This window comes from Perognathus longimembris, chromosome 11 (assembly GCF_023159225.1).
Source record: "Perognathus longimembris pacificus isolate PPM17 chromosome 11, ASM2315922v1, whole genome shotgun sequence".
Lineage (NCBI taxonomy): Eukaryota > Metazoa > Chordata > Mammalia > Rodentia > Heteromyidae > Perognathus > Perognathus longimembris.
The window spans coordinates 34,760,605-35,005,470 of record NC_063171.1 but is presented as its reverse complement, the minus strand read 5'-3'; the positions used below and the strand labels follow the sequence as shown (position 1 = coordinate 35,005,470).

At 40.2% G+C, this 244,866-nt stretch overlaps 4 protein-coding genes across 8 annotated transcripts; 3 read left to right on the top strand and 1 right to left on the bottom strand.

Moving 5' to 3' along the window:
* The first annotated feature begins 19,052 nt into the window (after window positions 1-19,052).
* Ddr2 (discoidin domain receptor tyrosine kinase 2) lies at window positions 19,053-134,142 on the top strand. Of its 3 annotated transcripts, none has more exons than XM_048356573.1 (18): window positions 19,053-19,260; window positions 36,419-36,548; window positions 93,964-94,072; window positions 107,556-107,658; window positions 109,292-109,523; window positions 110,229-110,376; window positions 110,713-110,818; window positions 114,689-114,872; window positions 121,191-121,434; window positions 123,125-123,187; window positions 123,924-124,054; window positions 124,275-124,485; window positions 125,033-125,256; window positions 126,376-126,503; window positions 128,904-129,092; window positions 129,311-129,545; window positions 131,875-132,024; window positions 133,134-134,142. In XM_048356573.1, the coding sequence occupies exons 3-18, from the start codon at window positions 93,991-93,993 to the stop codon at window positions 133,266-133,268; spliced, it is 2,565 nt and encodes an 854-aa protein (XP_048212530.1). In that variant the 5' UTR covers window positions 19,053-19,260; window positions 36,419-36,548; window positions 93,964-93,990; the 3' UTR covers window positions 133,269-134,142. The 3 variants fall into 3 exon arrangements, with proteins under 3 accessions (XP_048212530.1, XP_048212529.1, XP_048212528.1); XM_048356572.1 differs by lacking the exon at window positions 19,053-19,260 and adding an exon at window positions 19,570-19,800; XM_048356571.1 differs by lacking the exons at window positions 19,053-19,260; window positions 36,419-36,548 and adding an exon at window positions 91,445-91,450.
* An 8,987-nt stretch (window positions 134,143-143,129) lies between these two features.
* Window positions 143,130-159,189, top strand: Hsd17b7 (hydroxysteroid 17-beta dehydrogenase 7). The gene is made up of 9 exons (XM_048357344.1): window positions 143,130-143,241; window positions 144,663-144,866; window positions 146,611-146,703; window positions 148,686-148,800; window positions 150,054-150,248; window positions 151,597-151,701; window positions 152,596-152,652; window positions 155,760-155,858; window positions 158,114-159,189. The coding sequence occupies exons 1-9, from the start codon at window positions 143,207-143,209 to the stop codon at window positions 158,213-158,215; spliced, it is 1,005 nt and encodes a 334-aa protein (XP_048213301.1). The 5' UTR covers window positions 143,130-143,206; the 3' UTR covers window positions 158,216-159,189.
* Window positions 159,190-170,400: 11,211 nt separating this feature from the next.
* LOC125359271 (mitochondrial fission 1 protein-like) lies at window positions 170,401-171,134 on the top strand. Its single transcript, XM_048356921.1, is given in 2 exon segments — window positions 170,401-170,627; window positions 170,629-171,134. Coding segments are annotated over 2 exon segments (459 nt in total). The 5' UTR covers window positions 170,401-170,471; the 3' UTR covers window positions 170,932-171,134.
* Window positions 171,135-175,716: 4,582 nt separating this feature from the next.
* Ccdc190 (coiled-coil domain containing 190) lies at window positions 175,717-184,566 on the bottom strand. Of its 3 annotated transcripts, none has more exons than XM_048357348.1 (4): window positions 184,481-184,566; window positions 182,526-182,826; window positions 176,791-176,908; window positions 175,717-176,547 (listed from the first exon to the last, which is right to left on the bottom strand). In XM_048357348.1, exons 2-4 carry the CDS (start codon window positions 182,716-182,718, stop codon window positions 176,001-176,003), a joined length of 858 nt encoding a protein of 285 aa, XP_048213305.1. In that variant the 5' UTR covers window positions 182,719-182,826; window positions 184,481-184,566; the 3' UTR covers window positions 175,717-176,000. The 3 variants fall into 3 exon arrangements, with proteins under 3 accessions (XP_048213305.1, XP_048213304.1, XP_048213306.1); XM_048357347.1 differs by having other exon boundaries at window positions 182,526-182,765; XM_048357349.1 differs by having other exon boundaries at window positions 175,717-176,514; window positions 182,526-182,765.
* Between the last annotated feature and the right edge of the window lie 60,300 nt (window positions 184,567-244,866).

The following is a 244,866-nucleotide window of genomic DNA, read 5'->3' as shown; positions in this document are numbered from 1 at the left end:
TGAAAGGTTAAAAAATCATATGCCACATTAATAATAGGTATATTATCAAATATCTAGTGTAAAACATATTTTCATAGTTTTCTCTTTTTGTGTGTTCTTGAGATTGCTCCAATCAGAATTCAAATAAAGCCCATTCATTGTAATTAAGTTTTAAGTCTAAAAATTTTAAATCTTAAGCACAATTTAATCAAGAAACTTCTCTTTTCCTCTGTGTGTCTCTTTTTGTCCTCTTTGCAACTCATTTGTTTTTAAAAAGAAAAAGCAAAAGGAATGTTTCCCAAAGTTTACACCTGATTGCATCCTGTTGTAACATATTCTTTTGATCATCTCTGTGAGTTAGAGTTAGATATAGAGGCCTCATTAGATTTTATTTGTTTACTTATTTGCCAGAATATGTTACAAATAGTTTTTTGTGTGTGTGTGTGGGGTACATAATCTCTCTCTTTCTCTCATAAAAAGCCATTGCTTTGGTAGACCCCTTTAATCTGAAGGTATGCTAGGAAATATTCTTTCACCATTTATATAGTAATGTCTTCTCCTCTTTTCCTTGCTTAATTTTTTTGGGAACGTTTTTTAGTTAGAACTTTTCCTTTCTGGATTTTGAATTCTTTTAAGCACGCTATTATTTTCTGTCTCTGAATTTTGCTTTGCAGCAGACTTTTTCTAGTTATGGTATGTATAGAGTTCTACTGAAATATATTTTTCCTTTATATTCCTTTATGGTGGCATCCCATTCTTATTTTTTTAATCAGATGTAATATCTTCTCACCTCTGCCTCTTAGAATATTTTTATTCCGTGGATTCTATCTGTTTGCTCCTAGATCTACCTTTCTACTTGTCTGGTGTGATTTCTTTTTTCCTGCACATGCTTCTCAAATGCCATTAATCCTTAAGGGATTCATATTTAAGAGGAGGCCAATATAGGGTCCTGAGAGATCATTTGATTGGCTTTACTTCAATGTAGCCAAGCAAGGAACAAGCTCTTCAGTAGTAGCACTTGCAGCTGCCATTACATGAGGTCTATCCTTTTTTTTTTTTTTTTTGGCCAGTCCTGGGCCTTGGACTCAGGGCTTGAGCACTGTCCCTGGCTTCTTCCCGCTCAAGGCTAGCACTCCGCCACTTGAGCCACAGTGCCGCTTCTGGCTGTTTTCTGTATATGTGGTGCTGGGGAATCGAACCTAGGGCCTCATGTATCCGAGGCAGGCACTCTTGCCACTAGGCTATATCCCCAGCCCACATGAGGTCTATCTTAATGAGTGTTGCTCTGGATCAAGTTTTAAATCTGGAAAGTGTGAGTCTTCCCACCTGGATAATGATGATGATGATGATGATGATGATGATGATGATGATGATGATGATGGAGTGTGTGTGTGTGTGTGTGTGTTTAGATTGTTTTGACTATTCTGAATCTATTTCATTTCCATTGAATTTCAGGTTCTGAAGTTGGTAAGCAGCAAAAGGCTGTTGAGAATTTGATGGGGATTGTGAGGAAATTGTGCACCATCTTGCTACTTTAGTACTTATTAATTACTTTGATCCATGCATATGAATGAATTTCCTTCTGCTCTTTGGATATTTTTGTTTATTTTATTTATATTTATTTATTTTTGTTATATATTATTTTCTACTTTATTTTACATTATTTTTAGATTTATTTTACTTTTTATTTTGGGGGGTATTTTTAAAACAGTGTTTTGCAGTTTTCTGTGCATGAATCTTTGCAAGTCGTTTTACATTTATTTTTAACAAAAGGAGGGTATAAACCTAAGTCTACCTAGGTATTTTATTTTTTGCTAGTATCAAGGCTTGAAACTCAGGGCCTACAGCTTACTTGTCTTGCTTGTTCACTCTTGGCGCTCTACCACTTGCTTCTTAGTTGCAATTGTGATAGTATTCTGGTGTGCATTCCTTAGGATCTTCTGAAAATGAGATCATGGCATCTGAGAAGAGAAATCTTTCTTGCTGATCTAGTTTTCTTCTATTTCTTTTCCTTGCCTATTTGTTGCACGAAGGGCCTCCAGTGCAACAATGAGGTGCTAGTGGAAAGATGGGCCTCTGAATCTTGTTCCTGGTCTTAAGAGGAAAGCCTTCAGTCTTTCACCATTGATTTAAGTGTTAGCTGTAGATTTTCATAAATACTCTTTGTCACTTTGAGGAAACTGACCTCTCTTTCTAGATGGTTGACTATTTTTAAAATTAAGGTGCTGGGTTTTCTCTAATGCTTTTTCTGCATCAGTTGAGATGGCCATATGTTTCTTTTTTCCCCTTTCATTTTATTAACATGAAATGTTTTATTGAATAATTTGTATATGTTGAATCACCAATGTATTCCTAATAAAAATGACACGGACACAAAGTAGAATGCTTTTAGCATACTGCTGAATTAAATGACTAGCATTTTGTTGAGTATTTTTGTGTCTATATTTATAAGGGGCATGATACTTTCTCTCTTGTGGTGTCTCATCTGGATTTATCAGAGTAATGCTAGCCTCATAGAATGAGTTAGGAAGTAGTCTCTTCCACTTTTTGGAAGTGCTTATAAAGAACTAGCGTAAATTCTTCATCAAATGGTTGATAGAATGCACCAGTAAAACCCTAGGAGCCTGGGTTTTATTTATGGGTAGTTTTTAAATGAATAAATCAGTTTTTAGAGTATTTGTTTCTTTTTTTTTTTTTTTTTGCCAGTGCTGGGCCTTGAACTCAGGGCCTAAGCACTGTCCCTGGCTTCTTTTTTTTTTTGCTCAAGGCTAGCACTCTGCCACTTGAGCCACAGCGCCACTTCTGGCCATTTTCTACATATGTGGTGCTGAGGAATCGAACCCAGAGCTTCCTGTTTATGAGGCAAGCGCTCTTGCCACTAGGCCATCCTCCCAACCCAATAATTCAGTTTAAAAAAAAAATTTACTTTATTATAGGTCTATTCAGATTTTTTTTATTTCTCCTTCAGCCAATGTGTTACTTGGTGTTTTCCTAGAAATGATACATTTTATGTAGATTGTATACTTTGTAGACATAAATTTGTTTATATCATCCTTTATAGCCACCCCCCTCCCCCCCCCACACACATACTTTTTGAGGCACTGGTGGTTTGAACTCAGAGCCTCACACTTCCTAGGATGAGCCATAATTCTAACTCTGATTTTTCTCTAGTTATTTTCTAGCCCAGACATACATCTGAACTGTGATCCTCCAAATTTTAGACTTCTCATCATTGCTAGGATCACAGCCTCGAATCACTGTGTTCCAAATGTTATAGGCTTGAGTCACCAACATCTGGGTATAGATACATTTTTCAAAGATACAACATAATTGGTAAGCCCATAATTAAAAGGGAAGTATTGAAGTCTCAATGTACTCATATCTATTTCTCCTTTTAACCCTGTATTCTTGGCCTTATGAACTCTGGAATTCTGTTAATAGGTGCATACATATATTCATAACTGTTATGTCCTTCTGATGGACCACTATTTGTCATTATAAAATGTACTTTTTTACTTCTAGCAACATTTCAATTTCAATTTCTATTTTTGTTTGATATTAATATAGTTGTTCCACCAGTCCTAAATATTGTTACCTGGTGTATCTTTTAGAATGTAGCTCACATTCTCAAACTCTTGTATGTTTGAATCTGAAGTGCTTCTTACAGAGAGAATGAAATTGGATCATGTTTTATTTTTAAATTTAATTTTATTGTCAAGGCGATGTACACTACCTTACGTAAGGTAGTGAGTACATTTTTTTGTTGAACATTGTTACCCTCCTTGCTTCTCTCTCACTATCCCTCCCCCTCAGTCCCCCTCATGGTTTTTTTTTTTTTGCCATTCTAATCTCAGCCTTTCATTAGCTGTTTGTTTACTTAATGTAATGACTAACAATATAGAATTTACACCTGTCAGTTTGTCTTTTTTTCATTTATATGCTAAGGAGATATTTTCCAATTTTAATTCTCTTATTTTCTTTTACTGTAAATTTTGAGTTCCTTTTAAAATTGACCTCAGTATTGACTTACAACTACTTCATGCAAATTAATGTCCACTTAATTTTAATATATAAGAATAATGTTTTACTATGTTGAAAATGAACTATATAACTTGTGAGGGTCCAGGGTCAGGAGGGAAAACCTGGAGGAAAATGAGAAAAGGGGTGACAGACACTGTTCAAGAAGAAATGTACTCATTACCTGACTTATGTAACTGTAACCCCTCTGTATATCACCTTTATAATAACAATAAGAAATGATAACCAAGGAGAAAAGAAAAATGTTTATTATCCTATCTTTTCTATTATAATCATATATATTTTTATACTTGAGCTCAATAACTCACTTCGTATTATTTCTTTAGACAGGTATCTTCTAAATAAGTTAGTGGTAAAAGAAAAAAGTTTAAAACAGAATGTACCTCTACCATTTTTATACGTGTGTTACTCGTTTTTTTTTTTTTTTTTTTTTTTTTTGGCCAGTCCTGGGCCTTGGACTCAGGGCCTGAGCACTGTCCCTGGCTTCTTTTTGCTCAAGGCTAGCACTCTGCCACTTGAGCCACAGCGCCACTTCTGGCCGTTTTCTGTATATGTGGTGCTGGGGAATCGAACCCAGGGCCTCATGTATACGAGGCAAGCTCTCTTGCCACTAGGCCATATCCCCAGCCACACGTGTGTTACTCTTACTAGAACTTTTAATTTGTCATACACATCTAGGTCATTATGACTAAGTCCTTTTATTTGAAAATAACTCCTTCTAGCAGTTCTTGTTGAAGTGTCTGTTACCAAAGAATTTCTGCAGTTACAAAACCTGGTAAAATCTTAATTTCTTCTCCATTTTTGAGGGAAGTTTTTCTGAACATGGAGTTCTTGGACTTCTTTCTCTAAGCACTGGGGTACATTTCCTGTTGCCTTCTGACCTCTGTGGTCTCTGGTGAGGAATTGGTACCAATCCTGCTGTGGTTCTCTTTTTTATGGTTCATTTTTTTCCTATGATTTTTTTTTTTTAGATTATCTTTAACTCTTGGTCATTCAGTCATGTGATTATAGTGACTCTGCATTGAGAACTTATAATGGTATTCGACTTGCTGTTCATTAAACTTCTTGGGTGTGCAGATTAATAGTTTAAACCAAGCACAGGATACTTGAGGGACATTCTCTTTCTCTCTCTCTCTCTCTATCTCTCTCTCTCTCTTTCTTTTTGCCAGTCCTGGGCCTTGAACTCAGGGCCTGAGCACTGTCCCTGGCTTCCTTTTGCTCAAGGCTAGCACTCTGCTGCTTGAGCCACAGCACCACTTCTGGCTGTTTTCTATATATGTGGTGCTGAGGAATTGAACCTGGGACAATTTGTTCCTATATTCATTCTGCCATATCTTTCATTCTAGGACTTCCATTATATATGGCTCACAAGGTTATGTATGACCTTTAGTCTTTGTTCCTTTGCCTATATTTTTTCTTCATATTTCTTAGGCAAGATAATAACAATTGTCCTATATTTAAATTCAGTAAAATATTCTGATAAGTTCACAAGATTTTTTTTCTTGTACTAGAAATAAACTCAAGGTTGAGTCATGCCCCAGCCCTTCATTATCTGGTGGTTCTGATGGAAAAACAGATCTTATTATCATAGGGATTTTGTTTTATTGATGGACAAACGGAGGTATCAAAATTCATAGTTCACACCAAAATAGTATAAGCAATTTTTATCCAAAGACTGTGGCCCTGTGAGCTTCAGTACCTTCTACTTGGTTCAGAGGATGAATAAAAAAAGGACTGACAGAATGGTGAAGCAGGACCTAGCAATTTATTCTTACTATCATATTAGAGATGAGCAGAATGCCAGTGTTCCATGCCTGTAATCCAAACTACTTTAGGTAGGCTGAGCTTTAAGGATTGGAGTTTGAAGCCATGGGGGAAGAAAAGTCTGAGTTACTTATCTCCAATTAGCAAGCAAAATGTCAGACTGGAGCTAGAACATCAAGTATAGTTGAAAAAGTAGAGCAAGAACAAGAGGACTTGAGTTCAAGCCCTGGTACTAGTATACTAGTACTGGTTCTCTCTCTCTCTCTCTCTGTCTCTCTCTCTCTGTCTCTCTCTCTCACTTTCTCTCAGCTATATTGTCATGTCTCATCTACTGTACAGTAAAACAACTGTACAATTTATGGAGCAAAAGCTTACTTAGCATTTGCAAATCAAGCCTAGACTGAAAATGTAGTGAAAATTAATATTCAGTTTGTAGGCCAAAATGAAAGTTCTTTTAAAGATATTTCCTCCCTTTTATTTCAAATGTACAACTAGAATTAAGATGATAGTTTTGTATTTCCATAATCTATTTTTTTTTCTATATTGAGCCCTTTTAGGTCCCCAAACCCAGAACACCGCTTTTATTTCAATTTGATTCGTCTTTTTCTCTGAAAACTGCAAATTAAATCCTTTTCTATTATCCCCAAAACAGGCTTCCTTCATCCTGGGTTCTCCAATAACTGCTCCTTTGTGATGAACCAAACAATAGCAAACCACCAGTAATCTGTTGCTAGTTTAAATCCTATATTTAACCAGAAAGTTGTTTAATCAGAAACATAATCTGACCTATTGGGTAACTAGAGTTTGTTTAATGTATCTGAGAGTAATATATATCCATCTCCAACTGGAATATTCTCATCTGGCTTCTCAGACACAATAGAGACTGCTGAGTCCAAAATAGCACACACCAAAATTATATCATTTGATAAAATTTGAAGGTAGAAAATTAAAAGTTTAACCAATATTTTAGTTTTATTTTTATCATTCCGCAGAATGTTTTTGGTGTGGTTGGCTTTACTTTAAGATTTTTTTCCTTTGAAGTACAGAATTCTTCATTATTCTCAAATATACATTTTTTGGGGATGATTATATAATATTGTGTTTCAAAACTGAATACTTTGTGGGTTGCTTCTAGTGACACAGTCTTTTAAACTAATTCCAAAGTAGAAAAAAATGCTAGAGAGATGGGATTGAGAGGCAGGCTCCACTCCCCACCCCCCCCATTACTGTGCACCCCCCCCTCCCCTCAGGGCAGCTGCTCTCAGCATTTGCTTCTCTGGGTCTCCTACTCAGTTTTCTAAGTCAGTGATAAACGACTTCAGATTTAAACCAATTGATTGGGTCCTCTTCACAGCAGTTTTTGGAGATTGGTACTCTACACCAGATTGGGATTCAAGGTACAGGGGCTCTGTGAACTAGGGATGGTTTTCAGAGATATAACACTTGCCTTACGTGTGCAAAGTCCTGGGTTCCATCCCCAGCCCTGGAAAAAAATATATAAATTTGTTCTCACCTTACTCAGATAGTAACAAGAGTAACTTAAAGCTTGTAGCTTACTCTTCCCTTCTCTATACTATGGACCAGAACTCAGGTATGGTGGGTAGGGGTAGGGGTGTGGTAGAGATGGAGTAGGAGTAGGAAAGGAGTTGGATTCAAGGAGCCTGAAGACCTCTTCAGGCACTTAATTTATTTCTGCAACAAAACCAAAACTTTCTCTGATTATGCGCTCTAAGTGTTCATTATCTAGTGCTTTTGACTTTTCCTAATTTCTATATATGTAGTCTGTAGTAATATATATCATATAATACATACTATGTTTCTATGTTTAATATTCATTAGATGTAATAGTACTCACATATGTGTATATATATATATTATATTCTGTCTTTTGCATTCTAACTAGTAGCTTTTATTGAGTGTTTTGTGTGAGGCAGATACTACTGCAAGTCTTTGAATGAATAAGCTCAATTCTTTACCATAATCCCTGGGGCATATATTAGAGGAGAGAGGCCCAGAGAAGCTAACTTGCCCATAATTACCTTGGTAGTAAGCAGCTGAACTTAAACTCAAACAGCAGGTACAGGAAACATGACTGCAGTGCAGCTCTACCACCTTGTAGGTAAGAATCCTGTTTTACCTGAATATAGCTTCAAGCTACTCTTTCTGTTCATCATTTGCCTTTTAGTATAAACTTGAAAATAGTATTATTCCTTAACACCCCTCCCCCCATATAAGCTGACCCTCAGTCCTTTGTTTTTTACTTCAGGATTCCTCACTTTTCTATCCTTTGATCTTCTCTGACCATATCTGAATATGTATACATGTATATATGATATAGACAGATAGATAGCTGGTGTTCCCCTTGTTTGTTCTTATCAACCTGAATATTTTCCTCTCTTCTCATCTACATGTGTGTGCCACTGTTTGAGACTTGGTTATCATTAATTTTTCCTGTAAAATGTTTTGCATGTTTTGGCCTTGGGAGCTTTGCTGGCCTGGGTCTATCTACCTTAAGTTCCAAACTGTGTTTGTTCTTTAAGACTTGACAAAAATGTGACCTTCTTTTTGTTTTCTTTTTTCCCACTAGGCAGTACTTCAGGGATGAAATGAGAGGCTAGCAAGTCCTCTGCCACTTGCGTTATGCCTCAAGTCTTCAATATGCAGCTTCTTCCAGGAGGCCTTGGTGACTCACCCAACAAGAAATAATCTGCTGTTCCTCTAAAACTCTCTAACATTTCATCTAGATCTCACTGATGACATGTTTCCTACTATGTATTAAAGTTAGGGATTGTAGTTCTATTACAAGCTGCAACTAATGGGGATCCAAATGTAAATAAGATGTAATTCCAGCTTTCAAGAAACTTTGAGAATGTTTATACAGCTGTGTACTACTAGCAGCAAAACAAGATCCTCTCATTTCTATCAGCATAGATGAACCTGGAGGACTTTATGATGACTGAAATACTCCAGACAGAAACAGGCACAAGACTGAATGATCTCACTTGTGAAATCTGAAAAAAAGAGCTTATCTTTCTTAGAAGTACAGAATATAATAGTGGGTATTAGAGTAAGGGAAACATCAAGGCCACGTTCGTCAATGGGTACAAAATTACATTTACACAGGAGGAGTAAGGTTGAGGAGTTGGCTGACTGTAGTAATACTTTTTTTTATTGTGTATTTCAATATAACCAGAAGAGAGGATGCAGAAGTTTCTCATCTTGAAGAAATGCTAGATCCAGAGCTTTGATCATTACCCAGTGCGTGTGTGATTGAACATGACACTCTCCTCCATGGGCACATGCAACTATTATGTTAACCCAAAATCAAAATACAGCCTAAAAAAGTTTAGAGGCTGATAGAGAGGATGGAAGTTTGAATATTCTCTATGTAGAGGAGGGTGAAGGGGGAGATGAGACTTGCTAGCTAGTGGTCTTGAAATAGGACGTTAGTTGTGGATGTGCCTGTGGGGGAGGGTTGAAGGAGAGACTCATGGGTCTTGGGGAGTTATCACCTTCTGAACTGAAAACCCTTCTCTTCTTTCTTTGGAAACATTTGGGGCAGAGGGACTTGAGATTTATAAATCACTCAAGGAAGTGTGTATTCCTATTTTTCTGGGTAAAGAGCAGTTAACACTGAGAGAATAGTTTCTATGAATGTCCTCGATATGAGACCAAAGGAGGATATTCTTAGAGGAGGAACACAAGGGCTCAACAGCTATATCCATCTGATCATATAAAACAATATGTAGTGAAATCAACTCCAGGAGAGGGCAGCAAGAGTTTTATTTCTTTTTGGCTATTTTTGTTTTCTTTTTCTCCTTTGTTCCTTTATCTGCCTTTGGGAGGGAAAGGGAGGGTACAGAACAAAGGGTGAAAAAAATGCAGCTGTGATACTCACTAGATATTATGTTGAAAATGAACTATACAACTTGTGGGTGAGGATGGGAGGGGAAAAACTGGGAGAGAGAAAGGGAAGGGGTTGATACTGTTCAAAAAGAAATGTACTCTTTATCTGACATATACATTGGTAACCCCTCTGTACAATGTCACCTTTACAGTAACAGTAAAAATGCATTCAAAAAGGAAAAGAAAAACAAAGCAACAGATGGGAAGCATTACAGGGATGAGAAGAGTCGTATGGGACCCAAGGTAAGGGAGAGTTTGGGAATGGGAGCTAGAAAACTGGATACTCATTTGCCTTTGTCTTTTTTCTACACATTGACTTCCTTCCTTTTTCTTTATTTCCAACCTTCTAGGTGATGCAGAAAATATTGCCGCTGTGGTCTCAAAGTTGATCTTTTTTCTTTCCAAATTGTTAGTCAGATGAGACTTACATCTCTGTTCTGTTTTCAAATCTTAGAAAACAGAATTTGAAGAAGAGTTTAGATTATGTGTTTATCCTGATCCTGTCAATAACAGTCCAGGAAGTGGAAGAGGCCAAATTAAAGCATAAATTCTTGTAGAGAAGGGAGACTAACCAAGAGTACTGACCTCTAAGTATACCAATAAACATCAACCATGCTTGGCCTATGTAATGCTAGTGAAATTTGGACTCAGAGTCAAGATGATACATAGGTTTAATTCTAGGTACACTAGTGTAATTGCATCCATCCTTCTACCTGAATCTCAGGTGACCCTAAGAAGGTGGTGCAGGGGGAGTCTGAGTCTTCAGGTGAGAGCCTCAGCTATAGGGGGTAAGCGGGGTTCAGACTCAGTGGGAAGGGTGCAGACTCAGAACCCATTACTCCAGTCACCTCTGCCCCATATCTCAAATAAATCCTAAATTTCCCATAAGAAATTTCTCATACCTCTAATCTTCCTCCCATTGAAGAGATGGGGCTCTCGGTGGGTTCAGCAAAGAAAATGGGTCTGCACATCTCGATCTACACTCTAAGAGAAGGCTGACACCCTGTGGGATGATCTCCAGTCTCCATTTCCCTTAAGCTACTCCCCTCACCCTCACAGGGCTTAGAGATGCTTTACTTATTGCTTCCTATTTCTTTTATGAGCTTTCAATGTCTTCCATGTTCCAAATGAAAGCATCTGGGGTTCCTGTTAGGATGTGAAGGACCTTGAAGAATGAAGATTCCATCAAAACGGCCAATGCTGGAACCTTCCCAGCAGTCCAGGATCAGAATCTGCTTTCTGTTTTGAAAGGCGAGTTGCGTGCTGCTGGACAGTCCACACTGGAATTGCACATGGAAAAATAGCATTGGCGCTATAAATTCCTTTGTGCTCTGAAGTCGGCTGTGTATTAGAAACAGGGAGGTGGTGTTTATGGTGTAACTCAGGGCAATGGGTTGGCATTAGGAGCTGAGTGATAGGACATGGTGCAATTCTCTACAGCGAGAGGGCAGAGGATGGAGTGATTTTCTTATTTAGAAGCTCCCTCCTGATAGACGCTCACTGACTTCCCAGTGCCCTCCACATACAGATGAGAAAAGTCAGGTGAAGACCTATAAGTAAAGCCTCAAATAAGTAAAAATTATTTGATTGGTCCAACTTCTTGGATTCCTAATTGGACAGTCAATGGGAATTATGTTGTTTCTTCTACAGAGGCTGGGAACAAACCTCAGCCCAGAAGCAAGGCCGCCGGGGCGTCTTCAAGTTTCATAAGGAGGGTTATCATTATGTATAAGATGATTGCTCCAAACCAAAGCCTGAGCATGGAAAATAGTACTGCGGTTGAAGCTCTGTTCTGTTCTGACATATGGATGAAGGGGGAGCTGGGAGGGAGTTTAACTAGCTGATGGCTGTCCTGGCTGAGGACAACAAGGAGAAAGTACAGTGATATCAGGGGACATTCAGGATAAATCTAAAGCAGAACTTTTTTTTTTTTTTAATGGTAGTGGGATTTAAACTTGGCCCTTGTGCTTACGAGGCACTCTACTACTTGAGCCATGCCTCCAGTCTTTTTGGCTTTTGTTGTTTTTCAGATACTGTCTTGTGTTTATGTCTAGGTTGGCATAAATTTTTTTTTTTACATATGTTTTCTGGGATGATAGATGTGTGCTACCATGCCAGTTTTTTGTTGTTGTTCTTATTGTTGAAGTCTCACTAACATTTTGCAGGTGCCAGCCTCCAACCCATATCCTCCCTATCTCTCACCTTCTGCTTAGCAGCTGTCTCCTCATGGACTCTTGGGACTGAGTGTTGGTAAACAGTCAGGCTGTTGAAAGGCACTGCTCAGTACCTTTCATTTGGAACCATTGAAAGGGAGGACTCTTTCTTACCTAAGGACAGTGTGAGATTCCAGGCTGTGGGCTGAAGAAAAGCTACATTTTTAATATGATGATGTTTCAGCAATACTATCCGTAGCCCTCACGCTTCTCATGGAACTCAAGTCCAGTAACAATTTGGAGTTTTCTGGGCTTCCTTTTCCACCTTTCTTCTCAGAATTTCTGCCAAGGAGAGAAACACCTATTCTTTCTCCATGAGGCAAAGAGAAGGAAGACTAGAACAGCAGGCGGGGAGACCAGATAACCTAGAACAGGCACGGGGTGCCTGGGGGCTGTGGGAAGATTTGCTGTTCATACCAAATGATCAGAAGGGGCCCTGAGCATCGTAAAAACTGCACTTAGGCTCAGATTCTGTCAATGGACAGTGAAAGAGCACCAGTGAGCGATTACCTCCCGAGCTTCCCTTTCCTCATTGGTACCACAGGGATATTAATATCTGCCCTGAGTACACAATGGGCTGTCTGAGGGTGGGCTGACATCATGTCTCTTAAAGCACTCCCTCAGCCATGGAATACTCCATGTGGCATTGTTCAAGACAGACAGAGAAGCATCTGCTTTCTGACAGGAACTTCCACTCTGTCTTTCCTCAACTTTTAGCTCATCCCTGGGAGTAACCAGGCAGGCTGACTGGAAATTCTTTTCTAATTCCCATTTCATTCTCCAGGAGAAGTGTTCAAAAGGAGCTGCAGAGTCACTGACAAGCTTCAGGGGGCAAACAGGATGGGGAAAGGGGAGACAATTTCCATGATTCCCCATATCCATAACTAGACTTCTATCCCTGTGAATGTAAGCACACATGATCGCTCAACTTCTCTGAAATCTTTTCATTCTTGCCATGTAAGCACACACCACTTCATTGTCAACATAGCGTGCACACACATACACACACACACACACACACACACACACACACACGCAAGACAGAGATACACACATTCTAAGTCCGCAAGGGATGACCTGAGCTAGGGCAAGCTAGTCCTCTGTGCATTAATTTCATCATCTGGACATTGAGGAAATAATAGATAGTGTCTCCCACCACATTCCTTTGAGCATTACAGGAAGTAAAAATAAGTTGAAGTTCCTAGAAGAATGTCTGGCACACTACTGGGTAAATCAGCTCTTACTGAATAATATTTTTTCTTGGTAAAGTCTAATTTCTTAAAAATTCAGAGATTTTTCAAGTTTCATTTATTACTGGAATAGCAGATAATTTTGAGGTATCTTATAATGTATGAATTGAGTCACCTATGAGTGTAAATCTCTGGGATTATTTTTATTTACTTAAAAAATTTTGTTGTCTTTAAGTAGTTTTACAAAGACATTGCCATTTAACATAGCAGTTCATGAGTACAAAGCCTCTTGATCAGTGTGACCCTCTTCAACATTCTCATCCATCTGGAACTATTTATTATGATCATTTCCCCCTGCCTCCCGCCCCCACCCCACAGCAAAGAGATAGATGAGCTAATGTGATACATATCTGATGAGCCAAAATCTTCACACCCAGATTCTGCAACCAGCCTTAAAAAAATAGTGGTCTTTCTGTCATTCACCGGTATCAGGAGATATACATTTCAGAGGTAAGACACCGTTTTAGGGTCACCATCTTTAGATGTATGTAGACACAAGCAGAAATGGTTCATTTTGTGAGGAAAGGTGGGTTAAAGCAAGATGTGCCGGGCTATAAAGAGAGTGAGAAATAAAGAAGAGACAGAGAGGAGACTTGAAAGCATGAGAAAGAAGAGAGCAGAAGACAATAGGTAAGACATGCCTGGAATCCCAGTACTAAGGGCGGGAGAAGGATTCTGCCTTTAAAGCCAGCCTCAGCTACAAAGCATCCAAACAAAACAAAAACAAAAATAGAACAAGATGAAGAAGATAATGACAAAGAAGAAGGAGGAGGAGACAAAAAAGTGCTGGCTAGATTTCTGTTGACTAATATCTGGTTTCAGATCTTTTTCTTTGGTGATTCTGAGGTTTAAGCTCATGCTTGATAAGCAGGCATTCTACTACTGAGTCACATTTCTGTCCCTGTTTTGTGCTAGTTTATTTACTTATTTGTTTATTTATTTGTTTGTTTAGTGCCAGTCCTGGGGCTTGAACTCAGGGCCTAGGTGCTATCCTTGAACTTTTTTTCTTTTTTGCTCAAGGCTAACTCTCTACCACTGAGCCACAGCTCCATTTCCAGCTTTTTTTGGTTTTGGTTTTTGTTAATTGGAGATAAGAGTCCTATGGACTTTTCTGCATGATTGCGATTCTCAGATCTCAGCCTCTTTTTTTTTTTTTTTGTCCAGTCCTGGGGCTTGGACTCAGGGCCTGAGCACTGTCCCTGGCTTCTTTTTGCTCAAGACTAGCACTCTGCCACTTGAGCCACAGCACTACTTCTGGCCATTTTCTATATATGTGGTGCTGGGGAATTGAACCCAGGGCTTCATGTATAAGAGGCAAGCACTCTTGCCACTAGGCCATATTCCCAGCCCGGCCTTCTGCATTTCTACTTATGTTTTCAATTCCTATCCTCAGCTGGGTTGAAAAGCCATGCATGGATCACTGAAGTCTCCTCTGCTTAGTTGAAGAACAGCTCAGAGATCAGCAGTTGGTCCCATGCTGCAGCCAGTGTCATCGAAAATATGGTTGTGTTCAAGTCATTCATTTCATTTTAATCCTTAGTCCCACCCATTTTCCTGTTAATGCAACAATTCTATTCTCTTTAAAGGTTAAATAATACTCCATTGTGTACCTACTCTAGGTTTTACTTTTAATCCATTAATCTGTTGATGGAACCTAGGAATCCATAGCTTGGTTATTGTGAATAATGTTGCTCTAGACACGAGTGCGCAGGTATCTCTATTTTATCCTGACTTCCTTTTTGATATACACTCAAGAGTGATATAGCAGGGTCATATGGGAGCTCAACTGCCAGTGTTCTTGTACACAAAGCAAGCCCTCTTGCCACTAGGCCATATTCCCAGCCCCATGCTGCCAGTGTTCTTTTTTTTTTTTTTTTTTTTATTAATTGGACATAAATTTTTTTTACAAGGTGTTGTGCAAAGAGGGTGCAGTTACATAGTAGGGCAGTGTGTACATTTCTTATGATATCTTACAACCTGTTTTTCTATCCCTTGTCTAGGTCAGGTTGACATATATGCAATATACAATGTATCAAGAACATATACAGTATTCACAGACTTGGTCTCTACTGTCTCTCCGTCTCCCTTTGTTAACAGTCATATATCAGGGAGATCATGCCCCTTTGTTTTCTGTGTTCTAGGCTTGTCTCACTCAACATTATTTGTTCGAGTTCCGACCATTTCCCTGCAAATAACAATATTTCACCATTCCTAATCGCTATGTAGTATTCCATTGTGTATAAGTACCATATTTTTTTGATCCATTCGTCTGTGGAGGGGCATCTGGGTTGTTTCCATATTTTAGCTATTGTGAATTGTGCCGCGATAAACATGGTAGTACAAATGCCTTTTTGATATCTTGGATTTTGCTGTTTAGGATAGATGCCTAGGAGTGGTATGGCTGGGTCATAGGGTAGGTCTATATTGAGCTTTTTGAGAAACCTCCATACTGTTCTCCAAAGTGGTTGTACTAATTTGCACTCCCACCAACAATGGAGAAGGGTTCCTCTTTCCCCACAGCCCCTCCAGCATTTGTTGTTTCCTGAGTTCAGAGTATAGGCCATTCTAACTGGGGTGAGGTGGTATCTCAGGGTTGTTTTTATTTGCATTTCCTTTACTAGCAGGGATGTTGAGCATTTCCTCATATGTTTCTTTGCCATTTTTATATCTTCTCTTGAGAAGTCTCTCTTTAGCTCTTTTGCCCATTTCCTAATAGGTTTATTGGGCTTGGAGGGGCTTAGTTTTTTGAGTTCTCTGTAGATGACCGATATCAGGCCTTTGTCTGTTGCTGTGCTGGTAAATATCCTTTCCCATATCGTTGGCTGTCTTTCTATTTTGGTGGCTATGTCCTTAGCTGTGCAGAAACTTTTTAATTTGTAGTAGTCCCATTTGTCGAGTCTTTCTCCTATTTGTTGTGCCCCTGGGACTCTATTCAGGAAATTCCTTCCTGTGCCTATAAGTTCTAGTGTCTTTCCTACTCTGTCCTTCAGTAGTTTCAAGGATTCAGGTCTGATGTTGAGGTCCTTGATCCATTTTGAGTTGATCTTGGTGCATGGTGATAGGCTTGGGTCTACTTTGAGTTTTCTGCATATGGCTGCCCAGTTCTCCCAGCACCAGTAGTTGAAGAGGCTATGTTTATTCCATTGTATATCTTTAGCTCCTTTGTCGAATATCAGTTGGCTGTAAGAGTGCGGTTTTATTTCTGGGTCTTCAGTTCTAATCCATTGGTCTTCCGATCTGTTTTTATACCAATACCATGCTGTTTTTGTTATGATGGCCTTGTAGTAGATCTTGAAGTCAGGTATTGTGATACCTCCAGCATTGCTTTTTTTGCCTAGAATTGCTTTGGCTATTCTAGGTTTTTTGCTGTTCCATATGAATTTATGGATTGGTTTCTCTATTTCAGTGAAGAATGTGGCTGGGATTTTGATAGGTATTGCATTGAATTTGTATAACAATTTGCTGCCAGTGTTCTTGAAGAAGCTGTGTATTGATTTCCGTAGAGGCTGCAGTAATTTACACCTCCACCAACAGTACATAGGGTTTTCTCACGCTACATTCTCACCATCATTAATTGTTTGTTGTCAACTTCTCTTCTGTCTCTTCTCTTTCTGTGTTTGAACTTAAGGCCTTGTACTCATCCAGCTTGATTGCTTAGCTGGTGCTGCATCAACTGAACCATGCTTCAAATCCTCTTTTGGCTGATTAATTAGAGGTGGAGTCTCTTGGACTTTCCTGCCCAGGCTGGCCACAAATCACAATCCACCAAATGGCTCCCAGCTTGTCATTGTGTTTTGATGATAGCATTTTGACTAGAATGAGATATTTTTGAGATAAGGTCTTACTTTTTCCAGGTTGGTCTTAAACTCACTATCCTCCTATGTTTGCTTCCTGAGTAGTGAAGATTACCAGTATGCAACACCACACCAGTATATGTGTGTTTCTTAAACTGTGTAAGCGACATTTCTTTTGCTTTCATTCATTTTATTTCCTAAGGGATCACAAATGGCCTAGCCTTTAGCCATCTAGAGGCAGAAGTGATACAGTTATTTCAATTCTCCCTACTTGAATTTATTTGAACCCTGATGAAGAAGAAATGACCTTGACACATTTCCTTACTTCTAATTCACACTATCTCTTGATCAGTCTAAGTAGATCCATTCTATTTTTAGTGTCTTCTTAGCAAAAGAATTCTGTACTGCTTCTCAGTTATTCATTTTCAGTATAAAAAAACCGCCTCATAACTAAGATATATTACCTTCTATGGAACATAAATAATTCTGATGGCAATGACTCATAGTTCCCAAGCCAAACTAACTAGGGGGTGAAATCTGTGCACAAACGAGTAATAAAATAGTATTTCTCCACATCTGTTCCTACAATATTAAGGAATTCCAGCCTTGCTCAAGATCCTATGAAATAGTTCTAAGAGTTCTCAGGAAATGTCCTCTGTTTTCTGTAAATTAGTCTTTCTAGCTTTGAAGCAGAACTGGTCATGTTCTTTCTTTACAGGTCTGCTTTCTCACGACAATGGCTGGTCAAGGTTGAGAAACACAGCCCACCGCCACCTGGCAAGCACTATCTCTGAAAATAAGCTGAGGTCTGATGACTCTTTGCTTGCTTGAATGCCTCTCAAACATCTTTAGAGTAGAGTACCCTTTGCAGCTCTTCCTTGTTCTTGTGTTGGTAACATCTATTACCTAGAGTTAAGATTGAACCCTGGACTTGTCTCAGAACAGGCCAAATAATAGAGAATTTTGAGTGACTATTTTGAATGACAGACATGGTCATTGTCTTTGAGCTGCTCTTTACCTTTGACAACGTTTAATTGTAGTGGGGACATCTTTTATCCATTGAATCTGTCTTCACTCAATAAATTCTTCCCCAGAAATATCCTTGGTTCTCCTTCTCTCCCTTTGCTGGGGCTGCTCATCCTTCCTCACACCTGATTTTGTGATGCTGTGAGCTGTTTGAAGAGTCTTCTTACTAGGTTTACCTCTGTCCTATGTTTTCTCCTTGTAAAGTGACTGGAGGTCTCGTTTTCTATCTCTTTGATTTTGTGTTCACCCTTTGTCTCTGTGGCTGCTCTGTGAAGAGTCTCTCCATTTTTCGTGTCCTCTTCTAGCTGTGCAACACATACCACAGCTGCTTTGACTCTCAGAGCCTTTTAGATACATACCCCTGGCACTGGATCTTAATTTCATGGCTACCCTTGTTGGTAGATTCTTTGCCTCTGTTTCCCTTGTGAAACATCTCATGCTCCCCCAATTACTGTGGGGATGGGGTGGCTCTCTCTTTCTTCATGGCCCCACTTCTCTTCCTGCTCATCTTGAAGGCTATAGACTCCCAGATTAAGTATAAGCGTGGAGAGTTAGTGATAGCTCAGAACAAAGAGGTGTCTTTAGGGTGAGATGAGCTCTCAAAGGCAGGCTAGACTTTCTTAACTCCCTTTTTGCCATGTGCCTTCCTCCACGGATCCGCTGCCCTTGAGTGGTTTCTTGCCCTGCACTTCACAACACCCACAGAAAATCTGTGCTCTGTCAGGAGTGAGGGAAGCTCAGAAGGACTAAGGCTGGAGTCCAGAAGGATGGAGAGGATTATTAGTTATCACTTAGATAGCAGAGCAAGGGTGTCTTTCCTCTGTCCTCTACACACAGCTTTCATGATCTTCACCCTGGCTGCAGGAAGGAAGAACACAAAGAAGAAAGAGAGAAAAAGAAGGAGGAGGAGGACGAGGAGGAGGAGAGGGAACAAATCATAAAGTCTATAAAGTCCTTGTAAATGCGTGTGTTTTCATTTAACAGCCATGAATCCAGGACAAAAACAGACCCTCAGTGGCAGCAGCCAACTGAGAATTGAGTCGGGGAGGAACAAAAAGCTTAAAAAATTGGAATCCTGGACTCTGGAACCATCTAGATTTTTTTTTTTTTGGTAGAGGAGAGGGGGGAGGGATTAAATCAAATCTTTCTGAGGCGGGCTGTGCATTGAGCTCTCATGGACCTAACAGCTAACGATTCTCTCTAGGCATGTGATCTCAGCTATCTGGGAAAACTTCAACTGGAAGAAACTCCAAACTTGAAGTTGTGCTTAGAGATCCAGCTCCAGCTCAAGTAAGGAAAATGAGGTGTGTGTGTGGGGGGGGGAGGTGTCCTAGATGGGGATCAAGTCCTAGATGGCATCGAGAGGGCGCCAGGATGTGTGCCGGTGGGGATAAGGCGGAAGGGAGCTACGTGTTTAAGTCTGTTCTATGGTTTTACATATTTTTTCTTCTATGAATGGGTTTTGCTGTAAATTATAGCGTTGCCCATGGTCTCTTGGGTCAAAAGAAATAGTCTCTAAACAGAAAACAGCTCTGATTGGTGATTTTCCTTCTTCCCTCCCCAACCCCCCTCCTAATTGAAACCAAATGTGCAATATATTGGATGCTGGGATCCCTGGCGCTCTCCCAGGAATCCTCAGAATGTGAAGTTCCTCTCAAAGGCATCTTGCATCAGCCTGTGGATATATGCCTACCACCACACCGGCCGAGGCCGAGGGACGGAGCGGCTCACAGCTGATTCCTCTTTTGGGGTTGGGGGTGGGGGGGGCGGCACGCAGTGGATTATAACTCTGGTTTTCTTCTTTGCAAAACTGTGCACCCCTGGATGAAAGTAAGTGATGTGGAGTTATTTTTTTTGGTTCCCCTTTTCTTTCTTTTCCTTTTTTGAAAATGAAAGTTCTGAATATACTTCTTTCAGGAAGAGTTGTCTCAGGAAAATATTTTTTTTTTTTTTTAGTCAGAGGGTAGGGGGATTTCAATCAAGGCAGGGAAAGGAAGAGAGGGGGTGGCACAGACCTCAGAAGTCAGATCTCACATTTCTGGTGGTCTGTTTTTGTGTGTTGCCGGGGCAAGGGGGCGTGGGGAGGGGGAGACAACAAATAAAGAGTGCTAAGAACTCAAGAAGGCCGAAGTAAAGTAGCTGGAGACAGAAGCAGCTGCAGGACACAGCTGCCTGAGCAGTGTTAGAGCAGTTGGAAATGTTGGCAGACGAGACAGGCCGACTGCAGAGTCAGGCTCCGGGTGCAGGGCAGCGGAGCTTGGAGCTAAGTTTTTGGGCATTTAGTGGTAGTGTTTGAGGGTCCTGGGTTTTGGAGATAATATACCCAGTACATTTTGTGTTTGGGGGCAGTTACTGATATAATTGTGACAAAGACAGTGGGAATTAGGGGTGGCTTCATGCTGAGGTAGCTGGGAAGGGAGGCCAGCGGTGAGGATTTTTCTCAAGCTTCCTAGACTTCTGGTGGTGCTGCCATGGGGTGACTTTCCCTTTGTTTCTCAGTGGTTGTGACTACTTTCCCTTGAGATCTTTGAGTCCAGGCCCAGGTTCTGGTCTCAGGTTCAGGTCTCAGCCAAAAGAAAAGAGAGTTTTCTTGTGGCCCAAAGGTCTCAGGCCAGCCATTTGAAGAGAGAGCTCACTGTTTCTCAAGTCAGTCCCCGGCCTCAGCACCATTTTGCAAACTGTTCTCCCTAGGCATCTTTTCCTTGGAGCAGTGAGAGTCCGGAAAGGAATTCATTTGATTCCCTCCTCTTTTAATAGCTGCCAAAAGGGACAGGAAGGGGGTCTGACTGACCTGTTCAGGGGCTCAAAGCACATTGAAAATGGAGTTCAAAAAAGATCAAAGTTCTTGCTACAGGGAATCAGGGCTCTTTCCATTCTGTTTGTCTCCTTTCATTTTCCCTTATGTGTTTTTATCCTAAACTGAGACAATAGAGGCAGTTGTACTCACAGATTACCACAAGGATATTAGTTATCACCAACAGAGAGGATGCCAATGGTGGTACATCATCTAGTGGGATCTATGGATGGTTGTATGGGGTTGTGTATATGTGTTGGTGGGGGGATAAAAGACAATATTTGAGTTCTTTCTAGGCCTTAGGCTCCCTGCTTCAAGATTTGCATGCATTACTTGACTAGGCATTATATCTAACTAATGGGAAAGGAGATTAAGGTTTAGAGATGAGAACTGAGTTGTTTAAGGATGTGATACTTGTTCTGTCTGGCTCTTAATTGTGTGCTCTGAATTACTGAATTGTATGCTCCAATGATACTGCCCTCCTGCTCTCTGCACATGTACTGCTGACTTTTGGAGTCAAACTCCATGTTTCACTCAGTGACCAGGAGGTAAAGATCCCAGGGTAAGGGAACAGTGTGGATCTCCTTTCTGAAGCCACTTTTGCAGTTGCATGAACTTTTTATTAGGATCTTGGATGGGATGTGGGTGAATTTCTACATATTTAACATATACTTACTTTTGTTATGTATAGAGCCTGAGATTTAGAGTCTAAAGATCTAAGTTAAATTTGGACTCCATCTTTTACTACTTTCTGCATTTTGCTTCTGTGCTCATTACATGAATAAGAATAGGAATAGTTGGTTTAGCTGTGTGTGAAATTCTGAAATGAGTTGTCTCCACCATCTTCATGTCCATCTCCTTTGAATGGAAGCAGTTCTCCTAATAGGGAATATTCTTGCGTTTTCTCTCTGAGAATTGTCTTGGGTTGGCCTGGTTTATCTTGATCTCTCACCCAAAGAAGAGGAAGATGAAAGACATAAGGTTTCTTTAAGCATTGCCAGGATCTGAAGAGTCTCCAAACAGGAGGACTTTAGTCAGGAACAGCCTCCCTACTTTCTCCTCAAAGGTGATTGACATTGGAGGAGCTTCAAATACAGCTGAGGGCTCAGGTCCTTGACCCAGGAACATCTTCCCCATCCTCTGCTTCACTTTTCCACTTGGAGCCTCTAGTCAGAGTTACAGCATCTCCTGGGTGTGTGGAAGGCCAAGATTGAGAAGAGGTCCCACCCCTATTTCCAGTTAAGATCCATTTTCTTTGTAAACCTCAAAAGTAAGGAAAGTGGAGAAGGTGTTGCCAGAATCTTTTGCTTGGAAATGTCAACACTCTTCATACCCAAGAGCAGAGCAGAAGCATCCTCAAGAGGAACTTCATGTCTACCTTTCTCCCCAACCTCCCTGTGAACTCTCTTCTTCAAGACTGGAAGTCATGTGAATCAGTATCACATGTAACAAATGTAGTTCAAGCCTTCCCATAGGATTGCACTTTTAATCGACACTAGTAAAATTAGAGTAGCCTCCCCATATACCAATGCCACCAATGCATTGTAAATGAATGTTAATGTTCAAACATCTTCCCTCATATTCTCTGACTAGGTACACTTCACATCAGCTACACCTCAGACCCAAATACAGTCCCACAGGCATCCAGAAAGCAAACAGCCAACTGAAAACATGCCTCCACTGACATGCTAATGTTCTGTGTCAGCTCCATAAATGGTGACCTGTCTGCAATGCAGACACACTGGATTCTTTATACCCCCTTCCCTTTTTGAGACTGTGCAACATATGAATCAACCAACTCTTTCCCCACAATAACTACTCAGTCCAGAGATGTATCCAATATCCCCAGGCATTCCAGGGCTTCTTTCACCAGGAAATTTGGAACCCTAAGTAGACCTTAAGGATTTCTGTGGCCATTAAAATATCTCAGGATAAAGAATGCTTAAAACTGCCCTTAGGCAATTGTAATGTGAACTAGGTATAAGTAACTCTACTAATCAATCTTTAAATGAGTTGCTTTTGACATTTAACTATATTTCATTCTGTTCAGTACATACTTATTGATATCCTACTAGTGTAAGACAGTGTGCACAATAGGTTTTTAATAACAAAGGAACTAAGATGTCTAGATACTTTTCCAGGAATATTCACTGTGACACCAACCATCTAATTAGAATTTCTATTTCTGATTGAACAGAGCTCTGATCTTGCCCTGTCTCTACTCTGCCATCTTGGATTTTCATACTAACCAACTGATGACCACATTTACAAGTTCTCTAAACTTTTCCTATCTCATATAATTGCATTATTCTTATATGGTCTGGCTGAACATCACTATCTTATTTTTATTTCCTTTCTAATTTTGTGCTTTCTTCTTTAACATCTACATTTTTAATATCAACTATCTACAATGCCTAATCCTACCATTGGGCAAATGAGATATTTATTAGCTAGCATCTAATTTTGGTCTCGAAACACTGAGTAAGGTCAGCTGTCAGCTAGCCCTCGTATCAGTGAGGCCTGGAAGAGCAGTGCAGAAGTCAGGAAAGCTTATTATCCCCGAAAAGCTCCCGGGTTTAGGCTGGCTTTTCCTGGAGGCTGGACATTATCTGTAATGGATGCACACATTAAGTTGTCTTGTGGTTTGTATTTTGTGCTTAGGCCCCAAATAAATCTTTTTTTTTCAATTTTTTAATATCAAACTGATGTACAGAGAGGTTACAGCTTCATACGTTAGGCATTGGATACATTTCTTGTACTGTTTGTTACCTTGTCCCTCGTACCCAACCCCTCCTCCCCCCTTCCCCCCCCAGGTGTTCAGTTCACTTAAACCAAACAGCCCTGCAAGCACTGCTCCTGCAGTTGCTCGTCCTCCCAAATAAATCTTTAAGGAACTCTTTGAATCCCCTTCTCAGCAAATGGTCATTGAGTGGTCACTTGGTTTGCTGTGCACGGTCTGTGGTTTAGTGAGCAACAAGATCAACAAAGTCATAAACATTTGTGATCAGGTTTTGGGAAATATATTATGAATTTGGATAAAGGTTATGAAAAATTGTTATATTGAAAAATTGAGTTAATAAGACTTGGCTTTTTAATTTTTACTGAACTGTAACTGAAAATAATTTAAAAATAGTTCTTTGATGGTGATTATCCACACAGCCAGATGTTGTTAAAAAAAGACCCGACTTTTTATTATTCCTAATTTCCTTCTTAAAATGAATAATTTATATTTTAGAGCACCTTTAGCTTTATAGAAAAAACTGAGAATAGAATACAGAGTTCTCATATATTTACTGTATCCTTTATACACAGATCCTGTATTACATCTTGCATTAGTGTTGTACTCTATTTTTATTGATTATTCAATATGTAGTTATTACCTATTTTATTACCTATTTTATATTCCCTGTTATTTATTTTGGAGGTAGATAAGTATAATAATACTTATTTCTCTTGAGTTATAATTTTATACATGTGTAGTTTAAAGTCTCATTTATTAAAAAAGTTACTGCCCACTGAGTCTATTCTTAGCTTAGTGCTAGGGCACAATAGTATCAGCACATGTGAACACTTCCTAAATACCCACTGAATAAATGAATCAAATGGAAATGAAGATCTAGAAGTAAATAACAATCTTTGTTCTTAGGAACTTGGCATAGCAGATGATAGGAGAAAATTTCCTAAGTACATAAAATATGGTTGAAACATTCAGGAAGGCAACATTATCAGCATAGGCAAATAAGCTACCCAGCCATTACCAACAACTCAATATTCCTTAGGGGCACTATATTCCTCATCATCTTTGTCTTTATTGTCAAAGTTTTCATTATTTTCCTGAATGTGCTCATCATCGTATGCCTGAATTCTATATGCATTAAAAACGAATCCCCACATTCCCAGAGTCATACCTCAATTCATTTCAGTGCTCTACTCCCAGAGGCATATAAAATTGAGAGACTGTGGAAGGCTGTTGAGTTCGTCCTTTAGGATGCAACCTTTAGAGATTTAGGAGAACAATCTGAAGAAGGCAGTGGGAGTTAAACTCACTCATAATGGTTAACTCTTTCCTAGTCAGCTGTAGTTCTAATTATATATATGTATATATATACATATATGTACATATATGGAGTGTGTGTGTGTGTGTGTGTGTGTGTGTGTGTGTGTGTGTGTGTGTGTGCTGACTTCAAACTGTGACCGTCAGATCTCAGACTTTTGAGTAACTAGGATTATAGGTGTGAGCCACTGGCACCTGACTCATTTTAAGGCTGAGATGATGTCATAATAGTATTAAAGGAAATTAAAAATAATTCTGAATTTCAATAAAAATCATAGCAAGTTGTGGTTTTTGACTGATGGTTTCTAAAGTTTATATGGAGTTGCAGGTATGGCAGCCTACATGTTTAATCCCAGCATTGAGGAGGAGAAAGCAGAATGGTCAATTCAATGCCAGCCTGAAGTATATATTAAGACAATGTCTTCATAAAATAAAATGAAAAAAGTTTATATGGAGAGAGAAAAGGTACAGAATATGCAGTTCAATATTGAAAGAAGAAAACAGTTGGAAGAATGACACTAATTGATCTCAAGATGTACTATAAAGTTATAGTAATCAAGGCAGTATGGTATTGGCAAAGTAATAGAGAATTAAGTCCATGAAACAGAATGGAGAGGCCAGAAATAGCCCATGTAAATATAGTCAACTGGAATTTGACAAAGGAGTGAAAACAAGACCACAAGGAAAATGGTCTTTTCAACAAATGGTGCTGGAACAACTCAATAACCTCATGAAAATATAATGAATCTAGACATAGAGATGACTACAAAGGTAAACTCAAACTATATCACAGCCAGGTTCTGATGGCTCATACTCAGAATCGTAGATACTTGGGAAGCAGAAAATGGGAAAATCGTCATTTCAGACCAGCTGGGTAGAAAGTTTCAAAGACCCCTTCTCAAACTATGGCTGGGTGTGGTGTCAATGTACCTGTCAACTCAGCTGTGTGGGGAAGTCTTCAGTGAGTGGGTTGTCCAGGTGCATGCCTAGATAAGAAGCAAGATCCTAGCTCAGAAATAATGTATATGTATATATCTATTATATGAAAGAAATAAATACAGGAAAGAATTGATAAACTGGGTCTCAATCAAATTGAAAACCTCTCTTATGCAAAAGGAAATGTCAAGAGAATAAGAATACAGGCCACTCATTAGGAGAACCCACTTGCAAAAGGCATAACTGGGAAAAGGCTTTTCTGTAAAACACATAAAGAACTCTTAAAGCTCAACAACAAGAAATAGAAAACTGGTTTATAAATGGACAAAACACTCGAACATACACTTCACAAAACAAGGTATATAAAGGTCAAGTAAGTGCATGAAAAGTTGATCAACATCACTGAGGAATTTCCAGGTAACACAACAATGCAATACCAGTATACTCCTATTAGAATTTATAACACTTATGATACAAAATGGCGGGAGAGTGCAGTAGAAAATCTTATTCATGGCAGAGGGAATTTAAAATGGTACAAGCAGTTCAGAGGATAGTTTAGTTCCTGACAAGGCTAAACCCTTAACATACAAACTAGTAATTCCTTAATGATTGTCCAAATAAGCTGGGCGCTGGAGGCTCACGCCTGTAATCCTAGTTACTCAGAGGCTGAGATCTGAGGATCCAGGTTCAAAGCCAGCCTGGGCAGGAAAGTCCATGAGACTCTTATCTCTAATTAACCACCAGAAAACCAGAACTGGCACTGTGGCTCAAGTGGTGGAGCACTAGTCTTGAACTGAATTGCTTAGGGATAGCACCCAGGCCCTGAATTCAAGCCCCAAAACTGACAAAAAAATATTGTCCAAATAAATTGGAACAGTACGTCAACATTAAAAAACACACATGTGGATCCTTATATTAGTTTTATTCATAATTCTCCTTCCTTGAAGGCTGCCATGATAGCCTTCAATAGGAGCATGGTTATACCTGATATATATCCACATCATGCAACCTTATTCAGGACTGGAGCTCAATAATGCAAACAGTAATTTGTCATTCACATTTTTTCAGTCTTTTTTTCTTAAAAAATTATCCTGAAGTAGTTGTACAAAGGAGTTGCCATTTAATAAAGCAGTTCATGAATTCAATGTATCTTGATCGGTGTCACCCCTTTCAGCATTCTCACCGGTCCCTCTCCTTCGCATGCCTTTCCTCATGTTCTTAACTTCATAGGATATACATTGGATTCTTGACTGCATTTCCTCCCTCTTCTCCTTTGTACTTGTTTACTGCTTTCCCTTTGAACCCACATCATCCCTTTTGAGTACCTGCTTCCTGGTGTTTTATTTTGCTGAACTTTGAGTTTGTCTTTCTAAGGAATTACACTATGTGAATTCTCCCTAGAATCTTCCATATTTCAGTAAATACACTTGTATGCATTTGCATACCACTCAATATATTTATTTATAACTTTATAAACTAAATATAGCTTTATACATATAAGGGAAAACATGCATCATTTGTCTCACTGGGCCTGACTTGCTTTTCTTAACATAATTTTTTCCAGGTCTTTCCAGTTCTTTACAAATGGTACAATATCATTTTTTTTCTAATGGATGAGTAAGATTCATATATATATATATGCATATATATATTACATTTTCTCGATCTGTTTATCCACTGAGGGGCATTTGGACTCATTCCATACTTGGATATGGTAACTAGTGCTGCAATAAACATGGTTGTGCTAGAGGCTTTAATGTATCCTGGCTTATAATCTTTTGAGTAAAGTCAGCCTACAGAATGGGAGATTTTTGCCAGCTATATATCAGATAATGACCCAATATCTAGAATATACAGAGTATTTAAAATTTTAAAGCCTCAAAAACAATAACCCAATTAAGAAATGGGCTAATGAGTTGAAGAGAATCTTCTCAGAAGACTTAAAAATGGCCAATGACACATGAAGAGTTTTCAATCTCTAGCCTTAAAGGAAATGCAAATCAAAACAACATTGAGATCTCAACTTATCCCAGTTAGAATGGCTATTATCAAGAAAACAAATGATGGGGCTGGGGATATAGCCTAGTGGCAAGAGTGCCTGCCTCGGATACAGGAGGCCCTAGGTTCGATTCCCCAGCACCACATATACAGAAAACGGCCAGAAGCGGCGCTGTGGCTCAAGTGGCAGAGTGCTAGCCTTGAGCGGGAAGAAGCCAGGGACAGTGCTCAGGCCCTGAGTCCAAGGCCCAGGACTGGCAAAAAAAACCAAACCAAAACAAAACAAAAAAACAAATGATAACAGATGCTGGCCAAAAGGGAATTTTAATATCCTTTTGGTGGGAATGTAAACTTGTTCAACCACTTTGGGAAAGCAGGATGGAGGTTCCTCAAAAAATTAAATATAGAACTACTCTTTGATTCAGAATTCCACTCCTGTGTATTTATCCAAAAAGATTGTCATTCATAATTTTTTGACCACAAAAAATTTACCCCTAACAAAATTACAGTTAATATAATGGATTAGTATTAAATACTCAAATGAGCTATTAAGCCATGAGAATATATCAAAGAAATCAATGCATATTATTATGTGAAGAAAGCTAGTCATTAAAGGCTATGTACTGTATGATTCCAACTATAGTACCCTCTAGAAAAAGCAGTAGATTGCTAGGGGCTGAGGGAGGTAGGGACAAAGAAGCAGAACACAGGAGTTTTAGGTTGTGAAGCTGTTCTGAATGAGATGTGGTAGTGGATAGTGGACATGTTTGTCAGCAAGCATGAGTGAACTCTGTTGCAAAGTGTGTCTTGAGGGATGTGAAGTGTCATTGTTGTTTCACTGATACCATGGTGCTCAGTGTGTTGATAGCAGGGGAGTTAGTACTGTGTGCAGACAGGTAGCTCATGGGAATAAGCTTTTTGTTTAGTTTCTCTGCAAACCTAAAACTACCCTAGTACTATAAAGTTTAATTAAAAAAAATTCTCCCTTTAGCTCCTAAGTCCTGACACTCCAATTGGTTCCATTTACTTCTTTATTTGGAGGCAGATATTATGATATGGTAAACCTTCATGTGTGTTTGTAGTTCAACGTGCTGATTTTGTTCTTCTGATAATTATTACTATTGTATCCTAGAATTGATTCTAAAGCTTGATTTAATAAATGACCTGAGGCAGAAACTTAAAATTATCAAGAAGGATGAGTTCAGAAGGTGCAGAGCAGATGCTTGGGATCCCGGCAGATATTTGTTTGAATGAGATCATTGCATCATATAATTGAAATCATAATAATCACAGAAAAATAGTCATCTAAGTTGCTTTGCAATAGCAATATGTAGATGTTTGCTCTTAAAACCATTTTATGGTTGAGAGTTTATGTGAGGAGATTCTGATTTTAGTTTTGCCATCTACTGGCGATGCAACTATTTTTAAATTTGTTTGTATTACCACTATCCCATTTGCAAAGGACATCATATGACCTTTACAGCCTCTAGTTCAATGATGCTAGTCTCTCTCTAGCCCTCACACCCATACTCACTGTCACACACTGTCTTGCATCATTATGGTGTCCATTTTCTGAACAGCCTCCTTTCCCCTTTGATATAGCTAATATCTCTCTTTTTATTTATTTATTTATTTTTGCCAGTCCTGGGCCTTGGACTCAGGGCCTGAGCACTGTCCCTGGCTTCTTTTTGCTCAAGGCTAGCACTCTGCCACTTGAGCCACAGCACTACTTCGGGCCGTTTTCTGTATATGTGGTGCTGGGGACTTGAACCCAGGGCTTCATGTACAGGAGGCAAGCACTTTTGCCACTAGGCCATATTCCCAGCCCTAATACCTCACTTTTTAAGGCCATATTAAAAGTGTATTTTAAATTGAACTTCATTGGGGCATAGCTCAACTGGTAGAGCACCAGGGATGAGCAAGAAAACTGAAGAAGAGTATAAAGCCCTCAGATCTCTAGTACTGGTATACCTGGGCATGCACACACACATGCACACACACACATACACACACACACAAGTAAGCATAAAACATACTGATGCTTATGTTTCTGGTGTAACTAGGAAGTGAAAGCAACTTTATAAATAAAATCAAACAATTAAAAAACCAATGAAGTTTAAATTAAAATATTATTTTGATATAACATGATGTTTGTTAAAATCAATCACTAGTACATAGAAGTTAAAGATAAAGTAGCATCATGTATCTTTGGGGTCTGGTCTATGTTCAGTCTGAGTCTGTATATTAAACCATACCTAGGGAATATATGTAAGTGTAAGTATGTCAAGAAAATTGTTTTTAATAGCTTCAAAGTTCATAAGTCAGGGAAGTCATATTCCAACCCAAACTCTGGAGTAGGCACTTGTCAAATTCCAGTTTTAATGAGGTATGATTTGATAATTTACTAAATTATCTGTTCCCCTGAAGATAAGGTTTGCATTGTGGTGAGGCTGCAGTTGGCACTGAGTGGGTATCTCATACAAATCCTAATAGAACTGGGGACAGACCCAGCTGCTTTGTATGTTTATGCCTTGGCATTCTGCTTATAAACTAGTACTTGTTGGTATGTAAAAGCCAGATTCCAGTTCACATCTGCTTATAGCACGAAGACAGCATTGACTGGATGGCCGAATAGATCAAACTGCTCCATTCCTCACAATGACTCAGTTTTCCCACCACTTCTATTTCTAGAGAGCTTCTTGTCTTGATCTGGCTTTCCTTTGGCATCTGTACAATTGTAAACATGAAAGGCTGGTGCTGAGGCCATATGATGGTACTTGGCTATCATTTGTACTAACATGCCAAATTATGGAATTGAAGACACAAAATTTTAAAGAACAGGCTGGGATGTGGGTTGGTAGCAAAGTGCTTGCTTAGCAAGTGCAGTGTCCTGGGTTCAATCCCTAGTACCCCCCAAAAAAAAAAAAAAGACAAAAAAAGTCAGCTGATTTTTTTTTAAAAAAGCATCTAGAAGTCTTGTGGATTGTGAGAGTACATTCATACCTTGACATGCATGGTGTTACAGCTAAATTGGGTTCTTCACTTTCTGAGCAATCCTCCTTCCCTCAAGTTTTGTTATTAATTAAAAATAAAAAAATGATGACTTTTTTCTGATTGTATTATTATTATTATTATTACTATTGTGTGCCGGTCCTGGGGCTTCAACTCAGGGCATAGACACTATCCCTGAGCTATTTTTGTTTAAGGCTAATGCTCTATCACTTGAGCCACAGCTCTACTTGCAGCTTTTTGGTGGTTAACTGAAAATAAGAATCTCAAGGACTTTCCTGCCTCTACCTAGCTTTGAACTTTGATCTTCAGATCTCAGCTTCCTGAGTAATTAGGATTACAGGTGTGAGCTGCCAGCACACAGCCTGATTATATTAAAAAAATATTTTGCAATTGTTTGTAAGTGGTTGTGCAAAGCAATTTTGATGTAACATGTTAGTTTTTAAGTACAATGCACTTTGATCAGTGTCACTCCTTCTATTATTCTCCCTCATGTCTCCCAACCCCAACCATCCCCTCAATTTATCTGGTTCCATTCTCACATAAATACCTTGAATATTATGACTGCATTTGCCCACCCTTCTTCTCTCCATTTGTCTGCCCCCCCATTGAGCCCCCTCCAAATCATGTTTTAGCTTCCTGTTACTCATTTTGTTAAACTGTAAATTCTAAGGAAATATAGCATTGAGCTCATACTTTAGTTAAAATGTGTATATATCATATGATCCTGTATATATTTACATATATATTTGTAATTTAGATCTAACTTCCAGGAACTTCTGATAGGTGTTCATTACTCACCAAGATTCAGTTCAGCTCTTTGCATATGAAATCTTATTGCATCCTCATAATAATTGCATAAGTCTTACTTTGCCTCAGAGCACACATAAATCTAAGAAAAGGTCAACTGTATGACATGCAGAGGCAGGATGAGAATTGGAATCCATATCTTTCTCATTGCAACATGGGAGTTTCTGTTTCTTCCCCATTATTCAACCACTCTTGGTGTACATCCATTACAATTGTAAACTTCTCTCTCATGGCAAAGAAGGTACAACTGTTTATCCTCTTAGATGCTGGTCTTTCTACTGGGCCAGTGGCTCTCAAGGTTTAGTGTGCTTCCATGTCACCTGAGAGGCTTTTTTTTTCAAATGCAGATCTTAGATTCTACTCCAGACTTACTGGATAAGAAATGTGTTCTGCCAAGTTCAGGAGACCTGTATTTGTTTTAGCAACCTCCCTCAGGGGGTCTCCTGCTGACATTTTGAGTAAACGTTCATTCCACTGTGGGTGCCTTGATTGTTTTATTCACCATCCTTATATATCTGAAGGACTTTCCCATTGAATTTTTGCTGGATAACCAAAGGAATGTCAGGAGAGAATGTCTTCTTGAGGATAGTCTTTTGCCCAGGACCTTGAAAAATTTAGAGATTGTGTTTAGACATCACTGAATCTACGCTGTCTAGACTTTCCCTCCTGGAGGCCAGGTGTGGCAGAAGCCTAGGAGAAGGTGGCAGAAAACACAAATGAAAGAGTGAAATCTTTGAGAATTCCAGGGTGAGATAGAGTAAATCCCCCCATCCGTTTATAAAACTACAGCCATTTAAACTAAGGAGATTTAAATGTCCCCCTTAAAAAAAAGTTCCCTAGGGTTTGGGCATGAAGTTTTGTTAGCGTAAAGTTTTCAGCTTAACATAAAGTTTTGTGGTTAATATGAACTTTTCTTTTTAAAATTTATTTTTATCCAGCAGGAGACTTTCTTCAGTATTTACCAAGTACTTTCATATGTAGTACATAAAGCACTTACAGTCTTTTCCAAAAAATAGTAAAGAAGTAATACAGAAAGTGTAGGGCTAATTATTCAGTGTCTTCAAGTGTGGGAGGGCGTGGAAGTGTTTGCAAGGTCTAGAGGTGGACACTGGAAGTCAAGAATCAGAGGCCATTAGACAGGCAGGAAGCTGAGAGAGATAGAGCAGACAGAGGCTTAGTGCTCAGGGCTGTGCCTGATCTAGTGTCAGTAGAATGCCTCAAGATGGTGAAAATCAGTCCTGGGGAGTAAGAATTGCATGGCCTCTCATTGTACAAATGCATGTGATGCGGTCAGTGAGAGCTTTGTATGTTGTAGAGTCTCAACTATTTCTTTAAAAGCAAATAGGGTTGGTTGAAGACAATTCAGGTGACCAGACCTTGTTAGGGAAGTTGCAGGGGAGAAGGGGTCAAGTGAGGGAGAGACATGTTAGAGGCTGCTTTCAGAAGTCCAGGTGTGACCAGAGATATAGAGGTTTTGAATCAGGATGGTGAACTTCTCCAGGAAAAAAACAACACTGGATGTAGAAGGAGTGATGAGACAGTATCCCTGCCAAAGAAGAACAGAGAAGGAGACTTGCATGTTGGCTTATGTGTAGCATATGAGATGCTAAGACTTATTTTCTCAGAAGATGTTCTGGCTGGAGGACAAGGCCTTAAGGATTCCAAGTGAAAATGTCTCTTGTGGCCATCTCAGCCTGGGCAGGAAAGGGAGGCTCTTAACTCCAATTAACTAGCAAAAATCCAGAAGTGGAGTGTGGCCTAAGTGGTAGAGCTCCAGCCTTGAGCAAGAAATGCTAAGGGAGGGAACCTAGACTCTTAGTTAAAACCCCAGACCAACACTAAATTAATTAAGTAATTTAAAGAAGCACCTTCAGGAAGGAGAAATGTACACCATACATTCATGGAATTTAGGAACTGGGGGTTGTCTTAATTAAAAGTATTACTTGCTCAGGGCACCAGTGGCTCAGGCTTGCAATCCTAACTACTCAGGAAGCTGAGTTCTGAGGACTGAAGTTTGGTGCCAGCCCAGGCAGGAAAATTATTTAGGTTCTTGTCTCCAATTAACCACCAAAAGGCTGAAAGAGAGTTGTGGCACAAGTAGTGGAGTGATATCCTTGAGAAAAAAATCTTCAGGGACAGCTCCCAGGCTCTGAGTCCAAGCCTCAGGACCAACACCAACACCAAAACAAAAACAAAAACAAACCCCCACAACAACAACAACAACAACAACAACAACACAGAACAACCAAACAAACTTGCGCTAGAGATTGGTAGGATAGTAGTACAAAACCAAAAGGATGGGGTTCGAATCTGGAATCTACTATTAAGTGGTGATCCAGGCAAATCATAGAGCTCATCTTGACCTGAGTTTCCACAGGGGTTTTGCTAGGTGAACTCTCATGGTCTTTGCACCTCCCAAGTCTGAGATCATGTGTATATTCAGAAGAGGAAAATAAGCTGTGATTTTCGGTTTCACTCTCTAATGACCAGTGGTGGAAGCCAGAGGCGGGGGGTAGAAGGACACTGACAAGAAGATGAATAAGATGTGGTTTGAACCCCTGAGTTAATTATATGACTGGGCACAGTTACAATGCTGGATTGATGTAGCAGAGATAAGTGAAGTTTGTTGCTTGTTCTTGGGCTTCTTAGAACCCACCCATGGCAAGTGGTACATGAGAGATGATTCCAACTGCTCAGGGTCATTTTATCTAGTCTCAGTTTTACTCCATAGAAGTTGTGAGGCCTTGGGTCAGTCATTCAGTCAACTCTCTGAATTTGAGGTTTATTTTCATCAGTGAAATAAGGATGTTGGATTAGATCAGGGGTTCCTGACATTTTCTAAAGCGGAACTGTTTTTCATAAATCATTCTACCCTGAACGATTCACCTAAATTCTGGTGGATTTTCTTGGGTTCCCTGGTTGCACAAATGCAAGCCACTGTGGTCCATGTCATTTCAGAACCTGGAAGGGTGGGGCTCATTGTCCTCATTTCCCTGGCCAGGTGAGATGGAAAAGAGTAAGGTATATTTGTGTCTGTCATTTTGAATGACAGATGACAGATGACAAACACTTCAGGAAAATTCTTTTTGGTTGAAAAAAATATATTCTCATCCATCTTTACTTGTCCCAGTATCCTCTCTCTCTCTATACCACTCTAGAACTCATTTCTATTCCTAAAACAGGTAAGAGGGGGTTAACAATTAGTAAGTGTTGAATACCTACTATGTTGTAGAAGGTTTTATACATGATTACAATTATTCTTCTTGACAACTGTATGGGATTGGTATTATTACCTTAGTATATGAGTTAGCATCGCCTGTGGAGATTGTAGAGCTAGTCTACCTCAGAACAAAGAAGTAGACCCAGATGGCTTATGCAATGTTTAACATTTGAGTCTTTCAGTGTTATTAGATCACCTTAGCCATATGAGGTAGGACTGATCCTTTACGTTAGGGAAGTTGTGAACCAACAAGGCTTGAATCAGCCTTCTGCTACCTTAGTCCTATTGGGAAATAGCATTCAGAAATATCATTGGGAGATCCTTGAGCCCTGCATTCTTCCCTCAGGATGAGGTAACATGAAGGACAGTGTGTTTCAAGAGAGGATAATGTTTGTAAACAGACCTGTGCATATAGGCTCAGGCATGGTTCATGCTTGTGTTAGTGAGGTAAGCCGGAACCATCAAAGAATAAGAATGGAGCAAACGCATGCCTGTTCTTTCAAAGATTGAAGTCTTTACTTGTGCACCCCACTGGGAAACTAGAAACCAGATGAAAGCTGTTGGAAGATACAGAGCATCTGTTTTTGCTTCATGTAGCCATTCTATTTCCATTAAGAAATTGGCAGGAAATTCCATGAGACTCTTATCTCCAATTAACCACCAGAAAACTGGTAGTGGTGCTATGGCTCAAAGTGGTAGAGTGCTAGTTGCCTGAAAGAGCTCAGGGACAATGCCCATGAGCTGAGTTCAAGCCCCCTGACTGACAAAAAAGCAAAGCAAAGAAAAGAAAGAAATTGGCAAAGTAGCTAGTCAAAATACTCATCTGAATACTGTGGCCTCATGTTGTTAGTTATACATATATCTAGCCCTTCAGTAGGATAGGATAAATCAGTGGAATGAAGGAGGCCACTAAGGAGGCTAGAATGGATCTATCTCCTACAAGTCTAACAGAAGAACCAAGGTGAAATGCAAGAGCAAGAACCAAGGTGAAATGTGTAGTATACTGACATTTAACTTTTCAAGTAAAAAAATCCAGATATCCATTCCATATGTAGATATAAATACAAATACAGATATAGAGAGGTGCTTCTAGAAAACTACTCAATGGATAACTGGTTGCTCCTTAGGTAAGTGGGTGGGGCAATAGTCTAATATTAGTTTGGATAGTAGACATCTGTATTATGTGGGTTGTAATCTGGGATCCCTGTGAATCTTTGAGAGCCTTTTATTTTTTTATTTTTTATTTTTTTCAAATTTTTATTATCAAACTGATGTACAGAGAGGTTACAGTTTCATACGTTAGGCATTGGATACATTACTTGTACTGTTTGTTACCTTGTCCCTCATACCCCCGTCCCCCCTCTCCCTTTCCCTTCCCCCCCCTGAGGTGTTCAGTTCACTTACACCAAACAGTTTTGCTTTGAGAGCCTTTTAAGAGAGCCAGAAGATCAAAATTGTTTTCATAAAAATACTAAGATTTTTTTCCATTCTCATTTTTTAGGAGTATCTGGTTTATCCAGAAGTTTAATGACATGAGGTATTACTTGGAAGTGTCATTATATAGTAATATGAATGAAGCAAAAGTCTGGAATTCAAATATCGCTTTTCTCTCTTTCCCTCCATAAAGGTCGATCTACAAGTAGTCTGGGATCAGATACTGGTGGCTTGATTATAAGAACCTGAAGTAATCAAAGAGACGCAGAGGACTGCTGACTTTGAGGATTCTACTCCATAGATAATGCTCTGCCCCCATTGATGTAAGTATCACCAGTCACTGAAACTGTGTCACTGCAGGAGCCTGAAGGCTGTGACAGAAGCGTGTGACTCCTCTTGAAACCCCTGTTTATCTTGTCTGGAGTAACTTGGGAAGTTGGGCTCTTGATGAGAGGCCAGTCCTGTACCTAGAAAAGAGAATCTTTCCCAATTCTACATCACAAGGATCTGGGTTTATGGAAGAACTTCTCCATCCTATAGGACCCAGTAGAATCTTTGGAGTTCTAGACTGATATGTTTTCTTGTGATCTCATTACATTTTTAAAATCATTTTTTAAAATAAACTTGTTTCTTCCAGCAATAATTTGAAATGATTTGTAATAAAATAATACCAAATAGAGTCACTAAAACTAGTAAACCTTTGGTGTACAATATTGTACAATGTAAAATAACAACTAGTCCAAGAGCATGTAACCATGCTTTTGGACAACCACAGGGACTTTCCTTGAGCTTGGACTGAAGGCAAAAGAGAAGCATGCAGAGATTTTTGTTAGACCACTTCCCACATATCAGGCGGTCTGCTGTAGGTGAATGTTGGTCCGCATGGGACTTCTTGCTTCATCCTTCCGCTGACTTAAATCATACCAGTGAATCTTGAACTGTGACAGTTGTATACATCTGGGGTCTTCCTAGCCTAGAGCTCATTGAAATCAGAAGCCACAGGTCCTTCAGGCCTGTATCTCCAGCCCTGGGTACAGGATCTGACACATGGAAGATGCTCAGTGAGAACCATTTAGACACTATTTCCTTGATAGCTTCTGAAATATTTGTTGAACCAGTGACTGCACAAATAACATGAACATGTAAGTTTTTGTAAGTGTTGATTGATGATTGGATATAGGCAGGGGTAAACTAGCATTTTTTTCCACATTCCCTACATGTGTCTTATCATCACTAACTTCTTAGATGTGACACTGTTTTCTGTTTATTATCTAGGGAATTCCTCTTTATTCCTTAGTCTTCTTGTGATGATAAATGGTCATTTAATAGATTTAATTCCACAGAGTGCCCTGAAACTTGTTTCCCTTCTTTCCTCTCCCCCTACTTTTCCCCTTCCCCTTCCTCCTTCCCTCCTCCTTCCTTCCTTCCTTCCTTCCTTCCTTCCTTCCTTCCTTCCTTCCTTCCTTCCTTCCTTCCTTCCTTCCTTCCTTCCTTCCTCCCTCCCTCCCTCCCTCCCTCCCTCCCTCCCTCCCTCCCTCCCTTCCTTCCTTCATTTCTCCTTGATAGCCTTTAGACTAAAGAGCTAAGAAGTTGTAAAGAGCTAAGAAGTCTAAGAGCTTTCACAGTGGAGATTTAAGAATGAACAATTCATAGCTATGCTTAACCACTAATCAAAAGTTATTGCAGGGTTTTCTATTACATTAGTTGTCTCAAACATTATTTATCTATGAATCATTCTGCTTTACCTTTCGAAAACTATCATTGTGGTCTTTTCTTCCTCAGCTACCAATCTTAAATAACTATTTCCATAAGACATTATTTCAATATCCTAGACACATACTATATATAGCCCTGTTGTGTGAAGCCTGGTTTGGGCGCCTTCCCCTGCCCCCACTTTCATAGAATTATACCTGAAACTCTCGCAAGTACTTTAGCTCCTTTAGGAGAAAGTTCTTCTGTCTACCAATTCAGTCTTCTTTTTATGAGAATAATGACACTATTTTACTCTGTTAAAAAGTTTAACAAGGGGCTGGGAATATGGCCTAGTGGTAAAGTGCTCGCCTCGTATACATTCAGCCCTGGGTTCGATTCCTCAACACCACATGTATAGGAAAAGCCACAAGTGGCTCTGTGGCTCAAGTGGCAGAGTGCTAGCCTTGAGCAAAGAAAAGCTAGGGACAGTGCTCAGGCCCTGAAACCACGCCCCAGGACTGGCAACAAAAACAAAATCAAAAACCCCAAAAAGTTTAACAAGTCTCAGTTTTTTGTTTTCTTATTAACAATATGGCCAAATCATTGAGAATCTAAACTGGAATGTGGGTGCAGAAAAAGGAGAGTTACTAGTAGATAATCTGCAACATGATAAGTACTGTGCATGTATGGCCATCTGCTATGGTTCTCTCTCTCTCTCTCCCCTCTTTTTCTTCCTTCCTTCCTTCCTTCCTTCCTTCCTTTCTTCCTTCCTTCCTTCCTTCCTTCCTTCCTTCCTTCCTTCCTTCCTTCCTTCCTTCCTTCCTTCCTTCCTTCCTTCCTTCCTTCCTTCTTTCCTTCCTCCTCCTCCTCCTCCCCTTCCCCTCTTCTTCCTTCTTCCTTTCTTTCTTTGTTTTTGCCAGTCCTGGGCATGGACTGAGGGCCTGAGCACTGTCCCTGTGTGTTCAAGGCTAGCACTCTACCACTTGAGCCACAGTGCCACTTCTGGCCATTTTCTGTATATGTGGTGCTAGAGACTTGAACCCAGGGCTTCATGCATAGGAGGCAAGCACTTTTGCCACTAGGCCATATTCCCAGCCCCCTTCCTTCTTTCTTGTAGAGAAGTAACCAACCTAGACATTACTTTAAGGTTTGTATTCTTTTAAAATGTTTTTATTAGCATATATTATTTGTACAAAGGGGATTTGACTTTGACATTTCCATACAAGCTTATGCTGTATCCTATCAACTTCACCTCAACTTTCACTCTCCTTTAGCCCTCTCCTACTTCATAAAACATTTCAAGAAGTTTCATTGTTCTATTTTTATTTATTTATATATATTTTTATTATCAAACTGAATTACAGAGAGGTTACAGTTTCATACATTAGGCATTGTCATTGTTCTATTTTTATACATGTATATATGTATATAAAGTGCTTCGACCATATTCACCTTTTTTCACCTTCACCATCACCCCTCCCTATAACCTACTTTTTATTAGCATATGTTAGGATTTTATTAAGACATTTCTATACATGAAAACAATGTACCTCAATCAACCTCCCTTCTGTTACTTTCTTCCACTCCATTTCACTTTCTTAAAATGGCTTTAACAAGTTTAATTTTTCGATTTTCTTATGTGTAAATCAATCATATCAACAATAGTCTTCACGTTCACCCTCTCAGTGGCCCAGGGATGGTCAGTTTCTGCTGTATCTCTGATGAAAGGCTCTGTTGAAGTGGGCCCTAGTGGACATGCTTTCTGGGGTATGAAGATAGCATGACCTGGGCTATTGGAGGTGGACATTTTCAGTGGGGAAGGGTAGAAATTAGGGCTGTGAACAAAACAAACCTGGGAGACATCTGCTTGTTACAGATGGATTATAGCTGAGAACCATGAGACAATGTGATCTGGTTGCTAAGTTTTTGGAATTTGATTATGTAAGGATTATCGTAGAAAAAGTAGGATTGGGATAAATACCTAATCAGAGGGCATGTGGTATTGTGGGTGTGTACCTGTTGGAAATGAAGGTCACAAGCTCTTCAAAGGGAAAGGGAGGTAAAATATGCCAAGAGTTGACTCAGATATTTCTGGATAAACAGGGCTCCAGAAACGCCCTGAAAAGCATAACTTGAGGATGGACTGTAATAATAGAAATGAAGAACTTGTGAGTTTATGCTCAATAAATTTTTATTCATTCATCAGATTTGAGAGCTCTGTATACTACTTATACTTACTAAAATAAAAACAGTGTTTATTGAGCGTCTGTGATGTATAAGAAACTGTTGCATTGGCTTGAGAGATAGAAATATGGATATGCAAATAAGAGGTAACCCAGGCTAAAAGGAGAGGAGAGGTATGAAAAAGAGAACTACACTTGTATGGTGAACATGCATCAATGGTGGGTCTAAATGATAGAAAGGTGGAGAGAGCACTTTTTTTTTTCTGGGGTGCTCAGTAAACCTGAATATGATGTGGAGCTTGAGCCAAACCTTGGAACTGGGAAGGAATCCAATATATAGAAAGCAAGGTGTGAGTCAGCTGTTATCATTAGAACTGAGCTGGCAATAAGGGCCTGTGATGAGCATGTGGGGTGGAGAAGAGATAGGAAATAGCAAACTACTTGGAGTGGAGGGTGGTTAGAGGAATGGTAGAAAATAGGAGCACAAGCTGGGTGCTAATGGCTCACGCCTGTAAAGCTAGCTACTCAGGAGGCTGAGCTCTGAGGATCGAGGTGTGAAGCCAGCCCAGACAGAAAAGTCCCTATGAGACTCTCTTCTCCAATTTAACCACTCAAAAACCAGAAGTGGCACTGTAGCTCACATGGTTAAGTGCTAACCTTGGGCACAAAGAAGCTCAGGGACAGCACCCAGGCCCTGAGTTCAAGCCCCACAACTAACAAAAAAAAAAAAAAGAAGAAGAAGAAGAAGAAAGAAGGAAAGAAGGAAGAAAGTAAGGAAGAAAATAGGAAAGCAATTGTCAGAGTGCGAAGAGCCATGATTGCTGGCTGGGATAAGACATCTGGATGCCATATTGGTGACTCAACATTGTTCATGCTCCAAGAGGAAAGAACATTCTTACTTTTGGAGGAGCTCATTCCTGATGTTCCCCTTGCTGAGGGTGGGTGCAATTGTGAAGCAGATTTGAAGTGACATAACAAGAAACCTCCAGGGGGAAAATATCTGGGGGCCTAATACATTTATGTATGAGACACTATGAGCTAGTAATTGCCAAAGTCTGAAACTGTTAGTTTTGCTTTGATCTTTATAAAGAGCTTATAAAGACTAGATTTAAGAATTAGCCACAGACTCTATTGCTGTCAGATTCTTAGGCTGCTAGAAGAATTGTATTTTCATTGTTTCAATTCTTATTGCTTTATAATTTCTCGTATTACACTAGATACTCTCTAATTATAGGATGTGAAAAAAATGTTGAGTGTGACAGGCAGCATTCACTGAATTGCTTCTCAAGCAATAGTGCACTTCAGGTTCCTGCTTCCTGCGGCCATGGGTTCTTGGTTCTTTCCTTTAGATGGATGGCAAACAGAGATCTAAGATTTCATTTCTAGGCATCAACAACTTTTTCAGAATTTTGGTGGGTGTCTAATTGTCTAACAAGAGAAATTCATACAGTCTCTTATGTTGGTTAATTATATCTCGTTTTTTTTCACTTGAAAGCTATGATCTCTTCTTACTTAAGATTGGAATGCCTGTTAGGCATTTTTGCTTTGGTATGACACTTAGCTAATATGTGCACATTATTGTTTGTTGTAGAGGACCTGGGTAGCTTGTGGTGGGTTGTTAAGAATCCACAGACTCCCATGTTCCATTCCTATATTAGGTTTTGTATTGAGTGTGTGTGTGTGTGTGTGTGTGTGTGTGTGTGTGTGTGTGTGTATGTGTTGTGCTGGTACTATGGCTTGAACTCAGGGTTTGGGTGCTGTCCCTGAGCTTTTTTGCTCTGGACTAGCACTCTAGCCATAGCTCCACTTTTGGCTTTTTGCTGGTTAATTAGAGGTAAGAGATCCCTGTGCTGGCTTTGAACTGTAATTCTCAGATCTCAGTCTTTGAGTAGCTAGGATTACAGGCATGAGCCACCAGTACTCTGCTGTGAATACTTTTAAGTAGACTTTTGCCAGTTAAAATGTGTTCTATTGACACCACCAATATTATCTACGAGCTTGTTTAAAGTGCATAAAAGACCTCAGACTAAGAAGCTGTAATTTGATTGGCATTTGAGACTCATTGGTCTCCAGATTCAAGATACATAAACCATCTAGGAATCATGCAAAGTGCAGATTCTTACATGATTCATAGTAGTTTAGGTAGTGACAGAACAATTAATGCTCTCTGTTCTAAGTTTTCGACCACCAAAGTAGCTATTTCCTTCATAAAGCTGTCTGTCCCTGGAGAGAATTTCTTTCTCATTATGACATACTTGCACAGAGAAAATGGTTTATGACAGGAGCTGGCAATCTGTGGCCCATGTGTTAAAAGGCCTATCATGTGTTTTTGTAGACAAAGTTTTATTAAGACACAACCATCTTTATTCATTTACATATTGTAAATACCTCCTTTCATGTTCTATTGTATAAGCTGAATAATTATGACAGACTATATGGCTCATAAAAATGAAACTGTTTATCTGGACCATTATAGAAAAATATATGCCAACTTGGCTTATGAGATGGACCCTGAATATTTTCTTAAAGAACAAGAAGTAGCTATAACCTTTTGCCCTATTGGAAATATTTATAAGCTCAACTCAATTTGACTTTATCCACAGAGATGCTGAATCACAAATCATAATCCCAAGATGTCGGGCTAAGTTTCTATGTCTCCTTTGGGGAGATGCCAAGCCTTTAATTGTGGGGGACACTCGGCTCTGCGCGCTACTCTTGATGGCGGGAGGGCAGAGTGTGTCCTGGTTGGGGCTAAGCTGAGATGGAATAGGGCTGCCGAAACCCCCCGCGTCCCAAGCCCCCCTTACGTTTAAGAGCAGACACTGGACACGGAGATTTCGGGGGAGCCGTCTGATGGACTAACGACTTCCAAAAGCTTTATTCAGGGGAGGGGTTTATATAACAGTAATGGCGAGGGAGGAAGAGGAGGGACTAACTGGGTATTAACGATTGGCTAATGAACTGTCCATCACGGTGATGTCTCGGAACTTCCTGCAGAGGGGGGAGATTACAGTCCCCCCAGGACTGGCCTCTTGGCTCAGCCGGTGCCATGGTAGCACATGTGCTCACAGACAGAGGTGGGGCTGGTTTGGCTGCCTCTTCTGGTTCCACCCGGAAGGAGGTGGGAGTGGATAGCAGCCAGCAGTCCCAGGTCTTAAAGGTATAGCCATCCCTACACCAATATATCAGCAAAGGGTCTTGAATTGATCAAGATAATGTTGTCACAAAATCTATCACCTTCCAAGGCCCATTTAAAACCTCTTTCTTGTAAGCAATGATTATAATTTCATTATGCTGACTTCCTCTTCTACAAATTGATTCCCTTGGTTCAGTTTGACTTCCCCCTATTGGAACGAGCCAAGAGGATACTTTAAGTAGAAGTCTGTTTGGGACCAAAAGGAAAAATAAATTTTGGTGTAGGTTGGATATAATATGTGTTTTCTGCCTGAAAGTAGTGCTGATCGCAGCTTACTTCTGTATTGTTATTGAGCAGCCAGATTCAGATGGTGTGGGCTTGGAGTCCCTCCTTTAATTCACTTGGGAAATCCTACCACCTCTCTCTTGGAGGTTTTCAAGTTGTGAAATTATGACATACACAAGTTTCAAGAACAGTTGCACATCTATACTAAGCCTGCAGAGATGGAAGGCTACTCCAAAATATATGGGTGCCAGAGGTTGTGGCAGGAGAGAGGCAAACTCATTGGAATCATCTGAGGATGTAGAAATTGTCCTTTGATGTTCAAGTCTTAGAGATCACAGCTTTCCTTCCAGGACCAAAGTTCAGAGGAGATGGGTGTGGGAGAATTGAGATACTCTTTCTTCCCTTAGGATTATGTGGAGCCAAAGAGGTTCTGCAAGGGAGTCTATGGGGATCTTTGCTGTACTCTGGGGTATTTAGTTTCTTTCCCTGAGTTTGCATAGCTCAGGACACTGAATTTTTGAGAAAATGAGGTAGATGTAAGTGGAAACTATACTCAGTTAGAGAGTCTATCTAACTTCCAGCCAATTCTGAGAATTCTGTGAATTAGAGACCTTTATGTTGAAAATGACTTGCCCTGTGCTGATTAGCTCAACTGGTAAGAGTATGGAAGTTAGGTGTTTAGGCTAATATCTTTTTCCTCTTTTAAAAATAGTTTAGGGATGTGAATATGGCTTAGTGGTAGAGTGCTTTCCTAGAATGCATGAAGCCCTGGGTTCAGTTCCTCAGTACCACATAAACAGAAAAATTCAGAAGTAGTACTATGGCTCAAGGGGTAGAGTGCTATCCTTGAGCAAAAGAAACTCAGGGACAGTGCCCAGGCCTTGAGTTCAAGCCCCAGGACTGACAAAAAATAGTTTATATTAATTGCATGAAAGTGTTTGATATTTTAATACATGCATACAGTGTTCTTTGATCAAATTCATTCCCTCTATTACTTTTTAAAAAAATGTTACCGCCTTCTAAGCTGATGTTTTAGCTGTTTCCCCATTGAAAGATGTATAATGCATGCATGTATCCATCATCATCCATTCACCCAATGATTAGCCATTTAAAATCCATTATAAAAAGGGATGGGAGAAAAACAGGAAGCAGAGAATCATTCACACTTAAATTCAAATTCTAGTTTCCCCATCTATGAGGTAATTGACTTTTAAATGATGGTCCAATTCTGTCAATGTGATTCTTGCCTCCCTACCCTGCCATCCCCGAATGTATGAATTTGGTTGGATGTTTTCTTCTTTTTGCTTTTGCATAAACTGCTGCATATTCTGTCTTCATACCATATTGTGTAGACATCAATGATTTTGGCATCTGCCTCTCTCCCTGGATTGTGGAGGCATTGATAGGAGAGCTTCATTCATGTTTTTACCCCTAGCACCTGACATACTAGAATGAAACACTAGAAATTAAACAGCTGTTGCATTGAAAAGAAACTAGTAACTCTCTCTCTCTCTCTCGTTTTATTTTCTCATCTATTAAATGAAGATGATTAAAGCATACCTTTTAAAATTTCCTGGGAGTTACATCCGGTAACATTTGGAAGAATGTCTTCTAAATATAATGTATGGTTGTTCTAGTATCTGGCTGATACTAGATGCAAGAGCATCAGGAAAGCATGTAGAGAGATCCTAGCCCATTTTTCCTAAATTGAACGATTGTGTAGAGAGGATCTGGATATTTGGCTTGCAAGACATATTTTGAGTGAATGAACTCACGGAATGAATGCCAAAATCTCCTTTCTGGCAAACTGTATGTCTTTCCCACTAGATTATATGCTTACAACAGTAGGATATGCTTTATTAATTTCTGAACTTCTGTAGTCTTTTAAATGTAACTAAGAAAGTGAATATGTAATCATTGCATTTTGCTGGGCTTTTCAAGGCCAAAATCTTTCATGCCTAAAACCTCTCCATATTCCTGGCTTGTATCTTCTCTTGAAAACCTAGGTGGTGAGACGACTAGGTTGGAAAGATCAAGTTTTGGGAGAAGAAGAGTGAGGTGAATTTGAAACATGTTGCATATGAGATTTGGCAGTCAGACCTGTAGGACTGGAAAACGTAAAAGAGATAGGAGCTGGAATCTTGTTATTTAATTTTTTTTATATTGGATTGGCTTATTTATTTATTTTTTAATTTTAACTTTGTTTATTAATTGAACACAAATTTTTTGACAAGGTGTTGTGCAAAAAGGGTACAGTAGGGCAGTGTGTACATTTCTTGTGATATCTTACGTCCTGTTTTTCTATCTCTTCTCTAGGTCAGGTAGACATATATACAATATAATGTATTGCGAACATATACAGTAGCCACGTGGCCACACCCAAGAAAGTCCGCCTAGGGCTTTAAATGTAATGTCGATATTAGACCATATGTCGACAGTAGTCTTATATGAACGTACATACCTAGTTTTTGAGCTATTGTATTCCCCTGAGAGGTCAATTTTTGACCTTCATATGTTGAGTAATTGTTTGGTTTTAGTTACATACTGTTGGGTCGCTGCCCCAATCCTGTGGGGAATACTATTTGACAAGCAGTTTTTGGTTTCCCAGACTTGGTCTCTACTGTCTCTCCGTCTCCCTTTGTTAACAGTCATATATCAGGGAGATCATGCCCCTTTGTTTTCTGTGTTCGCTCAACATTATTTGTTTGAGTTCTGACCATTTCCCTGCGAATAACAATATTTCACCATTCCTAATCGCTATGTAGTATTCCATTGTGTGTAAGTACCATATTTTTTGGATCCATTCGTCTGTGGAGGGGCATCTGGGTTGTTTCCATATTTTGGCTATTGTGAATTGTGCCACGATAAACAAATGTCTTTTTGATATCTTGGGTTTTGCTGTTTAGGATAGATGCCTAGGAGTGATATGGCTGGGTCATAGGGTAGGTCTATGTTGAGCTTTTTGAGAAACCTCCATACTGTTCTCCAAAGTGGTTGTACTAATTTGCACTCCCACCAACAATGGAGAAGGGTTCCTCTTTCCCCGCACCCCCTCCAGCATTTGTTGTTGCCTGAGTTCAGAGTATGGGCCATTCTAACTGGGGTGAAGTGGTATCTCAGGGTTGTTTTTATTTGCATTTCCTTTACTGCCAGGGATGATGAACATTTCCTCATGTGTTTCTTTGCCATTTTTATATCTTCTCTTGTGAAGTCTCTCTTTAGCTCCTTTGCCCATTTCCTAATAGGTTTATTGGGCTTGGAGGGGCTTAGTTTTTTGAGTTCTCTGTAGATGACAGATATGAGGCCTTTGTCTGTTGCTGTGCTGGTAAATATCCTTTCCCATATTGCTGGCTGTCTTTCTATTTTGGTGGCTATGTCCTTAGCTGTGCAGAAACTTTTTAATTTGTAGTAGTCCCATTTGTCGAGTCTTTCCCCTATTTGTTGTGCCCCTGGGACTCTATTCAGGAAGTTCCTTCCTGTGCCTATAAGTTCTAGCGTCTTTCCTACTCTGTCCTTCAGTAGTTTCAAGGATTCAGGTCTGATATTGAGGTCCTTGATCCATTTTGAGTTGATCTTGGTGCATGGTGATAGGCTTGGGTCTACTTTGAGTTTTCTGCATATGGCTGCCCAGTTCTCCCAGCACCAGTAGTTGAAGAGGCTATGTTTATTCCATTGTATGTCTTTAGCTCCTTTGTCGAATATCAGTTGGCTGTAAGAGTGCGGTTTTATTTCTGAGTCTTCAATTCTAATCCATTGGTCTTCCGATCTGTTTTTATACCAATACCATGCTGTTTTTGTTATGATGGCCTTGTAGTAGAGCTTGAAGTCTGGTATTGTGATACCTCCTGCACTGCTTTTTTTTTTTTTTGCCTAGAATTGCTTTGGCTATTCTAGGTTTTTCGCTGCTCCATATGAATTTATGGATTGGTTTCTCTATTTCAGTGAAGAATGTGGCTGGGATTTTGATAGGTATTGCATTGAATTTGTATAACAATTTGGGCAATATGGCCATTTTCACTATATTGATTCTGCCTACCCATGAGCATGGAGGTCTTTCCATCTCCTTGTGTCCTCTTTGATTTCCCTTATGTTATTTAAAAATTTGACGACTCTGTTTTAACAGCAAAATAGAGAGAACATTGTACAGATTCAATAATGATCAGTGCCTTGGCTTACTCATTAAAAAGCACAGAGAAAGCCAGGTGCAGGTGTCTCATGCTTGTAATCCTAGCTATTCAGGAGGCCGAGAGCTGAGGATTGCAGTTTGAAGCCATCCTGGACAGGAAAGTCCATGAGACTCTTACCACCAATAAACTACTTAGAAAAAGATGGAAGTGGTGCTGTGGCTCAAGTGGTAAGGAGCTAGTCTTGAGCAAATGAAGCTCAGGGACAGTGCCAACGCTCAGAATTCCAGCCCCAGAACCTCCCCCTCCCAACACAGACAGACAGACAGACAGACAGACAGACACAGTGTTTATTGAACCACTGTAAAGTGTTAGGCCTTTCCCACTATGTAGGTGACAAAGAACTGCTGTGATGCTTAAGCAGAGCTGTGAGAGAGGAATTTTGCTCCAAGAAGACTTCAACTGGTTATAGTGTATTAAAAAAGATTATAAGGCAAACAGAGAGGGTAGGGATAATTGTTAGGAGGTCCAGTAAATGAGCAGATAAGCAATACAACAATCTATAGAAGAGATATGCCAGGTGGAACAGAGAGGAAGAGACTTGGATTACATAAGAGGCTGGTGACTAGGAAGCCTCTTAGCTCTGGGAGGATTAAAAGACCAGTATTCTGTGGCTTTGGAACAAAAGACAGTGATTGCATCCAAAGGAAGATAATGAGAAACACTGGGGCCAAAGATCAGCAAAGCACCATTTATCTTTTTGTTGCAAAACTGTACTTTCCAAAGCCCCGGAAGGGTACAGAAGAAGAAGCTCGAGGACTTAGGCCCTGCTCTAGAGAATGCAAACATAAGTGTCCCCTAATAAATCATAGAATTAATCATTTCCAGGAATCTGAATGGCTGGCAGAGCACAGAGGTGGGGCGGTTTCTGCGGAAAGGGAGGAGGAGGAGTAGTGATTATAAGAGAGGACAAAGCAATTCTGAAGTGCGATGACATTTAGGCAAATGCACTCCAGCCCATTTTTCTCCTTGACACATTGATTTTGGAGACTTTTCTCCAAATATGAAATTTTAATTAATTAACAAGAAAAACACAACACAACACAAAAGGAACTACCTTTATTCAATAAAAACGATTTTTCCAGTCTCAGAATTACATACATTTAAAAAACTTATTAAATAATCAAAAAGGGAAATTATCTGGGAACCAGTGGCTCATGCTGCAATCATAGCTACTCACAGGGCTGAGATTTGAGGACTGGATCCAGCTCATGCAGACAAATCTTGTCTCCAATTAACCAGTAAAAAGCCAGAATTTGTAGGATGGCTCAAATGATTAAATGCTATCCATGAGTGCAAAAGCTAAGGAAGAACATGAGTTTGAGCCTCTGTACCAGCATTAAAAAAGTTGAAAGATGAGCTATATGAATAACTATAAGAATGGACATTCTATTGACCTAGAATTTTATGTTTTATAAATGTAGTAACTTTGAAAGGGAAAAAGGCCTACATAAAAGTACTTATTACATATATATTCAGTTATTCATTGTTAAGTCATTTGTTTTCTTAAATGAAAACAGAATTATTCCTTTTTTGAATATACATGTTACCACCAGCCCCACACTTCCATTGTTTTGTGGTGATAAACATGATTGCAGTAATCCACTCTGCATAGATACATCCATACACACACACACACACACACACACGCTTTGACATAGTAGTTACTTTCATTACAAGGCGATTGTATACCTATTATTCTCTTGACCTATAAGCACATTGAGAGAAGTGAAGATAGAAATTATTGCTCCATTTTACAGATTAAGAAAGCCAAAAGTGAAAAGGAACAGATGACCCGCCAGAGATGCACACGCATAAAGCTAGACTGAAGAACCTTGATTTCTCAGTGCCTTCTGTTCTAGTCCAGAGATCTTCCCTCCCCCCGCCCCCGCCCCATTTCAATGAAGCATAGGCCAATAATTTTCACAACCAGGCAGAGAATGGTGGATCAGTGACAGGCAATTTCTCTCTCTCTCTCTCTCTCTCTCTCTCTCTCTCTCTCTGTGTATGTGTGTGTGTGTGTGTGTGTGTGTGTGTGTGTAAGAGAGAAAGACAGGAGGGATGAGGAGGGGGGAGAGAGAGAGAGATGGAGAGTGAAACAAGGAGATCAAGATGGTGTGTGGTTCTGGGAGTGACTGATAGCTCAAGGAGAAAAAAAGAAAATGTGTGTGAACTTTCATCCCATGGCTGTCACTTTCAGTGTGCTACACATCATAACGTGTATTGCCTTGGAGCCAGAGAGGCAGTCTTCAATCTAGTTTCCCTTTTGGTGTTCCATTTTAGCCATGCTAAATGCATGGCTTTCCCTAGTCACATGGCCTCTGTTTCCCATTAGTAAGATGGGATTAAACAGTGTCAGAGGCTCCATTTTCCCTCGGGGGGAGAAGGGGTCTTCAATATCTCTTGTGACTTCTGAGTCCCTATTCCTGTGTCAGAGAGCTATTCTCTGCTACTCTATTCTTCAAGGAAGTCTCAGCTCTGCTTTATAAAAGCCAAATTTAAAAAAACCTATTCAATACAATGGAATGAATGAGGCCTATCCAGGTTATCTTACTCAAAACCAACCCTTTGTGGATTTTCCTCCTATCTACAAAGTATCTTCACAATACCACCTAAGTCAGTGACTGGGGCACTATATCATAGTTAAGTAGGCCCAACAACAAACCATGGCACTGATAATTAAGGAATCCATTGCCCACTGGTTTTCCTTGGGCACCAAAAATGTAGCTCAGAGAACTCAGAACATACTGGGAAATATTACCCGGGGAGCATTCGGCTTTGCTGATACTTCTGGCTTCAGCACACAGATCTGGCTACTACCTGTGTAGTCTGTTGGTAGCCAGGGGTTCATGGGCTCTGGAAAGTCAAGTGGCTTCTCTCTGATTGGCCAGAAGCAAGTGGTTATGTTAGTGGAGGAGCCAGAACACTCATTTCAGTGATTTGACTCTGGTACACATTCTGTGGAAGCGGAGGGTGGGCTGTTGCTTTTTCCTTTGGCTCTCTGGTAAACACTTTATGTTTGTTATGGTGGTTGAAGTGCTGGATTTGATCTTTGGTTTGTGTGCCAGGAGGTTTGCAGCAAGTGAGAGGTGTGGTCTGTTAGGGACGAGAGACTGTGGCTTTGGCCTCTCTGCACCCTGTCAGAGCGCACATGAAGTGTGCAACATGCGAGTGCGTTTTGTGGGGGCTCCTTCTCCAGCTGTGAGGACTGCCCAGAGGAATTGTGAGCCATGGTACCCCATAGGTGGAGGGAAGCAATGTGGTATGGCAGAAATAGTGCTGCACTGGGAATGAACTCCTAAGCCCAGCTTCTCTTCATCTCAGTCTCTCCCCTCTTCTCCCCTCCTCCTTCCCCCGGATGGATTTATTTAGTACTAGGCTAGGCACAGGCTCTTAGGAGTCAGGAGTGCAGTAGACAGATGGGGCTCTGTCTTAGCACTTACTCAAACGGGGAGTCTGAATGAGTAGCAACAATCAGATTGTTAGGATCTACTGAGGGTTACCATGTCCCACGTGTGTGGCTTATGATAGACTAAGTTGGGGTTCATCTAGGTTGAGGAAAGGGAAACCTCTAGGGGCAGTGACTAATCACTAATACCTTTCTGTATGATCTTGTCCCTGCTTTGGGGTGGGGGTGCCCCTTTCTCCTCCCTCTTCCCCCATCTTCCTCCTTGGTCTTCTCGGTCTGCCTTTGGCTTGTCTCTCATCAGGCCTCTTCCAAGGGAGCTTCTCTATTCTGTTACTTCACTTGTGTTCTTGTCTTGAATCTGAAGCTATCTGGTGGTGGGCATCTCTTAGGAAGGTCCTCAGCCACTATAAAAGCAGGAGTGTGAAGAACTTCTTATATTCTATCTTCCCTCATCTTAAATTCTACCTTCCCTTATCTTAAATTCCATCTTCCCCTTTCTACCTCTGATAATTTTTTCCTTCTTCTATTCAGATGAAGACACTGTTGACCTATCCTTTCCATCCTACCAAAAGTCTCATAGCTCTACCCTTCCCAAAGTTTCTTATCTCATCTTCCTCTTATTCCTCACCCACAATGACTATTTTTTTTTTTTTTTTTTTTTTTTTTTTTTTGGCCAGTCCTGGGCCTTGGACTCAGGGCCTGAGCACCATCCCTTCCCGCTCAAGGCTAGCACTCTGCCACCTGAGCCACAGCACCCCTTCTGGCCGTTTTCCATATGTGTGGTGCAGGGGAATCGAACCCTGGGCTTCATGTATAAGAGGCAAGCACTCTTGCCACTAGGCCATATTCCCAGGCCCACAATGACTATTTGATTTTCTGAACATTGCTCTGGAAAGTGGCCATACTTTTTGTCACTCTTCCAGTTTATTGTCTCCCCAACAGTAACCTATTTTCTCCAGACCTCTAGAACACATATGCTCTATATAGCTTGTCACTCTGTCATGGTCTTTAGGAGCTCTCCACTGAGCTCAACAGCTAGATACCTGGATTCTAAACCCAACTTTGCCTCTCAAAACCTAGGTCACCCAGGCATGCTGTTAACTACTCTGGGCTGTAGTTGATCCATCCACAAGTAGCTATGTTTCTGTGAAAGGGATGTGATGCACAGTGCTTGTAAAAATGTCCACAGTAATATCAGCATCCTATCTGGCCATATTTTTCCCTCATACTTTGCCCTTTTTGTTGTTATACATCTAGGTATCTTTTATTCTCAGAAGTATTACTTATAAAGTAGTCACAAACAAATGGCTGGATATACATGAACTACAGACATATTTCTTCATGTTCCTTTAAAAACTGTGCACATAACACATCTGCATATGCATACTGAACTCATCTATGTCCAGAGAATAGCATGCCATCTTACTAATCATGGGATATAGTTCTTTTGGAGTTGGTTGTCAGTGTATCAGTCATTCTTCCAAGGGTGACAAGTGCCAACTAGTCTCAGTGAAAGTCATTCCCTTAGTGGACATGGCCTCAGGGTTACACTGCCTTCATGAAATGAGGCCACGTAGAGACATAGAAAATCTTGTGGATGACCTCATGCAAGGAACTTGGTGATAATTTAGCAGTGTAGGTTAGAACCAAGGGCTTTACATTCTCAGAGTATAATTAGGATTTTCTGAAATCACTGCCCACTGTAATTTTTTCATTGTTTACATTATTTAATTATGTCATCTGATAGCCTCATTTTTTTTCTGTAATTATATATTAATGTTAGAGGCATAACAATCAGCCCAAATATACCCCTGGATTTTTACCATATCCTACCTTTCAAGATAAATGAATACATCATTAAAATGTTTGTGCACCGAGATAGTCTCTCAGAAGGCAGCTGTGGGAGCCAGAGGGTGTTTGTGCAGGAAAGGCTGTGTTCAGAAAGCCCATGAGGACTGCATGCAGCCCATTTCCCAGAGTTGTGTGCTTCATGTCCGAGAGGCCCAATGGAGTCCACAGAGGGCAGAGAATAACTCCTTTAATTTCTATAGAATCATTTTCTCTTAATTGGGAATTGTAAAGGTGACCTCAAAGCTTAATGAGTCATGGGAGAGGAAACATGTATTATTAGGGCAACCCTGCCCATCTACAAATGAAAGAAAAAGGCCAGATGCTAATGGCTCATGTCTGTAATATTGCTACTCAGAAGATAAAGATATGGAGGATTGAGGTTAGAAGCCAAAACTCACAGAAAAGTCCATAAAACTCCATATTCAATTAACCAGCAAAATGCCAGAATGGAAGTATGGCCCAAATGTGTGCCAGCTGAACAAGGCTCCCAAGCAAGAGTGAATCCACTGCAGGCATTGGCAGCTCAGCCCTGTAATCCTAGCTACTCAGGAGACTGGGCATCGTGATTTAAAGCCAGTCTAGGAAGAGAAATCAGAGATGATTGCTTATCTCCAATTAACCATCCGAAAGCTGGCTCAAGTGGTAGAGCGCCAACCTTTGAGCAGAAAAGCTAAGTGACAGCATTAGTACCAGCACCCATGCATACACACACACACACACACACACACACACACACACACACACACACACACAAAAGAAAGAAAAAAGAACCTATGTACTGGGCATTGTGCCAAATGTGTTTTATACAATGTTTTGAAGAACTATTAGCAGGTACGTGTCATCAATTGTCTTTTACAGATTAAGAAGCAGAGCTCATCAAGCTTAAATAACTTGCCAAGTTATGCAGTTAGAAAGTCATGGTACAATTGAAATCAAAGCCTGGGCTCTTAACACTTAGGCTCTGGAGCCTTCCATTTTCTATGATAGATACTGTATGCATAACCTTCTGTTCCCCATACAAATGAAAAAGCCACTGCCCTTCTTTTGGGAAATAAAAAGGTATAATCTAGTTAGAAAGAAACAAGGCTTCCTCTGTGCTCCAGGGGGTTTGGCTAGTAAGAGAGAGTAAACCCATATTATCCTGAGTCCTGGCCAGCTTGGGTTTGCTCCAGCTGCTGAATCCCAGGAGCACGTGAGGAAGGACAAGAGTTCCCATGAGATCTGAGTCTGGGGTGAGTTGAAGAGAAAGATTGTCCTTCCCTCAAATGACTACTCTGTTGTCTTCTTCCCCTGGGGTGAGGGCAGGATGCTTTCTCTCCCTGAGGGAACGATTTCCAATGTTTCCCTGTTTCAGGGTGGGAAACTCCAACTACAGGAAGGATTCGCTCTTTCCAACTCTGTGTTAATTACTATAGTAGACAAAGAGCAAAGATATTGTTGCAATTCACGACTATTTTATTTTCAGAGGGATTTTTTTTGGGGGGGGTGCTGTCCTGGGTCTTGAATTTAAGGCCTGGGTGCTCTGAGCTTCTTTTTGCTCAAGGCTAGCACTCTACCACTTGAGCCAAACCACCACTTCTAACTTTTCTGAGTAGTTTATTGGAGATAAGACTCTCAGACTCTTGCCCTGGCTGGCCTCTAACACTATCCTCAGATCTTAGTCTCCTGAGTAGCAAGGATTACAGGCATGAGCCACTGGTGCCCAGCTTGGAGAGGGATCTTAATTGCCTGGTTAGTCTTTGCAAGTCCTATTCCTGTATAAACCTCAGTTGGTTTTGGCTCCTTGTGTATTTTCCTAATGAGTTTTCCTTGTCATGAGTTACAGTAAGAGAGGCAGAGCCCTGATGAACCTCTCTTACATGAACAGTTTGGAGTATCCAGGGGAGGTCTATCTCCTCTTCTTTCTGCCTGACTTTTGCCTTTTGTTAAATATCTTGGAACTACCTAGCTTCTCCCCAGGAGAATAATGCAAACTGAGCAAAATGGAGTGGCTATCTTAGTTACTCAAGAGACTGAGATCTGATTCAAAGCCAGCCTAGCATTTTAGTCTGTGAAACTCTTATCTCCAACTGACCACCAAAAACTGGAAGTAGAGGTGTGGCTCAAGCGCTAGAGTGACAACTTTGAGTGAAAAGCTAAGAGACAGCATCCAGGTCCTGAGTTCAAGCCCCAGTACCAACACACATTAATGCCTGACCTCTCAGAAGACATCCTGCTTAGTTCTTTTTTTTTTTTTCAAATTTTTATTATCAAACTGATGTACAGAGAGGTTACAGTTTCATACGTTAGGCATTGGATACATTTCTTGTACCGTTTGTTATCTTATCCCTCATACCCCCCCTCACTCCTCCCCATTTTCCTTCCCCCCCACCCGGAGGTGTTCAATTCACTTACACCAAACAGTTTTGCAAGTATTGCTTTTGTAGTTGTTTGTCTTGTTTTACCCTGTGTCTCTCAATTTTGGTATTCCCTTTCAATTTCCTACTTCCAATACCAGTATACACGATTTCCAATATACTCAGATAAAATTACAGAGATAGTGTAGGTACAACCACAGGAAGGTGATACAAGAACATCATCAATAATAGAAGCTACAGATACACATGGGACATTGAAAGTAGTTACAACTGTGATATAACAATTGTTTCCATAACATGGAGTTCATTTCACTTAGCATCATCTTATGTGTTCATAAGGGTATAGCTATTGGGCCTTGTGATGCTCTGCTATGACTTGCCTAAACCTGTATTAATTATTCCCAATAAGGGAGATCATAGAGTCCATGTTTCTTTGGGTCTGGCTCACTTCACTTAGTATAATTTTTTCCAAGTCCTTCCATTTCCTTACAAATGGGACAATGTCATTCTTTCTGATAGAGGCATAAAATTCCATTGTGTATATGTACCACATTTTCCTGATCCATTCGTCTACTGAGGGGCATCTGGGTTGGTTCCAGATTCTCGCTATGACAAATTGTACTGCGATGAACATTGTTGTGCTGGTGGCATTACTGTGATTTTGTTTGTGGTCTTTTGGATAGATACCCAAAAGTGGGGCTGCTGGGTCATAGGGGAGTTCTATATTTAGCCTTTTGAGGAATCTCCATACTGCTTGCCAGAGTGGCTGAACCAGTTTACATTCCCACCAACAATGAAGTAGGGTTTCCTTTTGGCCACATCCCCTCCAACAATTGTTATTGTTAGTTTTCTTGATATATGACATTCTTACTGGGGTGAGATGGAATCTCAATGTTGTTTTGATTTTCATTTCTTTTATGGCCAGTGATGTAGAGCACTTTTTCATATGCCTCTTGGCCATTCTCATTTCCTCATCAGAGAAGTCTCTTTGTAAGTCTTTAGCCCACTTGATGAGGGGGCTATTGGTTCTTTGTGGTTTTGTTTTGGAAGAAGGTAATTTTTTAGTTCTGTATATATTTTAGATGAGGCCTTTGTCTGTTGAATGTCCGGTAAAGATCTTCTCCCAGTCTGTGGGCTTTCTGTTTATCTTGTGAGCTATGTCCTTTGCCGTGCAGAAGCTCTGCAGTTTGATGCAGTCCCATTTGTCCATCCTTTCTTTGATTTGTAGCCTTTCTGGGTCTTTGTCAAGGAAGTTCCGTCCTGTGCCAAGGAGCCCAAGTGTTTCTCCTACTCCTTCCTTTAGTGTTTTCAGGGTGTCTGTTTTGATTTCGAGGTCTTTAATCCATTTGGAATTGATCTGCTTAGTTCCTTTAGCATCTGGTAATTAGGACTTTAATTCCTTCCTCTTTTATCTTTCCTATTTTTTGAAATAGATTTCTTTATTTTTTGTTGTTGTTGTTAGCAGGTCGTGGGGCTTGAACTTGGGGCCTGGGTGCTGTCCCTAAGCTTTTGTTTTCCAGGCTAGTGCTCTACCACTTTGAACTACAGCACTACTTCCTGAAATACAATTATTTATTGCCTCTTTCAATTTATATTTGTTAATATCTATCACATTGTGGTATAAATACTTTTAAAAAGTTAAGAAGGCAAACTATGAAGAATATAGGCAACTTACTGGGAAGAGGGAGATCAGAAAAGGTTCTTTGGGGAGATAAAAGCTATGTGGAAAGATGTTTCACCCACATAATGGCAGTTAAGGACATAGCTCTGGTGCCAATGTGGCTGTAGGCAGGGTTAAGTAACCTTAGATCATTTCTGTGTACATTAGTGACACTAAATATATCTGTGTCATAAGTTTCTGTGGGATTAAGTAAGGCTATGTTATACCCTGCTAGAAATGTGAATGATACACAGTAAAGGCTTCTTAAAATGAGCTGTTATTAATATTTTGTTGGTGAACTTTTGTCTTCCCCGAGGTGGAAGTAAGTTGGGTGGGATTTACTGTTAGAAAGCTAGGAATTCAGAAAGTTAGAACTTAGTGGAGACTGAGAGTCTTGGAGACCTACAGGTTACTAAAGGGACCTTGAGGTCTTGAGGAAATTTAATATGGAGAGAGAAACATGCATATTCTTAGAGATACAGGTGCACATCTTATTTTTAAGTCAGGAACTAGGGTGCATTTTTGTCAGGATGGTTGCTACAGATTCTTGCCAAGAGTATTAGTCACCAGCTCATTTCTTTCTGTTTGAAGGCTTTCTTCAGTCCAATGGCCTTTGACATATTTAGAATGGTATTTAGGACAATGGACTTTATTAAAAAGAGTGTAAAAATAAGATCATCCAAACTTAGAGAAAGTTTCTTGGGGGGTGGGCTGAGAAAGGGAAGAGGACTTTGTTCCTCGTCCTATCAGCTGAACACATTATAGTCATTTTCTACAAACACCTGATTTCCTGCCACATTGAAGTTACAGAGCCAAGGCATTTCTACAAGTTTGGTCAGGGACTTGCTGAGTATCCTCAGTGAAGGGATTGTGCATTCTTCTTTTCTTGGGAAGGAGCTTTGAGTCCTTACCCATTTTAGCACAGGCATCTGTTTGTTTCTGTGATGATGTGTGTGGAGGATGAAGAGAACTTTTGTCTAGGGCCAAAAGATCCAAATTGAAACCAGATCTTATGCCTAGGCTCTGCTTCCCCTTTTCCTTGACCTTGAAAAAGTATCTTAACCTTCATGAATCTGGTTTCTAGTTTTGATGAAATAGATGACTGTATATCAGCTTGCTTAATGTGTACTGTGCTCAGCTGTGACATACAGGCTAAAGGTTTCCAAGGATTCAGGGTTCAGATGTTATCTATATATTTTTTGGCTATAATTTGGTTGATAGATTTATATAGTTTATGTGGTCAATTGACTCAACTTTCTTTTGCTGTCTGCTTTTGTTAATGATGGTCCTTGCATCTTCTCCTTTCTGTGCTGATACAGGTCATAGGTCAAATAATCCTGCCCCTCTCTCCTTTATGAATTAGGCCACCCAAATTGCAGGTGTGGAGAATGGGGTATTTGAATAATTTCTTTATATATTCTGGTTAGAATAAACTACACAACTACGTAGATGCTGAGGCTTATAAATAACAACAAGTTCATTCATTCTTTCTTTCTTTCTTTTTTTTTTTTTGCCAGTCCTGGGCCTTGGATTCAAGGCCTGAGCACTGTCCCTGGCTTCTTTTTGCTCAAGGCTAGCACTCTGCCACTTGAGCCACAGCGCCACTCTGGTGGTTTTCTATATATGTGGTGCTGCGGAATCGAACCCAGGGCTCCGTGTATATGAGGCAAACACTCTTGCCACTAGGCCATATTCCCAGCCCAACAAGTTATTTCTTATAGTTATAGTTATAGTTAATGCTAGATGAAAGTGCCATCAGATTTGCTGTCTGGTGAAGGCCTCCTTCCAGGTTTGTAGGCAGAATCTTCTTACTAGTCTTTATATGCATGATGGAAGGGAGAAGGGAGCTCTCTGGATTCCTTTTTTTTTTCTTTCTTGCCTGTCCTTGGGATTGAACTGAGGACCTGGGCACTCTTTCTGAGCTGCTTTAGCTCAAGGCTATCACTCTACCACTTGAGCCACAGCACCACTTCCAGCCTTTTCTGTTTATGTGGTTGAACCAGGGCTTCATACATGCTAGGCAAACACTCTTCCACTAAGCCACATTCCCAGCCCTCTGGATTCCTTTTAAAATCTCATTTATTTAAGAGGGCCTTTTTGTCATGACCTGTCTACCCACTGAAGGCTCTAAATTCCAATACCACCATATTGGAAGTTACATTTCAGCATAGGCTCTTGGGGAGAGGGCGTAAACATTGGGTCTGTAGCCAAGTTCTGTTCATAGCAGAAGAGAGCTGTGAGTTGTGTGTTCCACTCCCCTTACTGAGTCATCTTATAAAAGGCTTCATTTCAAGGGGAAAAGGTTAGTTTTGGGCCCCTATTGAAGCATTTAGATGACGTCAGAGAGACTGGATCTATAACCTCTGGAGAGGCCTGTGTGTCTGCTTTGGATCAGACCCAAGGCACTGCCCTGACTCCTACCAGACTCCTCCCTCCTCTTTCCTGGAGAAATCCACAGTGAGGAGGGAGGGTGAGAGTCAGTGTTTATCTTGGTGGGCTTCCCTGAGTCAGACACTACTGCTCTGTTTGCCTGCCTGAAGTCAGACCCTCTTCTTTAAATCGGCCAGACACTCTCACCCATTTACTTAGCCTGCCAGTGGTGTTGGTCCCTGCTGCCCAGGGCCTCTGGGATCCTGAGGAGAGGATTGATAACCGCTGCTTATTCTAACCTTAGAAGGAAGAGCAGCAAGTCGTGACTGGCAGCCATACCTGCAAGCACTCTTGGCCCAAAGACTTGAACTTCTCCAAATTGAAACTTCTCTTCCAAATGGGGCTGAGCCATTGAACAGGTGGACCTGCTCAAATATGCACAGCCTGTACCAAACCCAGTTCTAGGAGTGAGAAGGAGCCAGGTCTGCTTGTTGGCAGCACAAGGTGGTGAAGTATACTGGGTATAAGAATGCTAGAGTCAGACTGTGCTCAAATTCCAATTCCATTGCTTCCTGGATGTGTTAACTTTGGCAAACCCTTTTACTCCTCTGTGCCTGCAATTTCCCCTTTATAGAATGCACATACTTTCAGGATATCACTTTAAGGATTAAATACATTAGATTAACACTGAGGACTGATATATTTAGAGTAAGAATGTAGGTAATTGGTGACATTTGGTTATTTTGAACCTATGAACATGACAAAGATTAGCACAATGCTTTAAAAAACATGATTCAGCTATCTTCTATAAGAATTTCTCTTCAGGGCTGGGGATATGGCCTAGTGGCAAGAGTGCTTGCCTCCTATACATGAGGCCCTGGGTTCAATTCCCCAGCACCACATATACAGAAAATGGCCAGAAGGGGCACTGTGGCTCAAGTGGCAGAGTGTTAGCCTTGAGCAAAAACAAGCCAGGGACAGTGCTCAGGCCCTGAGTCCAAGGCCCAGGACTGGCCAAAAAAAAAGGCAATTAAAAAATAAAAGAATTTCTCTTCAAATATTGATAAACAAGAAGAGATAGGCAGATTATGGTCTGAGGCTGGCCCAGTTAAAAGGATGAGGCTCTATCTGAAACTAGCTTAAAACATAAGGGGTTTGGGGGTATGTAGCTCAAGTTGTAGCATATCAGCCTAGCAAATGCAAGGCCCTGAGAACAAACCTCAGTACTACCAACAAAAAAATCCCAAAGTAAATAAAGTGAATAAGCACAATGACATAGGCATATTAAAATAAAAGGAAGAAAAATTTTATCATGTGAATATTAATCAAATAAAAGCAGGACTAGCCATATTAATAGATAGGAAAATCTCAACAAAATATTAGCAAATCTAATGTAACCCTGTATGAAAAATTACATATTATATTTGTTGGATTCATTCCAGGTATGTAATTCTAGTTTTTGTTTTTTTTTTTTTGCCAGTCCTGGGGCTTGGACTCAGGGCCTGAGCACTGTCCCTGGCTTCTTTTTGCTCAAGGCTAGCACTCTGCCACTTGAGCCACAGCGCCACTTCTGGCCATTTTCTGTAAATGTGGTGCTGGGGAACCGAACCCAGGGCCTCATGTATATGAGGCAGGCACTCTTGCCACTAGACCATATCCCCAGCCCTGTAATTCTAGTTTTTACATCATATTAATTATGATGAAACTATGATAAAAATCTCTCAGCAAATAGGGAAGAAAAAGGAATGACTTAATGAAGAGCAACCTTATCTTTAATGATGAAAGGCCTTCTCCCTAAGACTGGAATTAGGGCAAGGATTCTGCCTCTGCTTCTCTCACTTCTTTACAGTATATTTCTGGAAGAGTAGCAACTGCAATAAATACATACATATACATCATAAAGGAGGAAGTAAAATCATAATTGAAGGTGACATGGTTTCCTATGTAAACAGTTCCAAGAAATCTTCTTAGAGCTAATTAATGGGTTTAGCAAGCTCACAGGATACAAAAATCAAGTAAATTTCTGTATGCCAATATTGACTATGGAGACACCCAAATTAAAAATACAGTGGTATTTGCAATCACCCCACAGCAATTACGTTTACATATATACAAGGGCATACGCAGGACTTGCAGGCTGAAAATTATAAAACCTGACCCCCAAAAATGAAAAACAAAAGATCTAAGTATGATACACTATGTTGATAGAAGTCCTAAACATAGTGTAGACAAGAAATAATAAGGAAAGCATGTACAAAGCTGTCTTTCCATGCTGAACGCTGGACAAGAGAGTTTTTCTTTCATTGACTCAAAGAAAATATTGGTAGGTATATGATGGCAACAGCACAATGACAATAGCATATGGACATGACACCTGGTGATGATATTTCAAGGTAGCTCCACTGCTCACTATCCTGCTCTGTCCATCCATTGCAGGAGTAGAATATGTGCATTCATACATTGGTCCATTCTAAACATACTTCAGGCACAAAACTTAGTCTAAAGGTAGTAAGCACCTTAGTCTAAGGTAGTAAGTACCTTTGGGTGCCTACTAAATATCCTTTTTATTGATGATAATTAAGATCATATTGGTTGGATCAAACTAATTACAGGCTTCCGGGTCACTAAGAGCAAGGTCCACCATGTTCGCTTTTTTTTTTTTTTTTTTTTTTTTTTTTTTTTTACTGGTGTTATCCACACAAGGGGAAGGGACACAGAAGGGCCATTGTCATGGCAGAAAGTGGGAAGATCAGAGAATGGAGCAAAGATGAGGCTGCCAGGCTTTGGGGTTGCTCTTGCCTCTCTGCTTGCCCCTGTTTTTATGTCATATTCCAGCAGGCAGAATTGCACCTTTTTGATTTCTCTGTAAGCCCCCCTGAATGTGGAAGGAGAAAGAAGGGCAAAGACAACCTAAACCAAGAACAATGGCAAGTGATTTTCTCTTCCTCATGTGCCCTTGCTCCCACAGTTGCAATAAAGGGCACTGCTGATTGGCTAGGTTTTCTTGGTCTCCGTGAGGTTTCAGGCTAATCACGTAGAATCCTTCTAACAATGGTGAGCACTCGCTTGTTATTCCATAAATGAGTGTTGATGTTACTTGAGGCTTCATTTTTGTCTTGTTTTGCTTAGTTTGTCAGTTCACTGGAAGAGCATAATCTTCAGAGATATTTCCCAAGATATCTGAGGAAAATAGCTCTGATTTTGGAACCAGTAACTCCAGGTGTCCTTGTCTCAGTTTTGGTTGTAACTGACTGTTACTACAATGATGCATTGACCTGTATTCTCTGAGAGTCAATTTTTTTTTTTTTTGTGGTGAGGGAGATAATTGAAGAGCTGAACCAGAGGAATGATGCCTAAGCTAGGCTTTGGATGAAAGGAAGGGTTGAATTCTGAGACCTTGTCCTCATTATTGATGGCCTGAGTACAGTTCTCTACCCGAACTTGCTGTGAATAATGTGAATTAGGGTACATACACAAAACATCAATGTGTAGACTTTTATAAGTTGGTGAATTAGTGAAGGAAGGCCCAGTGTAGGTGAGCATCTAGTGTTTTCATTCCCATCCTTATCAAACTATAATTCAGCCTACGAAAAATTTCCAGGTTGACTCTGTCCTAAGCTAATTGTTTTGGAAACTTCAGAGGAATTGGTTCAAAGATTTCAGTGCTGTGCCAGCCAAGGAGCAAGCACAGTGGAAAGAGTCTCTACCTTGGAGAGTATATTGCTGAAGTGAATGTGGAGTGTATCTTAAGAGAGACAGCAAGGCTAACACATGAATGGTACAAGCTTTCATTTTGCTCAGAGTGAGATAGCTCTACCTTCTGTCTCTATATGTGCAAGCACATTTTACTCAGTTCTAAGTGGTGTGCTAATCATAGCTAACCTATTTCTCAGGTTATTTCCTAAGTGCTTGACATTTCCTGAGCACTTCACTCATTTAATCTCCTGGAAAGGAGGTATAGTAAATATAATTGTTATATTATACTGTAGTGGCAACAAAGTGACAGAGAAATTAACTATCTTGCCCACAGTAAAGAAGGGATAAATCAAGAGTTGAACTCAGGTAGCAACTGTCTCTACAGCTTAAGTTTTCTTAAGCTGTATACTACAGGGACTCCACAGAATGCACAGGTGTATCGATTTTCAGCTTCAGAAGTTGGTCATTATTTTCACATTATCTTTACTAAATGCTCAAGCTAAATGTGGACTTTGGATCATCAGTCTGTAAGGAAGATGGTCATGACTCACAGAGGAGGTGCATCCAGAGTGCATCAGTAGATGTGAGATATCCAAAGCTCTCCTGGATTGAACTGAGTTGTTCTTCTGCCAGAGAAGGCTTAGGAAAGTACCAAGGGGCAGAAAGGGAACCTGAGAGCTTGAGTCCCATTGTATCTCTTGGCAACTGCCAGGCTAGCTTAGATGATTCTCAGACTTTCCAACCTTTTATCAGTGGATTGGTACATTGGAATTGGTTTCCACAAATGATGAAGACACAAGGCCCCTGGGTTCTTCTTACAACATTCTGACAAAAAGCTGCCCTTCCTTTTGTTGTGACATCTGAATTTCATAATTCAGATTGGCTGTCATGGGATCTCAATCTAGTACTCAGCATTGGCTTTGCATACTATTTGTATATCTTTTCAAACCAGGGTCTGGTCTGTACTGTGGATTTGACTCTGGTTTGACTCAAGGACAGCCCATACCATGGTGATAGCACTCTCATGTGTAGCTGAATTGATGGAAATTCATATGAACTCACAGGGGTGTCTGTGATAAGTGGCCACGGCAAATACTTGTTCTTGTAGCAAAATGCCAGGCCTTGTTTAGTCTTTCCCACAACCCTATGTGGTAAGTGCAGTTATTAAACACACTTGAGAACTGAAGGAGTATGAAACAAAGAGAGGGAAAGTAACTTGGCCTACATCATACAGTAAATAAACAGAAGAATTGGGATTTAAACCCAAACAGTTAAACATGAACATATATGCTTTTGACTACCAGATGAGCTCCTCTGTCAGGCTTTGTGAGGGACAATTACCTCCATTTTTATGGAAAAGGAAGCTGAGTTTTAGGGGTGTTATAAAACATAGTCACATAGCTCATAGAAGATGGGCTGCGTAGGGTCCCAGGCAGCCTGCCTCCAGACACCATCTGCCTAATTAACCACCACTCCAGTGTAGAAAATCACCAGGCTTGGGGGTTGAAACGCTCAGGCCAACTTTGCTAAAATGCAGCTCCGGTATGGTTCTCACTCCTTCACCCAATGGCCATTTCTAGCAGACCTACTGTGTGCAAAGCATGATTAGCACTGGATATATACTGGTCAAGTCTGTGGTTCCGTGAGTCTTCAGTTTCTTCATGTGTGAAAGATGAATAATTCTCCTCCTTTTGAAAAGTCAGGCCTCTCTCTCTCCTCTCTCTCTTTTTATAAGTACAGTCATGTCTTCCTTAATGGTCTTTGAAATTTCCACATAAGTGACTTTACCATGACTAAAAATAAATGAAAGCAATTATAATGTGGAGTTGTTTGTGTTTGAATCACACAGGCCTTCACCCCCATCTTTGAGAAGACTCATACCCTTGCTTTCCTTCCTTGTCCATATTCTTTTGTTTAAGAAACATTGGATGGGATCTTTTCTTTACAAACAAAGGGATCTACAGTTGAATATCTTAATTGCTTTGAAATGCTGGAGTTGTGTTTAATTTGTATTCATTTTCTTTTTTTTTTTTCACCAAGGTTTGGTTCTTGGCATAATTCAGTAAATAAAATTTTACTCATTGCTTTTTACTGAAAAATTGTTCTTCCCCAAGGGGTATTGCTGGTGTGAGTCATGTGTTCTCTCACCAGCTGACATTTCCCCATCCTGTTTGTGGAGGGCCAGAGTCTGACACAGCAGGCCCACAGGCTCCTCATTTCAGGCCTTGTGAGTTTTGATGAGCTTTTGGCGCTAGGAAATGCCTGGGCTGCTTTCACTCTAGAATTTCATGGGAAAGGGTACTCCACAGGCCTCTTAGGAATAGCAACTGGCTTACGAAGATCTCCTGAGGACTGAGCACTGGGAAGAATGGCTTCTGTGAAATTCACTATGTATTACCCCACATTGTTCTCTGAATGCTTCTTGGGTTCATGCATAAACTAGCAGAGTTAGTATCACTGTATTTAATAAGTGATCATGACATACTTGCTGTTTGTACAAAAGAGTAGAGAACAGGAGTCCTACAATTACTATGAGGAGAGGGGTTTTGGGAGGGAGTCTTAAAAGGAGTGGTAGGTATTATGGAAAACTGTAATCTACTTGGACAAATGCTGATGCAGGCGTGCTTGGTGAGGGTCACATAGAGATGAATCAGGCCAGGGTCTTGTGTTGTGTTGACAAATACTTAACAATTGGCTTTGTGGAAGAGTTGGCTAGCCCTGATGTATAGCTTCTGCCCCATTTCTGTGGTGTAAATCATCCCATGACTGATTTCAAGCTACCCCAACAAGGTTAACTGGCTTGAAGAATTCTTGAAAAGTTAATACTGTTCTCTTGTGAGAGCCTATGAACTTGTCCTGTACTCGGCATGATATGGACACAGGGAGATGCATGGGATAGAAAAGTATCCAGGGGCAGCGATTCAACTCTGTGGTGGGCACATCTACATGGTCACTCGCAGGCAGAGAGAGGGAAGGCAGCAGCCTAGGATGCCTTCCAGAGAGACAAGGGCATCCTGAATATACTCCCAGCCTCCATACAAGGGGATATGGCTTGGTCTGGCTTTAATGTTCTTCAGATTAGCCCCACTTTGCCTGTGCAATCTCTTCTCTCACATTTGACAACATAAATCTTCCACTCTAGCCAGTCCAGTACAGTGTTTTCAGTCTTGAGATCACATGCATACCTTGACTTAGCCCATCCTCCCCCTTTGGAAGGAGCTTTCTCTTTACCTCCATCCTCCTGACTCACACATCCTCCTTTATGCACAATAATTCCAAGTGGCAGAAAGCACTGCCATAAAGGGGAAAGGTGATAAAATAGGTTGTATAAAAGTGGAGGATTTATGTTCATGAAAAGTCACTGTTAAGAAAGGAGAATAAATCAAAGAAAACACTGAAATGCTTGTGCCCAATAAAGGTATGAATTCAGAGCATAGAGAATGATCACAAATCAATAAAGGAGACTAGAACAGGAACTTTACATGAGCGCATTCAAAGCACATGTGTGAAAAGTTGCCTACCTTCACTATATTTTCATGTTAGATAGTGAAATGAGAGACCACAATTCTCATCCAAATGGCTGAATAGGGAAAAGACATGTGCTGTCAAGCATTGTTGAGGTTTGGAAGCAATGGAAAGCATAAATAAGTTAGTAATTGGTACAACCCTGTTAAAACACTTCCTGCTCTCATAGGACTTACCATACCTGAAAGGTAATTAACAAATGCACAATGTTTTGGGCAATAATAAACACTCTGAAGTAATATGAGGGAGTGAGAGGTTGTACAGTAATAAAGTATTAAAAATGGAGTGAGGGTTTGAGCACTGATTAGGTTTTCCTTGTGAAGATTTCTGGTAAGTTAGTGTTTAAGTAGAAAACAGAGTGACAGACTAAGACCAGAAGGTACATGGGGTAAGAGAATTCCAGACAGAAAGAATTTGAAGTTTGGTGTCCTGGTGCTAGGACCCCCTCCCCCAACCTCTGAAGGAAGCTGCTCAAGCCTCAGTTTGGGATTTCCCCTCCCATATTCCTCCCCATTCCAAACTAAGTCAGTATTCACTTGATTCTCTTTTAATGTGTCTGCATTTTCTCCATCTCCATCATTGCTGATGCTTTGGGTAACAGGGTCTTAGCTTTGCCTACATTTCCTATTTTTTTGTTTCTGAGTTATTTTCCTGATCATGCCATTTCTCATCCCAAAGCCCTCCAATGTCTGCCTTCCATGCTCAGAAAAATGCCCTGCAAGATTTCTGCTTTCTTCTCTGATCTGACTTCTTACAGCCGTGTCTTACATTCCATGCAAGCCACACTGAAACAGTTCTGTTCCTCAATTCTATCTGAACTCCCTTATCTCTGAGCCTGTGCACATGAGGGTGCTTCTATTTGCAGCATTATTCCTCCCTACTTTTATTTTATTTTATTTTGTTTTTGTTTTTGCTTGTCCTGGGGCTTGACCTCAGGGCCTGGCCACTGTCTCTGAGCTTCCTCTGGTCAAAGATAGTGCTCTGCCCTTGAGCCACAGTGTCATTTCCAGCATTTTCTGATTAGTTTATTGGAGAAGAGAGTCTCACAGACTTTCCTGCTTGGTTGGCTTTGAACTGCCATCCTCAGATCTCAGCCTCCTGAGAAGCTAGTTTGCAGGCATGACCCATTGATACCTGGCTCCCCCTACTTTTTGAGCATCCTTTAGGTTTCACTTCATTCTTTAATTATAATTTTGGTGCTTGTACCAGGGCTTGAACTCAAGGCCTTATGATTTGTTCAACAGTTTTGTTCATGGCTAGTGCTTTACCATTTGAGCCACACCTCCAGTCTGACTCTTTATGTTAGTTGAACATAAGAGTATCATAGACTTTTCTGCCTGGGCTGGCTTTGAACTATGATCCTCAGATCTCAGCCTTTTAAATAGCAAGTGTGAGTCACTGGTGCTCACTTTAGCTATTTAGTCTGGGGAATTTTTCTTGCCCTTTTAACTTTGGCCAGGTGTAATGCTCCAGGGCTCCAATAGCATTCGTGGTTTCTCCATCATTGTCCCTTCCACCATCTGAAATTGACTTATTTTCCTGAATATCCACTAACCTCTGACACCAAGGAAGGGAATTCTGTTTTTTTTTTAAATTTATTATAAACGTGATATAAGAGGCATTACAGTTACATCATTCGGATAATGAGTACATTTCCTTTTGAACAATGTCACCTCCTCCCTCATTTTCTCCCAGTTTTCCCCCTCTCTTCCCCCCTCCCCCTTCCCCCTACCTCTCAAGTTGTATAGTTCATTTTCAACATAGGGTGTAGTGAGTTTCATTGCTGAATTGATTCACCCTTGTCCCTCCATTTCTGTGATTCCCCTTCCCCTCCCTAAATCAGATAAACTTATGTACAAGACAAAGAGTACACAAATCAACAACAGGGACAGAAGGGAATAAGCCAAAGGAAAAAGGAAAGAAGAAAAGACAACAAAAAAAGGAACTGCAAACAGTATAATAAAAATCCTCTTACTTCCATTTCTTGGTGTTCATTTCAATAAGCATTATTTTAAATGATTTTATGAGCATAGCTATTGAGCCCTTATGATCCTCTCCTAAGAATATTCTCCTTTGTGCTTACTTTGTGAATGTTTAGATTGCCATTTAATTAATCCTGTCCAGGTGTAGTTATTTGTCTTTTACTATCTATCTATTTGGTTTACCTGTAGACATATTCTAGTTATTACAAATGATGATTATTCTGTATCCTTAACACTTACTACAGTTCCTTACATTTAGAAATTGCTCAATAAATACTAAACAAATGAATGCTTGTTGAGCTAGATGTTTATGATAGGATGAGACTCTAGAAATGGTTTTATTAATAACAGATAGAAATAGCTTACAGTTAACACAATTTTTTCATGAACTCACAAAAGCCAGACCAACTTTATGTGTAAGCTTTTAATTCCTGGTAATTTTGTGTTTTATAATTTGTGAAGCACATAAATTAAATGTTACTTCACTGAGCCACTTGTAAACTTTAAGTTTTCAGAACTCTGAAAAACCCAAATGTAAAGATCTAAGTATCTTCCTCTGGCTGAAGGTTCTGTGTGTCTACTGTGACTTATTTCTAGAATTGAGACTTCATCTCTAGCTTAAAATCCTGGAACTTTGTTAGTTTTGTCAAGCTTTTGGTATGTGAGGTAGAAATTCTTTGTGATTCGCTACGGCCCCTGCACATGGCAATGCAAGCTTTTCATGGAACATGAGTAGGGGAGACCAGTGAGGAGAACGATGCTCCCAGGAACGTGCTGTGTGCTTGCATTAGAAGAGATGTCATAGATCTCCATGGGGGTAAGCGAATCGAGTTGAGCAGTGCCTAAAATTGGGGAAATGTAGCACCATCTCAAAAGCAGTTTTGTTTTTTTTCTTGGTTGTACTGAGGTTTGAACTCTGGGCCACACACACTAGCTAGGCAGGTGTTATACCATTTGAGCCCTTTTTGGTTATTTTCAAACAGGATCTTGTCTTTTACCTGAGTTGGCCTGGCCTGTGATCTTTCTGTTTCTGTTTCCTACGTTGCTGGGATTATAGGAATGTACCATAGTGCCTAGCTTTTTCTGCTGAGAATGAAGTATCACTATTCCCCTCCCCTCTTCCCCTCGCCCCCCATCCCCCATAGCAAGGCTAGACTTGACTGATCATCCTCCCATTCTTAGCCTCCTAAGTAGCTAGGATTACAGCATGAGATAGCATAATTTTAAGTATTATTTTAATAGCACAGGATACACTAAGAACCACTATATGCTGTGAAATCATGAGTATGCCAGATGCTAGCTTAACTCTTCTAAACACACTTTCTTTTTTAATTGTGACAACAGTCATTTGGGTTCAATACCATTATTCCATTTTACAGATGAGCCAGTTAAAGCTGAGACAAGTTGAGTGTTTTGCCTAAGTCATACAGCAGGGCTATGGTAGTACCTATAGATGAAATCAGAATCTCTAACTTGAAATTTACTAGGCTATATGTCATGAGGTTCTATAACCTCCCATATTGAAAAAAGAAAGTAATTCTTTCTACAGTGAAGTAACTCATTCTAACAGCTAACCCAGTCTTTCCATATGTTTTTGCTGGGCATTACACATGACATAATACCCTCACCATGCTCCAGTTTTGGTTAAAGGGCAGGAGAGAAATTATAGCAAATTCTTCTGGTTCAGCAGAGCATTTAACTCAGAGAACACAAAGAAACAAAAATGTTTATACCAAATAATATTGCTGTCCAAATGAGGGCTCATTCAAGAAGCTCCTGACAGTGTAGGTGAGGCAGTTGAATACACAGAGTTAAAAGGGTCAACTCTCAGGGGGGAAATCCTGACTCTGGTGAAAAGGAGACCAGGAACAGCTGGGGGTGTCTTTCCCAGCAGACCAGGACCCCTTCTCAGGCCTCTAGACATAGTACTCCAGCTGAGAGTGTGTTTGCCTGGCTGTGACTCTTTCCCTTCAGCGTTCTTCTCTGGGTGTCCTATTTCATGAGCACCGCGGAGTTTCAGGCTTCCGCCTGCTGCAGCCCCAACTCTGGCTTTCATTGTTGCCTCCTTGGCCAGAGCTGGGTGAGGGTTTGAAAAATGACACTGATTGGATGCACATTTAGTGGAGGCAACTGTTGGACAAGCACCTCACCAATCCTCGGTTCCAAACAAAACTGATGGGCTACACCCACCTACTTGGGGTCTAGACTAATGGCTTAAGAGAGGCCTCTTCCCCTCTCCTGTTCATACCACACTGCACCCTTGCTGCATGCATGGCTCCAGGCCTCTCAGCCTGCCTCCCTGTCCCTCTTCCTCATTCAGTCACCAGTGTCCTCTGATGGGAAACTCCCACATGGTTGACTGGGCCAATCCTCTGTGTGAAGATGCAGAAGTTTCTTCCCAATTTCTGGGCCTAGGTCTTTGTGTTCAACTGTGTTCTACTTTTTTTTTTAAATGAAGATTTCTACTCTACAGGAGGCTCAATAAGAATCCCCTCCTTGGGCCTCTACACCTCTTGTGATGAGTCTCCTCATACCCTTCTGAGGACTGGGATACGCGCTCGTACCAGGAGAATTCAGAGAAGAAACCACACCTTTATGACAGCTCATTCTCTGCCACTTTGCTTGTTGAACTTCTTGGAAGTCATAGGTAGGGATGATTGTCTATAGTGTGTGTGTCTTAGGAGAGGTTAAGTTATAGACGTTAAAAAAAAAGAGAGAGAACCAAGGGTTGCCACCAGGAGGGCACAAGAACAGCACAACTACTGGTTTTGGGGAGGTCATAAGAACCTCTTGCTGGGTAAAATGAAAGCTGCAAAATCTCTTACAGTCATTTTCTGAAAACTGAAATATTTTTATAAACTTATAACAAATATAGGATTAAATGTACTTGGAGAAATATGTTCCAGGAAGAGATTGAGCCTGACAGCTTTGCATGCTAATATGGACTGTTTCATATTAGAGGAAAGGATGTGGGACCCTTTGTTTGCTTTTGGTATGTTTGTTTTTGCAAAGGTGTTGTCATGTCATGATTATTTAATGTTCACGGGCTCTAGCTATGTACTAGGAAAGTCAAAATGTATTTACTATGAAATGTGATTGGTTCCAGTTGTTTAAACAGATCCAGTTGTAATAATAGTAGGTAAGATGACTTCATGCCAAGCACTATTCTAAGCATTAACTCATTTTCTTCCTTTACTGAGCCTCTCGGATGGAACTGCTTTCAGCATCCCATTTTCAGATGAGTGTTCAGTGATGTGCTTAAGATCATGGTGCTAATAAAGGTCATAGTTTAAACTGGAAGCCAGGCACTCTATCACTCACTGAGGAATAAAGTTTGATAGGGCTATTGATTTAGGCAGGCTGAGGCTTTTTGTAATACCTCTGCATATCTACAGTTATAGATACTGAAGCCAGCAACTGCCAATTAAAGAAATCCTTTACAGGCTGAAAATAAAACCAGTTACTTTGTTAGTCACTCATGCCTGCAATTGACCTACTTATTGATCTGCATTACAACTTCTTTCTTAGAATACTTTGCAGAGTCAAAGTGGAGATTGGAGTACACTGAAGAGAAAATTGAGAAGATAGGATAGTTGAGAAGGGAGAAATATCAACAACAAAGTGTGATATTGAATCCGAAAATAAGAACTGAAGGTCCAGTTATTTGCAGCTGTCCAGGTGGATGCTCTGCTTACTAGAGCAGATAGCCTTGTTGTGTTCATATTTAATGTTCAGTTATCCATGCAGCAGCATCTGTGATTATTCATTTCTGTGTCTCTGGAGATGCTTCTGACTCCCAATATGACTGGCCATGTCCAGCACTATGAATCTACATTCATTTCTGTTTAAAAAAAATGGATAATTAGGGGCTGGGAATATGGCCTAGTGGCAAGAGTGCTTGCCTCTCATACATCAAGCCCTGGGTTCAATTTCACATATACAGAAAACAGCCAGAAGTGGCACTGGCTCAAGTGGAAGAGTAAAAAAAGAACAAAAAGAATCCAGGAACAGTGCTCAGGCCCTGAGTCCAAGCCCCAGGACTTCCCCCTCCAAATATATATATATATATATGATAATTGCTGGGCATTTGGGATTGCTTACTTTATGGACTTTGGTTTTGAGGAGTATGAGGTGTTGTTGGAGAATGAGTTGAGGCCAAATATAATCTGGTCCCCACAAGTCATCCCACTGGCCAGATAGTGTTATGCCAATCTTGATTTCTTGTCTTGTTTTGTCCTTTTCTATTTCTCTTTCTTTTTCCTATTTATCTTCCTTCCTTCCTTCCTTTGTTCTCTCTCTCTCCTTCCTTCCTTCCTTCCTTCCTTCCTTCCTTCCTTCCTTCCTTCCTTCCTTCCTTCCTTCCTTCCTTCCTTCCTTCCTTCCTTCCTTCCTTCTTTTTTCTATTTTTTTTTGAAGCCAGTCCTGGAGCTTAAACTTAGGGCCTGGGCACTGTGCCTGAGCTTTTATACTTAAGGCTCTACCCTTAAGCCACAGAGCCACAGCTCCATTTCCAGCTTTTTTTGTTGTAGTTAACTGGAGATAAGAGTTTCATGGGCTTTACTGCCTGGTCTGTGTTTGAACCACAATGCTCAGATCTCAGCCTCCTGAGTAGCCAATATTAAGGTGTAAACCACCAGTGCTTGGCAATTCTCTGTTTCTTGTTTAAGACAACAAAAGTATGAAAAAAATAATGATAGCAAAAAGAGTATTTTCAATGCATTTAACTTCTTTTAAATACATTTTGATTTCTGTTCTGTTAAATCACTCATTATTTCTTTTTTTATGCTAGTATAAAAATAGTTTATTTTTTTAAAAAAGCAAATAGCACCAATTCACATTTTTAAACAACAGGGCATTAGACTCAGGAGAGGTTTGTAAATTTAAAGATGTTCCTGCATCTCATGAATCCTACTGTGTTTCAATACAATGATTAGCCCTGACTATGAGACTTAGGAGAGCATACACAGACTAGTTCAGCACTCCTCCCTGTTCACATAATTGTTCCCTGAGATGAAGATTTGTGTACAGTGATTTATGATAGAAGTGCTCCCATGGGGGAAGCTGAGAAGGGAAATTAGAAGCAGGAGGAGCTAAGCCATACAACAGTGCACTTTCATATTAGAGCCCTACAGCCTGGCCCTACAGAAAACTTGGCTATGAACCCCAGCAGTGGTACTCCACTCTCCCTCAAAAGCAATGTCATATAAATCACTCATTATTTCTACACATGCTAACCATTTTATCTATGTAAAAGCCTCATGTTAGTTTCACAATCCACAAAATTCTTAAACCTAAGTGATTTGGGGATTTGCATGTAACTAGTTTTGATACCTCTCAGATCTGCTTTCTAATCAGCTTCCATTCTTGCTGGTTCTTGTTTTATTAGCCCATACACAACTCCCTTAGTTTGGAAAGTGATATCCCACAAAGGCTTAAACTATAATCATAATCATCTGCAATTCTGTTTTCAAACAAACATTGTTACTCATGAGAGAGCTTCTTTAAACAGCCCTGGACCACACAGAGGTGGGGGGGGGCTGTCAAATTAACAATGACCGTGACTGAACCCTAGCCTATCTCTTACCAACTTTCTCATTTCCAATATGGCAAGATAGCAAGTGTATGCTTTTTAGTCTCAGCCCATGAGTTACCTGATATTTAGTAACAATATCCAGATTGCTACCCACAACACAATCATCTACCACTCTTTTCATCCGTGAATCCCAAACCTAAGCTCAGGAATTTGTGGGTGTTCTGGTTTATTGGGTTATTATTGTGCTAAGATGATGTCCTAGCCACTTACTTCTATAACCCTTTTCAGAACATCATGCAACTCACAAATCATCAATACAATTGATGATTCATGTCTGGTAGAATATTATATTCTCTAGAAGGCTAAGATGCTGGAAGAGTGTTGAGCTGTTAGAATTTTCATCAAATGACTCAATTTTAGATCCCCAGCATTAACATAAGATGTACTTACATAAGAGGAAACAATTGCATGAATATATTCAGATCACTGTATTATGAAAGATGTTGAAGTGTACATTCTAAGCAAGATTCCAGGAGCCATGCTAAACCAACAGGAGAGATGTTACCAGGAAGATGAAGCCCAGGATCACTAAAAGAATCCTCCAGAACAATAAGAATTGTATGGCGTTTAGGCAATCTATCAAACTACCAGACAGCTTATCGTTGCTGATCAAGATTGAAAAGAAAACTTTATGCTGTGCAATTAAGCTAGTAGTTTTGTTCCCCACCTTCTCTTCTACATGTGGTGGTGTGAAGTGAAATAGGAGCAACAGCCACCAGTGCTAGTTTCAATGGTATTTGACACCCTGATGAATTATTTAGGATTTGGGGAGATAAGAGCATGGAAAATTGAAAAAGCAAAACAAAACTAAACAATAGACATTGGTAGATTAAAATACTTGAGTAGGATTTTATGTATCAGAGTTGATGTAATTATTTCATGCAACTATGAAGTAGCAGTAGTAATTCTTTTGGTAAAGCAATCGATTTTTCCCTCTGGATCTCCCACCTTATTTTTTTTTTTAATTTTTGTGCTTCACAATTGCTGAGCAGGAGCTCCATCACCTGAGTCACACCCCAGAAATACTGCTCCTCCTCCTCTTCTTCTTTTTAAATTGGCTTTAGTTGTTTTACAGGTAGGGTTTCATGTTGTTACCTTGGGCCAGCTTTCAACCATCATTCCCTACCTAAGGCTTCCTACATAGTTAGAGAAACAGCATTGTGTGTGTGTTGGGAGGGGGTTGAATTTAGAGACTTGAAATTACTGGGCATGAACTCAGAGTCTTATACTTCCTTGGATTGTATGCTTATGGCTGGCACTGTTACTGCTTGAGCCATGACTCTAGCTCAGCTTTCTCCTGACATCTTCCAATCTCATTCTCCAGAGAAGCTAGGATTATAGGTATGAACCACCAGCACTCTGCTAAGGATTATAGCATTTTTATCTCTACCACAGGATTTAATCACATCAACTTTTATCATATCCATTATCATGAAGGAACACAGTGTGAGGGAGCATATTCCTTGGCAGTCTTCCTATGCTCTTGTATTACAGATTAAGAAATACAATCCCAAGGGAAATATTGGTTTTTTCCAAGGCTATTCTACTTACTACTGGAACAGTTGGTCAGATGCCGTTTCCATGAACCCATTCAACTAACTAACTTACTTGGCTTTACTAGGGGAATAAGATTAAACGGTGGCATTTCTGATATCTCTCCTGGTCTCTCTATTTCTTTCTCTTTCTCTAAACACACCTTCTATTACCTACCACATATTCTGGCTAATCTTAACATATTCTGGCTAATTAATATTTAAGACCATTTTTCTCCTTTGGAAAGTTTGGAAGATACTTTATTATATTTCTTTTTTAAATATTTACTTATTTTTTGTCAAAGTGATATACAGAGGGGTTACAGTTTCATACGTAAGGCAGTAAATACATTTCTTGTTCAACTTGTTACCTCCTCCTTCATTTTCCCTCCACCTTTCCCCTTCCCCTTCCCTTCTCCCCCCTCCCCCATGAGTTGTACAGTTGGTTTACACCAAATTGTTTTATAAGTGTTGCTTTTGGAATCATTTATCTTTTTATCCTTTGTCTCTTGATTTTGATATTCTCCTTCCCTTCCCTAGTTCTAATACACATAGATACAGTACCCAGGGTACTCAGATGAGATACAGTGATAGCGGGGGTACAACCACAGGAAGGGAATACAAGAGAAACAAAAAAAAAGCTACAGTTTCACATGGCATGTTGAAAATAATTACAACAATGATATAACAGTTGTTTCTATAACATGGAGTTCATTTCACTTAGCATCATCTTACATGTTCATAAGGGCATAGCTATTGAGCTATTGTGATCTGCTGTGACTAGCCTAAACCTGTACTAATTATTCCCCATGAGGGAAACCACAGAGTCCACATTTCTTTGGGTCTGGCTCACTTCACTTAGTATAATTTTTGGAAAATATTTTAAAAGACTGGCTTTAACAATGAGGCATACATTAGGAAGTCATACCTTGAGAGAGTCTGTAGTTTATTCAGAAATATCTGAAGTATTTTCTGGTTGCCATGGTGCCTATAAAAGATGTATCTATCACCTGTTCCCTGATCTCAGAATTTATAATGACATAAATATAGTGGGCACAATATAAATAGGATAAAATAGAGACAAGACTAGATCCTATGAGGGAACAAAACCCCTAACACAGTTCAACAGAATGTAATTAGCATCAACAAGGAGTTGAAAGATGGAAGGTGAGGGTAGAAAAGGGAAACATGTTCTCTGTAGTAATCCAGTACATTTAGTACCAGCTATCTTCAATAGAGTCTGACCACTCACAATCAGCATAGGATCTTGAGACAGTGCAAATTGATGCATGGAATGGAAGCCCCTCTGTCTAACCATTTAGAGATAATAAAAAATAAATCTAAAATATCTTCATTTCAACAAATAACTCTTTATCACCTGAGCTGTAGCAGGCAACTGTGTTAGAGATTCATTGGTGATTATGAAAGGGATTATTTTTACCTTCATAGACTGTAAGCCTAAGGGTAGGTTAGTTACTACAGATAGAAACTTCAAAACCTAGTTTAGTAAGGAGTTTGTGAAATCTTGCATTCAACTCTTTTGCAGGTTCTTGTTTATTTATTTATTTTTATATGCTACGGGTTTGGTAATACTTTCTCCCTTTCCATCTAACCGTAGATTTTTCTTGAGTCTGTTTCTTTCTGAAGCCCAGTTCTTTTTTTTTTTTTTTTCTTTTTGCCAGTCCTCGGCTTGGACTCAGGGCCTGAGCACTGTCCCTAGCTTCTTTTTTTGCTCAAGGCTAGCACTCTGTCACTTGAGCCACAGTGTCACTTCTGGCCATTTTCTAGATATGTGGTGCTGGGGAATCGAACCCAGGGCTTCATGTATACGAGGCAAGCACTCTTGCCACTAGGCCATATTCTCAGCCCCCCCCCCCCCGCCCCCCGCCCAGTTCTATACTATGTGAGCATGCAGAGAGCCCCAAGGGATTGTGACACCATTCTGGTGACACCATTGGCTCTAGTTGTTCTATGCACATCCCTATGGCTAATGGTCCTTTTGCCCAGACACTAGCTAAAGGAGCTTAATCCTTTATTTGACTTTGGATCTTCAATCTTCCTTTTAAAGTTTTGATTGAGCCAGAGTACTTATCCTGTAAAGAACACACATTTAGAAAAGAGTTGCCTGTGTGTACTTCTATCTAATAAAAATTATTAACAAGTCTCCTATTGCCTACTTATTCTGGTGGGTGTACAACATATGGAGCTCAAGGCATGAGACAGACAAGATACAGAAAAAGTATTTCCCTGATCCTACCTTGTCATGTCATTAGATGAGTAAGTTCTATTCATATACCTTCATCATCAGAGAATGCCTTGCAACCATGGGATTGACTAGCCTGAGGGAGAAAGGGGCCATGTTTGCAGACTGAGAGTATATATGACAGCCTGATTCCCTGCCTGTATGGAAGACTGCTTAGTGTGCTCATCCTTCCTTCACATTTGTTTCTTACCAGCATCAAATAGCTCTACTTCTTTTAGTCCTTTGTACTGCTGTAACAAAATACTTAAAGCTGGGAGCCTTACCAATGACAGAAATTATTTGTCGCAGGAGGCTGGCAAATCCAAGATCAAGGTAGCAGCTCTTTGGGGTATCTGGTAAAGATTTGCTTCCTGGGTTATAGTTAGTGCCTTCTCACTGTGTATACATATAGAGAACAATAGTAGAACAGGTGAGGAATCTCTCTGAAGTCTTTACCTTTAAAATAAGGGGACAAAAAGAATACCTTTTTGAAAAGCATTTTATTAGCTAATATTAGCTATATAGAGGAAGGTTTCATCATTACATTTCCATATATGTTTACAATACAGTCCAATCAATCTCATCCTCTAAGAGTGCACCCCCCTTTTGCCGATCTTGGGGCTTGAACTTAGGGCCGGGGTAGTGACCCTGAGCCTCTTTGTGCTCAAGCCTAGCACTCTAGCACTTGAGCCACATGCCGCTTTGGGCTTTTTCTGAGTTGGAGATAAGAATCGCATAGACTTTTGTGCCAGGGCTGGATTCAAACTGTGACCCTCAGATCTCAGTCTCCTGAATAACTAGGATTATAGGCATGAGCCAGTGGCTCCTGCCACCCCCCCCATCCCCACCCCCTCACCCCCGCACTTAAAAAAAATTAAGGACCCTGAAGCTCTCCCTATCATGACCTTTCTTAGACCATCACATTGGGGCTTAGTATTGCAAAATGTGAATTCTGGGGGGACATATATGCATTTAGATTACAGCGCTATCTGATAAACCTGCTGAACCACCATGACCGTTTTGCAGGACGAGTTTACTGAGGAGTCTGTAGTGAACTGAACTGACCAGCTTAGTTAGTTCTAGCTTCCAATTCTCCTTGAAGATCCTGTCAGATCCCACTGCAGATTTGCCCTTTTGTTTGGGGGCAAGCACCAAGGGAGCAAGTCCCGGCTCCAGTTCTTTCCACAGGCTCACCCAGTCCTTCTTTGCAGATTAGTGCTTGTTGTTTTGCTTTGAAGATACCTCCAGGAGGCAGAGGGAGATGTTAGCCTCATTTCTGCAGAGACCTTTGGCTGTACTCTCTTGGTTCTCCCAGAGGTGAGAGGCTGCGGTTCCTGCAGCCTCAGGCTTGGCACTAGCTCCTCCCGGGTGGGCCCAGGAACCCAGATCTCCAGTCTGATTCCGGCCAGGGCCTCCCTCTGTCCCAGAGTGACCTCTCAGGCTCTTCTGGCTCTTAAACAGCTGCTGCCATTGGCGATTTTCATTCCAGACCTGAGCCAATGGGTTCCTGAAAGGGACAGTGTGGGCTTCTCTCTCCACTCCACTCTGGCCTGGGTCTGGCGGGGCTCTCTGCTGTGGTCTGGATGAAGAATGATGATGAACTTAGGCTGCCCCTCGTTTTGTTTTGTGATATTTAAAGCAGCCAAAGCTCTCATTACTGTAATACAGTACGTGCCCTGGTAGGACAGGGTAGCAGAATACTGCGTGGATTGGGAGGGAGCTCTGCTGTGTTATGAAGAGCATTTGGACCTATGGCTGATAGAATTTTAGAGTGCTTGTCCTGATAGATGCCTTGGGTCTTCTCCATTCTCATTTGTCCTAACTTCTCCTTTGAATGAAGAAAGGGAGATGAGCCCATTCTGGAAGGAGATGACTGCCCAGGCTCTAGGAGGATGTAGTGCAGAGCTAGCCCAGAAATGAGTTTACTAGCAGCAGGTGCATTTTCTGATTATGTCCTTACTGGCTCAGGATCAAATGTGGAAGATTCATGCAAGCTTAGCACACTGCTTGATAAATCACAAATATTTCATTATGTTCAGAAACCCTAAGAAAAGGAAGTTAGTCTGGCCTTTCAGGCATGAGGAAAAGAAAAATAATTCAAATACAAGTACAATAAGAAGTAGTATATGTTACTATGTAATTATATCTGCTAAGTTATGGGGTATAGACTCAATGAGTCTAGCAAGAGAAGAGACAGATTGTTCACAGTTTATTATTCTGGGCACTGATCTAGGAGAAGTACCACAGAGGAGGGAATAACATATTGGAGAAAGCTTCTGTGCTCTGTCCGTGAAGTTAACAGGACAATAGCTCTTCCTGGACATTGAAGAAAGCCCCTTCTACCATCCTATCATCTGCCTAACACATTTGCTGATGATCAACAAGCTCTGTGTTCTGATAGGGCGCTCCCAGCCTAGGCAAGGAAGTGGGTATGCATAAAGATGCGACCACTAGCAAATGCTACATTCAAATATATGTATATTCCCAAAGGAACACTGTCAGCCAAAAGGTGGGATGAAATAACTCGGTAGGAGCTCAGAACAAGAGTTTGAAGGCAAGCATGCATTTACCTGGTTCATAAAAGGCCAACTCAAAGGCATGAGCCCTTGTCCAAGGGAGCTGGAATTGAGTCTTTCTGTGGCATTGGTGAGAGATGAGACCCCAAAAGACTATTCGGCAATTGGACTGAGAAATCTGGGCCACCATTGGATGGGCTCTTGGCCCTGGCAATATGATGCTGGACTTCAGGAAGTGTAGAAGAGCAAGACTGGGATGGGGGCAGGCTCTTTCTTACACATCCATTGTAAGTACCAGGTGCTGGTGACTTGGGGAATACTTCCTAAATGGAGATGGAGGCTGCAGATGTTTAATCACCCCAAATAAACTTACATTTTCTGCTCTGGTTCAGAGGCTGCCAGTGAAAGTAATATAGAAGAGATTGCTGGATAGCCAGCAATGTGAAGGAAACATAAAGTAGCAAAGGGTGAGAGGCTGAACTTATTTTTGATCAATGGCATTACTGTTTTGGCAAAGATAGCAGAAGCTCAGGTGCTGTGGGTATAGTTTACTTAGTGGAAGGGATAGGGACCAGGAAAGCAATTCCAGACACTCAGGCCCAAACCAACTGCTGAATGGCTCTTTGAGGCTGGGATTTGTACTTAAACCTTTATTCCTGGTTTCTATATGTCCCTGGATGCTAATAGATAACAGGTCATCTTCTATTTTCCCCTAGAAACCCTAAAGTGAGAGGGAAATGGGAAGGTAAAGATTAGAACTAGCTTTGATAAGCCTTAGAAGGCTTTCTAAGTTAATGAGAGGGTCTGCAGGCATCAGATCCATGGAAATGGGGAACAAACTGGTCAATTTTAAAACTTAATTCTTTTCCCCCCTTTCCTATCTCCCAATTTTGAAATCCTTTTTGAGTCTTTTACCTCTTTCATTGGCCAAGATGTTGAAACATGGCATTAAAAATACTCCTTTTTTAAAATTTGTCCCTTCCTTTTCTCCTCTCTTCCCTTTTCTTCCCTTCTTGTGTCATATACTGGGGCTTGAACTAAGGGCTTCATAGTCTCTTTTTTTTTTTTCCTGGTTAGTGGAGATAAGAGGCTCATGGATTTGTCTGACTGGGCTGGCTTCAAACCATAATTCTCAGATCTCAGGTCCCATGTAGCCAGGATTAGATGTATAAGCCAACAGCACCTGGATTTTTCATATATATATATATATATATATATATATATATATATATATATATATTCTCCTAGTCTCTTCTACAGTTTATTTATTGTTCATGTATATCCCATATATATACCACATATATATTTCCTGTGGTATTGCGCCATTCCTGGGGCCATGCCCTGGCAGATACTTTTCTTGCAGAAAACCAAACCAAACAAACAAACAAACAAACCTGTTGCTTGTTTGGATGTATTGCTCCAGGTGACTCAACCTATGCCAGACTCATTGATACCCAATAAATTATACTTGGCTCATTTGTTCTTCCTCTGCACTATGCTATGTTTATAAATAGTCCTACCATTAATAAGGCAATAGGCACTTACTTTCTCCCAGCAACTGTGTTTTAAGCGATATATATATATATATATATATACATATGTATATATATATATATATAATCCCTTTTAAAGAATGGACACTATTTTGTGCTTTTATTTGTATCTTATACTTTCTAGAGATAGCTAGATATATGCAGCTATATCTTCAACTAGAGGAGCGTTAATGTCTGGCTAGTTTGTAAGTACCCGATTGGTAACATTATTTAAGTTACTACTACAGAACATGTTTACACAGGCCCAAGAGGGTGAAATCTTCCTTGTTTCCATCAGCACACATCTCAGAGAAAGTGATTCCTGTTACTTTGTGGCAAGAGTACCACAGTTATTCCTGATTATATCACCTGGGTCCTGAACATGTTAAAAGGGAAAGACACTTAGGTTGCTCTACCAAAGGGCAAACCTTGGCTGGTGTCTGGAAAAGTAGGCTCCAATCTTTCTTTATGGAGGATCTCCCGTACAGAGTATGAAGGAGGGTTCATTGGTATCACCTATTATGTCTTCTAGGTTCAAGAGAGCTCTCTGTTGCTGGATGAGATAGAATTTATGTATGTCTCAGGGATGCCTCAAGCCATGTTGATAGGGCTTTTGCACCAAACAAGAAGCCTAGCCAGGCTATGCCCCTTTAAGAGAAAGCACAGCCAGAGAATTCTAGAGGATCATGGTTCTGGAAATCTCACAAGCAAAGCAAGTTTCTTGACCCTGTGGCCTTGAGCTGGATTGGAAGATTATTGGGGTGTGCATACCCTTGCACACAGGGATAGGTCAACACTAAATCAAGCAGAATGATCACACTGTTGTCTCTACAGAGGTCACCCCCACCCCAGGCTCCTCAGCTTTTCAGACTTCTGCTATGCTTGTAGATGGGGAAGCACACTGGTCTTTTATCACTGCCTAAGGCCAGTTCTCTACTAGAGTGGAATATACCCAGCAACATTTAGTCTTCCGGTCCCACGGAGGGAATTTCTATTGTTGTTATTGCTTATCCACCAATAGCTATTCTTTGAATTTTATAAAATAAAGAGATTCCTGGTGGGGGGAGCTGTCTTTTTCATCTAGCTTCCAGGCACAGGAAAGTACAATAGAAATACCAAGACATGTTCACATTTATGAGCCAGGCACTATTCTAAACACTTTTTGTATATTATTCTCCAAACATCCCTAAGGGACAGGCATTATTCTTATCCTGATTTTTACCAATGAAGAGACTGAGGTGTCAAGGTCAGTTTTGTGCCTGGGTGAAGATAGGACTCAAACCCAGGAGGTCTGGCTCCACACCAGGCGACAGAGAAGGAGTGGTTAGGAGCCTGGAGAGGAGTACTGAGTATGGAGACTCATGTGCCAAAGGCAATACTGTTTCTGACTCACCACTGAGCCTTCAGAGGAAAAGTGTCTCGTACAAGCATGCCTATACAAGGTTTTCATCACACTTACTTCTGGAATAAAGGAGAGAGCCACAGACATTTGTTGTTATTATTTCCCATGTGTTTTCTTTACCATGAGCCTTGCGGTCTCCAAGGCATTGGAAGGATTGAAGATGAGTTAAAAATCTCGGACATTTTCAAACATGAATATCTAGGTTTGGGGGACCATCAGTCAGTCACCTGAACATGTGGCCTGGGCTCTTTCTAGGGAAATAGTCCTAGGAAAGAGAGGCAAGTTGGAAGTGTGTCATCTTTAGGACTTCTGAAGTTTGACAGCTATCATCTTCACTTCTTCCATTTTGATGGAGATGAGTCAGTTATGACTATATTTCAAGGGAAGGGAAATTTGATTTTGGCTCCCCATGGAAGATTGCCAAAAAATTGGTGGGCATACGTTAAAACCACTATGGAGATTTTCAAAGTAATTTCATCTTAGTTTAAAGAAAAGTTACATGACAGGGACCAAACCTAAAGAAGGTATACATGGCTTTGAATTTCTGGAAAGAAAATCAGGTATTTGAGCAGGGAGAAGCAGAACAATAGAGAAAAAGTGCTAGAGTAGATGGCTAGAGTCTTGGCCTCACTTATGTCCAGATGTTGTCCCTGGAGAGAGGTCATGTGATTCTGGAGGAGGTTGGGAAGGGTGAGGTCTCAGGTCCCTGATGAGGACAACTTGCCCTGTTCTTTGGTTCTGTGAATTTTGAGGACTCACATGTTTCTCAAGTCATTTCCAAGATCTCTCATATTGACCTTCCCGTACCCTAGAATATGAAAAGATAGCCACTCTGCTCACCAGCACATGCATCAGAAAGCTGAGGAGATAGACATAGAGGTGGGATGAGGGAGGAAAATGAGGAAGGCTGGATAGGAAGGATACCCATGAAAAGATGATTTTCAGCTGTTTGGGAGGCAGAGATGGGAGAAAAAGATCCCAATGGAGAGCCAAGGATCGCAGGAGCTCAGTGAGATCTGGCCCAAGACTGAGAAGGCCAAGGGTAATGTTACAGCTTCTAATATACTGGTTTGTGTTTAAAAGTGGTCTGCCTTCACTTTATAGTAATAGTCTTCTTCTTCCTGGTAATCACATTGGCATTCCTACTAAGTATAAATCAGAAAGGAAACAGATGAATGATGTTGCAGGGTCTATGTTTGGTGATTCATTTCTGCCTTGAAGTGTGTGTGTGTGGGGGGGGTGTTCTTCTGTAGCAGTAACTACTCAGCATCTTTTCTTCTTGAACAAGGGAAGTGAGAGAATGAGAAATCTCTCTGGCTCTTTCCTTCCCTCAACTTAAACAAATCCAGATTCTCTCTCTCTCTCTCTCTCTCTCTCTCTCTCTCTCTCTCTCTCTCTCTTCTCTCTCTCTCTCTTTTCTTTTTTTTTTCTCAAATTTTTATTATCAAACTGACGTACAGAGAGGTTACAGTATCATACGTTGTCTCTCTTTTCTTTTCTTTTCTTTTTACAGATGTAAAAACAGTGATAGAGGTAAACAAAGTGCTTTTCTAATAAAGGCAGAAAAAGAGCTTGCTGTTCCATCCCACTTTAAACTGTGTGGTTCACCACAGGTCATCTGGGGTCACCTACTTCGTCCTGAGACACTTATGCATTGGGGCATTTTGGGTCTTTGGCTCAGCCTGGAGGGGTGGCATCTTGAGAAGCATGAAGCTGGGACTCCCAGTGGAAAGCTGGGAATGAGGAAGACTTGGACAAATCCTTGGGGGTCAAGATTAAAACAGGCGCATGTTTGGGATGGCTTTGTTGTTTGGGTGTATGTGTGTTTGGGGGCCTGCCACTTGCCAAAAATCAAGGTCATTTCTGCATATTTGTTTGCTGAATATGAAACTCTCCAAAGATTAGTCTTCATAATTGTTGAATCTGAAATGAAAATGACTCAACAGAGAGGATAAACAAGTTTTGAATGGCTTCTGGATTCAATGCATGACTTTAAAGCATGGGGGATTTCTTCCCCTTACCAAAGTCGAATCTTAACATACATGCAAGTAAATGCCATGTGCAGTCCTTTACACATACACATACATACACACATTGTATGTGTGTGCACCTAATCCGACTTGACTCAAATCCCTTTGTCTCATTTTTCCTCACACTGTAGCTTTTCCAGGGCCCCACCCTTTCCTGCATGGAAAGCCAGTCTGTGTTTAGGTGGAGGGGCCTGGGCTGCAGGCCAGGAGTGATTTTCCAAGAGGGCCAATACGTCTTTCTGGCCCCCTCACACTCCCAGTGACTTGATCTCTGAAGGCCATCTGAATGTTTTGTTCTTCAGCAATGTCACAATCACCTAAGATTATTCCTATCTCCTGAATCTGGGAAAACAGACTGGGAAGAATGACCCCTGCTCTATCAGACACACTCCACTTTGTATGCTAGCTGAGAAGTTGGGCACTATATTTTTGGTATATTGAATTGTATTTGGGAAGCCCCTTTGTAAAGTGAAGAATTGTTTTGGTACTGTTGGCTACTCAGTGATTTATGAGTCTGGTAAGTAGATGGAATGCTTTTGTATACCAAATGTTTTAAGTGTCTAGTGCGGGATTTGTCATCCAAAGCTATCCAGCATTGAATCCTTCTGCAAAGAACTATTCTGTAACAGCTCATGACTTGCCAGTTTGGTAAGTTCAAATATTTCCTAAACTGGGATATACCTCGAGTTCTGCTTCAGACCAAAAGGTGTTTTTTTGCTGATATTCAGACATGGGGAATAGGACCTCTACTCTCGGTGAATTATGTCTACTCTAAGGAGCTGGAGAGGAACAGGGGTATTTAAATCTTTCCATTGTATTAGGGCAAAATACCCTAAGGGTTTCCTGATCTGCTTAATCTCCATATTAGCATGGGGGAGAAAAACAGGGTTATTTTTCTAAAGGGATGTTAGCTATCAAAGATGCATTTATAAAGATGTTTCTCTTTATGTCTATCTATCTATCTATCTATCTATCTATCTATCTATCTATCCTATCATCTATCTATTATTTTTCCCATTAGCTGTCTATCATATGTTGTCATACCACACACACATATACACATACGCATTCACACACACATACACACACACACACACACACACACACACACACACACAGGACAATGCAGTGAAACTTGTGTATCATACCATGGAGGGGCTGCCTTCTCACTGACACAATGGGGATATGTGGAGATTGCTGGGCTTCTGAACCAGGTGCTAGGGAGACCTTAACTTCCTGCTTCCCATTTCTCACGTAGCAGCTCAAAAATATTTTAGCCTTTGTCTCTCCAGGTTCCTTGTTCTACCCCCACATAATATCTAGTGTGAAATTTGTTATGAGGGAAATCTTCTAGCTTACTTTTTTTTTTTTTTTTTTTTTGTCAGTCATGGAGCTTGAACTCTGGGCCTGGGCGCTGTTCCTGAGCTCTTCAGCTAAAGGATAGCACTCTACCACTTGAGACACAGTGTCACTTCCGGTTTTCTGGTGATTAATTGGACATAAGAGTCTCATGACTTCCCTGCCTGGGCTAGCTTTGATCTGTGAACCTCAGATCTCAGCTTCCAGAGTAGCTAGGATTACAGGCATGAGCCACTGGCATCCGGCCAATGTTCTAGCTTACTAAGGCAGCTAGGAAAGAAAAATATGGGTCTCAGGAGTGGATAAACTATAACTACAGAAGACCTAGGACTGACCAGGAGCAAATCCTTGTGTGAGCAGATGTGCTGGTGGCTTGATCATTCATGAGATCTGGCCCTGACTCTACCTGAGAGAGAGGCTATTGAGGACCCTTCAGTGATAAGTTATAAGAAACTTCATCTCCCAGACCTTTTTATCATTCCTAATTTCAAGGTGTGGATGTCACCATCTGACCCTCCATTTTACTTCCTGACTTCCTGACAGTTTCGACCTATGATCTGTCTACATCCTGGTGTAGGGAGGACTTGAGACAGAGGGTGAACTGTCTCCTATCAGATATTGCAACATTGATGGGAAGTCCGGAGCCACGGTTTCCCCTGGAGTCAATTTGGAGTGTTCATGTACCTGGGCAAGGGAAGTGGGATTCTTGACTGTGAAGGAAACTTTTCTGTGACCCACATGTCCATTGATGTTCCTCAGAAAGTGGCTGTGGGTGTAGAAAGACTGGACTTGGAGTCAGAGGAGCTGGAATCAATGCTAAGCATTGCTTTGTGAGCCAGGCAAATCTAAGTTAATTGTGTTTTGATATAGAGTAAAACAATTTTCCTGACCTTAAATGACTTGTGGGCAGACCTGATAGACAAGTAAGTCAGAAAGAGGACTCTGTTTAGCACGATGAATGGCAAACTGCAGTAAGTGACCTTACTTTCCCACTTTATAAAGAGGAGATGGCAATTCCTCTCCACAAGATTTCCACGAGGCTCAGTGATGTAATGCATTTCTAAGGGCCAAAGTCTAAGGTGTAAAGCATTCTAAGATAGAAACATAGAAGCAAAAATTTCAATTTCTGCTTCCACTCTGCTTGAACTCAAGATGGACTGATCATACTATCTCAATATTACAAGTGACTCTTGATGTCTAAGATATGTTTTCCCCAGGCCCCTGTCTCTACAGAGCTGATTGAAAAACACTTGACATTCTGATAGCCTGTTGCCAGGAATAATGTTTTCTTATTTTTGTCTGAAAAGCTAATATAACTGTTATTAATAAGGAATGTATTTTTCCTTGTTAAAAATCAAAACATTACAAGTAGGGCTAAAAAATCTCCTCTTGATCACTGTTCAAAATCTCCCTTGCCAAACACTACAATCCATCTTGCAATTCCATTTATGAGCGAACCATTTCTATAGGCGTGGTGTTTAACCTGCTAGATCTTCTACGTATATATATATATAAAGGTGTGTACATATCCATAAAAACTTATAATGTGCCTTACATACACTTTGCAACTTTCTTGTTTACCTAAAACATGTTACAGATTGCAAACCATGTAACAAAATATAGCTCTAATTCATTCTTCTTTATGATTATCTAGTATTTCATAGTAGGAGTACACCATAATTTAGATCATTCCCCTATGAATTGACATTTTCTAAACTCAAGTTTTTGTTCATTGAAAAGCATATTTCAAAACAATTCTTTATGCATGCCTCATTTGTAGACATATATCTTTATTTGTGGTAAATAATAGTAAGTGGGGCATTTGTAATACAGGGTCTGTGCATTTTTGTTTAAATTATCTTTTAATTTATTTATACACTCAATGGCAGGGCATGGTATTATGCGTTTTTCTCTGTTATTGCCAAATTTCATATCACACTTGAAAATTTTGCCAACCTATTGGTTCGGATTGGTATCCAGTTACTGCTTTAAAGTTTGATTTTCTGACTCCTAGAGAGGTTAAATACTTGTAGATGCTAGCTAGCATTCTATTGCTCCTCCTTCCTCTGCCACCCTCATTAAGTGCTTTCTATTGGCTTAGTCCATCTTGTTTGGTAGCACCTGAAAGTGATTTATAATTGAACACTGGTGGCTCACACCTGTAATCCTACCTACTCAGGAGGCTGAGATATGAGGATCATGGTTCAAAACCAAAGGACAGTGCCTAGGCCCTGAGTTTTCAGTTCCAGTACCAGTGCACAAAAAAATGATCTACAGAGATTTTTTTTTTTTTGCCAGTCCTGGTCCTTGGACTCAGGGCCTGAGCACTGTCCCTGGCCTCTTCTTGCTCAAGGCTAGCATTCTGCCACTTGAGCCACAGCGCCCCCTCTGGCCATGTGGTGCTGGGGAATCAAACCAAGAGCTTCATGTGTAGGAGGCAAGCACTCTTGCCACTAGGCCATACTCCCAGCCCTCTACAGAGATTTTTTAATACCAGAAATTATTTTGTTACACAGTTTCAAGTACTATCTTTTAACTGTCAGAGTGTTGTTTATGATGTCTTTTGTCTCAATGAGGTGTTGAAAAAATAATTGTTTGCTTCATTTAGGGATTTTTTTCAATTTCTTTTTAGTCAGACTTTTCTTACCTTTTGCTTATAACCAATTGTCCTGTATTTGAACTTAGGACCTCATTCTCTTACTTAGCCTTTTCACTCAAGACTGGCATTCTACCTACTCAGTTAACTTCCTCTCCAATTTTGGCTTTTTTGTTTCTAATTGGATATAAAAATCTTGTGGATTTTTCTGCTTAGGTTGGTTTTAAACTATGATTCTCAGGTCACAGCCCACTGCATAGTTAGGATTACAGGCATGAGCTACTAGCCCTTGGCAGTGGCTCTGTATTTACATCTTGGAATATTTATTTTTGTTCAAAGTATGGATAACCTTTTTCTTTTGGTACTGAGGTTGGGACTCAGAGTCTTGTACTTGCTAGATAGGTACTTTACTGCTTGAGCCAAACTTCTAGTACCTTTTGCTCTGATTATTGTTGAGTAGGGTCTCACTTTTTGCTTGGCTGACCTGGAAGGAAAAACAAATCAGAGAAGAACATGGCCTCATGATATGTGTATGCCAGGAAATGATTTATACTTAATACAGAAGAATCACAACACACTAGAAGTATTGTAATTGTCCTAAATATGTCTAAAATATGCCAATGGAAATTTTTTTCTTTACTTTCTAAGTGAAGTACAGAAGGGTTACAGTTTCATATGTAAGGAAGTGAGGACATTTTTATCCAACTTGTTACCTCCTCCCTCATTTTCCCCCTGCCTCCTCCTTCCCCTTGCCTTCTTCCCCCATGAGTTGTACAGTTGTTTACACCCAATGGCTTTGTAAGTATTGCTTTTGGAATGGTTTGTCATTTTATCCTTTGTCTCAATTTTGGTATTCCCCTTCCCTTCCCTAGTTCTAATACATGCATATACAGTATCCAGGGTACTAAGATCAGATACAGTGAAAGAAAGAAAAAGGGTACTGTTTCACATGGCATGTTGAAAATAATTACAACAATGACATACCACTTGTTTTTGTAATGTGGAGTTCATTTTACTTAGCATCATCTTATGTGTTCATATGGGCATAGCTATTGGGCTATTGTGATCGTCTGCTATGACTAACTTAAACATGTACTAATTATTCCCTATGAGGGAAACCATGGAGTCCATGTTTCTTTGGGTCTGGCTCACTTCACTTAGTATGATTTTTTCCAAGTCCTTCTATTTCCTTATGAATGGGGCAATGTTGTTCTTTCTGATAGAGGCATAGAATTCCATTGTGTATATGTACCACATTTTCCTGATCTACTCATCTACTGAGGGGCATCTGGACTGGTTCCATATTTTAGCAATGACAAATTGTGCTGCATTGATCATAGTTGTGATGGTAGCTTTAGTGTGGTCTTGCTTGTAATCTTTTGGGTAGGTGCCCAAGAGTGGAGCTGCTGGGTCATAGGGGAGCTCTATATTTAGCCTTCTGAGGACCCTCCATACCATTTTCTAGAGTGGTTGAAAAAGTTTACATTCCCACCAGCATTTGTTATTACTAGTTTTCCTGATAATGGACCAATGGAAAACTTATGTAACAGATACAATACTTTAATGAAGCTTTTCTTCACCAAAAAATAGCTGAGGAGGGAGAGGTTAAAACTGTTTGAGTTTCCCAATTGATAAATGATTAAATGAGTAAGGGAATATAAAGTTAATTTTGTTAAGTATCTGTCAGGTGTTCTGATACATGTGGAAAAGACAGTGATACATGTGGAAAAGACAATGGCACATGTATAAACATGGAGATAAAAGAATTAAACAACAGGACGATAGGTATATAGTTAGAATCTATTGTTGTTTTATATAGATGGATCATGTTTAGTGCATAGAGCAATCAAGGGAGTCCAGCAATGTTTCACATCTTTTTTATTTTTATTTTTTGCCAGTCCTGGGGCTTGGACTCAGTGCCTAAGCACTGTCCCTGGTTTCTTTTTGCTCAAGGCTAGCACTCTCCCACTTGAGCCACAGCACCACTTCTGGCCGTTTTCTATATATGTGGGGCTGAGGAATCGAACCCAGGACTTCATGTATACCATGTAAGCACTTTTTGCCACTAGGACATATTCCCAGCCCCCATGGATGTTTCATTGAGAAGAGACCATTGAATGAAAATTTCAACTAGAGGGAAAAAAGGGAACTTTTTGACAGAGGCTCTTAGGCAAAAGAAAACAGGGGTAAGAAATATAAGAAGCTCAATGACATCAAGGTAGGCTGATCAAGGAGGATAGCTTTGATAAGAAGGGGCTAAAAAGGATAGTATAAAATTGCAGCATTGTTTATCATAGCTAAGAATCAGTATAACTATGGAATCAACACAATTAATTAAACAGGACTCTATAAATATTCACGCAGTGAGAGCAAAAGAGGATATTTTTAGGAGAGGATCACCAGGGCTCAATAGCTATGTGCATATGCTCATATAAAATCATGCTTATTGAAATGATCTCCAAGAAATGGAAACAAAAGGTTTTCCATTGTACTGTGTATGGTTCTTTTTTTTTTTTCTTTTTCCTCCCTTTCTGTCACTTAAAAAGACATTTCTTCACCCTTTGTCTTGTATGTAAGTTTATCGATTTAGGGAAGGCAAAGGAAAGCACAGAAACAGTGGGACAAAGGGTGAGCTAATTCAGGAGTGATACTCACTAGACATTATTTTGGAAATGAACTTGTGGGGGAAGGGAGTTGAGAGGGAAAAAACTGGGAGAAAATGAGGGAGGGGTGACACTGTTAAAAAAGAAATGTACGTGATAACTTATTTATGTAACTGTAACCCCTCTGTACATCCATAATCACCATTACAATAAAACATGTTGGTGGAGCAAAATGAAATTGAATGAACAGTGAAGACAACAGCATAACAAGGGAGCACATGGATTTGGGACTAATACAGAGTCTAGGAGCACAATCTTGCCAGTATTGATGATTACTCCTCAGGAATCTTGGGGCCTGTCCTTGGACATTTTGTCTGATGTTTTTCTCATGAACTAACTGGGGTAATAATTATTTAGGAGGAAGACAGGGATTCATATTATATCAAAGGAAAAAGATGTCAATATGGCTTTTCAGCGTTGATGTTAACCATGATCACCTGACTTACTGGTGATTTTCTCATTTTTGCAGTGAAAAGATACTGCTTTTCTGATATGGTCTCTGTGCTGTACCCTTTGCAGGAAAGTTATGTGCGATTCACAGTTTAGGAGCTGGAAAGAAAGATTATAGCTATAATCTTCCTCCTTATGAGCAAATTAGCTATGTAAATTGTGTGGAATTCTTTTGGAATTCTTTTATTTCTCCATGGAAATGGTCTACTCTTCATTTGTTTACATCAATATGGACTCATGGATATTTATTTTATACTCTGGCACGTAATTCAACACACTATTTAATTGCTCAAGTTTATCTGGCTTTGATTATTTGGAGATCTTTCAGGGGTTCCTATGTCCCCTTTGACATACTCCATCGTGTGTGTGTGTGTGTGTGTGTGTGTGTGTACAACATCCTCAATTTCTGCCACTAAAAAGTGTTCTGGGATCATCTTGCACATTCTTGACCCAGTCCTAGAACCAGACATCCCTCCCCCCGACCCCAATACAAAGAATCCCTAGTTCCTTTTATTAAAGAATGGTATTAGAAACCAAGATCTGAGCACTGGGTTTGAACATTGTCCCTGGATGCTGATGACCACCATGATCATGTTGTTACTTGTAGGGTCTCTCAGCTAATGGGGAATATGGACATTTATTAACCTGTGTACAGAAATGACTACAAATATTTCAATATATAATCATCTCTACTTTTAAAAAGTGAACTCTGAGTTCATAGTGGTATGTCCTTATGTAATCTATTATCACATGATCATTCTGAGGAAAATTAAAAACATAAACATAGGCAGGGTGCCAGTGGCTCATGACTGTAATCCTAGCTACTCAGGAGGTTTAGATCTGAGGACTGCAGTTTGAAGCCAGCCTAGCCAGGAAATTCCATGAGACTTTAATCTCCAATTGACTATGGAAAAAGCTAGAAGTGGAGTTGTGGCTCAAGTGGTTGAGAGCTAGCCTTGAGAAAAAGAAAAAGCTCATGGACAGTGCTCAGACTCTGAATTCAAGCCTTTGGACCAGTACATGCTCACACACAAAAAAATCCAAAGCAAAACAAAAGCCCCCATAATCCCAATTATCACTCTATAGCTATGGAATACAAATGGACTACAACTGTTACATATTTTTCTTGGTTTGATATTGTAATCAGTGTTGAAACTGTCAAAACATCAGTTGACATCATAAATGTGTTTTACTTTACTATGACTCATTATTTAAGAAAGTATTTATCATACTAAAACATCATTACCTAACCACAGTTTTGCTAATTTTAATTTCATGAGTATATAATCTAGTGGAATTTGATATTTCTTGCACTAGGTGTTACTGGATATACTATTCAGCTCCCAAAGTCTGTGATTTAGAGTTCTAAATGTAGAAATAAATGCTGCTAGGGCACAGAAAAGGCTATGAAAACTGTGTTCCCTCATTTTGGTGGTACCTGACATATCTTTCTTCTTCTCTTTCTCATTCCTTGGAATGCTGGTGGATTGCAGGCTCCAGTTCCAGCACCATCTCCTGAGATGATCCTGATTCCCAGAATGCCCTTGGTGCTGCTTTTGCTGCTGCCTCTCTGGAGTTCCATGAAAGCTCAGGTTAATCCAGGTAACACAACTATCTGCCGGAAAATCAGCTGCATATTCATGTCCCTGTTCAAGTGTTGAAACTGGAAAAGCCCTGCCAAGAAGGCAGGTCATTTGTTCTTATCTCTATAGTGAAACATGGTTGACTCAGAAGCAGAAAATAATATACTCCCCCTCTCTTTCTGCATTATATTGTGAATATTGTGAAAGAATTGCTGATACAAGGGAGTGTTGACTAAGTGTATTTCTTTTTTAAGCTGGAGGAGGACAAAACAACGACTTGCTTCTTTATCTTCTGAGACAAACAGGAGAGAACTTTTAGCTAACTTGGAGAATTCTGCAGGTGACCTATCAGCAGTTTCGGACTGTCTTAGACCTGGATTTTACCTAGATGTCTTGTTATCCTTCTGGGAACCTGCTCCTGTATAATTCTAGTCAAACTATCTTGTCTATTTCACACATCACCCACTATAAGATAGTGTTACAGGAATCTGTTAAAAAAAAAGGTGGTTCTTTGCATTATACATATTTCTAACATTAACTTGATGTGTTACAATTATTTTACATTAATGCAGTTCAGTCGCCTCTCTATACACAATTACTTAAAGCAAGATGTTTTGTTTATGAGCTTCTAGTCTGATGGCTTTGGCTGGGCTTGGTTGGATTGTTTTTTTGGACTCTATTGGTTTACTAGCATCTTTTGGAGTCAGTTGGCTACTAGCTTCTCTTCGATGGCCCTGGCTCTGATAACAACTTGCCTGTGCTTTGTTTTATCATCCAGAAGACTAGCTCCAATAGGTTTTCATGGAAAATGTTCAGAAATAAGAGCAGAGGAAGGAATTTGCATGCATATTTTTTCATGACTCTAGTCACATTTGTTAGGACCTCACTCATGGATCAAGGTGCCTTGCCTCAGAGGTGGGGAGAGAATAGAAAATTTGTACAGTAAAAGACTAGATACAAGGATGGGTAAAGAATTGGAGCCATTTTTGATTCTCCCATAGAAATAAACGTATAAAACTTGACATAGTTGTTCTGAACATATCCTTTAAAATAGATCGCAAACCAGGAAACAATTTTATCAGCACTTTAAAGCCCTTTTTACATTCCATTCTTATTATGCTATTTTCTAGTAAGATACAGTAATTTTGTCTATTTCTTTTATATAAATGGAATCATATGATAGAAAAAGATTTCATGTCTGAACTCCTTCACTCAACATTTTGTTTGTGAAACATATCCTATTGTTGCAATTATTGACTGTCCTGCCCTATTGTATAATAGAAACTTGTTTGAATACTTTATTTGGCCAGTCTATTATGCATGTAAATTTGGATAATTTCCTGTCAAGGACTGTTACAAATATGGGTCATATTTTTCTGCCTAATACTCAAGAATTTTCCAAAGAGATTTTTATTATTTTCCCACCCCACAGTGGGAAATAGGCAGAGTATAGACTTTAGTCGTTCTATTTAGCTGTGTTCAGATTCTTTTTTTTTTTTAATACTTATTTATTGTCAAAGTGATGTACAGAGAGGTTACAGTTTCATACGTTAGGCCTTGGGTACAGATTCTTGAGGGAATGTTTATTTTGTCCATTTCATGGCATAAGGGTACATTTGTAAAAAATGTTCACTCTCCTATACTGGAGCTTGAACTTGAAACTGGGCACTATCATTTAGCTTTTTCACTCAAGATTGGCACACTACCACTTGAGCCACAGCTCTACTTTGGACATTTTTCATGGGTAATTGAAAATAAGAGCCTCATGGAGTTTTCTGTTCAGGATGGCGTCAAATGGTGATCCTCAGATCTCAACCTTTTAATTAGACAGGATTACAGATGTAAGCCAGCGGTACCCTGCTCATGAACTAGTTTTTTTTTTAATATCTTCAATAGGAATTGAATCAAATTTCTTAAAAATCAAACAATTATTAGTTGAATAAATTCAGTGCCTTGTTCCTGTCTTGTAATAAGCTTACCTGGTACACCTCAGATCTTCATTTGCACATGGCTCTTTCCTTTTTCTGTTACGTATTTCTCTCGCTCACAGTTGAGGCTTGGTGAAATGCACACTTTATGCTTTTCTAAGTAGGACAATGAGTAGAAATAACAAGATTCTCCCAAAAACTTAACCCAAGGGTCTGAAATCCTGAGGACCAAATCAGCCAACTAGAGAGCTGCTGTGTGTCAAGAGCACAGGACAGATGAATTCACTGTACTGACTGGGCCTATGGCAAGTTTTGTGCCTTGGAAAGTGGGAAGAAAGGCAAACCAGGCATTTCAGACTTTGTGGCATAGAACCTGCTGGGACTTTTCTTTTATACCACACTTTCCTCTCCCAGGAAAAGCAGCAACTAGCTACCTGTTGAGAGCCTGAGGTGAGGGATCCTCCTTTGGTATCTATAATGTTCCCAGTTTATATTCATACATTGCTCACTATGTCCAGTCTGCAGTGCTGGTGGAAATACTAAGGTTTGACAGTGAGATACAGCTGAAACGATTTTCCAACTCAGGTAAAAAGAAGAAGGGAAAGTATTTGAATTGAAGGTAGGATTGGGAAATTAGGAGGATGAGGATTATTATCAATGAAGGAAAATTATGGGGGAAAGCTGCAGTTAGGGGCCCATCATTTGGGAATCTTCAGTGTGGGTCAAATGTTTTGTTTTGTTTTTATCTGTTTTCCTAGAATGGAGACTTGTTTTTCTTTGCTCTTATATTTCAATGAATTCTGGTACCAGGACATTGCATATTTTACATAGGCAATATGCTTCTTTGCACCCTCTCTCAAGATTGTTCTCCTACTTTGTGGATCTTCTTGACTTTGGGATATGTAGCCTGGGGACTGCAGACTTTGTTATGGTGTGGTGACAACTTGGTATCATGAATAGATAGATGATGGCATTGTGAATCAAGCAATTAAGATTATAGACCCATTTATGTCACTATACAGCTTTATGACTTTAAGTAAAACTCTGTACCAGTTCTTCGGTTGTTTCTTGCTCTAATGAAGAACTCAAGACAAGCCAACTTTATTTTTTTTTAAAAAAAGGTTCATTTAGCTTACAGTGTTTGAAGTTTTAAGAGCCTGGTAAATGGCTGTGGTAAGTGATTAGGAAGAAAACAGTTGGGGGCATGTTAGACTTTTATAACAATCCTCTTTTGAGAACTATTATGAGAAATTGTCTTAATCCATTTTTTAAGGTAGGACCCTCAATGATCTAGGGACTTCCCACTAGCCTCTCTCCAACCACCACAAAGTTTCCATCAGCTCTCATGTTGCCACACTGAGGAACAAGGTCTCAACATGTGGATTCCTTGGGTACAAACAGAATCCTATTGGCACTCACCATTCTGGCATTCTGGCTTATTATGTGCAGACAAACTTCTTTTCGGTACTTTACAGGGTTATTATGGGGGACCAAATGAAGTCATGATGAAAGTGATAAGGGTTTATGGAGTGTTATATGGATGTTCTGAGCTGTGGTTTGTTGCTCTGAGAAGAACACATGAATACCCAAATACTATAGAGCAGTAGTTTCTTAGAATCAGATGTTTAGGAAGAAAAGAGAAACTGAGTTACTAGGAACCATTATAGTTTGAGGCCTCCAAGATTGACTTGAATTGCCTATGAGGTAGGAAGTCTTCTAACATCCCTGACTCTAACAGCCATTCTGACTCACAGGAGATGCAGTGCTCTGTGCCCAGACTGAGTGTATCTATTACTGTGTGTTTTTCCTAACTAGACCATTGTGCTTGTTGACTTAACTCTTGTTGGTTTTAACCAACAGATATCTGAAGAGCAGTGATGTAGCAAGATAGGCCTCCCAGAAGTTTTAGTGGTTTGGACACATATATAATAGAGTAAAACAAAAGCTAAGGCAGTTAAATCTCTGAGGTTTTTTTTTTTTTATGAGCGTAAGTGGGAGGTGATGAGTTATTAAAAAACAGGCAGCTTTTTTTCCCTCCGGAATTGGAGATGTTTATGACTTTGACATTTATCTTATTTGCCGTGGTAATGACTATTGGTGAATTTGTGATCAATACTTAGCCCAAAGCTTGGCTTATATAAGGAGTGGGGAGAGCTCAGAAGAAAGAGCGGGAGTCAAGGAACTCTCAGACTTCTCTGAACTTTCCTGCATTGAAATGATGCCATGTAAAAGACGAAAGATTTATACGATCTGAAGAGAAACCAGATACTGTATATACTGGTATTAGAACTAGGGAAGGGAAAGAGAATATCAAAATCGAGAGACAAAGGATAAAAAGACAAATGACTCCAAAAGCAATACTTACAAAACCATTTGGTGTAAACCAACTGAACAACTCATGGGGGGGGGAGTAAAGGGGGAGGGAGAGGGGGGATGAGGGAGGATGAGGTAAAAATTTGTACAAAAAAATGTACCCACTGCCTTACATCTGAAACTGTAACCCCTCTGTACATCACTTTGACAATAAATAAGTAATTATTCAAAAAAAAGAAGAAATGATGCTATGTGAGACTTGATCTTACAAAGATGCTATCAAGCTGAGAAAAAGGCCATAGGGATGTCATTCTTGCAAACAATGAAGATGCTAATGAGAAAGTAACTCAGAGAGGAGGATGATCTTAGATATCTGAGCTGTAACTACTGATGCACAACTAAAGGATCCAGTCTTCTAATGTCCAAATCTGAGGGAGTCAGTTCCCTTGCAGAGGAAGAGCAAGCCTGGACTACATGGGAGAGTGAGGCCTCTGTCCTTATTCTTTAATGCTTGTATTCTCCCTGCTTTTGTTTATATGGAGAGTATTTTGCTTGTCACAAATGAATGAAAAAGTGCCTAAATTTTGTGCAGATCTCTTACTCTGGCACTTCAAGGGAAGAATTAAGATTCAATCTTTTGAGTATTACAACCTGGTATAAAGAATTAAAATCTAACAATGTTCCTTTTATGTCCAAGTATTTCTAATTTACAAAATGATCCATCCTGGCACATAAGGATAGCCCAAACTCTAGGTGTAGAGACAGAGTATATTTACTTACTCTATACCTTGAAAAAGACTGTAATTTTAATTTATTTGTTTGCTTTCCATAGGTTGGAGCAATGTCTAAGATTGGTAGTACATTTTCTTATTGGAGAACTTACTAAATAGTGATAGATTAGTCCTACCAAAAAATCAATAAAGATAAGATGTTGTTTTTCTGGATTAAACAAACTATATCCCCATTTATGTTATGAAGAGGAAATACTTCTTTTGTTACTAGTGCCTTGTGCATAATAGGTGCTCTTTATTTATGGACTTTGTAACTTGACTATGTGTTAGAACACTGAAAAGATTAAACCTGACTTCCTCTCATGAAATATAAAGAAATGATGCGTTTCTGGGTATTTGAAGTGTGTTATTCTTTATATCTCTAAAATATTCAGGGCTTTAGGTAGAAACAAGCTTTCTTGGATCCATGAGAAGCTAAGGCAGTCTTCTCTTGGAGAATGAATGTTAGTTTTCAAAGATGATGTAAAGCCAGAATCCAGACTAGCCAGTGGTCAAAGCAAGCTGTATCTGCCTATACATCTGCACCCTGAGTAGTTACTGGGTATGAGCTTGAGTTCTTGGTCATTCTGCTTCTGAAAGATTCCTGTGTGCTCTTACTCCCTGGCAAGGTCAGAACTATTAGTTTTTTCTTCTCCTTACATCCCTGCTCTTCTCTCAGTGTCAGTATTTGGGACATGTGCTGGATGAGAAAAAGTATTTCATGTTTTACATAGCCCAGATCTTCACTAGCTCTACTGATTTTGTCCAAAAGCAACCCTCTACTAGTACAAGATTCAGAGTTAACCTCTTGCCAAACTAGTATATGGCTGAAAGAGGCAGCATGCCTCTTTGAGATTTCCTCTTCTCTGAGGTCTTAGTGTCTCCATCCTTATTGCTTGAGTAATAACCAGATGCCTTCAAATAGATGACTTAGAATTTTATCTAGCTTTTCAGTTACTCTCAAGGGGAGCACTGATTATGGAAAGCTGTGTTATTCCATCTAAAACCAAAAATGTTAATTTTTAATTTGTTTCCAGTGTGATTCATATCAACTCATTTGTTTCACATTTTGAGTTTACTACTAGGAAGCTCAGAATCAAAGTTAAAGGGTACAGAACCAAATGTAATATATGTTGGATAACCTTTATTCTTAATTTTCTATTCCCTTTTCCTCTAACTCATATTTCATAATGTATTTGTTTGAATTTTATTTATTGTTCTAAATTAAAAAAATTATCTTTAAATAGTTGTACAAAGGAGTTGGTGTTTAACAAAGCAGTTTTATGAATACAGTATATATTGTGCAACTTTGAAAGTCAATCTGGTCATCATTAAAGTGAGTTAGAATGAAAATAATTGAAGAATTAATGATATCTAATATTTCTGAAGCAATTCTACTTTAAGTTTTTGACATAGGTTAACTCAGATTTTTTTACAAGGATCCTAAACTCAAGTATCATACCGTTATTAAACTAAAAATGCAAACTTATATAAATTTTATTGTATATACTGGTACTGGGGCTTAAACTCAACTTAAGACTGGTACTCTACCATTTAAGCCATGCCTCTACCTCCTGCTTTTGCTGGCTAATTGAAGATAAGAATCTTGTGGATTTGTCTACCCTGGATGACTTTAAATCATGATTCCTCAGATCCCAGACTCTTGAGTAGCTAGGATTATAGACGTGAGCCACCACATTTCATAAAATATGCTACATTATTTGCTTACATTATATAAACTCTTTATACAACCTTGTTTGGCAAAATAATAAGGATGAGGCATAAGACATAGTGTCTTAGCCTTGAGGTCCTGTAATGTGGAAACAACATGATCAGGTTTTAAGCATAGGTCTATAATGATTCCAAACAATGCCCAGCTTTCCCTCTCAATTCTTGAACTTCATTGCAACCCAGTTTTTTCTTTTCAATGCATCTTCTTTTAGGAGAAAAGCCATCATCATAGTTTTGTATTTTCCTGTAAAGGTTTCACTCATTCATTTAACCAGGAAGAAGAAAATGTTGTCAGACCCATATCTCAGCACTCTGAAACCCTCTACAGTTTAGAGACTTCTTTCCTGGAACTCTGTAATATTCATTTCTAGAAAATATTTGTAGATCCCCAGGAATATCATGAGTTTTTTTTTCTTGAAGAGATTTTAACATAGAAAAAGAGGAATTCATAGAATAGACTATGCACCTGCAGAATAGCTCTATACATCAAAGAAATGAATCCAAATAATCTTTTTTGGCTCTTTGCAAGATCCCATTGTACAGCCATTTACCTGCACAGAGAATCAAGGTGAGTGGTTGATATCTAACTCATGTGGAAGAGGGACTTAGGTGATGGATTCTTTGATTGAACTTGTCCTTTCTGGAACTGGAATTGTCTTTCTGGAATTGAAAGAACTAGAACTCTATGACCTGGAGCTAAAGAAGGAAGAACTGGGGACAAGGAGAGCTGAATTTCAGTCTTGGTTATGTTGGTGGCCTTGGGCAAGTCAGTTCACTTCCTTTTGGGCTTCAGAGGTTCTGACAATTAATGTGGAGCCAATGGAGCAGCTGGTAGCTTGAGATTTGTTCCTAAAATTAAGTTATTGCAGATGCTCCTTTAGACCTTAGATTGGCTTGGGCACCACAATTGACCTCAATGTACCCTCTAATCAGTTGTGTGTTCCCAGAGAGGGCCAGGGGCCAGATCTCTGGACTCAGGCCTCACATGTACTGTGTGTATTTTCCTGGAAGCTGCATATAGGACACTCACTGACAGAGAGCCTGTGGCCTGGAGCTCATAGCGCAATGGTAAACATAGTGAAACAAGCAGCTCTTTCAGGCTTGCAAACTTGGCAGGAGAGTATGAAAAATAATTCTTGGGAAGCTGGGGACTGGTGGCAGCTGCTTCTCCTCAGACTGTCTGCCAGGCCCAACCCGAGCTTGGGATGGATGGATGGGGCTCTCAGCTGGGCCTATTGCAGTTGGTGCTGGTAGTTTTCCACTCTGGGAAGCTGGAAAAGTCAGTTGGCTTTCCTGTCTGGGAGATTGGTGGGTAGTAGAAACCACCAAGACAACATAGCAGTCAAAATCAGGAGCTACTTCTTGGCTTCAGGGTCTCTTGTTTCTCATGTGATTAATCCAGCACTTTCCCTTCTTTCTCCATCTTTCATGGTACACAGAAGACAGATTGGTGGGATCTGATGAACAGGGATGGGGGTTAGGAAAAAAGAATAGTACCTGACATTTAGAACTTGGGCCAACTTGGCACTTCTGAATCTACCCTACTGGCTGGGATTCCTTCCATAGAGTTTGCCCAAAATAGGCATGTTCAATAGGAAAACCACACTGGTACTGCTGAGAAGTGCCACGTTGGTTACCCTGGGCCAAAGCTTCTTTTGGTTCCAAAGACTTGGTAGGATGAGAAAGGCCATCCAAGATCAGCTTGTACATTTTTCTGTGTGTTTTCTGTGAGGGCCCTAAGAAACTGTTGATTAGTTTTAATAGTTTTAATGTGACCATGACTGCGTTACTGGTTCTTAGCTCTGAATTCTTTATTTTCATCTCTACATTCCCAATTTCTAGACCTCAGCCAAACTCCTATTGTTGAAGGATGGTTAGTATAGTAGTCATCTCTTATCTGTGGGTTTTGCTTTCCATGGTTTTAGTTACCCATGGGCAACCACAGTGTGAAGATATTAAATGGAAAAGTTCAGAAACAATCAATCCCTAAGTCTTAAGTTGTAGTGATTCCAATTATCATGATGAAATTGTATGCTCTCCACTCTGTCCCAACTGGGTCTCACATCATTTTATTTCATTTCTTTTCATATCATGATATATGAAGAACTAGAAGGCTTTATAATAGTCCAGATGTGAAGTGATGGAGCTTGGTCTTTACATGGGAGGGGAGAAATGGCTGGGGCTCAAGAAATTTGCAGGAGGTGGAAGTTGTCATGCTTGCTGATGGGACTGTATGGTCCTCAAAAGCCATGCTTACTTTTGTCTTAATCTGTTTCCTGATGCTATAGTGGAATGCCACAGATTGCATAGCTTAAAAGACAAGGGGTTTATTTCTTACCCTTCTGATGTCTGGAAAGTGGCACTGGCATTCATTGAAGTCTGTCTTACTATGTCACAAAATGGTGGAGTGCATTGAGTGGCAGGACAGATCAAGTGGGCTAGCCTGCCACCTTTCCTTTTACAAGGCCACCAACACCATCATGGGAGTTCAGTCTTCTTGACCTTATCCAATCCAAATTATCTACCAAAATGCCTCACTTCCAAATATCATTCACATATAATTTTGATAATTCAGTTTTCAGCACATGAATTCCAAGAGGGCATACCTAAACCATGGCAACTGCTCACCCTTCAATTGCCTCCTGGCAGAAATCATAAGTTATCTATTGTTCCTGCATGCTTCCTCTGCAAAACCTTTATATTGATCTTTAGGTAATGGTTAGGAGATTGACAGGGTAAGTCCTACATCAATGCTGATACTCTGCTACTTCTATAAAGGGAAGACTAGTGAAGAAAAGGAAGGGCAGGAGACACTGACACATTTAAAGTTTGTTTATTTATTTATTGTCTGTACTGGGGCTTGAACCCAGGGACTTGTGCTCTTCCTTAGCTTTTCTTTCTTCTTTTCCTTTTTTTTTTTTTTTTTTTTTTTTGCCAGTCCTGGGGCTTAAACTTAGGGCCTGAGCACTGTCCCTGGCTTATTTTTGCTTAACCTCTTTTTGCTCAACCTTCTTTTTGCTCTACCTCTTGAGCCAAAGTGCCACTTCCAGCTTTTTCTGTCTATGTATTGCTAATGAGTTGAACCCAGGGCTTCATGTATGCTAGGCAAGCACTCTACCACCAAGCCACATTCCCAGCTCCCTTAGCTTTTTCGTTCGAGGTTGGTGCTCTATCTTTCCATCGTTATCTTTATTTCCAGCTTTTTACTGCTTAACCAGAGATAAGACTCTCAGACTTTTCTGCCTGGGGATGGCTTTGAACTATAATCCTTAGATCTCAGCCTCTTGATTAGCTAGGATTACAGGCATGAGCCACCAGACTACATTGCACATTTCTTTATATGCATAGATAAAGCTCATTTCCTTGCCTGGCTTATCTCAGTCTTACACTAGAATGTACATCATTTGAGTTGAATGATTGGATAAAACACAAATCCTTTCAAGATCCTGACCTAAATAAATCTGGGGTGAGGAAATTTGCATATTTAACTACTTCCAAGGTGATACTGATGCTGCCCTAACAATAAGTGGAATATAGTCATGATAAGGATAGTATAGAGCTTGCAGGAAGGGATTGGAACTCTTCTGACATCAGTATACAGGGTATCCTGTATAAATTTTGGTTTTCTTACTTCTTTCCATTCTTTCTGTCATATATATATATATATATATATATATGTGTGTGTGTGTGTGTGTGTGTGTGTGTGTGTGTGTGTGTATATATATATATATGTGTATATATATATATATATATATATATATATATATATATTTTACCAGTCCTGGGGCTTGGACTCTGGGCCTGAGCACTGTCCCTGGCTTTTTTTTGCTCAAGGCTAGCACTCTGCCACTTGAGCCACAGCGCCACTTCTGGCCATTTTCTGTATATGTGGTGCTGGGGAATTGAACCCAGGGCCTCATGTATATGAGGCAGGCACTCTTGCCACTAGGCCACATCCCCAGCCCCCTGTCATATATTTTTGAAATCTCTTTTATCTTGTTTTCTTCATCTGTTAAATAAGGAAAGTTCATGGGAAGTGCTCAGTTAGGACACCCCCCCCCCCAAAAAAAATATTCCAGGGGAATAAAACCTCCTAGGGCAGTAGCAGTTACTTGGTTAAAATATCTTGGTTGCTGTCCCAGATGAGCTAGTTCTTGGTGGGGAAGTTGCTTACAACAATATCATGACTCACTATTGATTCTCCTTCCCATTTTCTGGCTTACTTTAGCTGTTCTGGGAGGCAGAGGTTCTCATTCCATTCATGGGCCTAGTGTTTGGAGATGCATGATAGCCAAGAATGAGGATCAAGGACTGTGGATGGTGTATTTCTCTAATTACCAGCATGGCCCTAGAGAACCATCATCACATGTCTAGTCAGGGTGGGACCTGAACAATGGCTCCTGAACCTCAATACACAGCAGAAATAACTGGAGAGAGCTTTACTAATGTGCATTTTTTGGACTCAGCTTCAGATATAATCAAACTAGATCTCTAAGCATGGCTCACAGATGTGTATTCTGAGACCACTCCAGAAACTTGTAAAGAGACTGGTGCATGGGCTGGCTAGTGAAGGTCTTACCCAGATTCCTTGCTTTCCACTCAACAAAGCTGAGGCCCAAATGGGGTTCAGAGCAGGCTTAGGTCCCACCTGCTATAAATGGTAGTCAGAGGTGGATTTAAAATCTTAGTGTTCAAAGGTTTATAGCTTAGTGGATAATAGACTTCAAGTTCTAAGATAATTTTGCTTTTACTTGGTGAAAAGTCTTACTTAGTTAAGCTTTCATTTCCAGACTATAGAATTAGTGGGGAGCAGGGGGCTCAGATGGTTCTTTTCTGTTTACAGACAGTTCAGTTCTTCAAATAAACTTTCTTCTGCCTGGAAAAAAAAGAATTAGGGGGGAACAGGAAACATGGAATGAAAAAAAAATGTTCACATTACCTGACATTCAATAACTGTCCTAAATGGATACTTATTGCCGTATTTCACCATATTTATCAGAATACCAACTCCAAGATCTGTGATTACTTTGTATATTCCAAAAGAAAGAAAGAAGGAAAGAAAGAAAGAAGAAAGAAAGAAAGGAAGAAAGAAAGAAAGGAAGGAAGGAAGGAAGGAAGGAAGGAAGGAAGGAAGGAAGGAAAGAAAGAAGGAAGAAAAGAAGGAAGGAAGGAAGGAAGGAAGGAAGGAAGGAAGGAAGGGGGAAAGCACTGCTAGTTAAACAAGGACACCATTTGCTTATAGGACACTACTAGATTTGGTGGATGTTAATGTGAGGACATTGAGAATATGATGTTGCATCTACTTATGATAAATTTCTTTTTGATCTTACGAAGATTTTTTTTGTCTCTGAATTAAATTCTTGTCCACATATTAAATGCAGATTCCTGAATAACAACCACAGTAGTGTGTTCCACAAAGAGGCCAGGTGTGGCTCATGGTGAATGTGGACTGGGAACTAGATCCAAGGCAGCTAGGGAGCAGGTTGTGCAAGTCCTTGGGGAACATGCAAAGGATTTGAATTTATTTATTTACTTTTGTGCTATGGCTTGAACTCGGGGCTCGAGCGCTGTCCCTGAGCTTGAACTACTTATGGCTCAGATCTCAGCCTCTGGAGTAGCTGGAATCACTTTTGCGCTGTCTTGGTTGAAAGTGGAAGTCCATCCCTAGAGGGTATTATTTTTAGTTACAATCCAAGCACACTGCTCCTTAAGACCAAAAATGTATATTAGATCCCTTCTCAGGGGAGTGTGCTGGTTTGCTCCATAGTTTTATCTAATCAACTACCTATGGATAAACAAGTGCTATGAAGCATTGAGCTTTCTGGTGATCACAAGGCGAACTCACTGCTATTGGAATATTTATTAGAAGGACATGTCTACTATAGTTTATTTCTGAATAAAACTGAATAGCCAGGTGCCAGTGGCTCACACCAATATAATCTTAGCTACTAGGAAGCTGAGATCTGAGGACTGGGGTTCAAAGCCAGCCTGGGAAGGAATGTTTATGAGACTCTTATCTCCATATAATCACCAAAAATCTGGAAGTAGAGCTGTGGCTCAAGTGGAAGAGTGCTTTGAGCATTAAACCTCAGAGATAGTATCCAGGCCCTGAGTTCAAGTTCCAGGACTGGTGCACATGTGTGAATGCACACACACACACACACACAGAGAAACACATGCACACACACACACAAGCCCATGGCTACTGTATATGTTCTTGATACATTGTATATTGTATATATGTCTACCTGACCTAGAGAAGGGAAGAAAAACAGGGCATAAGATATCACAAGAAATGTACACACTGCCCTACTATGTAACTGTACCCTTTTTGCACAACACCTTGTCAAAAAAATTGTGTTAATTAATAAATAAATTAAATTAAATTAAAAAAAAGAAAATGCACACATACCACACACACAAAACAGTAACAACTACAAAAACTGAGTAAAGCTGATGGGAAGCCAGATTATTATTGAATAATAGGATAAATAATTACCTTATGTCAGGTTACTTGTCAGAGTTTGGATCCAAAGATAAGTTTAGCTGAAGGTCAAGGCTTGAATGCTTAAATGGTCTTTGGAGTCAGGTACAGGAAGAAAAGTGTTGTACAGTTAGGGTGATTAAATTGGAGCCACAGAGTAATTTAGTGAGATTTCAATCCTCTTCTCCTGGGTTCAATGGTCAATTTCAGCCTTCCTGGGAGGCTTTGGGAGTGAAAATGAAAGCATGTCCTCTCTTTTTGGTTTTCCTGGTCCAGCTGTATGCCGCTATCCTCTGGGCATGTCAGGAGGCCACATTCCAGATGAGGACATCACAGCTTCCAGTCAGTGGTCGGAGTCCACAGCTGCCAAATACGGAAGGTAAGGAGGACTATATTAAGAAACCCTGACTTCTGCGTGAAATGAATTTCCTACAGACAGAACCCTGATTCCAAGAGGGGGGTGATACTGATGAAAGATGATGGGGAATGGGGAGAAGATGTCCAGTGAGTCTGTCCTAGTCAGAATGTCTCAGGGAGAGAATGCAGGGTTTGGCTGCATCTGCTGGCGTGGCAAGCTCATCCCAACCACAGAACCCCAGAGCCCACACCACCCACAGTGAATAGACTCATTAAGATGCAAGGCACATTGCTTTTCACCTGACCTCACTGGGAGCTTCTGTAGAAGGGACACCAAAGCTGCAGATACAGAAGGTACAGATGGTGTGGGATGCTGAGGAGAAGCTTTGCCTTGCTTCCTAGAGAGTGTCTGTGAAACATCACCCATGGTACAGAGCTTCAAGGGCTTAAACTAGACATTCAGGCCTCCAAAAAGCGCTTCTACTCTCCCAAGGAAATCTCACACAGAAGAACCACTTTCATCCATAAACAGGTTGGGTTTATATGTTAGGTTCTTTGTGGCACTGTTTCATGAAGTTCTTTAAAGCAATATACTCTCACCTTAAAAATTGCTCTGCTTGGGCTGGGGATATGGCCTAGTGGCAAGAGAGTTTGCCTCGTATACATGAGGCACTGGGTTCGATTCCCCAGCACCACATATACAGAAAACAGCCAGAAGTGGCGCTGTGGCTCAAGTGGCAGAGTGCTAGCCTTGAGCAAAAAGAAGCCTGGGACAGTGCTCAGGCCCTGAGTCCAAGGACCAGGACTGCCCCCCCCCCAAAAAAAAATTGCTCTGCTAATTGAGACCTAAACCCTCTGGAATCAAATTCTTTCAACTTATTTTTGTTGAGCTGAATAATCACCCATGAGGAAAGTAAAGCTTGGTAAACCTTTCCCATAATATTTAGCTTAGTGTGTGAAAGACTAGAGTGACGGTCAGTGGGGTTTGAAAGGAGCAACAAATGAGTGGGTAACATCTGTGAGCAAAAGGGAGCATTACAGAGAAGAGAGAAAGTGGTAAGAGGTTCCCAAAATAAACCCTGTACTGATTTCACAATTTTTCTCTGAGTAGCCCAGCCTGGAGGTAATAAAATAAAAGCAGATTTTTTTTTTTTTTTACTATTCCCTTGACATGCTCTTAGCCATCTCCATGGGTTTCCATGGCTTTTACTGGGTGGCCATACCCATCCTGCTGGTTAAATTCCACTGCATTGCCTAGCCCACACTGGAGCTCCTCCTAGCCCTCCCTCCCTACTCCCATAACTTCATAGCCAAGGAAGGAGCAGCTGCCTTTGTTAGGCTGAGTCTACAAAAACTAGAAATGGAGGGATGGTGAAATAACTTCATGGAGGAACAGGGGTATAAACAGTTTCATTTCCCTTGACATGTCTCAATCAGAATGGAAAACAAAAGACTACATGTGATTGGAGAGCATCCATGACCATGGTGGGAGCTGCTTCAGAGAGAGGAAATTGACCATGAGTGAGAATGAAAAAAAATTCATATAGGCAGGACTTCCAGCCTGTTTTTTCCTCGTAGGGCAGGACAGCTGATGGCTATAAACAACCCTATCATTTCATAGTTTCTCACCCTTTCCCCAATCCTCTTCTCTCAAGGTTGGACTCAGAAGAAGGAGATGGAGCCTGGTGCCCTGAGATTCCTGTGGAACCTGATGACCTAAAGGAATTTCTGCAGATTGATTTGCATACCCTACACTTTATCACTCTTGTGGGGACCCAGGGGCGCCATGCTGGGGGCCATGGCATTGAGTTTGCACCAATGTACAAGATCAACTATAGTCGGGATGGCACTCGTTGGATTTCTTGGAGGAATCGGCATGGGAAACAGGTAGGAAGAAGAGACATCCATATCCTGAAGTGTTCAAGACCATATTTGGATTTAGGCCACAAGAAGAGCACATATTGTCTATGTAGGTATGTGTGTCTACAACTTGGCACATTCATATGTATATATATATATATATATATATATACATATATAGTCACACACACACACACACACACACACACATATATGTTAGTGGTGGGGCTTATATTCTGGGCTTGGGTGCTGTCCCTGAGCTCTTCATCTCAAGGCTAGCACCCTACTACTTGAGCTACAGTGCCATTTCCTTGGAATATTCTTTTTTTTTTTTTTTTTTTTTTTTTTTTTTTTTTTTGGCCAGTCCTGGGCCTTGGACTCAGGGCCTGAGCACTGTCCCTGGCTTCTTCCCGCTCAAGGCTAGCACTCTGCCAATTGAGCCACAGTGCCGCTTCTGGCCGTTTTCTGCATATGTGGTGCTGGGGAATCGAACCTAGGGCTTCGTGTATCCAAGGCAGGCACTCTTGCCACTAGGCTATATCCCCAGCCCCTCCTTGGAATATTCTTATAACTGAGATCCCAAGGTAAGGGGCATAGTCCAAAGCAAAATATTAAGGAAAGTTGAGAGGATATTTTCTTTTCCTTAAGTTAAAAGGAAAGAGTCTATCAAAAGGGTTGTGGGGTTAAGAAGGTGATCATAATTTCATGTCTTCTCTGTCTCTCTCTCTTTAGGTGCTAGATGGAAATAGTAACCCTTATGATATTTTCCTAAAGGACTTGGAGCCGCCCATCGTGGCTAGATTTGTTCGCTTCATTCCAGTCACAGACCACTCCATGAATGTGTGCATGAGGGTGGAGCTATATGGCTGTGTTTGGCTAGGTAGGTATTGAGCACAAGGTCCTTATACACCTTTGGAAAATCCCACCCCCAGGGGTGGGATCAGTTACCCCTGGAATAAAGTCATTCCCTCTGGGGCATTGTTTATCCACCCAGGGTTTGGTACTGCCCCCCACACCTGGACTAGTGGATTCATGAGTCATGCTGCTGACACTCACTGAGAAGGGCTCCTCAGTAGTGCTCTCCCATGCCAAACTGAGCCTTAGTGGACATTTTCTGTAAGACTGCACCCTTGAGGCTGATACATCTTCCTAAGATAGTCTATCATAGTAGCAGGCATGTCTCCCAAGGCACTGACAGCTATGTTTCCTTTGGCAGATGGCTTGGTGTCTTACAATGCTCCAGCTGGGCAGCAGTTTGTACTCCCTGGAGGCTCCATCATTTATCTGAATGATTCTGTGTATGATGGAGCAGTTGGGTACAGGTAAACTCAGGACAATATTGATTATCAGGATGGGAAAGTGGCCTCTAAGAAAGGAATATTTCATTGTGACTTGATCATGATCAATTAACCAGCCAAATGGTATTTCTTTAGCTCCCTTACTAAACTTGTGAGATAATTTAGGTGAAGTAAACCATATGGTCTTTATTTCCAAGGAACTTAAAGCCTGCTTTGGGAGGACAAGATAATCAACACAGCAAACAAGCATAAGTTGCCCAAAGCAAGGGCTAAACTCTGAGGTATGAGTCTAAGGATGGTAGCCATATTTTTGAAACCCAAACCAGAACTTACGTTCTGGCATAAATCTCCGTCTATTTGTGGAGACGACGGGCCTGAAAAATTGACATAATACGTATAACGAACTGGGAAAGTCACAAAGTTCAGAACAACTGGACTCTATAAATATCAACAATTTAGAAATTAGGAAAAGAAAGAACTTAGTAGTGCTTATGATAATGAAGTTTCTAGAATGAGGTGAGAATTGATGCAGGAGAAGGCAAGTGATAAGGAGTACAGAAAATTGAACGAGTGGTAGAGTGCTTGCCTAGCATGCATGAAGCCCTGGGTTTGATTCCCCAGCACCACATATTTAGAAACAAAAACAAAAACAAACCGAGCGAAAGACAGGAATGATATGATTCCATTCGAAGTTGAAGGTGGAGGAGGCAGAAATGACAAACACATAGGTTGGTAGTCAATAAGGGATGTCTTTACTTACCCTGGTCTACTCTAAGCTTTAGCATTCTAGTGACCTACCCCCAACATTTTTTTCTCTCAGAATAGTTTTTTCTATAAGCATTGAGTTTGAGAAAGAGGTACAATCATAGTAAAATTCAGGTGAGGTGATAGAGACTTCTAGGAGATGAGAGAAAAAGTTATTAGTGAGTTTCAGCAAGGGAATGGTGGAAGGATAGCACATCCCTTGTCTTCAGTATGGAGGATAAACCATTTCTCCTCAGCTGCCATCCTTGACTGATATCCCCATTCATTCAGTCTTCTCTCCTTTGTCACTTTCTTTCCATCATTTTAGTCACTGTTGTCTCCCATTTTCTTAAACTCCCTTAGCACAGTTCCACAGCCTGGATGACATATATAATTATGGCATAGACAAAATTAGAGATCAGTCGAACTCAGCTTAGGATAGCCAATTCTTTCTAATTGATTGTTATTATGTACAAGTAGTTTGGCTAGGCATTGTGGGTATTTAAAGATAATGAGGTCATTAATCTTATGCTTAAAGCACTCATAGTTTGGAATAGGAGCTACATGACTGTGTAATTTATTATGATACAAAAATATAAGCAAGAGCTATCTAAGGATATCAAAGGAGAGAGTAGCTGTAGTATGAAAGAAAACACAGCATTGGGATTCATGTAATGGAAGATACTCCTGTTTGCTCTGAGGCATTTGTGTTAAAAATGTGTAAGACAACCATTTTGTAAAGGTAAGTTATTATCTGATATGTCAGAACAGAAAAAACCTGAAGTAGATCCCACAAGCAGGGTAGAACTTCCACAGATGAGAGTCTTGTAATGACATTTTAGTCTGAGATAGTAACAGTAAGAAAAAAGAACTTTGTGAAGTCTAGAAGAATGTCTGGGAGAATCTGCAGTTCAGTAGCAAGGCACTAAATGAGATGAATGACAAGATTGATTATATTTGGAGGGGTCAGGAAGAATAAGAAGAAAAAGGGCAGGAAAAAGGAAGGAGGAAGATAAGGAAGAACAGAAGGTAGAGGAGGAGGGAAAGAATGTTCATCATGATGCATCATTGAAGGTTTCTAAAGGTGTGGAAGGCCCTGACTGGATTTGTGCTTTGGACAGATCAATCAAGCATCATTCAAAGAGTAGATTTGAATGGAATGAGAAAATAATGAAAGCTATTTTTAATTCTACATTTGGTCAGGAGAAAGAATTAATGCCCAGGGCCATTTTATTGACTAGTAAGGGGCATGAGGAAGAGCTGTCTATTTAAGAGGGTATTTGCAATGTGATTAGGCAAAATGGACAGCTAGTATAGTGAGAAAAAGAGTTAGATGAAGAAGGAGAGTCTAAGTAATTGAAACAGAGGAGCTGACATTTCCTCATTCAACAAATATGTCTTGAATGCTTCCTATGCACCGACCAATTCCAGTGACTATGGAAGAGAAAGCAACCAACAAGAATGAGAAAACTGGGTGAAATATTTGTTTTATTGGGGGTGGGAGTGATTTTTATTTTGATATATAGATTAAGAGACAATACAAATGTTCAGATGGAGAAATGATGAAGGTACCTGGAAATATAGCTTTGGAGTCAGTGGGGAGACAAAATAATTAAAGAAATTTAGACATTTAATAACTGTTGTAATGCCATATCTGGTTGAGATGTGGCTGAGTGAGGAAAACCGAGATACCTGGATAAGAGTCTCAGGAAATAGAGTTTTAATGTGTACATTTTTTTATTTAAAAAAATCATAGGGGTAACTTTGGTAATTAAGTCATTCAAATATATACTTCTGAATTATATTCAGTACATTTCCTTGTTTATTCTCCATTTGACTTCCTTTTGACCATGGAGAAAGTAATAATTATTTCTCTTAATTTGCATTGTTTCGCATAAGACTTTCATGGCATCTATTTTCTGGGGACAACAGGAACTATATTTATTGCAAGTAAATGTATGTCCTCCTGGGCCTTCTGATCTCTAGAAAGAGAAAAAAGATGGAAAAACTTGAAAGGGAGATCCAGGCTCTGGTCACTGTGGAAAAGGCCAGTTATATTTTTATAATTTGCCGAACATATTTAATGAATATATATGTATATATATGCATATATATTTGGAGAATTGGTACATTCACTTCTGATCATTCCTTTTTCTTTCTTTCTTTTCTTTTTTTTAACAATTCACAAATCTTATACATACTGTTAGTTCTGGCTATAAACTTCAGAGATTACAGTCAATATTGCAAATGGGTGGCTATTCCAATCTTTTCTTTTGGGAGACTCCTAGCATATCCTCCAGAGCTTGAAGACAAAGAGATAGACTCTCTCTCACACCATGTAATCTCAAGCTGTCACTCTCTACAAAGAAAGAAGACCACTTTATGTTCTTCTCACAGTCGAATCAATGTGGATACACTTACATCCTATCTAGTACTCAGAAAAACTCCAAAGAGGCAAAATAGTCTCAGGTTCAAAAATGGAACAGGCTGACAAGGTAGAAATGAAAATTAGATCGACTACCTGAGATTTTTGTGCAATTATCATGCATTTTACTCCATTGGTCTAGCAGTCTATATATTTATTTAAAATTAATTATAAATTTGTAATTAAATTTGGTAGAGATTTTGGTTTGTGCCTTCAGTTCAATTGAGTTGTTGGAGATAAGGGTATAAAAAGACTGATTGGTTTCTCTGAACAATGACAACATACAGCCAAAGAAGAGTCTGAAGAATTTCCAGCATTAATTTAGTGGTGGAGCAAGTGGCACTATTTACTATGGTGTTCATCCTATCTGTTCATTTATTGACTCATTAATGAATGACTTCATTAAGCATGCTTGACAATATTGAGTCATTATGTTAGCATATAAGAATAGGCCAGGATATGATAAATTATAGAACGTAAAATGCTAACTAAAATGGTATGTTTTGAATGTTTTATGAAGCTTATTTATATGAAATTACTAATTATAAGTGTAAGACAAATGACCCACTACTAAAAAGTTGATTTGATTTTTCATAATCCTCAGCCTCCAAGATAATGAGCTTTCATAAACCCAAGGTAACGCAGTATGATGAACACTCTTTCTTGAATGTGTGATTAACTCCTAGTTATTTTCTCCTTTCCTTCTCTTTTCTTTGCCTGAGCAGCATGACTGAAGGGCTGGGACAATTGACAGACGGGGTGTCTGGCCTGGATGATTTCACCCAGACCCATGAATACCACGTGTGGCCTGGCTACGACTACGTGGGCTGGCGGAATGAGAGTGCCACTAATGGCTACATTGAGATCATGTTTGAATTTGACCGCATCAGGAACTTTACTACCATGAAGGTCAGTAGATTTAGGTGTGGTAGGTAACTCTTTTTCAAGCAAGCCAAAACCATAGTGTAGGAGAGGAAAGACATGCTAGAAAAAAAAACCATGGGCTGAGTAAGTTCAAGTCATAAGCTATGAACCCAATTAGTTTCAAGTATGTAGCTCACTACTATCCCATTATGTACATTTCAAAGTCACTTTACTTCTAAGGGCTTGTTTCTTCATTTGTAAAAAACTCTAAACAAGGCAGTATAGACCAGATTAGTAGTTCTCAACATTTTCTTTCTTTTCTTCTCAATACCAGACCCAAATATATCTATTCAATTAGCACAGTAGTTATTTTATCAACTTATTGCAGACCAGTTCAGAGAGACTAAATCAGTTTTGTTGAGTAGTTGGATGGAAGGCAAAGGTTAGGAAAACATCTTAAAACTGTTTCATGATGGACCATAGTAAATACGGACATAGGCGAATGGAAGAAGGAAGTCTCAGGGTCTCACCCATTTCACTATTAACTGTTACTGGTTGAGGGAGAAAACATGAGACCCTAATATAAGCCTTAAGAAAGAGTGGTGAATGAATTTGACTCTACACATGATTTATGGTTTGCTTTTTCCCCATTAATTGTTGGATGATGACTACAGAATTAGTGACTCTCCCTCTGTTTATACTCACTGCTTAGCTTCATTGTTAATTCCTAGAATGCATCTTTTATTTTTATTTGTTAATATTTATGAGTAGTCATTGGAACATACACAGCAGTGTGCTATGTTTGAATGTAAAGTGGTAAATAAGAAGTGATCTCTGTTTTGGGACAATTTGCTGTTCAGTGGAGAAGGTAACAAAGGATGTATGTAAAGTAGCAAGGGACCTGAAAGAAGGACATTTGTGCTATTATCAAGGGTTCTGATGGCAAAATTTATAATTTCCTATGCAAATGAGGCTTAAAAATTCAGGTCTCATTATTCTCAGATACCAGAATGATGATATCTCTTATTCAGTTGAACAGCTATTAGTTAAATGAACAAACATTTAAGCTAAGAACAGTTGTATCAACACGTCTCCAAATCTGGTAGTTTATTTTTCAAGGATGGATCTTTCTTTTATAGTTGTAAAATGTAACACATGACTATGGGCAACCCATTAGTCACTTAGTTCTTTTTGAGGGGAGAGGGAGAAGAAAGGAAATGTGCATAGGAACAAAAATATAAGCAAAAGTAACAGTTTCATTTTCCTATATAATGTGTATGTCCACATGTACCTAAGAAAAAAACATATACACACACAAATATAAAATTTCACAAATATATACTGAGAGAGTAGCTAGTCAAATAAATAACAAATTGCATTTTACCATATCTGTAAAGTTTTAATATTTAACTAATAAACTTGACCTTCTCCAATCACTAAGTTTCTGTTTAACTAGTTAATCACAGTCAAGACTGCAGTGACAAGGCACTTAGGACCTCTGAAGAGCAGATTCAAGACAGCGTTCTCAAGGACAAATGTGTCTCCAGAACATCTCATTTTTTCTAGATAAATAGAAAGTAGAAAAGCTGAGTTTCCGTATACTGAGACCTTCTGAAAGTATTTTCCCCCTAGGTAAAGTACCACTCATCTTCTCCTTTGAATTGTGGTTAAAATACACCATCAACATATATTAGTTATTTGAAAATGTGTTGCTTTATTAAATAAATATGTAAGACCATATGGGAATGAAATCCTATTTATCTGCATTCCAGAAGAATTCCCAAGACATCTGTTAGAAAGATTATGACTTTCCCCACAAGACACTTATCCAATAGTTTGCAGATTTCAAAAACATCTGAAAAATCTATTGAAGTTGTAGATGGTATTTCTTTGATTTTTTTTCTTACCCTTACTCTATTGACTTTTATTCAATAAAACAGAACAAGTAATTCACTCCAAGGAAGGCATTAGCCTATGTTTTCATCAATAAAACATCTGGACAAAAATCTAAATGGAAAAGTTAAAATGATTTGCTACATTTATGCATGGCATAATATGTGGAAAATGTATTGGACTAGAAGTCCAGAGCTCTAGACTGAGTCCTGTTGAAAAATCCTTGTAGGCAAGACAAACCACTTTGAGTACCAGTAATTCATTAGTAAATGAAGAGTTGAGGTAGAATTTATTTTAACAATCTCTAATAGCTCTACTAGAGCTATTATTAAGATAGATCTAGTCTGGTCTGGTCTTTAGTCATTGTTTAGGTTTATAAACTGAATGCTTGGTTTCCAGATGGTAGTACTATTTTGAGAAGTTCTGGAAACATTAGTCAATAGTACTTTAGGAAATAGATCATGTGTTCCTTTCTCACTTTCTGCTTCCTGTCCACCATAAAGTGAAGAGCTTCCCCCTTCACATGCTGTCACCCTCATGATGCTCTGCTCAAGTTCACTGGCCAAGCAATATGGACTGAGCTCTCTGAAGCCACGCACACACACACACACACACACACACACACACACACACACACACATCTTTTCTTCTTTCAGTTGCTCTCTAAGGTATTTTCTCACAGCTATGTAAAAGCAACACACACACACATACACACACACACTCATACACACAAAATTAGTGCCAGAGAAGTGGGGCTGTCACTGTGACTAAATCAGACCATGTGGTTTTTAAGTCTTTGGAATTGTTTTGTGGGAAGAATCTGGAGAAGTTTGGATAAGTGGGCTAGAGAAAGCGGAGGATGCTATCATCGGAATGTAATGAGGGATTCTTATGGGAGTTCAGAACAGAGTGCCAATGGAAATGCCCATAGTAGAGTTAATACATGGAAATGAAGATTCTATTGGGAACTTGACTAGAGGCCATTCTGGTTACAATCTGGCAAATAATTTGTTTATATTTTTTTTCCATTTCCTGAGTCATTGAGTGAGAATGAATATAAAAGGAATGAACTAATTAACTGGTTGCAGGAAATTTCAAGACATTATAATAACATTCAGGCTGTGGAATGGTTATTGCTGGCTGCTTTTAATCAAGCTTACAGTGAGAATCAGGAGTAAAAAGCCTAAGAGAAAGATTTAAAAACATGTAGTTCGTCTAGAAGAAGAACATGCTTTAAGTTGCATATTAGGAAAGCATGGTTGTTAAAGATATTAGTGCTATTAAAAATAAGTTGAGCTGGGCACTGATGGCTCATGCCTAGAATACTAGCTACTTAGGAGGCTAAGAAGTGAGGATCAAAGTTCAAAGCCAGACCAGGCAGGGAAGTCTATGAGACTCTTATCTCCAATTCACCACCACAAAACCAGAAGTGGAGCTGTGGCTCAAAGTAGAAAAGCAGTAGACTAGAGCAAAAAAGTTCATGGACAGGCCCTGAATTCAAGCCCCTTGACCAACAAAAATCAATCAGTCAATCAATCATCAATCAATCAATCAAGAGCTGGAGGTGTGGCTTAGCCATAGGGTATCTGCTTAGCATTTGTGAGGCCTGAGTTCAAATTCAGTACAGGAAAATTAGAAGAAGTTAAATTTGACCTGTTTATGATGGTTTATACTGGTAATTCTAGCTACTCAGGACCCCTCCCCAGCCAATAGTTAGGTTTGGTGGTATATACTTGTCACTCCCACTATGTATGGAAGGATGGCCCTATCTCAAAAAACAAACAGTACCAAAAAAAAAAAAAAGGTGTGGCCTACCAAGTATAAGGCCCTGAATTAAAACCCCAGTACCACAGAAAATAAGCAAGTGCTTTGTATTGGGATGAGAAGAAAGATGCCTTGAAGGTATTTCAGAAAATGGCCAGACTTCTGCCCATCATAAACTCTAGGATTTAACATTGTAAACTCACTTTAAAAACAGAAGAGCGTGTTTATGGAGCACCGTGCAGTCAGAACTGACTAGCAAAGAGCTTTCCTTGGGTTCAGCTACCCAAGCAACCAGAAGCTATGATAGCTTCTGGGTTTGGTTACTGCTTGAACCTGGTGGCGGGAGGCGGGGGGACGGTGTCTTGGCATCATCTCCAGGATGCTAGTATTGTAGGCATACAGAATGCCAAAGTCACAGAGTCATAGATTCCAAGGGAAGATCTAGGAATCTAGACATTGTGAGGGAGAGTCAGGATCCCTGTGGAAGCCGTGATGAGGGTGATGTATGTGGCTGTGGAGGTGAAGTCTGAGCTGTGGCAGAGAGCCCAGGATGTTGGACAAGCCAGGCATGTGGAACATCTGCTGAGAAAAGCTGCAGTCAGTGTGTGGAGCCAGTGCAAGAGAGAGTGGGCTGCAAATGGCAAGGCTAAGTAGGTAGGCATGTCCAGGCCCTTTGGAGGTCACGTCATGATACCCTGTGCCCCGGTTGCTAGACTGCAGCTACAGGATTTATTGTTATCCTGCTGGGCTCTGGTCTTGCTCTGGTCTAATCTTTCATTGCTATTTTCTTGTTTCTCTCTTTCAGGATGGAAAGGGAATATTTCTGTAACATTGAATCTTAGAAGTATGTTAACTTTTTTCCTCATAGCTCAGGGATCGCTTCGAGTCTCAGGAAAGATTCAGGACTTAGGCTTTCAAACTATGTTGGAACTATGAAGAGTTGGGGCACTCTTGGAGATGAACTAAGTACATTTTGTGCTACAAAACGACCACAAACATTTGGAGTCTAGGGATGGACTGACAGGGCTCGATGATTAAATACTTCACATAGGATCATATGTTGAATGTTTAGTTCCCAGCTGGTGGTATTATATTGGAAGGTACTCCAAAGTTTAAGAGGTGGTATCTATTGGGAGAATGTAGATCATTGGGTACATGCCTTTGAAGTCTATATCTGGTCCCTAGTTCCCTTCTTGCCTTCTTCTTCCTGTCCATCATAAACGACCAGTCTTCCTTTCACCACCATGATGTTCTAGAAGTTTAAGTACATAACACCAGGAAACCATGAGCTCAAAGAAATCTTGTCTCCTTTACATTGTTTCCTACATGTTTTGGTCACAGCTACATAAAAATAACATACAGTTAATAAGTTTGTATCATCATTATTGCCATTACCTCAGGTAACATTAATTTTGTATGTTAGTGATTGATTGACTATCCAGAAACTACAGGAGGGTATTGAAGACAATTAAAGGATTATAATTCAGGGCCTAAGCAACACATTACAAAAAAGAAATGTGAAATTTCTAGATCTCTCCAACCTGTAATGCAATTAAATCCAAGGGATAGTGGCCAAGAAAGAGCCACCTCCCACATAAGATTGAGTGAGAGGAAATGTTATTGGATGAGTTCTTAGTCACTTACAGACATCCACGCTTTTTTTTTTTTGTGGATTGTGAAGCACAGGTGTTACACAGGGCTGTTGTATCATCTTTGCACCTGGTGCAAAACATGAAGGGGTCATAGAACTAGGCAAGATGATGATGGTTACCTTCTCAAAGGCTTCTATATTTTCTTAGAAATTATTAATGATGAAGATGAAATGCCCTCTTCAGAATGACTTGACTTTACCTAAATTAAATTTAATTAAGAGAACTAAATAAGTCTCTGGCTGAATTAAAAAAAAATAAACCAGTAACAACAAAACCCCCCACTGATTTTTGTCCTTTGAAGTGAGTTCATATAAAGAAAGATGAAACTATATTAGTTTTGTTAAATTCTTTCAGGTTTCTTACCTAGCTCTGTTGAAATGAGACCATCTGGCTTTGGAACATTTCTAGGATGAAGTAGGCAGCAGTCTGCCTCCTACTTCAGATCAGAGTAACTCAAATGTGGGTAGATAGCAATTGTGGTTGTAAGGGTTGCAGAAAACAGAGTTCAGGAACAAGAAGGACCTAGAAGGATGCTAGTTCACTCCCTGTTTACCAGCCCAGGGTGTTTCTGCTTAGCACCATGAAGGGCGGTGGCCAGCATACATAATTACATAGTAACTACACTTGCAGCCCAATTTTTTTTTTTTCCAGTCCCGGGCCTTGGACTCAGGGCCTGAGCACTGTCCCTGGCTTCTTTGTGTTCAAGGCTAGCACTCTGCCACTTGAGCCACAGTGCCACTTCTGGCCATTTTCTGTATATATACGTGGTGCTGGGGAATCGAACCCAGGGCTTCATGTATACGGGGCAAGCTCTCTTGCCACTAGGCCATATTCCCAGCCCCTACAGCCCAAGTTTTTTAAACCCACTGAAGTATCACTGCTGCTATGAAGTCTCTACAAGAGAAGATTCAGAAAACTACAGAGTACCCACCATTCAGATAGGGTGATGCTCAGAGAAACTGGCACGTCTAGAACTCCACTGGGTTAGCTTGGGCCACGTTGTATGCAGCTCAGCAGGCTCAAGCTGTCACTCATGTGCCCTTTTCTTTGCCAGGTCCATTGCAATAACATGTTTGCTAAGGGTGTGAAGATCTTTAAGGAGGTCCAGTGCTACTTCCGCTCTGAAGCCAATGAATGGGAGCCGAATGCAGTCTCCTTCCCTCTTGTCCTGGATGATGTCAACCCCAGTGCTCGGTTTGTCACTGTACCTCTCCACAACCGAATGGCCAGTGCCATCAAATGTCAATACCACTTTGCTGACACATGGATGATGTTCAGTGAGATCACCTTCCAGTCAGGTAGGAAGCCTGGGGCTCCACAGGGGAAGTGGGAGCAGGGTGATGATGGAAGAAGGCAAGTATCAAAGCTGCTCACTGACAGGTCTCTGAGAGAACTCGGGTTTTACCGATGGCTTCTTATTGGCAGACAGGAAAAACATCCTTTGTGTGTCTAGGATTTTAATTACAGAGGAGCATGGATGAGAATGGAAGTGAATACTTACTTGACTTCTGTATACATTTGTCTAGAAAAGACTTCTAATATCTGTTATTTCTACAGATTACAAGTTATAGCTACAAGGCGATTAGATTCAAGTCCAAGTTTTATGCTTGTCAATACTTACTGCTTACTTTATGTTGAACCTTGTCATGGAGATGAAATATTAGATTGTCCTACTTTTAGTGATTTTCTGATTGCAGGTGGTTGTCTCTTTATAGAAAAGTTATCATAGGTTTTATTTCCTCCTTTGTTAACTTTTGCCTAAATAGTGCATTTCATTAAGGTTTGCTATCCAATATGTTCTTTTTACATTTTGCTGAGTTGGGGTCCTGCTTTTCATGCATACTTTATACAATTATGTATGGTCACATCCTCTGAACCATTTCTTAACTTTCTGCACTGTAACATCTAGCATCTAATATCTGAAGCAAAAAAAATTGTAAAGAAAAAGTTGCTCTCTCTTACTTATATGAATGATTATATATTTATAATTCCATTTTTCATGTTTATGGAGTATGGTGTGCTGTTTTGACTAGTGTATACTTTGTATAATAATCAAACCAAGGGCCAGCCAGATCCAGTGGCTCAGGCCTGTAGTCCCAATTACTTGGGAGAAGGAGATCAAAGGAGAGCCATTTGAGGCTAGATAGGAGAAAGGAAAAAAGCGTGGGAGATTTCATTTAACCAGTGACTGGGTTTTCAGTGAAGCAGATGTCAGAGCTAGGCACTGGTTGCTCATGCCTGTAATTCTAGCTTCTCAAGAGGCTGAGAATGGGAGTATTACAGTTTGAAGCCAGCCCAGGCAGGAAAAGTCCAAGAGACTCCATTTCTATCCATAGAAGAAAGCTGAACTTTTTGCTGTGTACTTGTCATGCCAGAAATGATAGGAAAACTTAAACGTACACAGATTGTGGTCCAGGCACATTCCTGTCTGGGAATCAAGACCCTATTCTGAAAGAAAGGGCAAACCCTTCCAGGACTAGATGCATGGCTCAGCAGTACTGTGCCAGCTTTGTAAGGCTCTGAGTTCAAACTCCAGTATCACTTAAAAAAAAGAAGAAAGAAAAAATGATAAAAAGGTTGGGCTGGGAATATGGCCTAGTGGCAAGAGTGCTTGCCTCCTACACATGAAGCTCTCAGTTCGATTCCCCAGCACCACATATATATATATGGAAAATGGCCAGAAGGGGCGCTGTGGCTCAGGTGGCAGAGTGCTAGCCTTTCTGCTAGCCTTGAGCGGGAAGAAGCCAGGGATGGTGCTCAGGCCCTGAGTCCAAGGCCCAGGACTGGTCAAAAAAAAAAAAAAAAAAAAAAGATAAAAAGGGAGGAAGGAGGGAAAAAATGAAGGAAGGAAGGAGAGGAAGGAATGAAGAGAACAAAAAAGGCTGTCAGCATATTGATTTCACAATGTCTTCGTGAGGAACTGACATAAGATACTTCATCACCTGGCTGTCTTCTCCCCAGTTGTGACTTGCTCTTGTTCTGCGACAGATACGGCAATGTATAACAACTCTGGAGCCCTGCCCACCTCCCCCATGGCACCTACAACCTATGGTATGTATGATTCCTAACCTTAAGTTGGTGCATATTCCAGAGAGGGAAGCAGGTTGAAGATTTGCAAAGGCCTGCCTACCTGTGTGGTGGCTTCATTCCAGATGGCTTTGGACGAAGAGAATCCCTGGAAAGGCAGGACAGCCCACCTCCAAAGTTAGGAGCACAACTTTGAGACAGAATCAAGAGTGTTCCAATTGCTACATGAGTGATCTAGAAGCTTTAGACAGAGATAGGGTAAAGGCCATTTCTAAATAAGATCCATCATGAAGAGCTCAATGACTGGGAAGAAGTCTCTGAAACAAAATGCAGGGGATTAAACTCTAACAGGAGGTTAATATGTAAAAGTGAATTATTTGCTTCAGAGAGTCAGCCTGCAATCTGGGAAACAGATATGACCGAGTATCTGCAAAGAGGCGTTTCAGCAACCTGGGCTTGTCTCAAAAAGTGAGGAGAGTACAATTCATTTCTCACTGGCTCTCTGTGGGGTGAAATTAGTAGGAATCTGCAGATTCAGGTCTTGGTGATTTGGGAACACATTTTAAAAACAGAAAAAAGTTTCATTACCCTATCTGAGGTGTGGAGAGATAGAGTATTGCAGGATATAGGAGAAAAGAAACAAAATAGTGGCAAGGTCAAGAGGCAGAAAAATCAACGGTGGCATCTTCTGGAGATATCCTTGGAGAAGGGTCTGTGTCTCTGTGATTTTATAATATCTTTTCTCTCATCTTGGTCATAGATCCAATGCTTAAAGTGGATGACAGCAACACCCGGATCCTAATTGGCTGCTTGGTAGCAATCATCTTCATCCTCCTGGCTATCATTGTCATCATCCTCTGGAGACAATTTTGGCAGAAAATGCTAGAGAAGGTGAGGAGGTGCTGGACAGGAAAGGGACAGGATGTTGTGTGTCTGCCTTGAAGAAACAAAGGATTTTTCTAAGCTTCATCGACACAGAGGCAGTCTACATTGTATCACCTGTAGAGTTCGTGGGAGTAAACAGAGTGAAAGGATTAGGTTTCAAAAGGAGAGGAAATAATGGTCCCTTTTGTGCTATGGTGTCTTTCTATCTATCAATCTTCTCTTCCAGGCTTCCCGCAGGATGTTGGATGATGAAATGACAGTCAGCCTTTCCCTCCCAAGCGAGTCCAGTATGTTCAACAATAACCGCTCCTCGTCACCAAGCGAACAGGAGTCCAACTCAACTTACGATCGCATCTTTCCCCTTCGCCCTGACTACCAGGAGCCATCTAGGCTGATAAGAAAGCTTCCAGAATTTGCACCGGGGGAGGAAGAGCCAGGTGAGGATAACAACATAGTGGGCTGGAATTTGAGGAAGAAACCAAGACACAGCATTTTATAAGATTAGCCAGGAAAGTCCTTAATGATTATGGATCAGGAGAAAAAAAGAGAAACAAAGTCAAGTGTTGTGATATGCACCTATAATCTCAGCTCCTCAAGAGGTTGAGGATCATAAATTCTAAATCTGATTAAGCAAAGTTACTGAGAACTTGTTTCAAAAACAAAGCAAAACAACAACAATGAAAAATACCAAACTATGCACTAGTGGCTCATACCTGTAATCCTAGCTTCTCAGGAGGCTGAGATCTGAAGATCACTGGCAGGAAAGTTAGTGAGACTTTTATCTCCAATGAACTACTCAGAAAAAGCCGGAAATGTCACTGTGGCCGGTTTCTAGAAAAAGGAACACTGTTCTTCAAGTAAGAATGTCGCAAAAGAGGTTAGGCTATCTCCAGGGCATGTTCTAGCCCTCCTCTCAGATTATCCTTCTTTAACAATGTATCCAAAGATGCCCCTGGAAAACCACTCACTACCTGTATCCTCCAGGCTGCAGTAGTGTTGTGAAGCCAGTCCAACCCAGCGGACCTGATGGGGTGCCCCACTATGCAGAGGCTGACATAGTGAATCTCCAAGGAGTCACAGGAGGCAACACCTATTCCGTGCCTGCTGTTACCATGGATCTCCTCTCAGGAAAAGATGTGGCTGTGGAAGAGTTCCCCAGGAAGCTTTTGACTTTCAAGGAGAAGCTGGGAGAAGGCCAGTTTGGGGAGGTGAGTCTGACCCTGTGAGTGAGATCTCCAGTCCCTCCCAGCGTGAAGGAAGTGAGTGGGTAAAAATGGTTAGCAGCGCCAAGTATCTCTTCCAGGAGTGAATTCACAAGTGACCTGTCTCCACATGTCTTTTTGTGCATTGTCCTTTGCATAACTAGTCTTAGATCAATCTCATGTTTTTCAAGTAGCTGTGGAGTTCTTGGGGACTTTTGCTTTTTCAACAGGGTGTTTTTAAAGCCAGGGAAGTCATTTGATTCAAACATTCCACAGAATTTCTAGTGATTTCAAAAAGTGTTCTGAGTATGTTGCTGAGGGTGGAGCTCACAAGATGCGATCATCTTTTATGAATTGTCCAGGAACAATCTATTACTTGAAATCACTTGTCCTTTTTTTTTCTTTTAAGGGGATTTAGAAAACAAACAACAAGCTCACCCCTCCCTTTGCTCCCAGAACTTGTTTCTAGGGAGTGAATTGCCACTAAGATAAGGAGGAGTCTTCTCAACTCCTCTCAGAGGGGCACAGGAAATATTACTTTATTTTCCATATCAGTCACTTGTAGAACTCAGAGCCATCTGTTAAGTTATGACTTAAGATGACTTATAGGAGCTCTTCAATGCTACTGCCTAAATCTCAAATATAATACTTGCTTTCATAGGAGTATGTTACTGGTTTCTGTATGGGTCAGTTCTTCTCCTCTCAAGCAGGTCTGGTAACTGCACACTGAGTGGTTAACAGGGGAAGCTGACTATTTTTTATGTGATTTAGTAATTGAACTTTTTCAAGGGAAGATTCAAGCATTTGTACTGGATGATATTGTGGAGTGAGGATGTGCTTAATACAATACTACGATATTAATTTACTCATTTCTTTACTTAATGTCCCAGTCAATCTTTATTTCTTTTATAAGACAATAACATGTTATTAGGTAGACACTTTACTATTACTTATACTTCCATCAATTATTTCAGCCAAAGATATGTTACACATAGCTTCTTTTTGGTCTTTTGATTATTTTGCCTGAGTTGTAAGAATTAGTTTATTTCTAGGCAATGCCCAGCAAATGTACTGAGCCCCCTTCAGGAGAAATGATGATGCTGAGACTCCATGACTTTTGTCTAGGTTCATCTCTGTGAAGTGGAGGGAATGGAAAAATTCAAAGACAAAGAGTTTGCCCTAGATGTCAGTGCCAACCAGCCTGTCCTGGTGGCTGTGAAAATGCTCCGAGCAGATGCCAACAAGAATGCCAGGTCTGCATTTAAAATATTTCCTTTACTTCATTCATTCCTGGAAATTTCTAACATATTAGTTTCCTTTTGATATGAGAAGGTCTGTGAGCTGCCTCACCCTTCTATTGCTATGTTTTATTTCTCTCTCATGGAGCCAGAACTCCTTTTTCCCCCCATCTCTCTCACACACCAATGTGCATTTCTATTGCATTTGCCATGCATTTTCTTTCTAACTCTCTCTGCGGAGCACTGTCCTTTCCAACACACACAGCAGTCTGGACTTCTTCAGTCATTCCACAGACATATGCCTCCATGTCATTACCTTCTTTTCCAAAGACTTTTCACATCATATGCATATCCCTTGCCAGTCCTTTTCTGCTCTCCTTTTTTTGCCTGTCTACTTACCCATCCCTTTTTTTCTCTTTTCTGATCCTTTTCTTTTATGTTCAGCAACCCCTCAAATGAGAAGCTACCTCTATTTGGAAATATAACCATGGACCTCAAAGCAAAATGATCCACAGTCTTTTAGCAGTTTTCCAACCTGGGTAATAATCTCTTGGATCCTTTACTACATAAATTGCAGTTTCCAGCCACACTCCGTTGTCTGACAACCTTTCCATTACAGTAATGGTGAGTTCATCCTCACCCAGAGAGGCATGCTGTTTGAAAGCTGCTTGTTTTGTGTCCCTGAGAGACCCGCACATCTGGATAACATATGCATCTTCCCATTTGTGTCGTTTTGATTTCTCACTGATAATTCATAATGAGAGTAACTAATTGTTCTTATTCCCCCAATTATTATGAATTCCCAGGATGGCAATAGGTTTCATTAAACAGCTTCCAATCAACAGGATATAAAACGAAGAAGAGAGAAGGTCAAGGGATTGGAACTGTGGAGGTTTTCACATTTTAATTGAGAATTTTAGCCTGAATAAATGAATGATGGTCTCTGGGTGCTGTAGAGAAATGTCATACTCTTTGTATTAATAGTAGCAGATGGTTGGAAACAGAGGCAAGGAGAAAAACATGCAGGAGATATGACAAGTCTTTATCTAGTGTTTTGGTTAGTGAGATTTGCTGGACTCCACCTGTGCCCACCCTTTTTTGCAGTGATGGATGGTATAGGCTCTGAGCCCTTTAATGCCACTGAAGCTAATAGAAAAGCAAAAAAGAAGAGATGTAGAATAAGGACTCCACGGTCATAGTAGGGCTCCCAGTGCAGAGCTCCTATAAAAACTACAGGAGACATATAACTAATATGTTTCAGTAATTTAGGGAATGTGGGCTGGTGATTTAACATAAATATTACTACGGTGTGGTTGAAGGGCTGCTGTTATTCTAGCAAGTAAGCAGCCTTTATTGGCTAAGTGAATTATTTTGAAATAGCCTTGCTCTACTACAATAGCCTTTAAACAGCTCTTTTTTTTTTTTTTTGGCCAGTCCTGGGCCTTGGACTCAGGGCCTGAGCACTGTCCCTGGCTTCTTCCCGCTCAAGGCTAGCACTCTGCCACTTGAGCCACAGTAAACAGCTCTTTTTAAACAAACTACTAAATTTTGTTGTGATTAAATTCTAGAGTTCATTATACATATTCATATACATATATGCACATATACACACATACAGACATATCTATGTATGCATACACATATACACACATATACCTAGGAAGTAAAGAAGTGGAAAATTATCAGAGCATGTTTATCTACTTTGCTGAAAGACTCATTGTTTTATTAACAGCATGATTCTGTAGCTTTTTAAAAAACGATAAATACCCTCACGCACTTAAGACTGCATCCTCAATGATAAGTTTCATTTTGCCAAGGAGTTTTAAGCAACATGTATTTGATTCCACCAATATTACGTGCATTTTTTACAGCAGGCATGTTACATACCAGGGATGCAAATGTGAGTCAGTCATGGCTGTTCTCAAAAATACATCACCTCAGCTGGGCATTGACCAATGGCTCACACCTGTAATCCTAGCTACTCAGGGATCTGACAGATTGCAGATCTCATCACATCTGAGGATTGCAGTTCAAAGCCTGCCTGGGCAGAAAAGTCCCTGTGAGACTCTTATCTCCAATTAACCACTCAAAAGCCAGAAGTGGAGCTGTGGCTCCAGTGTTAGAATGCTAACCTTGAGCACAAAGAGGCTCAGGGACAGTGCACAGGCCCTGAGTCCAAGCCCAATAACTGACAAAAACAACCCCCCCCCCATCACATTGAATAAGGGGTCATCATGCCCCAGGAGGAGTAGGGTAAGACTGCTGTGGGTACCCGTCTTTCTGTCCTTTCCAAGGTTACCCAAGGGGAAGGAAGGCTTGGTGTAGTGGATAGGAATAGGCATTCACTGTGTGCACTTTCTCTCTTGTTTGGACTCTGGCAACCTCTGGCTTTATCTATCTCTGTGTCCTCTGAAGGAATGATTTTCTTAAGGAGATAAAAATCATGTCCCGGCTCAAGGACCCAAACATCATCCGTCTCTTAGCCGTGTGCATCACCGACGACCCTCTCTGCATGATCACGGAGTACATGGAGAATGGAGACCTCAATCAGTTTCTTTCCCGCCACGAGCCCCCCACCTCTTGCTCTAGCAAAGCCACCGTCAGGTAAATCAGCCAGGTTTTGTTTCTTTCCTGTGGTCATGCGAGTAACCTGGGATTCCCAACATGGAAATCGGGGAACCCTGCCATTCCTCGTTGCTTTGGAGGAGCGCAAAGGGATTCATCAAGGATACATACATTAAGGTTTCCACAACTTTACAGTGTGTACTCTTCATGGGTTCCTGTTTCTTTCTTTCTTTTTTTTTTCTTATCTGTTTTCTCAGCTATGCTAACCTGAAGTTTATGGCTACCCAGATCGCCTCTGGCATGAAGTACCTTTCTTCTCTTAATTTCGTCCATCGAGACCTGGCTACACGGAACTGCCTGGTGGGTAAGAACTACACCATCAAGATAGCTGACTTCGGAATGAGCAGAAACCTGTATAGTGGGGATTACTACCGGATCCAGGGCCGTGCGGTGCTGCCTATCCGCTGGATGTCTTGGGAGAGCATTCTGCTGGTGAGTTCGGGCACTGGGAAGCTCCATTCAGGCAATGGAGGTGGACGGAGCCACGAGGAGCCAGGTGGGGACAAATTCCAAGTAGCTGGAAGAAAACGCCATAGACCTGGATTATTTTCTCTGGCTTAACAGGATCGTTTTATTATTATGCATATGTTTCTGTATGAAATTTATATTACATAATTACATACAAATTGTGTTACATATCTTTATCTTTCACTTAACATTTTACTACTTCTTTTATTTATTTATTTATTTTTTTTCCTCAAATTTTTATTATCAAACTGATGTACAGAGAGGTTACAGTATCATACGTTGGGCATTGGACATTTTGCTACTTCTAATGTCACTAAATGTTCTTTGGAAACATTATTTTAATGATCACATACTATTCCATTGTGTGATATATTCTGAAAACTAAAAATGTCTCTATAACTTAATATAAATATACTCATAGGCTTTCCAATTTCCTACTAGTAAGAATAATTTATGGAATAAACCAGTTTTAAAAACTATGATGATCCAGGGTAAGTGGCTCATGCCTGTAACCCCATCAAGGTAAAAGGTGAAAAATCAGAAGGATAATAATTGAATATTTGCCCAGGAAAAATTCTGGCTAATGAGACTGAAACCAAACCCAACTGCAACAAGAATCTGGGTATGATGTCATGCCCCTGTCATTCCAACTATGCAGAAACTGTAAGGAGAATTGTGGTTTGGACTGACCCAGACAAAAAATAGTTTAAGACCCTAAATGAAAGGTAACTAAACCAGAAGAGGCTGCCTTTCTGGCTCAAGTGGTAGAGTGCCTGCCTAGATAGTGTGAGGTTCTGAGTTCAAAGCTCAGTACTGCTCCCCAGTCTTTACAATAGTCTTTTGTCAAGACACGCATACTGCTATATTTACAGGTTTCTAATGTAACTAAGCATTGCTCTAGTCTATCTAAAGATTTTATGTAGTATTAAAATGACATATTAGGGGGATATTCAGTGCATATCCTACAAAATTAAGAAAAGTGAGGGGAAGGTTGGGGTTGGGAGTGTTGGGGGAGAATGAATAAAGGGGTGACATCAATCAAGTTGCATAGCTGCTTTGTTGAGTGGCAACTCCTTTGCATAAAAGTATAATTAAAATGATATCTAACTAGCTTTAAGCTCTAATTATAAAATCAGTTTTGCATCAGTGTATCAATCATATTTCTTTATAGTGCTTTAGATTCCCTACAATAATGAGTGGGTGAATAAGAAACACCATTGGAGGTAGGCTACTTGTGTTGGCAGATAGGAAATTAAAAAGATTTGTCAAGTTTTACATTTAATATTGTGGTACATCAAATCTTCATAAAATTTTAAGCAAAGTTGTCAATGTTTTTCAAGAGTTCTTGGAAAGGAAGATTTATTCTGGGAAATGTAGAAATGCCAATTTCATAGAATTAGTAACTGAAAAATATAAAAATAATACTACCATTTATTTTCCATATTCTATTCAAATACTGTATTTGACAAACTTAATATCTATCACTAAAATGTTTAATTTTAACTATAGTAAAAATGGCATTATATTGTATTAAAATGCAAAATGCAATAACCTAAAAAATATAGCACCTTCATTCCCCCAACTAGTGCATTATCATGAAAAAGATATATTGGCCTAAAATAAAGGGGACCTGGGTTTAAATCCCACTTTTTCCATTATTAAGGGTCTCATTAACCAATCATGGCAATTTAGTAAAACTGTGTCATTTTTCTGATCTAAAAATTAATATCCTCTACTAGCAGTTTCATTGTCTGAATGGAATAGAAAATGTGTGAGCATTTAAGGTACCCTAATGACATCTGAATCTCATTGCTATCATTTGGTAACATCTATTTTTAAAGACTGATTATCACTGAACAAGATAATGAGAGTCTTGGATTCCCCCCCAGGGACTCCAACCAGATTCCTCTCCAGGCCCATTGCTCTTTCTCTAGTATAATGACAGTTGACTTCCTGTTCAAAGTTTGGCTTTCCAAGAGGCATTTTCCCCAAAGCTACCCTAGAGCTTAAAAGGTGACCCTGTGACACTCAGTTGGAGAGTCAGATGGATGATGGCTATAATCCTTGCAGTGTTTGAGCCTCATCTCCAAGAAAAGGGAAATATAGCTGAGATCATGAAGAATGGCCTGCTTCCTGATACCTTCATGAATACCTTGGCGGTTTCAGCATTCCTTCCCCTTGGGAAGGGAAGAGGGAATAACTTCATTATGAAAATATGACCTGCTCTCATGAGGGCATGAGTTGTTCTAATTCCCATTCTCTCACTTCTTTCTTTTTCTTTTTACTTAAACAGGGAAAATTCACTACAGCAAGTGATGTGTGGGCCTTTGGGGTGACTCTGTGGGAGACTTTCACCTTCTGCCAGGAGCAGCCTTATTCCCAGCTGTCAGATGAACAGGTTATCGAGAATACTGGAGAGTTTTTCCGAGACCAAGGGAGGCAGGTAAGAAATGTTGAGGATGGGAGGAGGAAGAAAGGAATGTCCTAATTTAATAGGGGGTAGGCCTGAGTTGGATGATGAGTTATCTAGATGATTATCCAGCTAATGTGAAAGACATTCTCTAGGCATCTCTGCTGTATCTATTGGTCAACCTATTGATTCTTGTAAATGGATTCATAGAGGTTCATGTCAGACTCCTGTCACAAAGGTAGCAGAAAAGAATGTCCTACATCTTCAATCAATGTCTTGATTTATATTCTCTGGCTTGTCTTCCTGGTTAAAAAAAGAGTAAGATTAAAAGGGAATTAGGGACTTATTGGTATTTGTTCAAATATATTTTAGTATAAGAAATGGCTGTGGTTTGGATTGACTTGCAAAGTTTCTAGCCTTGTATTTCCAGAAATGGACAGATGTAACCTGGACTTTCTCTTCCTAGAAGGACTTTGCTTTACTGGGCAAAGCCATCGAAGCTTCCCATGACTTAGGGAAAGCTGGGTCCTCAGGCTTCTCAGGCAGCAGAGATGACCTGAGAACCCACAGTAGCATCTTAGTGTAGAAATAGTATCCAGCAGTTTCAGAGTCCTAGGTTAGAATTCAGTCCTAAACCCATCAATGTTGGTGTGTATTATAAAGTAGAAATTGAATCTCTTCTTAATGGGGCCAATACAAGGAAGAAGCCCAGAAAACTTTATGGTTAGGAGCTACAGAAACACACTTCCTGCATCCCAGTTTCCGAATCTGGCTAAGATTTATTCAGGAAGCTGAAGCTTTTGGCTCAGCTGGGAAACAACTTCATGTGAGTGAACCATAGGTGGATGATTTGAGCTCTTTTTGCTTCAGTTCTGTTTTTGCATAAAGGCAGAGATTCCCTAAGGTTCTGTTAGGGAATCTTGGCCCAGAGCATTGGAGAGAACAAAGGTAAAGCGAAAGGGGCAGGTAGACAGGCTGAAACCCTTAACGAGTAGGAAACATAAATATCACATCTATTTCAATTATTGAGATCAAGAAAGTAAAGTGAGTTCAAATCAAGCTGTGATGTAAACACCCTCCCTTTTATTTTTCATTTTATTAAGACATAGTTCTCTCTTTCTCTTTTCCTTTCTTTCCAAAAGACTTACCTGCCTCAACCAGATATTTGCCCTGACTCTGTGTATAAGTTGATGCTTAGCTGCTGGAGGAGAGACACCAAGCATCGCCCCTCCTTTCAAGAAATTCACCTTCTGCTCCTTCAACAAGGAGATGAATGATGCTGTCAATGCCTGCCAGCGCTCTGAGGGATCAGGTCTTTCCACAAGATCTACCACTCACCTGCACCGAAGCCACTCCACCTGGACATGTCATGGACCTGAGAGAAAGAGGCTTGATCACTGAGCTCTCTCTCTGGGTCCTTTCTCCCACTACACTCCCCCGACTCCCTACCACTGACTCATATGTACTTTTTTATGTATATGAAAGAACCAAAACAAAAATATAGCCTAGGACAGATAAAATCTAGTGAAAGAAGTCTTACTTGATATACCGAGTATTAGATAACAAAGGCTAGGAAATTCAGATAATTTATAAAAGTGATGATTATGTTTATAACTGTGTGGATTCTACAATTATTTTTCCATGTAAACCTTTTTTTATAAAATATCTTCAGAAAGAACAAAAAAAAAACCTTGAAGACTATTAATGTCTTGAGAAACGTGATATTAGACTTAGGGTGAATACTTGGCCACCACGGTGAATGTGAATGTGGAGTGCAGCAACTAATTCCTGGTTTGGCCTCCGGACGTGGCCCACTGTCTGACTTCCCTCTCCTACCAAAGTAGATGACACATTCTTGACAAGCTCTAAGTTCTTGAAATGGGTACTTCATTCATAAGTAGGTTGAAGACTGTATACGAAACAATGGAAGATATAGGTAGGAATGGTGGCTGGCTGCACAGTTGTATGAAGGGCAATTTGTCTTTTTAAGTACTTTCTGCATGGAAGTACTTATTTATTGAGCAGATATTAGTTACAGGAAAAGAGGTCTATGGAAGACAGGTGATGCTATTCATTATTCATATGCGAGGGTCCTCTTACTTGTCTTGTTCAGATGTTTTTGTGTGCACGTGGTTATGACAGTCTGCTTTTCCAAAAAAAAAATCAGAAAGTCTGATGTTTTGATGGACTCTTTGGTTCATCTTGATTTCTTTTAATGGGGCTGGATTTCTCAGGCACAAATACCCAAAGGTCCATGAGAGTAGATGATAGATCTGTTCTGAGCATCCCCCAAAGGTTAATCTAGGACCAATAAAAGGAAGTTGCAGGGAAACTGATTCCTGCTCCTCATTAGAGAAGACATCACCAGACTCAGACATACATGAGTGGGTGGAGTGTTTTTGTCATCAGAAAGCTTCAGGCACAAGCTAAAGAACTCTGCAAGACAGATGGAGGTTTTCAAACCTCTGATGGGTTACTTATTGTATGAGACTATTCTTAATGTGCTTTTAGCCTCAAGAGTCCTCACACCCAAGGAGGCATAGAATGACCAGTCACTGCTACTGCTTAGTGTACTTGATCTTGACAGCAAAGTGATGTGATTGGAAGAGAAATGCCAGGCTTTGGTGGCAGAATTCATGGAAACGGATACACTCCCATGTCAGAGTATCCTCAGAGCAGATTCTAAGTTTCCATATGGGTAAAGGGAAACTTTAATTTCCATTGAGGAAATCCAAGGAAGAATTACAGAATAAGCTTCCCAAGTTGAGAAGAAATAGACTTGACTCTCAGGTCTGCTTCTGTTGCTTCCTAAATTCACTTTCCCCACAGTCTCTCAGAACTGTGAATGTTTCTTTGTGTAGCCTTCAGTGTTGTTCCAGGCTACAGCACAATCAGACATCTAAGTCCCCAAGATTCATTTTGCATATCATTTTTGGACCCTAGCAAATGAGCCTTCTGCCATGGTTTTTCTATGATTCTGGGATTCCTGCTTAAGATTAACTTTGGAGAGAGCATTGATTTGAGAGGTAGGAGAACATTGGTTTGAGAACTTTTATTCCCTTTCTCCCTCAAACCAAGTGTGCCATCTTGGACAAGTTTCTTTGATTTTTCCTTCTTTATTCACTAAGAAAAATTAATTAGATGGTCTTGAAGTCTCTTTTAGTTCTGATATGTCTAATGGTTGGAAGTAACTGATCTATAATTATTGTGGATTTAGTACATCTCCTGCTCTGAAAATTGTAAAAGAGATCATGGGGTGAGTCACTGTATTAGTAGCCATAGTAACACCTGCCTTTTTCTATACTGCTTTAGGCGGCCAGGGGCTTCCACATACATTATCTCATTTGATATGTGCAATGCCAGACATAGTTTTGCTTTATAAATATGAATTGCCATACTCTGACTTCTATCTAAGTGTTAACTTTCTTAGGAGAAATTGAAGTCAAGAGCTGCAAACTATACTCTAGACCATGCCATGACTTCTTACATTGCAGTAGTAGGAGGATTAATAGTAATAATAATAATAATAATAATAATACCTCTCCTTTCATTGCCTCACACTTCTCCACTCAGTACTTTATAGGATTCTACCCCAATTTACAGTATCTAAAATGGAATTTGAATATCTGGATTTCCCAATCTTGAGTCATAAAAGCATCTGCTTTCAGATGGTTGCCAAGTACATATTTCCGCATACAGGTACTTGTTTTCTGAGTGTAAAAGCCTCCATCTTTCAGCAATCAGACCTCTATGGGTCACATGCTTTACCCTAATCTACTTACATCAGTAGAGTTTAGCAAGGCAAATCTGGTGACCCAAAGAGTAAGTGGTGTGTAGAATTTAAAGACAATTCAAATCTAGATGAGAAGAATGAGCTAAGGCAAAGGAAAAGAAAATAGAAAAATGATGAGAAATTACAGGTCTTATTATCCTTGAGTTTAGTTATCTTCTTCTTGATATCTATGAACCATCTTGTCAAGATTGTGATTTTAGATTGTGATATCTAAATTTATACTTCTGTGGGTCCAGATCTTGACCTGCTACCCAGACACATGTAATTCAGTAACATGTATGACTTGGAGTGAATGCCCAGGGGGAACATACCTTTTGAAAACTGTAGAAAGATTACTTTATGTGTGTTTAAGACTGTACAGTGAAGAGAGTTGTATGCAAGTTGGATTTTTAAAAAAGTGGATATATGAATGTGCATATGATTGGATGGGGAGGAAGGAGGGCTGGTAAGAGGGCTCCATGAAGAGAGGCAATGAGAGGGCAGAAGACACTTGGGGGGTGGGTCATTCAAGGTGGCTGGTGATTGCTTATGAAATCTTGTCTGAGGCATGAAAGGAAGTCTCTGAAAAGAGATTTGAGAGAGAAGAGAAAAAATAAGTGAGTTGAAGATTGAGGTGTGGATGTTAAAAGAATTCTGATCTAGAGAGATTATAGACATAGTTGTTAAAAATGGAAAGTCAAATGTCTTATGGGAAATGTGAAGAAGGTTTTTTTTTCAGAGTTTTAAGAAAGGGGATGTCTTTTGTGGGTATGAAAACTCATACCATTAGAGAATGAATGACCTTTTGATTTCAGAAAAATTGGTAGAGGGAAGCAGTTGGAGCCCCTTGTGCTATAGACCATTTTGAGGGCAGGTATGAAGAAACTAACTTATCCCAGAGCTGCTGAGGTTTTAAAATGATATTGTATACATGAAAACTGAGAGAGAGAGAGAGAGAGAGAGAGAGAGAGAGAGAGAGAGAGAGAGAGATTTTTGTTAGCTCCAGAGTCTGTTTCTTTCCTCTTATCTTTGTTAAGGAAAGTTACTTCCCCAAATACATCATTGCTACATCTAGAGTGGCCATGGTCAAATGTAGAAATAGACAAAGTTAGGCAAGTATGATATCTACCCAGAGAGATGTGCCATGTTGTAAGCATGTGTTTGTCTAGTTTCATTCAGGCATCCCACCAAAAAGTCATGATGGGCTAGGCCATGTGTTTTAGGTAAAGGAGAACAGAAGGAGGGGTGGTCTGAATTAGGGAAAGGGAGGAAGCTGTTCCCAGGAAATATTCTGAAACAGAACAGCATCTGTTTTGCCCCAAACTACAAAAATGAAGGGAATTACAGTATATGACTATTAAGACTTTGATCCTAAGTTGAATTCATAGATCTGGAATTTACCATCATAGTCTTTTCTTCTTTATGAGATCTTTGCCCTGTGGCGATGCATGTGGTAGGTCCTGGATGTTTCTGGAAGATGCAGATCTTGATGTTCTTTGGGAAATCCTTTTGAAGTGAAATTTTACATTCTTATAGAAACAGATGGATATCTTTGCCACTGGGAAGAGTGCTTGGAATGCTAAATTAGGAGGGAATTAGACTGGATAGCTTAAGGTGGTTTGATTTCTACCATTTTGTCTTGTCTGCTGCAAGTAGTTGTATTACTTCGTGATAGAAGACTGGTTAGTACTTTTTTTAGTTACTGTTTCCTTTATGAATACTAGTTAATTTTAATCCATTTAAGACTCATGAGACTTCTTTTGCTTTTTAAAAAGAACTAAGTGGTCCTACACTAAGCCTAGCATTCCCATTGAGGATATTTCACATAGTCCATTTTCTTCTTTAAAATGTGTGTTGGTCCTGGGACTTGAACTCAGAGCCTGAGAGCTGTTCCTAAGCATTTTTGCTCAAGGTTAGCACTCTCCCACTTGAGCCACAGCTCCACATCTGGCTTTTTGGTAAGATAAGAATCTCATGGACTTTCCTGCCTAGGCTGCCTTTGAACTATGATCCACAATATCAGCCTAAGAAGCTAGGACTACAGCCATGGGCCATTTTTAACCATAGATACCACCACCCATTTTGAGCCAAAAAAACCAAGAAATTAATATTGGTATACCTAAACTACTGGATTTATTTGGATATTTTGTTTTTACCATTTTACTACACATATACATTTAGTAGCTAGATATTTTTAACCCTTGCTGATTTGTAACCTGGCCTAGCTTGGATGTAACAGGGAAGACATTATCTAGATATAATTCTACAAACCTCAAGAGAATAACAAATTGACCTTTTTTGTTTATCAGTAAGAAATATCAGAAATATCTTGCCTACCTTGCTTCTAAATTTTATGATAAGTTGGTTTGGTACCTGAAACAAACTAAAAACAAATTAGAAGGACCAGAAAGATAATACCAAAAAAGACCAAGACCATCTTGTTGATAGAGGATTAGGTACAAAAGAAAGTTCTAAATGGCTTCTGTAGTTCCTACAGCTGAGTAAGAGTTTCATCAGTGACAAGGAGAAGAATCTAGAATGAACCAGTATTTTGGTAAAGAGATGACACCACAGTTAGCTAATGAAAGAAATGTAGCAAAGCTTGTACATGAAGGGTAAGGATTACAAAAAAACCCTTAATGTATAATAAAACACAGTTTTCAGATCAGTAGAGAGCTTTCATTTGCCTAGATACATATTCTTTCTTTGAACAACAATCACATTGCACTCAATTAAATACCAACCAGCAACAAGCCCAGGGAGAAGTTGAAACTGCTTTTCTAGACTCTAACTTTGAGTTCTGTGGTGTCCATTTTTAAATTGTCCTATATAAGTGTCACAAGATAAGTTTCTAGCATATAAGTAAACACTTTATTAACATAGTTTTCAATTCTGTGCTTTGAATGAATAAAACATGGAAAAAAACTTATCATCTAGCCTAATGAGTGTGAATTTGGGGAAAATAGCTTTGCTCTGAATAGAGGACTTATTTTCAAATGAGAAAAAAGAGAAAAAAAAAGACATGCCCACACTTGTACCAGGTCCAGTTAGTCCTCTGTTTACATATTTTGTAATGTTGCAATTGATATATAGAAATGTCTCATTATGTAAGATAGTTAGACAGCAATGCCAGGTAGTTCTTGAACAGCAACTAGATCAAAAGCAAGTCAGATTTTGGCTCCAACCCCAGCCCATTTAGTTTGTCTTCTAGAAACAGTCAACAACGTTTTGGGTTTCTCTAGGCAATAACATCTGAGTCCCAAGGTAATATGTGTTCATCCATAATCACAATTGCATGTCAAGGGAGAATTTGCCAAAACTCTTAAGGAAAAGTCATTTTTTTTTGTTTTCTGAAACAGAAAACAACTGTTTTCGTAAATACAAGCATGAATGTAATTGAAAGTTGGAAGCATTTCTATAAGCAGTAAGAGTTTGCAATGTAGCCTGCGCATTTGACAGTGCTTTTCTATTCTCCCCATTGTCTGGTAACCTTCTGAGGACTGAGCCTCTGTGGCTATGTTGTGCACTCTTCTATGATGAGGAAACATCTGGAATTTGTTCTGCAGGCTGTGGAGGACAGTATGTCTTGTCAAGGGGTAAATAGCAAATGGATTTAATTTCTGCTTAAACCTATCATAGTCACTCAAAAATAGAATACGTAAATTTTCTCTGTATTAGAAAAAGAAGTGTGACACCCATGTATATTTTCTTTTCTTTATTTATTCTCCTTAAGTCTGTTGGATGATAAATTGTAAATAACAATGATTAAAGAGTCATGCTACTGATGGATCTTTCTTTTTTGTGTCCATAACGCCAGTTCTGGGCTGTGTTACTCTTACTCTTTATATCATTTTGGGAGCTGTGATGGGACACAGGGGCAGAGTTAGGGACTATATGTGCTTTGGATACCTGTTTGTTGGGTCTATTCAACAGAAGGTTATTTCAGTCAGTTCCTAAAATATTAGTTGACTGTTAGAACTTCACAATTTTTGGTCCTTTTCTGGAGAATCTAGTTCAGAGTTCACTGATGATCCTTTAACTGCTGTTGTTACAGAGTCTTCTTATTTGATACATAGAATCCAGATAAGACTACCTACACATTTGCAAACTAACAAAGCAATATATAGTCAGAATACAGATTCAAACTTCATAGCAGATATGACAATGAAAGCACCAAAACGCATTTGTTGTTTTTTTTTTTTTTCCTACCGGAAAAACAAGTTTATATGTTTATTTCCTTGAATAATAACATGGGCATATTTCTTTCAGCAATGATTATAGTAGGTAAGAGAATAGATATAAATTATGGAAGTCTGGCCAGGTACTCATGGGTTGACACTATGACTCTCTGGCTTGATTCCAGGATTAAAGGCCGGGGATGAAATAGCTGTGTGGTGGGAGTGGTGTGGGAGCAAAGGAGGAAATGAAAGAAGGGCAGTAGACACATGCAGAGATGGAACAACTCTGTTGTCAACAACTATTGTCAACGTTCAAAGGTGGATAGGGGTGATGGATTCCACATACTCATATGAAATGAGTGTTTCTTAGCATATGGATTGTTAATGAGGCAGAGATTATATCTACTATTATTTTTTAACTAGCAGCTTACTAGACTATGCATTTCATTAAGTGTTGAGGACTAGAAAACTAGTCCATGTATAGTTTTACATTGATTTCATATTTGGAAAAGAAACCAACACACTTACACCTGAAAATATTTCTTTTATGTAATCTTTGAGTCCCACATAATACTGATTTCCAATTTATAGGCAATAGAGAACCTTTTACTATCAACAATTTGTGGAAAATCTGTTCCTGAAGTAGACTTGGGCCAGGCTGAATGTGTAATGATTTTAAGGGAAAATGAATGAAAAATATGAACGGGAGATATTATGTGGCTTGACCGGAAGCTATTATTTTGTTCTTGTTTGCAAACTAGAGACACATTAGTTTGGTAAAAGTTTGTAAAGACCAAGAATTGGTCTTTATAAGTTAGTTATGAGAACAAAGGACAGCTTACTCATCTTGTTCATCTAAGGACTATTTTAGGCATGAAAATAGGAATAGGAATCAGAGATCAATTTCAGGTCTTAGGGTAGAAGCAAACTTATCATAATGGAGTTGGTACATTTATTATTCAAATCATAAGGCCAAAGTTTGTCAGTGATAAGAGAATCACTGAGTACCACTACATTTTTGTTCTAATTTCTAGAAAGCCAGAATGAGTACCCCTGAACAATACAAACCTAAGATAAATTGTTTGGGATGATTTAAAAGAAAGGACTGCCTAATACCATGAATAAAAATAGAATTGTTATTGAATTGTGTCCTCTGTATGACACATACAGACACACACACACACACGTGTTTGCTTGGTTTATTGGCTTAGCTGACACTGTATCACTTAAATCTTACTTTTCTGAGCAGTATAAATCACTAGCATACAGTGAATAAAATATTTTCAAACTGTAAAATTAAATGGTATTTGTTGGAAACAGAGTTCTAGCAGTTCCATTTATCTTTCAAAGGTCACAGCACCTTAAAAAGATTAACTTCCATGGACACAAGGAAGAAGAGACCAAAGTTCCTTCACTCAGCTTAGGTACAGTCTTGGTGGAGAACAGACTAGAGTCTGCTCTAGTCTTCTGGCCCTCACTTTATTCACAATGGGCCTTGGACTGATTATTATTAGATTTTTGTAATGCTAAAATTTTAGAGTACAGGCCTCCTCCCTTCTTAACAGAAACCTGTTTTCTTTGTAATAATCACATAACTTTCTTTTTTCTTACCTGCTTTACATGTCACCCCTAATTACCCAGTACATTTTATTTATTTTATGTATTTATTTTTAGATAATACCAGGGTTTGAACTCAGGTACACTCTGACTTGAGCTCTTACTCCTAGCCCCATGGAGGACATTTTGGGGTTAATTTGTCTCCAGGACTTTCAGAAAACAATTAAATTGTAGACTCTTAGGAGCAATAGTTCAAAGTAGGCTAGGTGTAGAATCTGAGTTCTACTCCAACCATAAAGATCTTTTACTTAGGAATCTAATGTTTAAATAATATCAGCCCTTGCAATCTAATTTCATTGGCATTAAGACTATCACTGAGCAAACCTGTATCATTAATCAAAACTGAGGATCAAACCCCAACATCTGTTAACTCATTTAGGGATCATTGCACTTAAAACTTTGAAAGAGGCCATAGAGTAGATTAAGGTATGTTCAGGAGTCTGATATATGATTATGTGCCTTTTACTAAATGTTCAGTGGGACTGTTACCAGCCTATAGAGAAAACTGGAGTAAGCATTATAAACTTTTTTAATTTTGCAAAGAACTTTAAAAATGAGCATATAGTAATAGTATAAAGAGGTTTCATCTTGATAGTTCCACAGATTAAGTGTTACAGGCCTGAGCCACCATCGCCCCAGCTTGGGTTTTATTTCATCTTTCTAGACTTTATTTTCCAAAGGTACTCACATGTGATGACTCAGAAACAAACAGGTGAGAGGCACTGACACAGATTACAGTACGTTTTCAGTATTGCTCTGAGATTCTCTGGATTTCACCCCACATTTTGAAGATTGGTAATTCACGTATAATTCTAATGAAGAGGATCTCTCTCTCTCTCTCCCCCCCCCCCCACCCCGTGCGGGTACTGGGTCTTGAACTCAGGGCCTGGACACTGTCCTTGAGCTTTTGTGCCCCAGGCTAGTGCTCTACCACTTGAGTCACAGCTCCTCTCCTGGCTTTTGGCTGGTCAATTGTAGGTAAGAGTGACATAGACTTTCCTGCCGAGGCTGGCTTTGAACCTGGCTCTTCGGATCTCAGCCTCCTGAGTACCTAGGATTATAGGAGGAAGGCGCTGTGGCCTGGCTCTACTTATGATTCTGTATGGAGAAGGAAGTCTGGGATCAGAAGCTGGGTGACACATGCCAAGAGGAGTCGAGCACGAAGGAGATAGTCCCGGAACGTCAGCTCCTGGGTTCAGCACTTTCCTGGCCTGGCCCCACTCCACAGTCCTTGCGGGAGGCTCCGGGAGTCACTCGGCCCGAGTCGCAGATGCCCTTCTCTGCAGCGCACTCTGCCGGCAGCACGCTCCCACCACGACCCACACACCGCGCCCTCGAAACCCGAGCCGTCACTCGCCGAAACCTGCGGGAGGGGAGGAGAGGAGGCGGGGCCTTCCTGGATTGGTTGAGACGTACGCGTCAGGATGCTCCGCCCCTCGTATCATCGGACGAGGGCGGCAACCTTACGCAGGACGGCTATTAGCGAGCCAGGTCCCGAGTGGGTGACGTCAGGAGAGGCGGGACCCTCCTGGTCTCTGATTGGTGGGCATGCGAGGCGGTCAGGGCGGGGAGGTGGGGCCTAGGACTTCGGGGTGGTGACAGCTGAGTCCAGTGCCCGGGGAACTTGCCAGTCTTGCTGTGGACGAAGATGCGAAAGGTGGTTTTAGTCACTGGTGCGAGCAGGTGAGGATTCCGTCGGGATTGCAGAGGCTGAGTTTAGGAGGCCGAACGTACCCCGTAGCGTCCACTTTGGACTCTACCCCGGGTGATTGGGGCACTCGGGCCCAGATCCTCTATTGGCTGGGTCTCTCACTCGTGTGTGTGTGTGTGTGTGTGTGTGTGTGTGTGTGTGTGTGTGTGTGTGTGTTGCCTGGAAATTGGTGCTTTGAATTAAACATGACGGTGGAAAGGAGAACCTGAGCGTCATTTAGCCATCAGCTGGTGGTTTGACATGGAGAACTGGAGCTTTCCACCCAGATTCTGCTCCCTGCCTTTGACCCGCCCAAAGTTTCTGGCCTCGTGGCTATGTCGTGTACTCCAGGTCTTTTGAGTTCAACATTCATGAAAACTAGGGGAGGAGGAAAAGTCACTTTCTATCTAGCACATGACATATACTTTATAGGAAAATTTATCTTCCCTGTTAAAACGTAATCCGAGTAACCAGCTTGGCAGTTTTCTGTTTATTTGTGTGTGTGTGTGTGTGTGTGTGTGTGTGTGTGTGTGTGTGTGTGTGTTCGTTTCCTGTCCTTTGGGTGCAACTGATGTGATGCTTTGTATGTTTCAGATGTATAAAGAAGTTGGGATTGGTTGTGGGTTTCTTTCACATATGTTGTGATGTGTGTGATTGTGTATGAGTATGTCAAACTCTCATTGGCAAGGGGAACAAAATACTGATGGTTCTAGACTTTTAGGGGGGGATTCTGTTTGCCTACATTCAGCTTAAGTCTTGGAAGAGGATTTAGTACCCAGCTTTTCACTGTGATCATTCCAGCTCTCCATCTACTGGGCATTTTTATAATATTCTTTCTGAAGTTAATTTAAAGTCTTTCAGAAGTGTATGCCTTCTTGCTTCTTTTCTACCTACTATTATTCTTACCTTCTGCTTAATCATGCTGACATCTTCCTCTTTTCATTGGTTATTCAATTGTAGTAGTTGAGGGGATTTGACCTCCTGCCATATTCCTCATGTGTCTTCAGAGACTTTCATCCATCCCTTCATTCCTGGTGTTTTTTGCAATGGGGATGGTACCAATAGGTGGAGGAGCCATGGGGAACAGACAGTGAAGTAAAATATGCTAACATTATGTTTTATTTTTTAAAACACTTTCTCATGATATGTTGACTCACTTTTGTGAAAACATACGAAGTATAAACAAAAGCCACACACTGTGCCATTGAACTTTTTTGAAATGGGAGAAACAAGTTGGGTTATCATCCTGTGCAGTATTAGATTGGGGAATTCATTTTGAATGTTTGAAGTTTTGATGTGTTAATATTTTCTGTGTGCCTGGGCTCCTCTTCACTGAAGCTCAAATTGACCAGAGAGAAATACCTTCATTTGGCATCTCAATTAACCACATCCTGGATCTGTATTGTCTTTCCAGTGGCATTGGCCTAGCTCTTTGCAAGAGACTGTTGGGTGAAAATGATGAGCTTCACCTGTGTCTGGCATGCAGGGCCATGGGAAAGGCAGAGGCAGTGCGTGCAGCTCTGCTGGCCTCTTACCCCACCGCTGAGGTCAGCACTGTGCAGGTAGATGTCAGCAACTTGAAGTCAGTGATCTGGGCTGCCAAAGAGTTAAAGCAAAGGTATGTCTTGTTGACAGATTTTTCTCTCATGCGAATGTGTAGTATTATTTATAATAATTTAATAAAGTAAGGAAGGATAAGAAAGCCTGAACAAGGAACAAGTACAATCTCAGAAGTGATTCTGAGCTGGACACCAGTGGCCCATGCCTTTAATCCTAGCTACTCAGGAGGCTAAGTTCTGAGGCTCATGGCTTGAAGCTAGCCCTGATTGGAAAGTCTATGAGACTCTTGTTTCCAATTAACCAGCAAAAGGTACAAAGTGAAGCTGTGACTCAAGTGGTAGGATGCCAGTACCTCTTGCTTTAGTAAATGGATGAAAGTAATTTCAGTTTCATCCAGAAGAGAGCAACTGTGTCAATCATTTCATTTTAAAGTATATAGTAAGTATATTCTTTTACTGAAGCCAGAACTTAATTTGGAGCTTTGGTATGATTTTTATTCCTTGCTAAACATTTCATCTTCATGCCTAGCAAAATAGGCTTTACAAACCATACAGGAAAGTTTGTGAATCAGATAATGGAGCAACCAACAGTAGTTGGAAGCATTGTCTTTGTGACACTTGAAATGATGGCCCAGTGGTAACAATTCCATCATTTAAAATATTCAGCTTAGCAATTAGCCCCATTTGCCTATTAATTATTTATAAGATGATCAAGAAATAATTCTATGTCATCCATACTGACAACTATATTATATATTATAAGGTCAACTTTTGGTATCTATGGCCCTGTCATGGGTTCTACAGAGGACACTGTTGGTGCCTAGAATTCTGGGATGTATTCTGAATGTGCATTCTGGGAGCATTGTGGAGGCAGGCTCTACTCTTACTAGTCCAAAAGGGACACACTTAGATTAGGCCCATGTAGGTTTAATAATGAAAAAGTCAAGTCTGCACTGAACAGACTTCTCTGAGAGTCTACTAGAAAATCCTTACCCCTTTCAGCTGGACAATGTCATTGTCTTACAGAGAACTTTTATCATTTTGTGATACCTAGCTCCAGTCCATGAACATTGAATAGTTTCCACATAAGTCTTCTGTTTTGTTAGATGTCTTAGCATTCAGATTCTAGCACTGATAGGTTGGTTAGGTATGTTAAACATTATGTATTACTTACATATCAATTATGGAAAATGTGAATTATTTTAAAGTCAAATAGCTTTGTAAAGCTGGTTGCTGGTGGCTCACAACTGTTATCCTAGCTACTCAGGAGGCTGAGAGTTGAGGATCATGGTTCAAAGCCAGCCCTGGTAGGAAAGTCAGTGAAATTCTTGTCTCCAATTAACCACCAGGAAACTGGAAGTGGCTTTGTGGCTCAAGTGGTAGAACACTAGCCTTGAGCTAAAGAGCTCAGAGACAGCACCCAGGCTGAGTTCAAGCCCCTTGACTGCCAAAAATAAATAAAGCTTTGTAAGACTAGGATAGGTTTAGTAGAGAATTACTGCGGTACCTCATTGGTAACAGTTTGGTAGAAGAATTTGTTTAGAGAGAAGATTGGACTTCAAAGTCTACAGGTGTCATCATGGATAAAAAAAGATACTCAAGTATTTATAGTATTTATTGTAGCTAAAGAAGAACTGATTAGAAATGAAGGACATGTTGCTTTCCAGATGTTATTTAGCTGGCAGTGGCTATTGAAATTTGCTCAGAATGTTTTCTGGCCTCAGATTTTCTGCATTCTAGAGACAGAGTATACAGTCTTGTTTTGGTTATTCTAACTGTCTTATTTTGATGTTTTACTTGCAGGTTTCAAAGATTAGATTATCTCTATCTAAATGCTGGGATCATGCCTAATCCACAGCTAAATATCAAAGCACTTTTATCAAGCCTCTTTTCAAGGTAATTTCTGTTTTCTAGATGAGCTAATTTGAAAGGAAGGTGCTCAGTTTTCTGCCTAAATTTTTTGCCTTTGGTGGGCTGAGTTGGGGGGATGGAAAGTAAGAGGGTGTTGTGAAGGAAGACGACACAGCAGGGGACTAAGAACACTCACTCATCTTCCCTGCCAAATACTGCAAGTCACTTGGGTCCATGGCATTCTGTGTAACGTGGTCGGATGTTCCTGGATCTCAGTTCTGGTTGCTTGAATGTACCTATTTACAAGAACATTTCTAAGTTAGGCAGAGTTCTCCGACTCTAAAACCCAGGAAGGCTGCTTTGGAGAAGCATCTATTGGTCGGTGCTCTGCCCAGCAGGTTGAGGAAGTGCAGGGAACTAATGTGTACCTGTGAGAGTCTCAACACACATTCCCAGAGTCTTTTTTCAGGAATGTTTACCCAAAATCCAGAGTAAAAAGTAAGTCTTATTATGGAGCCCAGTATTCATCAATAGACATTCTCACTGGACCTCACGTTTCTTGCTACACCAACACTTTGCTTTACTTTTTTTGTTTGTTCGTTTGTTTTTTGCCAGTCTTGGGCCTTGGACTCAGGGCCTGCGCACTGTCCCTGGCTTCTTTTTGCTCAAGGCTAGCACTCTGCCATTTGAGCCGCAGCGCCACTTCTGGCCATTTTCTGTATATGTGGTGCTGGGAAATTGAACCCAGGGCTTCATGTATGTGAGGCAAGCACTCTTGTCACTAGGCCATATCCCCAGCCCTTTGCTTTACTTTTTCTCCATGGAAACATACACAAAGGCCAAGCACCTATAAAACACACCTGTAATCCAGCTAACTTGGGAAGAAGTCAGGAAGATCATGGTTGGAGGGCAGCCCAGGAAACACTTTTGTGAGGCCCCATCTCATTCAATAGCTGAGTATGTGCCTGTCATCCCAGCTACATGGGAAGCTAAGATAGGGAAGATTATGTTTCTAGAAAAACCCAGGCCTAACAAAAGTTTTCTGATGCCCCATCTCAATAGAAAAAAAAACTAGGCATAGTGGTGTACACTTGTCATTCCAGCTAAATCAGGAAAAGTGTAAATAGGATTGTAGTCAAGGCTGACCTAGGCCAAAAATGAGATCCTGTCGCAAAAATAACCATAGAAAACTGGGTGCTGGTGGCTCCTGCCTATAATTCTAGCTACTCAGGAGTCTGAGTCTGAGGATTGCAGTTTGAAGCAAGGCAGGAATGTCTGTGGGACTCTTACCGCTAATTAACTATTTTAAAAAAGCTGCATGTGGAGCAGTGGCTCAAGGAGTAGAGCTCTAGTCTTGAGCAAAAAACCTCAGGCTTAGCACCCAGGCCTCGAGTTCAAGCCCTTGGACTAGTATCAACCAAACAGTCAAACAGAAAAACCAAACACATACAACCAGAGCAAAAAGGGCTGGGATATGACTCAAAGTGGCAGATTACCTACCTGCCTAAAGTGTGAGGCCTTGAGTTTAGACCCTAACACCACCAAAAACCAAAGCCAAAACCATGTACAAATATTACCCTAGTTTTGGCTTATCTCACAGCAAACCTCTGTGTTTACTATGTTCAATGTGCCAATAATTCCTAGTGAGAAATAACCTTAACAATTCCAGCAGTTAAATATATTTGGTGCAACTGAAGATTTTTTTCTTATTGGCATAGATATTAATTCTTTATGACAGTGTGCTTATAACCTGAGTGTTGGCAACAGGATTTTGAGAGACTCAGGTTTCTTTTGGTGGTGTAAACAGCAAAGTTCCTAAGTTTATCTGTGAAGTGGGGGAGAGGGGAGAGTTTCATATCTCAGTTAATTTAATCATCCCATTGGAAAGCTTAGTCCTCTTCTATTCCTGTCATCATAGAAGCAGTGAAGGTAGAGCATGTGTGTGTTGGTGGGGTGTTGTTTGAAGTTGGGTTGTAGTGATCAGTTAGAGATGCTTTGAAAAGTTACCCTTCTGTCTTGTGTTTCAGAAATGTGATTCACGTGTTTTCCACAGCTGAAGGCCTGTTGACTCAGCATGACAGGATCACAGTGGATGGGCTGCAGGAGGTGTTTGAAACCAATGTCTTTGGCCACTTTATACTGGTAAAACAACTTTGGACTTCTTAAGTCTATCCTGAGTGCCGTGGTCCTGAGGCTTGGGTAGAGATGTTACAGTGATGTGTTGCTCAGTTTCCTCTATTATTTATGTATTCCGTTAGTATGATCCAGTTCTCAAAATCAATGACACAAGCATTGTTCTTCACTAAACTCCAGACCTTATTTAATTGCTCAGTTTTTATTCCCTGTCCTGTTTTCAGTTATGGATTTCATCCAAGGTACCACATTATATTTAGTAGTTACGTCTCCTCAGGCACTCCTCGATTGTGACTGTTTTGTAGACCTCCTTTGTTTTTGAGGACATATTTTAGATTGTTACTCAGGTGTTTTGCAAACTGTCCCTCAGGTGTCTCATGCTTACACTGGGGAAATCTGTTTTGCAAAGAGGATAACAGAAGTAAAGCACCATTCTCCTGGCAGGGTATACACAATCATTATGACTTACCAATGTTGGTATTCACCTCCATCCCATAGTTAGAGGTAATGTTTGTCTTCTCCATTGTAAAGTCATTCTTTTTCTTTCTCCTTTCCCCTACTGTACTCTTTGTGAGAAACTTACAGTGGGAGCCCACAGTTATGGGCTGGTGGTATACCTCCTAAAGGGTGGTTATCTATGGAGCTTTGTCTTTTCTCCATGTTTTAAATGTATGTATTCAATCATTCTTATATTCATATAGGTAATGGAGGCATATTTGCTATTCTGAATTTGCAGATGATATGCATTTTATTTTCAGTTGACATCTCTGTCTCTTGGACAAACCTCATCATTATTGTTTTCTGCTTTTGTTTTGAGCACTGTCTTGCTTTTAGGCTCTAGATGGTGCTCCAGGCTGATTTTATGTTCCTAACTGGGTTCTGGAGTTAGTTTCTCTAAGGAGATCCAATTACTGTTACTGGAGAACTGTTACTGGAGATCAAGATCTAGAATTTGTTATTACTGAAATGTCAATTGCTTCCAGGCCCTTTTATCAAGATGATAAGTATATGCAGACTAATTCCCAGGTGTGTATATATTTATAAATATTTTATGCTAGGCATGAGTTACTCTTGATGTTACTAACCCTAGTTGGTTAGGGCCTGGATCAGTCTAGACTTCTCCTCTTGTGACATTGGCTTCCTGTCTGCCCATGCACTTACTTATTTTGTTAATTTCATATATATAGTTTATAACATCCAAATTGTTACCATATACCTTAGTAGATTTTGAAGAATTTTGTGTTTTGTTTTCTTCCACTCAGGTTCGGGAACTAGAACCTCTCCTGTGTTATGGCGACAGCCCATCTCAGCTCATCTGGACTTCATCGCGTAACGCGAAGCCACTGAATTTCAGCCTTGAGGACATCCAGCACAGGAAAGGCCAGGAACCCTACAGCTCTTCCAAATATGCCATTGACCTTCTAAGTGTGGCTCTGAACAGGAAGTTCAACCAGAAGGTTCGGCCTGCATAAAGAAATAACAGTACAATGTATCTTGAATAATCATTTAGGACAAAACAGTTCCTAACTGCTCCTAGAATCCTAGGATAAGGGTTTTATAAAAGCTATCTTTGGTGCAAGATATGTTACTGTCTTGGGAAGGACTTGAGATATAATGATGAATCCCATTTCTTGACTTTTGCTCAGATCACTATTGGCTTTACTAATAGTCATCTTTCTTGATCTTGACAAAGATGAGCTGTGTCAGGAACTTCTCAGCCTCTGTAGCACTAATTAAAGGAAGGAAACATTCCATCTTCTGTGGGTCAGGTGATCTTTCTCCATAGGTCTGTCTGTGTTGCACTGGTACTTCCTACTTCCTATTTAAAACAAAAGAACAAGGTTAAAAATAAAGATATAAGTTAAAGTAGTCATTATAAAAAGCAATAGAAAATTGAGTAAAAAGTAAGCTAACTGAAATAGTGAAAGCAATGCTAATGCTTAGAGCTGACTGCATGACCAGAGCCCTTCTTAGCTCTGTTAGGTAGGGTTCTCTTCCTGGAACAGAACTTTCTAAAATGATGAATCCTAGACTAAGAATATGATTTACAGATCTTCTAATAATAGACCTTTGCTCCTTTTCTATGTTAGGAACAGCCATCTCAAGAGAGAGGTATGGGTCTTTTGTACCTACAAGGAAACTACATACATGCTAGGTTTAGCTAACTGTTTTTACTAGCTTGGAATCTTTTTGAATGCAAAGATTGTACTCTAAGTGTTTTTGATCCTAAGTGCTTATTAGGGTTTATAAACAGATCTTCCATTAACCTAACAACAAGTGAAACTTGGGTCTCTGAGTCCCACTTCCTCTCTCCCCCCACTTCAAGACTGGCAGTTCTTTATAAGTTTCTTGAGAACACAGACTTTGTCTTACTGATTTTTCTATCTTCATCCTGGGTTATCAGGACATGATTTTTTTTAATCATTCATTTTCTCTATACTGTATAGCTTTTTGGTAAGATATGTACTCACTGCGTTAGGCATGAAACTGAAACCCCTCTGTATATCACTTTGACAATAAACAAATTAATCAATAAAAAATTAAAAAGATTTTAATTTAATTTTTTTATTTTCTGAATTTCAAAAGGTTGTACAAGAGGGTTACAATTTAATATTTTACCTAAGTATCCAATCAGCACAAGAGTCTTAAGCTAAAATAGTCTGCTCAGTTTTAAGGATAATTCAAAGTACAAATTCTTCATCCCTTGGCTGGCTTGTATGTGTATATCTCTTATATTAACTAATATAGTTAAGCAGTTCATATACATGGCATTAAAATCTTACTGTATTCTCTCCCTGTTTCCAGGGTCTGTATTCTAGTGTGGTATGTCCAGGAACAGCATTGACCAATCTAACTTATGGAATTCTTCCTCCCTTTGTGTGGACTCTGTTGATGCCAATAATATGGATGGTGAGTAATGAATACTTTTTTTTTTTTTTTCAATTTAGGAGTTGAGAATGATTAAAGAAATCAAACCAGAAGGTGGCAGATTTTGACTTGAGCTTCTTGATGTTACATTTATGTTACCTGTTCCATACTCTCTGGCATTACCACTGCTCTAGTACCTAAGTGACTACTTCTTTCTAAAATGATCTTTTCTTTAGTTATGCACTGTAGACTCCAAGAATCACTCATAACATTTTGGGGAAACCATGTTAAGCAATGTCAAGCTGGATTTCTCTGAGATTTCAATGTGGTCTCATTCATTAAATGTTTGGAGACAGATCTGAGGACTGCAGTTCAAAGCCAGCCTGGGCAGCAAAGTCCATGAGACTCTTATATCCAATAAATCAGTCAAAAAAGCCGGAAGTGGTGCTGTGGCTCAAGTGGTAGAGTGCTAGCCTTGAGCACAAAGAGGCTCAGGGATAGCACCCAGGCCCAGAGTTCAAACCCCAGGACTGCAAATAAAACAAAAAACAAACAACAACAACAAAAATTCTCAAGGACAGGGTGATGGTACATTGTATGGCCTAGAACTATATTTCATTTCTTTTGTTGTTTTAAACATCTCAGGAGAGTACTGTTTATTCAGCACACATTGAAAAATGCTTCTGTTAGGAAATATATCTCCTATTAAGTGTCAGGAAGAAATGTTTCCATTATGAAAGGCATAGAAAAAATATCAGACATAAAGATGTTTTATGCTGAAAATATTTGACTTGCAGAGGTAGAAATTAGGTGAATTTTTTGATATTCAGTCAGTAATACTACTTTATAATTGGAAATGTGAAATTTTCACTAATATATAGGTGGATAGTTATTTTGTAACTGTTCTAAACTACTTCAAAAATGTTTTTTCCTCAGCTTCGCTTTTTTGCAAATGCTTTCACTTTGACACCATACAATGGAGCAGAAGCACTGGTAAGTTGCTAGAGATTTTAGTAGCTTTTGTAATGGGTGTAGTAGATATGAATTGTAAGTTTACTGGAAAAGTAATAAAAGAACAAGGTCTGTGGATTATCACAGTTCTATTTGGCACTAAAGTAGATCATCAGCCTAGATCCAGAAGATTAGGGATGAATTTTGACATCTACCATGGTCCTGGTTCCCATGATTATGAGAAAGCAAGATTCACCAGCTGCTGGGGGACAAACAGCAGATAGCACTGGACAGACAGGCAAAGCAAGATGGCAGCAATCAGTGAGTGATTTCCTTTGGAGGAAGATTTGTGGGACAAGAGTCAGAACAACAATGTCTATTTCATTATATGAAGTTCATCTTCCTTAAGTCACACTTAGTAATGGATTGCATGCATTTCTGTATCAATGGCGAACATTACTTATCAATTTTAGTACCCCTTTCTGCTGCATTAAAGTGATGCTACTGAGTAGTAATCAAGCTGAAAGGCCCCAAGCCTTACAGTCTACCTCAGGATAGGTCACAATTGTTGTCCATTCTTTACAGCATCTGGTTGAATTGCCATTGCGTTACAGTCAATTATTTGTGTACTTACTCCTTCCTTTTGTTCCTTCAGGGTTTTTGCTCATCATCCTGGGAAATTGAGGGTCTTGTGTTACAATGTCAAATTTCATTGATTCTTAAATTTGGACTGAGTTTAATTTAACTGAGGAAAATACAAAGGGATTGGCTTGGAGCTCTTGCTTTGGTAGGCATTACAGAATCAAATGTAGGATTGGCTGTAGAAGTTAAGTGCTTTTATAATATGTTTTAATTGATTCTCAATATAGTTGATAAGTATGAATCTGTAGTCCTTTAGAGGAATATTCATTCTGCACATCTGTGGCATTGAAATTTAAGTCTTAAAGTCAAGAACATGTTCAGTGTCAGTGTGGGGGGTTTTAGAAGATGAAAATATATGACTAAATGGATTAGCATTATGTTTAGAAGAAGCAAGAATCCATAAATTAGGCAAGAAGGCATCCTGTAATGAGGTGGTGGTGAATGCTCTTTTGAGTAATTCGAAAGGAGGACTAGTGAGGGGCTGGACAGAGTTTTGCTTACCAAGTGAGGTTGATCTGGATTCTGGGAAGGCTGGATTCAAATAGAATGGGTAGCACAACTAACATTGTTCAAACAGAAATCATTGTGACCTTACTGTAATTTTCTAAAATGTAGATGGGTAGGAAGCTGTTACCTTAATACCAACCACCTACTGATGGTTGTAGGTTCTGGTAGGTATGGTTGCTAATTCAAGCACTCAGCATGAGGAACATCAGCATCTGGTGAAGTTTTATCTCCTTAAAAGGAGAGCTAGAACATGATCTCAAGATGCCTAAGGCCTTTTGTTTAAAAGGGGGTGCGCCGGATGAGTGGAAGAAAATTGAAAGCTGAGAAATGATCCATAGATGTACAGAGACTTAGTATATGATGAAGATGACATTCCACAATCAGAGGAATGGATGAGTTATTCAGTAAATGTTTTCAAAAGGTAGGTTAGGATCTTTTCTTACATGAAAATGTTACAGATGAGTTAAGAGATTAAATGTAAGATATTAAAATGTAAAGTTAATAGAAAAAATATGAGGCAGTTATAACTAGTTTCATTGTAGAAACTGTAAATGTTAAAAATCTGCATGCTTTGAAATCTCCACTCTAAATAAAACCCACAGACTAACAACCAAGTGCAAGAAAATTATCGGTCACTCATATTATAGATAAAAGTCGAGGTGTTTTAGTAGATAAGGAGTTTCAGCAAATTAGGAAAGTCAGTCTATTTGGGATGATTCACAAAGGACACAGAGTCTAAACTGTTGGCAATCATATGAAAAGATGCTAAAGAAGAGAACTGTAAATTGAATGTATAATTAAGCTAAGCTTGGTTGCTCCTCTCTGTAATCACAGCTATTTTGGGATGCAGAGATAGATAGAAGGATTGCAGTTGTTGGGCCAAGAAAAATAAAAGTTAGTGAGACTTTATGTCAAAATGGTTGTTGTAGTTCATATCTATAATCCCAGTTACATGTGTGACAGAGGAAAGAGGTCTCAATCGGAAGCTGGACTCTGGCAAAAGTGAGACCCTTCCTGAAAAATAAAGCGAAAGCACTGAGGATGTAGCTCAAGTGGTAGAGTTCCTGTCTAGCAAATAGAAAGCATACTATCAGGAAAAAAAAAGAATCTTTAATAGATTTTTACACTCAGATTAGGAAATCGGACAATGCACTCTATTTGCAAAGGTGTGTGGAAAGGAGAGTTTTTCCACATTTCAGGGGCAAAGTAAGTTAATATAGCTTCATCTAGGGCTCTTTGGCAAGGCCAATCAGAATATTAAGTCCATCTGCTCTTCACCCAGCAGATCCACTTTGGGTATTGACTTTACATATATATTCAGCCTTTCACAAGTAGAATTTCATGCAGTAGAAACTAGAAACAACTTGTATGTTTTTAGTTAGAAATAGAATGTGCTCAGCTTTGGGAAAGAATGAAACAGTTCTACATACAGTAATTTGCAAGTGTTTCCAAGGCACAGTCACATGAAAATTCTATGTTATTTTTTCTTTCGACTAAGAGAAAATGATGACTGCTCTTAAGTGAATAGATTTTCTCTGCAAGAATACACAAGCTACCAGTAAGAGTGGATGCTTCCAGAAGGGAGAACCCAGATGTCTGGAATCTTGAAAAGAGAGGAAAACATTTTATTTCATGTGCATATTTTGAATGCTGTATGTGCAATTCCCGTTGTTGTATCAGTGAGTGATTTGTATCTCACTGTGGCATGAACTGAGATTGTCTCTCCATAAGTAGTGCACATGCCATGAATGTATATGGCAATAAAAGGAAGAGACAACTAAAGTGTGGTGATTCTCTTACCTGGAAGAGGTTATATAGACTATTTTACTTTCTGTGGGTTATAAGAGTGGTTCATGAAATCATCACCATTAGCTGAGGATTTTCAGAAGAATTTTTAGGATTTATTTGGGGGACTCTGCTAAGTATTGATTGCTGATATCTACCAGCGTCACTCCCCTGGAACAGAAGAAACATGCCATTGATACACCCTTCCTTTCCAGGTATGGCTGTTCCACCAAAAACCCGAGTCTCTCAATCCTCTGACCAAATACATGAGTGCTACCACGGGTTTTGGAAACAATTATGTCACCACGCAAAAGGTAACAGTGTTCACAGGTGTTCACATTTTTCCACTGGGGGTGCTTGGTGCTACGCTGACCAATCCAGCCCTGAGCTCCTGACCATGTCCAGCACTGCCCAGCTTCCATTCCCTGGGTCTTTACTCTGTTCATAGGCATTACTATGGCCCATTTTCATTTCTTACTTTGTTCCTCCCTGCCTCTTAGTTTTCCAAATCTCATTCTCTCTACCTGAACCATTTTCCCCTTCCTTGGTCTGACTGACTTCTGTTCATCCCTCAGATCCCAGCCTTCTGTAAGTCTTTAGACCAGGTCACATTCCTTCACCATGGGCTTTTCTGTACACGTCCTATGTAGCAGTCGCCTTTGGGTTCTGTCATCAGCCTGTAAGCAATGTGAGGCAGACTTCTTCCCTCCCCTCCCTCGAGGTGGGCTCATGCATAGAGGCGTCCAGTGAACACACTGCACATGTGAAGTCAATTTCCCTTTGGGTATTCAAATTCTGTTTGGGGTAGTTATCATCTTTATAGATTGATGTTTGGTAAGACAAGGGATGGAGCCCAGGGAAAAATCATACGAATATTGCATTTTTAGATTCTGTATAATCTAAACAGAAATAAAAGTTATAAATTGGGGCATAAGGAAGATGTAATTCTCAAATATAAGACCTATCTTGTACATTTATTGTAAGTGAGTTTACTTTGGCCTCACATTTTCTCTGCCTAGTTTGTAAGGAGGCATTAGCAGACATCAGAACTGGATTGAGGCAAATAAGACATCCCAGCTAAATGAGGGTGAGCAAAGGGGGCTGTTACACCAGTAGCACGAGGTCTAAGAAGCATTGTAATTATTGATTCCTATGCTATTTATTTACTAAAAGTGAACCTTCCATGATATTCAAAATCTGTCCTTTGGGGATACTAGTTTCCTGTAAACATTTGTAAGAAGCTCCAGACGAGTAAATTTGAGGAATGATTCACATTATGCTCCCACTTTTCAATAATTGTACAATTCATCAGCCCAGTAAAGCCTTTGAAAAGTTAAGAAATTGAGATTGAGTGTTGTGGGGCACTCAGGAGAACTGAGACAGAAGAATCATGAGTCCGAGGCTAGTCTGAGAAACAGAGAAAAAGAGAGAGAGAGAGAGAGAGGGAGAGAGAGAGAGAGAGAGAGAGAGAGGGAGAGAGAGGAAGGGAGGGAGGGAGGGAGGAAACTAGGAGTAATTTGTTTAATACTGATATTTCCAGAATTATTTTTAACTATGTGACATTTTTTTCCTCTCAAATGGTACCCAACACTTTAACATCCCAAATTATTCATTTTGTAAATTAATAAGCTTTCATTTAGGCTCTAAGAGCTTATATGAATTTACCATCTAGTAACTTAGAGGGAAGGATTTATTTATCTAGGGGAGAAAATGTTTAATTCTACAAACCAAAGTATTTCATTGTCATTCTGTGAAGTTCATCGAGAAAACATTCTAACCTTTGGCTCATTTGGGGCAGTTGGATTTCTCCTCTGTTAAAAGATAGAACTGAATTTCAATATGGAGAAAAGCTCATGTAATTAAATAAACATGATGTCAACTATAAAATACTAAAAAAAAAAAGTGTCTTTGTTACCCTTTCAGTTTTGTCAAGAAAGCCTGTTTTTATGTGATTGGGATAGGTGGGCAGGGGTGACAGATGGAAGGGATGACATTCACTGAGATTAGTACTACTTATAAATTGACATGCTGAATCGAAACTCCTTTTTATTACTCTTATAAGTAACTTTAAAAATAAAATTAATTATTAAAAAAAGAAAGCCCAGGGCTGGGGATATGGCTTAGTGGCAAGAGTGCTTGCCTCATATACATGAGGCCCTGGGTTCGATTCCTCAGCACCACATATACAGAAAATGGCCAGAAGTGGCGCTGTGGCTCAAGTGGCAGAGTGCTAGCCTTGAGCAAAAAGAAGCCAGGGACAGTGCTCAGGCCCTGAGTTCACGCCCTAGGACTGGCCAAAAAAAAAAAAAAAAAGAAAGGTTGTTTTTGAAATTTAGGCTGTGTTGTGGAGAAAAAATAGTAGTGTTTTATAGGTAGAGAAAGTTTGTTTCTCCTATCAGTGAAAATCAAATTTTCTGCGTGAAGCACAAGATTACACAATAGCAGAGTTAAACAAGACAGAATCTTGTTTTCTTGCATATGAAAGCACATATACTGTCTCCCTTCCTATCATTATACTGTTGGTTTTACCTTTTCTTTGTAGTCATTGCTATATTTGCTTCTTCTCCAGCTGGACATAGATGAAGACACGGCACAAACATTTTACCAGAAGTTACTAGAACTAGAGAAACATGTGAAGGACACCCTTAGAAAAGCAGATCGCGAGGGATGAATGAAGATGACGCTGGGAGCACTGAGCACTTCCGGTGCCTCCTGGAGCACGTGGCTTTGCATTTAAAACAGGGTGCTATGCTGCCCTTCCTCTCTTCCTTCCAGAATTATCTCCAGGGCTTGCTGTGTGCGTGTGTTTGTGTGTGTGCCTGAGAAAAAGATCAGTGAAGTAAAGGTATCAGGGAAATACTCCCCCAGAATGGTGTCAGTCACTCAAGAGAACATTGGTTTATGTTACTCTGCCCAGTGGGATGCCCATTAGAACTCACATGGTTAGGTACCATCTTTAGTGATTATAACATAGCCACACTTTGGACCCATTTTTGACCCTCCCTGGGAGGAGAGTGGACTGCTCACTTTCAGCAATATTCCTTTCTTTATGAGCAATGCTCCCCCCACCCCTTCTTTACTTCCTTTACCATGCTGCTTAAAAAAAAAAAATCCTTAAGACTGGTAGAAACTAAACAATGTTAATGTGTATGGTACCTATGTGGTTGATCACAGGAAGAAAGCATGTGTTTCTCGATGACTTGAATTATTATTCTTATCTTAAAAGTATTTTTATTGCACTTGAGGTAGTTTATACCAGCACTGGACTCAACCCTCCACAACATTTCCAGATTTGTTCACTAGGGACCAACTCATTTTCATGATCAGAATTTGTAATAGCTATCAACTCGCAGCATAAACTTAATCACTCCCATGAAGTTTCAATAAAAGTTTCTAAATGAATAACTATTAGTCGTATATCTGCTGGTTAAGGGGCACTATGGTAGTAGAAAAAAGTGATTAAATTTATTTACGTGTCAGGTAATTAAGCAATATTAAATCTTAAAAGGGCCACATCCCAGTCTTATTGGGCACATGCACAATATGTTAAAATGCTTACATGTTTTCTTTCTCTACCGAAAGTATCATGAACATAATACCTGGAGTATAATAAAGTCAATAATTTTTTGAATGAATAAATAAAAACAAACAGTGTCACGTAGTTTTCCCACAAGTTAAATTGGGAGATGTTTTAGTTTCTCTAATTCTGTTGAAATTTTTCTTTGTGAAGATAGACATTCTACAGGTGAAAATGGGGGCTCTGCCCACGAGACCCTCTGGGGCTTTGTGGAGAAGCTGAGAGCAGGGCTGGTTTTTACTTTCCCATTTTCTCCCTTGCCCAAGCCCCTTGACCCCTGTGATCCCTACTCTTTTTCTGAGAAGGAGAATGATAATTGTCTCTCTGCTTCTCTACTCATGGGTATGGAGAGATAAGATAATGCAAAAATGTATGCCTTTTGTTCAAAGGATAATGGTCATCTTATTTTTATTAGACAGTAGTAGGACAGGATGTCCTGGTTCAGGAGCTACAGTGTAAATATAAGGTTCTGAGTGACCAGTGATCACCTGATTGAGGCTAAAATAAAATCTTTAGACAGAAGTTTTAGGATCCAATCCTTAGTGAGTTTATCTTTTTCTTTTTCAAAAAAAAAAAACCTATCAGAAGATATACTTGATATGCTAAATATCACAAGTGAGATATACAAAAGCAATAGTGAAAAAAAATTTGTAACATGCAGGTAAGTTTTAAATATTTACTTTGCACGACAATAATAAAAATAAAAGGCCTAACTTCAAGGGAAAAAGGACCGAGGTATGCTAAGTGGGAGATCTGCTTAGAATGAAGATATTCTTGGTATTGTTCATAAAGAAGATATTGATGAAACATTGACATTTGTGAGGTAGGTACTAACTTTTTCATGATAATCTTATGATGCAGAAATGAAACATACATTTCCTCAACCGGTAGAGATTAAAAAGGGAATAAGGAAAATCCATGGCACCTAAATTAGAATGGAAGGCAAGTGTGGTACACACCTGTAATCCCAACACTCAGGAGGCTGAGGCAGGAGGATCACAAGTTCCAGGACAGCTTGAGCAACATCTGGAGACCTTGTCTCAGAATTTAAAAAAAAAAAATGAAAAGAAGGGAGGATATTGAAGACAATACAAAACATTCCCAAATTATATTTAAGAAATTTATTTGAATTGATCACATTGAATATAATTGGAAGAAACAAGTTGGTAAAATCATAAATCACTAGAATGTTAAAAAATTTTTCTTCTCTTAACAATAACAGCTCTTCTGGGTGCCACTGGCTCATGCCTGTAAATCTAGCTACTCAGGAGGCTGAAGATTGGGGTTTGTCAGACTCCTACCTCCAATGAACCTGCAAAATGCCCAAACTGAAAGTGTGGCTTAAGTGACAGTGTGCCAGCCTGAGCAAGAAAGCCAAGTGAGGCCCTGAGTTTAAGCCCTAGTACCAGCAAATAATGAAAAAGAACAGCAATAAAAACCCTACTGAAGCTGGGCTATTGGATCATGCCTGTAATCCAGGCTACTCAGTAGGCTGAGATCCAAAAATCCATGAGACTCTTAATTGCCAATTAACTACCGGAAAACCAGAAGAGCTGTGGCTCAAAATGGTAGAGCACTAGCCTTGAGCAAAAAGAGCTCAGGGACAGTGCTCAGGCTCACCTGAGTTCAAGCCCCACCACCAATAAAACAAAACAACTCCACAAAAAAATTACTGAGCTATAAAGACACAAAGATTGAGAAAAAGACCCAATAATCTTTATAACCTGTTGTCCAGGTATAGGATTGTTATGTCTAAACAGTGCTTTCAGTTATTCAGAAACTACAACATCAACTAAGTAAAAATCAAAGGGAAGACATTGAGATAATTGAAAGCACAAATAAAGGCCCTAGACTAAATGATAGAGTCATTGAGAATCAATGACCATACACAAAACTCACTTCAGCAGCTGATAGGATTTCTTCAGCCATTCTGAGTTCTGTCCTTCCCCGCCCCTTTCCACAGTCCACCAAGTTGTTCAAAGGTTGCAGCAATCTGAAAACCATTTCTATGGTTGAAATGTGCCAGAGCTTTGGAAACAAAAACAAACAGGCTTTTGTTTCGAAGTCCAAGGACTTCAAACCTCCCCAGGGCTCACAGTCAGCCCTGGCTATCATTCCCAAGTTATAATGAGATGGGAACCTTCAAGATCCAAATCTATTCCTCACGTTAGAAGGTTCACTCTTTGCAGGACAGCCACTTGCTGGAGCTCCCATGAACATTCTCTCTTTTATAGCTGCTTTGAGCTGGTGAACCTTGGAATCTGGCCCCAGGATGGGACTATTCTTTCCAGGGTTAGAGCTGGCAAACATTGATCTCCTGTCCTCAATGAAGGAAGAGTAAGAGAAGAATAAAGGCTAGGTTCTTCCCCAAATTACCAACACTTTTTTTTTTTTGGCCAGTCGTGGGCCTTGGACTCAGGGCCTGAGCACTGTCCTGGCTTCTTCCCGCTCAAGGCTAGCACTCTGCCACTTGAGCCACAGCGCCGCTTCTGGCCGTTTTCTGTATATGTGGTGCTGGGGAATCGAACCTAGGGCCTCGTGTATCCGAGGCAGGCACTCTTGCCACTAGGCTATATCCCCAGCCCACCAACACTTTTGAATTATCCAAAAATCTAAATTTCAACTAGCCTCATGGATTGGTTTTGTTTTGAGTTTTTCAGTTTCTTTAATTCAAATGAATCTATATTGACATATACTATTCACTCATTTTCTGTGGTCAGTCACATAAGACCACAGGGTAGGTGAATTACAGAGAAAGAAACTTTTCCTGCTGGTACATCTGAAGCCAAATAGATTTTGTGATCAGTCAAAATAATGTAGTCAAAATAATGTTTTGTGATGTAGTCAAAATAATGTTGGAACCACTGGCTAGAAATTTGGACAACAAATATCGGAGCCTTCTTCACTGCAGTAATAGGCAACATTTAAAATCTCCCCCAGAATCTTTTTTTTTCTTTTTTCTTTTTTGCCAGTCCTGGGCCTTGGACTCAGGGCCTGAACACTGTCCCTGGCTTCTTTTTGCTCAAGGCTAGCTAGCACTCTGCCACTTGAGCCACAGCACCACTTCTGGCCGTTTTCTATATATGTGGTGCTGGGGAATCGAACCCAGGGCTTCATGTATATGAGGCCATCACTTTACCACTAGGCCATATTCCCAACCCATTCGCCAGAATCTTTGTTCAGAGTTATTTTCATGATTGCCTTTGTATGTCCTGTGGCATAGTTGGTCTTAAGACACAGAGGTGATCTTGGTTTATTGGAGGTGCACCCAGGATAATCACATGAACCATTCAAAGCAGAAGGGGTGAAGTCACATCAGAGAAGTTAGAAGCTACAGCAGGTGCTCTTTTATGGATCCTAAAGAAGAACCTACCATATTGTGGAAAGGACTACAAGAAAAGGGATGGGTGTAGTCTCTGAAGGCTGAAGATGGTACCTCAGTTGATAGGTGGACAGGACATAAGAACCACAGACCTAGCAGATGAGTTGCTGAATTCTGCCTAGTGCCTGAGTGAACTTGAAAGCAGAATCTATCACTTAATTTTAGCTCATTGAGATCCTAAGGTTTTTAGCCCAGATTGGACCGTGAGTCTTGTTATAATGTGCTGGGCTTCTGACTGAGAGAACTGAGGGATTGTCTTTCGTTGCTCAACTTGTAATAATTTGTTATAAAACAGAAGATGAATACAATTCCTTATGCCAAAATAAATTCTGTATGGAATAATGATTAATAAATATGATAACAAAAGTCCAATATTTTATGCTAAAATAATTACAAATAAAATATAAATTAACTAAAAATATGGATAGTATCTATGAGAGCAAATGGTAATGATTCCAGTATTTAAAGAATGCACTCAAATTACTCATCAATTTTAGATGCTTAATCTCATCTATAATAAAAAAATGAACTCAAATTAAAATACATGAGTATTTCATTTCACTTTTATCAGTAAACATCAAAAGGTTTCTTTTGGGTGGGAATAACAGGCACTTACATGTAATTTTTATGATGTAAATAATTGAGTCCTTTGAAGAGCAACTTGACAGTATCAATCACAATTTAAAATGTACACACCTTAGCAACTCTACTTTTCCAAATTTATCCTAAAGATAACTCATAAATGTACAAAATGACAAGGCCACTGTTACTTATCCAGAACTCCCAGTGCTGAATATGCTTCAAAACTTAAAACTGCTTGGATTTTAGAAAGATAACGTTGATGCAACAATACAGTGTGTTTTGTAACAACTCTAGTGGGAGTTGGGTTAACAACCTATAATCAAACCCCGTTATATGTCAGCAAAAAAGATACATGAATTCACATTAGGCAGTATAAATAAAGACTATAAATAGCCTCATATCAGTTCAGCTATAGTTTAGATGCTGAATGAATGTGCCAAACTTTTGAAAAGACTCAGTTTTCTAAGCTGTCTGGGCTTTGGAATTGCAGATAAGGGATTTTAAACTTGTAGAACATTTATTACAGCCTATTTTCCCCTTTAACAGCAAAAGAGTAGAAGAACTTATGTATCTTTATCCAGCCTCTAGAGTTCTGGGAAAGAATGATGTCACATCTATAAAATATATGAAAAGTAATAAAAGTTATAAGAAGAGTAACCTTAAGAAAGACGAAGTAAGTATATACAAAAAGTGGATTAGGTGAATAAAAGAAGATACTATATTGTGAAATGTATATTTTTGTCTTTATGTGTAACACACACAAATACATAATCACAACTCAGAATCAGGGAGAATATATATATATATATATATATATATATATACAAACCCCTGAGTTTTGTGATGATGACGGTGGAGAAATGAGCTAATCAAAGAAAGAGAAGTGCTAAACAGTCTTTCCACTCCATTCTGGTATTGAAGTTGTACTTCATACATTACATTGCATTTTTGTTGTCAGACACATATGACTCAGAAAAAATAAAACTCTAGAATTTCATATGGTTAGTTCACGTTTAGTTCTCTGGACCTCTGACATTAGAGTCCACTGTCCTCGTGGAAAGATGGCTCTGAGAAACAGAGACAAAGAAATGAAAATCTTCCATGGAGGTTCCGTTTTAAGTGTAGGCAGCTGAAGTGGATGACTTGTTTTGCATGATAAAATTATAGATAATTGTGATAGTACATACAATTCCTTATCAAGATCTAGATTATATTCTGCTTGTGCTCTTAAAATAAAAACATCAAGAAGAAAAAGAAAACACCATTTGCATTGCTAACTGCTCAGTGAAATGGAGAGATGAAAGGAGAGGAGAAATTAGAATATGACTGCAACCATGACAGTGTCTCTATTTTCATATTCAGAATGAAAGGAAAACCAATTGAGATAATGATACATTTTTAGTAAGTGGCCCCCAACAAAGCCAAACACAAACTCAGCACAACTGTGGCCTGTGAGTGGGAGATGCGCCTGGAAGCTTCTTGGAACAAGATAGCTTCCAGGACAGGTTTGCAGTTCTGGATGCTGTGTGCCTCTTGACCAGCAGAGGTCACCCTCACCCTGCAGCTTCACTGCCAAGGTTGGCAATCTAATCCAGGAGCTGAATCAGGTCAGGGGCAGCCCTTGGGCTCAGGGGAGGAGAGGATCTGAGTCGAGTGTAGGTGGAAAGAAATTTTCCGCTGGAAACTGTGGCCGGTGATGCTTCTGTGTTCCATTTCTTTGCCCACCGTGTCGGTGATAAGGAATGTGGTGTGGGCATGGGGGTGAGGTGAGCCATTAGAGGACCAGGGTTCAGGAGTTTGGTGACTTTAACCCTTTACTTTGTCCTTCTACCTGAACCAGCCCAAGGGTCCTTAGGGAACTGAGTCAATCTGTCTTTAGGGACATGAGTCTGGCCACCACACAGATCCTAGTAAACATCCAGGCATTGTGAACAAGGGCGGCCATCCATCCCAGGCTGACCTCCTGAGGTGTGGTCCTGACTCATGACTTATGAATGTGAGGGGTGCAAAATCCACTTCCATGTAAACTCCCCACTCCTATGTTGCCTGTTGTTTAGACCGCTAATCCTCTTATAGGAGAGGAGTTCATTGGAACAGTCTCTCTTCCCCGTTTTCTCTGCCTGTCTTCTCCAGCCCTCTCATTCAGATAGGTAGGGCACTTAGCAACATTTGTATCCTGGGAAGTCTATTACTGCAAAAAATTAGTATTGTAAATACAAGTTCTTCCCTTAAGACTGCCCTTGAGTTAATGCAGCTCCAAATGGTCCCTTCTGTAAGGGGCCTCTATCCAGACTAGAACACATGACATTCACAGCACTGGCAATCACCATAGCAACTATGGGAGGCAAACATCAGGGCCCACATGGCTATTATTCACCCAAGACTTGATTGTAGCCAGGAAGAGGAGCATAAGAGAGATTCATATGGTGATCTTTTTCAGCTTTCCATGGTTGCTTGGCTTTCTCTTCACTATCTGGAGTTTTACCACATAGAAGCAGTCTTCTCTGTTGAGGTTCATGAAGCCACATTGCTATGTTGGATGGAATATGCGTCCATGTATACTTCCTGTCAGAGAATATCAGATGAGGCATTTCTTCTTACTAATTTATAGCACTAGCACTAGCAGTTGCCCTTCCTTTGCGAAAGGGAATTCCCCTTCTTTCCTCTTAGGCTCATTTGAAAAATGTTCATTTCTTTTCCCCTTTGACTCCTGTGTCTCTAGCACCTCACTGTTATGCTGTCTAGTGACATGCTTGAGACACAGGGTGTCTCAGGATAGCCCAGCCCGGTCCAAATCCTGATCTCTCTTTTTGTTCTTTGCTTCATCCCTTACAGGGTTTAAGGTGTTTTTAATTCTGTGCCTCTGTGCCCTTGGTTCTTCCTCCTTGTTCTGAAAGACATTCTGAGATTGCCGATAACTTCTTCATAGCAAGAGTGTTTGCCTGTCACAGATTTCTCTCAGACCCAGCCTCATTCTCAATGTTAGGTTTCCTGTGTTGTTTCAGTTGAGCCAATGGAAACATGTCCTGGAATACACACTTCCCAGATTCAGTTCTTTCTCCTAGCTCAAATCACAAAGCTTTGACCAGCTTATTCTGGAAGTGTCCAGTCCTGGACCAGTGTGCTAGCCTCCGTGCCTCCCCTTGCAGACATCCATCCCCCTGGCACTTTCTTCCACATGATTCTTAAAAGTAGGTGGTGCTTTAACCTCTGCACATCCAGTTTCTGTTACCTTACTGTTTGAAAGTCAATGTTTTCATTTTTATGCTGGTCTTCCTTTCATTGCTACCTCCATTTGTTGCATAGTCTATAAGTGTTGTGACAAATGTGCTCTTTGGTGTTGGGGAGTCCTTTCAGTTTGTCTTTCTACTCTTCTTTGAAGCCAGTTGCTTTTACTTGTCCTGAGGAAACTAAGTTGGAGTGTCTTATTTGTTTTCTCTTTTCAGGAAATTTGAGGTTTGGCTGGAGCTACAATTGTCAAGGGAGACTTTAGACTCAGTTCTCCATGAAGAGAAAGAAGGTCATGATAGGATGCTCTTTTCTGACAAGTCTGCTGGCTTTCTTGATGAATAAGAACTCAAGCAGGACATTCAAGTAAAACACATGCTATAGATAGGTGTCATGTTTCACAGATATGGAACAGATCTCGGAAGATCTCGGAAGTTCACATACTACTAATGGAAAGTCTTAGGATGGCCTGAAATTTCCCATAAATTAAACTGTGATCAGAGCCCTCTGGGCCGGGACTTTCTGCTTTAGTTATTTTACATCTGACATTGACTGATGCGTTGAAGATTGACTTTAGATTTTCATCAACTAGGAACTGAGTAGTTCTGAAAGTAAGGCATTAACATAGTTCTCTCAGCTCTTCTGAGTAAGACTCACTCCTTTGAAGGAGGGGAGGAATCTGGGGTTGATATTTATAGAATGCTTACCGCATTATCTGTGTATGGTAGTTACATTATTAGTGTTTATTAAAATAAATTAAAAATAAATAAGTAATGAGTCACTGAGGGCTGTGGTATTGAGCATAAGCCTTTCACCTGACTGTTCCCAGAAGGATTCATGAGGTTCTTATTTAACCACACAAGGAGTTCAACAGGAGATCTGCTTGAAGCGTGACCACACTTTTGCACTGCTCACTAAGGGCAGAAAGGCAATAGCACCTTTTATTTGGGGCACAGGCCAAATGTGGATTATTTCATTTTCATTGAAACTTTCTACTCCTTAATTTAATGACTCTAAGATTACAAATAAAATTCAAATGCAAATCAATTAATGATAACATGAGACACACAACTGTGAACTGTCACAGTGATATCTACTAGGACTGTACTGAGAATTGAATCAAGTAAGTTAAAATTAAGATCGAAAGGAATAAATGTTCTTAAATTGTCAAAAGTCAAAAGAAATCCTCAAACTTTAAACCATTAGAAGATACTGAAGGGACCCTGCAGTGGCTGAAAGAAATGACTAAAAGTCCAACGTACCACTAGACGAGATAACATAGCTCAAGTTCATCGATAAACACTTTGTGCAGACTGAGATGTTCAGGGTTGGGATCCGGGTGAAGTGTCTCTGGGTGATCCAGGTGAGTGTGCCCATTTCAGTCTTCTCCAGTGTATGAAGCTTCTACCTCAAATGGCTCCCCCAGTCATTCCTTCTTCGGTAGACACCCAGCATAGCAGCCTATTGGCTTATGTCAGAAGTTTCTAGAAGGTAGAGACATTCTTGGTCAGTATCAGTTTCTTTTATACAGTGGACATTCAACATGATTGCTAAACTGATCTCTGGTTTCAATGGAAGTTGAGAGAACATACTTTGGTTGCTGTTATGCATATGAGCATGACTTCATAAATACCTGGTAAATCAACATTCTCACAGTGCCCCTTTCTGCAACCTGGGGTCTGTATCCCAGTGCACTGTACCCACTAGCAAATCTGACACATAAAATTCTGCCTCTGGCGATGCGACTGTCACCCATCACTGCTGGTGAATGAGAAATATGTCCTAATTGGGAAAAAAAGTGCGTTTCTGTGGGATCCTAGAAGATCAGGCTTAGGTTGGGGAAATGAAGATGTAAGTTGCAGGGCTGGGAATATGGGCTAGTGGTAGAGTGCTTGCCTCATATACATGAAGCCCCGGGTTCGATTCCTCAGTACCACATATAATGGAAAAAGGCCAGAAGTGGCGCTGTGGCTCAAGTGGCAGAGTGCTAACCTTGAGAAAAAAGAAGCCAGGGACAGTGCTCAGGCCCTGAGTTCAAGCCCCAGGACTGGCAAAAAAAAAAGAGAAGATGTAAGTTGCAAGTTTTTGGCATTTTCAAGTTGAAAAGTAAAGGTCCTCCCTCTATTTGGTCGATTGTGGAGGGTTCCACATGAGGCGGATTTATGGGGCAGTTTGCTTTTGCTCACACAGTGCTTTTGGAAGCAGCAGGCCTCCACAGGTTCCACCAGGTGCAATGCAAGCATCTTAGCTCTTACTGTCTCTCACTAGCCAGGATGGATTCCCTCAGGCTGGCTGGCTGGCTCTCAGGAACACAGAAATGGGGGGGGGGGGGGACAATTTCCACTTCAAGTAGGAATTGTTCATTCTTTTTAAGGAAGTTCACTTGCCAAAGTGTGTTCTGCGGGAATCCTGTTCTGCAAGATTTTAGTATAACGGAAGGAAAGCAAAGCAGAAAACAAAAGGAAGAAAGGGAGGAAGAGAAGAAGGGAGGGAGAAAGAGAACAAGGAACAAAAACAAAAAAGTGGGAGAAAGACCAAAAGGGAGGAAGGGAAGGAGGAAGCAAGGGAGAGATAGAGGGAAAAAGAAGGGAAAGTGGAAGAAAGCAGACAGAAAGGGAATGGGAAGTGAAAGAAGGAAGAATGTGAGGAAGGATGAGAGAGAAAGAAGGATGAAGGGAGAAAAGAGAGAGGGCTAGAGAAAGGGCAAAAAGAAGAATGGGAGGGAGGGATAGAAGAAAGGAAGGGAGCAAGGAATAGAGGAAGGGAGAGAGGAAAAGAAAGAAGGGAAGAAGGAAGGAGAGAGATGGAGAAGTAGAGAGAGGGAAGAAAGAAGGGAAGGAAGAAGGAGAGAGGAATGGAAGAAGGGAGTAGTGGAGGGAGGAAGGAAAGGAAAGTTTCCATGGGAATAGATCTTTACTATGAACCTCGTCAAGATCCTTGCTATGCTACTATCACTTTATCATGAGTGATTCCCTAGAATGGAAATAATAAGATACAGTTTATCTCAAACGTATGTCAGCATACCCTTTTTGAAGGCATCTGCTGGCAAGAATGCTCTGTGAATATACATCCGACTCTATTGTCTATCCGTCCCTTAACAGAACTCAAAAGGTCTTTAGCACTGTTGTTGTAAGTCACTTTCTTCTTCTTCCTTTTCTTCTTCAACAGAGCTTAGAAAAAAGGAAGAAATATGGTAGCAGTGCAGTCTCTTAGTGGGTAAACTATGTATATAATTTTAGCCCTTTGTAACATTTTTGGACTTTCCAAATACCTATGGTCAACATATATTACTTACTAAATCATAAAAATGATTAAATAAAAATTACATCTTTGTGAACTGTGGCTAAACTGCCAAGGATACTGCTACCAGCTAATGAGTGATTTATTTCCCTCTTTTCCTTTGCTTAGCCATCCTCTTCCAGGGGGATTCTTGCACAATGGAATAGAAGCTGTTGGCAAGTGCAAGGATCTTAGAATCATTGACTCAGTGACCCAAGAGCAGCTGCCAATCGAGTTATCTGCCAATGTTTCTGTGTCATGTGACATGATGGGGACCACAGTGCGTCCTCCATATTCACATGGTGATGCAGCCCTCACCCCCACCTCTTTGTGAGCAGTCGCAGGGCCTCCTCTCTCTTCACTTTGCATCAATGGTAAGCCCAGCAGTGCCTCTTCCTAGCAGGTGTTTCCTAAATGTTGGATGATTAAAAGTATGTGAAGAAACTCAGGTGAAGGAGCATCTGTATTTAGAGTGAGAAACCTTCAATGGACTTTTCTGTAAACTTGTCTTTCCTTTTGAAAATCTCTGGGAAAATAATAAGCAAGCTACAGAGGGTGGTCATGTTCTATACATTTATAGTAGTGGAAAATTAGCCAAGAGCTAGGTATTTATAGTTGTTCATGCTGAGAGAGCCCAGGGAGGCATAGATGATCACCAGTAATTGCACGCGCGTGTGCACACATACACGGTGTGAAATTAAGGATATCAAAATCAACTTAGGGAACCTAAATTTTGATAAGGACATGGGAAGCAGTGAGAGTCAAAGACTTTCTTTTAAAAAATCTTTGTATTTTTGAGTGCCTCTCTGCCCCTGCACCGGACCATGGAGACTGTGATCCTGTAGAGTCCGTGGTGTGAGGACTGAGGGGGCTGCGGCCATGGAGGCCGTGCTGAACGACCTTGTGTCTGTGGAGGATCTGAAGAAGTTTGAGAAGAAACTCCAGTCTGAGCAGGCGGCGGGCTCCGTGTCCAAGAGCACGCAGTTCGAGTACGTCTGGTGCCTGGTGCGGAGCAAGTACAGCGATGACATCCGCCCGGGGCCTCGCGCTGCTGGAGGAGCTGCTGCCCAAAGGGAGCAAGGAGGAGCAGCGGGATTATGTCTTCTACCTGGCTGTGGGGAACTACAGGCTCAAGGAATATGAAAAGGTGCTGAAGTACGTGCGGGGACTGCTACAGACAGAGCCGCCGAACAACCAGGCCAAGGAACTGGAGCGGCTCATTGACAAGGCCATGAAGAAAGACGGCCTGGTCGGCATGGCCATTGTGGGCGGCATGGCCCTGGGTGTGGCAGGCCTGGCCGGACTCATCGGGCTGGCTGTGTCCAAGTCTAAATCCTGAAGGAAGCCGGACCTGCTCCTCAGCCCCAGGCACCTGAGAGGCAGAGAGGACGTGAGGGGCCCTGGCCATCCTTGCCAGCCCTCTCCCTACCCTCTCTCTGTGCTCTTGTCATTGTCCCCCGTGGCCTTCCATCCCTGCCCCATCCACTTGTGATCTAGCCTGTCCTGTGCTGTGGGATGAGTGTAAATAGACATGGGCCATGGCTTGGAAAAAAAAAATCTTTGTATTTTTATTGTGAAGATGATGTACAGAGGGGTTGCAGGTACATAAGTAAGGTAATGAGTACATTTCTTCTGGAACAGTGTTACCCCTCCCTCATTTTCTCCTGCGTTTTCTCCTCCCCTCCCCCAGGTTGTACAGTTCATTTCCAACATAGTGTCTTATGAGTGTTGCTGTTGCACTGGTTCAGCCTTTATCCTTTGTCTCACCATTTCTGTGATTCCTCTTCCCAACCCCAAATCAAATAAACTTATATACAATACAAAGGGTACTGAAATAAATAAATAAATAAATAACAGTGACAACCGGGGGTAAGCCAAAGTGGATGGTGAGGAATAAAAGAAAAAAGAAAGAATGGCATACAGTGCAGTAAGGAAAAAACGGAAACCGTTGTTTCCATATCTTGTAGTTCATTCCGATTGACATCATTTTGTGGAGCAGAGCCGGAGCTCTCGCAGTGCAGGTGAGAGCGGTTGGGTGAGGAAGGCTTCGCGCATGGATAGAGTGAACCGAGTTATACTTGGGCGGAAGGAAACAGCTGTGCTGGGTTGTCTCCTAAATAACTTTTGAGGACATCGCTAATGCATGTGTCCTATTTCCTTCCCATTCTTTCATCCTATTTCCCCCCCTATATTTTCACTGGGGAAACAAGAAAGGAGGAAAAAGGGATTTGAGAGATTCAATCAGCATAGGTGGTCAATGACACAGTCTTTTTTTTTTTTTACCCCATTGTCAAACATTCACATTCCTATTTCCCGATCTTCTGAGTCCACTCATCAAATAGGACAACCACAAGCTTTGGAAACAATTATCTACATTTCCAAGATGGTCAGTTATTTTCACTCTGTTCTACAAAAACAGTTCTATATAAAAAATGAGGAGGGATGTATTGCTAGTCTGCAAAAAAAATCATTTGATCTTTACTATATTTAAAGCTCACTGTAGTAAAGCTTCTTGCTTTCTGTTTTTTTTTTTAACTCTTGTATTTGATATGGCCATTGATTTGGAGAGAAAGTTGGGGAACAGAGTGGGTTGCTTTCTCTCACAAACACCAGTTAGTCAGATGTCCTATTGGGTTAGCTCACTGGTCTAATGCACAGTTTGCAAACTGACTGCTAGTATACCAGTTATGCCTGGTTCTGGTCTCTTGATGAAAAGACAGGACCTGTAACACAAAGGTGCTTAATATACTTATGGATTGAATGCATGAGTGAATGAATAACCGAATTCCTAAGAAGGAGGGCAATGGGTGTTTTATCCTGACAGACAGCTGCCATATTGCATATAATATCTTAGTTCTGTATCTCAATCTTAATACAATTCAGGCCCTGAATTATATTAAAGCAGATAAAACTAATGAGAGAAAATGAGTGGTAGGGGGAAAGATTAGTTCCTGGAACAAAAAGAATGATTTGCCCATAGCCATGGCATGGATAAGAGTTAAAATCCAGGCCAAGAGTGATTCCTGGCTAGATTTTGTGTCCTTGATGTGCACCCCCCCATCTTCATGTCAGCAATTCCTGCTGGATTCCCAGCCTCTAATTCCTTCAGTCCAGTTTTTTCTCTCATTACTAATTTCTGCTAGAAAGACTGAGAGAATGAGCAAAGTGGTCCCCACACCCAGTTTACTTTCCACATCAAGATGGCTACGTGTCCAATGAGCTCAGCCTTCCCAGCTATTCCAAGGCCTTCCTGAGGGGAAGTGCCCTCAGCATTCCTCAGCCTGGGAAGTAGCCCTGTCTTTCCTGCAGATGTCCAATCCAGGAACCCATATGCCATCTTACAATCCCATCTTCCTTGTCCCTTAGGACTTAAGCAACCACCAGATCCTCTGAGCAGTTTTCCTTATAAACAAGATTCAAATCTGCTTCTACTCTTCATCTGCATCATCAAGACCCTCCATCTGGGCTGGGAATATGGCCTACTGGCAAGAGTGCTTGCCTCCCATACATGAAGCCCTGGGTTCGATTCCTCAGCATATATATAGAAAATGGCCAGAAGTGGCGCTGTGGCTCAAGTGGTAGAGTGCTAGCCTTGAGCAAAAAGGGGACAGTGCTTAGGCCCTGAGTCCAAGCCCCAGGACTGCAAAAAAAAAAAAAAAAAAAAGAAGGAGACCCTCCATCTGTTGCTTATTGATCATGTCTACTGTTTTACCCCAATCTGATCCCGGCTTCAGGTGGGCCTATAACTTCTCTTCCTTCAATACCGAGAAGTAGCTAGACCCAGAAAAGGGCTGTACTCCTTACCAGCTAGGTTTGTTTGCTTTCTCTCCTAGCTTTTAGCCCCCTTTCTCTGGATGTTTTGGTGATAAATCATATTGTCACCTAAAATATGAAGCTTTTCCTGATCTTTTACTCGATTCCCCAGCTTCATCTATTGCTCATTATTTCCTATGCCTCCTCCTCAGCCTGAGGCAGAACACCCTCAGAAGTTCAGGAAATTACACCCAGGCACCACTGTGTCTAAAGGAAGAAAGCAAGTGTTTCCTCTAGGTCTTTTTTTTCTTAGGAATGAGGGTTCTTTTCCAAGAAATCCTCAGAGGACTTTCCCTCATGTTTAATTGGCAAAGGTTGAGTCACATGCCCTTTTCAGAATGAGTTACTGGCAGGTGGAACAGAATGACTGTGATTAGCTACATTTAATCATTTGGGGGTGGATGTAGGAAAGAGATAAAAAGTGGTGGCAGCCTCAACTGAACTTGTTCTGAGGGCTGTTAATGCTGCTAGATGGTAGCCTCCCTGAGACCAGGGAAGGAAGAAAGGTTTTTATTACATTATATGGGAGGGGAGTCAACAGGGACTTTGCATCTGTACAGACACAGGCTTGCTCTCCACTTCTCCACTTGGTATCTGTTCAGAATCTACTGGGCCTCTGAAGTTCAAGTCTCTGTCCTTCAGATTTTTCACCTGTCAGGTGAAGTGGAGACTACATCTGGCTATCCTAGATAGAAGCTGGACAGCCACAGAATTTCCTTCCCTTATCATTTCTGTCATTTATACTCTGTATTTTTTGAATGAGGTCATTGCTGCATTTGTGTGTGTGTGTGTGTGTGTGTGTGTGTGTGTGTGTGTATGCTTGTGATTATGTGTATTCATACCTTGGAAGAAATGGATGAAACTATCCCCTATGAAACATGGCTTTTCTGTTATTACTTTCTGGAATTTATGAGATCTTTGTCGACAATTTGACTTGTATGCTATATAAAAAAGCTTGCCTCAATCTAGTTTTTATTCTATAATAGTGTCTCCAGTGTGTCCTTTGTGACTTACCATAGTCCCTGGAGATGAATTATGCAGCAAGTTTTTGTGGTTATAGCATTCAGGGCAAATCAGCACGCTCTTTAGACATTTACACTGACATTGATCACAGTAAAGTCTTAGAGAAGTCCAATGCAGGGAAAGTTACTTTCTTGGTTTAACCTGTTAACTTATTACAGTTCTGAGTCTTTTTTAGAATCCAATAATAGTTAGCAAAAAACCCTTGAAAAACAACTGGAGAAATTAGTCTACTAACAAACTTCTAGCCCTCAGGTTAGACCTGTGGTCTTCACCACTTGGGGGCAACATGGGCACACATGGGATGAACAAACTCTGTACTCCAAAATTAATTAATGAGAAATTCACTGGATACAAGCATTTTGATTTTGAAGAAGTTATTTCACACATTGGGACTAATGGTGCACCCCTAAAATCTCTCTCAATTTCAATGCTTTAGTGGAAAACTCTCTCAGTTTTCCATTCTAGCACAAACACCAGTTATTTCTGTTACTGAAAGAAGTTTTGACTGTCCATTTGTTGTAATGTTTGGAATTAAATATAAAAGATGGGTGCGCTGTGGTCTTTGAGCTAGGGCTTCTGGTCTCTCTGTGCTGGAATATATTTTCCTGCATGGGAATTCTTTCCAGTCTCTGGTGAGTTGGTTATGAGGCAAAAGGAAAGTAAGTATAGGTTTTCATAATGATAGAATATCTACTGGGTCTCAGTTGGTATGGGGAAAACTACTCATTACTGCTCAGCCTCCTGAGTGCTGGGATTACAGGCATACATCACTATGCTCAACTTGAAACCAATAAGTTTTAAAGCAAACTCTAATTTGAGATGGTTCTTGATAAAGGTAATGTGAATTTGACAGAGCACTGGGAGAGGATGAAAAACTTTTGACATATTTTGACTTCAGTAGATGGGGAATCAAACAGGCTGTTTATTTTCTTTTATTAGGATCTCAAAAGTTTGGGGCAAGCAGTTTGAAGTGGGAAAGAGAATAATAATAATGGAGCCAGCTGGAAAGGAAGAAGTGGAAGGACAGAGAGGAGAAATGAAGTCTTAAAAAAGGGGAAATGTGTGGAAAGAAATGGGCTTTACTTATAAATCACATCACAGGATGTACATACTTTCAATTGAGTTCCCATGCATACCACATTGTGAAACTAAAACAAGAGCTACTGTGCCAGCAGGTGGCGCCATAAGCATCTCATAAAAACAGGAGGAATGAAAGCAGGATTCCATACTTTTCCTTGAAGAAAAGTCCAGTCATCAACATACATTTATACTTTTGGCGCCATTAGAAAGCCATGTTTACAAATTAATTTCTTTTCCAAAGATTTATCCCTCCTTTTAATTTTATATTCTAGCCATGTTCAATTAAATTTCTCTCAATGTGAGATACCCCAATGGATTTAAAATTGCCACACACTACTTCTGTTTATTTATTTCTCTGCATTACATACTCATACTGTGTTTATTTGAGCCAGCAACTTCCTTAGTGATTGTCTGTAATTTTGTTGGAGTATATTAATAGCTAGAGAGGTTGGGATTTAGATGTAACTGTTTTCTCAACTAATCCAGTCCTGTTTAGGACCATGAAGATTCTCCATGGCCAAAGATCTCCCGAATGCTAAGCAACCTCTCTGACTCAGGGGGCACCCTGTGCCGGAGATAGTGAGCATTTTTGGCTTTTGCAAACAACTCTAAGTAGGTTGTGTTTGTGGACTCATCTTGGAAGCTTCCTGCATATTCCATCGACTCTTGGAGATTTTGTTTACCATCATTCCTTCCTGGCTTTGGGTCAGCACTGAGGGATCTGGTCTCCTCAGTATGCGGCATTGGGCTATCACCAACTGGATTGGAGCCATGGTCTTGCTTTGCAGAAACCTCTTGATCTTGACATGGATCAGAGATGCCCTTGTTGGTGTCTATGCCCTCTGGTAGAGTTACTGAATGGTCCTCCCTGGCTGATGGTTTCTCTTCTTCTGTGAAGCAGGAACTGATGCCACTTGGAGATTGCTGCTGTTCTTTGCCCCTCAAGGGGTCTTTCATCTGGCACTTGGTTTTGTGTATTTCTTGTGTCACATTGGCCCCCAATGCTCTGGGAAAGGGGGTAAAAAAAAAGGAGATATCTCTGAAAACTGATGAAGGGGTTCATATTAGATCTTTCTGGTGTGCATCATAGCCCCTTCAAGATGACATCAGTTGAAGAGCTAAAATGGTAAGAACAGGTGAAGGGTAGGAACAGGAAGTGACCTTATGGTAAAAACAGGAAGTGACCTTGTGGAGAAAAAAATTTGTGCTTAAGAAGGAGAAGAAGGTAGTAGAGATCAGCAGGGAGGTTGATGCCATAGCTATGAGTTTAATAATTTCTTACCTAGTTTTAGGCTCTGGGATGCTGTGCTTCTGTCTTCCCTGAGGCAAGAATGTGGAGACTTGTAGCCTTTTCTGAATTCCAGTTTTAAAATCACAGGAGAATCTTTTTTTGAGGATCTCTGCTTTGACTTAATTAATAAATTAGTTACTTAATTTACAGTTTAACAAAATGCATACCAGGAAGCTGGAACATGTGTTGTGTGTGGAGAAGGGGGCATATGAGCAGAGTGAGGAAAGGTAAGCAAAGTCAGTCATAATATTCAATGTACACATATGATAATGGAACTGGGTAATATGAGGGGATAGGTGGGGTTGGGAGAGGTGGTGGAGAATGATGGAAGGGGTGACATCAATCAACATGCATTGTACGTACAAACTGACATGTTGAATCAAAATCCCTTTGTACAACCACTTAAAGTTTAACAAAAACAAGTGTGTTAACATGGGCTGGGTTGTTGTCCTCCTAGAATTTCACACGTTTAAGTCCTAATCTTCAATTTCTCAGACTGTGGTTTTATTTGGAAATAGGCTCCTTACAATGATGATCAAGTTAAAATGAGTTCACGGGATGGGTTCTAACCTGGGATGATGGGTTGTCCTTGTGAAAATAGCAACTTGAAAAGAGACACTTGGGGAGAGCACTATGTGAGGAGAGGGGCATGGGAGGAGACCCCATCCACAGCCACAGGAAAGGGACGGCAGCAGCTCCTCCCTTTTCCCCCACAGAAGAGCCAGTCCTGCCCACACAGAGATTTGGACTTCTAGATTCCAGAACTGGGAGACATGAAGTTTGCTTAGTTAACTCATCCAGGTATAGGGTCCTAGATAATGAATGCAATTGGAAAAGATGAGACAGGGAGCTAGAAAGAAGGCTTCCAGGAAACTAATGAATGGGGGGTTTCCAGATAAGCACTCAGTTGTGTCAGCACTAGGGGTAAAGAAAAGGAAAATTTTTTTTTTCCTATTATCAAACTGAATTACAGGGAGGTTACAGTTTCATACCTTAGGCATTGGATACATTTCTTGTACTGTTTGTTACCTCGTCCCTCGTTCCCCCTCCCCCCTCCCCCTTTCTCTCCCCCCATCATGAGTTGTTCAGTTCATTTACACCAAACAGTTTTGCAAGTATTACTTTTGTAGTTGTTTGTCTTTTTTTTACCCCGTGTCTCTCGAATTTGGTATTCCCTTTCAATTTCCTAGTTCTAATACCAGTATACACGGTTTCCAATATACTCAGATAAGATACAGAGATAGTGTAGGCACAACCACAAGAGGGTGATACAAGAAGATCATCAATAATTGAAGCTGCAGTTACACATGGCACGTTGAAAGTAGTTACAACTGTGATATAACAATCATTTCCATAACATGGAGTTCATTTCACTTAGCATTATCTTATTTGTTGATAAGGGTATAGGCTGTTCATAGGGTATAGGTATGGGCTCTTGTGATCCTCTGCTGTGACTTGCCTAAACCTGTGCTAATTATTCCCTATAAAGGAGACCATAGAGTCCATGTTTCTTTGGGTCTGGCTCACTTAGTATAATTTTTTCCAAGTCCTTCCATTTCCTTACAAATGGGGTAATGTCATTCTTTCTGATAAAGGCATAAAATTCCATTGTGTATATGTACCATATTTTCCTGATCCATTCGTCTACTGAGGGGCATCTGGGTTGGTTCCAGATTCTAGTTATTACAAATTGTGCTGCGATGAACATTGTTGTGCTGGTGATTTTGTTTGTGGTCTTTTGGATAGATACCCAAAAGTGGGGCTGCTGGGTCATAGGGGAGTTCTATGTTTAGCCTTCTCAGGAATCTCCATACTGCTTGCCAGAGTGGCTGAACCAGTTTACATTCCCACCAGCAATGAAGTAGGCTTCCCTTTTGGCCACATCCCCTCCAACAATTGTTATTGTTAGTTTTCTTGATATAGGACATTCTTACTGGGGTGAGATGGAAGAAAAGGAAAATCTTAATGCTGGTCCCTAAGTAAACTTTACTTAGAGTATGTCAAAGAGAACTAGAAACAGGGAGATCAGAGGTCTAAACTGCCTTGGTTTATGTAGGTTTTATTTGTTTTTCTTGGCAAGCACAGTATTTTCAAAAATGAAATGTCTGGGTTGGGAGCATTTTGTCTCAGGCACTGCAATTATGTGACTTCCTCTCCAGAGTCTGCCATGACCAACCATGCTCAGATGGCTCTCCCTCTCCCTGAGGGAGCTTTCATCTTTCCTGTAGTTGTGGCTGCTACTGAGGACCCAGTTCTTTTCAGGACATCTTACAAGTTGATCATTGGGAATTGAAAAATCTTGCATTTGTTTGCTTTGCTTTAGTAGTAATAAATTCCTTAAAGTTCCAGTGGGTTAGGGGTGGGATGGTAGAGCATTTCTCTAACCTGCACAATGCCTTGGGTTTGATGCTCAGTAGTATGGATAAAGTAGATTTCATCCTTCAGGGTTTGTAGTAGAGAAACTGAATGTTCAAATGTGTGTGTGTGTGTGTGTGTGTGTGTGTGTGTGTGTGTGTGAGAGAGAGAGAGAGAGAGAGAGAGATGAAATGATTTCATGCTTCCTGTAGTCATGGCTGCTACTGAGGACCCAGTTTGTTTCAGGACATCTTACAAGTTGATCATTGGGAATTGAAATCTTGCATTTGTTTGCTTTAGTAGGAATGAGTTTCTTAAATCTCCATTGGGTTAGTGGTGGGGTGGTAGAGCATTTATCTAACCTGCACAATGCCTTGGTTTGATACTCAGTAGTACTGATAAAGTTTCTGCAGCGGTTCTTAGATACAAAGCAGAGGGAGTATGATTGTATCATGAATCCAGAACTTAAATTAAATTCATATTCTTTCATTCAAATGTTTCTTTGTGAAGTAATCAGGAGAAGCAATAGTCAGTCCTTTATGAGCCTTTTTCTTTATCCTCTCCTTAGAGATATTTGGGAGTATTTTCTATGGAAGAACCAAACCTATTCCCTATAAATGAAAAGGTTTTGTGCTACTTCTAGCTAAGCTACTTTTCTGAAGTTGAGGGTTATAGTGTGTGTCAAAGGGTTCACACATCTCTTCTCTGCAGTATGGTCTTTCCACTCTCTGCAAAGGCATGGCACTGCCATATCCACATGCTTTGCCCCATTGATCCATACATTTGAAACTCTGCTTTGTGGCAAGCAATATACTCTGGTGGGCATACAACCCATCACAAAGCTCTGCTAATTCAATTTCCTAAATGTCCCAAGGTCTGATTTCTTCACTCTCCTCATCTGACCAGTGCCATATTTTAGGATTTCAGATCATGACCTTCATTTGGAGTTCTTTCAAGCAGGTCTCTACTCTGAATATAATATGAGTCTAATTTTTTTTTTGCTGGTCCTGCAGCTTGAACTTGCCCTGGGTGCTATTCCTTGTCTCCTTGTGCTCAAGGCTAGTGCTCTACCACTGAGCTGCAATGCCACTTCTGGCTTTTTTTGAGTAGTTTATTGTAGATAAGCGTCTCATGGGGACTTTTCTGCCTAGGCTGGCTTTGAATCATGATCCTCAGATCTCAGCCTCCTGAGTAACTAGAATTATAAGTATGAAACACTGGAGCCGGGATCCCTGAGTATTTTTCTTAAGCACTGTAGACATAGGGCACGCTCTCTCTCTTTCTCTCTCTCTCTCTCTCACATGCACAAATACACACACACATATTTGAACATTCAGTTTCTCTACTACAAACCCTGAAGGATGAAATCTAGATTCTTTTTGCAAGATCTGTGAATATATTTATGATTTGAGGCACTGTCTATCCTGTGTGGATCCTGGAAACTGTACATGAATCTTTCCAGCCACCCTTCATCTGCAATAACTATTTGGAGCAAGCCATGATCATTGATGTTCCTTTCTTCCGGAAGTGGCCCCACTCATCCCTCCTCCCTATCGCCCCCACATTCTCTTCCTACTTGTGGATTCTTCTCACACTGCCTCTCCTGGGACATCTTACATAAGGGTCCTTTGACAGACATAGGATGCTTACAATACTCCTGCCCTACTTTGTCAACAACTCTAATTTAGTGATTAGGATGTTTGAAGATAATGTTGTGTAAGCAAAGCTACCTCCAACTGAAATATGAGCATCTCTAGGACACTGGCCTTATTTTCTCAGATTTCTGTTCCAGCCTCTCTCTGAATGGTTGTAATCATGTTTTGTGATGTCTGGTCTGAAAAACATCTGATGCAGAGTAATATGCCTTTGTATTTTTGAGTTTAATTTCTAACGTGCTACTGAAAAACTGTAAGATGAGGACTGGCAATACACCTGTTTAAAAAAATTCCACTAATGAGCATATAATTGAGTATGGACAGTGGTTTTGTGAAATGGATTATGGAAAGCCACTGTCTAATAACCACTGATGCAGTAGGTGATATTTCCTTTTTCTGTCCCTAATTTGCCTCTCCTGGAGTCTGAGACATATAGAACACAGAAACATAAAGAATGTGGAGAGAGTTCATGGAAAATTGAGTCTAAATTTCTTTTGTCCTTGTTGTGGCTGGGGAAAATGCTCTGCTCAGCAAAGGACAGCCATCTCCCTCTGGTCTGGCCTTTTATTTGAATGAGCACTTGGTACCCACTGTTTTTTTGTAATTCTCTGAGACTTAAAATGAAAATTCACCAAATGTCTTCTAAGATTATTTCCCAGCATGTAAAGTCTCCTTCTGGGTTGATTTAAGCATTCGTTGCAGGGGAAATGAAAACAGAGGCATTCAGTGCAATCAGTAGTCATCTTCTAAACCCAGAAATACTTAAAGATAATTAGAAATAACTGAAGGGTAAAAATAATTCCCAGGAAAAATATTTTGTCATTACTCATGGCTTTTGTGGTCTGTTAAACTGTAGATCTGAAAGGCTTCCTATCCTACCAAACCATCTGCTCCTTCTAGAGCCTACCTTATCATTGTGCTTGCCTCAAAGAGGAAGCAATACAGTCATGAAGATGAGAGATTGTCTATGCTATGCTACAACTTGAAGTAATAGTAAAATTTAGTTGTTCTAATGACAGAGAAAGAGAACCAGTTTCTGCAAACTACAATGGAGGATTTTTTTTTTTACCAAAACAGTAGGAGAGTTCAATTCAGTAATAAGTTTGTATTGCTGATCCCAGCAGACGTGTCTTTAGTATTTCCTAGTTTAGCTGCTACTCCAACTGGGCACTGACTCCTTAAGTATGTCCATGTCACATTTGAGGAAGCTGAGGTTATAATCCCAGACAAAAGTCTCTCTCTCCCTCAGATCTAAACATTCTGTTCATAAAATGGACAAGGACAGTGACTCATTGTAGTAAGCCACTCAGTAAACGATTACTAGATTGCAAACAGAAAAGGAAGGCATGGCATTGAGTCAGTTCAGATCCAGTGAAAGGAAAGAAGAATGCAAAGCAAAATGAGAAAGTGGAAATAGAAGAGCTGAAGTAAGAGAGAACACATTTGAAAGATGCCATCACTGGCAGCCTGAGAAGTGTTAAACCTTCTAACCCCAGACCTGTGGGATCCAAGGAGGGAGGGAATGAGGGCATGGAAGGTGGAGGTGGGATCAAATCCAGATGATGAAGGAAATTCTTGCTCTGCTAGTATTCTAGCTCTTGAAGGGCCCCTGTGGTAAGTAAGGCTCTCACTGTCTCCTCAGCAAGATGGTGGGCTCTGCCAGTCACCCCTTACCTGCCTCTGCAGGAGATGGCTCCCCAGTCCCACCGACCTTACCTTGCTGCAGCCTCTGCAGTTCTTTCTGGAGCTGTTTCTGCTCCCAGGCCAGTGATTTCATGCGGTAGAGACAGATGTCCTCCAGTCTCTGCACTCTTAGGTTGAGTCTGGCTTCCGCTTGCTTGGCATTCTTCCTCTCCAAATCAATATTATACAGTGGTCCCCTGACCATGGTCCTCTCCATCCTCTTCATGGGCTAGAGACAATGCAACAAGGTCCTCCCAGGCCACCTCAACTCACCTGATGAAATACGGCGGAGAGGCTGACCACTGCCATTGCATTGGCAGCCAGGGTTTAAAGACTGAATTTTTGAAGCCACAGCTACTTAATCAGAGGGAGGCACTGTTGGTAAATGCTGCCTGTAGTAAAATGGGTTACAGATTGACACAAAAGGATGGAGGGTGAATAATTTCCCTGAGTCACAGCCTCTTTACCAGTTAAACAGTGACAGACAACAGCCCCAATCAGATGCCATGAAGATCAGAGAAGTGTAGGAACTACTCTTTGGTGAAGAAAATGAAGAGCTTGTTCAGAGGTCCAGAGGGATTTGGGGGCTTAGGACACAGATTATTTGGGGCCCCCTTCAGTTCATCTATTCATGCATAGACAGGCTTATTCATCCTCTAATTCTGCCATGTGCTTGAGCTATGTTGCGATTCATAACTTTGGCCTCTAATAATTCAGGACAGTTAAATCTCAAAGAGTGGACAGAAAGTTCTATGGAAACATCCCAGGTGATGATTGGAGAAAGAAAATGATGTTATATACACACACACACGCATGTATACATATATGGACATATCCATATTTATATACACATATATACATACATCTATCTATCATCTATCTATCTATCTGTCTGTCTGTCTGTCTATCCTCTATCTATGAATTTTATTCATACCTTAGGAAGAATGATACTAGGTCATTTGAGGGGAAATGGATGGATCTGGAAAAATATGTGAAATAAAGTAAGTCAGGTTCATATTTTCTCTCATATGTGAAAGTTAGACCTAAACAACAGATTATATATATGTATATGTATGTAGACATACAGAGGGTCAACAATATTAATATATTGACTAAATATATGCAAATGTATTAACTAGTGCATAATATATACAGGGGAGGATTCCAGTGATGTAACTCTTTTAAACAACTAACTCACAGTTTAATATATACAGGGGAGGATTCCAGTGGTGTAACTCTTTTAAACAACTAACTCACAGTTTAACAATATGAACACCAGGAAGCTAGAAACATGTATTGTTGTGGGAGTGGGGAATGAGATCAAGGGGAGATGGCCAGATGAATGGAGAGAGGAAAGATGGGTGAGTGCAGTCATAATATTCAATGTACATAAGTGAAAATGGATCCAGGAAAATTGAAGGAGTGGGTGAGGTTGAGAAAGATGGGGAGAAGGATGAAAGGGGCAACATTGATCAAGATGCACTGTATGCATAACTTGACATGTTGAATTGAAACTCCTTTGTGCAATTACTGAAATAGAATATGAAAAGTAAAACGAGAAATCGGCAGAGTGAGGTTTACTGATTACAAATAGAACAGCATAAAAATGAAATAGTGGCACAGGGAAAATCAGATGGGGCCTTAATGCCTCTTCCTGCTCATGTCCATCTTTGAGACTTTACATCCTTTCTACCCTTCACATACCCTGATGCCCAAACCCCCACTGGACTCCTGTCTCCTTCAAGTTCCACAAGAGTAACATCCAACACCAAGGGAGACATCTTTCATGTCCTACACTCATCCCACAGTGATCAGCACAACATGGGGACAGGATATAATTAGATTGCTAACGATAATGCCTTGATGGTAATTATACAGAAAAAAAAGGTTAGCATAAGACAGAGACGACTGTCATAGACCAGCCACTAGATTTAGACCCTAAATAGCAGACTAAACTTCCATTGAAGAACCAGGTAAGTAGCACTTACCTACACATGCAGGGTTCTCAGCTCCTTTCTTTTGCTAGGTTAGGCTGAGTCAATGTGGGTGGGAGCCTTGTGTGAGGAGGGGCAGGAACGGGGACCATTGGAGAAGGCTGTGAAGGAGAACATTGACACAGTGGAAAGCTCTCTTCTTGCCTCCTTAACTCCCTGATCTGGAATGCTATTTCCTTGGGCCATGGGCACCATTCCCTGCTCTAAGGCATTCTGGGAGTGAAGGAAGGCAGCCAGCTTCCAGCCTCACAGGGCCCCAGTGCTGCTCCTGCTTAGTTCTTGGCGGTGTCCATGGGAGCTAAGAATGAAAGCAAGAACGCCTTACTGGATTCTCTCTCTCTCTCTCTCTCTCTCTCTCTCTCTCTCTCTCTCTCTCTCTCTCTCTCTCTCTCTCTCTCTCTCTCTGTGTGTGTGTGTCTCTGTCTCTCTCTCTCTCTTTTCTGTCTCTCTTTCTCTTTTAAATCTCTTTCTCATCTTTCACCATGTTCTTCTTCCGTAACTCTCACTCTTGCTTCTTGGAAACCATGTCAGACCCCCTCCCCCCTCCCCCCCAAGCAAAGCACTTTTTTTTCCTCCTGTGATTGTGCACATTTCATGAAGGAGAGTCCTCAATTTGTTTAATCTGTGTTATTGCACAATGTACTGTTCCCAGGCTACCCTCCCTGTTTAGTGCTCTTCAGAGCTTATTCAGCTTTTCAAGGTGGTACAAACAAGCATTAATAAAATGCATTTAAAAAAATCAACGTGTGTGCTCTGATGTGGCTAGCTGTGGTGGAAGTGAGGAGGCAGAGTGGGACTACTGCTTACATAACAAGATGCTGGGAGGGACTTCACTGTTGCCTTGGGGCCCCATCTGAAAATAAAAGGCAATATAACACAAAGACAGCTGCCAGCACTGGGGCCTCATAATCCCCCCAGAGCTTAGGAGAGGCAGCTAAACTGGTCCCATTACCCACAGTCATCACCCAGCAAACAAACTATTCTAAGGAGATTACAGGGGCTAGGAATAAGGGGAGGGAGAGCCATTATTTGCTCAGTGGGAAGTGGTTCCTTTCCAGAGCTTTCCCATTAGGTCATTCTCCCACTCCCAGGAATGAGGTCTGGGTGTCAGTCAATCGTCAGAGAATCAGGTGCTATATGAGGGGGGTATGGGCACCTCATTCTATAACTAGAGGCTCAATAGGGATGTACTGAATTGTCCTCACTGCATAGCTGTGGCTATGATGATGACAGGCTCCTATGCATTATCTTGAGAAAGAGCAACAATGGATAGCCAGAGTTCTTTTGTGTGTGTGTGTGTGTGTGTGCCAGTCCTGGGGCTTGGACTCAGGGACTGAACACTGTCCCTGGCCTTTTTGTTCAAGGCTAGCACTCTACCACTTGAGCCAAAGTGCCACTTGAGGCATTTTTTTTTTTCTGTTTATGTGGTGTTGAGGAATGGAACCCAGGACTTTACGCATGCTAGGCAAGCACTCTACTGCTAAGTCACATTCCCAGCCCATCAAAGTTCTTAATTTTTTTTTATTGTAAAGGTGATATACAAAGGGGTTACAGTTACATAAGTCAGGTAATGAGGACATTTCTTTTTGAACAGTGTCACCCCCCTCATTTTCTCCCAGATTTTTCCTCACAATCTCTCCCCCCACATTGTATAATCCATTTTCAACACAGTGCCTAGTGAGTACCACTGCTGAATTACTGAACCTTTTATCTCACCATTTCTGGGCTTCTCCTTTCTCTCCCCAAACCAGATAAACTTACATACAAGACAAAAGGTACAGAAGTTAAAAAAAAACAGAGACAAAGGAAAAGACAGAAAAAAAGAACCACAAAAAGTAAAATTTAAAAAATCCTCTTTGTTTCCATTTCGTGGAGTTCATTTCAGTAAGCGTCATTTTATATGATCATATGCACATAGCTACTGCACCTTGCTGATCCTCTCCTAAGAATATCCTCCTTTGGTTTCATTGTGTGAATACTTAGAGTCCTGTTTAATTTATCATGTCCAAGTGTAATTTTTTGTCTTTTACATTGGGTTTACTTATAGACTTACAGGCATATTCTAATTATTACAGATAAGGCAAACCATGCAACCTATGTTTCTTTGGGTTTGGCCAAAGCTCTTGAAGGACCCTCAGTGCATACAATGCTCCTGGGAGAGAACCCAGAGCCATCTTAGTCACTGCCAGCCCTTTAGGAGTGCCATGAAGAACCTGGCTCTGTGGCAGGGAGCATGAGTGACAGAGGGAGAGAAATCACCAGTGTGGTCAGAGCATCCTTCTTCTAGTATCTTCATCATTGTTACTGATGACTCCCTGGGGAGACATGTCAGATCCCACATAGGTGTGTGACTGTCAAGCAGTGGGTTCCCTGAGCTGAGGAGACAAGAGCAGATGTGTAGAAAAATCAAGGGAATGAGCCTCCGCAGCAAGGAACCATATCCAAAGCGAATCCAAAGCAAAGAAGCATGAATAACACCACACAAGATATCTAAATCAAATTGCTTAAAAAGTAGACAGAGGAAAAAGGGGGAATGCATCTGTAGTATTCCAGGTATATATGTAAAAATGAAAGTAGGAAAACGATTGAAAGGGGTGACATTGATTAAGATGCCTTGTACTCACAACACAATGAATTGACATGATGAATTGTAATGGCTTTGTACAACTTACTTCAAATAATAAAATTATAATACAAATAATAAACATTCTTATAAAAACATCCAGAGCTCCCCCTCCCCTCTCCCTAATCAAGTGTGGCAGTGCCCACCTGTAATCACAGTACTTGAGAGGCTGAGACAGAAGAACTATAGGTGTGAGATCAGTCTGGGATATATTGACAGACAAGGTTTAAAACAAAAGAAATAGCCAAACTGAAAAAAGGACATATTATGTCTGAAGGAACACAGATAAAAGAGTCATATCTATCTTCCTATCAGAAACAGTGCAAGCTAGAAAATCGTGCAGAAAGGATGGACAGGTGCTGGTGGCTCATGCCTATACTTCTTGCTATTTAGAGAATGAGATGAGGATTATGGTTCAAAGTTAGTCTGGACAGAAAAATTCAAGACACTCTTATCTCCAATTAGTTGAAAAAAATACTGGGACTGAGTACTGGTGTCTCACATCTATAATCTTAGCTATACAGGAGGCTGAGATCTGAGGATTACACTTAAAAGGTTGCCTGGGAAGGAAAGTTGTGAGACTCTTGTCTTCAATTAACTATGGGAAAACTGGAAGTGGAACTGTGGCTCAAAGCAGAAGAGCATTAGCCTTGAGCAGGAAAGCTCAGGGACAGTGCCCAGGCCCTGAGTTCAAGCCTCATAACTGGCCAAAAATTGTTTATAATAATGTTGGACTTAGGGAGTAGCACAAATGGCAGAGTGCTAGGAGTGAGCAAGCAGGCTGAGTAAGATCACAAGGTCCTGAGTTCAAGTCCTGGTACAGGAACAAAGAACAACGTATATGAGAAGATATATGATATAGATATTAATTAAAAAATCAGATAGCTATATTAATGCCAAATGGAACACTTTTGGGGGCCAGGAATATTATCAGGGATATAGTCATTTGTCAGTGAAAAAGGAGTTAATTCCTCACAAGGATGTAAAACCCTACCATGTTTTTCCATCAAGCTGTGAAATATAGGGAGTTGAAAACTGATTAGAATTGAATGGGGAGGATCAACAAGCCAGTTCTGATCCATGATTCTAATACTTCTCTAGCTGTAATTCATAGAACATGTGGAGAGAACTTAGTAAGGGTGAAGGAAATCAAAGTACTCTCAACTAGCTATGCATGTATGTGATATCTATGAATTAATCTTCTTTCAAACACCAGAACACAAGGAACATGGTCATTTTCCTGTGCACAAGGAACATTTAACAAGATAGATGATGTATGGGTCATAAAACAACTTATAATAAATGTAAAAGTATTACAATCAATGAGGTATATTCTCTGACCACAGTGGAACAAAATTAGAAATCAAGAGAGAGGTAGCTGAAAAATCTCCCTCAGACTTATAAAGCAAAACAATACCTTTGTAAACATAAATTGATGGAGCAAAGTAGAAATTTCACCGATAGATTTAGACATATATGGTCCTTGTATTTTTGACAGAATGTCAAATGAATAATCTTTTCAGCTAATGGTACCCAAGTCTTGTCAAATCACAGTCACCTTACTGAAAATCACAGATAGAGAAAAAAGTTGTATGTAGCCAGAAAAATAATACATACAATGAATAAAGAGAAGAATGAGCAGTGATTTCTCATCAGAAATGATGAAAGATAGATATTACAATGGTGTGGTCTAGATGTATCAAATGCATTTTAAAATTATTAAGTAGCTGCACAAGGAAGTTTCAATTCCAAAGGCCAGGTTATGAGTAAACACATCTTAATATCATCCCTTTCACCGTTCCTCCCATTTCCCCCTCCCATCTCCACCCTCAATTTTTGCATAATGTACATTGAATATAATGCTTGTATATACTCACCCTTCCTCCCTTCACACATGATTTTTTAGTACCAGAAAAAAGTAGACTTGTATATCAAGAGGAAATGTCATTTTAATTTGGAGAAGCAAAGAAATTTTAAATAATGAATTGAATCATTGCCAATAAACCAGAAAGATATTATAAAATGCTCTTTTCTGGTCAAATAAAAGTTACTTGCATAGTAAATGAGAGGTACAGAAAGACATGAAGATCAACAGAGGTTAATAAAAGATTTTACATTTCTTTCTTAATTCCATGGCAATTTATAAAAATTAATTCCAGAATAAGATCTCCCCAAATATCTTCTAAAGTTCTATCACTCTTGATTAAAAAAAAGTCACTGTTAAAAGAATTCTAGTCCGGAGTGATTTCATTGATTAATTATATCACATATTGAAGGAACAATGATTATTTTTTTTTCAGAAAACAGAGGAATCAAGAATACTTTTGTCTTAATAATAATTTTTAAGCAAGAGAATACTCTGATCTCATTTATTAAGTTTAGTATTGCCCTGATAACAAAATCTGAGGAGACATTACAAAAAAAGGGGGAAACAAAAGAGCAACCAAAAGTATATTGAGGGCTAGGGATATAGCCTAGTGGCAAGAGTGCCTGCCTCGGATACACGAGGCCCTAGGTTCGATTCCCCAGCACCACATATACAGAAAACGGCCAGAAGCGGCGCTGTGGCTCAAGTGGCAGAGTGCTAGCCTTGAGCGGGAAGAAGCCAGGGACAGTGCTCAGGCCCCGAGTCCAAGGCCCAGGACTGGCCAAAAAAAAAAAAAAAAAGTATATTGAGTTTCATTCTCTCCCTAGTCCAACAGGAGATATGTATATATGCATAGTATATGTGTGTATATATATATATATATATATATAACAAAGCATAGAGCACATTTGATATGAGTATCATCATTAAGTCCTTCAAGATAAACCATTATTAAACTGCTCTTAAAGAATATCTTAGTACCTTTTAACCATTTCTCCTATTTCTCCTCTTGATATCCCTTGAGAGAATAGATTTATTTATTTTATCAGTCTTGGTCTTCAGCATGCAGCACAATGTCTAGCTCATGCCAAAGTGTCCAACAACTATGGGATGATTAATTAGAAAATGTAGCAAGTTAAGCAAGCTCTCCTTCAAACTTGGGCAATTCAAATCTCATGTTTTCCTATTTAACACTAAAAAGCTTCTTTCATGCCCCTCTAATGGAATGGGTTTTCAAAATAATGATGAACATCTTAATATTTTGGGCTTGGAAGATCACAGCTTGTTTAGCCTCCTCTCATTCTAGTAGGTTTGTCCATCACTTTCACCACCCCCACCCTTCCCCAACTCATTCCCGGCTGACTGGCATCTTCTTGCCATTCTGTCTTCCTAGTTTATTCCACAGTAAACACTTTCTGAGCTTGCGAAGTTTCTGCAAACCCATAGCCAGGTGCCTGTGATAGAAATGGGAGTGCCAGGAAAGCTGGCTGTTTGGCCTCTTCACTTCTGGTAACAGGGTTTCGCTTTCTAATCACCTAGTGACCAGATAACAGCAGTAATCACTTTTATCCACACAAAAGTACACACAGTTGTTGAATTAACACACTCCCAATCTCTCAGTCTGTTTAATGGGGAACTTTATGTAATACAGGATCTCTCTTAGTGACATACTCCTGCAATGCCCACCCACCTACACAAGTAAACATGTACCTCCCTCATGTGCAAAACAAGACCTGCCTTCATTTTCCATGGCTTCTGCAAGAAGCTATCACAAGTGGGAAGAGGTCCTTCAGTACTGCAGGCCAGGGGTGGGGAAGCCAGGTGTTGGTAGCACCTTGCTCCTTCTGGGGGCTCAGGAGAACAATCCTCCCTGGTCTCCTCCAGCTTCTGTGGTCCCCACCATGTTTTGCTTGTGGTACTGCAACCCCAGTCTCTCCTGGCCTCCATCTCCCCTTTGCCTCTTTCCCCTGTGTTTGGCTTTATGTCCCTTCTCATCATGGGTAAGGCTCTGTCCTCACTTAGAATGAATGCACCTTACTTAGAATAGATCCTCAAGGGCCTCATTTCTAAGCAAGGTCATACTCACAGGTACTGGGAATTTGACTTTCAAGAAGCCTCTTGGGACCACAGCTGAGCTCATGTCCTATACTAATGACTCTTAAAGCAATCTCCCAGAGCCCCTTCGTTCAGGTCTGTGTTATCCTTTTATTTTTTTCTAATTTTTTTTTTTTTTTGGCCAGTCCTGGGCCTTGGACTCAGGGCCCGAGCACCATCCCTGGCTTCTTCCCGCTCAAGGCTAGCACTCTGCCACTTGAGCCACAGCACCGCTTCTGGCCGTTTTCTGTATATGTGGTGGTGGGGAATCGAACCTAGGGCCTCGTGTATCCGAGGCAGGCACTCTTGCCACTAGGCTATATCCCCAGCCCTTCTTTCTAATTTTTATTTGGCACAATTTTCTTTCATCATACATTGCTCTCTCATTTATTACTGTGAGTTATATCATGTTACTTGTTAAATGTATCCTACTAATCTAGTGTTATGAAATTTCCAAGAGCATCATGTTATAACATAACTCTGATTTTTTTTCCATTTTTTATGTCTCCATCAGCAACTCCCTTCTCCCTTAGTCTGTTAACAAATTACCAAATCTGCTTGTGAATACACCTGAGATATAATTCTTCTTTTGTCTCTTCCATAACCATTCTTACCATCCTGCCTGGCACTTCTCATGCCTATCTGTGCCTGGTAATAAACTTGATTCCTACCAAATTGAGAAACATCATTGATTAAAAATTCTGATAATATGTCTTTGCTTGTGAAATAAAACTTCTTGCATTTGCTGGTACAGAAATATAAAAGAACAGTTCACACCAGATCTCTCTTACAAGTTCTGTGTCCTGAAAAATTTCATTTATAAGCCATGGCCTCTAAGAACCAATGAAAATTTAAAGTTTGTTTCCATTTACTTTCAAGGGTAGAAGATAGAATCCATTCCAAGTTGGAAAGCAATTAAATACATAATAATTGGCAAGAGATTCCTTTCTTATTATTGACTATCAGGCAAGTATGAAGTCAAGATTGGAAGAAAAGTTGGCACGTCCTGAAAAAGGGAAAAAGTGAGAAAAACTACCTGTTAACTCATCAACCTACTAACACTTTGAAAAGTTTCTCTCTAGGCCTCGAGGAGAAAAATTTCCCATGAAATACTGCTTTCATTCAGACTAAAAGCAACCTTCCTTCCTGTTATCTCTACTCTATTAGTCTTAGCCTATTTTTTTGGCAAGCCAGCTCATGCCCATTCAATGCCAAATATTTTTCACAGATTTTCTCTGTATGCTAGGGAGCTGGGTTTCAGGGGCTGCTTCTCCTCAAAACAATCTTCAGAAGATCTTGAAGATTTGCTTACAGATCCAGAATGTTTTACAAAACAGATCATGTTGTGACAGATCAATATTAAGAAAATTACAACCAAAAATAAATTACTTGAATGTAAGTGCCATTTGTTTCAGAGTAATCAAAGTGTGGCAGTTAATGGGGACACCATTTGCAATTAAAACTAAGAAAAGGCTAGGTTCTGGTGGTTCACATCTGTCATCCTAACTACTCAGGAGGTTGAGATCTGAGGATGATCTTGGTTTGAAGCCAGTCCAGATAGAAAAGTCTTGGAGACTCTATCTCCAATTAACCAGTAGCAAAGGTGAATGGGAGGCATGGCTTAAGTGGTAGATCACCAGTCATGAGCAAGAAAATTAAACAAGAATGGCAAATTCTGGGTACTACACAAACAACAACAACAGAAAGAGAACAAGTTTACTATATTATGGTAAGGTCACGTGGTTATCACTATGAGAGAAGAACTGCAGGTCTTTTCTGTGTTTACAAACAGCAAGCAAATTGGTTCACATGGCCATTGGAAGAGAATTGATTTCTAAGGAAGCAATGCATGTTAGGGTTTTCAGTGAATTTGAGGAAACAAGATGAAGGTGAGAGCAACTGTTCCCTCTCTGCACCCCTCTCAACCCATCCCACTCCCCTCATCAATACTCACACACTCAAAACCACAACTACTTTCTCTCCCCATGCCCAGGACTAAAGCCTGATGAGTCTATGTTCAGCAAATATTGGCCCAAGAATGCTCTCAGGTGGCAAAGTGTCTGAGACATGGCAAGGGTTTTCACAAAGCATGATGTCCAGGGTGGGGAGGACTCAGGAGAGAATGACAGGGAACCTGAATCTTATTTTTAAAGTTATATTTAAGTAGTTGTTGTTGCCATTTAACAGCCATTTATGAATACAATATGTTTTGATCAATGTCCCCCTTTCAACGTCCTCACCCAACACTGGCTCTCCTAAGCACCTCCTTCTCTCATTCTTAATTTTGTAGGATATACCTTGGATTCTTGACTGCATTATCACCCCTTTCTCTTCATTTGTCCACTCTTTCCCCCCTGACCCCACTCCAGGTCTTTCTAGTACCTGCTTTGCCTTTCTAAGGAATCACAGTATTTGAGTTCTATCTTGAATCGACCGTATTTCAGTTAATACATTTGTATACACTTGCCTACTACCCAATGGATGAATGGATCAATAAAATGTGCTATAAGTATACACGTGGAATTTTACTTGCCCATTAGAAAGAATGGCATTTTACCATTTGTAAAGAAATGGAAAGACCTGAAAAAAATATGCTAAGTGAAGTAAGACAGATCCAGAGAGACAAGGAATGCACTTTTTCTCTTATATGGGGAAGCTAGATTTATGTTAAAAATGGGAATCTTTAGGCCACTGTAGGCCAAAGGCATTCTGTCTGAAAATGAGGAAGATGATAATGAGATTTAGTTTCATGATTCTATTTTGCCTTAAGATGGAATACTTGAAACTACTCAGTAGGAAACTACTGTGTTGGAATTCAGGTTGTAGGGTTACATATATAATTACCAGTATCAAATTAGGTTGTGACTGGAATTTCCATTGTATACCTATAGCTAAAGCTACAGCTGTTGTGTAGGCTTTCAGTAGTTCCAAAGATTAACACAAGGTGGAGCAACTAAATCACTCACTAAATTGAAGATTGGGGCATTGAAGTGTTTTCTAGGCTGGAGCCTGAGCAGGTCTGAACAGAGCAAGGATCCCTTTATTTTAAATTTTACATTTGCTTCTCTTGAAGGCACAAAATGCTGTTTCATAAAATTGGATATTTATGATTTAAGGCGATGTGTAGTAAAGCTGCTTTTTCCTCTTTTGAAGTTAGGAAACATTAAAAAAACTTTTTAAAAGGGTAAAATGCTATGGAATTTGATTTTTTTCTCTTCTTGGATGCTAAAATGGAAGAGCCTATTTTCTGGGTTGGTAAAATGTTATTTCTAAGCGAAGCTTAGTGATTCATGCCTTTAGTCTCAGTACTCAGGAACTGAGGCAAGGGTCTCATAAATTCCATGCCAGTCTGGGTTACCTAGCCAGTTCCGAGCCAACCTGGGGCTATAAAGTGGGTGCAGAAAAATAGAAAAAAATCCTGTTTCTAGAGGATTCTGCCTAAAAATATCATGCCAGTTCTTTATTCTGAACTCCAGAAACAATTTCTGGAGTCAAAGCCATAAAATAATAGAGTGAAAGGACTTAAAAAAAAACCTTAAAATACTGAAAAGATATGCATTGTAGTGATAAAATTAACACAGGCAAGGGACTTGAGGTTATTTGCCTCACCGAGAGTGCATCATGGTTCGCATCTTCCTCCTCATGGTGCCCCTGTTCTTAGTGCTTGTTTTGCACTTTGCAGCTTGCTAGTGCTTTGCCATTCAGGCAGAGTGGACATAAACAAGGGCCACCTGTTCTCTTCCTGTTTTCGGTCAAGACATTCTTGCTTCCTCAGGGAACTGACCTTCCTGTTTATGTGACTATTGGACCATTGCCTTGTCCCCAGAGCACTGGGCCACCCTTGCTGGCTTGGTATTGCCATCCTGCCTCACCTTTTGGGCCTTCCATCACCTATCCTCACCACCCAGGTCCTTAAATATAGACTGAAGCTCTTTCATGTTTTACCACTTACACTTGGAGCTGTCCCTGCAAAGCCTCGTGCATACATCATAGCTGTTTTGTGCTATTATTTCAATAAACTTCCCACTCTGTTTCGACTTGTCTCTGAGTGACACATTTCTTGTTTACAGATTTCAGGCTGCCATTTCAATGGCCCCAAAGATGACCTAAATCCCCTTCTATCCATGATGGTGGCTCTTCTACACCTTTGTATCTCTACTGAGGACCAATATGGATCTATTTTTTATAGCCTTATTATTATACTTTAATTATCTTTAAGTAGTTGTGCAAAGGATATGCATTGAATGCACAGAATATGCAATGATTGCCTTCTCCCTCTCCTTCCTCTTTTCATTCCTCTAACTCCCTCCCTTTGACCTCACTCCCTCAGATCTCAGGTACCAGTTTGCTGGTTGGACTCTGTTTTTTAAAAATTTATTTATTAATTAAACAAAAATTTTTGACAAGGTGTTGTGCACAAGGGGTACAGTTACATAGTAGGGCAGTGTGTACATGACTCTGTGTTTTTGTAAGAAGGTATAACATTTGAATTCTCCCCTGCATACACAATATGTATTTTTACTTCAAGCTCTCTAGTCATTCTGTTTCTTTACTGAAGTCCTCAACTTCCAGTTTATTTTAGCAGCTCACCTTTATGATTTGGAGTGCCCAGGCTGTGAGCCAGGGGCAAGAACAGGTGGGATGAATTCTAAAGAAATCAGTCACCAGTGCAAGCAAAGTTCTTAGCAACTTGCTCAGTGCCTGATGACCATCCATTAAATGGAAGGTATTATTACTTGTTGAAGTTTTCCAACCCATTTAATCTAATACATTATCAAATATCTGCCTGACAATAAGCTCATTTTACTGAGGGTGCCAAGAATTAATAAGCCATGACCACTTTCTTTCAGAAGCTCATGGGCAAGGGAAGGAGATAAGTATGCAAATTAGTAATTGAAAAACAACACCGCTCCTTCTAATTAGGAATCACTGGGCTGACAGGTACCAGGTACCAGGACAATCTGGTGGCTTTGGTGGACTATGTCACCCTTCCTCTGTGTTTAATATGGATCAGGATGATTTTAAAATCCTTTACATATACTTGTTCAAGTCTCCTGGATCAACTATTAAAAGCAGCTTCGATATTGTTGCCATTTTTATGTGCCAGAAAAGGCTAGCTGTACTCGAGCCCAGGAGTTCCAGCTTTCAAAGCTGTGTTTTAGAATATTCTCCTGCTCCCAGCAGAGCTTATGGGGATGAGGGGCCAGGAGGGCTGTGTGTGTGTGTGTGCGCGTGTGCGCGCGCGTGCACACGCGTGTGTGCACATGTGCGGTGTTTCTCACAGGTAGGGCTCAGGATGAAAGTGCTTCCACACCTTGCTTGGGCCTTGCCTTCTGCCTGCAGCCATGTGCTTGCATCATTTCCCAGTCCCCTCACCCTGCCACCGTGCCTGGGTCCCCATGGGAGAGGAGTCTTCTGTACAAACCAGATGCTCCTTGAAGTGTGCGTTTTCAAGCCCGCGACAGCTGGGCTGGGAGCGGCTGGTGTTTATAACTAGATTGGGCCGCCTGTTAAGTCTATAATGGGTGTTCCGAGTCCAGATGGCTGCTCTGGCGGTCAGCTCGCATCTGGCAGGGAATGCAGGGAAGCACGTAGCTGGCTGGAGCATGGGTGATGTCCTTCTTAGGGATATGGAGACAAGAAGGGACTCCAGGGAGTGATGATGCCTTGGTCCCCATGTATCTGAGATGGATCACTCCCCAGCCCAGTCCCTCCCTCATCCCCCACCCCCTCAGCTCAGAGACCAGAACGCCTCTGCCTGTGGCTCTGCCTTGCCTTGTGATGGCAGAACGGGGCTTCATGCTGGAACCACTGGCAGAAGGTTCAGACACCGTGACTCGGTTCAGATCTCCAGTCTTCTAACTAGAGTTTGCACAGGCTTGCCCTGACAAAGTCAGATTCACTTCCCAGGGATCCTGGAGGGCTGGGAATCTCTGAGAAATGATCGGGTAACAAGGAGCCCATGTTATGCCGGTGTCCTGTAGGGTCTTACAGGTGGGGATCTGTGGATGGTATGGATTTTCATTAAACATATCTTCCTTGGGCAGCCCCAAGTTCAAGTAGTATCCCTTAGCAACCACCCCTCTTCCTGTCCAGGCTGCCTGGTTTCTTTGGAGAGCATTTGGGATGCAGAGATTGAACAAGACTTGATCACAGATACACAGTGAGTAAGAAGCAGATCTAGGGTCTGCATCCAGGTTTGCAGCTCATCACTGGCATTAAAAAAAATCCAAATGATGCTAAAAGCTACACTTCACTCTCAGCTGAGGTGATAGGCTAATTTCCATGACAGACATCCATTCTACAAAGCAGTGTGGACCTTACTACACACAGTCCACTGCTACCAGTTTGCCAGGCTCTGAAGCTTGGTTCTCCGCCCCCCCCCCCCCCCACTCCCCAGTCCCCTGGTCCTGGAGGAAACCATGTTTAGCTCTGAACAGAAGGAGTAGCAGGAACATCTGTCCTGCAGATGCAGAAGCTTGCCTGCACCGTTTGGGTCTGGCTCAGGCCTAACTTCTTGACTCTTGCTATTCTTTCTGGGTCTGGCGCAGGCCTAACTTCTTGACTCTTGCTATTCTTTCTTTGATCAGCTGTGGGGCTTGAACTCTGGGCCTGGGAGCTGTCCCTGTCTTGGCTGGCTAGAGTTCCATTCTCCCTTTTATGCTTCCTGGGATCTGGGATGCCAGACACATGCCTCTGTCCCTAGCTTTTTGCTGGTTGAGTTGTGTAAACTTTTCTGCCCATGCTGCTTTTGAACTGTGGTCCCATTCATCTCCTGAGTAGCTAGGATTACAGGCTGAGTCACTGCAACTGTTTGAAAGATGAACAACCAAGTATCTTCGGAAAAATATGCTCCCCTCAACTGAAATAGCTGTATGAGATACAAAAGGTTTTCAGAGATATGTGTGTGTGTGTGTGTGTGTGTGTGTGTGTTCACTATTAATTCAGCTGGGTGGTCCCTAGTGTGCAGCCAGGTGGCTGCACAGCAAAATTTCCTGGGAGAATTTTTATGGAACTCTTGACTACTATGTCATGATGGTACTAACGAAATCAGAATTCCCCTGATTTGGGGGGCCAGGGATTCATATTTAAGCTAGGCATTAGTGGCTCACACATATAATCTTAACTACTCAGGAGCCTGGGATCTAGTTCTAGGCCAGCACGAATTCACTGGACTCTATCTCCAAAATAACTACCAAAAAGCAGGGCTAACAATGTGGCTTGAGTGAGAGAATGTGAGACTAGCAAAGCCAAGATTATGCATTCAAATCATATAGCCAGTTAACAAAGAAACAAATAACTTTAGCTTGCATCTTAATCTTCTGCAAGGCCTTGAAAAAGGCAGATTACTGGGTTTGCCCCCAGAGTTTCTAATTCAATAGGCCTGAATGGGCCAAGGAGCTTGCATTTCTAACATGTTCCTGGGTATTACACCGCTGTGGGGCCAGTCCCACAAGCTAAGGATCATTAGAGTTCCTTCTGTGTCAGAACCATGGCTCTTCTAATGACTAGTGCTGAAGTCACCAGAAACTTGATGAATAATCTCTTCCCTGAATTTGCATAGCTTTTTAAAGCTGAGTCTTATTTGCATAAAATACTAGCTCATATTTGTGACCTGTTTTATATCTATAAGGGCAATGATACAGACCCACAGTAAATCCCTACTACTTTAAGGAAAACATTAACATTTTAAGACACTTCTCATCTTCTTTCCCCCTCAAGAAGCAGAAGATCAGTCAGAAAATGGCATCGCAGACTATTGTTTCTAACCTCCACTTTACTGCTTCTTAAATAACAAGCAAACATTTATTTCTACAGAGGAAAAATGCTTGTATTTTTCTAAAACGAACAACTTGTGTTTTCAAGAATTATGAGGGGGCTCATTATTTGGGGGGTGATTATAGTCCCTTGGTAGAAGCCATTTTCTGGGGGCAAAGGGGGTGATAGTTGGGTTAGGACTAATGGGGACATCCATCTGGACCCAAGGGAAATTTACTCCTTAAATTATACTAGTAACTAGAAAGTGTAGGGTAAAGGGACTTACCTAACTGGACCTTGCTCCTTTCCTGCTTCTATTTTAGTATTCTTTGTAAACAGACTAGATCAGATTAGTGTTATCTGCCCTATCATCACAGCTGGTTGGTAGATGATAAGACTCATCTAGCCCAGAATTAATGGGGCAGGTCTGTGTACTTTCCTGGCAGACCTCAGCTTAGTTCTCCCAGGCAGTTGCCCTTCAGAGCTGAAGCCAGGAGAGTTTCTGAAGCCAAACAGCAGCTTGGCCATGGCCATTCTCACTTGTGTAGTCTCCTTTGATCAGAGATTTTCAGAGCTGCAGGGCTGGTCAGTCTGACATGTTTTTTTTTTTATTTTAAAAAATTTTTATTTATTTATTTTTTTGGCCAGTCCTGGACTGGGCCTTGGACTCAGGGCCTGAGCACTGTCCCTGGCTTCTTCCCGCTCAAGGCTAGCACTCCGCCACTTGAGCCACAGCGCCGCTTCTGGCCGTTTTCTGTATATGTGGTGCTGGGGAATCGAACCTAGGGCCTCGTGTATCCGAGGCAGGCACTCTTGCCACTAGGCTATATCCCCAGCCCTTCTGTGACATGTTTTAAACAGATATCATTACCTGGCTTCAGTTGCTGGTACTGTATCATGTCAGCTCGGAAGAGCATGCAATTACTCTGTACATAGAAAGAGGGTAAGTAATGGCTGAGGGAGATGACCGTGTCTTCCAGTCTTATTCCACATTTTTGTACTCATGCTTCCATTCAGCTAGGAAGAAAATGAGGTCACTAATAAAAGGAGACTACTGACTATTGACCAAGGAAATGCCTTAGTGTAGATTTTGCTGAGATTCTTGAGGGCTCTTGGATATGGTCTTAGTCCTGTGTTCAAATTCATGGACAAACAACAAAATCTATGCTTGAGGAACTGGTGCAGTCTCACAAGGATTGGCATGTTTTCATTTTACAAGTCATTTTTGAACCACTTATGGTGTCTCTGGCACTGTTCTCAGCAATGCAATGACATATAAACTCTGTGATGTCTGATTCCATGAGGCTCAAACCTTCCATTACTATTGGTATTGTTATTATTAATTTCTACTGGGTTCATGTCTGTGCTGCTCAAAAACAGATTCCATAAGAATTCTTTTAAACTGGGGGAGGAGATCCCATTTGGAGAAAGAATCCCACACTAGAATCCCAGCATGCTGGATTGCTGTTGGATGTAGTCTTTTCTTGCACAAATATTTATTCTCACCTAATGTAGTTCAATACTGTCCTAGGGTTCTAGGTTGAGCAAAAGATCACAATGCATTTCTTACACTGTTGAGAGATTGTGTGTGTGTGTGTGTGTGTGTGTGTGTGTGTGTGTGTGTGTGTGTTGTGAGGATCTTGGAAAGCCTGGAACTCTTGTTTGGCTTCTTGGTCAAGGCTGATGCTTTACCACTTGAACTACACTGTACTTCTCTGGCTTTTTGGTGGTTAATTGGAGATAAGAACCTCATACTTTTCTGCCCAGGTTGCCTTTCAACCATAACCTTCAGCTCTCAGCCCCCTGAGTCACTAGGATTACAGGTGTGAGCCTTTAGCACCTGGTAGAGGGAGGTACTCCTCACCTCAGCTTCTTCAGGACTGTGGTAGGTGGAATTTGGGGGCTTCCTTTTCAGAATGGATCCATGTGTGTCTATTTGCCAGGGTCCCTTGTGTTCTCACAGGCAGGGGTATTGCCTCTCCCACAGCCAGTACCTTTTCTTTGCCTGAGACATTAAGCTGCCCTGCAGAAAACAAGAAAGTGGTTGAAACTACTAGAAAATTGGACAGCCACAGAGAGCCACTTAACTTCCTCAATTATGTGTAATTTTGTGAAAGAATAAACATGTAAACACTGAGATAGTGACGTTACATACCAGAGCATCATGAGGAACTTTTTTTTTTTTGCCTCTGGATATTTAATAGCACTATTTAGTTCTTGGGTGAGCAGAGTTGAGAGCAACAGGAGAGCTTGGTTTGTCCCCAGTGCTCCCTTGTCCCATCCTGTCAGGACTAGCTGGCTGTTCAGGGACTCTCTTTTCATGTCCTAGGTGAATAGAAACAATGGGAATCTAAACACATTTGAAGGGGCACTGTGGAGCCAGCTTAATGAGATACTATCTCATGTTTCTTTTCCAGAATAGAATGTGGTCCTTAGGCTACCCTCTAGATATTGTGGACAAAGAAATTTCCTGAAGGTTGGCTTTGACGATGCTTATTTTCTGTTCATCCAAAACTGTTCCTCTGCTTAGTCATGTTTCAAGGCTTCTTGAGTCTTGTCTGGTGTTCTCAGGCCTTCCCTTGTCATTAAAGGGGTCTGGGGTAGAATGTTCTCCCTCTGTTCCCACTGGTGTAACAGGACTAGAATGTCTATGAGTTTCAGGTTTACTTACTATTGCTATTATTGTCACAATGGAAGCCTAAAGGGCCACATTTAAGAATTTATTAATATAAAACCAAATAATGAACCACATGCTGGTAGCTCACTCCTATAATCCTCGCTACTCAGGACATTGAGATCTGAGGATCACTGTCTGAAGCCAGCCAGCACAGGAAAGGTTGGGAGACTCTTAGCTCCAAGTAACCACCAAAAAGCCAGAAGTGTATCTGTGGCTCAAGAGGTAGAGTGCCAGCCTTGAGCAAAAAAGCCTCATTGATAGAGTTTGGGTCCTGAGTTCAAGCCCTAGTATCAGTACACACGTACACAGACACACCAAAGTGAAACAAATAAAACAAAATCCCAAATGGTATAACCATCATTTCATATTTGCACAGATTTTTGTTATAAGGGAGTCCCAGATAAGACCCAAAGATGCAAGTCACAAGATCTGACCACTTTTCTAGTGGTAAAAATGGAGATTTCCCTAAGCATCATTGGTGTTACCCTGAGAAGCATCCTGAGCTGTCAGGACTCATTGTGTACTTTGTAGATGCACTGCCTGACTTGGGGTAGAAAAATTAATCCCCGAGGGCCTGTGGTCCTGTACATGTCAGAAGGCAGACACCAAGGGATATGGCCAGAGATCCAGTCTTGGTCCCAAACCAATCATCCCAGTCACCCATCAAGTCCTTTTGGTGTAGACTCCATGTTAGGATCCCTCTGGGGGAGAAGGGCACAGTGACTTCTCTCCTCCTCCTCTCAAACATCCAGCCATCTGGGCAGATAGGGTAGGAGTGAAAAGAGTGTAGTTACCCCTGATCTAGAAAAGCAGGTAGGGGACAGGAAGCAAGGTCTCATGTGAACTTAAAATTCACATACATGCCCCACTGTTCTGTCAAACTCTACTTTGCAGACATAAATTAAAAGATAAATTTGTGTGTGTGTGTATGTGTGTGTGTGTGTGTGTGTGTGTGTGTGTGTGTTTGCTCATGCCTTTAATCTAGTCATTTAGAAGGCTGAGGAAGGAGGATGCTGAGCTGAAAGCTAGCCTGGGATAAGGAATGAGGCTCTATCTCAAAGAAATCAAATCAGATCAAACAAAAACAAAACAGCAACAACAAAAAGAAAAGAAAAACACAAGATAAAATTATGATGATGCTTCTATCTTCTGAGAGCACATAAAGATTAAATTGGCAACTTGGTTTATATTTGCATTGAGAGAAAATACAGAGATACAAATATCACTAACCACAGAGACAGGACTAGGGACTGCTCTATAAAGACGCACCCAGAAAAGAGTAATTTTGTTAATCCTGGCACACTAATCATAATAGGTAACACTTATGAATGTTCATCATGTGCCACACACTGTTCAAAAGCATTTAGTGCATCTACTTAATCCTACATGATAGGACTGTTGTTTTTCCATTTTACAGATGGGCAAACTGAGCTATGGAAAGTTGTTTCCCTCCCTCCTTTCCTCCTTCCCTCCCTCTCATCCTTCTTTTCCAAGAATTGGGTTTGAACTCCAGGCTTTGGGGACTCTGTTGTTTTTTAATTTCCTTCCTTTTGCCCAAGGCTAGTGCTCTAGACAAGATTCAGAGCCCACTTCTGATTTTTTGCTGGTTAATTGGAGATAAGAGTCTCAGAGACTTATCTGCCTATATTTGGCCATGATCCTCAGATTTTAGCCTCCTGAGTAGCTAGGATTACAAGTGTGAGCCACCAGTGCCTGGCTCATTTTATCCTTTAATTATATATAAGAGCAGTGAGGCAGGGTAGCTTTAAGCCTTGGCTTTGCTATTTACTCCTCTATCTTAGCAGTTAATATCTGTGGAATTCTTTCCTTAATCTTGCCTCTGCCTTAAAGATCACTGCTTTTTCTATTTGTGTTTTTGAAAGCAGAAAGTAAAATTTGTGTTTTCAAATGCAGAAAATACTAAGTTTGTGAACATCTATTCTCATGAACCTCTGTTTTTACCTTGGAGGACCTCTTAAACTCTAGGATTCCAGAATGAGGGAAGTTAACCTGCAATAATACATAGCCCAAATTCCAAAACTATTTCCACAGGTTTTCTGTATTACCTGTCAGAGCACAGCATGGGGTGACTTCTGGCACTGTCAAGTGTCCCGAAGTTTTTGGATTGAATGGTGTGAGCACTACATAATAGAATACAGGAGATAATGGAATGTATTCTTAAGGGCCTTTTGACCATATCAATACAGTTCTACTTTCTTCAAATCAAAAATCCAGACCACTTTTCTTTGTTGTGCTTAATTACAAGTGTTTTTAATTAGATGAATTCCATTAATGGCCAATTAAGTTTCAATTTCGAGGTCATATCCAAACACTGGCAGCCCCAACACAGCTTGGGCTCTATGCAAAGTGACCTGGGTCTGGTCTTCCATCTGTTTAATGTTGCTTTGCCCATTAAGAGAAGTTAATGCTTCCCTAATTGTTTGTCTTGGGAGAGAAGCCAAATTCTAGCCTTCCTTCTGCAGCCTGCGTGTGCCCAGCTGTGACTGTTGCTGTTGAGTAGAGGAAGGAGAAGAGGCAGAGGAGAGAGGAGGGGAAGGTCTGGGTTCCTACCATAGATTAGGGAGTGCCGGTAAATGACTGCACAGAGGGATTCGAGGTGGAAGTGGTTTGAGTGGTTGGTAGGCACTCATTATGTGACACATGTACAATGTGTCATGAAGACAGTGATAATTTGGTTGATCAAACTGGTAGTAGCAGGATGTTTACTTTATTTGCTGGTCCTGGGGCTTGAACTCAGGGCTTGGGCACTGTCCCTCAGCTTCTTTTGCTCAAATCTACCAGTTAAGCCACAGCACCACTTCTGGCTTTTTTGGTATAGTTTATTGGAGGTAAGAGTCTCACAGATGTTTCTGCCTGGCCTGGCTTTGAACTTGGATCCTCAGATCTCAGCCTCCTGAGTAGCTAGGATTACAGGAAATGAGCCACTGTTACTGTTTACTTCTGTATGCAGGGGTGGGGGGCAGGAGGCCCTTGAAGACTGTTGATACCATTTATCTTTCTGTCTTACTGTTTTCAAAATGTAGTATTGGTGGAAAGCAAGTAGAGATTCTCCATAATTAGTACTTATTTACCATGTGACACTTAGGAGCAGGTTAGCTGAATTATGTCATATGATTGTCACAATGTTATATAGTAGGTGAAATTCTTGTTTCTGTTTTGCAGACGAAGAAACTAAGGCCTAGATAGGTTAAATCATTTTTGGAACAGTAGACATTTGGTATAACTGCAGACTGTACCTCCATTGAGGCCGTGATGAATTCAAACAGTACCTGAACAATTGAAAGATTAGCCAGAGTCTTTTCATTCAAAGGACTGAGATGTCTATCTTTGCCCTATGAGATTAGAAAAGCAAATGTTTATCTCAGCAGTGAAGCCACATATCATCATCAATTTTTTTTTACATGAAAGTAACAGTTTATTCTTAGCAGGATAAAAGGAGATAAGGCAATAGAAACAGACAATGATATATGTAGACTGGCCTGATCTATGTTGAGGATTCAAGATTAAGGAAATGTGGATCCACAATAAGCAGTGGTATTTACTAAGAAAGACTGTAAGCATTTCAATAGAATGTTTTTGCTTCTTCTTCCTGCCTGATCCTTCTCATCTTCCTGCACGCACCTTCACCACCCACTGCCTGGGTCCTGTGAAATTGGAGCTTCTGCCAGGGCCATCAGCCCAATGTGCTGCTTCTCTCAGAGGGAAGCACAGAGCTTGCTCTCATTGACTGAGAGGAGGGCATCTGCAATATGGAAGTTGAAGGAGGGTGTGCAGGCCGCTGAATGGGTCCCCCAGTGGGAGGCAAAAATAACATGTAATGACAGGTCGAAGCTTGGTTGGGGGGGGGGAAATCAACAATATTTAATCTCACAATGCAAGAATTGATCCTATGTGGCAGAAAAAAATGGAGCCATCCTTTCAAAGCTTGGATTGAAACGATTCTTTGTGTCCTATAAACCAGTTTATTTATAACTTATAATCAGACCAGCCATAGGTTCACATGTCATCCCAAGGGTGCTTACATACTAGAATTGTGGAAAATCAAAGTCTCAAAGTTCTTCTGGGCCCTTGACATCCTAAGTGTGGTCTTGACAAAATAAAGGCCCCAAGGTTAGAATGGTTTGCTGAAAGTTGGAGGTGGGCAGAGAACGAACACAGTTGTAAATCTTATAACCAGAAAATAAAGGATCTTCCTTTCCCTTCACATATCTTCACTCCACATTTTAATGCAAAATTAGAGGGGGAAAAAGTTTAATTTCCTTACCGCCGTCTCATATTGAGGGGTTGATCTGAGCATACTATCATTGTCAGCAGGGTAAACAAAGCCCACTGTCTTCCTCCCCTTTCGTTCTCTCTGTTGTATATACTTCATGCTAGATTTGTGTGATTTCCTAAATAAGAGGAGGAAAAGACAGAGAGTGGTAATAGGTAGACAGAAGAGAGAACAGGCAGGAAATCAAAGACTGAGACCACTGGACCCTTACTTATTTGTCATGAAAATTTTACTATAGGTCTGACTCTATTTGGCTCTATTTTAACTGGAGAGCTGATCATTAGTAGGAACAAATATAGTAAGTATTTAATTAAATTGAAACCATCAAGTTTTACAGTAAACTTTCATCATTCTCTGTTTATATACCATTTGGGTTTCCTGGGTTATAAATAGGACTAAATTGAATGTTGAGCAAGACTTCACAACGTTGTGGCTCTGTAAACATGAGAATGTCACTGTAATCAGGTTTGCAAATAATCTACAATCCAGGCCACTAGGGGATGTCCCAGATTCTACATAATTACTTTGGATTTCTTCTTGTACGCTTAAAAATGAGAGTCATGTCTCCCAAAGTGAAATGCTTTGTTCAAGATAGAGTTAGAATTTGGCGGAGTGAGCACAAACTTTGAAATGAGACACTTGCATTTAAATACTGGCTCTGACGTGCTTTCTGGTTGTGTAACCATGTCTGCTTCCTTAAAGTTTCTTCAGTTCTTAGCTTCTCACCTGTAATGAGAATGACACAGAGACTTTGTATATGATGATTTTTATTACTTTCTACCCTTCTTTCTCTTCCTTTACATTTATAAATGAAAACTCAGACTAGTCAATGCTGACTGACTTCTTTAACTTCCCAGAGAAAGAATCTACTTACTAAAAAGACCTGGTTAACAACCCTCAGCCATCCAGTCTTGACACTGCTTAATCTCATGGCAGTTCCACTGTTGTGACTTTTTGTGGAATAAACAGGACTTTTTGATGGATAACCACTCCTCTAACGAAACTCCTATTGTAAAACTACAGCCAAGTGTTAGTTAGCCACTGGGTTTCTTCAGATTCACTCGGAAGAACAATGGGTAGGGGCAAGACCAACCAACAAAGTGTGCCTTCTTTTCCTTCTTTCTTTTCTCCTCTATTTTTCCCTTTCTTGTTAACTCTGTGGATCTCATATTTGTCTAGAAATAAATGTATTCAGGAGATGGCTAGGACCAATGGTTATATGACTTCTTTGAATTATAATAACTCAAAGGATATTTCCTTTTTTCTCTGGATAGAGCTTTAGCTAATCATGGGAGTAATAATTAGCTTAGGGGACAATGATTATCTTATTTTGATTCTGTGTCCCTAAGTATAGATAAAGATTTAGGATTTAGGTTTTCTCAGGACTAGAAGAATTAGGGATTTTGACAGTTGTTCTTTAATCTGAGGACATTCTTTCTGGTTAGACAGCTTTCTAGGCAATCATTTGGTATTTAAAAGTCTCCTAATAACAAGCCATCTTCCAAACTGAAAGGGATTAAGAGAAAAAGAGAAATATTCAGTTTGAAGTTAATGCTTCCAAAGTTGGCAGGGAGTTGCTTGAAAATATCTTTAACATGTGCTCATCTTTGATTCACTGATTTATGTTTCATCATCCATTCCCACATTGTTAGGATTATCACTGTACTACATATATGTGGAATGTTACATAACCTTTTAAGATTATGTTTTTGAAGAGTTAAATTCTGATGACATATTATTAAATTAAAAATAACTACTAAATCTATACATATGAACCCAATTTTATGAAAGGCTATAGTTGTGTCTAAAAAAGTATGATCAGGGTTATGTTTGAATGAGGAATTTACTATTGATTTTCTGTTGGCTTTCTTCCTTGTGTTTTTCTATATCTTCCAAATTTTCTACTGCAATATATAATATAAATAAATATAATATAGTTAAATTAGAAAACACTTTGCAAAAAAGAGAGAAATTGAAAGGATATCTGGTATTTTTATTCCAGATTTAATGAATTAAAAAATTTTTAGGAAGCTTTCTCAAAAATGTTCCTTATTCTTCCTGTGGAAAATAAAATTGGACTTACAGATGGCATAAAGATTTAAACATAAAATGACTCATAACACTTCCAAAAGATGTATGGAAGTGTCAGGGGAAAAATCCTAAGCATAATTCAATTTATACCATCATATTCCTTTTAATAATAATATTCTATAATATTCCTTTTAAAAAAAGACATAATTGAGTATGTTCTTGCACGAAACAAAAAAGAAAGTATTGGTTGATATGCTGGATAGTCTTAGAATGAGTGAGATATTTAAATAAAAGAGAAAGTCCAAAAGCTGTACAGAAATAAATGGATAATTAGAGTATTTGAGGAAATTTCTAAAAATGATTGGCAAAAAGAAATGACTCTGATCGCATCCAAGGTTAAAGTCAGATACTGGTGGCTCATGCCTGCAACCCTAGCTAGTTGAGAGGTTGAGATAGCGAGGATGATGATTAGATGAGCCCAGGCAGCAAAGTCCACAGAGTCTATCTCAATGGAGGGCATAGAGTCCCATACCTGCCATCCTAGAAATTCCAGGAAGCCGGACATAGGTAGACAATGGCTGGGTGCACAAAAATAACCATTGCAAAACAGAGCTAGAAGCAAGGATCTGGGGAAAAGAAAAAGTAAAGCCTTGTAGCTACCTAATATTTTTAACTTTGAAAGTGATTATCTAAATCGTTAGGAAAAGGAAAAGAAGTCTCACTAATTAGAAAAAACATGGATAAATTAGCTTGTGATTTTTGGTAATATGCAGTTAGGCATTCTAAATCCACTATTCTGCTTTAGTAGAAAATGTACCTAACAGTAATCAGAAAGCTTGAAAAATATTGGACAATTAAGGACAATATCAGGAGAATGGAATAGTAGTAGAGTGAACACTAAGTTTGGGCTCATTTTCTCTGGAAGAATTTACTAGTCTAAAAAGAATAGTTGAGATTTGTGTTTTCTTTTTTATCATTTGACAAGAAATGTCCTGAGATGAGTTTATTCTGGGCACTTGAGAGGCTCAGGAGGAAACTGTAATTATAAAGACTATAGAATCAGATGGCTGTCATTAGGCGTCTGATGCATTGAGGAAAGTTAATTGATAATAATTTAAATTGGGAAATACAAAGGATCTCCTTTGAGAGAGAGAAAAGAATAAAAGTAAGACCCAAGACTTAACTAAATGGGGAGCAGTGAGCCAGAAAAAATTGAATTCCTCACCTTGAAGTATTTACTATATGATTAAAAATCCCTAATCCCCAAGGGGTAAGATCCTTAGACAGGATGGAGACATTTGGGTCAGTTCATTCAGGTCTACAGTATCTGGATTTGCTCTTGAGTCCTTTGGTCCTTCAGAAATGTCCTACTTGTCCTTGTAAAAATATAGCAATTTCTTTTTCCTTACAGACAGCTCAGAAGACTCTATCTTGAAAGGAAAACATGTACCTATCTTGAGCCAGATCAGCAGCTATAGTAAGCCACAGTAAGCTATAGTAAGTGTAAACTGACTTGGAAAATGCTCTGCCTGCTAGAAGAGGAGGCAACTTACCATGTGCTGAAGGATGTTCATTACGTTCAGCAGGAGCTGTGGCATATCCACATAACTCCATCCTAAGATGTTGGTTTTGAGGGGCACAGAACACAATGGTAGATAAAGCAGAGTTTTAAAAAGAAGAGAGCACTCTTTTATGACATAGGAGTCACTACCCAGGAAAAGTGAGAGGCAGGGCTACACTAGTGTAATAGCTTTCAAATGCTGGAAAAAAGTGGTTACCCAGACTCAGTGGAGCAGCTCTGCTACTTCTGTTTGAGAAGATAATAGAGGGAAGAAGTAAAGCCTCAGAGAAATCAGAGCACTGGAGTTGACAGACTACAAAACAGTAAAGCCTCAGAGAAATCAGAGCACTGGAGTTGACAGACTACACAACACCGGGAATTCCACAAGTGGATTATGTTCTACAGGAGGGCTCATCCAAGGAGGCAATTCATTTAATCAAGAGATGATCAGTGCATGGGTGAGAGAAGGCCTAGCATCACTGAGAGGTTTAGTGATGGCTTCTTTTCCACTAGGCCCACTCAGACCCAGGAAAAGCTGCCATGAAATGGCTATTCCTAATGACAATGGGAATGACCAGTTCAGGATGGTAGAAGTTCACTGTCAGAAAGAAGCAAGCTGAGTCCGTTACTGCCAACAGCAACAAAGTCAGATTAGTATTATTAATGGGCTTCAGTGCTCCTAGAGCAAGATATTTGGCAAGCCCACAGGAACATTTCTTAGTTTGTATGAACAAATCATTTAAAAATGTGTGCTCAGAAATGGAGGACACTTTTTCCTGTATTGACTCTGCTACGCAACTATAATATGGTTTAAAGTGATATGGACCACCTGAACATTGTGCAGCACATTAAGCTAGTTATATTTGTGATATTTGCTAATCAGGAATTAAAGAAAACTAGAAATTATAATGAGAGCACTGGCAAAACAATGTGCTCCAGAATGTGAGATGAAATCCCTGTGAAGATTCAGCTCTCCCCTATTAGTGAAGTTTCTGGCAATCCAGGAATCTTGGCATGGTGAAATACCCTTCTAGGTAGTCAAAGCTCCATTCTTGTATCTTACATCTTCTACCTAGCATTAGGCCTCTTCACATCTTGGTGGGAGAATATTCTATCCCTGAGAGTAGTTCTCTGACCCATTTATTAAGCATCTAGAAAGCTGCCAACTTTGAGCAGAGCTCTAAATAGGATGAGGTTCTACAGAAGATTCAGGCTACAATAACAAGTAATCTTTCCTTTGGGCCCTATGCTCTGACAAACTCTGGGACTAGACATGAGTACATTAGGAAAGTATGCTGTGCATGTGGTCTATCTTCTCCAACAGAAGAATTGCAGCCTAGAGGCCTAGGCTTCTGACACCTAGACATGCCATTTGCAGCAAGAAACTATGCATTGTTCTGTACATAGCTCCTGGCAGTCTACTGGGCTCTGGTTGAGATAAAAACAGATGATCATGAGACGTCAATTGACCATGTAGCCAAGATGGTCCATAAGGGGCTGCGGGGTTTGTCACACATACTAAATGTAAGGCTGGGTGAATGCAAAGACAATCCGGTCCATCTGCACTTGGACATAAAATAGGGACAGGACACAAATAGGCTCCTTGAGAAAATAGACTGCCATGACACACACTGCTGTTGCTTTCACACGTCTTCTGTTCATCAGTATCTTCTCTTTGAGGGTGAGAGAAATGTTTAATGTGTAGCGGATAGAGACTTAATATGGGGTTGAGGCATGACTCCATTGGTAGAGTGCCAATCAGTGAGCAAAAGTGAAGTTGATTCCTGGTCTTTGATAAAAGTAAGAAAAAGAAAAGATTTAAGGATAAACTAGGTTCACAATGGTGTAGTGGGTTTAATATGTACATGTTTCTGTATGTGTACCATGTGCCTCTGTGTGTGTGCTTGTGCATACTTGGAACATGTAAATGTGTATTAATAAGGATCTCATGGTGAGATCATAATGGATTATTACTCTTTTTGGTTTTCTATCCAGTGACACATGTCTTTTATAAGAAATAAGAAGACAGAGACACAGAGAAGCCCATTTGAAATGTGAGGCAGAGACAGAAGTGACACATTCACAAGCCAGTGGATATTGAGGGTTGTTAGCAGTGACCTGAACCTAGGAGAGAGGCATGATATAGATTCTTCCTCAGTACCCCCAAAGCGAGCACTGTTGACACATTTACTTTGGATATTTGGCTTGTAGAATTTTGAGACAGTAAATTTTGTAGGCTTCAAACTTCCAGGTTTGTGTTTATTTGCTATGGAAGTCACAGGAAGAAAACTACTACAGATGAGTTATGTGCCTACAAGCAGAAAATGGACTGGAGCTTTCTGGTACCACAGTCCTGAGAGCAAGTCCCTGAAGCAGACAGATTTTTCAGATAGCACAGATTATTCACTTTGCAAAGAAAAGGAAATGACCCATCGTAAGAATATGAATGATGTTTGAGCCACAAAACATGGTATGGCTGGTGGGTCCATCTTTGTCCCTGTTTATGCAGCTTACTTGTTCCCTCTGGCCGTGCCTAGAAGGAAGAGAGAAACAGCAGGAATGAAGAGTTCCTATACGTAGGGACATAAGAGTAGGAATGTATTAGTGTATATTATTGCTGTAACAAATTATAAAAAATAGTCACTTTAAACAAACACAAATTATTTTATATTATAGTTCCAGAAATCATATGTCTAAAAGGAGTCTTAGGGGTACTTTTCCTCTTCTGTAGGAGACAGAGGTTCTAGGGACTAACTTTGAAACATCTCTGACAGAGTATCTTCCAAAGGCAAAAATTTTGAAGATCTTTGGTTTGAATGGTAATACCTACTAGGAAGTGTCTTCCACAAAAGAGCCCCTGAGTAACTAAGGCAACAGATGACTTGTTTTGTTGGTAGCAGCTAGCTAATTTACTCTATTCTAGAAAACAGGCTCATGAAATGAGTGCTGTATAATATAGAGGCGATCCAGGCGCTCTAGGTACTGCTTGCTGTTTTTGTTTCAATATTGAGAGCAATCACCCCACCCCTCCTGATGGAAGTTTAATTATATCAGCAGGAAAATGTCAATATTTTGCAACCTTTTGCCATTCTTTTGTTATTTGTAAACAAAGAAGTTGTCAGTTGATGACAAGTTGAGTGCCATTGAGTCTTCCCATTTTCTTCCTTCCCACATTTCAATATTGTACTTATTGTCAAGACCTGTTTTGTTCCCTTTCCAATCCCAGGCTCAGAACTCCAGAGATGCAATCTCTGCAATTCTGTTGTCCACCATGTGTCCTCAGGGAGGAGACTGAGGTGCAGCATTAAAACAGGGGAGACTTGTTCAAGTCTTGGTCTCCATCAGTAATGGATGTGATTTTGTACAAGTAAATAATAAAGAGAATGATTTAGCAAATGGCCTAGCATGAGTCCAATAGTGGCCAGAGTTTGTCCCTGTCACAAGTGTTTTCATCTGCAAGCTGGGAGAATAGATAATTAGAGGAGGTTTGGACATGTGCCCCAAATTACGCAAGTAGTGGGTGGACAAGCCAATTGGCTGTAGATCCACCTGCATCCCAATCCTACTTAGTTATCTGGTCAACATCTGTGGTCTCAGAATCTCCAGTTGGAACACGTAAGTAACAACATTATGCTCTTGGTATTTGAAAACAGAAATGGGATATGTAAAGGTACGTTGCAATTGACAATGCACTTAGACAATAATAACTAACATTTTTTGAGTTCATAGTTTATGTCAGGCACTGAGCAGAGAACAGCACTGGCTCACTTTATCCACAAGGCTGGGTGAAAATGATACTTATTTTTCAGTTGAGACAGCTGAAGTGTTAATGTCCCAGCAACTTTCTTGTAGCGTCACAGCTTCCAGGTGGTGAAATCCAACTCTACTGACACTGCTTTGTTCATAAGCCTCCCATGAGCTCCTGCCAGTTTAATTGATTCCTGTCTCTAAGCTGTGGGCTTGTATTAGTTTGCCTAGGGATGCTATCATAAAGTACCAGAAAGTAGGTGGTTTAAATGAGAAATTTATTGCTTCACAAGTCTTAAAAGTGTAGAAATCAAGGTGTTGGCAATGAGGAAGGCCATGAGGAAGAATCTGTACCTTGACTCTTTCTTAACTTCCAATGGTTTGCCTGCGATCTCCAGCATCCTTTGTGGAGTCATCACATCCGTTTGCTCCCTTCATCTTCACATGGTATTCTCCCTGTGCTTGATTCCGTGTCCAAACATCCCCCTTTTTTAAAAATAAGGATACCAGTCATATTGGTCATATTGAATTAACTTCATTAAAAAAATGCTAGAAAAGAACCTGTTTCCAAATAAGGTCATTGTTTAAAACATTGAGTGCCTTCTCTAACTGCATTCACGGAAACATGGAAATGGCAGGAGTTACTCAGACTTTACCTTTTCAGCACCAAGAGGCCAGAGAAGTGGCCAGGTTACCTGGAGTAACAGCTGAACTGGAGGCTGTGTACACACGTAGGCTCTGAGGCCCAGATGTGACTGACGTGTTTTTAATCATTTCTGCTTTATTGCTGTTTGTTCTGGTCAATACCATCACCTAAATGAAGTTCCCTCTTTACATAATGTGGCATTATGAAAAGTCAGAGAAAGCTTTGTAGATGGCTTTCTCTACCTTGTAGCAGGGCTGAGTGGGTGGGGAGCTGGGCAGAAAATCTGGAGCTCAGAGCCCTGGCTGAGATGCTTCCTTCCTTGTGTTTCAAAAGCTTCTTTATTCTGTAGCCTTATGGGGGCAGGGTGTGCCCTGTCACTTTTCTGGTTCCCTCTGCTCCTACCTGTGCTCCCATGGGCTTGTTTCCAGATTGTTGCCCTCCTTCAAGCCATCCAGCTCAAATGTTTTGGTATATAAATATTACCTACCCCCTTTCTCGAGCCCTTACCTGCACAAGTTTGGACATTTTAGATGATAAGAAATGGTTCTTCATTAGTATGAGGGAGGGCTGTTACCTTTTCATTTATTTACTTCCTTTGCATCAATTCTCACTAAAGCAACAATTCCAATATGCTTGTTACCTCATTGGATTTTTATGTGTTTTCATATATTTAATTTACAAGGAGAATGTTTGCTTAAAGGGCTCATAAAATCTTTTTTTACAGTCTATTCTTTAGTTCATTAACTAGAATGTTTGTTGTTGTTGTTCTCTGTGAAGTTCAGAAACTCTAGGTTTTTGTGGTAGCAGTGTGATTTCCAGAGGACAAAGGAGAGTCATGCCCAGTGTCATAGCCCATGAGGGCAGAGCAGGGGCGGGACCCACTTTTTTTTTTGTCACTCTCTATCAGTGGTACTTCTACTGCTTGTAGGTGATCTTATCTCTTTGGACTTCCCAGTTAAAAAATTTCTTGTACTTTGTGGGTTTCTCAAAGTATGGGAAAGCTGTGTGTATGAGCAGGAACATGAACTAAGCTGTGTGAAGGGAAAGGAAAAGGCATGACAGAGAATTCCCTGAGAGGTAATTTTGACTTTTACACATCTAGTCACAATCCAGCAATTCAGCATTATGAAGTTCTTTGTTTTTGTTTTTTTGCTGGTCCTGTGACTTGAGCTCAGGGCCTCAACACTGTCCCTGAGCTTCTTTGGGCTCAAGACTAGTGTTTTGCCATTTCTGCCACAGCATTATTTCTGTTTTTTGTTTTTTTTTTCTGAGTAGTTTATTGTAGATAAGAGTCTCATGGACTTTTCTGCCCAGGTTTGCTTTGTAATTTCAGTCCTCAAATCTCAGCCTGCTGAGTAGCTAGGATTACAGGTATGATCCATTGGTGCTGGTAGCACCATGGAGTTGAATAACTATAAGGGAGACTGTAGGCCAGTAGCTACCAAGACAGACTGACAAATTGCTGTCTTCAAGGAGCTCAATGTATGGAAAGTCAGTATATAAAAAAGCTAAATAAGAAATTATGAGTTAACAAAGAATTACAGCAGGAGCTACAATGGAGGAAAATTACAAGATTTCATGGGTCTAAAATGTCAGAGAAGTTAGAGTTCAGTCATATACTCCTAGAGGAGATGAGTAGAGCATGAGCAGGTGGTAAAAATCCAAGAATACTTCATGGATATTACAAAGGCATGGAGGAAATGCATTCCTGTACTTGGGGATCTGCAAATATTCCTTTGTGGCTGATGATGACAGTGTTTGTCATCCCTGTCTTAGATCTTGGTCTTATCTTCTCATCAAGGTCCGGAAACACATTCTAGCTTTGGTCTGAGATTATAAGTTACCCTGAAACTCAGCCTAGAGGAAAAGAGATTCCTCCTGGGAGATATTCAAGAGTCTTACTTTGGGTCCAAATTCCAAGCCACGTTGTCAATAACCTCCAGCCAGCTAATGGTGGCTGTGGAGTAGATGAACCAGTTTCTTCAGCCCATTTAACTTCCCATAAAACTAGGAAAGGCACAGACTGGTCCCTTTCACTGGTAACACTGCCTTGCTGCCAGTCCACATGGCTCTAACCAAAAGATAACCCTGAACTGCTGGGATCACTAAGCACCGGAGGCTGCCAGGCTGTAAAGTTTGAAGATAGCAATCTTTCAAATCTCGCATCCAGCCTGTGCCAGGTACCACTAGCTTGCCCTTGCTTGGCGCATGTCAGACAATGTAACTCTGTTCTGTCATTCCTGGGTACGTGCGTGTCGTGGCTCTGATGAATCTCTAGGAACCACTGTTGTGATACTGTGCACTCCAGTAACACACTCCTGTACTTTCCACTCAGGCATTGCTCCCTCTGATTCTTTCCCTTTTCTCTTGTTTCAGAGACTTCTCCCTATCCTCTCACTCAGGCGATAATTCCATTTCAGCTGTGGATAGAATATTCAGTGGGAACCTGACACATTGATTTTGTACCTCAGAGCCAGACTCAGTACTTTATCACTGCCTCACCTCCAGCCAACACCTCCAGCCCCACAATTCACTGTCCAAGAATGGATATCTAACTATGGACTTTGTGTGGGGTACACGGGAATGTTGTAGAGAATATTTATTTTGTGTACTACACAGGTTTCCCTAAACATTTTCCATAGGCATTCATTTGGGTTTCCAATTCCAACTGATTTCTGGGTGGTAACTGTGTTGTTCCAATCGTCTTGTCTTGCATATGCTTTATACTATTCATCTTAGGATCTCTGCTTATGGAAGTAAGGTAAGCAGAGTAGAACCAGCCCACTAGTCCATCACACTCTTTAGGAATGCTTCTTTGGAGGCCTCATTCTTAACTCCATTAATTTAGTATTCATCCCAATCCTAGTTACTTAGGAAGCTGAGGTCTGAGGATTTTAGTCTGAAGCTAGCCCAGGCAGGAAAGTTCCTGAGATTCTCATCTCTAATAAACTACTCAGAAAAGGCCGGAAGTGTCACTGTGGCTCAAGTGATAGAGCACTAGCCTTGAGCAGAAGCAGCTCAGGGACAGGGCCTAGGTCCTGAGGCTTGGGACTGGCAAAACAAAAAGAACAAGCAAACAAACCCCCTAAACCCCAAACTAACCAACCAGCCAAAAAAAACCACAAGAAAACAAAAAAAAACCCGAAAAAACAAAATTGGTCTCATATTTAATTTACCTATTTTATCTCCTTGTGGGACTCCCCTTGCTAAGCTTATTACTTTTATGTATTCAACACACATCTAGCAATATCCCACTGTGCATCAAGTTTAACAATAGCTGTGGAAAATGTATGGATGGTGAGTAATGTCCTAACCTTTTTGAGACTTGCTATTAGTTGGAGAGATAAACAATAAACAAGTAACTGAATAAGGTAAATAAAAATTACGACATACTCACCTTAGAAAAACAATGCATACTAAATACCTGTCACTGTGTCTCAGGCTGCCCTAGGGTGTTTAACCCACTGTCTGTGTGTTTGTGTCCCTCCAAAAGTAATATACTGAAACCTGGGTATTAAAAAGTAGAGTCTTTGGGGGAAGTGATTAGGTCCCCCATGAGTGAGATGCCCTTTCAAAAGAGGCCTAAGAGACCCGCATCACACTTCGTACCATATAAATACACAGAAGGTCCTGTCTGTGCAGATAGCCCTTTCTGACCTCCAAATCTTGAGAAATATGTTTCTGTTGCTTTTAATCTATCTAATTAGTGGCATTTTTTATGGCAGCCTGAATAAGTGAAGATATCTATGCTAGCTTATTATTTATATCTTTTTTTTTTGTGGCCAGTCCTGGGGCTTGGACTCAGGGCCTGAGCACTGTCCCTGGCTTCCTTTTTGCTCAAGGCTAGCACTCTGCCACTTGAGCCACAGCACCACTTCTGGCCGTTTTGTATATATGTGGTGCTGGGGAATCGAACCCAGGGCTTCATGTATACGAGGCGAGCTCTCTTGCCACTAGGCCATATTCCCAGCCTATTATTTATATCATTTTTGTGAAGTAGCTGCTCCTTGCAGTCTACCTTCAGAACAGGCATAATGAAGCAGGTGGAATAGATTTTCTTATCTGTGACTTGACATTTCATCTGGGAATCAATCACTCAGCTAAAGATGCAGAGCTTATAATTTGAGAAGCCAGGATCCTGATCTTGGTGGATCTGAATCTCAGGCATTTGGGGGCAGCCATTCTCCGCTCACATTGATTAAAGACCATTATTAAGAAACAATCCTGACCTAAGAGCTCAGGCAGATCTTAAACCTCACATATCATAGCAGTTTCCTCGGGCCTCCTGGTATGGCAATTACTAGAGTATGTGTCCATTTTCCTTACATGAATTGAGCTCATTGAGAACCGAAGACCATGTTCAATCCTTTTCATGAGTTGCTTTACTTTAGCTCAGTGCCCAGATAGTGGGAATTGACTTGGATATTGCCATTATGTAGAAATGCAATGCAAGCCTCACATCTAATTTCAAATTAGATTAGCCACATTACATAGAAGGAAGAAGAAATAAGAAAAATTAATTTTAAGGACATATTTTTATTTCAAAATGTAATCAGTATAAAGTTATTGAGACATTTTACATTTTTCTATGTTAAGCTTTTGAAATTTAGTCATGTAGGCTTTTTTCTTTTGGTACTGAGAACACACCTCAATTAAGTCTTGTACACTTCAAGTGTTCATGAGCTACACAGGAGCTGCTACTTCATTGGAAGTCCTAGAGCAATAGTTATGAAACTAACAAGGCATGCGTCAACCCCAGGTAGACCCAATTAGGTGTGATGTATTCAAACTCCAAACCGGTATGAATCAATCTACATAAGTAGCCCTTGGCATCTCTTCTAGGAGCAGAGTTTCTAGCCCTTATAAGTGGTACCTCCTAAAAGATGAGTCAGTGAAGACTGGTGAACAAAGGCATTCTTTTCAGATAAGCCCATTACCAGTAAAGTGAACAGGAAAAAGTTTTATCTTTCTGAAGTCATTTTTCAACTCGGCAAAAGATGGGCTAGTTAAGTATACTTACAGGCCCAACCACAAATACCATTAAATGTTTTATTTTGTGATGTTAGACACATAATTTGCTTGTTGACATAAGATATCTGACCAGCAGGATCCTTTAGAAAATGCCAGTCATCCAACAAGTATTAAAAGAACATTCCCACTCTTTCCAACACCATTTCAACACAAAGAACAAATCAGTGAGCAGAAAAAATGAGGGAGGTAAGCTGAGTGTAAACTACCAGCTGAGGGCGCTGGGAAGAGTCACGTAATATCATCTCCATGCAAATATCTCCACCTTTTCAACATGACATCAGTCCATGTTAGCAGAGGAACAGGACAGAGGGTCAATAAGAGCAGAGATACTTCTGGCTAGGGCATGACTACCTGTGCAGCAATGGTGAAATAGGCCCTGGCATGAACCTAGCCCAGAGTTCTAAAGTAGAAGTGTAAAGTTGTTTGTGGATATTGCACCGGACATTAGACGTGATCATTCTCTTTAGAATATTATCACAATTGAAAGGCAATTCACTTGAAAGACTGTGTTAGCATGAATACCAACATAACCTATTCTGAGAAAAAAAAAGCAAAAATTTACACAAAGTTTTGAAATAGAACCCAGAACTCCAATTTAATCTCTCAAGTTCCAGGGAGATGATCTATTATGGTATGTTTGCATAAAGATGCCTTACTGGGAAATTCTGGCAAGCAGCACAATATAGTACATTTTATTTTTTCTTCATTATGTAGAAACTGTTTTGGACTCTGATGTCATGCAGGTTTTTTCTTACCTCTTCTCTGAAGGAGCTGTGTGGGTGCCAGGTTTAGAATAAAGATTGCTTATAGATGATTTACTCTCCACTGATGGCATGGGTCTAAGATAAGACTTGCAAGGGCTCCAATCTTTGACTACATTTAGAAATCAATGCTGAGGTCTTTTATTTATTCAATTCTATACCAGCTATATTCACAGCTTCTCTTTAATACCAAATAAATAACCTAAAAATTTCGAGGAGTATCAGGAACCATAGCAATGTTCCACAGAGTCAAGGATGCCCGAGAGAACGTCTAAGGAGGATTCCAATTCCTCATCGCTTAGCTATGCCGCAGCTATAACTGCTCTAGAGATTTTGCTCCCAGCACACCAGTGACCATGGGACCTGGATTTCAGGGCAATATTTTGGTAACAATAAGCTATTCTCTAGTCAACTTTGTGGAGGATAAAAGAAATAGAAATAGTGCATGGCTGTACTTCTCTTGAATTTGAAATGTTGGCCAGTACATTCTGAATTCAATTTAATAAACTATTTTTTTTTGCATTTGTTCAATTAGAGGTTGAATCAGCCTTGGAGATAGAGTTGGCTAGTATACCTGCCAACCTGACCAGATGGGCAATAATGATGACTCACATCTGTATAATGGCAAAGGTCTCGCTCCATGTTATTTTATTTGGCCCCCACAGCAACATGACGTGGCAGGCAGCCACACACATCCTTTTATTACTATCTTCTTATTTCTCTGCCATAACACCAAATGCACTAATTTTTGGACAGTGCTACAAGATAATGACACCTCTGAGCAACATACTGTGTCTTCTACATTCTAACCAATGCAGTGCATTTGAAAATGGTGTGCACAGCTTTTGAAATTTCTTCTTTGGCAGAGTGATTCAAGCGAGGAATGTGGGGTTTAATTTTCACATACTGTGAATTTCCAAATTTTCTTTCTATTGTGGTCAGATAACATGTTTTGTTTTGTTCAAATCCTTTTAATGTGTTGGAACTTGTTTCATGGCTTGACTTATGGTCAGTCCTGGCTAGTGTTCTGTGTTTAAGAAAAATGTGTATTCTGTTCTTATTGAGAGGAGTGATCAATGGATATCTGTTAGGTCCTGTTGGTTTATATAGTTGCTCAACTTTTCAACTCCTTTCTTGATGTTCTTTTGAGTTGTTTTATTCATGACCAAAAGTGGGATATTCAGATATCTATGCTGCTAAGTCATCTGTTTTTCCTTTTGATTCTATCAGTTTTTGATATGTGTGTGTTCAGGCTCTGTGGTTAGGTGTGTGAGGTGATATCATATCACATCATCCTTTCTCATTCTACATAATCTTTAGTATATACGAAGATCCTTGGTTTTTGTTTCTACTTACAGTCACACAGCTCCCAAGACTCTTGGAATTTCCTGATGATCCGGGTGATGGGAGTGTCCTTTGCTCTGACAAGGTCATCCCTCTTCTCTGTCAGCCATTGCATATCTTCAGGATGGGGATGGTCACTAGAAAGACCAAGCCTTGGATAGGCTTATTGTTAAGTCTTTTCTATGTGCCATATATTGTGTGAAATGATGTCATAGTCATTATCTCCCTCAGACCATGGAATTCTAGGATGAGAAATGACCACAGAGAATACTTGGCTCCTGTTACTGGTGAGTAATTGGAGGCTCAGAAAATGATCGCGTTAGAGGTGAAAGGTCCCATTTCACTGCATCCTTGTTTCCAGTCTAAGTTGTGAGCAATTAAAAGCTAAGATGAAATGGTATACTAAGTGAAGCCCAAATATTATCTATATTGCTGATACTGGATATGGTGATTTATATGTGTGAACAGTTGATCTTCTTGATACTGGGACTCTCAGTATCAGGCAAATTAGCTTACTCTGCTGCTCCAAACAGGGGACGAGCTGTATATCTCCCCAAGGGAGGAACCTAACTATGCAGGACCAGAGCAAATCTTCCCTGTGAACAGCTAACTTTCAATGGGAACCAAAGAGCAAAACATCTTTTATTTTCTATGAGTTTTAATGAGTGAGTGGGTGGGAGGAGGGCAAGAGAGCTATGCCTCTCAAACTCCCATACACTCAAGTAATATGAAAAAGAAAAGTCTTACAATGTTGAAATCCTATAGCAGAAGATGTTTCTTCAAGTAACTAATTAAATCAGAGCAAAGACTAGAATGCAGGGCTTTGAAATACTTTCTCTTGGACAACTTCTTTTTTGTCAATAAATAGCTCATTTTAAAAGTATTGAATTGCCTTTGTTGACAGACACCAGGGAGACCAGAACTGATGTGGTTCTTAAACTCTAATCACAACAACTTTGTGCAAATGAGATTAAAATCAATGTTTGGCAGGCCAAGATTTGTAGAAGTTAAGTAGCCTGCTGGTGATCAAAAACCTAGGAGATGGGAAACTTAGTGTGATGTCAGATTAATCTGACTCTAAAGTCTATGTTCTTTCTACAAAATCATAAGCCCTTCTCCCCTGGAACCCAGTTGGCTGTCATAAATAGTGCAAAGGCACTTAAGGAAAATTCTCTCGAGTATCACAGACAGAAATAATTTCACTGATGATTTTGATAGGCAGGAAACAGAGGCGAGAGAATTATAGGAACATAATGAAATAAGAAATGTGGAATTATGAATCAGTACAATATTACAGGACAGATAATAAGTGAATAAGTGACTTTGGAGCTGAGGTTTGCCTATCACATTCTTCTTGCCTACCATATGCTATCAAAGAAGCAGCGGTATCAATTTTCTATGCCAAGAGCTGAACCTTGAAGGTCTGGAATCCAGGCCAGTAACCTTGCTCTTACGGGCAGACTAAGAAAGCAAGTTAGTAAATAGAGGGAAGAGAAAGCCAGAGAAGGAGATGGTTGGTTATAGGATGACTTGAAATATACAGTATGATGGAGAAAAAGATCACAAGTTGTACAACAGGGAGCAGAAAGATTCAGTGTTATAGCTAGAGGACTGGGCAGGTAGATATGCACACATGTGCATAGAGTGGCAAGTGTGGCAAGTATGTAAACAGGAGTTGCATAGAGGGTGATGGGGTCCAGAACAGCTTCTGTATGTCTCTCTTGGATAATCTGTTTCAACTAGTATTCTGTCTCATGTGTGATCTAGGTCCAGCCCTAATGGGCTGCTTCAAGCTGAATTAAAGGACCACCATACAGATAACCGATAAGGAAGAAATCAAGTCATTGGTAATGAGTCTCTCTCTCTCCATGTGTGTGTGTGTGTGTGTGTGTGTGTGTGTGTGTGTGTGTATAAATGTTATTGGTAATATTTTTTCAAATGATTTGGAACCTAAGTATGATCATTGAGCTTGTTAAGGTCAATATTTCTTATTTTTTTCACTTTGTTACTCCCTTTTTATAAGGACTTACAGTCATCTATACATGATTCCTTATTGGGAATTATGGAAAGCATTCCATTATATATAGTTCTTCACCATTATTACTAGCATTATATGGCTTATATACTATTCTGAAATATTGTGAATTTCTGTCTCTTCTAGTATTCCTGATCATCTTATAATTCTTTCCTCATTTGGATGGCTAGATCATAAATACTAAAACAAATACTATATTCCACAAGTTGAGGCTTCCTGGGAAGATGCATAGCACAGAAAATGCTAGATGAAACAGATCTGGTTTTTTTTATGCTGGGAATGATTTAGCTTTTATTGGAACGGAGAAGGCAGTGGACTAGGATGCAGCAGGTGGATCTGAGATGAAGCTAGAAATAAGTGGGGACTCTTGTTTCCAGGGCAGAGCTCCAGTTACAGAGAGGATCCATGGCTCCATTTTTCAAGAAAGACCAGAGCAACAGGACTCCAGAATGGGAGACATTTGCAGAGCAAATGTGATAGGCCTGAGAAACTAAAAAAAAAAAAATCCCACTGTTGCTTATCATGAAATGGGGAGTGGACATACGGTGCACAGCATGATGCAGGATGGTGGGTAGCCCTGGTTGCTTTCCACAGCATGCGTGATGTGAGGACAGGGCATCCTGGGAATCCTGGGGTGATCTCAGAGGGCACCTGGAAATAGAAATGTTGGGAATGCTGGCGATTCCACAATGACTTTGTTGAACAAAGAACTGATGAGACCACAAATCATGTGTGTCTGCACAAGTGGGAACATACTGGACTAGATGCTTCTTTTCCCTCCTTCACCCTACTGATCTGTTCCCAAACAGTTCCACACAATCTCTCTCCAGAAATAACAAGTGCACGAACATTCTTTATTGGGAAGATTAACTTTCTTATGCACTAGATTGAACATAGCTTCCTTAAGTAGATTATTTAGTATCTTCCCAAAGATTTTGTGAAACTTTCTGCCATCTCATTTCACAGATGACAAATTGAGACCATGAAGTTAAAGCAACTTGCTCAAAAGCACATGAAGAGAGGAGAAATGTCCACAATTGTTTTTGTTAGAGGACATGCCTGCCTAGGAAATGTGGGCTAGGCAGAAAGTGTGAGAAAAAAAAGTACAAACTACAGGAACCAAACAGAAATAGTTATGGGATCAGTTCCCAAATTCTCTCTGAAATAACTGTGATTCACTCCTAAGAAGTCAAGAAGCTGCTTTGAAAGGATCAGGGTGTGTCTTATGTAAGAGGAAAGTAAATTCTGGTCCCTTTGGATCAGGTCCTTTATGGCTCTTTAGTACACATGTGACTTTTGACTTAAAAATGTCTAAAGTAAAGGTGGTTGACTCTATTGATGAGATAAAGTCAGGACATGCAGGCACAAAGTTGTGGGTAAAATTCTCAGAGTTGGCTCTGGGCAACAAATGCCTTCATGTGTCTCTAATGAGCAGAGCACAACTCCAGGAGAATTTGGTACAAGGATGTCTATTCTAGGTACAATCAAGGGCAATGACAGCATGCCAGTTAAAGCCAGTAGTTATTTAGGGGTTGTTCAGTTATGGTGTTTGTTGGAAACCTAATGAAAGGCAGAGAGGTGGCTGTTAGCTTTAGTTCATGGACAGTGAGTAGATATAGCTCCCTTCCACATCAAAACACATTCATAGAGGGCATTCAGGTTACATCAGTAAGTCAGTGTCTTAGGCAGTGAACAAATGGCATAAGAGAAAAAGAAATCTTTACACTTCAGGAGCCTCTACTTCAATGCTGTCTTACAAGGTTAACATGGTATATTTCCAAAGCGATTAAAAATTAAAATGATGCAAAACCTTTGCCTTTGTTTATGGTCTGGAAAGACAAAGATATTTCTATATAGACTCCCCCAAGTTGTGAAGAATAACTAGCTTTATGTATGGTTCTATTTGGTTCTCATCATTGCCTCCAGTAGCCTCTTTCTTGATTTTAACTTCTCCTCTGGGTCCAGGTCACACAGGGTGTCCCAAACGTGCAAGCAACATCTTCTACATGGCTGATTTTCTGGCCATCAGATGGAGCTTTTTCTTCACACTAAATCTGTTTCTGTGAAAAGTCTTTGTCAACTGCAGTGTGATGTTGCCACTAAGTCAATGCATCATCCTGGCAGAAGGTCCCCCAGGTACTGCATGAGCCATCTTCCTGCATCCCTACTGTGACCTCCCTCCCAGCGCTGCCCTTTTGATATTGCTGATTATTGCCAGTGGCAATGATTTCCTCTTAGAAACCCCAAACTCCAGCTTCATCTCCTGAAAGTAAGTTCTAAAGTTTTTTTTTTCTTGCTCTCTCTCTTTAAGAATTTCTCTCTCCCTCCCTCACCCCTCCCCCACCCCAATATCTCTGGGTATGTCTATGGTCTTCTCAAATATTAATCACCCTTGAGAGAGTTCATAACTATTTCTATTGGATATTAATTGTTATTAATGTTATAACACCACAGAATTTAAAAAGCTATTTTCAAACACTACAAATAAGTACTTTTATTAGTATATAGAAGACTTGACAAGAGTATATAAGCAAACCAGGCAAGCTTGTTGTGCTAGAGCTGAGAAAAAATAATGCCTTGACACAAATTTCCAGCCAAGGAATGTGGGAAGACTGAGAGTTCTCTCTACTTACTACAAACTAACTATTTTGAAGAAGTGTTCAGCTCAGTTCACACTAAGATGCTGATAAAGAGTAGAGAGCCATAGACTCCAGGATGCTGACATAATGACTTGCTTTATTTGGTTCAATGCTTAAATTACTCACTTGATGCCCCTGATGGAAGATTTGGGGATGTTGTGGGTTTAGGGTACATGTGAGCTACACATATGTGCACATATGTTTGTAAATACATGCTCTTTTATATATATATATATATATTTATACTCAAATGCTTTAGTTAGCCTTTTAGCAAGGTCAAGATCATAAACAGCTACCTTCTGTTGAGCAATACTAATATGTAGCATCTCTGTTTAGCATATTTTATGTATTGTCTAATTATAATTTTCTTCATATCTTGGAAGTAAAGGCTATTAGGCTTATTCCCACCTTACCAGACAAGGAAAGTTCATCATCTGTAAAACATGTATCTTGTCCAGAGTGCAAGCTGAATCTGGGAATGGATTAGGCTCTTACTATTCTGCTTCAGTCATCTTTCTGTGGTGACACTAAAATTATTATATTGAACACTTTTAGCAATGTTAATTTTTTAAAAGCCAAAGTGAAAGTTTCCCTAAACTATCACTCTTGCAATCTATCTGAAACAGGGAGGCTTTGATTGACAGCTGCCTTCAAGATTTGGGTTACCACGCTGGATGGTTTTGGGGTATTCTGGGTCTTGGAGTCTATATGATTTAGGTGTATGATACACAGTTTCTCTCTTCCCAAAGAAGTTGAAGGCTAGGACTGTGGCTTGATGGTAGAACTCTTGGCTGGCATACATAGAGTGTCTGGATTCCATCTCCAGGATGGAAAATTAAAACCCCAAACCCAAAACCTCCAAACAAGGTTGGACTGAGCCTCCTCTTCTTTGTGAGTGACTCACATTACCTTGACATTTGTACTGTCTCATTGAAGCTCCCACGCCCTGATTTTGGGTCACTACTCACCAGCAGTGTGGCTTTTCCTATGAGACTCTTCCTCCCTTAAGCCTGGTAGTGTCAGATTGCCTCTGATCACCAATGCTCTGTTACACTTACTCACAGGGACCACTTACGTTTTAGTGCATCTGTCATTCACATAGAAAATTCAAATGTCTGATACACACCGGATTGCTGCAACCCAGCAGCTCTGTATCTCATGCACTTTTCAGTCTGATTTTATGCAGCCCCATAACAAGCCCGGCTTGCCAATTAAGCTTGAGCTTCACATACTTTCTGGTGATGGATCCCCAACCTCTTATTTTCTTATGTGAGTAAGTCAGTTGTTTTCTAAAAATAGGCCTGGTCTGGTAATTATTTATAATTCAGTGCATTCTGCCTACCTGTTTTTAGAATTACTCTCTATGCTCTGTGTAACTGAAATTGCCTCTGGACAACAGCATTTCCAAGTTAAATTCCCACAAACGTGCTTCTCATGGTACATTTGCTTATTGCAAATTCAATATCTGAAGCTTTGATCAGTTACTCATTCGAGTCAGCATCTTTCCGCAGATGCTGTATAAATTTTGTAAACAGGGATAAGCAACTTTCTATCCAACTCTAAAGCAGTTACTTTTTCTGTCATCTTCCTTTGACATTTGCATTCTAACCTCCAATTTGCATATCTCTCCTGGTATGTAAGTGACTTCCATAGATATGTAAGACCTATTCTTACATCATTTTCATGTTTCTCCTATTGAGGACAAAAGCATAGAGTTCTTAAATTTATATCATTACATGTCTAGCAAAAGTTCTTGGAACAACAAATTCTAGTTAATAACTTTATCCCTTTCATTTATTATTTTAGCCCCAGAAACCTAGAAAAATGTGTCACAAACAGTGGTTGAATGAACAAATTAACGTTTGTAATTGGAACTCTACTAAAGAAATTCAAACAAAAAGTAAATTTAGGTAAAAGACTGGACAAGCAGTTGATGGGCCAGACACTCCAAATTAGAATCATGGGTTATGTTGAATGTGATGAATCGTTTAAAATGCAACATGAAAAATGAATATTTTGTTCAAGATGGCTGCTGGATGCCCTTTCCCTATTCTTTTCCTTATGAAACCCATTCGTGTGGAGATTCCTAAGTCATGGAAGAAGAGGAGTGAGAACTTTAAGCACAGCCCCGCCCACCTATACCCAGCTGTTCTCAGGAGGCAGGGGCACTGGAGAATAGAGGAGAGACTGAAGAGTGACTCCAGAATACAGTAACTCAACGCCATACCACCCACCTAATTTGTGTGTGTGGGTCTAGTGAAAAATGACACTGCAAGGCCCTTTGTTGAGAACAAAGGAACAGGAAAAGAAAAAGAAGAACAGTGCTGCACAGCTGTAACTCCAGCATTCTATAGACTAAGGCAGGAATTTGAGTCCAGTGTGGGCTACGTAGCAAGACCCTGTCTCAAAAACAAACAACAACCTCTCCAGAAAAAAAAAACCCAATCCAATCCAACTCAAACCAACCAACCAAAGACTCCCCTCTACATTAAAAAAGGTTAAAAAAAAGAGATGGCAACAGCTTTCAATCAAGCTCAGTATCTTCCTGAGTGTGGACATTGGTCCCACATCCATGATGCTAGCCTGAGGTTTATATGAGGTTTGTCATGTATAGATCCCATGAGCTCATCTTAAGGCAGATACTGATGGCTCATGCCTGTAATCCTTGCTGTTCCAGAGGCTGGGATCAGAGGATTCTGATTTGAAGCCAGTCCAGGCAAGAAAGTCTGTGAGACTTTTATCTTCAATAAGCTACCAAAAAAAGCCAGAAGGAGCTGTGAATGAAATGGAATAACACTATCCTTGAGCAAAAGAAGTCCAGGCCCTGAGTTCAAGCCCCAAGACTGGCACATGTGCACACATGCGTGCACACACTAACACACACGTGTAACAAGTTATAAACTCAGCTTAACTGCTTATATGGAAGAAAGAAAGTTTGGTTCTCTTGTAGGTTGGAAGTCATCACAGACCTGTATGGAGGTTTCTACATTGTGGTGGGCATCTGTTGAGGTTGATAGCCTTCTAAGAAGAGATAAGGCGTTTCAGCTTAGTGTAACATTGACAGAGAGGGCCTGTAACTATAAAAACTGGTCAATGCCTCAAAGAGATAGTGTAAGTCTTTATCTATAGATGAGGGAGATATAGACTCATTCCTGAGAGCACGGCAGTAACCTTGCTAATTTAAGGTGCTTTTAAGATTAAAGCCCTTAATATATAATATAATGTTTAATATCCATAACATATATGTACCAAATACTCCTTGCAATTTTCATTTAGTAGCAATGCTGAACAAAACAAAAAATATATAGTCTAGAAAATATGTGCTATGCATTAGTAATGGCTAGATGCTATTATTACCTTGTCTCATGCTATTATACAAAAAGATAGCTGCAGCTCTGTCGTGGGCATGAGAAGCTATAACCCATAGCTTCGTGGGCAGTCCCTTTTCTGTGCTTCAGCTTTTGGAAATTAGGGAACTGGATCAACTCACTCCTCAAGGTACCTTTGGTTATCCAGCATCAAAATGTCACAATTCTTAGTGACAGCATTGCCTTTTCAGCTCACCAAGCGTGTTCACACATACTATCTCATTGTTATATCTCATTTTGCAATTATTGAAACCAAGCCTCTTACTTCTTAGAGTATGCTCCTTACACTTTACCATACTACCTTCTGGTACAGATTTCCTTGTTATGGATTAGAGATGAACTTGCTATTATCATCAGCTTGTTATATACACATATTGATTACTCTAGGTTTATTTTGCAGAACATGTCAGTCTCAAATGTCCAGGTGAGGTAGTCATAGAAGACTCATAAAAAAAAATGTGCAGACTTGGTGTCTGTGGTAGGAAGGGGCTAGCGTTCCTCCAGAATTGTGTGCAGCCAGTGTCAAGGGCAAATCTCTGAAAACATGTGGACTTGGTTCTAACTTACATTAATGCCTCTATGTGTATACAGGATAGTAAGGACAGAATTTTTTTCCTTCTTCTGTCACCAAAGAGGGAAGAAAACAGACCAAGTCCATTAAAGAAATACATGACACAATAGACCTTTAGAGGCTGATATGGGAATGTTTGGATGTAACCCAGCATCACTAAACGACAACAACACCAGAGCAAGACAATCAATGTCATGCTAGCAACAGACACATGACATAGAAATAAGGGGTTTTGTTCACCACAGATTTGTTTTGGTAAATATCCATTGTGACCAGAGTTGCCTTGCTAGTTGCTGTGTTCAGCTGGCCCTTTATTCATCAAATGTGAATCAGCACACTCAAGCTATCACGATCTTAATTTGATTAGCATCATGGGGAAAGCATGTCAGCATGACCTTTGAATCAGACACACTGTAAGTCTGTGCTAACTTATAAAATGGAAACTAGCTGGGCCCTGATGGCTCATATCTATAAGACTGGCTGAGATCTGAGGATCGAGGTTCAAAGCCTACAGGAACAAGAAAATCCCTGAGACTCTTATCTCCAATTAATCACCAAAATGGCTTGAGTAGCAGAATGCTAGCTTTGAGGAAAAAACAAGCTTAGAGACAGCACCCAGACCCTGGTACAAGTCCCAGTACTGGTACAAAAATAAAATGGAAACTGATAGCAATAATGATTCTTAATTCACAGATAGAAGTATAGTTTTCATAATAAAATATATGTAAAAGTTTCAGAAACTCAGTGAATACAAAAATGATTGGGTTGAAGTTTTATTTTTTCACTATCATTGAAAACCCTGAATATTCTTGAGAACAACTTCTCTTTAAGTAGAGGGTCTTCTCTGGAGATGATTCTAGTAATATGCAGTCCCCAGATTATATAACCAGAATTGTGCATGAAATGACACTGAATCAGACTGATTTGATGTCATTCACCACATGCACCAAAGAAGAGGGTCCATTTGTTGCTGTTTTGAGAGAAGGTCTTATGTGTAGCTCAGCTGACCTCAAACTCAAGGTCTTCCTGCCTTAGCTTCCCAAATAATGAGATTACAAGTGTGCAGCACAAAGATGTTTTCTTTTTAAGTTAACTTGAGTCAAAAGATTCTCCTTTGACTCTCTACCAAGAAAAACTTAGGTGGTAAGAAATGAGAAGACAAGACACTGGTAGCCCTGGGAAAAATGGTACATGCAAAGACTGAGAAAGAGATACTTGAATTGCCTAAAAATGAACACGTACTGGCCATCTGAAGTTGCCTTTGAGTTTTAGTCTAATATGAGTTGCACATCACAGCCACCAGAAAACAAAGTGTCTGAAGAGATGCACGCTGAGAATGCACATGGCTTAGGGCCTACAGGATTAGAGAGACTTGCCTAGTAGGACACATTGGAAAAAGCCCTTAAAGCAGGACTTGCAAATATATTTATGTCTATGAAAGAGGTCAATCACATGTACTTTTGGAACTTTTGTTTTTGATAATGTGTACCAAGCTAAAGTGTACATTTCACACTGTGAATCATGGCCAAAAAATCTGAAGTGTTAGAGAATGAATATGACTGGACATGTTTCTGTGGGCGTTTTTTTGTTGTTGTTGTTTTTGCACTGGGATATTTTATTCCTTGAGCTAACTTTCTCTCTCCTTCCTTTCCAGCTCTGACTTCAGCTGCAAAAATGAGTTTAAGGGCTTCCTTTTTCCACAAACTTTTCTGATATCCCTTTACTTTCCATCTCTTCCTAGAATGGGCTGAGCCTCCCAGCAGCATGCTTTCTTGGTACCCTGCACTCAGACATTTTATAACACTTATTGTATTACTGTGTTCATTGTTTACTTACCAGTATCAAACTACTCAATGACAAGATAGCTTGGATCCACAACTCATAGAAGTCTGTGTTTTACCCTGAGTCAGTCTTATGGGTCTTCAGCCCATGCAGGCACACAGAACTCTGTGCTTGCAAGGGCCTTGGGCTTATCATGCGTCACTGTCACTCTCTAGGAATCTTTAATCATTACAAAAATAGAATCTAAATTTTTGTTTTGAATTGTACCTATAAATTATATAGCCATCTGCTTTCATTCACTTTATGGATAACCAAGCCAAGCTTAGACAACACAATAAGAAACACAAATAAATGAAGAAAAGATAAATATATGAATGCATTAAGGCCAATTGTTTATTAAGAGTGTATTTTACCTACCCGGGAACTGGACAGACAATGGTGATGTACTTTGTGTCATCTAAATGTCTAAGTTAAGGACAGGAAGTCATCTAATGGCAGAATTAAGGACAGGAAGCACTGGGGTAGGGGAAGGGCTTTATGAACAAATATGGGAGCTGGGAGAGAACAGGGTGTTCAGGGAAAATGGAGAACAGAGGTTAGCTCAGGTTAGTAGAAGGGAAGGTGTTAGTGGAAGATGTATCTGAAAAGTAGGTTGAAACCAGATGGTAGAAAAAGTGCTAAGTTGTACTTTGATGATAATGGGAGATCTGAGTAATCAAGTCTGGGCATGAAGAGAAGTTTTTAAACTTTTTCCATCTATTCAAATCTGGAAGAGCCATTCAAAAATTCAGTGGTCACTTGGGAATGGGAACTCCTTGGACTTTAAGAAGTCATTGCGATATGCAGAAAACTCAAAGTAGACCCAAGCCTATCACCACGCACAAAGATCAACTCAAAATGGATCAAGGACCTCAATATCAGACCTGAATCCTTGAAACTACTGAAGGACAGAGTAGGAAAGATGCTAGAACTTATAGGCACAGGAAGGAACTTCCTGAATAGAGTCCCAGGGGCACAATAAATAGGGGAAAGACTCGACAAATGGGACTACTACAAATTAAAAAGTTTCTGCACAGCTAAGGACATAGCCACCAAAATAGAAAGACAGCCAACGATATGGGAAAGGATATTTACCAGCACAGCAACAGACAAAGGCCTGATATCTGTCATCTACAGAGAACTCAAAAAATTAAGCCCCTCCAAGCCCAATAAACCTATTAGGAAATGGGCAAAGGAGCTAAAGAGAGACTTCACAAGAGAAGATATAAAAATGGCAAAGAAACACATGAGGAAATGCTCAACATCCCTGATAGTAAAGGAAATGCAAATAAAAACAACCCTGAGATACCACCTCACCCTAGTTAGAATGGCCTATACTCTGAACTCAGGCAACAACAAATGCTGGAGGGGGTGTGGGGAAAGAGGAACCCTTCTCCATTGTTGGTGGGAGTGCAAATTAGTACAACCACTTTGGAGAACAGTATGGAGGTTTCTCAAAAAGCTCAATATAGACCTACCCTATGACCCAGCCATACCACTCCTAGGCATCTATCCTAAACAGCAAACCCCAAGATATCAAAAAGACATTTGTACTTCCATGTTTATCGTGGCACAATTCACAATAGCCAAAATATGGAAACAACCCAGATGCCCCTCCACAGATGAATGGATCCAAAAAATATGGTACTTATACACAATGGAATACTACATAGCGATTAGGAATGGTGAAATATTGTTATTCGCAGGGAAATGGTCAGAACTCGAACAAATAATGTTGAGCGAGACAAGCCTAGAACACAGAAAACAAAGGGGCATGATTTCCCTGATATATGACTGTTAACAAAGGGAGATGGAGAGACAGTAGAGACCAAGTCTGGGAAACCAAAAACTGCTTGTCAAATAGTATTCCCCACAGTATTGGGGCAGCGACCCAACAGTATGTAACTAAAACCAAACAATTACTCAACATATAAAGGTCAAAAATTGGGGCTGGGTATATGGCCTAGTGGCAAGAGAGCTTGCCTCGTATACATGAGGCCCTGGGTTCAATTCCCCAGTACCACATATACAGAAAATGGCCAGAAGTGGCGCTGTGGTTCAAGTGGCAGTGTGCTGGCCTTAAGCAAAAGGAAGCCAGGGACAGTGCTCAGGCCCTGAGTCCAAGGCCCAGGACTGGCCAAAAAAAAAAAAAAAAAAAAAAAAGAGGTCAAAAATTGACCTCTCAGGGGAATACAATAGCTCAAAAACTAGGTATGTACGTTCATATAAGACTACTGTCGAAAAATGGTCTAATATCAACATTACATTTAAAGCCCTAGGCGAACTTTCTTGGGCGTGGCCACGTGGCTACTGTGTATGTTCTTGATACATTGTTTATTGTATATATGTCTACCTGACCTAGAGAAGAGATAGAAAAACAGGACGTAAGATATCACAAGAAATGTACACACTGCCCTACTATGTAACTGTACCCTTTTTGCACAACACCTTGTCAAAAAATTTGTGTTCAATTAATAAACAAATAAATTTAATTAAAAAAATCCCAATCAAAGGACTAATTTAGGTCAACACCAAGATAAATGTGCTTCTTAGCTTAGCCACAAGAGAATCTTGATGACAATTCTGTAACAAAGACTTATCATATAACAGCCATATAAGCCACCAGTGTCTTCACAAACCTTAGGTCAAGTGTGATATCTAATAGAACTGACCTGGTGAGCTTCAGTAGTAATTTAAAGAAATATTTTGGGGCTGGGAATATGGCCTAGTGGTAGAGCACTTGCCTTGCATACATGAAGCCCTGGGTTTGATTCCTCGGTACTACATATATAGAAAAGGTCAGAAGTGTCACTGTGACACAAGTGGTATAGTGCTAGCCTTGAGCAAAAAGAAGCCAGGAACAATGCTCAGGCTTGTCAGTGTTCAAGCCCCAGGACTGGCTAAAAAAAAAAAAAACAAAAAAGAAATATCTTGATCAATCAACTTCTATGGGAACCAAAAATATAAACATCAGCATTGTTTTTTTTTTTTTTTGTAGCAATCTATTCATAGCCAGTCCTCTCAATTTCAGCTACAATGATTTTAGAGCTGTTGCCTAACTTCCTACTCTAAGGCTTTGATTTATAGATCTGAGTGTGTAGCCTGGACCTTGATTTTTTTTTCTTTTGTACAAGTTCCCAATCCATTGGAGAACCAGTCAGGGTTATGAACTTAAAAGGTTTACAGCTTTATAGGTTTGGCAGCGACCTCACAGCCACTGACAGTTTCCCTTTAAGTTGACTGATTTCTTTTTAATTCAGTAAAAGATGACATGTCTCCTGAAAAATAAAACATTGAAAGCTGACCTTCATTGGAATAAAGGAATGAAAATTTCTGAGAGTGAAAAAAAAAAAAAGTCATTGCGAGACTACATTTCATATGTTTCTTCACAACTCAGAGAAAATATAATATCACAAATCAAACTTGTTTTAAAAATGAAATATTTTAAGTGCACTGAGAGGTACAATTATTATTGCTTGTATTTTTGAATTAGCATATATTAATAACATGAAGGGGCTCACTGTAATAATTCCATAGGTACGTATAAAAGAGATCAATATTTCAATGGATTAAAAAAAACTCAATGGATTTTTTAAAAAGTTCACTTGATTTAACACTTTGAAGTGATATTTTTCAAAATGTGGCTGGTCATGCATGATTACAAAGTGGCTGAACACAAAATAGATAGGATTAGCTGTGAAATATGGATGTTCAGTTTCATAAAGGAATATAGCAAATCATTTCTAGGCCTGTAGGATACATGTCTCTGAAAGAGATAAGACAGATGGAATTCAGCCAAATAAAACAAACTGTGCAGATATGGGGAGGGAGATTCTTGGTAGAAATAAATGGATTTGGATTTTGCAAGGTCTCATCTAGTCCTAATTCCTCCTGGTACACATGACACTACCAAGGAATGGAGCAGTGCGTGCTTCTGGGCTAACAAAGACAGTTCATGGTCAGGTCAGAACCAGAGCAGTGCTAGCTGATTGAACTCTAAAGATGGTGGCTGGTTTCGAGTTTTGTTAATGTCAGGCGCATTTCTTGCAGGGATCAATGTTGATCATGAGTTCAAGCATTGGTTTGGATATTAAAAAAACTAAACTTTAAAGAGTGCTTTCTCTCTTCTTCTCTTGGTCTAATGGAACCTGAAATACAACAAGCAGGTTTGAGATGTTAAAATATCTAAATATAATGGCTAGCAATTTATAGCTATCCATATCTAAGCATGTTGTAACTGAAATATCTAAATAGAGCTCAGTCATTGTTTTTTCTTTTCTTAATGGCAGCAGCAGATAAGTAAATAGAAAGAAAAATATAGCTAGAGGAAGGAAAAGTAGGAGGGATAACATGCCATTTGCTTAAAGTAAAGTAGCATTTACTATGGTTCTATGCATTAAGAAAAAACATTTTGAAGCAGTTGCTCTGGTGATCAATCATGCTCAGATTAAAGCTCCTATTAAGCTCTAAGAGAGGACTGGTGCAAGGTGCAGGAGTCTTTCATGGGGTAGGTTTCATTTCTGACTTTGGTAGATTGTGTACAGTTCCCCCAGCAGATGTTATCCTACAAATTTGAACTCAAAATATAGGCCGATGTTTAAGTACTGAGAAGGCTTGTTCCATGATTGCGGATACAGTTGTTAAAGAGGCACATTTGTGTGTGTGTGTGTGTGTGTGTGTGTGTGTGTGTGCACCTGTGCAGGAGCTCACAGTCCAGTGGGGAGGGACAAAAGTCCTATGAGAAGGTATTCACAATAAGGTATAAACTCTGTGCAAAATCGGAGCCCTGAATATGATTAGAATGGGAAGGAGTAGCATATTTCCAGGTATGGAGAGATAGGAAGGCCTCCTGGAGGAAGTGATAAAAAATTTGAGAGGGAAGGTGGCCCAGACACAGGAGAGCATGCACGAAGGCCTGAGGAAGGGGACTTGGAGTACAGTATTCCTCTGCCCACATACCCAGGAACCTTATGTGTTGCCTATTAATGTTGCTATAACAAAACACTAGACTTTGTAAATGGTAGAGAAGTGAGGTTTAGTTTGCCACACAACTCTGAAAGTTAAAAAGCATAGAACCAATATCTGCTCTATTTCTGGTGATGGCCTCTCATGTACATTGCATCATATTGTGACAGAGAGGTGTGTTGAGATGTGTGTGCAAGGACAGTGGCTTACTTTCCTTATGACAACCTATTCTTTAAAAAGAATCAGAAATGTAGTTCTCATCGTTTGAAGGCTGGGAGGCCTATAGCCCAGTCACTAGCTGATATGATGTCTAGGGAGGGCCATTTTCTCAGTGTTGAATTTAATTCTGCCATAATTCTTTGTTGCAAGCAACAGAAGTGGACATTGACTTATTAAGGATACTGGCAAAGGAGAGGGAATGTGGTAACAACCTATTCTTATACCTACCTACCTAATCCAGTCCTGTGAGACTCAATTCTCCCTTTGAGACCCAATCCCACCTGAAGAGAACTAACCCAGTCTCCTGAGAATGACATTAGTCCATTCATAAGAATCATACCTTTGTGACCTCATCACCTCCCACTGAGGCCCACTTCTTTAAGGTTCTATTCTTTCTTAAACAGCCAGCACATAAAACTGTGAGGGACAAAGCATATTTGAGTCACAGTGTGTCATGAATCAAAGTGATCCTCTAAACTCCCCTGTACCTATAAACTTTAAAGAATTCAATAAGATTCATGAATAGATTGCAGAGTTGCAAATATAGAGTCATAGACAGATATAAGACCAGCAATGAAATGAGCTGGTCTATAGACTTGATCTCAGCTCTCATTGCTTACCGGACCTTAGGCAAGCCATGTATCTGCTAAGGCTGAATTTTCTTATTGGTTTTCTGGGATAATTAGGCTTGCCTACATCATAGACTCCTGTTACTCGTTGCTAACCAAATATCAAGTGCTATATAACTTGATAGATTTTACATACACTTACGCATGTGTATGTGTGTACACACACACATGCACACATGCACACATGCAGTTCTACAGTCCATTGAACATTGAATAAACTCTTGGTGGCACACACCTGTAATTTCAGCATGCTGGAGGTGGAGAAAGGAGAATCACAAGTTCCAGCCCAGCCTGGGCAACATGTGGAAATCCTGTGGCAAAACAAAACACAAAACAAAACAAAACAACAAAATAGTTGGCTATAATAATCCTTATGTGCTAAATGTTTTGTCTCATGAGTTGAAAACAGATGTCTTTCTCACTCCCACAAAGTACCCAAATACCATCACTCAGGGAATCAAGATGCTCTCCCTCAACCACCCCTCCCCCTGCTTCCTGTTCTTTTCTTTCTGGTTTTCCATGTAGCTTCTGCTTGGGCACATGTCACCTTTCCCTTGCACTGGGACTATTTGGATCCACCCAGACTCTGTGACCTCACTTGATGTTCCTATTGATGTCTATTAAGGAATTCCCTCCTCACATCTTTCTTTAGATCTGTGAAAGCCTGGATAATGCCCTGTGGCTCCCTGACAAAACGGAGTCCTAATGTGAAATTTCATGTGCTCCCTCCTTTTCTCTATTTCCATTTTGCTACTGGTGAGAGTTTTAGTTTCATTTGTTATTAAGGTTGATCTGGTTATTATAAAATTGAACCTTCACATTTTGATCTTTTTTGTGTTACAAATATTGTGTACATATTTGACCTGAAATACTTAGGTTTGAATGTCTTATTCAAAAGGTCTATTAAAATCCAGCCATTTCTGATCAAAAGTATTTTCTAGTTATTATCCATATGATTCCATCATAATTCTAGTAAAATTCATGTGTCTAAGATTCCTTTGGGTTATCTTACCCAAAGAACTATGCAGGTAGGAGCCGAGTTCAGCTCTCTGTTATAAGGCAATAGAATTGAGTACCACCTCCCCAAGGATCTCGTCAAACTTCCCTGAACCCTTCCTCCCATCTTGCCTCAGCCTCTTTTTTTCTTCTCTTGCAATGGGTTTCTCTGGATTGCTTTTGTGCCATGGAGTATTTACTTTGCCTGAGCATCTGAAAATGCCTGCCCATGCTGCATCCTATGTGTGGCTTTCTTTTCTCTCCATTTCTCTCTCTCCGGTAGAGCATGGGACTCTTAATCCCAGTGTCGTGGGTTCGAGCCTCACATTGGGTGCCATTTACCGGGCTTAGCTCTACCTTCATCCTCGTGGAGGTCCTGGGCCTATCCGCCCCTCCTGTGTGGTCCTCTATCGCTCTCACACATCCCCTGGCCAGTAGGGATTAACTGCGGGAGTGAAGGCCACGTGCAGCCTCGGTCAGCGTGTGGTCGTGAGAATGTCCTGCCCCCTCCCTATATTTCCCAAGGAAGACACGGGCATGTGGACTTCTCGGAGAACCCTCAAGGGGTGTTCTGGTTTAATAAGGGGGAGGGCAAATACACTTATACCAGTAGTGACGCGGGAAGGAGAGGGACTGGCCAGGTGCCAACGATAGGCTAACGAGCGTGTCCATCACGGTGATGTCACAGAACTTCCCGCAGAGGCAGAGACCAGCCAGCGCCATCCTGACACATGTGCTCGCCACGGCTTCTCTTCTGGTTTCAGAACCGGAAGGAGGTGGGAGTGGCTAGAGCCACCCCAGGTCTTAAAGGCATAGCCATCCCCTAAGCCATGGAGTATTTACTTTGCCTGAGCATCTGCAAATGCCTGCCTGTGCTGCCTGAACATTGCATCCTGTGTGGCTTTCTTTTCTCTCCATTTCTCTCTCTCTCATAAAAGAAAGAAGGCTGATTCACTCAGACCTGAGTCTTTCAAGAGTCAAAGTCCCCAGGCATGTCCAGAAGCCTCTGGTTCTAAATCTCATCTTAGTGATTCATCTGGGGGACTCCTGATGGATTCACATTCTCTATCTGACCCATAGGGAGTATGAATGATTGTATACAGAGTTGAAATCCTAGGTAACTGCCCTCATAAAGAAAAGACCAGCTCTATTTTCCTGACCATCTCCAACGGGCAGGGGTGGGGAGTAGGAAATTGGCTTATTAGTTTAAAGCTTTGGTGAAGCTCTTTTTTTTTTTTTTTTTTTTTTTAATATTCAATTGTAAGATGTCTCCAAGCCTCCAAGTGCTTGCCATAGATCTATGCTCATTCTCTAACAAGGTCAGCACTTGTAGTTGTGTGTGTGTATGTGTGTGTGTGCACATGCATGTATTTTCCTACTTTTAGCTGTTTGGAAAACACAACCAGATAGCCCCTTTCGGTACAAGGCAGCCACTGTTTTGCATGAGTGTCATGAAAACCATACGAGAGGGATGCTAACTGCATGATACTTTGTATTTGATTGGAATGTAATCTTTAGTGGGTACATTCATCTGTCCAGTCTTGTCTACATTCTTTCTTTGTTTCTTTTACTTGCTCCCAGCTTAGCATCATCCCTCCACCCCAACCACACACAGAGAAACTTACTTTAAGCTTTATCCAACATTTGTCTCCTTCCTGGCTTTGTTCTGCCATCAGACTGGACCTATCCTCTCTTCTCCATCCCTTCACTGGCTTCTCAATTACTGTCTCTTTAGCCATAGGCCCTGATTTACAAATTATTATATGGACCTCCAGTCTATTAGAGCAAATCTAGTACGTTTCTCAAGCCTTTTCAGGTGCCCTGGAATGCTGTGGCTATGGTAGTGTGGCAATGGATATAAAACATAAACTTGTATGCTATCTTATAAGAACTTAATAAGCTCTGCAAGCTCTTACTTTCTAAGCCACATTGGTCATGAATAATAGGCATGGATGGTCAGAAGAGCTGGAGATAAACAGTGTCATCATGATCTTGCTACTAGATTATAATGAGACCAAAGCTGTAGACCAAATTCTGTCTTAAATGTTCACATTTACTGTAGTAAGTGAACATTTTTGAGTAAGCATGCCCAGTAACTCATAAAAATTCAGTAAACTCATTTAAGATCCAGATTGTGATCTGGATGATTTGACCACACCAATAAACCTAGAGGCAGCATTATACAGCAGCTTGGCCTCAGGTAACCTAATTTTGTGCCTTTCAAATGGCTTAATGCAGAACTGCTTGGCACAATAGCATAGGCCACAGACTTCACTGAATTCTTCATCTTATTTTGCACAAGTGAGGGGAGTAGCTCTAGCATATTATAATTGATCTGGATATAAGAACCATTTTTCACTAATAGGTTAGGGTCTGCTAAGCAAATTAAAATACAGCATTGTCAAGCCATTCATGTCAATGGTGGTGTTGATAGGTAAAGATGATAGCTGGGTTCTTAGTTGAAATTAGTTGGATTATTATAAAATTCCACCTATAGAATTACATGTTTGTGGATCACTCGCATGTGACTAGGTAGAGCAACTGATTAAACGGACCCACTTCTAGAATATTATGATGAAAGTATATTACTGAAAATACAATATACTTGGTTCAGAAGATAAAGCAAAAACAAAACTGTCTGCAGTATTCTATGTGAAGTGATCAGAGCAAAAAAATAAAATTAGAAAGGCCAATGTGAGCTAAGTTCTTGAGGTGCCATGCAACATAGAAGGCTGCTTGATAGAGAAGCAATAGGGCAGTTTGCTCTATGGAGACATTCTTCCTTGCGCATCCTCAAGCCAAATGTTCTTTCATTATTTCTTCTTTATCAGATTATCCTCCACAGATTTACAAAAGTTGATTTTATTGAGTCAGTTATGATGAATTCATCTCTGGAATGCAAGCACATGCTTGATTCAAAGTTATATGTTTTTAAAGAATAAGTAGAATGCCTGCAGCTTGGGATGTAGAAATGTCATTCTCAGGGAGTGTCGGGCTAATGCTCATCATTTTTATGGAAGAGGGTCCAGTGATCATCAGCCTGAGCTAAGCGAGAGTAACAGGAAGTGCTGAGAGGGTTAATGCATGGAAGAAGGGCATTAGTGTAAAAACAACTTAAGGAAAATAAAGAATTTTCAAGTGGCACACATGAGAGATTATAGTGTCTGTGTTGGTAATAGTGAAGTTGAAGAGATGTGGGCTAGATTTTGCAGGTGGAATCAATGAAACATTGTTTGGATGTGAAGGGTGGGTGATGAAGGAAAAGAACCATGAATTAGGAACATTCAACTTTTTGCTCGAATAATCCAAGTAGATAATACATCATTTATTTTAAAGGGAGGGGGGAATTTTAAGGAAAATAGAAGGATTTTCAAGGTGAATAGAGTCATATGAAGAAAGTGTTTATTTTGGCTTGTTCATGTTTTTGGTACCTGTTAGACATACAAGGAAACTGGCAAGTCTACAGAAGGGTAATCATAATGCATGTAAGATTCTTAAGCAAAATAGGGTTGGGCCCATGGAGACTAGGTGAGTCTCTACATCAAATTTGTTATAAAATGTAAGCTTATGTAACTAAATATGGATATGAGGTATTGAATATTTTGGGTGGGTCAGTTCCATACTGGGTTTGTGCTCTACTATTGAGCTCTACCCTTGACCTATGGACATTACCTTTCTAAGAATAGCTTTAAAAATTATGGCATGAGTTTTAGAGAAGGTTGGAAGTAAACAAGTTTTTCTGACAGTAGTGCCATATGAAGATACTTTGGCTATGGAGACTTTATGGTAGCTCTTCAGCCAAGGCACAGTAGGGTGTTTGCAAACATTTTGTTTTAGGTTTCTTTTGTCCCTTAGGAAACAACTATAAACTTCCAGGAGTCTGATAAAAAAGTGATTTATATTGACACACATGTAACCTATGTGCTTAATAGTCTTCTCTGGTCTAACTTGGAAATCTATCTTTGTAAGTTATTATTTTTCTAACGAAAGAGTTTTAAATTAAAAAAAAATCTTGGATAACCTTTGAGAACATAGTCTGCTAGTAAAACAGAGACTTCCTGTACTTCCTTTTTGTTCCTTCTTTTTCAATCCAATTTTCAGTTAAGAGGAAGTTTAGGGAAGGAGAATATGCTGTAGGGACTCAGCTGTGTATACAGACATAATCTTAATTGGAATGTGAATCATATTTAGATAGCAGAGTTGAACTTGATACAACTCTGGTTCTCAGGAGCAGAAATAACACCTGCGCAGGAGTTTTTAGAAGTGGGAAGTTTAAGATCTTGGCAGACAAACCTGGGTCTCATCATGCTTTACTACTTATTAGTTATCTGGCCTTAATCTATTTAAGAAAAAACACTTATATGTGTTTCCAGCTTTTGTTTCTATACAAAAAAGCAACAAAAGTCAATCTCTTTCATTAAAAAAATAGAAATTATTTTAAATACATTTTTAATTCAATTTTGCCTTTACGATGAAAGTGACATCTTTCTCATTAATTTAGTTTGTTGATTTGCTCTTGCATTTCATTCAACAAATGTTTTTTTGAGCATCTACTCTGTACCAGACATGTGTTTGATGCCAGAGATACAATGGTAGGCAAGGGAAGCATGCTTTTTCCTCCATCCACCTGGGGAGAAGTAATTGCATGTGTAGTTGTCATAAAGTAGAATTATTTCCTGACTGGAGGAAGAGATATTTCAGTGTTTTAGAAGAAGATCTTACTTATGCTTGAGGGATGTGGCTCTGGAAAGACCAACTAGAGATATAAGAGACAGAGCTGCCCAGTTGAGGATAGATGCAGGCAGACGGTAGCCTTGTCATTTATCCTATCTGTTTCATTGCTTCTGACTTCCTGACACTTCTTTCACTTCTTCCTTCTTGAGAGAGAAACGTTTTAGTCATTAAGACAAATCCCATGTGCTGGTCTCTAACCAATATGAAGTCCATTTTTGGAGCGGATTCTTTTTCTCCCACTCCCAATAGTGGGGACTTCCCAGAGTTAACTGTGTGGCCCTCTCTTCTCCCCCAATAAGTTTGTTTGCCTTCTACTTTTAACAATAACCTCTCTAGCAGTGACACGTAAATCTATAAAGCAGTGGTTCTCAGCTGAGAGTGAGACATGTGATGATGTCTGGAGACAGTTCTGCTTGTTTTGACTGGGAGGAGGAAGAAGGCTCCTGCTTAACGTCCTACAATTCACAGGACAAGTCTCACAGCAAAGAAGTCTCTTGCCCCAAATGCTTACAATGTCAAGATTGAGAAATCTGCTCCATGGACCCTCTCATTTAAGCTCTAGTTCTTCAGTTTCCTCTGAGTCTAAAACATTTTTATCAGACATTTCTTTACAAGTGCATATTACTTCAGAATGCATCCAGACTACTCTTTCTGTTTCCATCAGTGATAATAAAGGGAATCTTTACACTTTCACAGTGACCCAGTTGTCTGCAGAGATGGCCTGTCCTAAGAGATTTAGATAATGCTGCTCTTTTTCACAGTGCCAAATTCCTCTAAATTCTATAAATATGATGGGAGCTTCAATGCTTATGTTTTTCTGCTCTCTGCCTTTCTTTGCTGTTATGATGATTTTGTTACCCATAGCTCAGTCCATGAGCAGTTTATTAAAATGCATTTATAGCTGGCATTCTTGGGTTTGCCACTCTTGAAGAATCAAAGAGAATTACACTACAACTTCCTCTTTGCGATCTCTGGTCCTCACTATTCATCTTGAGTTACTCTCCAAGAGCTCCAGATTCTCCTCTTTATTGGAAGAACAAGTTATTTATCTGAAGCTTTGGCATCCATTAATACTGAAGGCCTGATTTGTGGAGGAGGGGGAGGAGGTGTTGAAAATTTCCTACTATTACTAACACTCAGAAAAATGTAAAAAAAATAAGATAAGTGATTGCTACCTCTATGATAATTTCCAATATGTAAAATTTCCTTGACTTAAAGTGTGTATATATAGCACCCCATTTATGAAGCTTTGCCTTACAATTTTCCTACTTTATAACAGAACTAAAACAATAGGACTTCAGTAAAAAGCTGGGAATATGGCCTAGTGGTAAAGTTCTTGCCTCTTATACATGAAGACCTGGGTTTGATTCCTCAGCACCACATATATATAGAAAAAGCCGGAAATGGCACAGTGGCTCAAGTGGTAGAGGGTTAGCCTCAAGCAAAAAAAAAAAAAAAGAAGCCAGGGATAGTACTCAGGCCTTGAGTTCAAGACCAAAGACTGGCAAAAAAATAAAATAAAATAAAAAATGAATTCAGTAGAAACTGTGTATGGAAACTCTGAATTTTGATCTTTTTCTTGCCTAGCAATATGCAGTACAATGCTATCTACAATGCACTGTAGAGAGAGCATCATGTGGGTGATGATAGTCTTCTATAGCAGATTGTGTTGCTAAGCTGTAATATTTGGCAGGCAAGTGTATTAAATGCACATTCTACTTGTGATGATTTCCACTGACGATGGATTTGTTAAGGTGTAACCCTATCCTGAGTTGAAAAAATCAATCTTCATGAATTAGTTTAAACTTCATTATTTAAATTAAGATACAGAATCAGTTGAATAAAAAAGAGATATAAAAATCAGCGACTTAAGTAAGAGTTTAGATCACTTATCCTTAAACATCTAAACTAGCTTGGCAGCTCTATTCTAGGGGGAAAACCAGGAGCTCAGAATGTAGCACTAATTTGC

Coding starts and splice junctions, on each gene's coding strand:
- Ccdc190 (XM_048357348.1), bottom strand. CDS start 182,718: ATGAAGAGGATGGAGAGGACCATGGTCAGGGGACCACTGTATAATATT. Junction 176,909..182,525: donor ACTGCAGAGGCTGCAGCAAG/GTAAGGTCGGTG, acceptor AAGTCAAAGCAG/AGATCCTCAAAAAAAGATTC. Junction 176,548..176,790: donor ATCCCAGAGCCTAAAACTAG/GTAAGAAATTAT, acceptor ATCAGTTTTCAG/AGATATCTCCTTTTTTTTTA.
- Hsd17b7 (XM_048357344.1), top strand. CDS start 143,207: ATGCGAAAGGTGGTTTTAGTCACTGGTGCGAGCAG. Junction 143,242..144,662: donor TTAGTCACTGGTGCGAGCAG/GTGAGGATTCCG, acceptor TTGTCTTTCCAG/TGGCATTGGCCTAGCTCTTT. Junction 144,867..146,610: donor GCCAAAGAGTTAAAGCAAAG/GTATGTCTTGTT, acceptor TTTTACTTGCAG/GTTTCAAAGATTAGATTATC.
- Ddr2 (XM_048356571.1), top strand. Junction 94,073..107,555: donor GAAAGCTCAGGTTAATCCAG/GTAACACAACTA, acceptor TTCCTGGTCCAG/CTGTATGCCGCTATCCTCTG. Junction 123,188..123,923: donor CATGGCACCTACAACCTATG/GTATGTATGATT, acceptor TCTTGGTCATAG/ATCCAATGCTTAAAGTGGAT.